General features: G+C 38.8%; 12 protein-coding genes and 1 non-coding gene across 16 annotated transcripts; 5 read left to right on the top strand and 8 right to left on the bottom strand.

The window, feature by feature from the left end:
- Positions 1–23,431: 23,431 nt before the first annotated feature.
- LOC135470208 (uncharacterized) lies at positions 23,432–45,054 on the bottom strand. The gene is made up of 12 exons (XM_064749020.1): positions 44,967–45,054; positions 44,068–44,243; positions 36,021–36,252; positions 32,061–32,123; positions 31,588–31,703; positions 30,692–30,832; positions 30,372–30,501; positions 29,244–29,424; positions 26,974–27,053; positions 26,347–26,444; positions 25,231–25,326; positions 23,432–24,626 (listed from the first exon to the last, which is right to left on the bottom strand). The coding sequence occupies exons 1-12, from the start codon at positions 45,004–45,006 to the stop codon at positions 24,510–24,512; spliced, it is 1,470 nt and encodes a 489-aa protein (XP_064605090.1). The 5' UTR covers positions 45,007–45,054; the 3' UTR covers positions 23,432–24,509.
- A 259-nt stretch (positions 45,055–45,313) lies between these two features.
- On the top strand, positions 45,314–54,827 carry LOC135469976 (ankyrin repeat and BTB/POZ domain-containing protein 1-like). The gene is made up of 12 exons (XM_064748653.1): positions 45,314–45,525; positions 46,600–46,662; positions 46,980–47,035; positions 47,557–47,701; positions 48,177–48,336; positions 48,629–48,674; positions 49,226–49,342; positions 49,756–49,874; positions 50,176–50,268; positions 50,796–50,954; positions 51,641–51,841; positions 52,272–54,827. The coding sequence occupies exons 1-12, from the start codon at positions 45,470–45,472 to the stop codon at positions 52,476–52,478; spliced, it is 1,422 nt and encodes a 473-aa protein (XP_064604723.1). The 5' UTR covers positions 45,314–45,469; the 3' UTR covers positions 52,479–54,827.
- A 193-nt stretch (positions 54,828–55,020) lies between these two features.
- Positions 55,021–57,343, bottom strand: LOC135469977 (meiosis expressed gene 1 protein homolog). The gene is made up of 3 exons (XM_064748654.1): positions 57,205–57,343; positions 56,362–56,505; positions 55,021–55,651 (listed from the first exon to the last, which is right to left on the bottom strand). The coding sequence occupies exons 2-3, from the start codon at positions 56,494–56,496 to the stop codon at positions 55,523–55,525; spliced, it is 264 nt and encodes an 87-aa protein (XP_064604724.1). The 5' UTR covers positions 56,497–56,505; positions 57,205–57,343; the 3' UTR covers positions 55,021–55,522.
- A 1,224-nt stretch (positions 57,344–58,567) lies between these two features.
- Positions 58,568–62,244, bottom strand: LOC135471037 (protein rolling stone-like). Its single transcript, XM_064750086.1, has 4 exons — positions 62,152–62,244; positions 60,965–61,193; positions 60,057–60,154; positions 58,568–59,210 (listed from the first exon to the last, which is right to left on the bottom strand). Exons 1-4 carry the CDS (start codon positions 62,242–62,244, stop codon positions 58,740–58,742), a joined length of 891 nt encoding a protein of 296 aa, XP_064606156.1. The 3' UTR covers positions 58,568–58,739.
- Positions 62,245–64,274: 2,030 nt separating this feature from the next.
- LOC135471615 (uncharacterized) lies at positions 64,275–69,680 on the bottom strand. 2 transcript variants are annotated; one of them, XM_064750906.1, is made up of 5 exons: positions 69,643–69,680; positions 67,271–67,349; positions 66,433–66,487; positions 65,771–65,947; positions 64,275–65,157 (listed from the first exon to the last, which is right to left on the bottom strand). In XM_064750906.1, exons 1-5 carry the CDS (start codon positions 69,657–69,659, stop codon positions 65,093–65,095), a joined length of 393 nt encoding a protein of 130 aa, XP_064606976.1. In that variant the 5' UTR covers positions 69,660–69,680; the 3' UTR covers positions 64,275–65,092. The 2 variants fall into 2 exon arrangements, with proteins under 2 accessions (XP_064606976.1, XP_064606977.1); XM_064750907.1 differs by lacking the exon at positions 69,643–69,680 and adding an exon at positions 69,538–69,576.
- Positions 69,681–77,187: 7,507 nt separating this feature from the next.
- Positions 77,188–102,308, top strand: LOC135469640 (uncharacterized). The gene is made up of 7 exons (XM_064748172.1): positions 77,188–77,310; positions 86,038–86,183; positions 86,338–86,555; positions 87,042–87,244; positions 88,238–88,381; positions 90,425–90,565; positions 90,980–102,308. Exons 1-7 carry the CDS (start codon positions 77,188–77,190, stop codon positions 101,063–101,065), a joined length of 11,061 nt encoding a protein of 3,686 aa, XP_064604242.1. The 3' UTR covers positions 101,066–102,308.
- Positions 102,309–103,986: 1,678 nt separating this feature from the next.
- LOC135471142 (dolichyl-diphosphooligosaccharide--protein glycosyltransferase subunit 1-like) lies at positions 103,987–112,025 on the bottom strand. Its single transcript, XM_064750232.1, has 10 exons — positions 111,714–112,025; positions 109,282–109,337; positions 108,664–108,973; positions 107,592–107,798; positions 107,088–107,280; positions 106,767–106,866; positions 105,822–105,960; positions 105,565–105,684; positions 104,590–104,835; positions 103,987–104,394 (listed from the first exon to the last, which is right to left on the bottom strand). Exons 1-10 carry the CDS (start codon positions 111,960–111,962, stop codon positions 104,212–104,214), a joined length of 1,803 nt encoding a protein of 600 aa, XP_064606302.1. The 5' UTR covers positions 111,963–112,025; the 3' UTR covers positions 103,987–104,211.
- Positions 107,906–107,991, bottom strand: LOC135471984 (small nucleolar RNA SNORD35). Its single transcript, XR_010444494.1, has one exon. It is a non-coding gene; the product is annotated as a small nucleolar RNA SNORD35 (small nucleolar RNA).
- Positions 112,026–112,239: 214 nt separating the features above from the next.
- Positions 112,240–139,876, top strand: LOC135471926 (importin-9-like). Its single transcript, XM_064751368.1, has 25 exons — positions 112,240–112,373; positions 118,761–118,909; positions 119,552–119,753; positions 120,041–120,129; positions 120,353–120,439; positions 121,036–121,155; positions 121,775–121,875; positions 122,091–122,149; positions 125,044–125,195; positions 125,884–125,982; positions 126,293–126,399; positions 128,734–128,873; positions 129,090–129,168; positions 129,496–129,724; positions 130,023–130,101; positions 130,501–130,649; positions 130,907–131,032; positions 131,409–131,481; positions 132,436–132,638; positions 132,965–133,131; positions 134,247–134,377; positions 135,695–135,819; positions 136,189–136,303; positions 136,497–136,576; positions 137,339–139,876. The coding sequence occupies exons 1-25, from the start codon at positions 112,241–112,243 to the stop codon at positions 137,453–137,455; spliced, it is 3,111 nt and encodes a 1,036-aa protein (XP_064607438.1). The 5' UTR covers position 112,240; the 3' UTR covers positions 137,456–139,876.
- A 150-nt stretch (positions 139,877–140,026) lies between these two features.
- Positions 140,027–155,233, bottom strand: LOC135471925 (transcription initiation factor TFIID subunit 3-like). 2 transcript variants are annotated; one of them, XM_064751366.1, is made up of 10 exons: positions 155,118–155,233; positions 151,375–151,551; positions 150,155–150,394; positions 149,668–149,827; positions 147,639–149,235; positions 144,544–144,684; positions 143,975–144,150; positions 142,613–143,735; positions 141,868–141,968; positions 140,027–141,543 (listed from the first exon to the last, which is right to left on the bottom strand). In XM_064751366.1, the coding sequence occupies exons 2-10, from the start codon at positions 151,538–151,540 to the stop codon at positions 141,411–141,413; spliced, it is 3,837 nt and encodes a 1,278-aa protein (XP_064607436.1). In that variant the 5' UTR covers positions 151,541–151,551; positions 155,118–155,233; the 3' UTR covers positions 140,027–141,410. The 2 variants fall into 2 exon arrangements, with proteins under 2 accessions (XP_064607436.1, XP_064607437.1); XM_064751367.1 differs by having other exon boundaries at positions 142,625–143,735.
- A 122-nt stretch (positions 155,234–155,355) lies between these two features.
- Positions 155,356–158,523, top strand: LOC135470511 (ADP-ribosylation factor-like protein 6). The gene has a single exon (XM_064749495.1). The coding sequence runs from the start codon at positions 155,629–155,631 to the stop codon at positions 156,196–156,198; it is 570 nt and encodes a 189-aa protein (XP_064605565.1). The 5' UTR covers positions 155,356–155,628; the 3' UTR covers positions 156,199–158,523.
- A 29,550-nt stretch (positions 158,524–188,073) lies between these two features.
- On the bottom strand, positions 188,074–191,266 carry LOC135471419 (lysosomal proton-coupled steroid conjugate and bile acid symporter SLC46A3-like). 2 transcript variants are annotated; one of them, XR_010444438.1, is made up of 4 exons: positions 189,791–191,266; positions 189,609–189,692; positions 189,069–189,275; positions 188,074–188,597 (listed from the first exon to the last, which is right to left on the bottom strand). XR_010444438.1 is itself a non-coding variant. In XM_064750649.1 (4 exons), exons 1-4 carry the CDS (start codon positions 190,926–190,928, stop codon positions 188,489–188,491), a joined length of 1,488 nt encoding a protein of 495 aa, XP_064606719.1. In that variant the 5' UTR covers positions 190,929–191,266; the 3' UTR covers positions 188,074–188,488. The 2 variants fall into 2 exon arrangements, 1 of the variants encoding a protein (XP_064606719.1); XM_064750649.1 differs by having other exon boundaries at positions 189,069–189,225.
- Positions 191,267–194,874: 3,608 nt separating this feature from the next.
- On the top strand, positions 194,875–200,517 carry LOC135471510 (glutathione S-transferase Mu 2-like). The gene is made up of 7 exons (XM_064750775.1): positions 194,875–194,934; positions 197,152–197,230; positions 197,685–197,749; positions 198,268–198,349; positions 198,559–198,659; positions 199,144–199,239; positions 200,176–200,517. Exons 1-7 carry the CDS (start codon positions 194,899–194,901, stop codon positions 200,386–200,388), a joined length of 672 nt encoding a protein of 223 aa, XP_064606845.1. The 5' UTR covers positions 194,875–194,898; the 3' UTR covers positions 200,389–200,517.
- Positions 200,518–219,096: the final 18,579 nt, after the last annotated feature.

The following is a 219,096-nucleotide window of genomic DNA, read 5'->3' as shown; positions in this document are numbered from 1 at the left end:
GATAAGAGTAATCATATACGTCTTGATCGACAAAATTTGAGTTGATCTCATATTTGTATATTAAGGTACATGTATATGAAAGCAACAGTCCAGTGTCGCAAGTCTTTCTTGGTAAACGGCCAGGGGGTAGGTAAGCCTACGCACTGTTAATCGTGTATTTTAGAGGTAAGCCCAGAGAATCGGCCGTCTCCTGGGGCTTTTCAGTGGACAATACCATTGACATGCCCGCTTAATCGACTGACAGGCAGCTCTACAGTTTTGTACCACTCTCTCGCGGAAAGCCCTTAGGGATAGCCGTGTCGGATTACCCAGCCTAGAGAAACGGTTCTGTGACAGCGGTGGTCAGTAATAGGCACAAAAACCCTTGCTCATGCTTAGATGATTCGACGATTCCGTCCATGTACAACACACTGAACTTAACACTGACTTCAGTTGCCTATTACTTAGCCCTAAGGCTAGATGAAGAAAACGTAATCTCGTTCGGCTTAAATGTTAATTATTAGTGGCCTTACAATAATGAAAATATACATTCTGCAATGTGAAGTAAGACGAAAATTAAGTCGACTTTTGAAATTAACTGACTTGTAAACAGTATATACATGACATATATATGACGACCCATAGATGCAAGATGTTACCATATACATATGGATGCTGATTCAATTTATTGTCGATGTTACAATATATGCCGGCGTATACAAGATGTTACCATATATATGCCGACGTATGCGAGATGTTACCGGTTATACGTCAATACAAAATGAAATAGCGTCCACAAAAATAAACCACAATCGTCTCTATGCATACTTATTCGTATGTTGTATCACCGAACTGTGTATTTCACCTGCATTTTGCGCAGTGCATGGTATTCGTAAATGCGTGTATAGTGAATTAGATTCCATGATTGCAGCTTTCCCTTTTAACTTCTACATACATACGAATAAAAGTTAAGTTAAATAATTCCAAACCTATGTTTAATTCCGGCCTAATTTGTGGCTATATCTCTTACACACTTCATATCCAATTATTTTTACACACCCACAGGATTCCGACAATGTGAATCAATGGACTACAAACACAAAGGGACTTTTCTTGTTATCTGAGATTCTTACTCTATGATATGCCCGTGTTGCTTGTGCCTCTGGGGATCTGTTGATGCAGCAGGTGCGCGTGTTGTATGAATGGAAGTGTTAAATAACTCATGCGCTTTGCCCTATAGGGCAGTTTCTACCTCATCCATGACGCCATAAACACTTGTTTAATGCATTCCTATGAATGTTTTCAACCATTCTGTTCTACTCTCAGTGTTTGGGTATGATTTGGGGTTTGGATGGACACGTAGTGTTATATAAAACATATATGGTAGTGGTCTTAAAAGGGAGATCATGGACACGATGCATGGTGGGAATTAGTATAAAAAATCAAAGGACAATAAATGTACAAATAAGGACCATACATATACGGCATGATTATTTAAGTCTCAAAATAAATGTTTTTTCCCCGTTTTATTTCTTATTAATGTTCGAAAAAAGGCGAACAATTAGGAGCAATTAACCACATTTGAAATTAATGTTACGCTAGATTTTCGTGCAGATTACAGTTGTGCACCGCCTTGTTAATATATGACCTCATTGCCTGCAAAAGCTAGAAACCATAAGAAAAAGCAGTTTTTATACATTGTATATACACTGCACTTTTTATGCTTTACTGTTGTGTATGCAATCCACCATATTAATAATAATTCTCATGTACTTGATTAACTTCAGAGAAAACACGTCATTTGTTCTTGCGACAAAGCTCCTACGAATATAATATTTGTCTGCAAGGATTATTACTATCAGGTTGTTGTACAAGAATTCAATATCACTTCAACAACTGCCGCAACATGAACGTATTCTAGAATGACCAATACTCTGAGGGAACTATTTAAAAACATCAGTGCTTTCCTCAAACAGAAGCGTGTATCCGTACCTTCCCGTAACACCGATATACCACAACAGTCTATATTAATTCTATGTATAGCAAAGGCTGTAAAGATATATATATATATATATCCACCTTCGCTTGATTTAAAGGAAAACACAGACTCTCCAGGATAGTTTCAATTTTGACAGAGTAAATTATTCTACTTGGGCAGCAATGTGCCGAAGGGTGCTTCAGATGGCGTGTACATATCTCGCCTTGTAGCATTTGTTAGATCCTGTGTGACGATTTCAATCAACGTCACAAGTTATTAGCGCAAATACTTCTGTGTCAAGGTTATTCCATCAAACGCCTTCACTCTAAGTTTCTTAAGTTTTACAATGAGTATAAATTCTCTTGTTAGTAAATATGGAAAAGAGCGTCCAGAATCTCAAGCACTCTGCTTCCTGATTGTGTCTAATTCCACTTAACTCGGGGTTTGGGGATGTATATTCATCGTATTGAATTATATCGCCACGTTGGACATATGAACAATTGTTATCAAAGGGCAACTGGAAGGACAAGAAGGACAGCGTTTCGTTTTTATGTTATTTAGGTTGTTTTAATGACTCTTAACCTGATACAAACAGTGTAACTTCGTGATTTAACGCCATTCAAAACGTTCAGGCACATTCTGCAGGTATTGTCTCTTCTCAAGTCTAAGGTATAGTAGTTCTAACATCCAGTGCCACATTTGCTAATTAACGAAATTGTCTCAGCGATTAAAACACTGTAACCGCATATGTTCTTATCATGAAACCGATTTATAACGTGTATATTTACAATGCAGACCCACACTATTTTCTAATTTGGCCTTACAATTTTACTTGTTTTACATCGGGTTTAGGTCTTCAACGGCCCCGTCGCATCTTTTGACATAATGGGTTCTAATCAGCCATCAATTTGCCGAATGAACCAGTAACTATCGAGAACAGTCGCTGGGATGTAATGCCCCAAGAGTTACATCTTACCCACGTGGGACACTTAATTTATGTTCACCATGATGACCTGCTACCTTGCACAGGAAATTGCCTGCATCATAGCCTACAGAGGACAGTATTTGTTGGGTTGGGGAATGTGAGGGGATAGAGTGTGGGCAGAAATGTGTCACATATGCTGTGCAGAATTTACAGAATATACTGTTGATTGGCCACAATTTCTCCTCAGGACGCTATATAATCAAACAAGGGATGATTTTAGCTCAATTATATAGAGTAGTAAACCATTGAGGCATGGATAGAGTGTTTTTCATATATCGCGGTGATTATTCAACGTTTTACCCGAAAGTTTCTGTGATTCTCGACATAAAAAATGTCGGCCGAACTAAATAATGCCTAACATAATGTAACAAAATATGAGAGAAAATAGATGTTGTTTATTGTTCACTTTGCTGGTTTTGTCATTAAATTCAGTTCTTTCCGATCACAGTGAAATTTCTTGGTTGCAGTGGTAACCAAACACCCATAATATCAATCAACCAAAAGTGATGAGGTTCCACTGGTATCAAGGGGCACCTTATAGCATTGATCACAAGTCCTTTAACATCACCCAAGAGTTTTTGCTGGGCATTCGTAGGAAAGCAATTGATTTCCTTTACCTCTCCTGACATGTTTGTGTCCGCCTCACGTGTTCAATTGGCCCGAGGAGAATTAAATGTTCTCAGTAGACCAGAGGCAAGGGGATCGTTAATTTCTATTGGTGAGAATCAAAATGGGACACCACGTCGAAATAGATGCTTCCGTCGTTTGCACATTGTAAAGTGTAAAGCCATGCATGAATTATCAGCTTAGTTGGATGGCCACATGTATACAGCGGGCACACATTGTAACTAAATGCCACTGGTAACTGATTAATTACTGCAGGCAATCCTAGCAGCTTAGTATTTTGCCTTTTATGCCCTTAAACATAGTTTTACTAAGCCCTGTGCGCACTTAACAAGAAATTATACGATGCTATAAAAGGTCAGATATAGGTCTTGCAATGTAATATCGCTTCGTATCAAACTGAGGAGACCCCGAAAGTGAGGTTGTAATCCAATCCATTCTCAATCAGTGTAAGATATAAAACATCACCTTTAAATGTCTATTTGGAGACCAAGCTATATGAAATCTGGCTTAGGGCCTAATTCTGCCATTGATTGCTGTTTTGTTGTGTTTTTGTGTGTTTAGAATGAAATATCGGTAATTATTTGCGAAAGATGACTGTTTAATGCACCACTAACGGAAATTGGGCTGAACTATTTTTCACTTTAAATCCTCAAATCGTATATTAATTTAGCTACTCTTAGCAATGTGCTTAATATTAAATCAGTTAATATGGGTGTCTTTGAAAGCGTCCAACAGATCCAGAAGAAAAATGTAGGAATCGGATTTGGACGTGGTAACATTATTAAATATAATTATTTATAACACGGGGAAAAGTTTTTGTGGTACACAAACGATCAAATTTCTACATATTTCATTTGGTAGAAAATACAGAAAATAGTATCCAGTCTTGTTCATTTTGGCAGTGTAACCATTTACTGAGTCCGTAGTAGTATTCATCTTTAGTACCAAGGATATGTATCATGGAATCGGACTAATCGCTTCGCCGATCATTATCGGTTCGCGGACAGTCAGATGCATCGATGAATATAATCTTGTGCTCCGTATCATGCCTTAAAATCAAAAATTGGTGAGTATACTGGCGGCCTATGAATTTCGAGAAACGTGGATGATCTCTTTTGTATTTACTCGGTTATCCCCAAGCATGGTGTATGGTGGGGGCGGGGTCATCCATATATGCGTGCCGCCTGTATCAGTCGTCCTCTAAAGCTGGCTCATTTCCTTTCAATTTATGACCACTAACTTTTTTTGTACAGAAGAAATTTGTTGTCGTTCACCTTTCTTCGAACAGCGGATTAGAGGTTTATGGCTAGAGAATTACAGTCGCGAACATTGTGCTACTCGGCCGGATCGCTGATTGAATAAGGCAACAATCCTACTACTACAGTAAATTAATCACACTTTTATACGCTGCAAACATCGGATCGACAGTCGCCCGTTACCACTATCAATGTACAATCGTCTGAACCTGCGCTACACATTCAGAATTACTCACATGGAGACCACAGGTGTGGCCTTTAAATTGAACATGCCAGCCAACACGGCTACAGGAGTCAAATTAGTCATTAATTACCCTAACTCCCCTATCTGTTCTCCCACCACACATGGTAACTTACATGATAGTCTCCAAACCCTGTATGTGGTTTATAAGTTCATAAATATTGTCGTTAGCCATGGCCATGTCTAACTAGTTTTGTGTTCACAGACCGAATGAATGGATTACAACATAAAGATTAATATGATGGTAAATGTCTGGGTGCCATATATTAATAGCTTTATCGCATATACACTGAAAACAGCTTTCCCTTATAGATTTAGATAAAGTTGTTGTCGTTGCTGTTGTAGGCCTATTGTAAGCTGTATTCGACAAACTTCGCTTAAAATGCTCCATTTGTTCTTTTTGACATGCTCGGGAGTGAGATCCCCGTGAATAGCTTTGAAATGAATCTCTTAAAGTCAATGAACCAAAGCTGTAGTTTTATTTGTGGAGTGCCCAGCGTAGGTCCCATGCAGCTTTTGACAGCTTTTTGTCCCATAAGGGCGTTATCGAAAACTAAAATGCTGATAATAACAAGTAAAGGGCATATGCTGTACACATATGCCCTTTGAAAATGGCTGTAAAATCAAGATAATCTGACGTATATTTTATGCTCAGTGATGAAGATGTGTAATAATTCCCGATAACTTTGCTCTGCATGGTTTTGTGAAATAATATTCCCAGGAATGTGTTTTACCAATATCTAGATTTCGCTTCGTTATTAATTTTGAGCAAAGAAAACGTTTCATACGGGTTTAATACATGCTTTTCTTAAAATTAGCTGTATTTTTGGTAAATTTTTATCTGTGTTGTAAAAATGTGTCATATCACTAGGCCATAACAAATAACTTATGAAATGCTTGACCCTAATTTAAAAGTTTAATAAATTAAAAAAAATTTAAAAGAGAATTTGAGCTCTCGTATAAATTTATGCATCGAAACAGACATTCGTATACCAGCCATCAACCAAGATGGACGTTTCAGGTCAATAATCGCAAGGTCAATTCCCAAAACGACATTTAACTAAAACCACCAACACTTTTCAATTATGTTGGAAAGACGTAAGTTATGTTCTTTGCGAATCAGTGAAATAAGTATTCAGATCGTGTACCATTCTATTATATAAGTTGTCGATAATAAAATATATTTATCTCAGATGCGCTTTGATTGCAACGGGGTGACCCAATTCAAAACTGCCCGGGCTGTTAACCCAAACCTGTGTATGATGTTCACGTTGAAGATGCCCGTATATGTGTTTTTACGCAAGCCATGCAGTGGATCACCTTTTACTTATAAATATTAACCAGGTTTGATACAACTATTACAGATCGTTCAAGTTTTATTTCTCAAAGTGGTAACCTTATGTGTGTAATACACATTAACATGCAAACCCGTACCTTCAGCAGATAGTTTACAAAGAATAAAGAGATTCGGAATCAAACTCGGGTCGGGTCACACCGCAGGCTTTAAAAATGGTACTCGCTGCTGCCTCGCTTGGTGCTCAGCACTGAGGGGTTAGAGCAAGGAAACATGACTGGCTGGCCCGGTGTCATCATAATTTGACTGGGTGGGGTTTCATGTCTGGTGCCTTCGCCATTATACTTCAGTGGCTGCAGCACTTTGGTGGCATTGACTCGCTTTGCCACAAGAAGACACAGAATATGTGTCTTCTTGTGACTCCTGAATGACTCCTAAAAATATAGTAGTATAATGTTATAATACGTTATAATGTTAGTATAATTAAAGACGTACAGCATAGAGAGTAAGTCTGGAGCATCAACGACAATTTGATAGCTGGCAAATGGTCACACGTAACCGGTGAAATACGGCCTCTTGTCAATTTACCTCAGTTAGGGTTCCATTCTAACTGTTCACCTGCAACTGTAAATGCATAAATAACAATTTATACGCCACCTATCACCATGGCTTAGCAGAATAAGGTAAACAAAATATGCAGTGATGTTAACTGCAATATATTAGACGTCACTGGTCCAGAATTACTCAAAATGCTGTGTTGTCATCACATTTAACATACAACACACATACACACTCTTTATTTGCTTCCTATACCCCTGACAGGGTATATATACATATATATTAATTACGATCCAATGAAACCTTAAGTTCTACTTTGAAACACCGGACTAAGTAAACTGGATCCATATCTGGTGGAGATATACAGCTACTCTAATAATCACAACCACACGAACAATTAGTCGATGTTTCATATTGCTACAGGTATACCTTTAGACATGTCAGCTGCAGTTAACAACCCCAAGACAGCACATGTCAATCAACATCAAATATATTTCGCACAAGGTGCAGACTTGTGTTTGATGTCGCCCCAGGTGTGTTTAAATAATACAAGTAGCCGTAGCACATTATATAACTTCAATACCATGCACGGCTTTCAGTTCTGTAGGTATTGGTTACTAATGCATTCTTATGCCCCTGCAGCGCTAGGCGTGTACTGCTAATGACTCACGTATTGTTGCGTCGACATGTACCAATGTATAAATCAGCACACCTGAATCTTTTAGTACTTATCGTAGTGGCTATCCAGGGGCTCCTGTAACTGTGTTCCATGTTATATCCTTTCTTCTGCATGCGTACCTCTCCTTTGTTTTCCATGTTAGCCAAAACGTGCATGTGTGAGGCATTGGCGGATTGGATAATGGTGTCATTATCTATCTGAGTTACGATACTTGAAGCGGGGAAAGTAATGAAGACAATATGTGAGTTTTAGATCTTAAAATGTCTCCCTGTTGGCGTCATTATTAACGGACGACGTTCTAACGATCCATGGGAAGATCTTCGGGTCCATACCTGTATTCTACAGCTCAGGTAGCACACTTGTGCACAATGCTTCATTCAGCACATAGTTTCTTGTCCATCTCTCCCGTGCCTGTTTGTTGGACATCAAATGTATGCTTCCCGTGCCTAACTGCTGTTCAGAGTTGTTCAAAGTTTGCTAAGCATGGACATAAAATGCATGTCTCCCGTGCCTAATCGTTGTTGAAGGGTTGCTAAGCATGGGCATTAAATGCATGTCTCCCGTGCCTAATTGCTGTTGAAAGTTTGCTAAGCGTGGACATAAAATACATGTCTCCCGTGCCTACTTGTTGTTGAAAGTTTGCTAAGCGTGGACATAAAATGCATGTCTCCCGTGCCTACTTGTTGTTGAAAGTTTGCTAAGTGTGAACATTAAATGCATGTCTCCCGTGCCTAATTGTTGTTGAAGGGTTGCTAAGCATGGGCATTAAATGCATGTCTCCCGTGCATGATTTGTTCAAAGTTTGCTAAAGATGGACATAAAAGACATGTCACCCGTGTCTGATTGTTGTTGAAAGTTTGCTAAGCATGGACATAAAATGCATGTCTTCCGTGTCTGATTGTTGTTCAAAGTTTGCTACGTGTGAACATAAAATGCATGTCTCCCCGTGCCTAATTGTTGTTCAAAGTTTGCTAAGCATGGGAATAAAATGCATGTTTCCCGTGCCTAATTGTTGTTGAAAGTTTGCTAACCATGGACATAAAATGCATGTCTCCCGTGCATAATTGTTGTTCATAGTTTACTAAGTGTGGACATAAAATGCATGTCTCCCGTGCCTACTTGGTATTGAAAGTTTGCTAAGCATGGACAAAAAAGGCATGTCTCTCGTGCCTAATTGTTGCTCAAAGTTTGCTAAGCATGGGAATAAAATGCATGTCTCCCGTGCCTGATGGCTGTTCAAAGTTTGCTAAACGTGGCCCTAAAATGCATGTCTCCCGTGCCTGATCGTTGTTGAAAGTTTGCTAAGCGTGAACATAAAATGCAGTATTTGAAGAACGAGATGAAACGCTGAATTGGACTTTTATCATGTTCTCATGAGATGCTAATGCCGGCGCAAAATGTAGGATTCACATCCATAATGCATTAGGGATTGATGAATTGGCATTATAACGCTGCATGCCGTGAAAAAGCGGTGAGTAAAGAGTATGTGTATCTCATTTCGTATTCAAGCACTGAATCATACGGTTTTCATTTTTTCTGGGGTCATAACAGACTTTTGAATATAAATTGTCTAGCATAGTGGACGTTCCAAGTAGTATATTTCAAAAAAGAAGAAGAAAAAGAAAACGTTCACTACAACCCACCAAGAATTAATAAATTAAGACTGATTAATGTAAAGAGAAGTGGTCAAAAGTTTCTAATGAAGCTGGAAAGACACAATGGATGTTGTACAGACGCATCAATTTCATCAGTTTCCAAATCGAGTGCCATGTTACTTTATATGTGACTTAATTAGAAACATGTACCTCACTTTCGCTTTCCAATCGGTGATACAAATAATTTGGCGGTTTTATTCAAAGCGAAGCACACTTAGCCCCTGTAGAACCCAGGTTAAGCGGAATTAGACCCAATTATGAAACAGAGCGACAGAGACTCTAGGCAATCTGTCCATAATCACTTGCAAAACAATCACACTCATTGTAAAACTTAGGAAAAGTAAGTACGGTAAATAAAAGCATCAACTTTCGTAGCTACTTTCAACCATATAATGGACTTTCTAGCTCAAAAATCGCGAGAACAATTTGCTGAAGACAGCGTTCAACAAACCACCAAACTAGGAAAGTATATAAAGTACGAAATTCAGACAAATTAATGTAAACAGATGCACTTTTCAGTACTGATGGCGTTTGATGAAATATGCCTGGGACATTGGTTTTATGTTGATTGAATCCAGGCCCAACAGATAGCACCTAAAATGCAACAGGTTGTGATATGCACACGTCACACAAGGAACCGTTCAATACATTATTATCCAAGTAAAGATAATTAAAAATATGAAAACCGAAACTATCCCTGTATAATTGTAAAGGCGGCGAAACACCGTTGTCGTCGTTGTACAGATTTGATAATATACAACAAAAATAGGTGTGAGCGTATCTGAGCTAGAAATCAGGGTTTTGGTTGAATAATCAGCGCTATGCCCCACTCATCCGGTTTAAAACAAAACCATGGGTAAGTTGTCTTCCCTGTATGTTCTCGTACAGACGCACATTGTCTAAGTCTAAGTAAAATGTATAAGGCATCGGGATCCTGCATAGGTTTTATTCATATCCCGTGTGTTTTCTCTACACAGAATTATCTGACAGAAGTCATCTAAATAGACATAACACGACAGACCGACCACAGATTTCTGTTGTAATGCGCTAATATTGCGTAGACATTTCACACTGATTTCTCTTTATACACCCTGTATCCCCTGTGTTTTACCTACACAATATTGTCCAACGGAAGCCATCTAGAGAGAAACAAAACAACAAAGAGATTAGTGCTTTGTATGTGCTAAAATCTGCAGTTTCCTTTAAATGCAGTCATGGATGGTCTTTCACAGCCTCTGTTGTGTGTACACTGAGAGTATACGTTCAACGTATACTGTAATAACCATGTCCTGACACGAAGTTTTAGTCGAACTTCATAATTGTGCCGCGTAAGTCGGTTGGGACTTTACCAGTCTCTAAATTCAGATGGCTTCCTACCAAGCTTTGGAGGCTGTAGTTAAATATATATCCCGTGGATTTTAACTGTGGAGTCTACATTATGATCATTACGAATAATGACCACGAACGTCTATTTCTGTTGCCGGCTGGTGTACGAAAGTCTGCTTTGACACCTTGTTTCAGTTACAATGACTGCTATAGGGTCGTATGATACATGCGGTGCACTCGAAAGTTCGTGTTGACCGGCGTATGCGCCTGTGCGGAAGTATACATCGAGGCCAACATACTCAGTGGTTTGTTTGAAACGGGATGAATGGGGAATTGCACTGATTACTCAATCCAAACTCTAATTGGCAGTTCAGATATGTTAACATTAGTTTTCGTTGTATATTAATTTACGTCATATGACATCTGTAAAGTGGCGGTTTAAGGTGCAGAATTACTAAACTCTAAATCCGAACTATCTGACGTTTTGTACTTTTTACATGTTTGATCGACCTTGAGCTTTTACCTGACTTGTCTTCAGTGAAGAATGCTATTGTCTAAGCGCTGCATGACATTCTTCCAATTGTTGTTAATCTTAATACAGGTCAATGTGTACGGATCTCCACATTCTCTCGGAAAGCCCAACGCTACATTATATACGTCGAATATGGTTGAATAAAACTGTAAAGTTTTTTGACACGATGAATAAGAAAATAGTCTTTTCATTTTTTACACCAATTATGATGTAAATGGATACAGTTTTACTCTCTTGTAATGTAGACCGTTTTTAAATACGTATGGCAATGCGACTCTTGGGCCTTATGTTAGCTGCGTGTCTGTGCATCATCGTGATGAAGCCGTCGACAAACTCATCAGTGGTAACATTTCTTTGGTTAATATGGTGAGTGCAACATTCATCTATGAATATGACATTCAACTAAGAAAGTATGTATAGTACGAATTAGGACGGAATCATGCAAAGATTAGCAACCAACAGTTTTCAATGATGGTGGAAGGCATCAGGTATGTTCTAGGCGAATTAGTGAAATCAATATTCAAATCGTGTACCAGGGTTGCAAGAGAATTATACTCTTATATGCTGTAAAACTGAAGAAACTTAGAGTGATGGTGTTAGATGGAATAACTTTGAATCACTAGTGTTTGCACTAATAACTTGTGAGGTTGAAAGAAATCGTCCAATAACACAGAGAAGAAATGCGAGATATGTACAAGCCACATGTAGGACCCTTGCTATATATTGCTATCCAAGTAAGGATAATTTTCAATGTCAGCATTGGAACTTTTCCTCTTGCCGTAAAGTCTGCGAGAGAAGAATCTATTTTGGTCTTTGTACAAATATAGGTCCAGATAAGATACACCGTCTGGAGAGTTTGTGATTTTTCGACACTACATTGCCAAAGACAATCATAGCATGAGACTCGAACCTTACTCATTCTTTACATGTGTTCCTCAGAAGTATTTCTAAAACTGATATCAAGTATTCGTGAACCAAACAGGAAATTTTACCTTAATTCAGACAAATGTCCTTTGAAATAATCTGAATATACATTGATACTTTTCTCTATATATTTTCGATCAGTGGAGGGGAAGGAAACCTAATACGTCGTTGGGGATTCATGCGTTGGGTCAAGGTTGTATTCATTGACCTGCATGGGATCAAATTGTTTTAAAACACCTTCTTAGTAACGACTTATCTTAAATTAGGGTATTTTGCTGCCAGACCCGCACATAAGCGTGTAGACGTTGGAGCCTAAAGCGATCGAGCTGTAACTCTTGGTCACCAGTCCGATCCGCAACACGTGTTACTTGCGCAGGTTGAGATTGATCCCGATTTGCCTGTCTGACAAATGTCAGTTTAGGGGGACAGTTGGCCAGACGGATAAGAACGCGGATTAAATCTGTCTAAAATTGGTTATTTGTGTCTTACTAGACGAACCTGAGCAAATACCTGATGACACCATCATGGGGACTTCCAATGTTCACTTCAAGCCTATATCACCGTGAATAAGACGCTATTTTGTTAGTTTCCACGCGGTAAGGCACGGCGTGAATAAATCACAAAATGTTCATATCTGGGAAGGCTAAAGCCAAGTACCAAGACCCCTGAACAGTTGATCAAGAAAAGCTGCGCGCATGCTCACTTTCTGTAGGCATTATGTCCTCAAGCAATGATGTTTCCTAATTCCGTGACTTATTCGGAAAGAGAAGAAAACAATAAACTGCCTGGACTGATTTGTTTTATATGGGCAATGTTTTCACGCAATAGGCCTACTTATTGATTTAGACAATATAGTGCAAATCTTTCCCTCGACCAAACGTTTATAGCGGAATATGACTCCATGTGATTATTATGACTAAATAATGCAAGTTCTTAGCTTGTAGGAAAAGAGAATAAGCTTTCAGTATGAGACACAGCTCTGTATATAATTTAAGAAAGTGTTATTCAAAAAGTTTGGGTTAAAATGCTATAAAAAAATTAACTCTGAATGGAAATTTTTTGAACAGTTTGACCATAACATCTGCCCCAGCTCTGGTGAATTACTAAATATATAGGCCTACACAAGCCTATCATACTATAATCTGGTCAGGACTAAACTCTTTGAAATACACCTCAGTACAATCCCAGTACCAGGTGATCTAAATTTAGTGTGAATAAGGAAGTTGGATATGAGGTAACAAAAACCATTTCATAACGAATTTTCCATTCTAATGAATATGTTACCTTTAACTGGAATCCTAGCCAGCTGCATGTGTTGATCGCTCTGCAACGTACGGCTACTTGGATTCCCACATGTATACATTTATTTTCTTTAAAGAAGAAAACATGCCAAAATGATGCCAAAACGAGATGAAAGAGCGTCAAAACTTATTTGCAATATGATCTTTAATATTTTTTTTGGATTTTTTTTGAAGAGAAAAGGATATTTGAAAATATTTTTGTATGGTGGGTATTTGGGATCAACTTTCAGTATTTATCGTTGTTGCATAATAATGTTCTAAATAAGGAGGTGATGCTTGTCTAATAAATTTATTTGAATGGAAATTTGTTGTTTACATCGAAACATATGCATTTAACCTAAATTATGATAATATTTATGAACATATTAAAAATATTAATATGATCCAAATTGAGATTTAATGAATTTGTTAGCTGAAAAGAATAAATACGGGTGCAAAAAAATTATTAAATCTGTGTTTCATCCTCATTTATGACATTATTAAACAAAGACTATAAATACCAAAAGGTGGTCCCAAATACCCACCATACAAAAATTATTTTCAAGTGTCTTTTTCTCCTTAAAGAAAAATCGGAAAAAATATTGAAGACCAAATTTCGGAATAACCGTTTGCGCTCTTTCATCTGAACTTTATGTCATTTTTATGTTTTCTCCACCTTTAACGGAGAGCAACAATATTTTGCGGAAGTTTTGAATCGTAGAAATCTGTTGATGTGGTGAATTTGGTCAAAGCTGTATAACTATAGATGAACACAGACCTGTTTATAATCACACTTATGCTCGTCAGAGGTTCAGACTTTCACTCTGAATAAAACCTCTCTGAATAACAGCTCTGTGGTCAGAGGACGATTTTACGCCCTCACAATCAAGAATATTTCTCTTATAGCACGGCCGCCAGAATTATGGCATGAGGAACCTTCAGAACATGCTTATTTTACCGTCTCTTTTGAGAATTTTCTTCATCTGGCTAATGGTTTTGTTAATTTTGACTGTTTGATGTTACCGAATAAAAAAGTGTGATTTTGCGTAAAGATAAATCAAATAATTCAGTACCATCGCCAGGATGAGAAGAGTTCAGTGTGCGTATTTAAAAACAGTGTTTTAATTTTGTGACATTCGGGCTCGGTGTGACAGAAGAGCTGCACATATTATCGTCATGCAAATGATCTAAATGAAGGATGGGCGTATATGAAACAGGACTTCCAGGCCAACCGGGTAAATATCCAGCAAGTTACGCAATTTTCCTGTTCTCTGTTATACCTAACGCAGCTGTTATCTTATCTAGCTGTTATTCACTGCGCTTTTCGGTCCAAGATCTAAGTAAAACAGTAAAATAGCTTTTATCTAATCAGGTTTTAATTACGTTTTTTCGCTTCGAAAACAATGTTAAAACTCACAGGCAGCCTACATAACCACGAAGGGCAAGCAAGGGTAACTCCATTTATATTAGACAACAGAAATTAAATATGAAAGACGAAAGTGCTATATATGTAGCGTAAATATCGACATTGTCAATACCTACATACACGCGTGAGTTACGACTTCAGATTTTACCAGTTTTGGGTAGTAACTATATACCACTTCCGTATGTTTTTCCCTGAATGTATCACTGGATGGTAAATGATTTGCACAGGTAACCTAAGGAAGCATCGTTTAACAAACACTTTAAAAGTCGCTAGGAAGAACTCTAAAGAACAGGGAACAGCTTATCTACGTACGTCCAAACCACATGAGTCCACCCCAACGCATCTCATTCACCATGAAATCCCACCCACACCTTCGGAATACACTCCAATATGACTTCAATCATATGCTGAGGCCACGCCCTTACCTTGACCACACCCTCATCCAGACAATACACAGTATTAAAGCCAGAGGACTTCCGATACAGAAACTGAATTCATTGCAGCGATTCTCTTTTCGTTCCCTCCCATCGCATGTATCAGAAGGAGCCATCTTATACACATCGCAGATTGTATTGGCACATGCGTCGTCTTCCCTGCGATGCTACACAGCCAGGATGCAGAGTTAACGATACACATCGATAATGCTGATGATCGAGGAAAACGTCTGCTAACATTATATGGCCCTTGATTCCTTTTAGCCCTCGTGTTTAGCACCACCAGCTATGAATGAGCCACTAAAGCCCGTGTCACCCATAAATAATGCTGATGTAATCTTGTGCATTCGATAACAGCCTTATTCTATTGCAATTTCCCAAACGCTTGAGAGCATTAAGGGAAAGATTGCTATAAAAACACGGTTTCTTCATTGTTCTATATTAAAATATTGTTGTAAATTGTAGGGGGGTTAAAATTAACCAAATTATGGGAGACAAATCAAGAAATAATGATGTACATATTGTCGCAGTCAAGAAACAGTTATTTCTTGTCCTATACTGACACGCTTTCGTTTCTGATAATCCCTTTAAGCTAATGTATTAAGTACTGATGTATTGCTTTATACCGCGGTTCTCTCGCTTGTCCGAGGACTGTTTCTGCTAAATCTCCTCAGCAATGGGATAGAGAAATATATACTAATGTGGACACGCGTAAGGCTGATTGGGTCAGGTGCTCGGTAGCTCCAGTCACCTATAACTATTTGTCGCCAGCAATAGATCCCGACTCTAATTGAATAGGAACAGCTATACATGTGCCACACAATACGCCTGTAGAATAACAATGATGGGGGCTATTAATTACACCTTTTGGCCATCCCCTGAACAAAGATCCTGTTCTCTGATTAAATGTAAGATTAAGTGCCGGAGCTGAAGGAAAATGGTGGTCTGTAAGAGGTGATTAAGTTCCAGCCATAAAACAGGCGACAGAGCTGAACTTTTTTCCACATTGGAGACACAGGACATCTAAAGAGCATATTGGTTCTGTCAGCTTACCCTGAGTTATCTGTACTCCGTGAAATGGTCTCCTCAATCATTATTACTTGACGGGGTAAGCACATTTATAACACCAGACCGCTGCCATCATTTGTCCCACCTTGTAATCCACTACACCAAAAGATCGCCGATAGAGACCAAAGTTTTATGAAGCCCTAAATCAGATGACACTGTTAACTCTACACCAATGGTTTTGCTAGTGACCAAGCTTTGCTCCCTCCTCCTTTTCTCCCACTCCACAAAAAAGAGCAGAAATGGCATATTCATGGCTGAGAGGAATCTTCTTGATCTATAGTTTGCTCCTTTTCCAGAAATATCTCTGTGAAAAATAGGTTGGTTTTATCTTAAGAAACTACTATATTGTAATAGGATATTCATTTACTCTTTACATTTTCCCAAGAATGGAAAGCTAAACCGTCAAGAATGCCAAAGAATGAAATGTCAATTTAAAACATATAGTAAATAAGGCCGTTCTTGCATGATGACTATGAAAGATATTTCTTTCATCGTACTCCTAAATGGACACAGAATGTATATTTTTTCATCACAACGCGAGAGAGTAAATAGTAAAGGGTTGCCTATCAGGATTTTATACAAACCCGTTGGTATCAGAGGAAATAACCAAAACATTTCTTCATAATGTAAAACTTGAACCCTTGTCACAAGTTTTTGATTATCAGAGATAGGTTTAAGTGGATTTGTGTTATTCTAAGAAAATTCGAAGATTACAATGGTAAATGACAAAATACAGAGACGAGTCAACCATAAACAGAGCTTCCAAAATTAAAATACCTCTACTGCATACATGCATGTAAACAAGATCACCATTGCTCCTCGTCCATTACAGATGTCTCAATCACATCTACAAATCTTGAAAATTCGCCTGAGGCCAAGAAGATAGATGTTCAAAGAGTAATAAAAAAGATCCATACATTTGGTGGTTTCATAAGGCGTTCGTGACCCTTTCACTGCATGTCAGCATTGATAATTATGTACACGTAACACTGTGTACATGTAACTACCGTGCGCCCTAACGCCGACAACTCTTGATACCCCACGCTCATTGTTGTCATACTCTAGAATTTTAGGTGGAGGAATCTGGAGTACCAGGGTTAAACCTCAGACTTTTGACAAGTTACAGATGAAGTTTCCAACATGTACTGTAAGTACGACAATTTACACAAATAACACAAATAACCCTAGGGGCCTACAACATTATGGGGATAACTTGATAATTACGTTATGCAGAGTAAAGTACTCGTAACTTACCATGCCGCCCACATAACTCTAAATATATAGCAGCCTTGATACTTGTGTGTCCATGTACAGGTAAAACGTTGCACAATGTGAAACGGGCCTTCGACCCCCGATTCACTATTTCCCCTAAAACGACCTTCTCTAATAGAGATACTTTATAATAGAGGTGACATCAGATTAAGTTACTTCATTTTTTTTAATAACGTTAGTTCCCCAGAAAAAATCCCAGTAAAGGTAATTGGTAAGTCTTAACATAGGGACACAACAGAGGGAAGTCTAGCGTGATCTGTAACACGACATTCCTTGCATGTATTTGGACGAAACGCGGCATGGATAAAGAAACAATAGCAAAATCTATGACATAAGATTTGCATCAGTTGTAAGTCTATAGTTCAGAACGTCTGGCGTATGGACTGATGGTGGACCAACACAAGAAGGTTTTCACAGATACCAGTATATTGGACGGTTTGAACTCTCTTCCCATCACTCTGTATCAACTTTCCCTTCTCAAAGGTGACTTGTTAACAATAAATTGTTAAGTTTGATTAATAAAAGTTTGATTAAGATCTGGTTTTATTTTTACTCCATGGGAAAATCATCAGTTGGCGTCATTCAGTAGCAAACGGTGATATACGGCGTTTGCATGTAGATCTATATATACAAGCATTTGTACAAAAACTTTTCTGTTTTCAATTTGTGGCTTGTTCTACATTCTGTAAATGCTGATCAGACGTCACTAAATGACAGAAAGTTGTTTGTAGGGTTGTTTAGCGCTGTACATTTATGCTATCATAACAAATGACAACTGGATGACCACTGCACCACAGACGACATGTATCATTCAATGGCGGTTGGTAATTGACTGGTGTACGTCAGATTTCACTGGGGTCTCGTTTCTCAGCGTACCGTGACATTTATCATGATTAGCCTGTAATATATCTCTTCATGCGGCAATGGCACATATCTCATTCTACAATTGTGTGCAATAGGCTATTGGGTTGAAGGCTTGAGTATCAGTTCGTCATGTACGTTTCGTATACGTGTACATAATGACCCGAAAGAAATCTGCTATTAGACACAATCGCCTGTGCAGGGAGACCACTGGGCCTTTCGCGGTAAATTGCATTGGACTTGTGTTCCAAGTCCGGTTTTGCCACTTTGCTGGCAATGTGACCTTTGCCGGACACTTGGCAACCCTCAAACAATATACATGCGTAAGAATAAAGGACATTTATTATTATAGAATAAGCTTTCCAAAATCTGGTTGACTATATCCCTGATCTTCAAGCAACTTAACTCTTCCAAGGCGTTTATATAAAAATCAGTGACGGACATATACTTATAGGTTATTGGTTTAACATGCAATTAGCAACACTGTCGTAAGTGCTTTCATTATCTGAAGAGTAACGGTAGCCTTTTTTCTAAGAACAAAGTGTGTAACTTTGTTATAAACAATTCAGAAACTCTATCCCATTTGGTCTTTTTCTTATGCTGGCATGTAACATAATTCTCATCATGTGGGATCACTCCCACTATCGACAACATTTCTTTGGTAAATGCCTAACGAACTGATCCTTTCCAAAGAACCCTTCTTCTCAGATGCATCCCTGACAAACGCAAATGTAAAGACAACCTTTTAAGATGGCTACCTGTCACGTTTTATTAGTCCCTTTGGCAGATTCCACGAAATTTCTTTTGATATGTCAGATGGCTAAGCGACGAGCACATATTGCTATCATTTGACAGTCTCTGTTCGGTCTGGCCATTGTATGCCATTCTACCCACCGACTTGGACACTTGTAAGCCATGACATAAACAATTTCCAGTTCTTGTCAATCCGGAATGCCACGCGAGGTTTGTAAGGAATTGCTCTGATAATGAATAAATCATTGGCTATTCCATCGGCTTTTATGGAACGCTACATAATTGTTGATTCTCGACACTGACTTCGAAAGAATGTAGTACGTAAGTGCATGAGGTTGTGTAGGTACACAAATGTGGGCACAGTTAGGCCTATATAATTTACAGTTATTGCTGGCAAGTTTACACATATTTCGTCGTTATACGAGATGAAAACATCTCAATGTGAGAACATTATTTTTAACTTAAAAACCTGACATGCACGTCGAAAACGTGAGAGTTGGGGTATGCTCCATTTTTAGCTTGCCTGTACGAAGTATGGCGAGGCATTATGATAGGGGGAGAGTGGCGGTGTCGGTGTTGGTGTACAGTTTAGCTTTTTTAACTTTTTTTCTAAGCTCGCTAGTCTAAGGTATGATGTGTAAATATATATACTCACATGAGAGGTTTTAACTTTTAGCTCCTGTATAATGGGTTCTCAAACATGGATTGAAGGTAAAGCTTTTTATTTATCTCCATGTTCTAAGGTATGGATGGTAAACGTACATACTCGGATGGGCGGTTAAGCTTTCTAGCTCCTGTATATTCGACTCCTACATGGATTAAAGGTTAAACGTTTTGATCGCTAGTCTAAGGTATGGTGTGTAAATATACATACTCATATGAGAGGTTTAACTTTTTAGCTCCTGTATAATGGGTTCTCAAACATGGAATGAAGGTAAAGCTGTTTTTAACTCCTTATTCTAAGTGTCTGAGTGTAAACGTACATACTCTGATGGAAGGTTAAGCTTTTTTAGCTCCCTTGTCTAAGGTATAATATGTAAATGAATATAGTCATTTTTTCCAGCTCCTGTATAATGGGCACTAATACGTGGATTAAAGGTTAGCTTTTTGTTGAAGTCATCATACAGCGACAGAAAGTTCTTTTCTTCCTTCTTTTTGCGCTCAAGTTCACGGAGTCATCGATGGAGTGCACATCTACACAGGGCCTACTGACGGAAGACTGAAGTATTTTTATTGGTTTTAGTTTTATTGGCTTTGTGAATGTTTCTTAGTTACTTTTATTGACAGACTTTTACGGTAAAAAATACGAGTTATATAAACTTTGTTTTCTGCAGTAAACACATCATTTCTAAAAAAAACTCCATCAAGGGCTACAGTTTCTTGTTCTCTGTGACTTCTTTTTTTCGAGATGTATGAATTTTGTCAAACTGACCTATTTCTTGGTACAATTTTTGGCGCACATAACTACCTTTATGTAGGAGAACAAGAAGGATATTGATAACCAGGTTCCTCTAACGATGTTACCAGATTTGACATCTGTTTTGCTAACTCACAGTGTTTCTGTGTAAACACAGATTTCTACAAGCCTTTCATGTGGGGCTGCAGTTTCTTATGCAAACACTTATCTAGAGAGGATTTTATTGTAGCAGATTTATGGAGTGTCAAAGTTTACCTGATTTTGGGCTTTTCCATGGTATACGCATTAGCTGTAAAATGCTTTTCACACCTATATCAGTACAAGGATCCTACGACTGGTCGACGCATGCGCCTCCCTATACTGTTTACCTTGTCCACACAGGCAGTGATTGCTGGCCAATCGTAGGATAGCACTGGCCACTCATGTACACGAATAGCCATTCCTGTGTGACGATTTGCATTCAAAGATCATTCCAGCCAGTTGGTGCTCGAACTCCCCACAAGGAAGTTTTTTACTACCATAGCTCAACATTTGCTCAGCCATTCACAGTTGCTACCGATAGGACACGAGTTGCCAAATGTTGTTCGCTATTTGCATATCACAGATCACTGCCCACAATGGCATCTTTTACCACCGCATCGATTAATTTATTATTCTATAACACAAAGTTACTGCTCTACAATCTTTATACATATGATAAACAGCCATATTTATGACAACATAACCATTAAGGCCTTTATTGTTGATTTAATAGCAAGATCTTGGCACTACTTCATTAGAGAATAACATCTGTGTATCAAAATGACATTTTACTTTTTTGGCTGGACGCATATCGACCTTGTGACTGTGAGCAACTGGGTTTTTGGCGACTGGAAGCAACTAGGAGCAGCTGGAAGCCACTGGGTACATACAATCGGACGCTGGTTTTAGTCGATTGTAGAAAAGGTGGAATAAATGGATAAGGAATTTTCCAAGAAACCTTAAATTTCAAAAGAAAAGACAACATAAAGATATATATTATATTATATCAGTTACATCCACGCACCGTGTACAAGGGTTCCCGCCATCATAAACAGTCACGTTGCTATAAGTAACTGCTCGCAGATGTTCCCAGTCGTTGTCGGCCTACGCGCACCGAAACTAATGAAAGGTTTGTTAAACTTTTCGCCATAAGCGCCACGCGTATGTCGACTGCGTGGAGTTGTACCCAGTTGCTTACGATCGCAAGTCGCAAGTATTTGAGCTTATCACCTATAACTGGAACGTTGTGCAGTTTTACGAACTGCTCAATCATGCGAGCTAGCGGTGTAGTCTGAATGCGTTGTTACAGTACGTTATAGCCAAAATAAATGAGTATCATTGTGAATACAGCAAAAGATCTTTGAAAACACCAGGTCAAATAAATGATGAAAGTCTGAAGGTAGTTTTTAAATGACATGCACTGTTTACCTCATGCTTACGATCTAAATATCAGTTTGTCAATTACATCAAGAAAAAGAGAACTACCATAGCAAGGGACAATAGACCGTCTCGACTCCATTTGCATTGCGTTGTGGAATAAGTGGTCACATTCTTGTTATCATGGGGGTCAGTTCTTTAAACTCAGACATAAATATTAATGATTGATTCTTTTTTTTCTGGGTAAATTTATTCAGATATCTTCCCATTTTGGTTTTCTCACTTACCTTTTAGCAGGACAGTCACCATGTCGATTCAATACGTCAGAGACGCCACACATGAAATGACATGACGCCACACATGAAGATGTCACACATAACACGACATGATATGGCGCCACACACGGCATGCCTTGAGGCTACACCCAGCCCCATCCATCCAATCCCAAGGTAGCACTGAACCAAGGGATAGTTCTGATGTTTTCAACTTCATGGACGTTACAGTTGCTCCTACAAGGCAAAACTGCTCGCCGTTGAGTAATACCTGCTCTTGTCAAACTTTATTATTACTCCAAGGACACTGCACAATGCTCTGGAACTAGTAATTATTCTGAATGGAGAAAACAAATGGTTCGGATACATGACCTGTTGAACAATGTCAAACAATAAGGCCTACAGGTAAACATTTCGAATCTCTCGTAATAATTCGCCTGCGATGACAAGTTATATCTTTTCGGATTTTTCCTTTAAATATAAATTTAGAACTTTAATATATTGACAGATGATAGCTTGGTATTTTTATAATTATTCATGAAAATATATATTTCGAATTTTGACAAATGTAGCTTTGTGGAATAGTTCCTTGAAGGTCACAACACATCTTTACACTGCATTATGCTGCTGTAATGTTTCAATGGCTATGTTCCCGTGTTAGAGTAGAGTAATTCTGGACGAAACTTATCCCTCTCAACCCAAGGTAATGTGATCAGAACAGGTAAATTAACATTTGAAAAACAAGGCCAATATATTAACATCAAATCAACCATAATATTACCTTTTGATTAATTACTACCTGGATATTCTCTACTTCCATTTAAAAATTCACATATCGGTACTTAAAGCATCGGATTCCAGTGTGACATGAGAGAAACTGCTTCTGTCGTTATGGATAGTTCAATGCTCAAGCTTAAAGACTTCATTTCGTCTTCTAAACACAAAACTGAATTTCTGTAAAGGTGCATTACCTCCTTCCTTCCGGCCTCCCTATAAGCTAGCATCTACATACACATATAAAACTTTGCACGTTACGTTAGACTCTACTGTGTATAATCAATGGCCGTTATAATTGACTGTAGGCCTACTTTCCGCGGAAGCAAGCCCTTCCAGAGAACTCCTGGAGAAATCACACAGAGAGATATTAACAGAAGTCCAGCTCAGACTTACGATTTGCGTTCAAAAGAACAACCATAAAACCTAGGTAAATACGCGTCATTTTATTTTATTAAACTAATTAATAACAAGTCCACAACTGGAAACACTTACATCAAACACATGGTGAAACCACAGAATTTAACCTCAAATACCGAGTAAAGTAAAGATTGATGCCATGTGTTTCCATGCACAAAGTAACAAAATGGAACAGTTTTATATAAAATACATATCTTACTTAATACATTCTTGTGCAGAAGAATTTATTCTTTTTGAAGAATGGGCAACATCTGTTTCGACTGCATAGGTATGAAAATGTTTTCTTTGAACACAATCACATTGTCTACAAATATTAACAAAATACACATCTCAACTGTAATAAATCTGATTTAACCCACGGAATAAGAAAACATCCATTTTGTCAGTAGGTTATTTTGGATTGTGGAACTTGAATATAACTCTGCAGCATAACAAAATCAGTCCAGTCCAGACGCTCAAAAAAGGAAAATTGAACTAAATATATCCTTCAGAACAATCACAACACAATTATATTCTGTTAAATTGTAATATTTAGCTTAAAATAGCCTACTACCCAGGGTGCTCACATTATTGTGGAGCTATTTAAAAGTAACAGTGACAGTCAGATAAGATAATTATTTGTCATGAAGCTATCTTGTTGGTTTTCTGTCTGGGTGTAAGAGCCTTTACAGCATATTTATATTCTATGCACTAACAGATGTCTGAAAAAGGCTTAAGGAGAATAAACATGCATGGAAAATGACTGTAAAAGTGTTGAAGATTTTCATTTATTTAGTTGTACTGTTATTTTTGTGTTTCAGGTTTGTGTGTTTACACGTTTCGCAATGGAGGGAAATATGATATATACATATCTATGTTGCCTGAGTTGAGGCCAAAATAAAAAGGCAGCATAAAAAAGGTCAGATTAAATAGAAATGTAAGTCAGCTTAGAACATTCAGGCATCACAATGTGAACAATATCCACACAACACATGTACTAAAATAGTACAGGTATTTTTCTCTACACATTATTTTTCCAAGCTTATATTCCATGTACTTCTTAAATATATACATCATAAATATATTTATCACTGCTATATTTGGAAGAAGAAGAAGAAATACTACTTCTCCTCATCCAGAATTTTTTTCAGCTTTTCTCCATAGTACCATCTTGCAAGGGTGTTAGGTGCAACGCCCAGGTGATATGCTGTGGCTATCAGTAGGTTCAGTAAGCTTGTCTGCAAAACAAAACACAAAAGAAATTATTAAAGATATACTGTAAATGATAAGAGCAATTATATAAACCAAGGACTCTGGAAGTATGGCTTTTTACATATCCCTTACTGGTTTGACACATCAGAATAATGGCTATGTCAAAATTCACCACAGAACAACAACAACCAGCATTTTGTTGAAAATGATGAAATGGCCCAAAACCTGAACTTAGTCTGTAACATGTACATACACCACTTTTTAATTCAAAATAACTAACTGTTCTGAGTAAATTCTGGAATACCATCAACTTCCAAAATAGAAGAAAAATTAACATAATTTTGTTGAAAATGGGTCGTGCAGCAAGAAACTCTGACGTGGATCATGCTCAATTGCTGCATAAACTTATGATCATATTCATTCGTAGAGGTCTAAAATCAAATTTAAATTCAGACCAGAGTTTACACAGTGCATGATAGCTCTGCAAAATTGTTCAAAGGACATCACACAAAAATATTTGGGGATAAAACATCTTACGACAGAAAATAATGTGTTTTAAGCAGTCATAATATTTACATAGGTACATCACATGTGTGTTAGCTGACAAACAGTTCAAAATGGGTAAATCACCTTAAATGCTCCATTTTCCACCCATCTACGAGCAGAGGTAATAACAGGGCTACCTGGTGCTATCACAACATGGCCACATTGCTTTAACTTTTCCACCTGTATAAAATAAAAATTATTACTTATATTAGTCCTAGTATGTCAATTTTTGGGAAATAACCAAGGTAACACACTGTGTGGATTTTATCTACTTCCTCTCACTATCACATGTATAACAAAGACACGTACATTACCTGGTAAAACAACAATATGAATGTGTTTACATCCTCGCTACGACTGCAATGTATATGACAGTATACAGGCATCAAGAATACACTGTAAGCATAATCTATTCCAAAAGCATGTGTCTCGGACCTGAAAAGGTGCATGCACTGAACGTAGGTCTAAGGCCATTCAGTCTGGGGAAACAACTCATCCATGTATGGATTTCCATTGAATTCAGCTGTAGTTTAGAGTACATAACAGTATGCAAGCCTTTTATGAACTCAAACATGCAAAAGTAGACAAAAGACATTTGCTCGTTACATGTAAGTATGTACAAGTATGGAATTTTGTTTTACTTGGCTCAATAGTTTTGGAGATCACTGTCAAATGGACCTGTGCAAGTTGTTATGTGTGAAGATTCATTGAAACGGGGCTCAGAATGTTTGAAGATACACATGTAATGCCAGCTTGTCAAGTATAAAATATGATCACAAGGAAGTAGGTCAGAGGTTAGTAAAACATTGTCCAAAAGGATTGCCCTTTGACAGGTTTCCAGATTCACAAACACAATTGGACATATATGAACATGAGCCTATATGTACATGAACCTGACCATGTCCTTTGGCCAAAGTTTACCAAAGGAGAGAAAAACTGTTTGATTTTGATAAATAGATGAACTGTGTCCTACGGAGAGTTTTCCAACTATCTTTTTCATACACAATATGTAATGGATTTCTGTTCAAAACTACGCAAAGGTCTCAAAAATAGAGCCACTTTCATACACTCTCATACATTGTATATCAAGAACCTACCAGTACCATGGACTCTCAATTATATTACTAACAAAAACTGAAGTAAAAAAAAGACCATTCTATGCTATTTACAATTCTTCAAAAGACTGTAGCAATAGCTTACCATTATATAATCTTCCATCAGGTACACTTTGTCAAAACCTCCCACTTTATCATAGGTCCATCTTGTCATGAATAGGCCTTGGTCACCATAGGGTAATTCTGACGAAGAAACATGTTATTTCCATGTACACACATGCATTTATTTGACTGGGGTTTAACATTATACTCAAAAATATTTCACGTGTATAACAGTACCAGCAGAAAGCTATTATCCTTTGGCAAGTACACATATGGTGGAAGGTAACTCAGTCAATTTACAATGATAACTGTTCTCACACACAAAAAAAACAATATATAGAAAAAAATGCTAGAGATTAACCATAAACAAACCAAGGACAAGATTAATGGCATGCTACAATGGACCACTCACATGACTAAAATGTATTCCGTTGATCTGGACAGACACCTTTGATTGTATCTGTCCAGAAGAAAAACAAAACACAAGATGCACATTTACAGATTAATATTAGTTTGATAACTTTTTTCCTTAATTTTTCACTTCTATAATGCTAGTAAGTTTTCTGAGGCAGAGAAAATAAAAAAAAATCCTTTCTAGATGTGCAGGTCGGTGTGTTCTATTATAAATACATACATGTACCTCAACAATAAATATTGTGACAAGACTCACCTAGTTTGCAAGATCTGAGTTGTGTCAGTTTTCGAATCATTTTCATTTTCCAACTGAACAGTAATGGAACACTTTTAGTCCTTGATAAAAAAAAAACATAAGCAAAACATAAAGAAAAGAAAATAGGTAGACAAACAGTCATTCTGAAGGTTTCTGGTGGTGGACTAAGCATCCTTCAGTCCCTTTGCACTTTTTTTTAAATGTTACTATATGTTAAATGTGATAACACAACATTTTGAGTATTTTTAGATCAGTGACATCTAATAAATTGCAATTAAAACACCAGTTTTTTTTACCTAGTTCTGCTTAACCTATGCTGCTAGGGAACCTGTCATTTACTACTGTAGCAATTTTTTTTATTTCATATATATATATATATATATATATTTATATATAATCTTCTTGATGATATAGATATCCCAGTTCCAAGTCACACCCTTTACCACAAGGGAAAACACAATATTGGTAGCGTGAAACACCCAGTGTCGAACTCTGAAACAATATCTGTATACTTCCACTAGTTAGCTCTGAACTTCGAATAACCAAGAAAAGTCTGATTTCAAGGTTCAACAAACAGCAGCAACAGTTTTATTAAAATAAAGTAAACGGAGTATGTTAATATATATATGTAAAGGTGCAGGTACTGTATGCAGGCAGACGACATCTGTACTTCAGTTGGTATGGGTAACTGTGTTATGGATATCTCAGGGAAGTGTTAATCCTAGTTCTGTTGTGATACCGGCATGTCCTACTGTTGTTATATAGACAATATGTCAGCCATATGTGGGGAAATTATCAGCAAAACTCCTTCAACATGTGAATGTATTATACGTGAAATATGATCATCTAATTTAATCATCAAGTATTAAAATTCTTATGTTGGACAGGACAGGGGTCCACAGAAACTGTTTCCTTCAAAAGTTATATCAAAAATAACTTGTGCTCATGAGTCCACAAAATATCCTGTCTCTATATGTTCAAAATCTTCCTAAATATTCCACAAAATTCTAATTTAATTTAAGGATATCTCTAACCCATAAAAATTCAGATTCTACAGGTAAAACCTATGTCATGGACAAGGCAGTAAATTAACCCCTAACCTGCCATGCAATTATATGAAATAATATACTGTCTCTAACAAAATCGCCTCACTACTATTTAAGCATTTACATGAACAGTTAGAATAAAACCTAAACTGACAAGAGGCCATATTTCACTGGTAATGTGTGACCATTAGCCAAATGTCACATTGTCGTTGTTGCTATTGTTTTACTCTCTATTCTGTCTTTCATTACAATTTGATAAGAAAATGAAAAATTCATAATGACAAGACATTTTTAACAATACAATAAGCACAGTAGAAACTAACACATTACAACATTGTACATGTTGGTATATAATCAAGTTTTGATATAACTGCTCCTCCTTTAGTCCGGTTACAACATTTATTAAGAATTATTTAGGTTTTTCCATGATATGGCAACTTTCAATGAAATAGTGTGTGAAGGAGACTGGAGCACCTGGAGTAAACCACCACCTTTAGCCAGGTACCAGATACACCTCCTAAATTAAAGTTGCATCAAAAACACTTAAGTCACTACAGGATACCCCATTAAGGTTCACCCAAATATATAGTTACACAGGTGCGTGAACACACAAGGTCAAAGCAAAATGAAAACAATATAACTGAAATAAATGGTAGGTTACTGGTCAATTTATTCAAATAGAAAACAGAAGAAGTTGTCACAATGACATTCAAAACATATTTTTTTCATATCCATGAAGGTCTTACTTGCCTTGCAGTGAGTTCACGCATGAAATTTCACTGAATTTGGAAAAGCAAATTTGACTTTCATGTAAAAGGGCATAGCTCTGTGAAACATTGCTGACACGTATGTTTGACAGGCTTTCTATTCAACGGGAGATAAAATCGACCAAATCTGATACTGATACGTGAAATGGTTCTTCAGACTTATCAATGACAAACAAAGAGACGTACATGACTATGACCATACATGTAAGTTGGTAGAACCAAGTGACAGATTTGGCTCCAGAAAAGTAACTCTCAGTAAAAATAGCTAGTGTGGCACTCAACAGCCACACATACAGATGGTGCTTAATTTAAGATAAGGGTTACAGAGTGTGAACATTGAGACAATACAGAAATTGTAACAGCTTTTCCACAAGTAAAACTGTATGTCTTTTTTTTTAAAAATATAATTGTATGAAAGTTAATGTCTGCATACTAGTTTTATTGTTCGCCTACTCACCAAAGTTCTGGGTACAAGATGTCAACATCAAATGCAAATGCTCCACCAACATTCCCTGGTACTTGTAAACATTCATTTAATGTCTCATCAAAATCCTCTGGTACAACACTATCAGCATGAAGGAACAGCAAATTATCCCCCTTGGCTGCACTTGCCCCACTCATCAATTGCGGCCCTCTGCCTGTATAATTTGTTTATTCAATCAGGATTAATGCCTTACCCAGAGATATTTCACTTACATGTATATGGCAGTGACCAAGCTTACGGGTGGAGGAGTATGCAGAGTAAGCGTTTTATCAATGTTTTAGTGTGTTTACATATACTATTGCATTTCAAATCTGTTCTTCCACAGCATCCTGAGGTCCAGTTTTATCCATATATATTTTACAATCTCTGACATTTCACGCAACGGCCGGGACTGCCAATGTGGCTTTAAGCCAAAATCATTCATTCAAAGTAGTGCCAATCAACCTGGCCTGAAAGAGCTGTGTAGAATCAAGACCTACAAGATACGAATAGTTCTCAATCACATCTTTTCCATTTTTTTTTTTTTTTTTTTTTTGGTTTTGTATTCCTTTGAATTTACACTGCTGTAATAACATCAGGGAAAGATAAGACAATAATACAGCAGTTGTGAATTTTCCATGAATTCTCTTACAAAGAAGAACAAAAGGATTTATCAGCTTTATGGAATACATATCCGAAAGTATATTTACACATGGTTCTGTTGACTCTACCACATTGTGTTATGGCTATGCTAAAAAAACGACCAATGATCTGTAACCTGTCATGTCATATATCAGGTTTCAAATCTTTCTGACAAACTGTTTTGAAGGACTAATCCAGCCACACATGTAAGTCCAAACAAGACAAAAAGGCCATACCAAGTTTCGATTAAATACAATGAATAATGAATTTAGGACAGATTTTTGATGGTCTGACAGATGAGGGGTAAATCTATAGTCCCCAGTGGAGCTGGTAAGGATCCAGAGAACAAGTATGGTGCTCCTCTTTTCCAAAACATTGAAAAATAGATTCTCTCTGAGAATGTAAAAGTACTGACTTCACATTTGCAAGACGGTAATTATTGCCTTGTTTAATACATAATTACAAATATACTTCACTTACCTGGTTGGCAGTCAACAACTCTAATAGGTACGCTATTGTGATGAGCAAACAGCCCGACAGCTGACTTTGTGCCATCAGTGCTTCCCCCATCACTCACTATTATCTCTAGCCTTTCTTTAAACTTTGCATGCTAAAACAGTTGTCAGAAATACTTATAAATCACACACTATATTAAAACATATTTTTTATACTTCCAAAAAAGAAAAAAAAACAAAACAGAAACAATACAGCTACATAAAATACTAGACGAGAATCTCTGATTCAAGATCTATTGTTGAGATTTAACTTATACTTCATTTATTTCTATTAAAAAAACATACCTGAACAATAGTCTCTAATGTTTCTTTGATGTTGTCAACTTCATTATACACAGGGATAATAATGCTTAAAGAAGGATGCAACAGCTGAGTTGTGGATAGCCCAATGGCTTTCTCAAACACAGGAAGATCATCATATGAGTCCTAGAAAAAACAAATGTTTCTCATGATAAATCTTTGAACATCAGATTTTAGGGCCGGCAGGAGGAACCCATTACACCTGATCTTGTACCTGATGAAGGGATAATTAATGACTTAACCTACAGAATCCAATGCTTAAAGGTTTACCTGTGCTGTTAATAGTTAGTTCAAGACTACTTTTATATACTACTTTTATGTGTCTATGGTAAAATAACAGATCTACATGAAATGTAAATTGGAATACAAGATGCGAAATTCACACCAACAACCAAAAGTAAATAAACACAATACTGAACCAGTCTGACTAAAAACAACATATGAATTTTCTGAAAAAAATTTTGGTGGAGTGGGGGGGGGGGATGATATTATAACATAAAGCCAAACGATATCCTGGTTATCATGAATGTAAGAATACTTTCTCTCTCTCTCTCTCTCCTTGCATAGCCCTCACCCTGATACGCATGTAAATAAGACATGGTAGTTAGACTTTTTGTGACCTTTACTAACAGATGAATGTAGACTATTGAAGCCATCTGATAAACAATACATGTACATGTAGCTCTCCTAATACCGTCTGCTAGATACCGATTAACTCCATGGTGTTGAACTCTTTATAATTCTAAAATATGAATAGGTGGTGGTGGTGGTGGGGAGGGTTAGAGAAAAGGGTTTGTCACTGAAGGTACTGTCTATGAGGCAGAGTTGTCCAGGGGAGGAGATGAAAGGGTCGAAAAGTTTCCGTACTCCAGTTGTCTTACCACATCAGAGAGAGTTCTCCTTAGGATGCCAATATTCACACCTAAGTGACGAGCCTTCTCTATCTGCTGCTCAAATACATGCTCTGATCCCCAATCTATGTTCTTGAAAATATCATCTGGAAAGACATTTATAGATGAGCAATACCATCAAGTTATCTTTTTAACCTACATGTATTTTCTAAATTTCATACAAATAGTGGCTCATGTACATCTATAAAATTGCTCTATGCCAAAAAAGAAAACATAAAAAAATGAATAAATAAATAAACAGCATAACAGGGCACATTCTTCTTGTAGTCCAATATAGGACAAAATCTGTTCTTATGCATACAAGTAGCAATCTCCATATGTGATTTCTTAATGATCATGATGAGATATTTGTATAGAATTTACCCAGCTGATCTTGCAAATGGTGTGAAATCCCACCAAGTAGTATCCTCCATCCTCAGCTTTTCCAAGTACCATGGACTTACCGCTTAACAACAAACTGAAGGCCTCCTCAATGATTTCAGAATCAAGTTCAGGTATGTCACTTCCTATCATTAAAAAGAAGGAAAGGCATGTAGACAGACAGGCATACAAAAAACAGAGGCTGATAGACAGGTACACAGGCAGACAGACTGGTAGATAGACTTAAGCCTCAAACAGGCAGAGGCAAACAGAAATAGGTTTACAAACAAAGACAGGCAGACAGACAGAGGTAGGCTTACAAACAGACAGAGGCAGATTGACAGGCACACAAGTAGATAGGCAGGCACACAGAGTTAGGCTTACAGACAAAGACATAAAGGCAGGCACATGGACAGACAGACAGGCAGATAGAGTTAGGCTTACAGACAGACAGAGGCAGATAGATAAGTACCGGTACACAGTAGACAGACAGGCAGAGAGAGTCAGGCTTACAGACGTGCAAAGACAGGCAGAGTTAGGTACTGCAGTTTGATAGAGAGAACAATGCTGTGGAGTAGGAGAGATTCTGTATCAAAAACATCGAGGCAGGTCCCCTCAATCACTTGATAGCAGCGCCACTGAATATGGTTGCAATTATTCCCCCTTAATAGTGTATGCCAGATTTCCCCTCTCGTTTGTAAAGATACAACCAAATCACAATGAAACCAACATAACCTATAGGTTCTACTAACTGATTCTACGACTACCAGAGTGGATTTGGGAGTAATTTCCAGTGCAGGTTGTACACTGCGCAGTTTCCATTACCCTGAAAATCTGAAATCTTCAAGCTATTTTGACCATTTCCCCTCTCGGTAAAAGAGCGTGTAATTGGTCCACTGTACACAGAGGGGTTTTTCATTCCATTTTTGACCATTTACTAACATGTGAGCCAACTGTTTTCAAAATCTTTATAGGACTAGAAAATTTACTTTCCCCTTTATGTGTGTGCCAGGGTTTCTTGATTCTAACCAATGTACCAGCTGTAAGGGAACGAGACACAATGATGTCTCTCAAATCCTTCCTTCGATCGGGCTTGTCACTGTTTTACTCGTTCATTAATCTCAGACTAATTGAGGACAGTTGTCCTTCACGATTTCATCCGGGTAACCTTCTCTGCTGAAAACAGAGAGTAGAAAGGAAATTGTTGTTTTGGCTGTAATATTGGACCTAAAGGCAACTTCTGGCCATTTACTTCTGTAGTCAATCAGAGATATAATTTATCTCTCGTTAGCTGGCGCATTAAGTTTTGGGCCTGCAAGATCTAGTCCAAGCTTTTGCCCGGTTTCTCCGCAATCATAACTTGCTGCATCGGTGCAACTCATGTAACCACCGATTTATCAGCCAACTGACATGTAACTTAGTTATGTATTGCCTCCTGGACGTTTTTGTCCATTGTGGTCCACCAGCATAAGTCGCGTAAGCATACTTTCGTTCGAAACAATGCCCTGATGGTTTTCATGAGCATATTCAATCAACTGAGGTGTCAGAGAGGATAGTGGCACAATCCTCTGCCGTCAGCCATCCCCAGATAATTACTGAAATCAGCAGTTTCAAGTAATTCAGCCTGGGTAACGGCATGAATTGAATCGTCAACTCCGATTGCACAGACTGCAATCTTCATTCAATGCTTGGCCTACTGTCTCGGTAAGCATGAAACAGCATCAGCCACCTTATTGGAGGTTCCAGGTTTGTATTCAACCATGCAATTGTAGTGGAGTAACCGTGCATTCCACCGTGCAATCTGCATAGGTTTATGACCTTAGCCATACAAGAGAAGCGTAACTAGTATAATGTGAAATGATGACCCCAGAGATATGTGTGCCATTCAGTAGTGCCCCCAAACCGGTAACCGCTGGCATCAATTGTAACCGTGATGTCGTGATTGGGGTTGTACAGTGTCAAACTGGGGCAGATACATCAAACTTTGGTCAGAATGGTTCAAACGAATGGTTCAAACGAATGGTTCAGAGTTTTGCACCTCACACATCTGACTTTTGTACTGATGTTTTGTACCCGCGAGAGGGAGAAATGAGTTGCTGTTTGTACTCAAGGACTGCAGCATCAACAATGCCGGAAACAAGGTCCTCGCAAAGGCAAATACCCTCTTTGTTCAGAATATAGCCAAGAACTTTTATCAATGAGACATCAAGCTCACATTTGTCATTCAGTGTCAAGTTTCTGTCTGTCCTGTAAGTGTTGAAGTACAACATGAAGCGTCGTGTCCAACACAAAACTTCTGCTCAGTGCCAAAAATTATGATGTTATCAACGAAACACTGTACACGGGGAATGTCAGAAAGAATGCTTGGCATCATTTTTTGAGAGCATGGTGGACGAGAGATCAAAACAGATGCATTTGTAACAAAATAACTCCTTATGTGTGATGAACATAACGGTACTTTGGGTATATGCACGGATTTTGAATCTAACTGCATAAAATATGTAGCACCATGCATGTCATTCAACATTTCGTCAATGTTGGACAGAGGAAAACGTTCCAGAACAATCATCTTGTTTAGAGCTCTAAAATCTGTGCATATACCCAAAGTACCGTTTTTCTTGTGCGTAATGACAATAAATTAAAATAAATATGGAAATTCATTAACAAATCTTAGGTTCCTCATTTATGCTAGGATTTTTGTTTCTTGCTGTCTGAACAGCCGGCCAGGAAATCTCAGGTATACAAACATCTGTGGAAAAACATGACAGTGAACTACCCTGTATTGTGATATCAAGGGTCCGGATTAAATCTTTCTGTAACAGACTCGTACCTTGCTCAACAACAATGAAATTGGCTGTGCTACATTTGTTTTTACACGTAACGTTAGCCTTGAAACAGCCAACAGTAAGTGTAGGGTGAAAAGCATAGCCAATAATTGAACTAGTATAAGGCTGTACAGCCTGTCTTAAGAAATGTTTATCAAATTGTTCAGTTGACAGGATGGAAGCATCTGAGCCTGTAGCTACAACATGAAGGCATCTCCCCTCAATCATGTGAGAGCAGCACCACTGAATATAGTTAGAATTATTCCCCTTAAATAGTGTATGCTACATTAGGCTTACATACAGACAAAAGGGGGCCTAGCGCAGCGTAATGACCCATAAGCCTCTCACCAATACGGTCGCTGTGAGTTCAAGTCCAGCTTATGCTGGCTTCCTCTCCGGCCGTAAGTGGGAAGGTCTGCCAGCAACCTGTGGGTGGTCATGGGTTTCCCCAGGGCTCTGCACGAGTTCCTCCCACCATAATGCTGGCCACCGTCGAATAAATGAAATATTCTTGAGTATGGTGTAAAACACCAATCAAATAAATAAATAAATAAATAAATAAATATATACAGACAAAGACAGGCACTAAGGCAGATAGACAGGCACAGAGTTAGGCTTATAGACAGATACAGGCAGATGGACAGGCAGACAGGTGGGCAGAAAGAGTTAAAAAACAGGCACATAAAATTAGACTTACAGACATACAGGCAGGCACATGGGCAGATAGACAGGCAGGAACACAGGCAGGCGTATAGAGTTATGCTTACCGACAAATAAAGACAGACAGACAGGCATATGGGCAGACACACAGGCAGAAAATAATGGCAAAAAGAGTTATGCTTACAGACAGACAAAGACACAAAGACAGGCACAAAGGCAAGCAGGCAGACAATCAGGTACACACAGGCTTATAAACAGATGCAGTTAGGCTGATAAATACAGATGCAGACAGGCAGCCAGACAGACACACAGATTTAGGCTTATAAACAGAAGTAAACAGGCAGACAGCAGACAGACAGATTACAAACAGACAGAGGAAGATGGAGAGGCACAGAGGCAGGCAAGCAGCTAGACAGCGAAAATGGCAGACACACTTACATATACACACGCTTCAGCACATAAAATTTCCTAGCAGACCAACATTTTTGTTCTCTATACTTTATGTTTCTGTTCATTTTTTTCTTGTTTCTATAATTTTGCAGAAAAGAAAATAATTACCTACAGCAACAGCCTGATGTACACCTTCTCTGAACATAGTAGAAAAGGCAGCAATCAGTTTATCTCCTAATCCCCCAGGAGCCTGTGGCCTCCAGGACAGCTGGGTACTTTGTCTTCTTTTCCCTAACCAATAATCCATCTTAGACTCTGAGACTCCTGAGTACATGAGTTCTATACGTACATCAGGGTTTTGAATTGCTTCACCAGAAATGTTGTCCAAAATTTTCTCAGTCTGAAAAAAAATATATTTACATTTTGTATATTTAGTCTTGTAAAGTATGCGTATATGATAGTTTTGTTCTTGAAACTGAAAATGTAGCCTTGATTTGTTTGCTTGAAAAAGCAAAGGAAAACTTTTATATGCTATAATCAAAAAGGGCCTTACTCAGTGACGATTCATTGGGCTTTAGATAAGATTTCTTTTTTTAATTTTGCTCTCAAAGTTCCCTTTTTTTTTTAAAAAAAATCCCCATGTCTTGCATTTGCAAGAGAAAATTCCCAACCAACTGATCTTATTCTTCTGAGACGGTTGTGTTATAGGCAAGCATTGTTTAACGATTTTTTTTTTTTTTTAGTGTTGGTGTTTATTGTCAAATGTCACTTTTTAAAAGGTCATTTATATAGCTCTCATGGCCCGGGTATGTAATTTGAAAGTAAGAACTAATCAAAAATACAAATGGGCAACTGCAATACTTGTTACTTGACAAGCAATACTTGACAATATACACAAATGTACCCCCACCCGTTCCCCATATATACCATTGGTTAATAAATTTAGCATATAGTAATGTTAGTTTTACACTATTATAAATTAGGACATCAACCAAGAGTGTTATTTTATAAACTATATCATGGTATAATTGAACACATGATGGAAAACTTTTACTTAATCATTAACATACAACGAGGAATATAGATTAAACATTAACATAAAACTAAATTCTACCCAAATATTTGCAAAAATTACATTTTCCTTTACTTTTTAAAAGGGTAGTGACTTCCGCTTGAAAAAAAAGCTGAAAAACAGATTGAGTATATGGGCTTCTGTGAAACATGGTTTGAATATATACAGTATTTAGTGTACAAGATGTAAAAGTTATTTTCTTGAAAGAAATCCCCTTTGAAATTGAGGCAGTCACTGTTGGGATATATCCTAAAACTGTGTTTCAGCTGAGCAAGTAACAATATTGTGCACAATACTATGTATCTGGTCACACACGGTACAGGTAGGGTATTCCAAAACTGTTAATGAAAACAAATAACTGTTACATGGATGAACACAGTTAAATCTGCATAGACTGACTTTTGTTATTTACACAACTTTAAAGTCAGAGTCCACAATAAATCATCAAGAACAAGAAAATTATCAGGTATATTCTTAACATCAACTTTGGCCCAATATTTTTTGACCAGGAGCTTGTAGAAACATTTTGTTTTTATTTATAGCCAGTATCATTTATTTTTTTTTTTGATGTCAAACAAGACTTCTGGCCTATCTGTATTTCCTGATAATATATCACTAAGAGAGTTTTTCAAGAGATTTCCACAATTTAGAATTTCCATAGTCCAAAGGAAGTTGAAATTCATTTGATACAACATTTAGCGATTTAACATCCTCTGCATTTTCCTACCTTTTAAAATCTGCTTAGTGTTCCTGGTAATTCAATCAGAAAAAGTAGTTGTTTGGTCACACAATTCTAACCAGAAGTCCTGAATATGACAATAAAATTTGAAATTTTATTAGCTAGTTTTTTGGGACTATAGTTACAGTTCAATATAAAACTTTATTGAAGCAAGTTTATTAAAGCAAAATGACGGAATGATTTTCTTCTGAAAAAAATCTGTGGAGCCAAAGGAGTTTCAGGCTTTGTTCATTAAAACAATATTCCCATATTCCATATATGTTTATATAGTTCATTGTTCACCTGTTTGCAATACTTCTTTTATAAACAAATCATGGGAGCCAGGTAAACTAATCTTGATATACACTCGGCCTTTGAAAAAGTATTTTCGCAGAAAAAGTTAAACCTCAACCATTCCATATTTGTAGCTGTGTCCTTAATTTCTTAATACTTGGATCTAAAGTTTCTTTCTGCATTCGATTGTAGTCTTGGGAAAACTTCATTCCAAGATAAACAATTTTCTTAACAATGCTTAAGCAATACTTATTTCTTGAAAAGTTTGGATTTATTATTTGTTCTCACAAGGCAAGTTTTTTGAGAGTTAACTTTGAGACCACTGCATTTTTCAGTACTCTTGTAGGAATCCATTGCTGATTCAACTGAACTAGCATTTCTTAATGTTAATGTTGAACAATGTGCTCATGTATCATTATTCCTTCTATATGTGCCATACTCTTTAATATGATATTGATAATCTCCACATGTTATGAATAAGTCAGTTAATAATGGACAACCTTGTTTTAGTCCCCTTGAATTGTTGAATCAATTCGTAGACCAACCTTTATTAACAACACAACTTGACGTTCCACTGTAAAAATGCCTTATCCATTTGCAAATGTTCTCGTTAAAATTGAATACCTTTAGGGCTCTCTCCAAAAGCTGAAATTCTACATTCAAAAGTCAATAAAAAGCAAAAATCCACTTCTTTTATAGCTATCTAATAATTCCAACAGGAATCACACATTTTCATCTATATACCTCCCTTTAATAAAGCCAGTTTGTGTTTCATGTAGTATGACCACTTTTGCAAGTATATTGCAAGTATCAGTAGCTTATCCTGTGTTTAGCAACTCATAGGGCACCAATTTTTCAGGTAACTTAGGCCTTTGACAGGGTTTCAAGTAGCCTTAATATACCTCCCATTTGATTTACTCTCAGATAAACATATCAAAAGAATAATGTACTGGTCTCAACTAAAACTGCTTTAGGTCAGTCCAAAGGCATTTGTAAAATTCATTTGTCAGTCCATCAGAACCAGGAAATTTGTTTGACTGGAGAGATTTGACTACATCAAATAATTCATCCTTTGTAAAGGGTGAATCCAGGGCATGGTTTTCAGCTTCCAAGGCCAAAGGGGCCTCTAAATTTCCTGTAAGAGAGTCAGAGTTATCATCAAAATTATAGTCTATCTCATGTTTTGAAGAATATAAATTAGAACAAAACTTGTGTAATTCTAACAGGATTTCACTGGGATTTTTTTCTTCAACACCAACATCATCAATAATCTTCAAAATCACTTTTTTGCTGGCACATGATTTTTCTAAATTAAAAAAGTATTTCGTGGATTTTTCTTCCCATCGTATTCTAGATCTAAGCAATGCACCTTGAGCTTTTTTTTTTGTATATATTTCCTCTAATTGCCTTCAACAGTCGTCAAATGTCTGAACATTTTTAACAGATCTATGAGATCCATTAAAATTGCTTATCAATAACTGTAAGCTGTTTTACTAAGTCATGTTCATTTTCTTCCTGTTAACTGACATTTCCTTAGAACACTTAATTGCAGCATTCATTATTTTATATTTGAGCCATTGCCATAAATGAGTAGGAACCCAGCTATTCTGAGTATCTTTTAATTCTGACAACATATCTTTCACTTGAGATGAAAGACATTGTCGTTCAAGAGTGTATTATAAAATTTCCAAACATTTGGTGATCTTAATGTATTTTTAAGGCAGAAAGAGCAGAATATCAACTGCCTATCACTTTTTATATTGCGTTTCATTCCAGTACATTTCACAGAAAGCCCCAATGATACAAGCCCAAAGTCAATCCTTGACTGGGTGTTATTATCTTTCCGCCGCGTAAATGACTGGGTTCTTTTCTCTCCAGACATCAATTACATTTAAATCACTTATAAGGTCATGGAAAATGAGCTAGCCCTAGTAGAGCTGTGAATATTAGACCAGCTTTTCCTATCAATGTATAGATTGATCACAGTATTAAAACTGCCTCCAAGAATTAAATTAGAGCAATCAAAATTATTTAATAAAATGATAGTTATTAGACGGAAAAGGTTTTCTCTCTCAGTTAATGAGTTTGGGGCATATACGTTTGCTAAGTTGTATATGCATGCACAGTGCTCAATTTCAAGAAAAACATATCGACCATCTATGTCTTCTCCTGCTTCATTATTTTTACAGATTTATGAAATAAGATTGATACTGCTCTGGACACATTGTTTCCATGAGAAAACTCTATCTGATTCCCCCATTCTTTCATCCAGATTTTTTCCGGATACTGAGCTATGCACTTCTTGAAGGAAATAAAAATCAGCTTTTTGGCTTTTCAACTATAGAAACATTTCTCTTCTCTTATTTTTGTCCCTTATACCTTAGTTCTCTTACAGTTAATGACATAACACATACCATTGTGACAATGAAATAGATCCCCTTTCCCCAAACAACATATTTGAATTTTCCCCCAAATTCAAATCTCCTAGAAAATGTAAAGGAGTACAAGATTGAGAAAAAAAAAGAGCTCACTTGTTAAAATGGGCCTAACTACTGCTACTGAGATTGCCTGAATGAAACAATTAGTTTTTCACTAATGCAGACATGGGATATTACATGATGTGCACTAATTTAGCACAGTAAATCAACACATGATACAAATCATGGCATCAATATTTAATCTAAGAGCAGATATTTCAACTGTATCAAACTGATTTTCCAATGGAAACGTCAAGAACCAAAAGAAGTAAAACTGAAATAAAAAGAAAAGGATGGAAATTAGCTTTAAGTTCAAGTTCATGTCAGGCGACAGTCAGATAGATCAGAAAAATCGCAAATGTTAAATGTAAATGTGTGCTAAAATAAAACATTCTATGTGTATGTATTGTTTGGACGTATGAGCTAGGTGCACTATCTGCTTTTCATGCATTGTCTTGAAAGATTTGTAATATTGGAGCATTTGCTGTAAGCGAGAATTTCTGAGTCAGATGGTCTTTCTGGCCAGGGTCACAAGGAAAATTCATTCGAAAAGTCTGCCTTCTATGAACAGATGCCCGTCTCTAAACACCACCTGCCTGTCTTCCTTGCAGACCTTTTGGACAACATCCTGTATCCGTTCTTTTTTCTCCTGATCTTCTTTGGGCAAATCTTCTTTAACTTACTGAATTTGGCGCCTTAAGGATTTTCTTCATAGCATGGAGAACATCAGATTTCTATGTTTGTTAGATGAACTTAGCCATTGTAGATCGCGTTTTACGTTTTTTCTTCTCTGACCAATCACAACTCAATCACAACATACTCCATGTGTATAACATTCACAATAAAGTCCTTTAAAATCTGCATAGTTTTCTCCTTCCACTTCCAGAAATCACAAAAGAGTAAATCAAAACTGCAAGTGTACCTTTCAAGTCGTAAAGCCTGCTTATCTGAACTTTTGGCTAATTCCCTGACTCATCTCAATTTTCATCTCTGTTTTCACCTGCTGAAGATTGTTGATGGCAGCTGTGTTTGCATCAATGTCAGTTTTAACCAGCAGCAGCTCACCTTTTAGACTTCCCCATTAACTCCTGAGTTCATTCTTGTTTTCTAAGAGAGCCTGATAAATTTTTTCGAGCATCACGCACATGATTTTGATCACTTGCACTTATTGTATGAGCTACCTCCCTTGATGTGAACGTAATGGCAACATTACATATTTAAGATTTGTGTAAATGCAGATCGTAGGTTGCTAATATAATACCACTACATAAACTGTAAAGTTACACACAGTGACAGACTGTGTGTGTGAAGATATCCTTTGTTCATTATTTTTAACTGTAAATGCATTCAGTGTGACAATTCAATCGTAAACATTCAATAAGATGAAGGAGACCAGTTGAGCTTTTGGTACACTATAAATCAAGGAATGTTAGCATACTGAAGTTTTCATATGTATGTAACTTGTGATCACGGGTAACCATTATGTTTATACATGTAGTCAATTGATGTTGTGACAGGTAGTGAGATCAACCAATTATGTGACACTGTTTTAAGGTAGTTTGGGATATAAGCTCAGACTTGTTTCTTGTATCTGTGAGTAAAGTACATTATTAGAGAATGTTTACTGTACATGTACCTTGGTAACTTGACTTGTGTTCTGGTGTCCTGCATAAATACATGATTTCATGTGTGCCTTGATAGTGATGATGACCTAATCTATGGAAATATATGTTGTGCAATATTTAAGAATATTAATAATCTTTGAAAATGTACCAGCTATCCATGCCTGGTCAGTCTGTAGGCTGATAAGAATGTGGTGCATATGTTCTCATTCAGTTGGTTACCTGTAGCAATGGTGTTAATACAATTAACATGTCAGTAAAACAGTAAGAAATATGCATCTGGGATAATAAGAGCATATATGGGTAAGTACTCTACATCATTTTAGTTCATTTGGACAAATATTTATTTATTTATTTCATTGGTGTTTTACGCCGTACTCAAGAATATTTCACTTTACAAAACGACAGTCAGCATTATGGTGAGAAGACATTTGGACAAGTATGAATGTCCTGAGTGTATGAAGTTTCAGATATGAACATGTGTTGCAGTTGGTCATTCATTTTTCAATGTAAGTGTTAACGTGATTGTTTGCTTTGGATTACTACATGTGGCTGTTCCCATAATCCCTGTAAGTAACAGGACTTGTGGCTGTGATCAACATTGTGCTCTCTGGTGTCATGCTATATGGTAAATAACTTTTAATCAAGAGTTAAAAGGCAATAACACATTTATGAATATGGTCTCATACATGTCCATTTAGTTAAGGTTCATGATAAGACATTCAACGATATCAGCTAAATGGCAGTATTGTTCACATTACTGAATGTGCAGTGCATTGTCATATTACATGATGTTCCAATGAGATATCACCTTTAAGGCAAACATCATTTTTTGACAGTTACATTAAAGCATGTTTAGTTAGCTAATTATGTATTACCAGAGTTCTTGTTCATATTATATTTCAAAGTTATAACAGTTAACAATTACATCCCCATGGTCATTCATACATGTAAGACTGATAGCGCAAGGTGGATATGAGCACACCATATGAAAGTCACAGGCTACGTAGTCACAAGGATCTACATAGGTAGTATGCAGCTTGTAACATACAATTACAGATTGTCACGGTTTACCACCCGTACAATAATATATCACATACATATCATTATCAGTTAGTAGTAATGGTGTGTACTTAACGAACCCCGTCAATTGCTCTGAAGTCTCTATGGACTGCTGATATTGTTATGAAATGTTATATTGGGTAAGCACGTAATGTAAGTAACATACAGATATCACATTTGTTTTGGTATTTTGGTTACCATGGTTACTCAACAATTGTTTTTGTTGCCTGTTGTATACAACACTGATAGGAAGCCCCTGTTGCACTCCCTGATGTTGTTCACTGTTTCTGGACGGCTCAGAATAAATGTTCCACTCTTTTGTCTCTCCATGTCTCACACATGTCTACTGTATCATACAAACTTACATATGTGCTGTCATCATCTAAATAATACTATGTATACATACACACCTGTGGGTAAAGAGCTGGGTTCAAACCCCAAAATCTTAATTATTATCCCTCAATGAATGACCATTAGGGAATATTTATTAATTTGATTGGTGCTTTATGCCGTACTCAAGAATATTTCACTTATCTGACGGCAACCAGATTTATGGTAGGAGGAAACTGGGCAGAGCCCAGGGGAAACCCATGACCATCCGCATGTTGCTGCCAGACATTCCATTTAGGCTGGAACGGAAGCATGAGCTGGACTTGAACTCATAGCGACCGCATTGGTGAAAGGCTCCTGGATCATTACGCTGCGCTAGTGCGCTAACCAACTGAGCCACAGAGGCCCCCAATTAAGGGAATAAGATGGTTCCATTTTACTATTTATTGTGACTAGGCAAGGTGTCATGTCTGGTGTTTTTCCATGTCATTCCAACAACAAATATCCTAGTAATGGGACTAACGTGATACCAGGAAACATTTATTGTGTTTATATATAACCAAAACAGTGCTCAATAAACTAAGCAATAAGTATGACTGAAACATCTGTCATATTTAAAAGTCACATCAGACTACTGTACCATGTAAAGCTGTACAACTGCAGCCCCTTTTTCCCCAAGTGTAGGAATTAGTCGTGTTTTCGTGGATCCTGGACTCGGATAACGTGACATGATCATCACACATCTTCTTTTCTTCTGTTGCCTCTGATATTTTTGGAAGTACCAGATTGATGTCCCAACTGACAAACAAGTCACACCTGTAACGTTCAAATAAACATTGAACAATGTCCTATTGCATTACAACTGTCATACAATTTCTGATTGTTTCTGTATGATACTTTGTACTTTACGTATTGAGTTGGCAAGCTCTAATTTCATAGCTTTCCTACAAAATCTAAGTTCCTAGTGTTACAATGGAGTGGTCTGAGTAAACCATGTAGTGGTGTCAGGCAAGCAGTTGATAAACACATACTTAATTCCAACTTGTGATGACCAGACTGCAACCTACAATTAATTGTGTGTACTATGCACAGGCTAAATGACAGTCAATAAGCCATCAGCCATCCCAAGAGCCCTGTATTAAATATATAGGCTTATGCATGGTGGTAGGCCTACAATCAAACAGTAATGATAGCCTATATCTGCAAAGCCAATAAAATAGTTTTTCATACATTTGGTATAGATATGAATATTCGGCCACAGTGAAATATTTCAAATTCAATCTTGGGAAAATATTTCAATCAAGAAATGCCGGGAAATTGAAGGTGGTGGCGATTAACATTTGATGAGGTTAATAATTACGCCACCTCTCATTCGGGCCACAGTTGAAACATTTACAATATCTCCTTCATAGTTGAAATATTTCACGTTTTTCTATCTTTTTTTTTTTTTTTTGGTTTGAAATTTTTTCACCCCACTTGAAAATTTCCTCCAACATTCAACCATACTAAAATATCAGAAGTCCAGCAGTAAAACCTGACCTAATGAACACAGAATCATGTACGTAACAGTAACAAGCATTATGACGCCCACTTGGCAGTCCGATATTTCTTGGTCGTCTCTACCTACATGTACGCAGACCATGTGACTTCATCTTTAAGGTCAAAGTGCATCCTCATGGAAGTGAGTCCCGTGCGACATTATAAATAATAAATATTTTACTATAACATGTAATGTTTTAGAAAATTCCGAAAAAATGTTTAGTAGTAGAGGTTTATAGGTTAACAAAATCAAATGTTTTAATCAAATACAACTGAAGACGATGTAAAGAGTATATTTACTTTTCCTAATGGTGTTAGCGATATTCATTTCTTGGGTGTAAACACAACCGAAAGCATTATCTCAGAGGGTTATCTTTTGTAAGGAGAAGCTGGAAACTGGATATTGAGATGGCAATGTAATGACGGCTAAATTGTGTGCTTGGTAGTTCCTCGCCACTGGGAGGCTTTACCTGCCACCGTCTTACGACCTTGTGACTTGAACCATGGATCTTCACGAACTTTTCCTGAGCTGTAGGCGAGGTGACCTGCCGAGAGTGAAGTAGGCAGATGTTTACACATGACTTCTCATCCATTTACCAACTTAACTTTTTGCCTTCTTTTAATCTCCGTGATTTTGGTTTCCATATACCCCTCCACCATATCCCACCTTTTAGTTTCAGTGATGGGTAGACACAGTGGACCATGAACTGTTTCTGATGTTATGATTTTTGTTAAAAACTGATGAAGTTTTCTGATGAACAGTAAGGTTTTCAAAGCTTTTAAAGTAAAAGAGGTTGCTAAATCATTTTTAAGGCTTTAAAATCACTTTCAAGATTTATTTATTTATTTTATTTTATTTTATTTTTGTTTTATGCCGTACTCAAGAATATTTCACTTATACAACGGTGGCCAGAATTATGGTGGGAGGAAACCAGGCACAGCCCAGGGAAAACCCACGACCATCCACAGGTTCCTGGCAGACCTTGCCATGTACAGCTGGAGAGGAAGCCAGCATGAGCTGAAGTTGAACTCACAGCGAGCCATGGAGGCCCCCTTTCAAGATTTAAATATACACCATGAATACCAAGACACCCCATGTAAAGTTCACTTTTATAGTTTCAAAATCATTTTGAAGCTAAGAAAATAGTGCATTTTTAGATCTTTGAAAGTTATGTTTAAAGCTTTAAAACTGCATCACCACAGTGAAATAAAATCTGTAAAATACAGATTGCTCCTTAAGGAATCAGGAACCCAAATCACCACATGACAGTCCTCATGTATACTGTGTTCCAAGCTGAAGAAAGTTAAAAACATGATCGAAGATGTCAGTGTCATGTTTTTAAACCGTAATGCAAAGAGTGAGTGTTGTGAAAGTCTACAGTACCTTCTGTGGAGGAGAAGTACTTTGATAAAGCCTTTGTGTAGTTAAGTCTTTGTAAAGTAGCATTCACTGTGGTGACAAGACGAGACTGTATATGTGCAAGGCTAAAAATCATATTTAAAGCTTTGATATTGTTTTTAGAACACTTAGAATGAAAAAAAAAAATTAATAGCACAGAGACACACATGTACATCTCTTTATCTTATTAACATGTATGTTGAATATTACTGACCAGAGTGGCTTTTTTTATAGGTATTTGGTGGAGCAAAAGGAAATAGAGCTGAATGTCAGGGACAAGTGGGACAGTACTCCTTTGTAAGTTGAGCATCATGTGCAAGCACAGCAGGTCAGATAGTAATTGGTGCTGCAAGTGCTGTTAATGTGCTTTATGGTCAGATCAGTACATTTATGACTATTAATTACAGATGCTATTAAATAATAATACCTTTATGATATGCATCAAGACTCTGAAAAGTCATAATAACTAAAGTGTAGAATTTAACAAAAATGTTAGAGATTTTTGTTGCTTTTAATTACAAATTTAAATTTTACAAGTATATTTTTAGAGCATTAAAATGGATTTCTGCTTCTTTTAGCTGTTATTTTTTAATTTAAACCTATATCATTTACAGATATTATGCTTGTCTCTGTGGCCACAAAAGCCTTGTGAAGTATTTATTAGATAATGGTATGTATTTACTATCAGTAACAATAGAGTATAAAGCTATTATCCATTTTACACCAAATGCATGTACATGTATGCATAAGTTTTATTTACATAAATAACATGAATGGTAAAATTCAAATATAAATGGTCTTATGGCCTGTGAACAGTTCACAATATATTTCTATTTGCATCAGAAAGGTTTGAATCTGCCTAAAACAAGTCGGTTCAAACAGTGTAATCACTTTTTCTTCTTGTAATGGGTCACATTGAAGCATAACTAAGGAGGAACTAATGTGTTTTTACACAGCTTGAAACTGGCTCGTCACTTGTGCCTGTGGGAAATATTGAGCGATCACATCTGTTAGATGTGACCATTAAATCTGCTTTGAAATCTGTATGCAGTTTTTGTCTAGAAATGTAAGTGTGACATGTTCTTTGAAAATAAAGAAAAGTTAGAGTACTTTTTGTTCTAAATTGCTCCCACCCCCACCCCTAAAAAAAAAGATGTATAATCCTGCATATGTTTATTATTATGCCCATAGGAGCAAAGTGTGAGGCAAACACATTTGATGGGGAGAGGTGTTTATATGGTGCCTTGACTAAGGAGATAAAAAACCTCCTGAAGTCCTACAACATGGTCTCATCGAGAACAATGAGGAGGGATCTGTATGATGAATTTCTGAGGCGGTTTGTAAAAATATCTTGCTCTTGTGATTAGCTTTCATTAGAGAACATGAATACAGACTGCATTACATTTACAATAGCGGGTTGGCAAGCCATTGCAGCTGAAGCATTGTTCTTCCTACAGCTATTCAGCTCCTGACCCACGAAGTCTTTGGCTCAAATCCAGTTCTGCTTGTTGTGTTCGATTTAAATTGCGCTGCTAACCATGAATTAAATATTGAATCAAGTTTATGACTGCAGATTTCACATTTTTTGAATGTCTCATCTACCAGGTTTTTAATGGTAATATGTATATAAATCTGATACTGATACACTTTTAGTAACAGTGCTTGACAGGAAAACCTTGAACTTCTCATTCAGCCAGTACAAGTAGAGGTTGAAATTATATGGAAGTGCATCAGGGGAGACCATTCTGCAGCAGAGAAAACAAATGTTTTTACGGCTTTTATTATAAAACAAGCGTATTCTATTATTTCAGATTGCTGGAGGATGCGTTTTATACAGATGTGGTATTTGTTGTTCAAAGGGAGTCGATTCCAGCCCATAAGAGTATACTGAGTGCGAGATCTGTCTATTTTAATGACATGTTCCATACAAAATGGAGAGACAGGAGGGAGATCCATCTCAATAACCAGCTGGTACAACACCTTTCCATGATCTTTGTCTTTGGGGGTGGGGCGAGGGAGGTTGGGAGGGGGAGGGGGTATTTTTAATGAAAGCTTAATTGCATATGTGTACAAGTTATCTTTGTGGATGTGTAACATGGAGATATCATTGGTCAGAAAAGTTTTACCTTCTTGTCATCCAAATCGCTACCTTCATGTGCTAAACCATTGGAAATGATGTATGATCATCAAGGTTCATCCAGTTTGGGTAATAATGTATTTATATATTGGTTTACTCTAAGTGTCAAAATGTCTCTATTTAAAGGTTTTACCTTGGGCCTTCCGATCCATTTTGCAATACCTCTATACAGGTAATGACACAAAGATACTTACTTAGTACTTATATTATGTAAGGTAAAAATGATACACATATGTGGCATTATTCAGGTCATTTTTCCTATTGATCTCACTCATTTTGTGATGCAAAAAGTTGTCAGTTATTATTAATACTTTCCACATAATGCCCCACTCACCTTCTTACCAGTGTTGGCACAACTGTAGATAGCCACTACATTATACTCTCTTACACATGGGAAGCAATTAGCATGTGCATACTTTATTCATGTATTTAGTGTACATTTATGTCATCTTTCAAACTCATTTGGCATGGGAAGCAATTAGCATGTACATACTTTACTCATGTATTTAGTGTAGATTTATGTCATCTTTCAAACTCATTTGGCATGGGAAGCAATTAGCATGTACATACTTTACTCATGTATTTAGTGTAGATTTATGTCTTCAAACCCATCTGGCATGGGAAGCAATTAGCATGTACATACTTTATTCATGTATTTAATGTACATTTATGTCATCTTTCAAACTCATTTGGATATTGTCTTTCCTTCCATTTCATTTTCAGGGCACTTAGAAGTGCACATTAAGAACATGGAAGACTGTAAAAGATTAGCAAAGCAGTGCCGTCTTCATGAACTTATAGAGCAAATGGAAGACAAAGTAAAGAAAATTGCCTCTTTCCGTAAGACTTTTTTCACACTCTGTAATCACCAGTATTGATAAACTATTTTTAAGCATCATTTTATTACTCTTTCATTTTCTGATGTGTTATCAGCTACCAGTGCTGAATATTTCATTACAATTCTTGTGACTAGGATTAACAATATTCTCTGAAAATTTTTAAATGTGAAAAGTTAAAGCCATGACAGGCATTTGAAAGTTAGATGTTGTCACCAAGTGTTTTTATCCACACAGAATACTCATGTGGTTTTAATGTATTTTTCTCCACTTCCAGGGTGTTCTAACTTCAGAAAAAATCAAAAGATCAATTTTCTGGACGGATCATTACTAGTGGTTCTGTAGACCACAAGTAATATATGCATTGGAATATTGGATTGTGTGATATATTGTGATATTGTAGCATTAATATTCCAGAATCCACCAAGCTGGGAGTAAATGTGACCACATTGTGTACAGAGCCCAATTCTGAGGAGCTTCAGCTTCACCTGGGGAAGCTAGCAGACATGGCTCTTCCTACAGAACTTAGTAACTGGGTGAGTGAACAGCCTTTTGCCATGGCTGCTACATCTACATTAGTCTTCTTCCTTGTAACTTCCTAATTATTGTACCTGTTCATTGATATCCATTTTGTACTTATTTTCCTTGAGGGTTTGCACATATACTCATATGCACAAGTAAAAATTATTATTAAAAACAGTTACCAGTATTATGGAGTTCACCATGTATGTCTTCTGACTTCATATATTTGCTACAGATAATTATCATTTGGAACTGCCCGTATGCCAAATATTAACTAAACCATATGATGTTTTGTTATTTCTGGTGATATCCTAGGCTCTTGGAGAATTGCCATTTGAACCAGAAGCTGTCTGTTTGTTCCCTGATGTTTGCTTTGTTGTTGAAGGACATAACTTCCTGTGTCATAAGGTATGTTCAGGTGTAATGCTATTGTTTTCGTTTTGTCTGGTGGCCGACATGGCCTGGCAACTGGTGATTGTTTACTGTTGACACTCCGGTTTCCTGCACTTCAAAATAATCAAATAAATGAACAGACCTTCCATCCATTTGTTACCAAAACTGTAGAAATAGATTCATGTAGCTTTTGTTAAGAGTTGGTGAACTTTTTTTCCTCTTATGAGAGAAGCCTATCAAAAAGTGAAGTTTGTCCTATAATATTTTACTGACCAACTATCTGAGGCCATAAATTGTATTTGACTTGCTAGTACCATATATCCAACATTACTCAGCCAAATTAAGTGCAACTCCATACTTGCATACAATGGTGTGTCATAAACTTTTTTGTATCGAAATGTGTTATTTGCATATAATTTGTGACCACCATTCCCATTTCAGTTCAAATAAACTGGAAAAAGTTTTGGTACAAGACTATAGGACTATATGGGCTGGGTCATAACCATAGTTGAGCAAACTACCGACACCTATTACATTTGCAGGCTTTCTTCTGTGGACGAAGCGACTACTTTAAGGTGCTGTTACTAGACCACTTTGGTGAGCTGGAGACAAGTGACGATCTCCCCACGCTGACTTTACATGGTATCAGTGTAGATGTCTTCATAGCTGTGATGTACCACATATACCAAGATAATTGCCAGGTATGATACGAGTTGACCAACTCCAGGTCCTAAGAAAAAGTGAAATTTGATTATATAGACATAATGCTAGGCACTCTGAATATATGGCTAGTTTCTTTTCCTCTACAACCCATTTCACTCAAAATTCATGCAGCTTGGATCAGTGATGCGACAGGGATCAGCTTCTGTCTGTTTTGTAGTGCCTGCCCACTTGACAGCGGCAACTCTTGACCATGCTAGCTTTTACAAAAACTTCAGTGGCATTTGACCTCTCACACATACCTGTAAAAAAATGGGAATCTGACAGCATTGAGACATCAGTGCAAGTTGAAGTGGGATTTAACCAGGGGCTACAAACTACAGGTACTGTGTTGGTTTGGGTCCTGTCTGTACTGGTCTTAATTCTACCTGAGGCAAAGAATTTTTCCGATTCTTCACTATGTTCAGGACCTTCCTGGAAACGGCAAGTTTAGGTATCAAGTTTGTTAGATATGTGAACTTATCGGCCATCAATGTTCAGATGGAGCTCGCTTTTTGGGTGAACATGTGCTCATCACATGTGGACAGTTCGTCAAATACATGCCAAAAGTTGTTGGTTTACTCCAAGCAGAGAAAGACAAGGCAACCAAGATTGTGTGGTATTTAAACAAAAACTAACTCTAGAATTGATGGCCTAAGTGTACAAATTTCACCATTCTTATTTTCAGTTAAACAAGGAGCTGGTGTATGAGGTACTCTGTATAGCAGACATGTACCTGTTACCTGGATTAAAGCGCCAGTGTGCTGCTGTGATTGGACAATACATGGACACGGAGAATGTCATCAGCATACTGAGGACAGCGCGAGTGTATAATCTGCCTCGCCTCCAAGACCAGTGTGCCCAGTATATGGCTGAGAATCTAGATGAGGTAAGAGACATCCTCAGGTGCATTATAATAAAGAGTAAACAAACATACCTCTTAATAAGGAGTATCTAGTTTGCTACTGTCCATAAGAGTCAAAAAGGCTATGAAAACAGCTACTACAGTGTATCTTGATATTGCCTCTCTTGGTGCTTAGCAGTTCTACATGTAAATATATGAGGTATGGTATATGCATCCCACATAGTAATGGTAGACTGGTATCTGAAGACCATCATGTGTATTGTCTGCAACACTATATTTCACACAGTCCTGGTGCATGGATTCATAGCATGATTTGTTGGTTTAATAACTTAAGAGATGTTAAATCCCATTTAAAATGAAAAATAATTTGGTTCATGTATTGTGATTGCATGTGCTTGTGGCTGGTATGAGGAAAGTATGCAGAATTATCAAGAGCGAATCGTCTATGTTTCAGATCATCCAACGTGAAGATTTTGCTGCTTTAGTTCAAGAAGATGCCGCTGAGGTTGAGATGAGAGAAGAGACAGATACAATAGACATCATTGATGAAATTCGCTTTCACATCACAAATTTTGTACAGACATTCAGTGAGGTAGAAGAGGCGAATGAGAAACTAGTTGCAATAGATGATCTACTTGAACATCTGGATCTAGAAGGATAGAAGGATAAACTAGAAGGATAATTATTTATACTGGAAATTTGTGCCATAAATAAATCTCAACATTTCACTCTGAAATTTGCTTATGGATCCCTTTACAGGTTTGAAGCAATATGGAGTTGTGCATTGCAATCGAGAAAGATGAATGAGTCTTCATAAAGCATAGTTCAATTAAATCAAAAGTTGAGGTCTATTTTCAGGAATTTTTCAGATCAGAAATTGTTGATAATAGACCTCAACGTTTAATTAATTTGAACTAGAAAGAACACAGTAATTATAAGATAAAGGCTTTGTGTTAATTTCTTGCCTGTTCATGATGATGAACTGAGTGATTCTCCATGTAAATGTGTAAACAATGTATTGTAATAATTTTACGGTGTACCTTTTGGATAATTGCACTACACAGTTAGTCCCCTACCCTCTATTGAAGATGGATCTTGGCAGGTGTATCCCGAGCATCTGAAATCTAGTAGCTTGCCAGTTTACACAGACATAGCTTACACAGGCAATATTAGAGAAAGCAATGGTACACAAAATATTAGGGGTGGTATAGCATTTATTGAGCTTACATGTAGAGTAAAAAAATCATGAGCTGGATATCCCATTATTGATTGGATGGGTGCATATTCAGTACAGTAAACTACTGAATTCCTGACTTAGTGCATTGTGTATAGGGATTAATATTTAACAAAGTGTTAGGGGTGATTTCTCAAAAAGTACTGCATGTATTGAGCTCACAGTCTGCACACATGTAGAACAGTCTAGCAGGAGGAATATTTCATGGTTTATTTGGTGTGTACATATTAAGCACCATAAATTGCTGAATTCCTGACTATTAGTTATGAGAATCAATGTTCACATGTAGAGCATAGAAGTACAAAGGGGATATTCCATCATTGATTGGGTGTGTGCATATTAAATACTGTAAATGACTGAATTCCGGACTTAGTGTATTGTGTATTAGATAAGCAAAATTTTAGGGTTTGTATCATAAAAAAGTATTGTATTTATTAACCTGAAGCTTTACATGCATATAAAGCATCACTCTGTGCTCTGTGAGCATATTAATTACTATAAATTACCAAATGCACAATTTCAGTTCTTTAAGCATTGGGCATTCATGTGTTTTATACAGAAGAGCTCTTTAGTAGCCTTGCTACCAATTCTAAGTTTTTATGTGAACTGCACATTGTTGCCATACTGATGACAGTTAATAGGTTACTTTAGTATCATGTCATCTTGTGTACATTAGTTGACATGTCATACAGGTAAGCCTCTTAAAGAAACTATACCAGAGAATTTCTTTATCACAACTTGTATATAACTTGAATTAATGAAGTAGACATGCATGCTACAGGATTAAAAATAAGCATTTGAGAACAAATTAGATTAGAAACGCAATTTTCTACACTTTCCTTTGACAAACACAATCTCATAAATATTGAAGTTTAGGGCAGACCATTTTCCCAACTGTCAATCTTACGCAGAGAATGGAATGAAATGTAAGCATTCATTTTGTATGACATTTACCAAGTCACTTTCTACATCCATGCATTATAACTGGGTCGAAATGTAACTACTAAGAGAATAAATTATTGTGTAAAAACATAAGATTACTTCTGAAAGTGCATAAAGTTGTGTATTGGGGTGAAAACTGAAAGTTCAGTTTGGATTGATTAAACCGACAATTTCTGACAGTTTAATATCTGTTTGTTTTAATTATTTTAAAAATAGAGTATACATTTTTTAAAAAAATAAACAAGCAATATCCCCAACCTTCTAGATTTTCTAAAAATTCAGTTTAGCTTAATATTTTATAGTAATATTCTGTCAGTTTTTTTTCTGCTTTAATTCATGAACCAAGAAGTTATACCCTAACTACCAGTAATGGTTTCTGCTGGAAATCCATTCTCTTCAAATTCAGCTCTCACCAACTCACCTATGCCTTTAAATTAGGAAATTCAGGTACTTTGCAGGCAGTACTATGTGGAGATCTTTTCATGCTAAAATATTCCTGTGTACACTGGAGAAGTTTTGGAAGTGAGCTTCTGTGAGACCGTTTGTTCAAAAGTGTATTAATACACTTCTGAAGAATGGGGGCCAATCCCACAAAGACATTTCTGACTTCAGTAAAAAATTCAATACCTTGTCACAGTGCTTAGTTTTTGGTACTTGATGTAGCCATTTTAACACATTTATCTTTATATAACATTGCCAAAATTTTACAGGACTCCAAAATAAGCTCCAAAATCTTATTTCAAATTTTGACTTAAGTCTGAAATGGCTTTGTGGAATAAATCCCTGGGCCCTGGATAAACATAAGACACATTATCTTCAGATGCTCATATGCTCAGGTTATGATAACCAAGATTAACAAGCCCATGGTAATCATAAAATGCCAGTTTCAGTTTCTCACTGGTAACTGGTAAATTTGATGATTTCAACAGTGTATTCTAAATAAAAAAATAAGTAGGTGTATAGAAAAAAGAAACAGACAAGAATTTCAAACAATGTTCATTTCAGTCGATTTATTATCAACATTTCTTTGGAACATGGGTAAAATAAATATTTCAAATGGTCAAGAAAATGTAAGCAAGCATCTAAATGTGTACTATATCATTCAGTGATACTAAATGTATCCTCAAAAATATTTGCCAGGAAATCAAAATTGGATGAAGAAATATTGATTCAAATCTCAAGTGCTGTATGTCACCCCACCAGTGGGAAACTATAATAATTGCTGTATATGTAAATATGGACACGAATGACTTAGAATGAAAACACCATACTGCTGTGTTTTACTGCTGAATAACAGCCTGAACATAGTACCAAGGCATAGTTTATTGTTAATATTTATAAAACTGGCTTATAAACAAATCATGACAGTCCCATGTCAGTATGTTCTTGACAACTAAAAGTTTACATTTCCAGTTAAACAACATTTGCACTTTTTTTGCAGGGTCACACAATGAAGTCACTTTTCTATGTTCACTGCTGCTCAGCAGCTTCAACAAATTCCAATCCAGTCTTATGATACACCAATGGCTTCAGTATGCGTAGAGTTTACATTTGGGAATGTCTTTTTCAGGACACTCTCTCTCTTTGTTGAAGTAGTAGAAACAGCCATCTTTCCGTTGTAACTTTTTCACAAAACCATTGTGTGGCCACCTGTCAACCTACAACATTAACAGAATCAAGTGAATAAATCATTTTTTTTGGTTCCACAAAATAGAAGGAGCATGGGTTTTAGGAAAACTAAATTCTAATGCATATTAAAGCAAATTTCACTGAATAGCTATAAATGTAGTAAACTTTGGTGTGGATTGGTTTTCTTAAACAGAATGGCTAGTTGTGGCACATGTGTTGCATTGCACATCTCCATTAGCAATGTTCATATCACACGTTGTTGTAAGTAATGTGACGTTACCATGACATCATTCAATGAAAAATTTTCCCCGTACAAATTCTTGTGCCATTCAAAATGGTATTCCTACGCGTTTTAGGATCTTAAATTTTTCTGTCAAATTTTCAATTTCAGAGGCTAAATTTTGATTCCTAGTGGAAGCGATTCATATTTGGTGTATAAAAAATAGGTTATTGAATAAATACAGACTTATCTGGATTCGCTACACTTGTTCTTCTTTGGATTTGCACAAGGGGAAACCTGCAAGCTTGTTTTTTGCGCCACGCAAAAAAACAGAACAGGTCCACATAAGCCCATGTACATTTAATGAGCTATAAGTATGTCATACTAGTAACATGTATGTAATATACAAGTTCTGAGAGAATGCAGAAGTCCAAGCCAAGGATCTTCTTAATTTATAATTCATTGGAGACATAGCAAATAAGTTTGCCTTACATGTATCATAGATGTCGGTGTGCTTACATTTTTCCCATGAAAAGAGCCGTACTCATTAGCATCTCGGTAACCAGCAAGCTGGAATCTGTAGGCTTCTTCTACTTGTGCGCTCCACTCAGTGGCACGTGTCATTGATTTTGGTTGAAGCACAAGTGTTGTCATGTTTAAAATCTGGAATATAATCATAAACCAGGGATACTTAACAGAGTTGATAATAAACAATTTTTTTGTATGTTTGTTAGTTGTCTGTTGTGAAACTCTCTGGAAAGTGTTCAACATTTATTTATAAATGCGTTCCTTCCTCAACTGTCAAAATGTATTGTGAATGTAATATTACAGTTACATATAAAATTTCAGTGTTAAGAGAGCATATATATTTCACTCAGTTTCAGAATAGTTTTACAAAAAGTACCATTTTCATCTATCGGAAAGATTAATGAATTAACTTATATGGGGGAATATACTCTCACATTTAGTGTCCGTGGTAAGTCCACAATTGCATGAGACGTCTGTTTCAGTTCCATCTGTGTACTTTAAGATATCTTATATAGTCCGGAAAATTGTGCAATCACAAAAAATCACTAGTTATATCACTAGAATAGTTAGCTTAGGTGCATGTTATTCTGAGCAGACAGATAAATGTGTAAAACCAGATGAATTGGACCAGATGGCTATACCACTTAACAAGTTGTCTTGGGTCGGCTGGCGATATCAGCTCAGCTGACTTGATATTGAGAAAATACGATTGACATACAATACAACAACAACATTTGAGAAAATGATCGATCTTGTCGGTTCGTAGGACACTTGTTCACTTTCTAATTCGAAGAGATTAAATATTAGAGTAAAAGAAATGTACCTAAAGCTTACCTTAAGGTTACTGCGTCAGACAATATCCGGTGGATAAATGTTGCGGAGTGCGTTTTTCTGGCTTTAAAACATTTGAAACGCACCACCTGGGACGCGTTCAGTTTGTTTACACTGTTGTTGTGGCAACAGTGAGAATGTTCACCGGGCTAGAGACCTTACTTACATTTCATTGGATAAAACTTTAACGGGTTCAAAACGAGGCTTATAGAAAATGTAAACAAAGAGGGCATGTAGGGACGAGTTAGAACTTACACACGTGGATTTGCTGCTGCGGTCGGGTTTCTTCAACGATCCAGTTTAATAAAAGCACACCTGTAAAGAGTTCGGCTTTCAAAATGGTATCAAAACGTATCGGTAACAATTTTATTTTTGAAGTTATAAATCCTACATAATGGATTCAACCCATACTGGTAGATCGACTGCTGGTTCATGTACCGTATTTATTTGTGCATCGACAGAGCTTAGAACTTTATGACATACTGCGCCGGGTTGGCAGAAGTCATAGTGTTTCTTTTATCGCATATGCGACCAGTGAACTAGTCCTATATGTTGAATTATCATGTTAAACATTACTGTAATATTGTTGAAAAGCAACGAGAAAAGTCATATTTTAACTATATGGACCTACACAGGCAACAATTCTGTAAAGTTAGTAACGTATCTGTTGCCAGCTAGAGCATATTGTACTACATACCGGTACATCGTCTGAGTCTAGGCTAAATGTGTTATAGACAACGGAAAAGCCAAACAATATATGTTTGGGAGAAACAAAAAGAACTGGGATGCCATATATATATATATATATATATATATATATATATATATATATATATATATACTGCTCTAAACAGTATATTGGCTCTGACCCTAAATGGGAAATTAAACTTAGGGTTGTAGGCCTACACTCAGTCGTTGTACTCTGCTATTGCTTGGCTCTGTAAAACGTCCGATTTCAGTGGTTAAGATTACGTTCCACTTATAGTATAGGGTAACTAATTGTTTTCGCCTATATAGTCTAGCTAAAAGGGAAGGTGAATCAAACTTTTAGAAACTTGAGAAGATAATCCGACAAATACGGAATACACAGACTTGTTTGTCTTTCTCACATTTGTTACTGGAAGTTTGACTTTTTACAACCGGAACTTATGGAACGACAGAATTAATTGGTTTGTTATTTATTTGATTGTTGTCTATTAATTTTACCTATGTATGATTGGTGGGTTTAAATAAATAAATAAATAAAGTAATGAACGAAGTAGCGAGACACATTTTTTTTTCATTACAAGACGATGATTTATTGCAATTCAGTCAAGTTAAATATATCACTATTCGAATAAATCAATCTGTATGCGGCTATATGATGACATGCACCTGTAGGCCAGATGTTACATACATTAGTGTACAAAACGTGCCTATGTATGTCTATGCTTCAACATTACACCGATAAATAACATCATTTGCAAATGTTACATTTCTTACGTTTCACATAGAAAATATAAAGGTTGTATAGCATTGGTCATTCATTATACTTTACATCATGCGATGCAGTAAGATTTTGTGTTCTCGTCTGAAAGAGTCGTCATTTCGGCCTGCCTAACTTTGTTGTCCGCCATGCAGTCATCGCCAAAACACTTGTTGTGGATTGTCACCCTGACAAGGTGTAAGCCGTACACTAGCAACACGTGAATTACAGGTATGCCAACAAAGGCTAATATACTAATCCAGGTGAGAGAGGTGTTAGGGTCGGCCCAGTCCAAGACGCCTTTGTAAACGTATCTTTTGCCGTTCTTGCTGACTCCGCCAGCATAGTAGTAAATCACGGTGAATACGGTGTACAGGACGGCGAAGGCGAATGGGTAGATAAGGTGGTAGATGCGAACGGGCACACCTGTTAGTGCTAGGTTCAGCACCACGTAGACAAGTGTAATTCCATGCGTCTGAACGTCTATATAGAAATCATCTGCACCAGCTGCAAGAAAAAAGCAAAGACAGTGGTGATTATCATACTGTGAATAACATGTTTGCTATACATGCACGAGCAACGTTATCTTTGTGTATCAATGGCTCAACGCCCGGCTTCAAATTAGAACCACATCAAGGGATTAACAAATATGCCGTCTCCACATTACACGTTCGCTTTGTGACGTGTGGCTATACGGTAAATTAGTCATGTAAATAAGTTGTATGCAAAAGTGTATAGGATTTATCAGTGTTCAAGGTTTCACTGACAAATATTTGCAGTTTCTAAGGGACTAAAATAGTCTGGTCTAAAAATGTAAAATTTATTATGGCCGAAAAATTTCATACTACCATTTCTTGTGGGTTGCTTCAAGTCATCTTTAATGCATGCAATTTCTCCATGCTTTATTTGAAAGAACACATCATTTTCTCTACATCTGGCTGTCAAACAGTAAAGGACGGGTGGGGGGGGGGGGGGGGGGTAGACTATATTTCAATGCATATAAAGAGGACAAGACACTCGGGATTAGTATATGTACCCGTACAATCAGTTTACTTCTATTTGCAGCAAACGTAGGCATCGAAAGAGGCCAAGAATAATGCTACTGAAATTGGTTGGTGGGTGGGGCCTTGGTTGAGTGGCTTTGCCAAGAACAACATAAAATATTTAAAGGCCACTATATTAACTCTTCACCGCGTGTTCGAATCCAGCGGTTGACAAGTTGCGACGGCCTTATATTCACTCAGTCGCCCTATTTGTCAGGTGTCTGCCTGGTTTAAACCTAACCACCCATACAATGAAGTGAAATATCGGATTTTAAAAAAAAATTACACGGAAATGGGCCGAAATATGTCGCCCCAAATGACCATCACTTACGTGCATATATAACTACCCAATACGTGAGGCCGACGAGCACAACCACCGTCGTGGTTATGGAGTACATGAACCAGGATAGCTTCATGTACCAAGTTGTCGTCTCTGGAACAACATCTGACGAACACAACGAACAACGCTTTATAAAAACATTCGCTAGCAATAAATGTCCTTAAGTTTTATACCACTTGTATAGGACAAGAAATATATCCAGTGATGTTAACTCTTATTTATTGTCTCCAACATCATCCTGATTACCATTACTGAAGCCGTAATACATGGACATGGAGTCGTATATATAACCTCCCCCTACCCCATACACCGGTTGGTAGGTTGGTATGCGTGTTTTGTGAGATGTTCAAACTATCGTTGTATACAATCTTGTCTGCAAGACATTCCAGAAACTAAAAAGTCCTCAACTAGCTGAATTTCAAAATCATTTAAGTGTAGATGATGCCTGCAGCTGGAACTTGGCAATCCAAATAAATGAAAATTACGTCAGATTAAAGTCAAGGAATCTCAAACTTTTGTTTCGTGTATATCATAAAGACCACTTTATGGTGCTGTGTGATAAACATCACTGTGGCCATACACTGCAGTACTTTCACCAAAATTGTTAGGGGTTATGGGTGCATGCACAGCTCAGTGCTATATATATCTAGAATGATGTCAGCTATACCTATATCACCGTGTGTAAGCAGGCATATCACCACAACTGCTTTGACAAATGCCCATTTTAACTAAGTGTAGGCTCTACAATAACGGTTATATACGGACAAATAATTGCATCTGTAACGTGCGTTCAGTTCGCAAATCATAACATAAATATTACTGAACATGTAAATAGACGATGGTACTGGCACTGTGTATGTAATACAAATGTATCTGTATAGGTGATCTAAATCGGTCATTAAGTGGGAAACTCACCGACGTTTGGATTCCGAGCTCGAAAATACCATACCAGTGAAGCCAGAGCCTCTATGAGGACGTCAACCGTCAAGAGGAAGTATGTCCAGTTTGTGAGATAGGCGAACCACGTGGCCCGACCGGCGGTATATATCGTTGCTGCTGCCACAGTTACGATTAGCCATGCGAGGTGGTAGGCAAAAGCGAACCATCTCCATGCCAAGTATATCACTGGCGGTAGGCTCGGCCACTATATACAAATGAAAAAACAAAACAAAAAACAAACATGACACTAAATGCATGAAGTATCTATGCAGTAAATTATATAATAAATGTATACTGTAGTGTGCCTAATATCAAATTAAAGATTCACATAGTTTCCATCACAATGTTGGGAATTTAAAAGTTAAATAATTATTTATATGTGGGCCAATGCTTCGAGCATAGGACTTAAACATGACCATTCCCTACCAAATCGCATACTGCCTTTTATTAAATGTAAATTTCCGAAAGTGAAAGTGTACAAATTCAAAGTATTATTTAATTGTCTGTGTGACTGGTGGTAATGTGGCCAAGGCCAGGGGCAAGTCTGACCAAACCGCGGCCTTAACAGCGAGAGATGGATTCGAACACGAGGCCTGGTTGGTCAAGTGCCTCATTAACTGTCTGAACCACATAGCAAGGGGCTCTAGGAGAGCAACGTTTCCGATGTTTACTTTTCCCTCTTTCCCTGTTGTGCCAAACGTATATGCCTTTTCAAGGCTTCATTACGGATAGATGTTAAACCTGACATATTAACAGGACCATATTAACAGATACCCTTTAGTCACATCTATTCAACAGATGTGCACGTTTGAATATATCTGCTCCCGACATAAAGCTACAGCCAAATTATGACATTTCACCATGCAGCTTAATTAAGAACTATGCAGCTTTCAGTTGTTGAACTTTGAACCCTTACACAAGGATCAGGTTCAAAGGAGAAGGGTACTTAATATTTGTATTACCGTTTGTAGATTTTCTAAGGACTGATGGCAGTATGACAGAACATGGTTATCAGCACATACACTGATGATACATGTAACTGGCGAGTGCAGTAGATATTCTAGCTCTATTTGCGATATATACAAATCGATACCTTCGATCGGGTATCGGTCTGAAGAGGGTGTGCAATTCCCAGCGTTTCATTTCACCTGAAAATGACTTACCTGTGAGGTGACTGTGAGTTCAGGGCGCAGATGCTTACCAAAACCAAAGTTACAAGGCTTGAATTCCTGTTTACACCACTCAGAACAACCCATGTCTCAGCAGAATTAATTAAAGTAAATAACTAAATACCTCAAGCTCCCTTGAGGTCAAACATGCACAGCTTTGTATATATATATATGAAGCAACAGTATATACTGTCGTCCGGTCCTATAGCTATGTCTATGTTTCACTGCTCTGGGTCACACATCCTTTCAAATACTAGCGTTTTACTATATACAGGCCGTGAGCCGCTTCAATAACATGCAGTCCACTGACCCGAGACTGGAAGTTGAATGCATGCATGTGAGGCTCAAGAGGGCTAGACAGCTCGTTTTTATACTCTATATATAAAATGGCCGGGTGAATCTGAACCAGAAGCGATACAGTAATTATATATTATATCGTCCACTAGATATCGATCTGCTATATACACACTGTCACAGCAATTTAAAAAGATATACATGTATATTAACCTAAATAAGAAGTTGTTTTTTTTGACTTTTGAAGGAAACATTTCTTTTTAGACAATAACTCGATATCCTCTTGGTCCTCTGATCAGTACAATGGCGACACGCTTTTCTCATGGTCAGCCCTGACCACTGTATAGTGGGTGTGGTGATCTGCTAGGAGCTTAAATGGCCAAATTATTTTTCCGGACATGTTGGCACAGGGTTCGTAAAAACACAATTACCATTATGAGATGTGGGTTTCAGCTCGTGGTTGCGTACATACTGTACAGTTATTCTCAAGACGTGTATCGCCCATGCATTAGCTTTCTCAAAATCATGCCTTGGTCCGCACTAGTCCGGCCTGTATCAATCTTTTCTCTTCGATCGTGGCCATGGAAAACCCTAGCCCCCACGATTAACATTTGGTAGTGGTCCTGAACTTAGATTTGAGATTTAATTTTCAATTTGGTGCTAAAAATATAAGACATCTTTCTAAATTAAAATAAAAATCACGAACGTAGGCTTATATTTCAATTTTAGGCCAGTAAACTGATTTGAAATTAATATTAAGCCTGACTTAAGTGTAACACAGTCTCATGATCCTGTGACCAGCTGCATGGCGATCAACAATCATTAGTCAGTAAGTAAATCTGCTGCACTTGACAGCACTAGGCCTTGAACAATAAGGTCGGACGTTCGAATCCAGCTGCGTCCAAGTCTATTGAACTATGTATAGAGCCAGGAAATAAATTGTTGCAGAATTTCATGATTCTCTTCCCAAAAATTTCTTGTGCCATTACTCGAAATCGCAAGACACGCCAATGATTCCACTCATGGATGGATGGCTATTCAGTCAGCATAACAAGACACGTGTACTTAGTGACGTTATTAAAGGTGACATGAACCTTTAACAGTGGCCTCAATAACGTTGCATCCCAGAAGCAAGGATTGTGCTCTAGTAACATGCACCCAGTGGTTTCGTGTAACGAGCTACATTGTTGGCATTATTTTCTTGTAATATGTGAGTACTGTGTTACTAGTTTGGCCACTAATCTTGTTCGGCCACTAATCTTGTTCGGCCAGTTATCTTGTTCGGCCAGTTATCTTGTTCTCAAAGGCAGGAACTAACAGGAGCCTATATACAGTAAATACGACCAAAATTACTTTAGGCGGGTTCCCCACTTATAAGGACGAGTAAGAACCATCTAAGTTTCATTTAGAAATTAAGTCATCGAAACCACTGTATTTATGGATAACAACTTCTTGTAACCACTGCCCAGTAGGTTTCATTGTATTAATCCAAAAACTAGTTTTTATTAAGTGAAATCATGAAAAGCGTTTTGCCTCCGACGTATTTGACAAGCGTATATCTCATTATTGTTGGTGATGCGCGTTATTTAGCATGCGAGGGGTTGTGTTCCATTCCTGCATGTTGTAAATTAATCACTATCACAAAGGGGTAAAATGTTAAGTTACCACTCATCAAGAGTACGCGTGACTACGTGAACCTCTCTTTATATTAAATATTACACATTTCTTTATTGACCAAAGACACAGGTATTTGGAAGGTAGATCTATCTGTGTATCTACATACCGCCTTAGATTGATAAACGCACTGACAAAACACAATAAGGCAACTTTCTGTGATCAGATTTATTTACAACATATACACAAAGCAAAGCATAGCTTCACAAGGTGCATGTCCTGCATTTATTTGATATACCTTGTGTGTAGTGGGCAAGTCACTGACCACTAGTCCTTTATGAGTGTATTTTGAACAACAAAATATTACAAGAACACGATATCATTCTATAAGTGGTCAAACAAATTCTATACAACAAATGTAATACTGCTATGGCAAATGCTAAGGCTGTTATATCATGCGATAACTCTACCTTAGGAATATTTGTACATCAACATAAATAAACAAGTCCGGTAACACAAATTAGATAAAGAAGGAAACACGAAAGAGGAAAACAAAGATACTTATAAATATCTTAAATTAATGTCCCTCAAACAGCATAAATACTAGACAAAACCTTACATAGTGTTAAGTTTAGAAGAACAATCATCCTTTTTGACATTGGTACAGCAAGCGAAACATGATTTGACCCTATATACGCAAGAGATTCCGGACTAAAAGCAGGGCAACATAAATACTATTTACAATATTTACATAACTTAACATCAACCAACCGTCGCTAACAGTATTTGTCTACACTGGGAATGTTTTAAACTTAAAGAAGACAACAGAGATCAAAAACATAAAATGTAAGGGCATCGTTGAAAGTATCATCTGTGTACATACCGACATCAATAAAATGAATTTTTTTTAACATTGCTGTATTATCACAAACGGCATGGTATAGTGTTTTGTGTAATGTCAACAACCTTGTCCCGAAGGAGTTGCATAGATAGAGATAGCGAAGTTAGGTGTAACGAAAAATGACCATTAAGTTCTGGGAGCATTGCCTATTCCTAGGACCGTTTTGTAAGATCCCATTCCGTATTTTCCAACTGAAACCGAGAACAAAGAATGAAATATAAGCAATCGATAAGAAAATGTGTATGTGTAACCAGGCCACATTTTGGGTGAAAAAAGTGATTTAACCGTTATGCGTTACAGCCTGAGCAAAAATTTCTTAACTATTTATTAATTTATCTGACTGGAGTTTTATGCTGTACCCAAGAATATTTCACTGTAGCTCTGAGGTCGCTTGGTCACGTTCCCAGCATGGCTTCCATTTCTGAAAGCTAAACTGGGAAGAATGAAACAGATCTCAGATCTTATCTAATTTAAACGACAGGGGCTAGCATTATGGGGACGGTAGGATCGTTGAGAGACCCATGGCCATCGGCACTTTGCTGTCAGACCATCCCACGTGTTCTACGAGAGAGCAAGTCAGTATGATCTGGGCTTGAACTCGCTGCAACGACGACATTCCATGTCACTGATGTATTACATGTTATGTTTCCATCGTTTCTGCATGAACAGGTGATTAATGATCATGCACACTTATATGGAGAAAGCTATAGCTGATGCTCCGATTGATTACAAAGTTTCACAAACACTGGTTATTTTTGACCATATAAACAACTATACGTTAATTTATATATTTATCCCACTTACAAGAAGTTGGTTTTGGTCTGTCAATCAACCAGTACTGGAAACCGGATTTGGCGCGTTCGTTAAAGGACGTCCTGGTTTTTTCCCGGCTGAGTCTCAGACTCTGCCGAGCAGGTTGGGGCAACCCGTTCTGGGACATCTTTAGGCCGCCAGCAACGAGTTCGTCAAAGGACGTGGGCACTGTAAACAAGAAAGAAAGTTATATACATTCACTTTTTCATACAGTCTCTATTTCTATGTAGTAAAGATTAGCAAGCTTGGACAAGCCAAGCACGATAATCATATTATACAGATATAAATGGGGGTCCTTTTCTCAATGGTATAAGAACCCGGTATAAAATATCTCAATACGTCATGTATCTTTGTAGAAAATCAATAATGTATATAACGTAAAACAGGATGTTTATCAGTCATAATACACAACGTAAATGCAGCATTAATATGATGTGCCTTAAAATGATCTGCAACTTTCGACTTACCTGGTCTAAAGCAGTCTAGCAGCCATATAGTTATACAAGTGCTCCATGACATTTTCGACTAAACAGATTTACCATATATTTTTAAAATGTGCCATCCAATGTAAGAATAAGCACAGCAGATATTCTGAAATATAACCTAACATTCGATTAAAGCTGATGATTAAACACATATATACATGTATTCACCTGGTCTTATTTGTCTAATGAACGTCTGTGACCGTGGCTCGAGACCCAGCAATGCCTGAAACGGTAAAGAACAATAGAAATGCGATTACTGATGTGAATTTAATGGTGATTTAAAGTAAAGTTGAAAGTGGCGCTGAAGAAATTAGAAGAGTCAACCATAGATGAAAATCACTCCATAGTCAACTATCGCTATATACACAGACACAGTAAGGCTTTGAATTGTGGCATACCTGCGTGCATGTCCATGTTGTTGTAAACAAGTTTTTTTTTACTCATTGTCAACTTTGCACCCCACTCTTTCACTTTCATAGGCTAAATACCAGATGCTCATATATCCAAACACTTCGAAAGTTACATGTGCTGTATTAAATATAGACAACCAACCTCTCTTTTACAGGAAATATATATTATCTGAAAAGAGCGTCATTATTCTGTCCTAATTTCGTACTTCAAACACTGTCTCACTTCTTTGGTGGTTTGTGTTAATCCCCATTTCGAGAAATAGCCTTGCAATTATTGATTAGCAACGTCCATTTTTGTTGACGTTTAGTATACAAGTGTCTGATTCGACGCACAGATTCACAGTCTTATATTTGCGAATAATACGTAATAGCCAGAATACAGGAGTGCAATGAATAAGCTTACCTGGAATCGATAGTACCACCAATTTACTATACCAATACGCCCAACTAGATTTCTGGAATACTGTGGTATATTCACATGGATCACAGTAAATATATCTGTGGTATATAACTTAACTCCCAAAAATATAACGGAGTTCACATAAAGTATATAAGTTCGTTACAGATCGCAAAAGGGAGATATACTGGGGCTTTACCTTGGTTCTGTTCTTGGCCCAGTGATCGGTGCTGCTAGGGCGGTATTGTCCCACGTCGTACCGTGACCAAGAGCTCAGGCTGCAAAAAATAAATAAATAAATAAATTTAAAAAAAAAACCGCGTACAAATTAACCAAATGAATTAAGAGTGCGAGTATAGTCTGTATTCAGTCCACCTATCTCTTACATATACCGTACGCTAAAATAAAGTTTTTATCCTCTCCTTATATATTAGCCATGAGTAGACTGTCATGTGTTTATACGTACTAGCTGTTTCTTGCAGTGCGAAGGACTAATTAAAGCCAGTTCTTGAGACGATAATGTCGGGTTTAAGACTGATGATTAACCCATGAATATTAGCTAAGCGATTGTCTCAAGCGCGGCACCGCTACCGCTGTTCCCTCACTGATTGATAACCTGTGTAGATAACGCAGGAGACGGGCCACTAAGCAAATTGTAGCCGACAGTTTGGCTTTCTGGAAGTATACTAACGACCAATGCATATTTTTTGATGAATGAGGTTCATGTCTGGCAGCTTGACCCAGAGGTAATAACGGAATATAATTGACACGTCTCCCGGAGAGGTTTAGACGAGCGTTGTGAACATACCTGTAAACCTAACGCTGAGCTTGAACATACAACGTGTAAGGTGCAGACGACGCATGTCAGCGACGGCAGAAAGCACCAGTTGACACCAGACAGCATCGTAAAGAGTAATTTGATCTGCAGGAGGTAAATCCAATATGGACATCTGGCAGAATTAATCCTGGTCATAAATTTGCGGTAAACTACTCCATGATACAATCGTGCACAAGAGCAAATCTGTCGAATTAAACGGTCTAGACTTGAAAATGACATGCTTTATCGACTCGGCATTTGTTTGTCACCTTCAATGCAGGAAACGTATTAATTCATTAAAAGGGGAAGTTTCACCTAGCATATAAGTACACAGTGTAAATGACGTGCAGATATCAGACGTCCTATACACTGTTGACCAGAGTTGTTTTACTGGTATAAGGTGCTCTGAAGTTTTCCATATGTTACCATAATTGTCATCGTGTGTCCATTCCATACGGGATGCTCAGTGGTACCACATATCGACAGTGTTCGTGGATAAACCTCATACATGATCAAACCTCATACATGATCAAACCTCATACATGATCAATCGTGCCTTGCATGATTTTCAGACTTCTACACATTACTGATCACGCTTACAATACACAATAAGGCGATCGCACGAGAAAGTTGTTGGCTGGGCATGAACATACATTACAACAATCGGCAAGAGGGAATGTACCCCCTGAAAAGGGTCAATGTGCATTAGTACAGGTCACCGGTTGGGTTGATTGTTAATCCCAACACCCTTATAAAATCAAGTATGTAATGGGGATCATGCGATCAACACAAAGTAATTTAATACGTCGAACAAAATGAAGCGATTCCATCGTCTACAATTGATTATGACCATTACAATTGATCTGAGCATATGGAGTTATATTTATAAAGACGTTTTCTGATCTTTACCTCAACAACGACAACACAAAAAAAGAAAGGAATTAAGGGCACTGAAACTACAAACAGAACGTAACACTACTTGTTTTCTACAATTATTTTCTTGTATATAGGGCTAACCAGTAAAATTATTGGAGATGTTTTTAATTCTGTGGTATTAGACTATAGTCAGCTTGGAAATGTTGACCCGAAGTTGCCTGCGTTGCTGCCTTGTACTAAGAGACGCTCCAGGGTTCAACACGAAGACATGTACAGCCTTTAACCTGTGACCTCAAATGTTCGAAACCAGCTCGAAACATTTCACTTCGGCTTTAAAGTCAGAAGGTTTAGTCAGTACTTTATAAGAGGTGTGGTGGTTTCAACAAGGCTATACCTGCTTTCGTCCAAAACACTGACTGCCGTCATGCAATAAGTGAAATATTTCTAGAAAAAGTAAATAAATCGCTCGTTGGTTAAAATATGCCAGAACTTGCATGAAGATGTATTAAACTATACTATAAGCTTACAGTTACAGTGTCAAGTATAGTATCAAACTAACTTGCTTAGGAGACATTATGTACCTCATCCGCCAGAAATAATGAAAAACATCCCATTTTTGAGAAATCACAGAAACTTAAATAATCCGGAAAGCGTGAAGCGAGACATCATTCCACTCCTACATGTAACTCATACTCATACTGTAGGCATGAACGTGATCAATAATTAAACGCGATCCTTCCATGTGCTACAAGAACGAAGGCAAGAATACTTACCCGGAGGAAAGGGGTTGGGAAGTGTGGTCAATCATTCTGTTCGTGTTTTCCAAATTGCAATGTGCACACTCACTTAGCCAACAGTCCTTAAAATATTAAACTCACCTACTAAGATGCTCCATAGCGAGGGCGTTGCCTGGTGACAAACTATGCCCTAAGACGTTAATCACTCTAAAGGCTGCCTGGATTAATCGCATAGATTTAAAGGATTGGGGTAAGCCCCTACCTGGATTTCTCTTTAAGGAACGACTTGTTTGCTTTCAACCACACATCGTATAGACATTTCCTTTCAACTACGATATTAGCTGCTAAGTGCACATTGTTGCAATGCCGGTTTGGTATACGGTCAAATATTGTTGGCCAGAAGATGAAATCTTTGTTCTTTAACAACAGAACTACGGGAGCGTTTTTACAATATTTACAATGGCAAGCGGATTGGCAGGCTGTTTTCACCTTTGACATGACGCGGTTGAACTTGACACCACGTAGATAGATTTTAGGCCTTGATACGACGATATACGTTACCTCTCAAACTTTAAGAATGAACAGAAGATATAGCGGCAGATTAACGCAATGGGAATGGAAAAACACTGGCATGAGAAGTTTTAAGGTGTATACATTTCTGTAACAGACCTATATAGATCCAGAACACTTATTTTCACATAAGCTCGTTTTTTTTTTCATTCTTTCTTTTTTTTTTATAAAACTTTAACTTCAAAAAATTTATAATATAGATGCTGTACGAAGAAATAATATAACCAGATGTTTACGGATTTGTCCCCGAACTAAATTCGGAGATTTGAGAGACATCAATGCTTAGGAAGCATATGATGTATACGATAAAGGCCATTCGTGGCTCTCAGACTGCCTACGCTTTTTATATTTTATACGTCGTGTTTTCATACTTAATTGCAACATTTTTTCAGTAATTAAATTAAACTTAGGCAAAATCCTAATGCTGATATTCTGTGTAAGTCAGTATAAAAATATAACGCATGCATGATTTGTTGTACATGCCATTGTGCACGACTTTATTCTTAACGAAGTAAAGTCGCTTACTTTCACTTTGAAATTCACTATTAATTAAATTAAATTTCAATTAATTCACTAAATGTTCAACGGTTTTTCTATAGGTTAGTTTATATTAAAGGGGACAGGGTGACTCTGTAGATTCTGGTTTTTAAGACAAAAACAAATCAATTCAGATTTGAAATACCGACGTTACAAAAATAGAAAAAAGACAATGCTTTGGCATCATAAGTGAATGAGATATTGAAATCTAACCTAGTACAGTATCGATTTTGGCGCAGTCAGTCCTGGATTCAAACACTTGGTCGCATTGATCAAAGCCGTAACAACCGCAGCGAAATAGCTCTGTGCTTGTCTGAGCATAGGAGTTAAAAGAAGCAGAACTATTATGGCCTAAACAATACACATGCAGGTTTTAGGTTCACTGACTTTATCATATAAATACTCTACCAATGATAGGTGTAAACTGGAAGGGCAATTTGTCATTTCCCCAAAGCTTGACACAAGTTATCAGCCGCCTATGAAGATCGAGCAACCGGTAAATTGGTATAGGTCATATCAGAGTAAAATGACGAGCCAATACTGGCACCAATGGTGTCAAGTGTATGTCTGGTCTGTCGTGTTGAGAGAGGAGGGGTCTGTATATTGACAAATGCTTCCTGTTTATGTTGAAAGGTAGTTCTCAAGTTGCATTAAACAACAATCAAATAAATAAATGTGATCTTCTTCAAGCATCCCCACTGAGTCACTCGCAGCCCCTTAATTGTGCACCGAATGAGCAAGTTTGGCATGCAGCCGACCGAAGAGTTGTCAGAGTGTGCCTGGCTAACTATGTGCACCAAATTAATAAGGTTGCCATTCAATATTACATCACAGTGCTTACCATTATCAAGGTTGTTTCATACATATCCACACATGCCACCCGTTAGTCGATTCAGGAATGAGTTAAAACTTTGTATATACACTTTGTTCGAGATGTGGCTTGGAAGCTGAAAACTTCGTAGGCCTATATAATGGTAATAAATAACAGCTCCGCTGGATCCTCATGACTCGTCGATCATCATAAACAAAGCCGGACTTATGTTTTGTCTAATCATCTTTATCTCGACCTAAACGGCAAAACATAAATACACTTCACTTTTCCTCTGTATAAGTAACCTCATTATATATGCCTGGCATCATGACCTTCTCCATCTGTAAGCAAGCGTGTAACAAATTAAATTTAGCTGTATATAATCCACATGCTTTACTTCGAACGCCTATTGCCTGGGTGGTGATCGTAAACAGCTTTCACACAGCTGTTATGGACTTGAAGTTACTGGGTGTTGTCATCTTAAAGGCCAAAGTTCTCACGAAAACCGGTTTATAAATGGCATTTATCATGAAAAGTGATGACGTTCTAGCTCGCCATTAGTAGGCCTCTATTGAGTGGAATGTAAAACGCTTAATACGAAACAATAAAGATTCATTAAGTCCTCTTTATATTGGCACTTCGTTTTCTGGCTCACCCATATGTGCATGTGCCGTGCTTCGTCGAGCTATTCCTAAGCTCTCAGTGTACGTGGGGTCTTGATGACAATTAACAGTCGACAAAGCCGATTGTAACTTTCGTTGAACACCACTTGTCTCCCACCAAAGATGGGCTTCGAAAGCTCTGTCCCGACAGTCCAAAGCTATGAACTTAATTGTTCTGTCATTTATTACGCCACAATGGGGAGACGGCAAATTTTTTAATCCCGTGAGGTAGCGCAAGTGACAAATGACTCAAGGCAACTTCGCCTCTTCGTTCTATCCCAACTTCGCCTTTCGCATCGCAGCTTCGCCCCTTCGCATCGCAATTTCGCTTCTTCGCTTCATCGACCTTGATATTACTGCAGGCATGCTGTGGTCGCTATCAGCCATCATATACTACACAAGCTCTGTAACGTCACAGAAGAAAAAGATTTTTTCTGCTGTGATCTGGACCTTTTGTGCAGCTCCTCCTCGAGTGTCATTTGCACAACCCTTAAGAAAATGAGATCGGGCCTATACCTCATGGGCTTTCCGCCTCTAGTAAAACGATTTGACAAGTATGGTTGGGTGTGGATTGGGCATGAGGCCTCTAGTACAAACCTGTGATCAATAAAGTTGTGCCTTTACAACTAATGTATTAGCAGCCTCAAGTAAAACCCCTTGGCTGCATCGGGATTGTCGCCTCTGGGGCAACCCTTTGACAAGTGAGTTTGTGCCTGCATTCGTCATATCGCCTTAGTACAAACTTGTAGCAACTACGGTTGTGCCCGCATTGGACGTATAGCCTGTAGCACAATCCTCTATTAGTAACCTCAAATAAAACCCCTTGGGCAGTAAGACTGTGCCTGCATTGGGTTTGTCGCCTCTCGTGCAAACCTTTGCCAAGGAAGTTTGTGCTTGCATTCGTCATGTCGCCTTAGTGCAAACCTTTGGCAACTAAGATTGTGCCTGCATTGCATATATAGCCCGTAGTACAATCCGTTATTAGTAGCCTCGAATAAAACCCCTTGTCAAGTAAGGTTGTTCCTGTCTGTGTTGGGCATCTCGCCTTAGAACAAACCTTTGTGAAGTAAGACTGGCAGCATTGGACACGTCGCCTTAGTACAAGCCTTTGTCAAGTAAGGCTACGCCTGCCTGCACTTGGCTTGTCGCCTTAGTACAAACCATTGCCAAGTAAGGCTGTGCCTGCCTCTATTGGACATGTCGCCTTAGTACACACCTTTGTCAAGTAAGGCTATGCCTGTCTGTATAGGGCATCTCGCCTTAGTACAAACCTTTGGCAACTAAGATTGTGCCGGCATTGGACATATCGTCTCTAGTACAAAACTTTGTCAGCAAAGTTGTGCCTACATTGGGTTTGATGTCTTAGTACAATCCCCTATACTAGTCTCAAATAAAACCCCTACGCTAGTAAGCTTGTGCCTGCATTGGGCATGTTGCCCCTCGTACAAACCTTTGGCAACTACGGCAGAGCCTGCAATGGACATATCGTCTTTGCAGACTTTTGTCAAGTTAGGTTGTGCCTGTCTGTAGTGGGCTCGTCGCTTATTGTACAAATGTTTGTGAAGTAAAGATGTGCCTATCTGTGGTGGGCTTGTCGTCTATTGTACAAATCTTTGTCAAGTAAGGTTGTGCCTGTCTGTGGTGGGCTTGTCGCCTATTGTACAAATCTTTGCCAAGTAAAGATGTGTCTGTCTGTGGTGGGCTTGTCGCCTATTGAACAAATCTTTGTGAAGTAAAGATGTGCCTATCTGTGTTAGGCTTGTCGCCTATTGTACAAATCTTTGTCAAGTAAGGTTGTGCCTGTCTGTGGTGGGCTTGTCGCCTATTGTACAAATCTTTGTCAAGTAAATTTGTGCCTGTCTGTGGTGGGCTTGTCGCCTATTGTACAAATCTTTGTCAAGTAAATTTGTGGCTGTCTGTGGTGGGGTTGTCGCCTCTAGTAATAAGCTGAATGAAATGTCGCTACGTTACTCGCCAAAGGACTCACGGTTTATTCAATGCTGGCTCTCAGATTTCGTTCATCTAGTTAACTTATTGCTGTCGTACATGCATGTATTTGTACGTGAAATATTCTTGAGTGTGCACAGTTCAATCCATTTATATCTAACGTATAGTCTTACCTAGGATATGTGCCATATGTTTCGGTCAGTTCGTCCTGAAAGCTCTTTCATGATCATATTTAATGCTGAAAATCACATTGACGGTATAATGAAGGCATTTCTGGGAGCTAACTTGGGCGTTGATGTTTGGGTATCTTATCCATGTAGCCGTCTCCTATTAACTGAACTTCGGAACTTTCACTCGATACATGCAAGTGCACGTGATTGTAGTGCCTTTTGTTGATGTCCAGAAATTACCCTTAGTGGACAGCTGCCTCTTCAATGTTTTTATCGCACAAGCAGCAAAACTCTGCTTATTTCTTATCATTCGTTATTTCATCATTGGCTGGGTCACTTGACTCAGAAATTCGGATGCTGATACCGTCCGTCACCAGTTCGTAAGTATTCAGATGCATGGGACTATAGGTCTGCATCCTATTTTGGCAGGTATATACTAGTATATCTGTTCCAATTTGAATACTATTATATGCAGGGATGGAGCTGTTCCATAGTTCAAAAAACATGTATCTATTAAGAATATGCCATTTTTTTTGTCTTTGTAATATATCCTTAATACAATATAATAAGTTGTATACCCTGGTTATCAAAAACTTAGATTAGTGTAACTGCACAGGTCATTCATGGTCCTAGAGTGATAATCAGCGTTGAAATCGAGATAAATATAACTGCCGCATGGGATATAAAATTTAATTACAATCCCACAATGTGCAACAGAGATGCATAGTTTGGGTTAACGACACCTATTTTCTACAGTTATGATTTAAATTCTGAATAAATTCGTACTCGCCAAGAACATGCCTCATATTCTCCGGGCATAACAGAAAACTGTTAACTCCATTCTAAATACTTTCCCATATACTTTTTAAATCATATTTAACAGGCTGACTTTTATACTACTTTCAGTAGACCATTCACCCAGACATTATACCAGATTTTTTTATGCACTGGCTATAAAATTCCAGAGCAAAGCCATGAATCATTAAGCAAGGTATATTTGTCGAATCTAGAGATGTTGTATTCATTGCTGTGGTTGAACGACTCTTGTCAACAGTTAGTCGTTTCACATGTGCTATGTGAACATATAAATGTGCTGTTACATGTTTGCAGGGAATTAATTTTACCCATTAGAGCACAACTGCCCATGCATTGTATCAGCATTTTCACATGTCACGGGGACGAAGTCATGATCAGAGTTTAATCAATTACCGGTACTTAAATATGTTATTATTTTTTTTTTATTTCTTTCTGAAGTAATAAATATGAAAGAATTGAAAAAAAAAAGTTAGGTTGAGAAATAAGGTACGATTGGGTTCATTTCAACACTGTATTTCCCCACTTTCAAATACGGCACTTTTGTCTCATTATCTGCATGTATACATTTTGATACATAAAAGTATTTCACAATCATAATGTATATTTGTCAATATTTACTTAGCCCTTCTCATATGTAACAGAATGATAAAGGAGCCAATTATATCTGTGTCTTACCAGGAAACGAACACATGTTCCAGGAATACAGACCCAGCCACGGGCGTTCATACTAGCTTATATTCCATGCAATTTTTCACTGCATAGCCACTTATTTCTCTTTAATTATCATCATATGTATTTTGATTAAGTCAAACATTTAACTCATTTAAGGATCGTTTTCTAATGTAATTAACTGTGACAGTCTTATGACGATGTAATGAGACTGATACATAATTTCCCTCTTGAGTCACTGACCACTGCACGGCTACGATTTGGCGTATAGGCCGTTTTTGATCATGCAAATATGTGGCATACTGTGGTCAAGGGGGAGTAATTCATGTCGTACCAGAAAGGAGCCCTGGTTTATCCGTCACATGCACGCATGGTGATTCCTTGTAGGCCTATTATCTGTAGTCCAGCTCACGTCAACGCTAAATCTCTGCTGTACAAAGTGTGCATAATATACTTTTCAAGTCTCTTTAAGTATATGTAGCTGTTATGAAACTCTATAAATATTATTATTTATGGTATAGTGGGGATGAGTACGCGTATGTGGGTCTGCTTCGCAGGTGGCTTTGAGATCTAAAACCATTGATAATAAACTTTGATTTCAGTTGATTTAGTTATACGTCACTGAAATTAGCCACATATACTCTTTAAATTCGTAACTGACGCATATAGGCCCCGGCCTGTTTATCGAAAGCACGACCTTTGCTTGTAGGCACAACCAAGAAGATCTAGATCGATAGGCCTATGTCTTAAATTCGGGCTTCTCATCATTTAAAATGGTATAACATACACTCATAGTTCAATCACCTGAGAACAGCTATTTATCCGTAAAGATGCCTGCTCTTTGTGCTTGTTGCTGTTGTTATTCTTTTCTCTCTCTCTGTTCTTTTTTCTTTCCTTCCATCGTGCCTTATTTATTTGTTTATTTATTTATTTCACATGAAGATCTTACTATTTGAGAAATTAAACGACAAACGTACCTAGGCCTACATGTTAACATTTGTAACGATCTAATCGCATAGGCCATACATAAGACTTGGGATTTAACGTCTAATTAAGGCTGGTCTAGGTTACTTGCACATGCCTATTATAGACTATTCAAAGAAAGTGTGACATACAACTTATTTTTAAAAAAATTATAGTTGTAGCATATACATATTCATGACATACATATAGTTTACGACTATATACGATAAATAAATTCAAAACACTCAAAAAAAATGTAAATACATGTATGTAAACATCGGATACCGGTACCTGCATTTAGAAAAAAAATCAAGGATTACTAACGAAACTGTTACTTACACGAGCAACATAAAAGTTTCCCTTTTAATATTAGGCCTAAAAGTAAGTGTGTCGATATGTGTCATGACTTAAACTTCAGGCTTGGCCTGTCCTAGGTTCTGTGTATGCAAGCCAGCGTACGATCGAGGCCCTGTTTACCCCTCGGTCGCCGCGAGTAGCTACAGTGAGAGCTCGCTAGAGCACATGTAGGGGCTCGGGAGGGATGGAGCACCTTCAACTTATCGCTTCGGTTGATCATGACCTAACCATTATTGCAAGCAATTATCGTGCAGTTCAGAAGATAGATGAACAAGCAACCATAGTCTATTGCCAGAAGCTTGCTGAAGTAAGTAGTCTTTTCAATACCAGATTATATATCTTACAGGGTCCAGTGACGCTAACCGCGTTACCCAGTCTTTCAAAATGGCGATATTTAGCGGACACCCTCGATCCCCTCAGCAATTTTCCGTCGGATGTTTCAGTTTTCTTTAAGTTGCGATTGCATTGAAACTGTTTATATTTATTTGATGAGTTTGCATAGGTAATTAATCGAAATTTTATAGGCCCCTTTCCTTTGAGTGAACTGCTTAAACCTAAAATCTATCCGGCATAGTGAAGATAGCGTTTGACACGTAGGCCAGTTATGTCAGAACCCCCCATGAGAATGGTGCAATTATTTTCTTACCTTGTGGTATTATTGTATTATTTTTAATGTTGATATGTATATTTCAGGGTAATAACGGTGATTGCTTTCGCTCTGACTGCTTTTAAACTTGTAGTTAATTAGTCCATGTGTTGGTACTTTGCAATTCTGCGTACAGGTATGCGAGGGGTAGTCATAACAAATGGGACTCCAAGAAAAGCGCGGTAGAAGTTACGTGCCCTTGGATTTATTTTATTATGATTTTCTGTTGTCTCACGTAGGCCCCTAACGATGTTTCACTCATCGACCGCACCCGTCCCTCATAGTGAGAATTGTTTTATTTTTCTGACATGCAGGGTGCATATTAACTCAGATCGTTGAAGGAAACTTGTGTTTTCCGTTCGTAGGCCAAAAACTGTAGGCCCCCTATGCCTCGAAGAGCCTCTCTTTCGAGCGTGCCGGTATGACTCGAAGCCAATTCTAGGGAAAACCGGGTCAGGTGGTTAGCCTTTTGGCAGGAAGTACCAACAAAGCCTGCAGTCCCACTACCCCTAAACAGTGATTAAAACATTTGTATATGATACAAAAAAGATAAATGTTTGCAAACTAACCTAATCAACCAGTGGATGAGCTTTTATGAGCCCTTGTGTAGTTTTGTTTGGTTAAGATGTTCGTCTATGTTTTGAACATTCACTGGGTGGGGGAAACTACATGCTAAATTTGAATTTGGGGTAGGTTTTTAAGGTTTTGTAGTACATCTTGTGGTATGTCAAGTGGTTAAGCTTCTAACTTGTAAAGCTGTTTCAAAATACAGTTAATTCAACATTTTTCCTAAAGTTAGGATATCCATCAGTACTTACTGTATTGCAAAAGTGAGCCAAGTTATTATCACATGTAGTTACTAATGTAATATTGTTGTGACCATTATCATTTCTGTGGCTTTTTAATATAGAAAGTGTCAAATGTCATGGAGCTCATAATCTGCAAGTATCAGAGTAAAGTAGGTCAGGTTGGGTTGGAAGTAAATTTATTATGTTGTGTATAAACCTAATACTGAAGTGATATATGCAGTACCAGTAGTTAATAAGAATGTATCCAAGATAAACATATTGCATTTGTCTAAAATGACTATAAATTGTGTGAGTTTACAACTGACAAAGGTGTTGCCATTTTTAGTTTTTCTTATTTTTTTTTTTCTTTTTTTTTTGTGTTTTTTGAGTGAGTGAGTGAATGCTTGGGGTTTAACGTTAATTTTTCAGTCATATGACGACAAAGGAATCCTTAGGGTGCATGTATGTGTAATGTGCATCCTTGTTGCAGGACGGATTTCCACCGCTCTTTTATTTAGTCCTGCTTCACTGAGACGACTTACTGAAGGCAAGTAAGCCGCCCCGCCAGAGCCATTATACTGATACGGGTCAACCAGTCGTTGCACTATCCCCTTCATGCTGAACGCCAAGCGAGGAAGTTACAACTTCCTCTTCTAAAGTCTTAGGTGTGACTCGATCAAGGATTAATCCTGGATCTACCGGTCCCGTTTTTTTTTTGAAGGTAGGATCATATCCTACTGAAAATTAATGAGTTTTATTTACCTATAACATGGATTTTTTTTTATGCAAATCTTATACAGTATATCAATGCGGAGAAACACCATTGAACATTTCTGCAACTTCAACATACTAACAGTTAACTGTAATCCTATCAGATTACTCAGAACTTACTAGAACATGTAGTTTGGTAGCGCTTATCTGATTGGTAGCCTTTGACAGTAGGCCCACACTGCATTAAAATCATAACATTTGTTTTATTGGGCATGCTGAGAGCTGTGTTTCACACGTACGCCAATTTTATCAGTACCCCACTTGTGAAGTCCATGTTGTTTATTTTAATGCGTACTTGTATTGATATTGATTTCTGGACCAAACAGGGTATGCTCTAGATCTCGTAAAACTCCTCCTTGCCTGTATCAAAACAGTCCAAAGATGTGAACTCATTTTTTCTTTCCTTTGTTACGTCACAATGGGAGAGGTGAGGACGAGTACAGAGAAGGTTCAAAGTGATAATGAAATGCATTGTTTTCTGCTGTGATGTTAAAGTACGTGTGTGCTTCTTATATGTTTTATGATCACACTTACACCAATACTTGTGACATATGGTAACAAAGGAAAGAACAAACGAGTTCACAGCTATGGACCATCTTGATACAGGCGGGAAGGAGTTTTGTGAGCTCCCCATTATTGGTGTATTTGTGTACATAAAACATTTTTATAGTACACAGGTACTTCAATGTCAGAGAGGAAAATGTTCTGTTGGACTGTCATTTGGACTCTCCTTCTCGTTTGTCCTTGAGTCTCTCATTCTTCTAAGTTTTGGGACATCTGGTCTGCTCTTTATCCAATAGAGCCCTACATGAAATTTTAGCAATAACATTTACCTTTTTTTCACATTAGTAGATTTAATAAACAACATATTTATACCTGTACTGTTCCAAAAAAATGGGGGAGATATGTTATTCTCTGCTTTCAGCAATATTAATATCTGGCCTAAAAATTAGAAGAATTACATGACTTTCCTAGTTTGTATGACTTTATGTACAAAGTCATATTGGAGTAGATGTAACTAATGGAACTTAGAGAGAATATCGCTCTAAAGTATATGGTATATGTGTCCTTGGGTTTATTGTAAATAGTATATAATTTATCCTGTAAATGAGTTTGACAGTTCATTATTTTCAATACATATGAGATGTATTCTTATTAAACTTATGTCATACTCCTGATCATTGACATCCAATAATAGGGAAAGCAATCTTAGTGTAAATGTTACGGGTGGTATATCTCAAAATGTACTGCATATATTGAAAGATATATAATGTACATGTAAAACAGAGTAACATAAGGAGGATATGCTCTGTGCATATTAATTACTGTAAATTTTACACATTTCAGCACTTGTGTATTGTGTATAAAAATCAGTGGGAAAGTAAATGCTAGTGGTGGTATCTCCAAAAGCATTGACATGTATTGAGCTGAGGTTTTGCATACATGTAAAGCACAGTAACACGAGGGGGGGGGGGATTCCAACATTGATGGATTGTGCTTATTAATTATAGAAAATTACCACATTCAGGATTTGAGCACTTTATGTATTGAGCTGAAGATTGCATTCGTAAGTCTTCTACAGGCAAGCTATTTGGTCGCCTTACTACCAAATGTAAGTTTTATTTTGTTACTCCAGCATAGTATGACTGGTTTCAATCTGGAGGTCTACATTGAGGCTGGTGGCTATACTTTAATATAGATGACCTTGCATATTTATCTTAGTACGTACAAGTACATGTGATTGTACATGCTTTCCCTACACATGTATGTTCAGTCCCTACACATGTATGTTGGTTTACTAGAACAGATCATCTCATGTTTAACGTAGGTGTGCTTCTCAAGAATGATTTGAATATTGATTGTGAAAATGAAAATGATTGACCCTGCATTAAGTTTAATTTTGTAGTCGTGGATCTACAATTGTTTAAAGAATGTCTCTAAGCCCTAAGGGGATAATATCCCTTAACTTCTCTGAGAACCTGTCTTGGTAACAGTTTGTATTATGGTGACAGTTACAATACTTTTGTTTTTAGCCTGAAGGAACTATATGTAGGGTAATCATTGGTACAGTTAATTGGGATTAGAACTATGCTGCACAGCCTCTTTAAATATAGTGCTACGCCCCTTGTGGCCTATTTTACAGAGAGGGCGTAACGTGCATCAAAAGAAACTGTTATAATGACACATACATGAACTGCACAGATACACGCTTGTTGCCATGGATGGTAGTTATACATTTGATGTAGCATTACTTTTTCTGTGTAGAATGGCGGATGTGATTCAAATACATGAAGCAGTTCCTTAACCAAGTTTACACTGCTCCCACCATATTGACTGATTTGTTTACCAAAATTGTCTCATTGATCAGAATAAAGTTACATTGTATATTGCTATGTTGGTCAAGCTAAAAGTCTAGTATGGGTACAGCTCTACTGGTCAAAAATTGTTTGAGATGTTTTTGCTACAATACCTCGTGTTGACTGCTGAATTCTCTTAATTTTTTTACCTCAAATTGAACATTTTATATACTTTTCTGCCATTGTAACTTATCTTAGCTTAAAGGAGAAAAATTTAAATATCAATCAAAAACCATTGAAAAGAGTATGCATTTCCTCACAGGTGCATGCCATAAAACAAATTCTAATATGTACCTCAAGCTGATAAATTATAAATAAAGTCAGTGCCAAAATCCGCTTTGGGCGACTCCATTGGGCCTAAGAACTAGTCCTGAAGTCTTCTGTTAGGAGGAGAATTGCTGTCGGAAACCGCCGAAGTGCAGTTCGTACATTTCTGGTAGAACTCTTCTTCCCAGAAGGTAGCGAACATTACACTTCGTTTTCCGTTTGACGATCAGGAAACCGGAATGTTGGATGTAGGTTCCGAGTACACGAACAATCTGGCAGTTTTAAAGACTCTCATTGGTTGAGAGGCAACACTCCCCCAGCATAAACTACAGGGTGTTAAAGATGGAGGACGCGATGGACTCAGCGATTTATGCCAGTTTTGCCGTTTTCAGGCTTCATGTGTATGGTGAGGAAAAATCGCAAAATTATGAAACAGGCACCACTAGATATAAAAAAATGTGCTCTTTTCAGCCTATAGTGTCATGTTTTTAATTTTTTTTCTCATTTAAGTTAATTATTCATTCCATTAATAGTAATGGAGTAATTGCTTAAAATCTATGCATTTCCAGTAGTTGCCTTGCAGTAATCACTGCAGACAAGTTTCTTGAATGTACTGCTCAAAAATATCATATTATGTTATACTGATCACCTCAGTTCATTTATAAGGGTGTTACATGGCATTATGACAACAAAAAGGAACATAGAATGTTGTCTGATCTAACGGACAGACCTCAGAGTACAGACAAATGTCGAGAAGCATTATACAGTACCCTGTCTAATTCTAGTACCAGTGCTCATGTATGTATTTGTCATGTATAGGCCTACGTCTACATATGTGTGCGGTAGCATGTAGGCTACATGAACATGAACATTTTGCAGACTTATCCTACTCACAAGGTTAAGCAAATGATCTGCTGTGGGTTATGTTGCACATGTACCACATGGTACTGGATGGTAAATAGTTATGGTTGTGTACAAGTTATGGCACACTATTTAGCATTACAAACACCTGTGCTTGTGCATGGTGTTACAGTACGCACATGTACTTCTCCTCACCAGCAGGCCCAGAGGCATTGCTATTTATGTACTAGCTGATGTGCCTTTCTGCTTGCCTCTGAGCTAGACCCTAGCTCAATAGCTGACCTACATCTTTGTGGCTGTCAGCTTTCAGCAGAGGCATACCTGTGAACCACCCTCACACAATGGCTGCCTTAAGGATGCCCTCACTGTCTGGGTTAAGCTGCCCTGCGTCTTCACTCACTTCAATACACCCCAGCACTAACACCAGACTTTGTTTTTTGCTCTCCCCTTAATCAGTGATACATAGCTCGAAATAAAACAGAGCTTGAAAAGCTTTAAGCTGCAAAGAGACATTGTAATAGTATTGCATTTGCCATTAAGATGACTACATGAACATGGTTGTTGTTGTTGTTGTTTTGTAACTACAGCTCCTCACTGTAAATGGTGGGAAAAGGTTTTGGGTGGCTAGGCCACTTCATGGCTGCGTCGGCTGACGACTTGAAACTCTGGTAGAGATAATTCCTTCAGTATGAGTGTGTGTGGAAAATGGTTGGCGACTGTTGTCGAGTAGATACATGTAGGTTAGTTTAATCCCAGCCTTGCCTTAGACTTGGGATTTGTAGATTCTCTCAGTATATCTACAGACAATGGAAACTATGAACACCAGATCTCTTCTGTGCCTGATCGACGCCTTGTAACAGGCACAAACCTACTTGGTGAATATCCACAAAGATCTGAAAAATTTTACATTGTTTCACTTTGTACAACTCAAACCTTGCCAATCAGATTGATACTCATTCTAAATTTCGAGTACAAGTCAAGCGGGAAGTATCATTGTTGACTGACAAAAAACATGCAAGTTTTGTAAATCAAAAGCCCAAAAGCACGGTCTAAGGGTGTCTTATATATATGAGCTATGTGGACACCATTTTGGTTTGATGCTTAGAAAGAGCTGTCCCCTCGTTCAATTCGGATGCATGCGCATTAGATTCATCCTGACTACATATAAATCACGGCAATTTTTGATAGCTGAAATATTAATGCACATTTTGCCATAAACGCTATCTGCCTTTACCTCACAATTCTCCTGTAAATTTTAGCCGAAGTTGAAAATAGGCTCATGTTTAGCAGGTCGCCACGCGCTGCCATGTTTTTTAAAATCTGGGTCAGGCGTGCATGTGCAGCAATGGTTGCCCTTTCTGTGAAATATAGAATGGAACAGATGCCGAAGGTATAGACCTCTCTTTTTGACTGCAAACGTAATTTGACCGTTCGCACAAATTGTGGGGTCCCTGCAGTCAAATCAAAACATAGTGATGTCATGAAAAGGTCTACCATGCATGCGCAGGGAGGAACAACCCGATTTATTAGGTCACGATATCAACACGACTGAATTATCTTGGATTTACTGTGTGTAAAGGCTACAAAATGTGGAAAAAAATTGGCAGGGGAAAAAGAGAATGTCTTGGTGAACATAATTCATCGTAGTTTTGCCAGATGAATGCATGTATATGAACATTTGCACAGAATTTTTGTTGAGCGGATTTTCTTCACTCCGCGGATGTGATCTATGTCTAACCCCATATTAAAAGATCACAGCCTAGATCCTTGGCTATGCAAGTCAGCAATATTAAATAATAGCGACACAAAATAAGATATATCTAGATACGACCCTGTCGGTCTGTGGATTATTTTGATATTTTTTACGCCAAGGATAGATTTGTTTAATTCCGTGATTTTAATATGAATTTGTTGTCCACAGTGTAGCCTTAAAAAGGGGTGTAGATTGAAACTTATATAGTGAACTTACTAAGCCCTTTAAAATGTTTTTGCGGGGTGGTTGTTGGGGGGATTCTTTCAGGGGATTTTCTTGATTGAATTAAAAAGGTTACATTAGAGATTAAAATTGTTCTACGGTATTACCATAATTCTGTGTCAAGTTTAGACCAAATATAAAAGCATGTTGCCAGTTTTGGAAGGGAAAATATACAGATACATGTTAGCTTATACCAAAAGTTTTCATTTTCAATCTTAGGGAGGGATTTTATAAGAAAAGGAGATATAATGGGCAGTGTGTTTGTATCACCATGTATAACATTCACTGTGTTATAAGGTGTGTTTACAAGCATAGTAATATTTTCATTTTCTAGTATTTTGCAGTTTTTACAGTATCATTTTCAATGTCACAAATGCTGGGGTAAGGCACAGCACTGATCTTAGCTTTCATGTGATTTACCTTCTTAGGCTCTTTGTAATTTTTACTCAGTTTGGTAAGCTGATCTTTTTTGCTCTATTAAAAACAAAAATCAAACTTGGAGATACAAATAGCAAGATTTTTATTTATTTAATTTTTTTGGTCTTCATGTAGTTGTATTCTCAGTGCATTTATTAACAAACGCTCAGGTAAATAGGACTGGTTGTGAGAAATCCCCTTTGGTGTAAGCAGTTTTTCAAGATTCCCATTGGATTTGCAAGTAGGATGCTTTTGACAAGTATGCCAGGAGCTTAAAATCCCAACTAGACATTGACAATGTATATGTGATCAGATTGAATACCACAGGATCAAAGTGGCACAAGCTATATCAGCCAAAAAAAAAATCCAGTATGCACAGAGTATGAAAATAAGCAAAAATTAAAGGTAATTTCTGCCAAAGATATGCTGTTGCAAAACAAGAAATCAAAAGGAAATGGATGTCTTGTCATTTGTACATTTTTGTACGTAAAGATGTATTCAGCAAGCCTACATGTATATATACTAAATCCATTTATATCCTCTATTACAAGTACATGCAGATTCAAGTAAATTTTCCATTAAACAGAAATATCTTGTTCCATTTTAGTTAGCCTTTTGTTCACATACTTGTAAAAATTAACAAAGAAACATAAATTGCATACAAACATACATTACACTGTAGTATACTACTTATGACATATGCGCTCGTGTGGAGTAATACTTGTTACATGCTAGTGTCATACGCATTGTCAGTCAGTGAATACCACTAACCCTAGGTTTATGATATGGTTGAATTGCAGCTCTTGGTGTCACTGGTTATGTATTAACACCTGTGGGTAAAGAAAATCAAATAAATAAATATGAAGTACATGAAATATGTCTGTATAAATGTATATTTTCTATTAAGTGTTAAGACTTGTAGTAAGTGGTGACTGACGTGTTTGTGTTTCAGTTGGCCCAGTCGGTGAGTGAGAAGACTCGTGGCCAATATGACCTTTACCTGTTACTCCTCTGTAAGATTATGGACCAGTTGCGTCTCATTTACATCTACCTGGCTCCCACCATGGCCCGCTTGGAGCTCTGTCAGCAACTCTTTGTGTGAGTATTAGGATACTGGTATTCATTGTGCAGCCATCTGAAAATCTGTGTGTGCACATTTCAAAAAATATATGTTAACACCATTCACATGTGTTAATCTTGACAAATTCATTTCAGGCAGTGAAAATGTCTCTATTGGCCTGTTCTGTTTTAGCTTGTGTACAAAGGCCATCTTGGGTATTCAGTGGAGTCAGTTGCCTGAGGACGACCCTGGAAAGAGAGGGCTGCGGATAGTGCTGGATGCAACTCACAAAATGTTATCTCCAGCTGGGTACACCCGAATAGAACTGCTCCTAGACCTCATGGACACACATTGGGGGGACCCCACTCTCTCCAAGATCATGTCCAATGACTGTGAAGATGAGCAGGAAGGTAGGAACTGTTTGAGGATAGCAGTTTATATATTTAGCCCAGTGTCATAATTATTACATGTATATGTTACAGATTATTAGAATATGTGTTCTCATACTTAAATTTTTTTAGAATACATCAATGCGGGCATATGCATGTGTGTAATTAGCTAGAACATGGCCAACACTGATCAACACTGACCTAGTGGTCTCTCAGCAATGCGGTGACTGTGAGTTCACCTCCAGCTCATGCTGGCTTTCTCTGGTACGTGGGAAGGCCTGTCAGCAACCTACAACTGGTTGTGGATATACCCAGGACTAAGCCTTATTTCCTCCCACCATAATGCTGGCCGCTGTCATATAGGTGAAATACTGTGTAAAAGCCCAAACAAGTCAAAATGAGAGAAGTGCAGTTGTTGTTTGACAGTTTCTTCTAATTAAATGTTTAAGGTGTTATTGAAAGTAAGGACTGAGTGATTTCAGATGGTGGTGTATTTGTTCTGGACAGGTAAAGCTTACATTGAGAAGGAGGACCAGATGGTGTTGAAATTGCGAGTGGAGGTATTGCTGGAGGAGGATTGTGATGAGTTTGTGATCAACCTGTGCCACTGGTGCACTTTCCATCCTATGCTAAAGGATGACCTTTATCTGAGACAAACACAGCTCCTGCTACTGCACAGGCACAACTATGTTGCCAAATTCAGGGAAGAGGTGAGGCTATAACCATTTAACACTACCATGTAGAAAAATGAGCTGAAACTTGCTTAGTGTAAGTCTTAGTGTAAGGTATCATTATCTTCAGGGGTTTCTTTAGCCTTGGACAAAACATAGGTGGTGTTTTTCTTCGTCATTTAAGAATTACCGCCAGTGCTCTCCACTTCTTTAAACATAATAAAGTCACCATTATGACTACATGTAAGTCGGAATGTCATCATGCTTTTAGCCACTCTGTTTTACTTAATTCTCAAATTCTCTAATATGAAACCTAATCAAGACCTGGTCAGTGCAGAAGGACCCTGATGACATTTCATTCACACTTGGCACTAGCATCATCTCATGGGATAAGAAAGTAGGCCTTCTATGCATTGATTCTTTTAAAGAATATATACCAGCACACATGAAGTAAAACAATTTGTTATTTAATGCCATCATAAACCAGGAGATGGAATGTACTGAGCATATTACACTGAATATCATTGGGCGTTTTTATTACCTGTAGTGTTTTGCAGAGACTTTGCACATTCTTTTGGCCAGGTATGGAGATTCGCTTGTTCCAAAACATATTGCTGCAATCCACTGAAACACTGTTGCCAAAAATCATCACGGTATAAATAGCCTCAGATAATCTCAATAGCTTGATAAATGTTCAGTCCTTCATTTTCATTATTTACAAGAAAATTCTCATATTTAACATAAACTGCTCCTCTCTGAGATCTAGGGATAACCTGGAAAGGTGTGGTGATTTCCTCCACCCACTAACCAGAGCATCATGTTTATGAAATTTATTGCATTCAGGGCCAAAACAACAATAAAATAACTGAGTAAGACACTCTGAGACTTTGAAAAATACCTTTATTTTCAGGATATGTTGTTGGAATCCTATTTGATGTGATATATTTATTCTTGTGTTATTCTGTCCAGTCCAGAATCGGTGTCTGTCGTTGAGGTTTTATCTGTATATGTTATTTATTCCTGGGATTTCAGTGTCGAAAGATTTCCTGCGACTTTGGGGTCCAGGTTGTGAAGAGCTTAGAACAGCAGGAACAGCACAGGGGAGTTTGTGTGCTCCTTGCCCAGACTTTTCTCATTCAGGACTGGATCAATCCTAACTCCTACTGCTGCACTAAGGTATGTTGTTTGATTGGCAGTCGTGGTAATCCTGCTTAACAAGAATGCTGACTGTTCCATTAAATGCTTCTTGAAGGAATCAGTCAGCTGCTGCCTAGTTAGGTCTGAGGCTCCAATTCAGCTGTGCTGGTTTAGCCACAACTTTCAGTCAGAAGAGGGGCAACCTGCAGATGGTCGTGGGTTTCCTCCGGGCTCTGCCTGGTTTCCTCTCACCATAATGCTGGCCGCCGTCGTGTAAGTGAAATATTCTTGAGTACGGCGTAAAACACCAATCAAATAAATAAATAAATAAATCAGTCAGAAGATTTGCCATGTTCCTGGCAAATTGTAATGGTTTATTCCACCCAAAATTTTGTTTTGAAAATAATTCAGTTTTAATTAATGGTTGTATTAGAATTTTGTGCTCCTTTTGGATTTTAAGCTTTGTTGCCCAGTCATCTGTTACATTGCTAATGAATATTTAATTAATTGAGCTTTTTTCTGAAATAATTTAGACTGCAGTATTAAGATAGTCATTGTAACTATACAGGGTTTTACACAAAGTGTGTAAGTGAGACATTTATCCTGTACAGATTTGTAAGATATTCCTACACATACATTGGACGACTAATGCTTTGTGGGGTTATGTCCACATCTACCTTAACATAATTAAAAAGAAAAGAAAGAAAAAAAAAAAGAAAAGAGAGATTATTTGGTGAGATGAATAAGGCTTTTAGTTAGTTTGATAAATTGTTTGTCACTTTTCAAGCCGTAGCATATTGATACAGCACAGTTAGTCACTAGCAGACCTAAGCTCATCCTAGCTGCAGGATTTTCATCTCATATGGATGAAATCAAGCCCTTTACCTGTATGTCAGTTGTTTACATTGATTTATGTCCGGTTCATGCTGTCTCCCTCTCTGGTTGTGGTCCTCTTAGATGGTTGTGGGTTTCCCCTTGGCTTTGCCCGGTTTCCTTCCACCATATTGCTGGTAATCATCTTATAAGTGAAATATTCTTGAGGACGGCATAAAGCACCAAACAAATAAATAAATAAATAAATAAGTGCACTGATTTAAACCGATACCGACATAAACAAGTAAACACACATCAACACAACTAAAGGACCTTGGTAAATCACGGTTGTTGATGTGCAGTTTGCATGCAGTATCTGGCCATGTGCAATGTGCACACAGTATCCGGCCATGTGCAATGTGCATACAGTATCCAGCCATGTGCAATGTGCATACAGTATCAGGCCATGTGCAATGTGCATACAGTATCCGGCCATGTGCAATGTGCATACAGTATCATGCCATGTGCAGTGTGAATACAGTATCCAGTCATGTGCAATATGCATACAGTATCAGGCCATGTGCAATTTGCATACAGTATCCGGCAATGTGCATACAGTATCAGGCCATGTGCAGTGTGAATACAGTATCCAGTCATGTGCAATGTGCATACAGTATCCAGCCATGTGCAATGTGCATACAGTATCAGGCCATGTGCAATTGGCATACAGTATCGTGCAATGTACATGCAGTACTGAGCTGTGCGCATTGTGCATACAGTGCTCAACTATATGCAATGTGCATACAGTATCCAGTCATGCGCAGTATGCATACAGTATCCAGCCATGTGCAGTGTGCGTACAGTATCCGGACATTCACAATGTGCATACTATATCCAGCTGTGCACAGTGTGTAATGGACAGCATCCAGCCATGTGCAATGGGCATACAGCATCCAGCCCTGTGCAGTGTCCATACAGCATCCAGCCATGTGCAGTGTGCATACAGCATCCAGCCCTGTGCAATGGGCATACAGCATCCAGCCATGTGCAATGTGCATACAGCAACCAGCCATGCACAGTGGACAGCATCCAGCCCTGTGCAGTGTGCATAAAGCATCCAGCCATGTGCAGTGTGCATACAGCATCCAGACATGTGCATTGTGCATACAGTATCCGGCCATGTGCAATGTGCATCCAGACATGCCATGATTGTTCTGTTCATTCTGCAAACAGTCATTGCACTATGTACATGTGCTGTTTTCTTTGTAGGATCTTCTCAAGCTGTGGATTCGTCATCAGTATCTCTCTGATAAAGATGTGGACAAGTTCTCTGACAGTGTTTGGTCTATTGCTAAACTATCTCGGAATACCAAGCAGCTAGGAATGCTTATAGAGGCTTTAAGAAAAGAGGTTTGTAAATTCTTTCGGACATTCACAGTTGAGATATTCTCCTTGATTCTTGGAACCTTAGTCAGATGAAAGAATTTATCAGCAAAATTGGTCCAATATTGGTAGTTTACACCAGGCCACCCATAATATACAGGCCACCTGTAGTGAAAAATTCCCAAGTGTGTGATTAAGCAACAACCAGAAAAAAAATCTGTGGCAAATGGCTTATTGGGGTTTTGTGGTTTGTTTGACTCGGCCAAATCAGTACTCCAGTTTGTGGCCTTGTGTCGTTAAACTTTTGGCATTTGTCTTGTCTTTATTATTGAGCTCCAGTATGTTTGCACATTCTGTAGAAACAATGTAAAACAACATGTTAATTTTCCAAGGTAAAGAAACTATTCAAATGCATTCTAGGCTTTGCTGTATTTGTTTCAGTGTGGATTGGAAAAATTCCTTCAGCTATACACTGACCTTGCGATCTACGCCCTTAACCTTGACAAGGGAATCTGGGACTGTGCCAAATCATTTGGTGATGAGGGTGCCATTGGTATGAGTGAGAAAGCGATAGCCAGGACCTGCGTTCAGATTTACAACCTCTACCAGGATCTAAATCCTCAGGTCCAGCAAAGAAGTATCATTACAGCCTTTGCATTGGATCCCACTCCAGAACATTTTACACAGCTTGGCAAAATTTATGAGAAGAAAGTTGTTGCTGCCGGTATGCAAAAAGTTAAAGAAGAGGGACAGCCTGTCTCCTCCAGTATAGTTGAGTCTGACTCAATCAATGTGGACAGTCTGAAACAGGCTTTGCCTTGCTGCAGAGAACAGACTGTGGTCAAACAGCTTTCATTGGAGGAAACTGCACCTGTGGCATCAACTAGTAGCGATAGTCAGGTTGTCATTACTGACAATACAAAAATGCAAATGCAGGTAGACATGGGATCTGCAAGAATCTTGGAGAAGGGAAGCAATACAGCTGTTAGTATAAACCCTGCCACATTATATGAAATGGACAGATTGTTGAAGCTCTTTCGACCGTGGTTCTTTAATCCACTTCTTCAGTTGAAGGATCTGTACATTGTTGCTAGGGACTACATAGCCAATGACAAGACTCTGTCACCTGAGATAGAGACTCAGATAAAGAGAACAATAGAAAAAATTGAGGATGAACATGACAAAGGATGTGATACAGTGCAATTAGAGCAGGGAAATGTGGTAAGCAGAGATCAGTTTTTAGCTCAAGTTTTAGAACTCCAAAGAGCGGCTTTCAAGAAGCGTGGCAGAGGTCGTCCACCTTTGAAAAAAGTGTCTGCTCCAGAAACTGACAATAAGGAAGTTCAGAAGTCTAGCAACTTGCTAGAAAAAATGTATAAGACTGTTTATAAGTGTCTTATTTGTTCAACCTTGCATGAAGATGTGCAACGGTTGAAAGAACATGTGCGTTCTATATGTCGACCAGAGGAAACAGACACTCAAAAAGACAATGAAGCAGATACTGTGGGCAAGCAACCAAGTTCATGCCCTTTACTAAAGTGTCGTCTTTGCAGCGCGGTCAAACCTACTCTCCAAGAATTTGAACTTCACTTGGCGACCAACCATGCAGCAGAATGTGATGGAACTGGTGGAAATATCAAGATTTGTCATTTGTACAGGTGCAAGTACTGTAAAGTGTTCTTCAGCAGGCGAGAAGATTTACAAAACCACTTAAATGTCTGCAGTGTTAAATTGCAGAGAATTGCAAATGGTGAAATTCAGCCAAAGCCAACTGGTGATAGTCCAGCAAGTGTTGTGTCGAGCTGCAGTCCAAATAATGAAGATGGTAAAATGCTACCTCAGAATATTGCCAAAACAGATATACCCATATCTGGAGCTGAAACTGATATAGCTAGTGATGGGACCCCCATGGTCAAGAAAAAAAGAGGAAGGAAAAAGAAAACAGAATCAGCAAATGACTTGAATGGAGAAAGTGGCAAGAAGGGAGTTCATTTCCACAGCACATCTGATAGTGAAATAAAGCAGCCAAAGAAAAGAGGGAGAAAGAGAAAAGAAGCTGGTAAGGAAGAGGGAAACCACACAGACACCAATGAGTCACAAAGTGATCGGGGTGAAGGACGAAAAGTATTTCATAGAAAAGTTAAGGATGTAGCAAAGGAGAATTCGGCAACACGAGAGCTTATAGAGAAGTTACTGAAGTCAAAGAATGATGATGGTGACAGTTCTGGAAAAGGAAAATCAAAAACAAAGCATGGTAAATTGTGTGAAATTTGTGCAACAAAGTTTAGGAACAGTAAAACTCTTTTGCAGCATTATGCTATGTCACATATAAGGCCCTACAAGTTCTTTACCAACAAAGGAAAGAATGCTTTTATGTGTTTCTACTGTAGAAAGTTTTTTGTCACTTTTCTGAAATATGTGAATCATATTCATTTACATGAGCAAAGAATAACAAGTGCTGTGAAAACGTTCAAGACAACTAATCCAGGGCTGACAGCAGCATCGGGACCCAAATCCCTGGATGACTCAGACAGTGACTCTTCGGATGACACAGTGAATTTGGCAAGACCCACATATGCAAGCACAGACTCGTCAACGGAAGTAGATGCATCAGAATCAAAAGACAGTAATTTTGGCACAGAAGAATCATCAATGGAGAGCTCCTCTGTGGACACACCAACAACAGATTCAAAACAAGTGGGGTTATCTTTGCAAGATAAATTCCACTTTCCCAACAAACTTGTTTACGTCAGTGCTGAATCATCGTCAACTGATGTGGATTTTGAAAATGAAGTATCCACTCATCTCATTCCAAATATCAAAGTTGATTCCGCAGTAAATAGAAATGAAAGCGCGCATGGCAACACTCCTGGCATTCAAGAACCATATATTGAAAAGGTTATAGAGGAAAGTGCCGTTTCTAGTTGTGAGAAAACTTGTAGTGAATACGAACCTTCGACCTGCCCGAGTTCCAGTGAAATCTCAACTGGGGTGGAATCCAACACGGAGGAATCTGCCCAAGACGATTTCATTGGAATTGAATCAGTAGATGAAGAGTTTATGCAGTTTAGAAGTGCTCCAACAGTTTTGCAAAGTCATTCCAAGGGTGCGGAAGCTGTTATGCTGGAGACATCTATTTCTGGGATGGAAATGACGCCCCTTCCTTCTGACTGGAATGCTTCTTTGCATACTTTTGTAGAAAATGTTTCTGGAGGACTAATCGATAATGGCTCAGATGATAAAGAATCTGTTTCCACGTCTTCAGCAGACATGACAGAGTCTACTGTTCCTATGATAACACCATTACCCCACACAAATGTCTCCAAAGAGCAACAGGACTCGGTGCAGTGTGATCTAGATATAGAAAGGCCTGTAGAAAAGCCTGAGACCAGCGATGAGAGCATTCCTGACAATTCTGTGAAGCAAAAGTCATTTGCAGATGAGTTTGCAAGTATAATATCCATGGCTAAAAGCATTGAGAGTGTTACAGTGAATGACAAAATGTTGAGAAAACTAGAAGATAATGATCAGGTCATACCATCTCCTGATTGTGGGCATCCTGCAAATCTTGTTCTGACAGAAAGTGACCAGTCATGCACTACATTATGTCCAAGTTGTGGACAAATTGTTCCTGGAGATCCAGAAACTTCTACTCAGGATAGTCCTCCATGTATGACTATTTCACCAGTATTGTCACATCAAAGTCTAGGAAATCCTGAGTGGAGAAAAATGTTAACAAAGCAGTTATCTGTAACAATAACTGCCAAAGATAGAGCGCTTTGTTCATTGGCTTCAAAAAAATTGTCATTTGGTGTTGATAGTAAGTCAAGAAAGGCAAGAAGCAGCAGTTTAGACTGTGACAACAAAGCACACAGTCCTATTCAACATCAGAGACATAGGAGAAGCAGTGCAAATCTTCAGGGATGTGCTGCAAAGGTAGAGGGACGATCTCAAGCATTGAAATCAAATCCAGATGTTAGAATGGAAGTGACAAAGAAGGTAACACGGCGAGTAAGCCGTTGTTCCTCCGGTGATCCATCTTTGACAGACCCGGTGTTGGCAAAGGCCCCCAAAACCTGTGTTAAGGAGAAGCAAATTTCACCTCAGAAGACTGAGGTTATCATTGATACTGTGGATATTTCAGGAATATGCGCATTGTTTGCAACTTGTGAATCAGAGCCCATGAGCTGTGGAGATGCAGATTGTGAGAAAACTAATTCTTGCAATAAAGAATGTGTACAAAATAAACATATATGCACCTCTGATAACAAAGGAGGAAATTCTGGAGAAGTGAAAGGTACAGAAAGCATTTCTAAAAGCGATGAGGTGGGTAGAGTTCGAATGGATAATGAGTTGAAAACAGTCCCAAAATGCAAGATTCAGTCTGGTGAAGGTGAGAAAAAGCATGTCGAAGCCCAACTTTTTGCATTGCTTAGTAACGAAGCACAAACAGATACCAATATGCAGAGGGATGATAAAAAGGATTGTCTCTCTGCTAAAGAGAAAGGAAAGGGTACTACAGCTTCAAATTCAACTTTGGGTGACACCATGGAAAACTCTGAAATTATCAGTAAAGATGTCAGTGGTAAAGGGCATACATGGTCTCTGATTTTGAACATTGTCGATTCCAAACTAGAAGAAAGTTCACCAAAAGATAATTTTTCCGTTGAAAACTTGCCATCAACAACTAAAGATTGTAGTTCTGTTGTTGCACAGTTGACATTCAAAACCAAGGAATCTGCAGATGTTCCACTCGCACCCAGTACCAACAAAGATAAAAGCTTGCCAAGAGAAAGTGGAAAGCCATTTGAAAATGAGCAGTCATATGAAGAAACCATGACTCATTTATTTTCACATAAGAAACTAGTAGTTACAGATTCTTTCTGTCCTGATAAAGCAGATATTCCATTAGTTAAAACAAGAGACTCTGTAAAATCAACACAACAAATAGAAGTACATGATGAAATTGTTCATTCTGTGTCTCAAGAAGCGACAGAAGGTGTACCAACTACGTCTGTATCCTTGGCTAGCACTGAAGTTACATTAATGTGCCCCAAGCCTCCACAAAGTGATGATTCATCACAGTGTTTGTCAACACTCTGTGAATCCTTTAAACAAGTTAAAGAGGACTTGAAGGAAAGCCCAGCAAAACCTATGCTTATTGAGCTAGCACTATCAAAAATTGATGATGAAGTCCATAACAAGTCAAGTACAGTTGAAAAACAGAGCATAGTTCTAACAGCAGAGATAGCTGAAACATCAAATATGCAACAAGTGAGTGACGGAGATCCGTCGGGACTTAGTGGCAATACATGGTCATGTGTGGATAGCTGTAATGAAAGAGGCAAAGAAACAGTTGACAGCATCAGTTGTTCTATGTCATGTGGTGAGGTGACTATGGGAAATCTAAACACAGCAGATCAAATGATAGAAACCAGCACCAGAAAGGAAATGAGTACAGACTTATGGAAAGCTTTTGACAAGCCAGGAAATGAACTTATTTCGCAACATCAGGGCATACTTAAGTCAGTATCGGAAGATCACATCCAAGATTCTGCGCCCAAAAGTGAAAGATCACAGCCAACACAACATCCTCCAACTTTAAAGGAGCGTCAAAATCCATTGCATATGCCAAAACCTGTGCCAGATGAGATAAATCAAAGCATACAGGCAGAAATCGTTGATACAAATAAAAAAAGCCTAAGGTCAATTGCTGCTTCTCCATCTACCGATGCAGAGGTGCCTATGGATGTCTATCCAGGTGAAATTATACTTGATAAAGGCATTTATAAGGAGGCGTTGGACCAAGTGCCTCACACAAACACGCAGGCTGTTGACCACAGTACCGAAGATGCCGTTGTGGTTTCAAGCAGCCGAATTGTTGAAACTAGCGGTATGGATGTCAGAGCCAAAGATGAATGCCATGCTTGCTCCGAAGAATTGAAGCATCTACCTTGTCCAGGTAGTGATGAAGTAATCAGTGTTTCATTGATGTCAGGAGGGCTTGATGAGCTTAAAGATAACCCGAGAGATTATAATGAGCAACTAGAATGTACTGTGTTAATTGGCCTGCCCATCCTTGCGAGCTCTTCAGATCAGTTGCATAATAAGGAGGAAGAATTAGAAGATAAATATCAGTCTCAAGTTAAAGGTATCATTGAAGTGGATAAATCGGGTGGTGATCCGGTGAAAAAAGATATAGATGGGAATGCTGTTGGCTTATTATCTGTAGCATTTGGTCATAATGAGGAAACAGATGTTTCATGTGATGGTCAGATACATGATGACGCAGAAGACGCAGAACCTATTACCAAAGACCATGAATTTGACACTTTCACCAGTGTAGATCACACTGCAATTGACGATGCTAAAGAAATGTCAGATGAAAGTCGCACACAAGTTGCTGATACAAAAGACAGTTGCAGGAGTAGAGGTGCTGATACAGGGGAGATTGCAGATGTCAGGGACATGTCTAATGACACTGCATGTGCTAATACCGGAGAAACTGCAGATCTCATTTACGTGAATGAAGGTCACATATTAGTTCCTGAGGCAAAAGGTACAGCACCCATTACAAAAGGCAGTTGCATAGGTGAAAATCACACTACAGGTGCTCAAACAAGAGATACTGTTGAAGTAACTTGCTTGACTGAAGATAACTCGACAATTGCTGATACACAAGACATTCTATGTGGTAGTAGCAGGACTGACGGTAACGCGTCCGTTGCTGACATAAAAGACGTTGCACATGACGGTTGCTTGGGTGAAGATAACACCACAGATGCTGATTCAAGAGAGCTTGCAGATGTCCATGAGATGAGTATAGAGCACACATTAGTTGCTGATGTCGAAGACGTTTCACATGACAGTTGCATGAGTGAAAATTGCCAGGCAGGAGCTGATACAAGATTGACAGGTCATACTACAGATGCTGAAACGAAAGACGTTGCCGATGACCATTGTACAAGTGACGGTCACATCTCAGGTGCAGATACAGAGGACATTGCACATGACAATAGCATGATTGAAGATCATACATCAGTTGCTGAGGCAAAAAGTGCAGCACCTGATATGAAAGGCAGTTGCATGGAAGAAGATTACTCTGGCGGTGCTCAGATAAAAGAAATTGAAAGTGTCTCTTGCACGGCTGAAGATAACACGATAGGTGCTGATTCAACAAGAGTGATTGCAGATGTCGGTCACATTACTCAAGGTCACGGATCAGTTGCTCGTGCAAAAGATGCAGCACCCATTACAAAAGAGAGTTGCATGGATATAGACCACTCGACGGGTGCCACTTGCATGACTGAAGATAACACAACAGTTACTGATATAAGGGAGACTGCCGATGTTCGTCACATGACTCAGGATCACACATCAGTTACTGATACGGCAGTTTTTACAAATGATTTCACTGAAAAAGTCAGTGGTATTACAGGTGATATTGTATTGTCTCATGTAAACTGTTCGGAAAGAGAAGCTACTAACAAGCGTTGCTCAAGTCCCCCTGAAACGATTGATGAAAAATCTGTTTTTATTGTCAATGAAGTTCTTGAATACATCTCATCAAAAGACCACACTGAAGAACTGCCTAATCACAATGCCAATGTTGAAGATGAGCAAGAGTCCTTATATGAACATTCCGGTGATCACGTTCTACCATGCCAGTCCACACGATCGAAAATCAAGAGAAAATTGAGTGAAACAGCACTGTCTGAAACTTGCAAAGTGAACAAGTGTCTTGGGAGCGTAAACTCTGATGGTGTCAACAGTGGGCTTATTCAGGTAAAAGATGATTGTATGGTCCAGAATTCTGAAGAGATCGATTCCCAGGCAGCTTCAAGTGTAGATTTGAAAGAGGGAAGAATGTCATCTTCCCCAGAAAACCAAACAGAAATGCATGACCATGTATCTAGAGACCAGATATCGAGCATTAAAAAATGTGAGCAATCTCTTGACTGTTGTTCACCATGCACAGAGTCAAACATTTCCAAAAATTCATGTGAAAGCCAATTAAACAAAGACAATCCGGATCACAAGACTGGTGAGGAATCAGAATCACCCATGAAACGGAAACCAGGAAGGCCAAAAAAGGAAACGGTTGTAACCAAAACTGAAAGAATGGTAACTAGACAAACTCCTACAAATCCACAACTTCCCATTTCAAGACCACAGCGCAAAAGAACAAGAACCTGCTTAGGAAATGACTATATTTATCAATTTCCATTCAAACAACCAAGGAGCAAAGACCCTTCCACACAAATCAAGAAGGAAACAACATTAAAACCTTGTGACAAAGAGGCCAAATCTATTAATCATCCAATGACCAGGCTTAGAGGATCTGGGTCAAAAGGTAAAAATCTGCCAGGCAGATGCAGTGAAACAGGAAAGAAAGCTTCTAAGGAACAAAAAATGTTTGTGAATAAGTCAATGGAAAAGACTCGTGGCATTACTGGAAACCGGGGAAGGCGGGTTAGTAAACAGATGCGTCCTTCATCTACTAATCATTCCAGGAGGCTGGCTTCAAAACAACATCATAAAACCACGAACGAAAATAAGAAGGATCCATACCTTAAAGACGTACCACAGAAAGTATTGCGATCAGGAAAAAAAGCCATTGACTACCAGAAGACAATCGACGCAAGTTGCTCTTCAAGTTTGAAGTCTGTTCAGAAAACATCAACCACCGATAGGGTTACGAGATCTTCTGAAGTCCCAAACCTTCATACTAAAAGTCCTGAAACTGAAGACATTCCCCCAATTTCAACGAACCAGTTCAAAAAACCTTCACGAGAGATGGATAAAATTGATTCCGGAAAAGAAAACGCCGCTCGAACTGAAGAAACTGGCTGGACTAATGACGCTGACGAAGCACAGTTAACAAATTCAGACGTCCTGCCAAGAAGTAAAGGTTGTGATGGAGGCAATCTTAAGACGTCAGACATAGACACTTGCACGAGCGGAAATACAGCCACACACAGAAACACTATGAATAATTCATTGGGGACACAGAAATGTGAAAACATTGAAACATGTGAGAAAGCTTATGAAATCACCGAGACGCCGAAACATGTGCCTGAAAACACCGAAGGTACTTGTGGTGATGTAGTGAACTCCGAAAATACCATTGCTGAGCCAGGCTGTAAACTAGAGGACCAAAGTAGTGACCAGTGCAAAGACAAGAATGAATGTCGCCAAGCTGAAGATGAAAAATGTTGTGATGTTGAAAAGAAATCTGAAGATGTTTCTGCAGCAGCGCCGAGTGTGCAGGCAACTAACCCCACCCAGGCTGATGTCAAATCTGATGAAAGGAGACGAGAAAGGATTGTGGGATTTCCATTAGGTGTTTATTCTAAAACAGCAGATGGCAGTGGACCTGAGAAAGAACAAAAACTTGGTAGTGGTAATATATATAGAGTGCAAAGATGCGCTGGAACTCAGACTAGTGGCAATGTTCCCAAGAACAAACTGTCTGCTGGTAACACTTATGGTGACAAAACGAAAGTTGTGACTAGAGATACATCTATGGAAATCGATGCTGAACGGAAGGCAAACTTTGTGAGAATGGGTAGAACAATGTCCTTAAAGTCACGCTTGCTACCAAAATCGTCCAAACCATTTACCTGGGACATGGATGACAACGGCGATCACATCAGTTCAGGTGAATCGCGGGACACCAAGAAGCAAGCCGATTCTCAACCAGAGGAACCTACTTTATTGACTTTACGCAAGAGCTTAAGATCAAGGAATTTTGAGCCAATTCATAGAGACAAGAACTTCGAAGTTATAAAGCGAGGGGCAGTCCACAAAGCAGCGAGAGAAGGTCAGAGTAGGGGATCGGCTTCTAATCTCGCTGAAACTGGGTCAGCAAAAAACACTGATGCCACTCCCTTTGAAATGGTCTATAGAATGGCTACTCGCAGAGCCCAGAAATCTCAGAACGAAGGAGGTGGGAAAAGACCAATTGGAGACGCTCATATTTCATCTGGAGTTAAACCCCAACTACCAGGGTGTTCAGAATCGAACATTTCTTTGGCTGAAATCAAAGGTGTCCCAACGAGGGTCTCCAAGAGGAAAGTGGAATCGGGAACCAACACAGATATGAGAATAACGAAATGTGCAAAGATTGATAATGTGCTTTCAGCTGCTAAACCGTTCACACCAAAGGGATCCTTTGTTCGAAATTGTCAGTGGGCACCCCGTAGAAACCAAAGAACAGCTTCAGTAAATAGTACAAATATCATTGTAACTTATCCAGGTGGCTCGAACTCAGTGATAACTGCCAACCCCAACACTTCGAAAACTGTTATTAATAACCATATTGCTCAGCAGCTTAGTGGTTCAAACCTTGATCAGGTTATGACGGCTAGCAAACAACAGGACAGGATCCCCTGTGATGATTGTGCCAACAGTGATAGTGGATCTTCGAATGGCGACTCCTCTGCATCTGGACAAAAATGGAAAATGCAACGGAAACCTGGAAAGCAAGGTTTTTCGTTTTCTTTTACTAAAGCACGCATCCACTGACTGAATTGTCATAAAAATATGGAATCAGTGACTACTGCTCGTGTGTTTCAGAGGAGCCCTTTGATTTCTTTGTCTTATAATTTATCTTAGTTAACGTATATTTTTTTTCTTAAGATTTTTTGGAAGATACAAAAGCTAAGTGGCATTTTGTGGAAGTTTCGTCGTAGCTGTAAATACTTTTATCATCCCTGGCGAGAAAGTAATTGTTTGGCAAGAAAATCTTTTCACTCTCTTGTGCTTTTGCTCTGCTAACTCCATTTCATTCTAATCTCGGGTGAACTTGCAATACGTCTTTACAGATCTTTACGTTGTTATATTTTAAACGTTACTGTTATTTATGTGGCCTCTCGACAGCCTACCACATAAATGTGCAAGTGCCAGAGAAAGCTAATAAATCAGGTTATTTGTGGTCCGTTTTGGGCCATGCCTCGGACATGACAAAGCCACAGGTGACCACTTAATTTAGGTATACCGGTATGGAATATAAGTTGTGACGGTGGATTGTATTGCTATACTTTGAAATGCTTGAAATGTGGAGAGCATGCTGAATTTCTTGCATTAAGTTTCTTTTCAAACTTTCAAGAAAGTTCTGTTTTTGCAAGATGTCCTTTAGAAGGCCATTGGAAATTTTTCAGTTTGATCCCCATTACTTTGTACTAAATTGAGAATTTATGCATGTATATTTTTTTGTTTGTTTTTACCGTATAAATCTATGATGTCTTAGACCTTCTTTACCATACGAGAATATGAAGTTTATGCACGATAGGCAGCAATCAGATTGTACCAATGGTTTTATTTGTAAATCTTACCGTGTGAATAGTATATGATGATCTGTAAACCAAAGACAAATTTCACCATTGAAGCACTTTTTTGTACATACCAGCTTGGTCTAAACCAGGAGTGCCACTGATTTCCCCAATTGCTAATATGTGTATATAAATATGTCATGTCACTCTTAGTGAAGCCAAATGTAAAATTCAAGTTAACGTTTCTGGGTCTTCCGAAGTGCATGGAAGGGTACCCAAAACAACTTTATATGTTGCTCACATGTAGACTTAGGACTATATCCCCATGTATCTTTTTATTGTACATTTGCTCAACACCAACAAACTACGTATATACCGTTGATCAGTGACACATTACCTTTGCATACTTTTAATACTGTTTATAATAATGTTTGATGTTGATACATGTAGTTGATAACTGCGGATGCGACAGACCTCCGATATTTGCAAATGTCCGGAAACGTAGCGTGATTAAAATGCATAATCACATCATGTTACTGAGTTGCTTTCATTTTGTCATGAGAAATAAAATCTTTGGTTGAAATCGTTCTATTTACTTCGGAACAACTGTTACATGTCTCCAATTGGATTGTAAGAACATACTGTCAGTTCAAGTTATTTCCCGACCTACATCATTGGTATGTGAGTTTGACAGCTTTCCGATCTGTGTCCGATTGACCTTAAAATACACTTTTACCGATTCCTTCAATGACTGTGTACACTGACATATAACATGTTTGGAGGAGAAGTGTAGAATCAACAGCTTTGATTCCTATCAATTACTTTGATTTTCTTTTTTTTTCTAAATCAACGATGCACTGGTAGAATTAATCTGCGAATATGAGGGGCCTCGCTTCCTGTGTAAGGTGAGCGATGTCTTCCAGGATTTGTTTCATGCACTGGTAATAGGGAATCAACACGAGTAGTCTATTAAATACATTTCTTATTCAGTATTATAAAGTATACCTGACATTTTCTCACCGATACAGAAATGCGTTGTCTAAAATTTATACCACAAAATTTGCATATTCGCACATTTGGCATGGTGTTCATGTGTGCGTCCAATCAATTTGAAGGAAGGTAAGCCGTTGCCATTCCTCGTGCAAGGTAGCTCCATGTACAGGTGAATTCCTTGCTTGCGCACAACGGCCATCTGGTCCAAATGGGAGATGCCTTGCATTAGGAATGACACGTGGTATGAGAAGGGTTCAGGCTGTCATACAGGCATGACACCAGATATCGACGTAAACCGCTTTACGAGTTACCAAATGACGTTTTTATTGAGTAATTTAAACACTGCTCACTCCACAACAATACTTGTAAAGCCTTTGTTTCACATCAAAACCAGTGACAGAAATGCACGTTATTAAAACGCACCGATTCCAATCATTTTGTAGTTTTTGCTTCAGCCAAAGGGTCACGGGGGTCGCAACCAATCACATTTTACACTCTTGATACAGAAGAACATTAATCACGTGTACAAAATCGCCACAGTGAAAACCAGAGGGGTGCTTAATTAAGTTCTTTGTATACAATATGGCTCTTTTGTGAGAAATTTCAAGTCGATTACACCATGTGATAACGTAATACTATTTTTGACAGTACATGTGAATGTTACAAGTACACTTGACAGATTCATTGCAAGACCAGGCACTATCAATTATCATAAGGTATTTTAACCGTTGATTAATCTTGTACATCAAACCTTATGTGGAGGTCAATTTAATGGCTGGGGGAAACCTAGAGCGCCCAGGCAAAATGAGACAGACAGGTACCCTACATTTGTGAAAAAGTTACCTTCAACAAACGCAAGACTACCTGAACGGTGTCACAAGTACCATTGACTGTTTAATGTCAGAATGGTTCCACAAGTGAGAAGAACAGGGGAATATTCAAAATCGGTCCTTTGGCCGGTTTTGAACCCACAACTGGTTTCTCCATGGATGAAAGACCATTCGCCAACTGGAGGGTAAAACCAGGATACTTTCATATGACTAAAATCATGATATACCCTTTCTTTTGATTATGGTTTATGTTTGGAGGTTTCTGAACTCTTAGTAAATGTAATAGCAACACAGCTAATGACACAAATATACAAGGATATTTTTGTTAAGTGAAAAAAGAAATTCAGTGAGCCTTTTTTCTTAATTACTATAAGATTTATTGTATGTCATTTATAATGACCAGGAGATATTGACATAAATGAAGCATTTGAGCACATTCCAGACATATTCCCAAATTTAGTACATGAATTCAAAAGACAAATGAATGATAAATTTCAATGTACAGGTACTGACTGCTACAACATTCACAGAAATGTTAGCGATTTAGAAAGCTTTATCTCCCATGTAAACAACTATTTTATAAATTTTCCAGCAGAGCTTCTAATTTTGAGTTAATATCTTTACGTTTACTTTCTGTGGCAGTTTCCGAATCAATGTACTGAGGCTTGCTCATTTTATTGGCCACTAGTTTCTCAGCATAGGTGATGGCCTGGTTTATCTGCTCCCTATACTGCTGGTCATACCTCTGTAGCTCTGCAACCTGAAACAAATCCAATTAATCATTCAGAAAAACACTTCAGTCATTTTCTTTACAGTTACATCACAATCCAAAACCAACGTTGGATTTTTTCATTTAAAGATTCCCTAACCAGATTACACTGACTGGTTCAATCTTACACATCCTACTTCAAACACTGCAATCAAGATAACTTCTGTCTGCAGTAATTTAGCTTACCTTCTCAGCAGCATCAGTGGACTCCATCTTGAGCTGAGTAAGCAGATCCTCAATTTGCTTAGTCAGCTGTTTGTAATTGACATCAATCTTTTTGCGACTTGTTAGGAAACTTCCACTGTCCTTGCTAGCCTTGAACCTGTTGATAGCATCATCATACGTCTGGTAGAGAGCACTACGCTTATCCTGGGCACTTTGTACCTCCTCCAAAATACCAGCAACTCTCATGCGACTCTCCTTCAGCTCATCCTGCAAGTAATATCAACATGAATATTTCATAATTTTAAGGCCCCTAAACTGTGACCAGTCCTTGAGTGCAAAAAGTTACAGAGTATGGTTACAAATTTCTCATCCTTTTCGCATATGAAAGAAACTTTCAATGCAATTTACTCATTTTTAATTTCATTATGGAGACGACAGTGCATTGGTTGGATTGGCCATTTCAGGGCTTTACAAAAAGTATAATTTTATCAGTCTACAAAGAATACTGTTTTCAGAATTTGCTTGAATAAACATCTTTGAAACATGTGAAAAGGTTGAAGAATTAGAGTTTGGTTTTTCTGCCTTTTTGGAGATATTAGTCTTTAACTTAAACTTGGTAACAAGGCTACCAAAGAGCTTGCCTGTACGGGACCTGACTGCAAAAACTTCCCCTCAATACATCATGTGCTTTTAAATAATGTTGTGAATTTGGTGATTTACAGTATTTGATAAGCACACACCAAATCAAAAAATGGAACTTCCCCCTCATGTCATTGTGCTCTACGCATGTCCAAGTCCTGAGCTCAATAGATGCAGTACTTTTTAAGATACCACTCGTAACATTTTATTTAACATTGCTCTCCCTTTTATTGGACGCAGATGCTCTGGGTACGCCATTTATGTAGATTTTAAAAGTGTAGACCAGGACTACGTGGACTCGCTATCAAGCGTTCTTGACAACCAGTGTATAAATTCTGATCAGGTCATGTTCCAAACCTTTGTGATGGAGAAATCCAGACGAACGTAGATGATAACCAAGAGGAATAGGAGATAAAAAGCTCCGACAACCAGGAATGGCTCCTGAAGCAAAAACATCTTCTGGAATGTGTAGTGGAGCTGGAAACAAAAGAAACCAATGGAAGTCAGTGGGGAGTAACTGCATAAAGGCATCATTCAAAATAGTTTAGTCAAGATCCACTACCTTTAAGACATGCTGTGTAATTTTACTTAATTATAAAACACATTTATCTCACCTCAAAGTCTTGGATATGAGCCTCTACCAGGTTAGACTTGGTAGCCACAATAACTGTTCTACCCACTGTATCCAGGTAGGTGTGGTGAAGCTCATAATCTTGCTGCGAGAGCTCATAGGGTGGCTTCAATGTGGGTGACCTGCAAAAGTAAAATATCTGATTTAAAATATGCATTGTTTTTGGTGAAAGATAACTGAACAATAGGAAAGATTCGAGTTGGAATTCTTTTGTCATCTAAGGTAAAAACACTTCTGTGTCATGTGACTTTTGAAAATGTTAGGCAACCTTTCTTGACAATTTAAAGATCACCTGTCTCGCCCTGTTCCAAAAGCACAAACAACACCTCTTTCCTTTAGGCCCATCTCAAGTTTACAAACAATCAGCCTCTCAATTTTCTACATTGTTTGTCTAGTCTAAATAAATTAGTTTTTATGAAATTTTTTCCAGATGCCCACATTATAGTAAATGTGATTGAAAATAGTTGCCATAGAATTTTGGCAGGTCAAACGAAACAGCTGGACTTCTATATTTATCAACAAAAGAGTAAAAACTCAAAACTCACCTATTATGGTGCTTTTACCGTTATTGCCATAATATTGGGGCGACTGTGGCAAAGATACTAAGCATTACATTGTCAAGATGTAATACTGCTGACTGCAATTACATCTAACAGGTTGCATAATTTCGCTAGCACAGCATTATCATTCGGCTGCTTCCATCCAATATAGTCATGACTAAGTCCAGCTCATGCTGGCTTCCACTCTTGTAACACATGAAAGGTCTTCCAGCAACTTGTAGACAGTCATGGTTTTCTCCTGGAGCTTGGATGGCTCAGGTCCAATAAGTGAAATATTCTTGAGTATGGCTTAATACACCAGTCAAACCAATAGTAAAAGTTAAAAAGACTAAACATTCTTTGTTAATACTCAGCCTTATAAAACTTACTTGGCTCCTTCGGGCAAGATGATTTTTAGGGTGAGCTGATCAATCAGCTGATCATCATACACATGGTCTACCACCCTCATCTTCAACACATAGTCATCACCTTGAGACAAGAAAAGTGCAAACACTTCAATTCAGGGTAGATGAGATCCCAACTAAAACACACATTTAAATAAAGGTAAGTTTTACTTTGAGATCCTCAGGTTTCTTCAAACACTTTCAAGATTCCACTGATCAACTTCTGAACAACCCTTAACCACTCTCGAAATCAGAGGATTAAACACAACCAAAAGCGATATAGAATGAATGTCTTGTTGCACATACCTTTGTTGAAGAGGTACTCGTAACTTGGAACATTGTAACCAATATAGTACTTGGTCTTCCAACCTCCAAACAGGGGGAATCTTGGACGTAATTCCAGCTCAACAGAATCTTCCATTTCACGAAGATGACTTGTGGAGATGTTACCAATTTCATCCCGATAATAGGAATCTCTGGCTGATGATGGCAAAATGGTCTGAAAACATTTATTAACACTGAAGACTTTTGTTATATGTTTGCGTGGGGTTCGTTAATACACCATTTTTAACATTAATTTCAAATGTTAAAATATTTACTTGTTAAATATTAAACACTTGCATGGAAAAAAATTCACCACTAACAAATTTGATAGTTTGTCATACCTACCCAACAGATGAATCTGAGATTAACGAAAACCAACACTGAATCTCTCGTACAATGTTGAACGCAGTTTAACTGTAGATTTTCTCTTCTAGCTAGTTCAAAACCCTCCTCTTTCAACGACGTTTTGAGCATGGGTAGACTTACTTTGAATGACTTGATAGAAGCAGCTCCATCCTGGTTTCTCTGATAGTCATATCTGGAGAATGATCCTTTCAGCGTTGCCCCGGAGTGGCGCATCTCGATATGCTCCTCAACAGCCACATTACCCCAGTGTGACACCTCTATCACACGGAGCATGCTCGTCACTGTCAAAAATGGAGAGTTGTTCTCATAGTGCACCCGTAAATTATCCTGTGAAAAAAATGTGAAACTTTTAAAACACAATGTTTATCTATCCAATATCTTTGAAAATTTGTCTTTTGTGCATGGATTTTATTATGTACCCAGTCACAAAACGCAAAAATGTATCAGATATCTATTTGACTTCATCATAGCCGAATACCTCGTCTATGAAGACCATCGTGAAATAGATTCATCACTTACATTTATAACAGAAGTTATGAGAAACCTGGCAGCTCGCCTTTAAGTGCTTCAGTTTAAATGGCAACCTAAGTTGACTGGATATTTGCTTCATGTAGCAACAAAAATAATTACAATCGCAATCTCCCCTTTAAACTCTGAACTGATATACTGTACTTTCAGACCAAGCATCACGACAGCAATTTTAACTTCAATCAGTGTACCACAAAATATACAGTTTGCAATTCACTTATCTCCAAACTTCTAGGAAAGAGAAATTAAGCCTTCCACTACCATTTTGGCCCTGACCAGTTGTGCTGTGTGTCGACTCAAGAGTTACCTCTCATTATTTAACAACCGTCACCAGAACACACAACGGATACCAAATCAGCAGTATTTCAGCCATACTTTGGAGACGTTACAGCTCAACTGTTTCATGCTCACATACATAGTTTATCTGTATCTTCTACATCAGCTTATTTATACCCGTTTCACAGTGGCTCCAAGTCGAAACAGCAATACAAGCAGGTCTTCCAGTCTAGAATTTCCAAACTAGATTTCAACAACTTTCCAGGTTTTCAGGGACCTGTGCAGACCCTTTTGATTCAAGCGATATTTGACAAATCATTCTCTTGGTAGCTATTAAGCTGAAGCAGGGGTGTGGTCTATGGGAGTCCAGAAAAAGACTGATCCTTACCTGGGCAAAAGCATCTTTGTTTTCATATGGTCCATAGGTGATAGTATTGTCACTGTTCGAGACTGGCTTTGTCTTAGTGTATGATTCGATGTTGGACGATGCCAGGTTGACAAGAGAGGTCTGAGTTGTGGTTTTGTATGGGGAGTAAAAATAAAGGTTGCTTTCATACACCACCAGCTGCTTCTCTGCCTGGGTTATTTCAGCAGGGAACGGACGAAGTGCATGACTGAACACGGTCTCCACATCAATGGTCACAGATTTACCACCCTCCAGAGCAGGACTTAGAGACACTCTGTACACTTCATGATCCCTGAAGAAAGAGCAATCTGTAAGTATTAGCAAGTGTTTGTAATCAATGACGAGTTATGAATGCAAAACCCGAGCTCAATACATGCAGAACTTTTTCAGATACAACCATTAACATTTACCATATAATTTAACAATATTGCTGTCAGTGTTATTGGATGCTAATGCTCAGGATATGACAGAAGATCAACATAAGGTATTTTGTGTACAAAACATGCAATTCGAGTAAACATTAAAATGCAGTAGGTCTTCTGTTATAGATGTTATTACAAAGAATTAACTTAAGTTTTATATATACACACAAGCACTTACTTCAAACTGGAGACAGACGTAGACAGAACCTTCAGTTTCTTGTCTCCATCTTTTACCTGAAACACAGGAACAGTTCCTATAATAGACCAGCTCCATTTACTGTCAAGGCTTTGTCATAACAAACCACCTGTAGAGGTGACAGGTATAGAGGGACAATATAATCATGCATGAGATGCTGCAAATCAGAAATAAATATCTTCTGCCTCCAGTTTTCAGCTCCTCAAATTATACTGGTTTATGGAATATCGTAGCCACAGGGACAACCTATGGTAAACCATTCACTGATTCACAAGGACATGTCTATATCCAAAGTGCAAAAGTACAAGGGCCAGTACACCGAGTTGGCATTTCAGTAATCTTGCGAGCAGATTGAGAAGAAACAGGGTGGGAATTCCTGTGAACTAATGCTGGTAAAAGGTGTGATTTTCGACAGCCGCTAACAACGCCGTTGGGTCGACAGACCCGGCTATGCGAGATGTGTATAAAGTCACTTCGCACTTCAACCAGCAGCTATTTTTTTTTTGTTTTTAACAGAAATGTCGTGAGACTTTGCATCACATGGGAGCTGGGTGCTAATTTTCACCTAACACCACATGCTTTAACCCAGCGGCTGCATGCATTAAACATCGGTTTCATTGAAATTCTGCATGGGAAGTCCCCATTTGCAGTAACATAGTAACAACAATGGAGACACTGAAAAAACTAAGGAGAAAATGTTACTTTCAAATGCTGCCGTTTCACTGGCAGTGAAAAGCAGCTGCAGCCTCAAACTTCAAATGCCACTGTCCATAACTGCGTGCTAATTTGACCACGGCTTCTCTGTAGTGGCATGCATCCTGAAATTCGAATGTTGGTAGGGATAAAAAAGTGTAAAAAAAAAAGAAAAAACAAGGTGTAACCTTAAAAGTAATGGGCTGGATATGTAGAATGGGACGCTTACCACATAGGTCATAATTCATTTGATTCTAAATGTTCATTATTTTACCACAAAATTAAGCTACGCTATGCCGCATCTGCTCTTTTCGATATCAGTGTGTGCATCAATTTTTGTAAAGTCCATGAAATAAAAGTTAGACTCTCCAGTGCTATCCTCCACAATGGGCATGTGGGAAACATCACAGGGAGTGGAGACTTCGTCTGGGTTGTAGACTGACGAATTTCAATGCAAAACCTTACTTGCAGCAGCCTGGATGAAAAAGACACAGAAACAACCTTTTTTTAGATAAGAAACTTTCTCATAATGCTATCATCCTAAACAAGTGTGGCCAAAACATACCTCAAAGTTTTGTCGGTATAGCAGGGCTAAATGAATTGGGAGTTGGACGGGGGTCAAGGGTTTCTACCTGGTCAAAAAGATGTGATGTAGGCAATCAATGGACTAGATTTTTACCTGCCAGGTACCTGAACTCACTTGAGATGCAAGAGGGCGTGCACCAGTTGATTTGGAATCCCTATATTCAGTCTAGCAAGCCCTGTAAACTCTCACCCATATCTGCGTTAGATGGCGAAAGTCCCCACCCTGTCTCATCCATATCTGCATGAACTCGTGGGACTTCTAAAATGCCAACTCGGCTTATTGTGGCTTTTACTTTTAAGTTCAGTGGCAAGTGCAATACCTTGTATACATTTCACTTGGTAATGGCATGCCAGACCCAGACAACATTTTGTTCAGCCAAGAATGGTCCCAAACCAATGTCAGAGTGCGCTCCATTTAAATACCTGATGCAGTTATCTGCCCCTGTTAAGAATGTCAGAGCTGGCAAGACAGAGCTTTACCAAAGCATCTTGGGACGATGTGGCCATGAAATAACTGATTGACGCTTTATTTACGAAAAATCAGCAGACAGAAATTTAACGAACATGTGTGACATCAGACTTAAGGTCGCAGAGATGTATTTGACAGGTAATTTTTATCACAGTGACAAACTGCTATGGCAACTGCATTAGTTTTTGAAATGCACAGCTCTCTGATATTGGGTTGTTGCCATCCTTGGCTGAATAAAATTTTGCCAAACCTAACATCACGGTCAAGCAATCTCAAACTACTATTATTTAAAAGTGCCTCAGAACCTCTCCTGGATAGCACTTACATGGCATGCACCTAAAATCATGGTTACCCAACTCTTGCATCTCTTTGCTAAACTTTGGCAAGGATCCTGGGGGTTTGCAGTCCCAGAGAGCACCAGGAAGCAACTATCGGTAACAAGCTAATACGAGGAGTATCCTACTGATTTTCTGAGGTAACCACGGCGGTTTACCTAATAAGCGTGCAAAAAACAGCCTCAAAGCATACACCATCAAGAAAACTGTGTAACATTAATTCAAAATAGGTACAATAACGGTCAGTGTCACTCACTTGTTAACACTACATGAACCAACAGATTAACTCAACAGCGTAGGCTCGTGCAAAGCTGGTGACGTGTCATGCTTACCGATGCTGATATGAAGGCAAGTTTGCTCCGTAGGTTTGGCTCGATAGTGTACAAATACGAAGAAGCAGCCGATTTCCCCTTGTTTTCAATCGTGATTGATGTTGACGTTTTCACTAGGTGAGATGCAACGTCTATCTTCCTATCCACTTTAGAATTTACTAAATCTGCATTAATGCTGTCTTGTTTAGCATTGCACAAAAACGATAAGATAGTAGACAAGATAAAACAGTACACTCCAACTCGCAACATTTTGTAGTTTCTCCTGATGGGAAAGGATAAGCAATGCTATCAACCGGCTACGACGTGTCTGATTTGCAGAGAAGCACCGGCTACTTCCGGGTACAGTAGGACCGCGCATTTGCCATGTTGGCATAAAAATCAGAAAATGTGAAATAAAAATATTGATAATTTTTTTCACCCTTCCAATGAAACCTCAGTACAGTATACTATAAAGTAATGGTAAAAAATGCTAATGGTTTGGAGGGGCTCTACTTCCCGCCAAATTTAGCCCTTCCAAAATTCGCAACATGGCGGGACCTGTTGATGTGAATAGGTCGCTGAAAGAGGCCTTGTACGAAAGTCTGTCAGCAATTCTCTCACCAGAACAGTCGATCAGAGCGGGTGGTGAAGAACAGATTAAAGCATTGGAAGTTACAGAAGGTAAACGAATGATCGGCGCTTCCGCGTTGGAGTACTTTGATTCTTTCTTTGGTACACTTGATTCGAATGAATCACGTGTGCAACAACAACAACACATGCTTGAACAAACCACACCAGTGTCGCAGATAGCACTGGGGCTAGTCTTATGCTTTAACCTGGTCACAGACCCTTGTATAGATCCAACAGGTCCGGTCATACTATAAAATGTGTGCTGCGTGCATACGAAAAGATAGCTGGTCACAACATTCCAGTAGAGCTATACAACATTCTATTTGATTTTCTTGTAGGAGTGCCAGAGATCTGCTGCCTCGCACCGCAAGCATTTATCTTGTGTCTCGTTTGAAAGTGCAGACCAGAAGAAATATGTGTTCTACAATTTCTGCGGCCTCACCTTTTCCCATTTTTGCTTAGCAGCCTGCACTTGAAGTTTTTGTCTTGAAGATCATCGCCCCATGTTATAAGCAACTCAACTTATAGTGGCGATCACGTCCTGTGTGTAACCAATGACCTTTGAATTTGGTAGCATTTGAACCCTTTTGAAAAATTTTACAGAACTGAAGTTGTGACTTTTGGTCACATAGGTGGACTAGTTTTTAGGCCAGTAGCTCTCAGTTGTGTCGGTGAAAAATCGCAGCAGCTGTAGGCTTCAAAATGTGAAGGCAGCTTCGGTGGTAACTCTCCATACACAAGAAGTGACTTTGTTTACATTCACCATGGCCATCATAACATGCAGGTTTCATTTTAAAATTGGGTGATCCTCTTCAAGACTAGCAGGCTGCTAAGGAATGAAGGTGAGGCCACTGAAAATGTAGCATGCATATTTGTGCTGGTCTGTTTTCGCAAGAGACACAAGATAAGTGCCTGAGATGCGAGGCAGAAGAACTAAAGGCACTACTCCAAGAAAATCAAATATAGAGCTCTTATAGCTCTACCAGAGTGTTAGCAAAGATAGGCCTATAGAGCGATGTAAAGCTATAATAGAAAGTCAAGTTTGGAAACAAAGTTACACTAGTTTTAGAAATAAAGCTTTTGTCTGCTAGTTTTATGTTCATGTGCACTTCAGGGGCAGGTGTAAAGACTATGTTTGTTGTTTTCTTAGACAATGAGGCATTTCTCAGAAAAGCTGGTTCATCAATGAATTGATGTCATTCTACCATGTGCCAGTAACCTCAACTGCGAGTCTCGCACTGCCAGTAGTTTCTCAGAGGTATCCATAATGTGGACATCTTCCATAAAAATATCAGCGTGTAGATTGCCAGTGATATTTTTGGATGCAGTGCCATTGTTTTCTGACTGTTCCATTCCATGATATCACGTATGTCATGACCCTCATCCGTGGCCTAATGGTTAGAGAGTGTGCTTCGAGGCCTGGAGAGCCCGGGATCAAAATTGGTGCGCTTCATACCAAAGACTTTAAAAATGGTACTTGCTGATGCTGCGCTTCAATATAATGTGACTCGATGGGGTGTCGTGTCTGGTGTCTTCGCCATGATACTTCTGTGGCGACATGGACACGCCTTTGCCACAAGATTACACAATGTAATATGACTCCTCATCTTCATATGACTAAAAATTTGTGAAGTACAACATTAAACTCCAAGCATACATGTACATGCATACACTTACATCATGTTTTGTCAATGACTGACCCACAGGTCATCAAGTCCCTTGCCTCATGCGTCTGATTGACCATGTATTGATAGATTTTTGGTTTTGTGTAATGCTTATGCAGTGGATTTTGCTGATGGGGTACCTAAACACTGATATAATGTGATAATTGAGCTAAGGATGTGTGTCCGTAAATATAAACCATCCTTAGGCCGTATTTCTGGGCTTAGCAATCGTTTCATCAGTCGTGATGGAAGTAAAATAGGACGAACCATTTGCCCAGTCGTTCGAGCAAGGCAACTGTAAAGCTTTCAGTCAAGACTTTTGTATGTGCTGCATGTCTCATTATCCCTGTTTTCACCCATGGCCCCAGGTATATTCTCCATTGTGGATGTACCTGCTGCACCTGGGCTGCACATTGTGAATTTGAAGAGAGAAAAATCAACATTTGCTCTAGTTTGAAATGGATGTAAATATATATATGAGTGATCTACACACCTCAGTCTACTTGAGAAATCACCATATGTAGCCATTTTGGGGTGGATTTAAAGGCCCACTTAGCAAAGTGCTTTGTAGAATTTACCGACAGGATTTTTCAGTTCTATAATTAAAAGTAAATTGTTGAAATTAAACTTCAACATTTAATTTAATCAAACTGCTCTATACAGCACTGTCGCCTGTCACAATCTCAATTCTATGGCCAGAGTAAAGCCAAAATGAATATATTATACGTTTGATGTTACGTGACCGACCTCCAAATAGGCCGCGACCGAAATTCTTTGTCGAGTTTTTACAGGTGCCAAATTATTTTATTTTATTTCATTGACTATCTATTGTTGTTTTTTTGCCGATTGGTTGAAATGTTATTCTGTTTATAAAGGTTACGGGCACTTTTTCGAGATATACAGTTTCCGAAAATCTGGTATAAGGATGGCTTATATCTGCTGATATAGCAGAAACTGCTGCCGTCCTTAGCCTGGACGACGTGCGCACTCGATTATGACATTGTCTCTGTATTCAGCTACCCCATCGGAAAATATATCACTGCCTGCAGTACTTAATGCTCAAATCCACTTTACATGGCCTGTCGCAAGTTAAGGCACCTTTTGCAATCACTGACACTGACCTTTGTTCGATATTTCCTCAGAAAATCTGAAAATAAGGTCTACGTTGAGCTAGTCACCACACGTTGCCGTCTACCCGATAGACCTAAATTGGTACGTCAATCAAAATGGCGTCTATTGAGAATCTGACATCATGTAAACATATATCACGATATTTAAGTATTCCAATCTACAGAACAGCTCAACACACAATGATGTTGTTTTGAAAGCTAAATGTTGAGAGAAGTAGAAGTATAAAGTGCCAGATGCTTGTTTAATGACAAGAAATTGACGCTGTCAAGGAGAGGGTTTTTTTTTTGGTTTTTGTTTGTGCCGCACAAACAATAGCTGCACATTTCTAAGTAGGGCTCAGAAAGTGAGATATCATGGAATTACCACTAGTGTACCCCACGGAATGAGATAAAGATTGTCCAAAAAGCCACGGCGAATGTAATTCACTTGACTTTTGCCAGTGACTCGCAAGTGTTTTTTCGTATTTTCATTCTGTTGTTACCAAATACATATTTTGCTATGGATAGCTTCTTGGCTGTGACCTAGACCTTACTCAATATTAAAAGTTTACAGCCCATTGTTTTGCTAACAATTTCTTCTCCTGCTGTTAAACAAAGTCAGCCTTATAGCACTTCAACGGGTGTATGTATCCGATACCCGTAGATCAAAATGCCTTTTGAAGTGTTTTCACCTGTAACCAATTAGATACGAGTAAAATAGTGTTGTAATATTTTGGAGGGAATGTATACCTTACTGAGCTGGTGACCAGTGTCCTTCTGTTTCCATGGGGATTCAAGATTTCATTGTTAGGTGTTCAAGGAAATCTTGTAAACATTGCAACTGTAAGCATCTTTTGACGACAAGATAAAGAATTCTCTTTGATTGAATTCGTTTTGCCACGCTGTGCTGTTAAAACACACCTAATTGTGTGGCTCTGGTTATAACCGGTGCAAAATGGTTACAAACACTGACAAAACTTGGACACAGGTCTATAGGCTTACCTCCAAGGACAAGGACAAGCTCAAACTGTAGCCAAGATTCTACATGTAGCCAACTTTCGCAAATCCCCTAATTTATTTTTAGTGAATTATTAATTCAGTCATGGACTGGTATAATCGCAGTGACAAATTGAGACCTTACACCATAATATGCCCTGAAACATGATCAAAACGGAAGATTTTGGTTTTAAACCTACGTTATCAAAGAATCCCCCAACAGAGCCTCATTTATGTTGGAATCCAGCATTGTGTTAATGTCATTTCACATGTATCAGAGCTCCATATGTTCCATCGTTTAATCCTCATGCAATACAACATGATTGTGGCACTCCTCCTCATGTATAAATGTTTTTGGAATGTAAATTAAGTCAAAGCTGGTGGTCTGAGCTGAGGCTCACTTGGGTGCTTTCACTCTTCATACTGTCCACTTCAGGAGTGGTAGATCCAGGTTCAATCCTGGGTCGAGTCACACCTAAGACCTTAAAAGAGAAAGTTGTAACTTCCTCGCTTGGCGTTCCGCATGAAGGGGATAGTGCAACAACTGGTTAACCTTTATCAGTATAATGGCTCTGGCGGGGCAGCTTACATGCCTTCGGTAAGTCGTCTCAGTGAAGCAGCTAGATAAAAAGAGTGGTGGAAGTCCGTCCTGCAACAAGGAGGCACATTACATACATTCTAAGGATTCCTTCGTAGTCATATGACTGAAAAATTGTTGAGTACGACGTTAAACCCCAACACCCACTCATTCACTCACGCTTCTTACTTTTAGACAAGCATTTACATTAAATGATGTATTGAAGACAGAATAAATATTTGATCCTTCGCATGAAGGAAGATGCCCCTAAATCTCACAAAGTTTAATTAAACGTAGGAATTTAGGAAAATGGAAACAGATTTCTCAGTATAGATTTTATTTTACTAGGTCATGAGGTTCCGCTTCGCTCCATCAAAAGTATCAGCTGGACAGGATTTTGGTTATATTTTCATATGCTTGCCCCTTCTGTACAGGACCTGAAAATGCTAGCACAAACTGTTGTCTTGAATTATGCTGTAACTCATGAAAAGGTTTAACAAATGTTTACTTGTTAGTTTTATTTTAAAGATCTAAGAATATTTATTTAACATAATCTACATGGTGTCATAACATTTTAAACCATATGCTCTCCAGGGATCATGGCTGAGCTCTGAAGGAGTTAATTGTCATTATAGCTACTAATCTGGATTTGGCTGATTCTGATCGATATTGATACACCGGCCAATTGACAGCTTTAAAATGACCAGTAAATAATAATATGCATGCCATGGTCGCCTGACTGATGATATCCTAGGTCGTAGACTGACCCACTAAGCACATGTCCTAATAAATTAGGACTGTAAGAAACCTGGAAAAGAAAGACGAATAGCAATACTTTTTGGAATAGAAAAGGAACGAGTGTGTTTATCTTTTTGGGCTCCATAGAATTATTGTAAAACAGAAGCTTCAGTGAATACGTCTACAAGCCTTAATCCCGGTTTCCCCCCACCATAGTGATGGCCGCTGTCGTATAAGTGAAATATTCTTGAGTATGGCATGAAACTCCAATCAGATAAGTGCATGGAAATAAATAAAACAAGCTTTTGCATTAAATTAGGAGACCGCGTGTGCTTATACCAAGCTATACCCTATACTTATTGAAAAGAAAAGGTTGGAAACACTGGCCTGGAAATCAACTATGCTGAATGGGCTTGAAAGAAAGCATTCTGTCACAAAGCTTCATGCACACATTTACTGGTGCTGTCCACCACACTCTGAGTTGGGGGTTAGACCACTTCTGTTGCGAATCACAGAGATCAGGCGCTAAAACTTATCAAACCTCTTTTATTGCTAAAGAAGAGCTAGTGAAATTTGCAATGATTGCAAATGACAACCACAGAGAAATATTGCAAGTAAAGTAGCTGCCTTTATGTTCATGTATGTATTCAGAACTGAGAAATGGTCGATGCCATCTCTCAGCACAGCATTTAGCTGCTAGGTTCAAAATACAAACTTAGGCCACAACACTTGCGTGTGACACTTTCACTTTGTAGCTTATGTCGTGCCCAGAACGCCGGTATCCAATAACAGGGAAAGCAATGTTAAAAGGGGTGATATCTGAAAAGTACTGCATTCAGGTCAGGGTTTTCACACATGTAGAGCACAATAGCAGGGGGAGTATATTTTATCCTTGATTTGGTGTGTGCATATTAAATATAATAAATTACTGAATTCCTGACTTAGTATATTGTGTATTAAAATCAATGTATTGATAAACAGGATGTTAGGGGTGGTACCTCAAAAAAGTACAGCATGTATTGACCTGAACTTTTACATGCATATAATGCACAATGACACGGGAATGTTCCATTACCGATGCTCTGTGTGCATATGAATTACTGTAAATTACCAAATTCACGATTTCAGTACTTCATGTATTGATATGTATTTATATATACATGTATTTCATATATTGAGTTGAAATTTTACATTCATGTGTCTCCAACAGGCGAGGGTTTTTTTTTTGGTGTTATAGGTGTCACAAAATTTATGTGTTTTTCCCCCCCAGGTTTATCTTAAGGACTAACATGTTGTGGTCTTGAATATATGTCATTATCGTTACCACTGATTTTATTTCAATTTCTTATTTCAGAGTTTGGAATTCATCTTGCTGAGTTTACTGTGGATCCCCAAGGCCCTTTGGCCATACGTCAGCTTGCATCTGTTCTACTCAAACAGTATGTGGAAGTACATTGGTCACAGCATGCTGAGAAATTCCGACCTCCAGAGACATCTAATGGGGTAAGGTTTGATGATTTGGAAACGGTGAGGTATAATCTGTGATAACTTTGTTGTTTGCAGTAAGCAAGCTCATAGTCACCTTATAGAGTATGTTATTACATTGAACAATTACTGGGGGACCTGCGAGGCCGGGGTGCAATGACCCAGGAGCCTGTCACCAATGTGATCACTGTGAGTTCAAGTTCAGCTTATGCTGGTTTCTTCTCCAGTCGTACATTGGAAGACCTGCCGCCTGTTCTGCCTAGTTTCCTCCCACCATAATGCTTACCGCTGTCTTATCAGTGAAATATTGTTGAGTACGGCATAAAACACCAGTCAAATAAATAAAATATATTTACTGATCTAAAAAGAGATACTAAAGTGAACAGAAAGTCTGCCATTATATATACATAGAAAAAAGGATATGTAAAAGAATTCTATAAAGTTTTGAAAGCTGAGAAGATGAAGTTCAGCATTGGCGATATGGCACTGACAGACAATTCATTCTGAGTAGCAGTGTTGCAGAAGCCCTTATGAACTTGGTCAATCATTAGCGCTGAAAGTGTGTTTTTCGATTACACAGTATTTAAAATTTTATGCTGCATTCCACATAAACACTGTATTGTCAAACATAACATGAAACATCTTTCTGTAATGTTTTAGGCTAAGGCTGCTGTGCGACAGATCCTTCCAGCAGGTCTGCGTGAGCCGATCAGCAAAGTTAGGTCCAGTGTTGCTTATGCTGTCTCGGCCATTGCCCACTGGGACTGGCCCGAGGCATGGCCAGAGCTGTTCAACATACTAGTCCAAGCTCTGACCAGTGGGGATACAAATGCTGTCCATGGAGCTATGAGAGTTTTAACAGGTAACCACAGATGTTCAATACATCAAACCAGTTGAAGACACATTTACATCCTCGAAAAGCATTGGAAAACAAAAGCGATATTAACAAAGTCAAAAGTTTTCTGCTTTTTTTTTATTCCATTTTTGGATTTTGAAGTTCGGCTTGCCTATAAGACATCAAAAAAAATTGTTGTGGCCTTACAATTGAAAAAAAAATATCTTTCAATTTGATTTTTGTTTTACTGGATCTGATTTTCTGCAGAATAACTTAATGACAATCCTGTTCTGGTGTTTTCCTTCTCATGTCAGAATTCTGCCAGGATGTCACAGATATCCAGATGATCCAAGTCGCACCGGTCATTCTCCCAGAAATGTACAAGATATTTACACAGGCTGAAGTAAGTTGTCATAATTGCCATTCAAGTGAACTACGTGTTATATGTTTTCTCTTTGTTTTAAATTGTTATTCTCCGTTTTGTGTGAACTTCACCATGTGTATGTCTCTCGTTGCCAAATATTAAGTTAAAATGCTACATTATGTGTATCATTAAAGATAATTTCATATAAAAGAAATAGTGTTGCTTTGTTTGAAGAATCTGTTTTCTCTACTTTTTCTCCTAGCTTTACAGTATACGAACAAGATCAAGGGCGGTCAGTATATTCAATGTGTGTTCTGGCCTGATAGCCGCCATGTCAGATCTCAATAAGGTATGGGTTTTTATGTTGAACTTCTTAAAACTTTGTTGAAAATCATGGTAGTTTCTTATTATTTTATTCCAAAAAACCTACTTTGGTTAAACTTTGTGAGCTGAAATGGTGAAAGTGTTCTATAAAACCCACAGGGTGATAGATTTAATATTGCTTTACAGTGTTGATAACAGTAACATAGAACATGAGGACATTTGCCTGCACTGACCTGATCCCAGACTGGTACTTATTTTACTGTCACCTCAATATGTCCCGCTAGATGTATGGGTAATTGTCAAAACAGCCCTATAGGTTTCCATGTGAATAGACCAGAAATAGTAAGCTTCTGTGACATAAACATAATTGAAGCCACATTGGTTCATATAGAAATTTTAAAGTTGTTACATACAGGTTTTTTTGGAGAAAAGCACTTTCCAGTTTAAAATGACTTACAACTGAAGCAGATTTCTGATGCAGTTTTCTGAAAATAACGTAAATAATGGATGTATCAGTACAGATGCCCCTCACATGTTACCATTCAAAACAGGCACAAGTAAAGGAATGGGGATTTTGTGTCACAATCATCTTTAGTTTAAACATGACATAATTCTTTACAGGGTGTGCCTAAACAGTTGCTTTATCCAGTGTTACCTCAGTTTATGGAAGCTTTTGTTCAGGCGTTACAAGTCCCAGATGGGATGACATCAGACAGTGGGCTGAAAATGGAAGTCTTAAAGGTACGTTCATTTGCCAGGGACTTGTGAATGTACAGTGGTTATTAGTTAAAGACATTCACATTTTTGGAAGAAGTTACTTTACAGCGTGTACTTTTACACAATTTTAAACAAAAAATTAATTTTTTTTATCTGAAATTTGCAGTGGTTAGTTTTTGCATGTTTACAGGGAAATGATTTTCTGTTTTCCATTTACTTAACAACCATGTTTGGCCATTTTGAAGCTTACTCCACTGATTACCTCATTCCTTGGGCTGTCTTCTATGTGTTAATGCGTATTAAAAATTTTTCCTGGTAAAAGGCATTGAATATGAGGTGCACTTCTTGATTAACAACAAGTGCAAGCTCTTTAGTTATGATATTAAAGAGCTGCTGAGTGTCATGACCGGACTTCTCATTGGATTGACATTTTGCTTTAATTTCTTATGTACCCTCAGCACTGACTTTGAGGAAAACACTGACTAGTGCCATCCCATGAACGATGAACTCAATAATTAAATGGCCCACAATTCGATACATATTTGCTCATTATCATTGCATCAAGACACAGCTTGTAAACACAGCTCTTTGCTACTTCCGTTTGCAGAAAGTATATTAACTGTTGGTAATTTTTTGATTACAGGCTGTGACAACTGTTACAAAAAGTTTCCCTAAGAAGATGGCAGAATGGTTACCCCAGCTCCTTACCCCTGTGTGGAGCATTTTTACGCAAAGTGTTGATGTGTATCTTTTATAACACCATTGCATGAGATGTTTGCAGATTAAAATAGTAAATTCACTAATAGTATTATTGTACAGGGTTAAAAGCCGTATTATAAACTATTTCTTAAGATTTATAATTTAAAAGGTAATGCTGCTGTCTGTTAGTGTTCTTCTGCTACAGCCATTGCCCTAGTCAGTTTGGGAACTATTTTAATTATAACCTTAACAAACTGGAGGTATGTACGGACTGTGATAAATGGAACTGAGGAGGCAGATGACCCCGTGGATTCAGATGGTAGGTGATATTTCTCATATTAGTGCAATTAAAATAGAAAAACATTATTGTTACATTTGTATAGCAAGAGAAATACTTATATGTTTTGTAAGTTACATTGGCCCTTTCAGCAATGTAAGCGAGGCCCTAATAGAAATTTGTATGATCAAAATTGTGGTAGACAGAATGTGATCTGTATATATTATCTCCATATTGTAATCTCCAATTACAAATGAATGTACTTTCATTTACAACGAGTAACATTTCAAAGCAAGCTGTAATGGTATGTAATGTGCTATTTTTTCATTGTGGTAATTGCCGTGTTAGACATATGTACAGCCATTACCTTTATGTAAGTCGTAATGACAGTAGATCCAGGATCAATCCTTGATCGAGTCACACCTAAGACTTTAAAAGAGGAAGTTGTAACTTCCTCGCTTGGTGTTTGGCATGAAGGGCATAGTGCAACGACTGGTTGACCCGTATCAGTGTAATGGCTCTGGCGGGGCGGCTTACTTGCCTTCCGTAAGTCGTCTCAGTGAAGGAGCACTAAATAAAAGAGCGGTGGAAATCTGTCTTGCAACAAGGAGGCACACGTACATGCACCCTAAGGATTCCTTCGTAGTCATATGATTGAAAAATTGTTGAGTACGACGCTTAACCCCAAGCACTCACTCACTCACTCATAATGACAGTATTATGAGTGTGTGAAGTTATCCTCCATGCCTTTCAGTCGGCTATTGTAAGCTAATTTATTTCCTTCATTCCACTTATTAACCTCACAGATGAGCAGCTGCTCTGCAGACTAATATTATGGGTTCTTAACAGGTTCGTAGAAGTCGTCTGGACGATATTTGGTTCATTGATTGAATAAAAAACTCAATGACTGGTTATATTTATTCAATTTAAGGTTGTTTTTTGAAAGAAATAGTCAAAATTTTACATAAACTCAAGTAGAACATATCTAAAGTTGCACAAAGCAACCTGATCGCAGTAAGAGTTATCTTCCTTTTACAGAAATCTTCATGACCCTCTGCGTTAATTAGAATTAAGAAGGCTATTTTTAGAAGTGGAACCAGCCCCAATAGCACAATAGAGCATCTGCTTCAGGAGTGGTAGATCCAGTGTCAATCCTGGGTCGAGTCACACCTAAGACCCGTATCAGTATAATGGCTTGGGCAGGACAGCTTACTTGCCTTCGGTAAGGCATCAGTGAAGCAGCACTAGATAAAAGAGCCGTGGAAATCTGTCCTGCAACAAGGAGTCACATTACATGCATGCTAAGGATTCCTTCATAGTTATACGACTGAAAAATTGTTAAGTATGACGTTAAACCCCAAGCACTCACTCTAGCACTCACTATTGGAAGTGGACGGGCGTATGAAATCAAACGTTACACATGGTAAGCTTTGGTATCTGCCAAAAAGCTCCTTACCAATAATTTGACCTACTTCTGCTTCTGATTGTTCTGTTTTTGAAATTTGCTTAGCGTGAAGGCAGGCGGTCTAACTGGTTTCCTTCCTCCTGACGCTAATATGTAGCCTCTCTATTTATAAATCATTATAGTTAATACTCTATGGGTTAATTCACTATTTGTGGGTCTCTTAATTTTCTCCGTACCATTGGCTGATTTTCGCGGTAAATTTCATGCGACTAGAACCCTATCAAATCAGACTTTGATTTTAACGGCTTTTGTTGATCGAAATCTTTGTTTATTTTAACAAATAAGAATAATATTTCAAGAGAATTTAGATAATGCACAGAACATTCATCTGGGTTCACTGTTCAGATTAGTTCTAGTATACATGTACGGTGCTGCATGATCTTTGATTTTCTCAAATGTTTTTATTTTTTTTAAATCATTTTTGACATGTTTTTTTTACAGACTAGAAGGATATATTCCATAAGCCTGTAATGCATGACCATTCTATCTTGATTCATGATTATTGAATATTTGTAAGGGTGATATCAAGATCAATTGCTCATTGTATAAGTTTCAGTCAGTCTAAACTGATGCTCTGGGTCCTAAGCTTTCTGGGCAGGTCTTCACTGGACTGGTATCCTTAAGTACATGTAACAATAACTGCAATATGCGTCAGTTATCAGTTTACAGTATCAACTAGGAGGCCAGCTTGAGTTCATGTATAGGCAGTGATAATTACTTTGATCAGTGAAGGATGGTACAAAAATATTCAGTTTTAGTATCTCGAACAGTCGGTCAAAACAAACACAAAAACTCAGTTTCAATTGGAAGAAAAACACACATTCGCCTAGAAAGTGGTGTTCTGTATGTAGAAAAATCAGAAAGTGTAATCCCTAGTAACGATAATACTGTTACTTAATCCACTTTCTAAATGACACCTGTACCTATCTGATATATTCACCTAAGGGAGTGACGTCGTTTGTGATCATCAGAGGGGTAATGCATGTTCGCTGTAAAGTTGACCGGTCAACAACCTTCCATTTTTTGTGGAAGGCCTGTTGGTCGAGTGGTCTAGATGGTTGACATGTATTGCTGGCGGTTAGGTGCCTGACTCTGAGGTTGCTAGCTCGAAACCCGCAGTGGTCTCAGCCAAATTTCAACACTAGAATCTGTGCTATATTCAGAAAGTGTAATCCCTATTAACGATAATACTGTAAATTTTATTTGTTTAGTATTCTAGTAGTGTTCTGTCACTATCACTACTTGACTTTGTGCACAAAAAAGTGACGATTTTTCAAACTACCCCTCAACTGTATACCAGCATGCAGATCTGTGTAGTTGGACTTAAACCTGGCGTTAACCATAGTTTAGATTAAATTGCCACTTACTTTGTATTAAAATGGAAATGCTATTGACATTTAAGTCTGGTTTATCTAATACAATTTTTGAATAACTGGTGTATCGCTGTATTGAATATAGCATTATGTTTCAGGGGAAGTATTAGGCTTTGAAAACCTTGTGTACGGTGTGTTTGAGTTTGTTCACGGCCTCATAGACAGCACAAGGTTCAGGAGCACTGTGAGGAAGTCAGTGGATCAGATCCTCTACTTTATCTTGCAATACATGCAGATTACAGAAGATCAGGTAAGATGGAAATCTTCTCGCCATCATAGGTGAGAATACTACATCTACCTGTAAAAAACCTGAGCTGTCAAATATTATTTAACACACTCTTCAAAAAATGATAATTACAAAAAATATGATTACAGATTTGGAGAACTCTAGAATATATGCATTGTGTGTTAACAATACAGAATGTATGAGCCTTGTGCAAATTAAAAATTTAGGGAGTCACCTTATACCCTGAGTATGGGGCTCTTTAACTGCCTATGGAGGCGGTGACACTTCAGTGCGGTCACAAATTTGAACCCATCTTTTGTTATTCACTTTCAGCATTGAGACACATGGTACTTTTCTCTCTAGGGCCCAGGGGGTCTGGCAGTTTCTTTTCCTTTTCCCTAGAATTACTTTTACCTAAAGTTAAATGGCTAATTTTGTTTGATTTTGACTGACTAATCCACCTTGTAGAGCCCCTGAAGATTTTTTTTTTTTAATTTTTTTTTTTATCAAGTTTAATTACTGTAATATCAGGAAAACTTAATTGATGGCATCAGAAGTGTTGTTTTAAGGCCTTAATGGTTTCTGCGTGAAAGTGCAATTGGACATACCAACTCTCGGGAGAGCCACGGCAGTTGCAGTGATGGAAGTAAATAATCTTGAGTGTGAAATGTCTGTGGCATAGTTAATGGACGCTTTATTTGTTTCTGTCTAGGTAAAGTTATGGAGCACAAATCCCGACCAGTTTGTTGAGGATGAGGACGATGATACATTCTCATATTCCGTCAGAATCTCCGCTCAAGATCTTCTCCTGGTGAGCAAGATATAAAATACTTTTAAAGAAATACACTGCTGTATGGTTTAGCAGGGAAACAGACTTTTCAACCGGTTAATGTCATATGAAATTTTGCCACATAATATTTCCAACAACTGAATATTTAGAAAAAAAATGACTTTCACTACTACACAGTTTTTACCATCCAAGACAAGGGATAACTGGTTATAAAGACCTTTTTCTTCTTGTCCTTTGCTGTGTATTTATCAGCAAGCAACAGTAACCTCCTGTAAGATATAATTGTAAGCAACAATTTCATGTAGTTTGGCCTCTTTAATCTATTGAACAGTCTCTTACAAGTGAATTCAAGTCTGGAAGTGCGCGAGCGTTGTGTGCTGCTGTTAGTCAGCATATGCAAGAAGCAGAAGCAGCAAAATCAGCAGGCAGTCAGAATTGGTGAGTACTTCCTCACCAATGTGTGTGTGTATTAGGTGATTGTAACACACCAGGAGTAGAAATCCGTAAAAATTATTTTTGTACATGGTATAGTTTTAAGATTATAATCAAAGAAACCATAAAAAATATGTTGTCATGCTTTTGCTCCATGATGTCTGTTTTTATAAATACAGTAACAGTTTGTACATGCAGGTTGAATTTGTTGAATGTCCTTTGTCTATGTACTTTGGCAGTTAAATCGAGCTATTCATCGTTGCGTGTGTTAGCATCTGTTGGTAAACAGATGGATGCCAAAGCTTAAGTTTTCCGATCGTGGCACGTGAGTTTAGTGAGTTTAGTGCATTACTTTTACGGTGTTTTCTTATTTGACATTGAATTGGGCTTTGATGCTTGACCACTGGTATCGCTGTAAGGAACGTTACAGCTTTAATTATTATTATTATTCTTAGTCAACTCATAAATTGCAATATCGCGAAAACTGGTAAGTGTAGAAACATCAAACTTTGGAGCCTTAATGAGGTATATATGGAACAACTTTTGGCGCTCGTGCTGTTTTACCAGTCATGTGATTTAGCGGCCATTTTGAATTTTATTGATGAGCCAAAAAAGTCTCTAAAATGGCTGAACTTATGGAAATAAACTTTTCGTTTACAGTTATCAGGTGGATTGCCCCACCCATATTGCAAGAAACTTTAAGTTTGGTATATAGCCAGTGAACTTGGCTTAAAAGTAGGTCAATTTTTAAACCTGCTTACTCATTAAATAAACATACTTGTTTGTGCCCCTTAACAGCACAATAACAGATCTGCACGAATTAGCTTTGTACTTAGTGTGTTATGACCAAAAATTTGACAAAACCACCCTATGTTAATAACATGGGAGCTTTGTGCTAGACTACAGGAAATCATTCACTGCAGTTTACTGTGGGAACCGCATCAGCTCTGCAACAATGTATTCTTTCTGTGTTTTGTCCTCGGCTATTAGCAGAAGATCAAAGGCACCTAATCTCTATGCTTGTCTTCATTTCTTGGCCAATTGTAAAGGATATCTTTTATAGTGTACAACTTCACTTTCAGCACAGAGAAGAAAGTAATATGACAAATTAAGAGAGTGTTTATTTGCATTTCTAGCTTACTTCACTTGTCCGCCAGGGCCTAATCCAGTCCTTCTCAGCATCCCATGACCGGACGCTGCCGTTCCCTCGCAGTGCCCTTTGCGTCAAAAAAAAAAGAAAGCAAAAGGAACAGCCCAAATTCATTTTAAGACTCAGATTACCTGCTTAGTCACTAGGCTTCGGCTAGCCATTCGCCACATTAGTTTTGGCAATTATAATTTCTGTGTGGCAAAAGCGGATTGGTGCGCTTCGTCACAGTGGCAAAAGCAACAGATGCCTTTCAGCTTAAGTTGTTTAGGTTTAAAGTTTGTAAATTTAATGTTGGATCCAGAATCAAGAAGGAATATTTCACTTCAGTGCGAAAGAACTTGGCTATGAAAAAAAACATAGTTTTTAAAGAGCATTTAAAATCGGAAATGTATGCCCTGAAGAAGGTGACGAAAATTGGACCCGCGATAACTCAGTTAGTATTCAAAAATGCCGACTGACCGACCAAAATAGGGTTTGTTACCTGCAACAAACAACTTTTTAATGATGCCCTGGGGTAGCTATGGTACAGTGTGATGATCAGATGCACATGTCATCCGGGTTGGCAGAGTTCTCCAAATATCAGTAAATACAAGCTATCTTTAGACTGAATTTTCGGGCTAGGTATGTGTTGTGGTGTGCATGTGGGGTGGAGGTCAACAGTAGGAACCGAGGCCCTTTAAAATGTATGAGAATCGAAATATTCAATAACGAGGTGCCTTTCACCAGTGGTTCCATCCCCTGCCCTTCTGAGGCCAGATTAGGCCCTGTCCGCCATCTTGAGCCGGCGTTTACCTCTCCCCTCCAACTGGCACAATTTCCTAGCCTTTCGGATGACTGGAAAAAATCAAGTCACCAAGCCAAGAAAGGCAAATGCCGATCAGCAGGCTGGGGTGAAATCAAGCAGACCCATCATCTTCAGAGGATGAATGTGAACTTAAACGCCCAGTGCAAATGGGGTTTTTTTTAGTCATAGTTTGTTCCTCTCCTGCTTTATTATTCCTGCCGTGAGGAGGCTCCTCGGTAGCATCTGTCAAAACTTGTCATTTGTCCCAGTAGGTTTTCCCGTTCATGTTGAAGAAGGTAGAAAATACGTGAAAGGAAATATAAGAGCGCAGACAAATATATAGAATTGCGACTTTATTGTTACTCATCTGACCTGTAAAGATTAATCCTTATGTGTCTCTCTCTAGGTGGAAACTTCATGAATCCTGCATGCTTGCAATAGGAAGTGTCAAATCTGAGATAGTACACTGTTTACAGGATGGAAAAATCCAGTTTGACATAAATGGATTTTTACAATCAGTTGTCTTGGCTGATCTGAGTAATTCAGGTAAGTGGATAGACAAAGACTTTCTTTTTTTGGCAGGTTTAATAAACAAAACAAAATAAAAAAACAGATCTTTATCTGAATAACCTTGTAAAAGCTTTAACATTGCATAACTTGAAGTGATGGTAAATAATACTCATAAACATTATACAGCATATATTAACATGATACAGTTTCAATATATTATGGGGGGTTTTCACTGGACATTTCTTGTTTCAGTATCTCCGTTTTTGACTGGTCGAAGTTTGTGGACAGCAAGCCGTTTTACAGATGTCATGTCAGAAGAATTACTTCAAAGGTTTGTGACTCCTTCAGTTAATATTTGCTATGATTCATATTTCATAACAGTGCACCACACTTTTACAGGAAGTAAACAGTATTGCTGACTTCATGGGGGAGGGGTGAAATAGCAGTTGAGGGGATTTTCCTGTTTGCTGTTGATACTTTATAATTTCGCGAAATGTTTTAGTTTTTACACATACTGAGTCACAGAAAATCAATAAAGTTACAAGAACAGTTATTGCACTCTTTTGGTACTTCTATGGAACACAACATTAAATGTTTATCTGCAGCTAGTAATGAACAAGTGATTCTGTAACATTGACCTGTGATGTGTGTTATGCAGTTTTCTGCAGGCAACAGTGGGCGGCTTGCACCCGACGCAGCCTGCTGTGATTAGGATCTGTGCTGTAAGGGCTGTGTCCGGATTCAGTGAACATCTCAAACAGTCCCACAAGACTCAAATGTTAATCCCTCATCTTCCAAACATCTTAGACGGACTTGTGGCCATAGCACAACAGTTCTCTGCAGACGTACTGGCCTTGGCAATGGAAACGTTAGCTGTGGTACTAACGGTATGTTTTCTGACTGAGAATTTTCTCCAGTAGCTTTAAGCTTTAGGAATCGTTATATCCTAATGACATCTTTGTGGTTGAAACAAATGCTATACATACCCGAGTACTTTTGATGAAAGAAATTCATGGATAACCCAGCAATTGTCCTCTTGGGAAATGCATTGTTTTTCCAGGTGCTTGTTTAAGCAATATTAATTTCTCTGTTTTAGTACAGAGGTGGTTATGAAAATTCATTTCATTATGATAGACAAATAAACTGTTTATTCAGGATGACTCTCTGTATTTTTTCAATTGACAGGTAGACAGTCAGTTCACTGCCTCCTCGGAAGGCAAGGTTGCTCCGCTCACAATAGCTATCTTCCTGAAGTATTGTAATGGTAAGAACTTTCAGCCCGACAATTTTCTCGGTTCATTTACCCCAGATAACTTTTTGGGAATTTTTTTCACACCGATGTTATAGAATATGTAATTAAAGATGGTTGTCCAACATTTCTGACAGGTTACATTGTACAGCAGGACTTTGTACCATGAGCAATAAATGGGTTTGAACTCAAACCTCTCCTATTTAGATGTCATGGTCAGTTAATTTGTTAGAATTATGTGCTTAATGTTTATGAGCTTTACCCCTAATAAGGCAACATCTTTACATCCAAATGCAGACCTTTTCAAAGCATGAAAATGCATTATCTTTCATAATAAAGTGTACTGTTGTATGGAATTTGATTAGACATTTTTGCCTGAAAGTCATTTATCACTGTATTTATATTTTATTTAAGATCCACTCGTAGTGAGTCTAACAGAGGACATTATCAAGGTGTTGTCAGAGAATGAAGGCTGCAGGCAGCTACTTCAACAACGGCTGGTGCCTACTCTCATTAGCATCATCCAGGCACCATCAGACAGAATACCTGTGGGACTTCCACCTGTGAGTAAAGCAACAGAAGCCTTCAAGTATTTCTCAAACAGCAGAATTGCCAGCACTTGTGTTGGTATGGTGTTGCCTTCATGAACCCATTTCCATTATTTTGCTATATATCTGCCAGTGTTTTTATATATGTTATGAATTTGTCCTCAATGTTGTTTCCCTTGCTATAGTTTTGCATGTGGTAAAGGCTACATGTATCCTGCAGTGTAGTCTTGGATTTCTTCGAAGAGAATAAGAAGGTGAATTTTCTTTTACAGATTGCGTTAGATCTACTGCAGACGTTAATCCGTACTGGCTGTTCACCAATCTCTAACCTGCTTATAAATGGCTTCCCTGCTGTGGCTCAGTGCACACTTAGCTCAGATGATAATGCAACGCTACAGGTGAGAACATAGCAGACTATTTTATGCACAGTTTCTGCAATACCCCTCTTACTGTTTACGCCAAAAGTGATATTTAAATGAGGAGAGCACCATGGCCTGAATTAACATAGCTGTTGTAGATAACGTGTATTTAAGTTAGCTGTAATTACGTTGGAAACATCCAATCATTGCTAAAATAAACTTCTCCATTGAGATAGCGTGACAAAATTTGTAGTTATGCCCTGTGATTATCTCTCCTCAGGGTTTATCAGGGTGGAATTTGGCAGGGCATAGTGATTTTAAAGGAGTAGACAATGAAAACAATGCTATTATGAAACATTTTGATTTCAACTTTGTCATATTGCTTTTTCTAATACATTTCATGATAAATTTGCAGAATGGAGGTGAATGTTTAAGGGCCTATTGTTCAGTGGGCTTAGAACAAATCATCAACTGGCAAGATTCTCAAGGTATGGCAGTTATAAAGAGTCTTTTACCTCAAGAATATTTATTATCCCTTTACAAATGTACATGTAGTTGCGAATTCATTGTCAAACTTTGTATTCACAGCATACAAGAAGGGGAATATGGTAAATTCAGCAGAGTTACTTATAATTGGCAGTAACAAGATAATTCACTCAGAGATGAGATTGCTCTCATCAAATGGCCCATTATTTTTATTGCTGGTGCTCAGCTCACCTAATCAAACACTTTAAGCAAAACTATGCATATTAACTTCTAATTCGTGAAGTTAATTTAGGGTGAGCTCTCAAAGCTTTAGTACATGTACATTCATCTTTCACATTCAACTGCTGTCATGTGAATCCAAATTTCTGACCACAGCATTAAACAACAATCAAGTAATCAAGGTTTAAAGGTGAGCTGTAATATAAAATGCCATTCCCACATGATCATATAAAATGACAACTGACTAACAAAGGGACAGATGCCTAATTAATTGTGTCCTCTACATTTTTGTTAACTCGCTTATACTCAAGAGGGGGATATTCTGTCAATAATTTGCCGTGTGCCTATTAACTACTGTAAATTGCACAATTCACAACTCAGCGTGTTGTGTATTAGATGCAGTGTTAAAGTAAATGTTAGGTGTGGTATCTCAAAAAGTACTGCATATATTGACCTGAAGTTTTACAACATGTTAAGCATTATGGCGTGTTGTGGATTTTCCAACGATGATGCTTTGCGTGCATATTAATTAATGAAAATTACCAAATTCACAACTTCAGTGCATCATGTATTGAGCGGAAGTAATTTATTCTTGTGTTTCCTACAGGTTTTTATATCTGTATGCCAAAGCCAATTTGTGATTGTGGGAACTCTCTTGGTCTACAGTAAGCAGTAATAATTTCTTCACAGAACGAAAATGTCTCTTTCAAATGCTGAATTTGTCTGATTTCTTTCAGGACATAATGGGCTGTATTACATCGTACAAGTCATCATCAAACTTCTGGACCCAAAGACTTCAGAATACACTGCAACATTTGTAGGCCGATTGGTTTCCCTGGTCATAGGGAAAGTTGGGGAAAAGTTAGGCGAGAACTTAGACCTGATGTTAAGAGCTGTGCTTAGCAAGATGCAGCAAGCAGAATCACTTAGTGTTATGCAGGTAAGGGATGAAAAGGTGAAGTTTGTAACTTGTATTTGCTTGATACCGAAGTTTATTTTGGAAAAAATAAATGACGTTAACAGTTGTTGAAAGTGGCAGAACCTGGTTGTTCATCAGAGAAGAATACATGCCTAGCTCAGAGGGAAGCATGATAACATGAAGTTGAAAATGCAGGTGATTCCATTGCCATAGGCCTTAATAGGCATAGCTTATGTCATATTCCAAATGTCCGCATCGGCGTGCAATAACAGCAAGAGGGACAGCAATGTGAAATAAAATGGTACGGGTGGTGGTGATGATAATTGGATTTTATTATATATTTTCAGAGTTTGGTGATGGTGTTTGCTCACTTGATTCACACTCAGCTTGACCCTGTCCTAGAATTCCTGTCTAATGTACCTGGTCCGACGGGAAAGCCAGCTTTGGAGTTTGTCCTCACAGAGTGGTGCTCCAGGCAGCACATATTCTATGGAGCTTATGAGGGCAAAGTCAGGTATGGTGCTGAGTGGTTATAAATTGAATGTATCCTTTTTTTTTTACCCGTCAGCCAATATTGTCCAAGAGGAATGTCCCTAATCTTGTAAATGCTCTATCTCTAGAACATTGATACCTTGGTGCCAAGAACAACTCCTTTGATTTTACAATGACCTTGACCTTTTTCTTCAAGGTCATTGGGGTCATGTAAGTCATTTAAGGTTTGTAAATGCTTTATCTTTAGCACTTTTCAACCCAAGTTCACCAAACTTACACCACGCTTGCACTTTGTCTTGAGGAAGAACTCAGTGAAGATTTTCAGTGACCTTGACTTTTTTTCTTCAGGGTCATTGGGGTCATTAACGTTAAATTTTATAAAAGGCATGTAAACATAGCATCTCTAGAATGGTTTACCTCAAGTTCACCAAACTTACACCTTAGCATGAGGAAGAATCCTATTGATTCTCAACAATCTTGACCTTTTTCTTCAAGGTCATAGGGGCCATTTAAGTAAAATTTTATCCAACACCAGTCTGAAATAAACAAGAATTATCCTAAAAAGGTATTCTCCTGCTTTATGTTTCACAATTTTCTAAATGCCACTTGAAGAAGATCTACACATTGCTACAAACTACCAGTATTCATTGTATTGTACATGTGCTCAAGGCTGAGGGGTTTAGGTACAGTGTACAGCATTTTTTTACTGTTTTTAAAAGAATGATTTCACAAAGTACTAAATCTTAGAAAACATGAACGTGAATGCAATGGAATATGAAATCCTTTATAGAGGGTGTCTCGGCCACAGTAATTCTTCAGCTTTTTTCCATGTTTTTCACGAATATTGAGAGGGCATTATTGTATTTAAACTCATAGAATTATACTTTCTGTGAAGCTCCAAAAAATGTGATTTTGTCTCTAAAATGTATTAAAAAGGTGCATAACTTAAACTGAAATTTGCTCTTCCTTATGAGAAAAGGTTGAGGAATTGTAGTGTTGCAAATTTGTGCTTGCTATCCACATTCACGTTGATATATGAGTAGTATTAAAAGCATGAAAAGGAACGTATGTATTATTTGTTGCAAAAAGCATTTCACAGTTTGTTTTGTAAGCATTATACATATTTCTGTTTTTCAGCGCTGTAGCACTGACAAAGCTGTTACAGCATGCAATAAGTAAAAACGACATGAGATTACAGAACATAACTGTCCAGGGGGACCAAGTAAACCAGTCTAATGGCATCAGGACACGGTCCAAGGCAGCTCAAGGCAAGTCTCCACCTACCCTTGATTTACCTACAATCGTGAGATTTCTACACCGTCATCTTAAAGGCATCGCTCAGAGTGTTTTCATATTCAGTGAGATCTCTGTTTGCATGCAACTGTTTTTGGATGCACCTTTACAGAGGAAGGGTTTTGGATTCATACATTCATACATTTTTCATTCATACATGATTGTAAGTGTACAACAGGGGTTTGACTGTCATTCCAGTAGATACTGTGGGGGCATTACCTACGATAAAAGGCTTGAACTGTGAAGTGGGAGTCTGCGTTAAATGTAATTATATCACACAGGCATTGGGATCTAGTAACTAAAGTAAACAGCCGGAGTTATGCAGCTGTTGATGGACTTTACAAGGTTGGATTTAAGCAGCGAACAATAGTTTTGGTTGAAATGAATAATGATCGTCCATTCACCGTGGCATGGGATGGGCCAACACATCTAGTGGCAGACAAACTATTTTAATCACTGATTCATAAAATATTAACCTGGGCCAGTGCTGTCTGGCATTGAAAACGACTGCAGTTTATAACTTCATTGGATTGAGTAATTGGAAACCTTTACCTCTGTCTCTCAGATGAAATGCGGCAGATTTATTGTTGACACTAAATTCAAATTTTATGTCCGGATATGCACATATTCCTGGCAAAATGTGTTCAATTCGGCTAGTTGTTTGGTCCTTTTGAGCTTCTGCTTCGTTTGATCAGAAAACAAAGACGCCGTACACAATAATATGATAACATATAATACAGGTCTGCTGCAGTGTAGCAAGTAAACCAACACAACATTGACATTTTATAAAATCATTTGTGCTGTGCATAAGGGAAATGTATATTGGGTATGCTCCTGGAAATAATCCTGAAACAACATTGAAAAGAACAAGTGGTAACTTATTTTTTATCATAGATCAACTTACCTTAAAGTATGGTAACCCATCACTGAACCTTAATTCCAGCCCCTTCTATGAAACCATGGATACCACATATTATAATTTTGTGTTTGACTGATTGGTGTGTATATTAGTTATTAAATATGCACAGATACTTGATCACGTCATTGAGAGTGTACGTGTACACCTTAACCAGGTAATACAGGAATTATTTATGTGAACTTACGATGGATTTGTTCATCTTACGAGATCTTATGTAGATCTCTCTAGGTCACTGTAGCAAGTATTTCACATGGTATTCACAACTTCAGTAAGATAATACACGCTAATCAAGGAAACAAACATTTACCACTATCAGTAGACATGGTAGAGGTGACACAAATTTAATGTCTTGAAATATTTTTATTTATTTTAGCCCCAGAGGAGTGGACAACAATTCCTGTCCTGGTGAAAATCTACAAGCTTTTAATTAATGAGTTATCCAATCAGATGGAGAGTAACATGTCTACTCAGGTGTTGACTGGGGATGAAGAGGATGAGGTGAGTCAAGGCAACATGCCTTGGACACCTGCTGCATATACAGCAAATATAAACAAACAATAGCAATCAAATTAAAATACTGTCCTATAAGTGAAGTATTCTTTAGTACGGTGTTAAGCTGCGGTGAAACATATTAACCTACAAACTATTGTTTATGTCTCATGTTTATATAGACAAATTTTTACTCTCTTAAATTAAAGCATTATCATAATTATTATTGCAATTCCGTTGCAATGGGAATGCACAATTTTTTTTTGTAGCTGTGACCAAGATGTCGTGTTGTCCCGAGGATTTGAAGCTTTATTGATTTCGTTTCATTAACATACATCGTGTAATAGGTAGATTCAGATTTATTGTATTTGTCATCAGGAATGGGATGGTGATGAGGAAGACGACGAAGATGATGATGGAGATGATGATGGGATGTTTAAGGGAACACAGACCTTGTCAAGCTTACTGGAAGATTTTGCAGGGGATTACAGAGGTAATACTTTTGTAGACTTGACAAAAAGTAATTCATTTGTTTAAAAAGAGGCAATAAGACGTCCTGATTGTTTTGTATATGTAAAGTTAAATCATTTTCACAAGTAAATGCTACAAATAGCTCATTTTGATCAGTGTAATGATGTAATAGTGATTTACAATTCAAACATACTTGTGCCTTCTGATCTGAACAGGTATAGGCCTTGCAGAAGATGAGTCTGATGAAGATGACCCAGATGCTTTAAATGACCCTATCTTTCAAATAGATCTCCAGGTAAGCTATTTACAAGATATGCCTGTTTTATTGGTAGTTAGATGAAGTGTACATAGTTTTAACTTCCATTGGTGTTAGGTCAAGTACTGTATACCAGCAGTCAGGTTTTTGTGCGGAGGAAATAGGAGTGTGTAGAGATACATCACAAATCAGAGGGGCCCAGTAGTTATGTTGGTGCAGCACAATAATAACCCCGAAGCTCATAAGTGCAATCCCTGGGAGTTCAGACTCAGTTAAAGCTGGCTTTCTCTTTAGTCGTATGTAATGCTGGTCCCCTTCGTACATTGTGTACGGGCAAAGTATTTTTGAGTTCAGCATAAAACTCTAATCAAATAAATAAATAAATAAATGTACAGACCTCATGACTTAAAATTGCAGCTGATTGGGGATATGCTGGCTTTAAAACTGACTTGCTTGGTCTTTGGTTGATTAACTGCAGCAGTATCAGCTTTATAGAAGGAGTCGTTAGATGGCCCAGGTATAAGCTTGACTGAATGATCTAATCCTTAACGACCTAAACTTGAGTCCATTGCAAAGTTTATCATATTGCCTCCTGACTTTTGTCTAAGTTGTCTTCATCTTAGAAAGGTGTTTTGAGTTTTGTTTAAAAGGTAGATTACCAACAAAAGTAATATTTTATTGGCATTGACTCAAAAACGGCACTTTTGGGCAACATTTTAGGTCATTTACCATAATACTTGGTCTGGCATCTGATGTTGTTTACTGTTATTACTTTGTACCTGTGAATGTTTTGGTCTACAGGCATACCTGACAGAGTTTCTGCAGAGTTTATCGCAGTTGCCGTGTTACAGCATGTTCAGTGCACATCACACTGAGACGGAGCGACAGGTGTTGCAGACGATAGGTGTGCATTCCTGATGCTATAGGAACTCTTTGGGTCCCCCCATACTTGCTGCCTGAAACCTCATAATGACTAGTCTCTGACCAGCACAGTTTTGTTGGTTGTACCCATACCAGGTGCTGTCGTGTCGTTTTAGTTGTGAAAATTATAGTCTTTCAAAAGCTTTGTGCTTGCAAAGCCTATCCTCCCTTCTGAACGTGCTTAAGATAAGGCTGCCTTTATTCATGACCTCTGTCTTCTGCAATCAACAATAGGTAATATCACTGTTTACTATGTCATCGGCAAATATAAAGATGGAAAAAATGCACAGCATTTGCGAGAAAGTTTTGTGATATCATTATGTTACCGTTCTATTAAAATGTACATAAGACTGTAACGATGCTCATCGCCATCAACTTGTCAACATACTTGACTGTTAATCTATTATTCTCATAAAACCAGTAATTCTGGCACAAAGTATATTATGATTTTTTTTCTTCCAACACTTTGATATTTGTTGAAAACAAATGTATTTTTGCTCGGCTACTCTTAGATTTTGCATATTTCACTTGTGTAACTGCATTTGATTCAATAACTTTTTATGCACGTGCAAATGTGGGTATAATCGGTCTGTTTGTTGGCTGTAATTTTCAGAAATCTGTTGAACTGTGGCCAGCTTGTTCATATTACCGATTTCTCATAATCCATTTTTCATTGTCGGATTTTACTTCATTGTTAAATACAGATAACATATTTCGTAATGCATGTGTTTTCATGTTTGCACCGAGTATTGGAAGTGGAACTTTCAGAATATGTGAATAATCTATGAGCAGAACAAATAAGTAACTTTATATTCTTGTATATTAGCTTGTTTTATCGGTTAATACATGTGATTATGGAGTATGTTTTTCAGATGTCACCTCGTTTTCATCCCATTGATTTAGTTGTACAAACATGGCTTGCTGGTTAGGAATTCACAGACATCTGTTCTTTGGCTAGAAGTTCACATTGTTAATAATTGGGAGATCAGTATTAGAATTGTACATTGTAACCCATTGAGTTATTTTTATATGGATATTTCCTGTGTTTCTTTCCCTTAGGTCTTTTGTATATAGCATGTTTGTTAATACATTTGTAAACTTGCTCTGTAAATGACTGCTTAGGTCTGAAAGTCTGTCTTTTTATTGCCAGTTTTAATGAATTCATTGTACTTAAATGATGCTTCCCTTGTAGATGCAATCTGAGTCCTAAATAAATTAATGAATGTCTCTATCCTGCAGAGATACCATGTTTTATGTACTGAGTATTTACCAGTAAAGTTTGTTCATGTGCAGATTGAGGCCTTCGGTGTAGTACATTAGCCACCTTGACAGGTGTAAAAGGATTGTGACAGCACTGTAGATTTTACTAAAAACATATGGGCAGAAAGAGTGGAAAAGACTGCTTGTTCATAATTCTGCATCTGAATTTGCCAACACTTAAAATCATGTCATGTACAGTGGCCTTCCATAGTTGTGAAAAGAGCGAAGAAGTGGCCTATGACTGAATGTAGTAACTTCATCACAGAAAAGGGCATGCAATGTAGAACATCAGGCTAGCCAGGTTAGATGGAGCTTGTCATATGGCATTTTATGTACCTCCCTTTTTTGTCTTCATGAAAGTCGGTTCATTAAAACAGATTCCAGCATTTTATCCATTAACTTCTTTAGTCTTCAACAAACACCTGAGAGTAAGTATGAGCTTTTGGTGTGTAGTGTGACTACAAATATCTGCACTGCTCAAATTTTCACTGAGCAACTGGTTGTGTTCATTCATATTTCATTAGTCTGAAAAATATTTACCACTTGATGGGTTATAATATTAAGAATCTATATAACAACCTCAGCATTGCCTTTTCTGTTGATGTAAATCATGATGCTAGTTGCTAGCCTGACAAAACCCATTAAACTGTTTGACCAGTTAAGTCTTAGGGTCAAGATTTTGCTTTATTCACGTAACAGACATTTGAAACTTAATTGGCAGAACAAAATAAAATACAATGCATGGTGCTGTAGCATGACATATAAAGCCATCTCACCATCTTGAAATCCTTGAAGGTGACATACCAGTATTTTATTCACTGGTAATACTTCACAGAATTTTACAAATTGAACCCCAAAGGACAGCTCAAGAAATGTTTATTCTTGAGTTATGGCAATTCTTAGAGCCTGTGACTGATATATTTTATGTAAGGAATTTACTAAGATACGGGCTTGTAAGTGGTGGTTGACACATATCTCACGTCTCTGATGACTCACGTACATGAACAAGTATAAACGAAATGATATAATATTGAAAATGGCATAATTTGTTTGTTTATTGGACTGTTGTTAAACACCATATTCAAGAATGCGTCACTGAAACTATGGCAGTCCATTTTACAGGTGGAGGAAACCGGAGTGCCCACTTGAGCATCATTGCCTGCCTATTATCAAAGGGTGGGGCGGATTTCCTGTGTAAGCTCAGTTTTCCACCCACACCAATGAATTGCATGAAGAAAAATCCTCAAGACTCTACAAGATTTGTCATGCAACCAACTAAACTAGGACACCATTACAGCACTTCAATAATTACATTTTCTGACAATTTAATTAAACAACAGACAGTTGTAAAGTGTGTTCTCTTAAGGTAAAAATTAAATGTATTTCATCCTCCAACTGATATATCATTGAGCCTTACTTGTTTAAAGATGTCCATTATTCTTAAAATGGAAATTCATCCGAAATTGTTTGTCAGCACTCCAGTCTAAACAGAAGCCATTGGTACAACATAAATGGAAAAGCAGTCCAAGAATGAACGGTGAATATGTATGACCTTTACATATACAATTACAGAGAACAATCTGTATAAAACAATATGTACAACAACTGCAAGCCCAACAGAAAAAAAAAATACTCCACTTATACAACTCATCACCCAAATCAACACTAACCGTGAATTCAATTTAATATTTTAGGAAAGGGCTGTTACAGGGATAGCCATTACAGAGCATCCTGTGATTCCTACAACATGAAGCATCAAAAACAATCGTATACACATTCCCTAGTGTTAAAGAGATACTGAATGACACTTTGAAATCCGTTACTAACAAATCATTCATTTCTTCATAATTACTTGATGTGCTGTAGCAGTTATAAGGTATATGTATTGGTAATAACAAAAAAAAAAAAAAGAGGAAATGCAACAAATAACACAAACATGATAAACCAATATAACAGCCATAGGAACAAGAATTGGCCTGGGTTCTCTTCTTTTATGTCAGTACTAGAATTTCCGTGCATTAGAGGAATTCATATGATGGAGTGGAAGGAGCACGCATAAAACTGCCACAAAAAATGATGTTACATCTGAAACTCTTAAGGATGTTGCCTAGACAATATGAATTTCATACACTTGTCTATTTCAGAGAAATTCTTCGTGGTTTGTGCATTACGTACATTCACATCTGAAAGTTCAACAAGCCATGAAAATACATACCACAGACATGCAAGTAATTAAATGCAAAAATATTGCACAATTATGATACATATAATGAACCCATCCTCTTTGAGAACAAGTAGGACACAGTTCATATAATGTAAAACACATCTCAACACGAATGTTCTTCAAAATAATACTTTTGACTGAAAGAACAGATGTCTGATAACATGAAACTTGGTCTACAGAAATATTTTGCATTGCAAGACTTTTACATTCAACAAATGCACATTTGTGGTTTCAGTTGACTTGACTGGTTATCTTCTATTCAGAAACCAAACAAAGTTTTCATTGATAATGGTACTGAATATTGTAAATTGCAGTAAATGCATGTAGCTGCTTCTAATACCTGCAGAGCTCATGTGCTGCCTGCACTTTTGTCTAGCACTATATCATTTTTTTCCGTTGTCGATGCTGACATTGGAATGCTGCCAATTTCATTAGAATAAGTAGAGTTCATTCCTTTATCCAACCACCTCACTTGACCTTTTTTTTCCTTCCTCGCTTAGCTCCTTTCCCTTTGCCCTTAACCTTAGCTTGTAAAGCCTTGCACTTTGGACAGAACCAGTCTTCATCCTCAGGCGGAGGCTCAAGGATACTGACACATGGCCTAGGGTAAAGTGAAAGCAAAGATGTTAACTCAAGTTCAGCTAAATGTAAATACACAAACAAAACAGGACAAAATCACAGTGTTATCACCTCTGATTCAAATAAATGTAATAATGATATAAAAGATAATATTATTATTGATCACTGGAAAGAGTTTTTTTTTCTCGTCACAGAAATTCATGCGTAACCGAATGATGAAATAGATAAATTCTCTTGGAGATAAACAATGCTCAAGTAACAGTTAAATCATGACTTTATCACTCTAACCTTCTCTATGTATGTACTTGATTTACACGGTATGGAGACAATTGAAGTGTACACATACCAGTGATACCACTCGTCACATCTGTCACACCCTATCATAGGGCTGCCATCATCTGGAAGCTTGCATGTGGGGCATATCCAGATGCGCTGACCAGTTTCATCCTGCAAACAGAATCACATTTATCACGCATTACCTGCACATATACATCACACATAATGCTTCATGGTAAGTTTATGAATTCTAAGCGCCTAATTACAGCATTGACTTTATTGGATATACAAGATGGAAGGAATCGGACAGAATCCTACAATTTCAAATATCTGAGAGATTTATAGGTATTATAAAACAAATATCAAGCTTTTTAACCTTCTTCAACGTGAATAAATGTCCCAAATTAAAGGGCATTTTCCCCATGCACTTCATGTAAGTCAATGAATTTACTAAGAATTGGTAGATTTTTGCTGAAAAATAAACGGCTACCGGTATATCAAAACAATTACATATCAGGCACCTACATGTATTTGCGAGACTGAGTTTAAAGGAAAGCTTGCACACCTGGGGCCTGCTTCACAAAGTGCACGTAGGGCTATGTGCATGTAGCTACCATGACATTCCTATATTACTGGTTGCCAAGTAAGTCACGTGCAGGTAACACTATATGCGTTTTGTGAAAACTTCAGGTGTGATCATCAGTTCACAAACTAGTGTTCCAGTCATTTACCACACAGTGTGATGTACAGGTATATGTACAGGTACACTTTGTTTTTGGTGCTAACATAGAGAAAGAACAAAAAATCATTCTAACCCAACTACTCACAGCAGAAGTTCCAACAGTTTCCGCGAACACAGCCCTCTGAAGTGGCTGTGGCTTGGAGGGAGGGGGTGGTGGAGGGAGAGTTGACTGCTCAGATTTCTGATTAGGTGGCGGAGATGGGGAGGGAGACAGGTTAGAAGAGCCTGGAGGAGAGGGGGTGTCTTCTTTGCTGAATTTCTGAGAGCTTTTTGCGGCAGATTTGTTTGGAGCAAATGATGGGTGCTCCTCTTCTCGAGCAAAAGTGGACGGGGGCGGAGAAGAAAGATTCCTCTTCCCTGCAGCAGCCACAGATGCCTTCTTCTTGGGGCCCTTGGGCGATGCTTTCTTCCTGCCTGGCGATGTGGTGGAAGCTTTTCGTTTTGGGGGCGTAGTTACACTCCGGCCTGGAGAGGATGGTTTGCGTCCTCTAGGTGAGGAGTTTTTGCGTTTCGGAGGTTGTGCGGAGTATAAAGGCAACTCTCTGCTTCTTGGAGACAATGATGCTGTCCTTCTGGGTGGGGCGGGGTAAAATATCGGGGGTGGGTCTGGTCGAGGTGGGGAAGGTGACTTTGGCTTTTCCACTGATTTGGGTGGTTCGTCTTTTGTAAGGGAAGGTGACGGGGATGGGAAGGGTGACTTTGGCTTGGGGGGTGAAGGAGGAGGTGGTGAAGGTTTTGGAGGTTGGGATGGTGATGGTGCAAGCTTTTGGGGCACTTTCTCCTTGACTGGGGCTGGGGATGGAGGTGGTGGTGGGGATGGTGCTGGGGGTGAGGGTGGAGAGATGATGTTTCTGACAGGAGGAGGAGATGAGGACACAGGTGGTATGGGGCGGAATTTCGGCAACATAGGTGGTGTAGGGGTAGGCAGTGGCTTAGGACCAGAGGTCTTTGAAGGTTCTTCTTTACTGGGCTGAGTGGGGGCAGCGTGTGTTGGTGAGGTCACCATCAATGACGCTTTTGTAGGGCATGCACTGGTTTCCTCTTTACTGGATACAGGTGAGGACTCGGGAATGGCCTTAAATCCTGGAGGTGGTGCTGGTCTTGGTGTGGGAGCAGACGTCTTCACAGGAGGTGGTGAACCCACAGGCTTAATCTGAGCATCTGTTGGTGGTCGCCTTGGAACTGGCTTTATCACACTGCCAAACAAAAAAAAAGTAATTCTTTTCACAGGTAAACTGCTAGCGAGAAGAATCTCAAAAATAATCGCTTCATTGAATCTATTACAGCCAGTCGGTTAACTTAGTAAACATCAAATTCTTTCACATGTTCCATCATAAGTAAGAGTGGCAGGTGAATTGTAGAGGTTAGAATTTACTGTCACTTGATTATATAACAAATGTATATTTATGTCCATGGAACAGTATATCGTACTTACAGTCTGGGAATTTCAGGGCGTATTGGGGCAGATTTCATTTCATCAGGTGACGGTGTACTGTCCTTGGGAACAGGTGTGTTTGTTATCTTAACGGACTTAGAAGAAGGTCCACCCACAGGTATTCCTCCTATCTTTAGTTTTAATTTTGGAATTGTCAAAGGAGCAGATTCATCGGCCTGTAAGAAAAAGTCACATATTTTTGTCATCAGATTCTTGTACATGTATTATCATCATATAAATGCCACTCAAAGCATGATCAAGTCAACACTACTTCACAAATCAAAAGTGTATACCCTCTGATCACACCTTCCACAAATTCTAATTGGTGTTTTATGCAAATATTCAGTTTGCTCCACCCATCCTTGCAAAGTGCAAGGAAAACCCATAAACAGCGCCCGTTATCCGGTTCTGATTTCATGCTATTGGCTTAGGGTGGGCTTTGAACACAGAACACGATAATCCATGGTTAGAAATAAAAAAGTATAGCATGTATAACAGAATAAATTGTGAATATGTACATGTGTTTTCATCCCATAGGATTAATAAACAGGAATCTGTAATTCCCTTACCTTATCCTCACGGTCATGCTTGTCTCTGTTCTTTTCCTTTTTCTCCCTATCCTTTGACTTCTCTCGATCTTTGTCCTTATTCTTTTTTTTCTTTTCTTTGTCTTTCTTCTTGTCTTTCCTGTCCTTCTTGTGCTCTTTTTCCTTTAAACAAACATGCAACCCATACAGAACAATGAAGTCAACGTTAGACATATTCAGTAAAATATGATTTGCTGCTTTCAACAATGTGTCGGTTTTATTACGACAATGTCTTATTAGAACAGGCTGTTCCCAATGCCTACAGATTATTAGACAACAGACGTGACACTATACCAAAGACACCAGACACGACACCACACTGGTTGCAGTAGACATGACACCATACCTGATGCCACATCACTGGCATCAGACAGAATACCATATCAAAGACATGGTGCTGTACCAAAGACACCAGACACCAGACACCATGACATGCCAGACACCATGACATACCAAAGTCTCAAAACACCATGACATACCGAAGACACCAGACACCATGACATACCGAAGACACCAGACACCATGACATTCCGATGGTACTAGTCTTGAGACTGATCTCTTTAGTTACACACTACATGTTAGCGCGCTAACCAACTGAGCCCTGTAGGCCCTGCTTGGCTGGTATTTATGCCATGAAAATTAAGTAAAGTAGCTGGCCTGTAAAGTATAACTTCAGATACATTTTGAAAACATAAGATTGTGAAGAATAAAATGTACTGTTCTTAAATTATAAATTAACCTGTCCAGGGGACAATTCCACAAAGCCAAGTCTAACTTTGAAATTCAATTTTAGAGCTTATTCTTGGGACCAAGAAATTACCATTTCAACCACCATATAAATGTCATCTTAGATAAATTTATCCAAATTTCAACTTGCAGATTCCAAAAATAAGCATAGTGATGAGATTTTAAATTTTGACTTAAAGCCACAAATGGCTTTATGGAATCGGCCCCAGATCAAATTTAGCATTCCTCCAACATGCAACAGGTCTGTGGTTAAATTTGTTGAGTTTTAGGGTATTTGGCTTGCCAAGCCAAAAACTTGTAGCGAGTATTGTGTATTCCAAGCATAAAATAAAACTAGAACTACAAAGCAGTTTCGGCCGTGGACCACGTCGTCTGCTGTCATAGTTCTCATTGTGCACTATCAAATAGGTGACAGTATAGCTATATCTAAGCGCACAACCACTTAGGGAGGTGATCATGGACAGTGTAGCAGAAACAAGCAAGTCAACAGATCATTTATATATGTCCAGATGCTGTCCAATTTAGTGTTAAAGCAATGGGATTAACATGTATTTACGAAGGAACAATGTTGTGAATTAACCGCTCCTAGTGAGAAAACTATTGATCGAAGCGCAAATCTGTAGTTGGCATACTAAAGAAAGAGCATGTCTTGGGCTACAATTGGGTGCAAGTTTAGCTCCCATAGTTATCGAGCTACAGGCCACTGAAACTACGTAACTAAATTTTAGTTATTTGACTATACCTCAAAAAGTTACAAACATGAACAAAACTAATAGCATATCCAGAATCAGAAGCCCAAAATACCCTAGAATATGTTTTAAAAAATCTGAATCTTAAACATAGTTCTAAACGTCACAATTTCGACATATTTAAAAGTTTTTCACGGAAGTCAACCATTTTCTAAAACTTACTGAAACCACGGAGACTCTGTCTACATATCTAATTTCAGAACAACCTGTTCTGCGGTTGATGAGAAGAAGATGTTTAAATAATTTGTTACAAAAACCAAAATTTCTGCCAAACCATGTGACACAGAAAAAAAGGAATAGCATGACTACTAACTTCAGGTATTGGGCAATTTTACTGCAAAGTTTCAAGTCAATGTGTCCCTCACACGAGCCAAAAATAATAGATGTAATCCATATTAGACAATGAACTCTCTGAACAAGTGAAATGCATGTACTGTGGCGAAACCAGGTCTCGTACTGTCAATGAAAACAAAACTACTTCAGCAATACCCGGCCTCACGATCTCCTACTTGAATCCGAAATGAACATGGTAAGAATGGTAAGGAGTAGATTGGATTTCAGCCGCAAGCTGCTAGGACTGGTACTCTGGTGCCTAATTTCATGGTAAGTGAAGAAGAAAAGTGCATCATGGTTTTTGGTCATGACCTAAAAACTATACCAAGTACAAAAATAATTCTTGCCAATTTGTAATTTTGATGTCAAGAAGTAATAGACAGTATTTAAGCATTTTCAGCAGTTCTTAGACTTGGCTTACTTTTTAGCTAATTTCATTGGTTAGTCACAGCATAACTTGCACACTGAACAAAATGTTTTTTTACAATATAGGCAATCCACCCAAAATTTGCAAGTGAAATTTCATATAAAGATCATTAGCCATTTTACAGAAAAGGATGGTTTAAGCTTATCAATAAAACTCAAAATGACTGCTGAATCAGGTGACTGGCCAAACAGCATAAAATGTTAAAAGCTGCTTCATATGTTCCTTATTGAAAATGCCAAGTTTGTATTTTCTACCTTTAGCGGCTTTGGAGATATTGCAATTCTACGAGATGACTATAAATAAAAATAACTAGTTTTTAATTGCATTTTAATGGCAGTCCTACAGTCAAAAATGAAGATCTGTAGTTGATCTATCTACTGAGCACATTTCAGCTTCATACCTGATACGGCATCCGGTTACGTGACATTTGAAAAATGACACTAAAATGAACAGTAATTGCAATTTAAAGAAAAAACTATACATCCTAGGAAAAACCTAAAACCACGGTTGTCTTCAGCAGGCAAAACTACATCTAATTGCTATCTTGTTTTTTCAAAATTCAACCACAGGTCATCATGTGACTAAAACGGCAAATAATGAGCTTCCACAATTCTCGACCGGTTTGCATAAAATTTTCAACCCTGATATCCCCATGTACATGCACCTCAATTTTCAATTCTGTTGGATCAGCAGTTCTGGAGTGAAGCGAAGCTTAATCTGAGCAAAAACAACATGTCTCCTGCAGGACTGCCTGCGTGAAACCATAAAAAACATGCAAAATGGATGAAATATAGAAGTAACAGATCACACTGAAGAATTACCTTTGACCTTTCCTTATGTTTAATTTTTTCTTTGCTGACATCTAGCTTTAAAGGCTGAATGGCAGGAGCAGAATCTTCTGGAGTGTTATCAACGCTGATCTGCATATTCTCTGCAGGCTGTGCTGGCTTTTCAGGTGATGTTGGCATGGGTGAAGATGGTTTGCATACAGGTGAACTCGGTTGATGGGAGGGTGGGGCAGCAGGGGGGTGAAGTGGCGCAAGAGGAACACTTTCCTCAGGTGAATCCGGGGGGAAGTCAAACACGCCAAACTGAGGTGGATACACCTTTTCTGGCTTAGCACTATTTTCAGATTCCAGTTCAGAACTATCTTGAGAAATGGAGCGAGACTTTATTTTTTCTTTTAACTTTTCCCTAATTTTGTTAAGCCCTTTCCCCTGCTTACCAGGCTTAATCTTCAACTTTTTCTTGACTTTCTGTTTTTTATTCCCAGTAGTAGGAGATGCAATTTTAGGTCTGTCACTGCAAGTGTCTTTTTCACTGGTGCATGTGCTGTCCAGATCTTTTTTGTTGGACTCTTCTGCAGATTGTCTTACAACAGTATTGATGCAAGCATCTAAATCCAAAGACGAGGTATTTTTACCACTATTCATTTTCAGTTTGACCTTCTCTTTCTCTTTAGGTTTAATTTTAGAAATGACGCATGGGGCAATTTCCTTTGGAGCATCCACATTTTCTGAAAAAGAACTAGAGTCATCACTCTCTGCCATTGAACTCCTTATAACGGAATCCAAAATGTCATCAATGCGTCTCAGTCGTTCTTTTTTCCTCATTTCTGTGTCACGTGGTGCATGATCAGCTTCAGCGATCACTAACCGCCGCACTGGAGAATCATCCTCTGATAATTCATCATCGCTATCATTGGACGTGTCCACCATGGAAGCCTCCCATGAGGCAGACTGCGGAGCGGACCGCTCCCGCTCACCTTCAGTGTCTGTGCCCTTTAGTGGCTTTGTCCCATCGGTGCTCAACATAAGGCGCTGAAGCTCTGGGTGCTGAGACGAATCCACAGAATACTTCTTTTTCAACTTCTGCTTTGCCTGATCACTTTTCATTTTTCCATCCACCTGACCTCCCATGTTCAGAGGATCTGAAAAAAGCATTTCCTGTATGGAACTTGAGTTAGCAATGCTCTTTGACTTTGAAGATTTGAACACTGGCTTCCCAAATTTAAAAGTTTTCAGAGGACCAGTTCTTTTACCCCCATCCTTTTTGGAAAATTTCTTCACATCAAATGTTTTCAAAAGTCCTGGTTTCAATCTGGTTTTTAAGTTTTCCTTTTCATTTGTGTGACCTGTGTTTACATTTGATCCAGATCTTTCTCCCTCTGAGCGCATTAGGTTTTTCCTATGTTTCTCTTTTATTTTAATCCTGTCTCTGTCCCTATCAGAGTCCTTTTTCCGTCTCTCTGGTTCCCCAGAAGAAATGGGTTGACACAAGCCCGGGGGTGGGGTGCGAGCATCTGGCAGTTTGCCTTGCCCACGGGTGGGTGTCAGGTGGCCTGTCTGGGACATTACCACAGACATCATTTCATACTGAGAATGACCTGCCTCTTCAGGAAGGTTGGTGCTGGACAGTCTACAGAAAAAAAAAAACAAGAAATTAATACAAAAAGTAAAAATAAAGAAAAAGGAATATACATAAAAAGTGTAAACTATTCACTCATTTTGATTTTTTCATATGGGGATATGGTGCCCCAAAGAGTCATTATACCTAAGGCAAGAAAATTTGTCCCTACTACATTCCTCAATCAATTTAAATTTACCATTTATAAATTACGGACAGATGGGAAAAGTAGAAACTCAGCTGAAGTGATACACATGCATTCATTCTGTTTAAAACCTCCCCATTTATATTTGTATGTGTAGAACATCTGTCAACTCAAATGGGTATCTGATGTCAATAATTGCCAGCTGAAAAGACAACCATGAACTTCACCACAAATATAAAGCCTAGAGGAAATGTGTATATATATCATTTTTTCTTTGACAATGAAGATAGGAAACAAACCTCATTCTCTTTGATGGCAAACCATCACCTGGGCTTGACACGGCTCGTTTCTCTCCTGTGGTTACAGGACTAACCTCCATTGGAGTACCTTTATCTTCTTGTGAGTTGGCAAGGTCTTCAGTAGGTTGACTGGGTGTATGGTTTTGTTCTCCTGGCTCCGCTAAAAATCATTATTATCTCCTAAAATTCCTTCTGGATTGTATTCAAAGCATTTGTTTCTCTTATATAATGTAACACAGTTTTAATGTATAAATATTAACTTATACTTATTCCTCTAACAATTATCGGTGATAACTTGATAATTTAACTACATGGACTTGAATAATGTAGTCAATAATCAATTACACACCTATGTGTAAGGTGTTTAAGCTCTACGGTGTTTTAGGCTACCACAATAAAAACAAAAACAAACAAAAAAAAAAAACCACCAAAAAGATGGATTAATGAATATAATCTGTGGGATCTCTAAGCAAAATTATTGTCTTACCCTCCATGCCTGGATACATGTATGGTAGGTGGTCAGGTTCATGTTCTTCTCGTTCTTGCTGGATCTCACGACTTTTAGGAAACTGAAAATTATTGCTCTTGCGCACTGGAAAACTGACAACATCTTGAGCAAATAACACAGGATCTAAATGCCGAACATATTCCTCCAATTCTCCCAGTGGGATACCCAAGTGGAAAAAGGCCAATCCAAGATCGTCCAAATTTGGATCAAGTCTTCCAACTATAAAAGAGAAACAATTTATTTTTTTATTTGGTTGGTGTTTTAAGTCGTACTCAAGAATATTTCACTTATATGACAGCGGCCAGCATTATGGTGGAAGGAAACTAGGGAGAGACAGGGGAAACCCACGACCATCTGGCAGACCTTCCCACCCACAGCCGGACAGGAAGCCAAAATGAGGCGGACTTGACATCACAGCAAACTGCATTGGTGGGAGGCTTTTCGATCATTGCGCCACACTGGCATGCTAACGCTCTCAGCCACAGAGGCCTCTAAAAAAGAAACAACTAAGTGCACTTACACAATTTATATGTAACAAACATAAACACATACAATGGATCATGTGACACAGTTTCTAAAGCCTGCAAAACTGTATAGCACAAACACATGTGCTATCTGAACAACATACTTTACATTATTTTGCGAAGGAAAACAAAGCAGTGTCTACTTCTGGATTGATATTAAACTCATTGTAGCCCTGCTCAAATATTACATTCTGATTGGCAAGTGGGCCAAAAAGAATTATTAAGACTTTCAGAAAAATTGGCCAGCTGATGTGTTTAGGCCATTTCTAGTAATTATTATCATGTCGGGAACGCAGTATCAAAAGACCTATGTCAGGTCATATATAGTTTTTAGAAATTTCCATCCCGCAGTTGAGGGTCCAGGGGCTGTCAAGGCCCCCAGAAGTTCTGTCTTTTAGGATACATATCACTGGAGGTGATTTCAGACAATGTTAGGATGTTAAAATTATGAACAACTGTGAGGGTTTCGCTGTTTATGTAGGGCTATTACTTCAGTGATTTAACTATGAATCTGTTCATCTGGCAAATACACCAGCAAGATATCTGACAAAGAATAGCCTTTCAATTACTTTCAAAGACTTTCCCCAATCCTAATACCTGTGGGACCCCTATGTAAATGTATGTAACAAAAAACCTGTAGAAACACAAAATTAAGGAACACCACATGCCACTTACACTGTTCACAGTAACGTTGAGTGGTTTTTCCTAACTCTGTAAGATACCGTTCCAAGACATCTGTCATCAGTTCTAAAGGCGTAGACTGTATAGCATTCCAGCCAAGGTTCTGACACAACTGTGCCACACAAACCTTCAGGATTCCACGACAATACTCAGCTGCCATATTCTAACTGTCTGTTGATGAAATCAGCAGTTTATCAGTTACATACCATAGTAAAATATTCATACTTCTGAGACAAGAAAAAAATATTTAACAACAAAACCCCTATACTGAATATTAAAGTTTACTGAAACACATCTCAGTAATAACAGTCTGCAAATTAAAGTGCTTTTTGTACTTTAGAGAGCCAAAACATTTGCCATCATATACAATGGGGATTGTATATTGGGGATTACATACATATCTTTCTACATGTACCTCTAGTAAGGCCTAATATTCAAAGCAGAACTTGTAAACATACTCCTACACAAATTTCTTAAGAGTATACAAAAGAAAAAATTCTGTTTTATTACACTCAGACTTAAGGTTCATGTATTTAAAATTTTTCCATTTTATTAGAATAAAAGAAAAATTATTTCAAGTTCTGATATTCAACACAATCATTTTTTATTACAATCAGCACAAAATGTTTCTATCAAAAGACATCAGGTTCATCTATTCTGAAAAAATGTTGGGTGGGTATAGCCCTGGATACTAAGGTCACATTTTTATGTTTGGACTGGCAATCGCATGGCTTACATCAATTCACCCATGTATGTAAACCTTCGGAAAATGGTTGATTATTACTAACTTCCTCAACTCATAACACTGAGTCCAAATTGCCCCTCCATAAACCTGGCAGGGATTTCAAACTCCCATCTCCTTCCCACTCTTTTCTATGTAATTTTTCGGTAGAATACCCTCTTAATTTACCAGCCTCAACCGATGATGAACTAATTAACTTGCCCCATTGTGGTCACACAGACTGATAGAACTTCGGAGCTATGTGACGCTTCACCATGCATAGCCATTTTGAAGAGTCAGGTGACCTATTTGTGGGCTCAAAATGTAATTGAGTTTTGTCATAAAAAATCTTCCAGAAACTATCTTATTTTCACATGCTGTCTGCAATATTCTCTTCAATATTCTTAATCCAACCCAGAACAGCATAAAGAGAACACCGAGAAAAAATAAGCCGACGCCACTCAGCATTTGCGACCATATGAGCCCTTTTGGCGAGTGCCGGGTGTTCTATTGGTCGACATTCTGGTGAGTAATGTCTCAACAATGTTTGTTTACATTACATGAAATTCAATGTTATCCTTGTTTTGGTCACACCTCGCCATGTCTACTGATGTTCAACTGCATATGATGGGCTGGATATGTGAAATTGGGCATTTACCACATAGGTCACAGTTCATTTGACTCTAAATGTTCATTATTTTATCATAAATTCGAGCTAAGCTTTACCACATCTCCTCTCCTGATGTCACTGATTTAAAAAACATAGGACCATTCTGCAACGCAGTTTTCAGAATGAAGTAGGCCCTTAAATAAACTCTAAAACAGCAGCACACGCCAATTTCTAGACTAGACAGACCTTGTAAAGGAGTAAGAAAGACGGGTGTGGGAGGTTAGTAAACAGTTGTTTTACGGAAGTTTGCTAAATATTCTACTTGGGTGAATGTTAGTGAGCTATGACTATGTCAGCGCCTGGCTCCATGGCGCTCTACACCTTCGCTAACACTACACTAAGACTACGGTGTAGAGCTCCACAACGATTCATTTGATTTGCTTGCAGTAGTGCCAGAGTTTTGCCAATTTGCACCTGAGGCACTTTTCTCATGTCTCCTGCAAAAGTACACGCCAACACAAATATGAGTGCTGCAATATCAATGGACTCACCCTCATTCCTTCAGAGATTGCCTTTAACATCGCCCGATGTTAAAACAGAAACGGCCCCTAAATGGCGGTCCTGTGTTCTCTTCAGCTAGCACTTCCAGCTGCGCTATGTCATGTGACTTCCAAATCTGAACCAAAACCAAAACACCAACACATACGGTGTGTGAGCTATATTTTTAGTGAGCTTGATGCATATTTTACTTCACCGATAGCCTTTCTCTTTTCTTTAAAAGAGTTGGGGCAATGTGACTATCACTGTATGTGTTGGTGATGATTCGGTTTTGGTTTATATGTGGAAATCACTAAACATTGTTATATGCGCCACAACCTATAGCTAGCAAAATAAGACTGAGAACTGCCATTACAGTGGCATTGTCCTCGCTTTAACATGATCTTCTAGGTCAACAGTCCCGTAAGGAATGAAAATGAGTCCCTCGATACTGTAGCATTGTCTTGGCCTGTACTTAAGCAGGATACATGAGTTCTTGAGGTGCAAGTTGGCAGAACTCTGGACTACTACAAGCAAATCACATAGATCGTTATGTAGCTCTATCCCGTACTGTTAGCGAAGGTATAGATCTACATGAAGCTGGTGAGCGCCAGTCCAAACATAAAAAGGCGAACAGTCATCCAGAGGTAAGAGCAAAAGAGGATATGTTTTCACAGGTGTTTCTGACATTCAGTTATTACTAATTATCTCTGAACTATGTTCCGGATAGCTTTCGTTTTCAGAATATATGAGTTTGTCTGAAATCATATTATTATTCATTGTAGATACACTGTTTACATCTAGCTCCACGAGCGAAGCTGACAGCACATTTAACAATGTACTACCGTACCGAGCTGCTAAGTCAGGTTAATGCACTCCTACAATGATCCCCGAAAAACTTGGTGTTCTACCTTAACAGCGGCCTTAAACCTTAAATAAAACCTTGACCTTGTAGATTTATGCATCGATGACAAATAAATCATGTCTGCATATGTGTTTGTATGTTCCGATCAAGTGGTAGAGTAAATCCTTTGTGCTTTGACGAAATGTCTTCGCTTTGGTTTACTTCCGTCAAATTTCGTGCAACAATCAATTTCATGTCATGTGACATCATGAAACCCCGGTCTATGCATTACGTAGCTTTGTGTACTGGGCATCCCAGGCCTTTGGCCAAGTGTCACACGCAGCACCGCAGAAAGTCAGAAGAGCCAGATGTTGAGTGGAAACTGTATTGACTGCAGCTGTCATTTTGCAGCAGCATGGAGACATGTCCAAAGAGTTTCTTTGTAAGGACTTGTCAACAAAATCTGAGGGATGTTATAAGTAATTTATTTTTAGACTTTGTGGTCATGGTGAACTGAATATGCATCTGTGGGATGTGTGAGCTATTTATAGCTTGAAAGCTTATGACATTTCCTGCCGGAATCTTTAGATCATATGACAGCCAGTATAGCAGCCAAAAATGGCGATCAGCACATCAAAGTGGAGGCAAAGTGGAGTGCACCGAAATTGTTTGATTTTGTCATATATTAGAGTAAGGAACGTGGGTGTTTGTTTTGAAGTATCCCTTTATGTGTGGTGTCTTCACAGAAACCAGTTTTATGCAGGTTAGTACAAAATAACGTTAAAAAACCTAATGTTCTGCAACCGATACTCACAGAACGTGTTAGACATTCTGTACGATATCAGAAGTCAGTGTGGCTCTGTCTGCTCGGCACGTCGGTGCATCGTAAGATCAGCTGAGCCATATTCGTGCGGCTATGTTTACATCAAGAAATATCATGAACATAATGCTACTGTTGTTGTTGTTGCTTGCGCCTAACTTTGTGATCTGGTGATGATATATCTGGTTTTACGAGTAGGACGTACCACAGATAGACCTTGGGCAAAATTCCCCACCTTCACATCGTACCGGTTCACCTGTTGTTTTTTTAACACGTGAAAAATAGATCCATACTATTTACTGATAGTAAAAAATAACATGATCTTAGACTGGCAGTTTATCATACTTCTACGCATGCGTTCCGGGTAAGCGGAAATGCTAGTGGTGTATTGTGGGACACGAAAATTCACATTTCCGACTTGTTGCTAGACGTGAGCAGACAAGACGCATTGCTCCGTGTTTGTCTGTTGTATTGGTTGCGTTGCAAGTTCGGACATTGTCTATCATATAAGATTCTCCAGGGTTGTGAGGGCTGGTTGCATTATCCTGTCGTAGAAATTCATCTGTTTGTTTAACAGTGGTATCGAACAGTCGTAACCAAACGCTTCTGCTGGTAGCGTGCAACAACAACAGTTGACAACGGACACCTACGAGGCGTCATTATATACGCCTTATTAACGTACACGAAAAATTTTGCTTTTCGCTTATTGGAGGAAAATGGGACTGTTTGACTACTTGGCTAAATGGCTGGGCCTGAAGAAGAAAGAGGTTAACGTGCTCGTCGTAGGACTGGATAACAGTGGGAAAAGTACGATTATAAACCACTTCAAAACAGAAGAATCCAAATCACATGATATTGTTCCAACGATAGGTTTTAATGTGGAAAAATTTAAGAACAAGTCACTACAGTTTACAGCATTTGATATGTCTGGTCAGGGAAGGTACCGCAATCTTTGGGAACATTATTACAGAGAATGCCATGGTATTATATTTGTTATAGACAGTGCAGATAAGATGAGGATGGTGGTAGCCAAAGATGAATTAGACTCGATGTTACAGCATCAAGACTTGAAGAACAGGCGGATACCTATCCTTTTCTTTGCAAACAAAATGGACATGCGTGAAGCTGTATCAAGTGTGAAGTGTTCTAGCTTGATGGGCTTAGAGCAGGTTAGAGATAAGCCATGGCATATATGTGCCAGCAATGCAAAGACTGGAGAAGGCCTTCATGAAGGAGTAGAATGGCTAACAGATCAGTTAAAGGAGTTGGTGAATGTGAAAAAATAGCTGTTGGATGATTGTATGCATCTGTTATACTTTATTATACGTTATAGCTTCCCTTAGTTGAAGTTTTGATATACTTAAAAAAACAACAGAAATTCTGTCCAATGTTTATTCTGTATGGCTGTCTATACCAAGTAAAACAATAAAATTTACCTGTTTTTGGTCTCTAGCTATAGAGATAGGTCGGTATAAAGCAGATTTTTGGGGAGATTCAACATATATTAAAACTTTACATGACATTGAACTCTAGTTTGATAACATATAATAAACTAGGATGTGCTTACAATGTATAAGTTTCAAATAGAAAACTAGTAATATTCAAAGGGACTGTGACTTTACATGTGACAAACTCTGTGGAGCCCATTATAAAAAGTTAGAAAGTTACTTAAGCACCGAGAGAGAAAATGCATGACGGTACATCAAGCAGTGCCCTGACAAATGTAAGCTTGCTGGACTAATTTACATCTGAAATGAACAGCCAGCTGTATAGGTGTATGTTCATATCACTGTAGTCGTTATCTGTAAAATATTGACTTTTATCTAGTCCTATAATACAATATGAATTGTTTTATAGTTCTGACTTGACACTAACTTGTATCACCACATCACCATGTTACATTATTCGCTTTCCAAAACCACCTACCTCTCAACAACAGCAGCATCCCAGTCAGCCTTTTATTCTGTCGTGGTTAACCATTGCTATTTCCACAATATTTGTCAGTTATCAGTAGAGGGTTTTGCTAGAAATGTGAAATAGGATGTGCAAACATCCCCTTTTGGAGCCATTTTGTTTTAGCAGGGTGTCCAGATTTCATTTTCTCCTAACTCTTCAGTCATAAAGTGTTGAAAACAGGGTGTCCAAATAGCACCAGTTTTTTTATTTCAGTGGACTGGTAGCTGGATAACCCAATAGTTAATAATCGCCAGTGGACACTCATCATTGTGCTGCGCTAAAAACCGGTCAATTTGCAACATTCATAGAAGTTCTCTTATGACTTTGTCCTACTTTGCTTTTAAACATGATATTCCGAGTTCCGATAGAATTTTGCCAGTGGGCACATCTACGTTTTCCCTTTTGTTCAATTTAGTTAGGTGGGCTGGCAATTATGTACTGAATGTCGCTTGTAAAGCTGGGAGTTTTAAACAGGAAACCAGCATGTCCATGCTTCTGGGCATTATCTTGGACATCCAGCATGGTGTGTGATCAGGATCCTGATGTAGATATGGGTTTGCATTTCATCAGTTTGAAACAAGTAATTATGGAAGAATTGGCTGGTTGGGATTGATGTGTTGGTTATTTGGCTTTACCTCTTGGGCAATATGCTGATTGCATGCTGTTGTTGTTGGTGGGTGGGTTTTGAACTTGAATAATTTGACATGGCAGTATTCATCTGTGTCCAGTCAGAATTATAAACCACAAAGTCATATTGTATAGGACTAACAGTTATCTGTGTTATGGCAATTTAGCTACCAGATGAAGTAACTTATTTTTTTATTAGTTTATGGATTGAACTATGTGCAACTGGTGATTAAAATATTTTCTCTTAGTACAAGTACAAATGGAAGATGTACCGTATATGTTATATGTGAAAGGCTTTGTACATACATGTAATTTAATTGTAAAGTTTTCTTACATGCTGACCTGAAAAGTCAATACATTATTGCACTGTTCTGATATTTTATGATGTGTGCTTGATCACATGTACATTTGTGTTAGAGTAATGTGTACTTTACAGTTACATTGAAATGTATTCACATATCATAAAACATTGTATGATGTAGTAGAACATGTGTACTAGTATATATGTGTGTTGTTACTATACCATCCAAGTACATGTACTATCATTGTCTTTTATTGTTTAGGAAGGAAAAATTTACCCGGCCTTAAAACTTGCATATTTGACATGTATATGAGATAATTTAGCTACTTCTGTGATATTTATGATTTAGCGAGATGAAATTGCTCTGCCAGGATATTCATTGTCACCTTCAACATTACGTTTTCATAACAATATTTTATTATCCATGGTGGCCCATTCATTCTTTAAGACATTGAATCAAAATTTAACAAATCAGGTATTTTTATCATTATTTCAATGAGAGAAGCTGGGGCTGGTTATTCAAAATGTGATAAATTTAAACCTTAAGTTTTAATATTTGTCTTGACCTAATACAAAACTAAACAAAACTTTATTCCAGACTAAAGTTGATACCGGGCTTAACAGCCAATACACTTTTGAAAAACTGGGCCCTGATGTTAATTATGAAGTGATATATACTTGATGTGCCTGTATGACAATTGCAGTAAAAGATGTACATTTATGTGGAAGAGTCAATTTTGGTTAGTTTTGTATGTGTATTTCACATGAACTTAACACCTTGACTGGAGTAAGCAGTATTCAACTTCTTGTGAGTAAGAGGTTTACTCAGAAAGGTTAAGAGTTTTCACCTTCTTTAATATGCTGACATATTCCAACATAAAACATTGTCAGGTGCTTTGTAGGCAATCACAGCAGGAAAGCACATCTTCCTATGCCAATTCATAGTTCGTGAGAATACTTGCTTGAAGTCTGGGAAGGGCATTAGGTTAAACCAAGATATTCTGTCAGGCTGTGTACTGGCTGGCCTAGCCTCAATCGGTTACCAGTAATCCTTAAAGGAAGGCCAGCAATTACAGCTTATTTAAAGGAGAAGAATACAAATGACAAGAAAAATCTGATGGAAGAGGGTGAAAACTTATTTACAGATGTAGTGTTTAATATTTTTCCTTTCAAGAGAAACGGGTATAAAAGTGCAAAAGGATGTAAGAGTATAAAAGAGTGCAAGCAGTAGCTTGTGGCAGATTAAACTTGTGGGCTTCGGCGATGAAGGACCAACTGATTAATAGCTTTCTCCAAAATTGGACATACTGGAAAGATATTTGTTCCACAGCTTGAACTGCGACAGTAGGCCTACTATATCATTTATACAGTTTACGAGTAGCATGCATATGCACGACCATGGTATTCTTGGTTCAGGTCGTAGCCTCGGGAGGGGTTGTGCTGGTGATTTTCATCCCTATTAAATGTTTACAAAATCACCATACCATTGTCGCGCAACTGGATTTGTTCTCAATGATGATACAAATGGAACTAAATCTAAGCACCACTGAGGCTGGCCTAGGCATTCGGCTGTCGATTTCATGCTTCGATTTTGTAGCGGTGGATTCTAAGATAACAGCAGTGCTGACCTAGTGCGGACGTCGGAGAAAGCACATCGGCTTAAACACGGCGTTTCAATAATTTTACTGTATTTTATAAAAGAAAACAAACAAAAAAAAAGCGACAAATTTAATACATTTTAAGTGTTGTCCTGTGAAATGCCGTCTTCTCATTTCCATGAACCTTTGACATTCCTAATTAGTTTTTCACTCATTGACATTTGTTATTTAGCAACTGCATGCTGACTAAACGCTAACATGAATGACAAAAACAGTATACAGTGTATGTATAACCTGAATAGCATGTCTACTGGGGAGATGACTGCTGTTTCGGCCGACATTCATTCTGAAACAGACATGCACCTACTGCCTCCGTTGAGATTATATCTTATTATTAATACATCAGTAAAATCCCAGTATTTCCTTCACTGATAAAAATGATATCTTCACTGGTTAGCCTAGATATCACTTTTGTTATTAGATTTTGCTATTACACTGCTGGAGACCTTGACCCTTCGTGGACCGCATCACAAGGCCGTCCACTTTCGCGCAATATTTTGTTCGCCAAAAAAAAGAGGTAGTCATTCTTCACGAGCTTAATTTACGTAAATACCTATATTGCATTAGCATTAAGCACCTTTGTAGAATGTATAATTACTTACAGACAGCATTTAAAACTGTACAAAGGTTTTGTGAGCGCGGGCGTGAACGAAATTGCAGCGCGTTTGAATAGAATCAGAAATACGACGAAGATATCACATTGCTTATTTTTTTCACGGATGCAACAGATAAACTCATACGCATTTATGTACACATAGAGAAAATGCCAGGATATAAATAATAAATAGAATATTGCACAGTGAAGGCTGAATACCATAAATATTGTTCTCGTGGAAGGTAGAGATGGTAACCCACGAGAGGCTTCGTGGGTTATCATTTCCACCTCTCACTCGAACAGCATTTATGGTAGGCTATTCAACCTTCACTGTGTAATGGCCTCTATGTCTCGGTACCGTAGGATCACGTAGAAAGGCGAGTGATCTAGAATGGGCCGACATTGGGTCTGACATAGTTTGTGATGTCGTCGAATATTACACGGCTTGTATATGAAGTGGAGCTGATTTTACGTCTTTAGTGGTCCATAAATGATACAGGCCTGTTCCAAGACACTTTGTGAAATGGCGTTTCGGCCACACGTAAAAAAATCGTTGTAAACGATCTCAAAATAATGTCTTATGCAGTTGTTATGTGTTATTATGTAACACTTCGTGGAGTGAAGGCTATGAAGTGGGTAAAGGCTACGTTACAGGTTGTGCAGCGCAACCTGATAGCAAGGTGAGTGAGTGAGTGCTTGGAGTATAACGTCGTACTTAACAATTTTGCAGTCATATGACGACCTGATAGCAACGTGTTTGATTTAATAGAATTCTCAAGATGGCGGCCTCGATTCACACCAACCATTTGTGCAGTAGCCTATTGCGGTTTATTATGGTTTATGGTTTATTAATATTCAGAGCAAACAGACCAGGAGCCCACTTAAAGGTCCGATAACAGGGATACATACAGAGTAACAGAAGCGTATAATACACATATTTAGAGCTAGGTAAATATAAAATACAATTTTTGTTCAAAGATAGTGTAAACACAGGTAAACATATGATGTAATTCTTGGTACAGAAATGTTATAAGCCTACGTCTAAACATAGGTGAATATATAAAACTATTCTTGTTGAAATTTCATTAAAAAAAATAAACAAGAATTGTAAACCATTGTAATCAGAAGTTAAGATCATGAAATATGTTAATCACAGAAAAACCGTTAAAAAGAATCGAGGAAACTGACCTTCTGTAAGACTGTTGTAAAGAATTCTGGTTGACCCAGGCCCGAATCTTGCCGTTTGTCGTAAGGCCCGGGCTCTGCTAGGTAAGGCGAGTTAACGATAAAGTGAACGCATTTGTGTAAGAACTTGAAATCGGCAGCTCTACGGCGATCAGATAGTGTTGGCAGCTGAAAATGTTTACACATAGCACTGTATTTTTCAGAGGAATAAGCGTCATTAGTTTTAAAACAAAGATATTTGATGAACCTTTTTTTAACAGACTCTAACTTGTCTGAGAGATATTTTTGGGTGGGGGGCCATATACTTGACCCATACTCCAAGTTGGAGCGAACTAAAGATCTTTACAGATGGATATAATGGGTCTTTGTAAAAGAAATACAGGATCGCTTGAGAAAACCAAGCATTTTATAACCTTTTCTAATGGTATTGGTGACGTACTCTAAAATTCAGATTACTGGTTAATGTTATCCCAAGATCTTTCACAGTCTCAACTCTTTCAAGTGCATGTCTGTCTATGCTATAATTGGATATAATTTTGTTGGTCTTATTCGTAAATGATATGACACAAGACTTGTCCACGTTTGACTTAAGCTGCCAAACTGAACACCAGTTTGTTAAACGTGCAAGGTCTTCGTGTAATAGCTCACATTTCTGCGCGGAACGCACTTGTTTGTAAAGTTTACTGTCATGTGCATACAGTGACAATTTAGAGTGCCGAATACAAGAAGACATGTCGTTTACATATAAAATAAACAGTAGCGGACCAATCAAAGACCCTTGTGGTATCCCGGATAATAACGGCTCCCATGAAGATTTTCTGCGCCCTATAGGACAACTCGTTGCGAATGGCCTTCGGGATAGGAGCGCAGCCATTTGAGCAGTGGGCCATGGAAGCCATAATGCTTCTGTTTATGTAACAACATATCATAAGAGACGCTGTCGAAAGCTTTACATTGTCATTTTGTTCTACATGTTAATCGGTGAAATCTCATTATATTAATGAAGTATGACACTTCTTAGAAAGCTTGACTATACTGCTGTTGACTGACATATATTTTAGATGCTGTCTTGTCGTTTAAATAGAAAGCCCTGGAAGCTCTTGGACCCTATATAGCCGTACGCGCGTTTGAACGTGTTTGAAGAGAAAAAAATTTCCACCCTCAAGGTTGTGATGAAGATGGCCTAAACTGCACTTTTGGCATAAAGTTAGTTTTCGGATCGCTTCCATACTTTACATGTGTATACATACTCTCCGTTGCAATACCTATACGCGCTATGTGAGGTGTGAAATATTTACTCTAACAGGGCATGCGGACAAACTGAACAATGTTTATTAAACACTGGCCCGGGTAATCAGGCCTGTATAGGCAGCGAGGTGGGGTCGTACATAGTCAAGTGGAACCACTACCCCAGTCAGTTACAGGCAAATCTCCAGAGGCCCCTGAAGCTTCCAGATCCCAGACGTCTGGAGACATGTTCTGAATGCCTTTTCGAACAGCTAAAGTAAATACAAACAGATGTACGGAGCCTGTAACTTGAAAATATTGAACATTTGTGTGATAAGATGGAGATTATCTGAACGGGGAGCTATAGTCTACTTCTTTTAGCGAGTCACCTATATTCAGCTTTGTGTAAAATCTTTGCAAGAATATGAACATCTAACATATGTCACTGACTATATAATGAGTATGAATGATTTTACAGACAGCTAAATTCATAATCGTATAAGAGAATTCCTGTTCTACATTATGATAAAAACCGTAGTTAAACTCGATATTTAGCAAGCTTTGCTGGAAGTATGTCCTAAAATAGGGCAAATATTGTACAGTTTTGCTAGGTGGTGGAGGATAAGAGGCCTTCCGGAGGAGTTTATAGACGTGGGTTTTCACTTACAGTGTGTTAATCTGTTCGAACAAATTTAAAAGAAATGCTTAAACTCTTTTGAAAGTGTCCCCTCCCCCAAGATGATTCCTGCGGCACTGGTATATCTATAAGGGGTGCATCGCGTCTTGATAGTCCCGGAACTTCCTGTTAGCATTAATTCACCTAACCCACCAGACAGACCTATCGTATCTGGTCCTCACCTATAGATCGTCATTTTGCCTAAGAAATGATTTATGGGGGGGACGAGTGGGGCGGGGTCGGCGTCTGATGTGTAGGCCTGCACGGCCTATACAAATATATTATGTTTTATTCCCAGTCTTGCTCCTGTTGTAAGAAATTTTCTATTCAAAAGTTAGGTTCTTAGCGTGAGATCTAATTCCACATCGTTGGCCACATTTGTCCACACTGGTACGTATGTCTACATCTAAAGTTATATGTGATAGAAATCTGGTGTAAATGTAAGCCTAATGTTAACTTATGGACTAATGAAGTACGTTTCAACCTACGTAATATATATAATTTTTATCACATTTAACAAGACTGACAGTCTCCAAGAGGCTATATACTGGACATTTCTTGAAAAAAAAAAGCCAATTTTCCAACAAAATTGTCCTTTCTGTATTTACAAAGAATAGGCTCAAAATATTGTTTTACAGTAAATATCATACTCATACCTATACATTTATAGCGTTAAAATGATTGTAAAACTTGAAACTGTTACAATGTGTCCCGCTTTGCACATTTTAGGAACGTTGTTACTGACTTTGAACGGTGCAGAGACGAGGTTGATTTTTTGCGAAAGGTAATTACTCGGGCTATTCTAATTTAGCAGCAAAAATTCGATTGGTCTTGCGCTAATCGATTGTTAACTAAACATCTCTGGCATAGAGCGTTTTTAAAGAATTAGTGTATAGATTTATTAATTATTCATAATTAGCTACCCCTGTCTATATTGTTAAACTGAGTTTATACAAGCATTCAAAAAGGTACATTAATCTGATTAATTTGACACTTAAAATCACAAGGCTGGTTTTATGTATTTTTTCGCCAGCATTTGGTAGTCTGTGCCAAACTACCTCATACAAGTGCAAGCTTTACAAGCGGTCAGAGCTTCGCCTTTACGTCAATGTTTGCTGTTCTGCGTAAGGCTGTAAAAATAGATCATCGAATTAAGAATCATTCGATCCTCAGGAAGGCGTTGAATTACAAAACAAGACGGAAGGATTTTGTATATACCCTCCAAAAGCAGTTCTCTCCATACAATTCACAGTTGAAAGCTGCGAGAGGAAGTTGAATTCGACAGATTTGGTTACTATATGTGGGCCGCACGCGACTAAAGCCTGAAGCCTAACTGATCATAAAAATACAGTAGAAAATCTTTGTACACTAACACTGACGCCCCCATCTAACATATATTTATATTGTATACGGCTGTATAGGCTTATGCTATTCTGAATGCCGACATTAACAAGGAGTTGTCATCGCATATGTATATGTGTATAAATTTAAATCGAGGAATAAAATGATATTTATTGTGAAACGGACAGAAGACAATAATAATAAACAAATATTAAATTTTAAGATAAAGTCACAAAATTTTACACAGAATAAAGCCATAGGCTGGATTGTTAGTCCGTAGTACTATTGCCAGAGCGGTTGGAAATGCCTGGACATAGATCAAATTCGACATCTGAAGACTCAGAAGCTGGGGTCTGTCCAGAGTTTTCAGTGTCATGAATCGGAACTTCAACATCGTCTACTGTGGGTTCAAATTGATACTGCCGTATGTTTACTTCTGTGTATAGTTAGAATCCATCTCGAAAATTACAACGTTTTTTGAAATACTGGTTTTAGGGCAACTCCCTTTCGGATATCATAGCCCGTCAAATCAGCGCTTTTATTAAATCATTTACATTATTTTTCGTTTTGATACGAAATCCCACGTTATATGCCCAGCCAGCACTGGGTTGGAGAACTATGACGTCACCCGGTGTGGTGCACCAGTGCGGCTGATTAGAGATCGACTAGGGTAGTATACCATAAATCGTTTTTGGTGGATTTAAATCATCATTACGTTTCTAGGAAGACAACCAAGCCTATGTGATATTTATATACGACTTTTACAAAGACATGTAATGGCTATAAGCATTTAGGTGTGTAATTTACAGCGAAAAATTGTATCACGTATATAACCATTTTGCCCACACTTTCGTTGTCTTTTATACAGAGAAAATGAATGGCGTATCTAATACATCGTCATTCAGTTCGACTCCTATGAATTTTACATCGGATAAATCGGCACCTATTCGAGCTTTGGTTGGGTTGTTCTTCGCCGGAATGGCAGTGGGCTTGGCGATCTCACTTGCTGCAGTACTGACGTGGAAATTCTCACTCAGAAGAAAGTAAGAATGTTTTACTTAGTCAATGAAACACGGTATTAAATTTTTTCCCCTTATATGAATGAGTGTCCACTTATCTAGCACATTTTTGAAAAGTGTATTCCTCTAAGGCACCTGATTGTGTATCTCCACAACTACACAAATCAACACAACCAGTTATTTTGTGATTTCCTGGTTATGGGGAAAGCCCATAATTCAAAGTAGGGAATTCAAAGGAAACAAAAGTTGAAAATTCCAAAACAAGGAAGTATTTTTTGAGTGTGCAGTTCACCGATGTTTGGCTTGACTACATGAGGACAAACAGGTACTCTTTTGGGTGAGACGGAAGAATCCACACGATGACTGATTACTTCCTGGGTCACATTAGTCTATAAGAAACAGTATTTCATGTTTTTATCACGTTTGCCTTAAACTACTTATAATCTTGATTTCTATACGTTTCTGTGTTTGCGGTGTGTTTTCATCATGCATTACTTCCGTCACTTCACGACCGTGAATTTTGGCGTGCAGCAAATCGATTTCAGCTCAACTTAACTAGCTGGCGTCATGGTAGGAAGTGTTTTAATATGTACCTATCTCACTCATCCAGTTACAATATATTGACACAGATCTGACTAATACCTCCGTATAACTTGACTCTGGGTGGATACTCTGCAAAACGTTTAGTCTTTTAAAACGAATAACACTCAGAAATAAGAATATGAAGATAAAATGTTAAGAAAAAATGATTTATTTTCAGACAGTGTCTACGTCCGGAGGATAGTAGGACGGAACTCGCACGAAATCATTCCCGGCGACTGGTAAACAGCCATGCCTATACTTATACTCGCTCATATACAAGTATAATTCATCCTTGGGTCAAGGAGAATATATAAATTGATTTATTTAGTTACCTCATATATTTTCAGCATATATAATGAAAGAACAAAATCTAAAACTCAGGCTGCTTTGCGCGTGTTTTGGAAACAGAGGCTACATGTTGTGAAACGATCCGCATCGTTTCACAACATATATGTGAGTGAAAAATTTTAGCTGGGGTGAGTGTGGAAGTGTTGGGGTTAGGGGTTATGCAACACGGATCAGTCCGATAATTGATGGCCCAGGAACCATAGAGCCACGATAACTGGAACGCCATGCGGGGCTGCAGACGCGTTGATGGCGATTTCTCTGAACTAATTTGCTTTCTGCTTGTCCATTTCTTTTTGACTTTTAAAGAAGGAAATCATATTCGAGCGATGCTATAGCTGTGTAGATAGGCCTATAGAAAACTAAGGTAGAGTCTCGAAATTTCCCGGAAGTACTGCTTTAGCAAATTTCCCAAGTTAGAGCAGAGTAGTGTATTTCAGTTCGATTATGAATCTAAAGTAAATGATAAAGGGCCGACTCGCTGGGGGCAAAGAAGGCACAATATATATACACACACCTAATGACTCCTCGTCGTCTTATGACGGAAAAATTCTTAACTACGACCTTAAACCCCACTCATACATACATACATACATACATACATACATACATACATACATACATTTTATTTATTTATTCGATTGGTGTTTTACGCCGTACTCAAGAATATTTCACTTATACGACGGCGGTCAGCATTATGGTGGGAGGAAACCGGGCAGTGCCCAGGGGAAACCCACGACCATCCGCAGGTTGCTGGGAGACCTTCCCACTTACGGCCGGAGAGGCATACATACATACATACGTACGTACGTACGTACGTACATACATACGTACATACATACATACATACATACATACATACATACATACATACATACATACATACATACATACAATCTGCTGAAACATATGACTGGTTGAAACGTTTTTTCTTTGAAAAAACTGAACATTTTAAATGTCACGCACCGTGAAGTTCAATAATTCACCTCACCACAACAATTACGTGCAATCGGTAACAGTCGATGTCTTAACCCAAACTGTTATCACTTCAGGCCGTAAATTTTATTTTCTTCTATGAAACATCCACTACAATTTTTTACTTCGGCTTTATTGGGGGATGGAACGCCTGTGATCCCACCCCCATCCCTGTAAATCCGCCCATACCACGTAGTATAGCTCCATGGAGTTTCGTTTTTCCGCACAAGGCCACATGAGCTACTACATGAAAATCACCAGTATTAAGTTGCAAATCAGCAATATTCCGTGTGCGGAATAATTGCCTTAACACTGGACTAGGACTTATGCAAATAATAACTACCCTTTTTGTAGAATTCAGGAGCTGATGGAAGCCCTATTCAGCCATCCCAGAAATATGACCATATTTGTTTGGGTAACGAAAGCGGTGGTGTGGAACTAGAAACATACGAGTCTCTACATGCCAACGTCCATCTGCAGCAATCACTTCCAGTCTATCAGGACATAGAATCGACCGTGTCACATGTTAAACCCTTTTTAGGCAAAACTCATCCAAATGGGTTCCCAGAGGAGTCCAAAAGTGTACAACACATTGAATTACATACCTCCACTTCTAATGTTACCTACAAAGTGGAACCGTTGAAAGAGCAAGTTTATCCGGAATGTACTAGAATGTGCAAAATTGAAAGACAAGACGGGGAGGGCAAACAGGACATATACGACCAAGAGGCGCCAAATACTTATTTCATTTTGGAGAAATTTAACGAAAGGGAAAGTTGTACGGTAAATGACGGAACATTCCTCAAAAACTGTACTCATTTACCTGACTTATTCTCAGGATCTGCTAAGCCGGTCAGTATTAAACTGGATTTACAAAATCCAGTTTTGCAGCAGTCAGAAACTAACGAAAACCTTGAAGAACAGGCTTATTTTATATTAGAGGAACAAGAAAACCGCGGAATTGTTTCCAAGATGGATACTTGCAACAAGGAGAGTGTTAATACTATAATTAGCGATAATGAAGACAATAAGTGTGGGCGTTATGAAGGTGAAGATTTACCGGAGCATCCTCAAGACCAGGCAATGGACTCGCTGGGATATGAAAATAACACCATATTTCCGCGGAAAGTGGATTTCGGGGCAAAGGTTGAAAAAGGAGGAATGAAGACTACAATGCCGTCCCACAACACTGGCCAAAATAACTTAGACATCACGGACTCAGAGGTAATTAACACGGATGAAGCTGTCATTGAGTACAATGATGTACATCAAGGGAGGGCAGAATATAACGACGCTAAATCCAAGAGCGACCCTAACCACGAAACCACAAAACCGAAATATCAGCCACGTAAACGTAAACCAACGTATACTAATATCATATCGCTTGGTAACATAGGCCTTAAAAGAGATTTCGAACAGTACAGTAACATCGAATGGATTGCTGATACAAATACAAACAATATGGACACAGATGCTGATCCATCGAGGTCACCGACATACCAGAATGTTCATAAATAAATTAAACTGGTTCAAGAATTTCAACAAAAGTTTTTTAAGTCATATATGTTGGATGTACATAGCGGGTATGGGTGCTTGACGTGCACACTGCCCAGGGAAAAGCCACAGCACATAGATATCACTAGCGTCTAGCACTGCATATACATAGCTAATGAAATACTATTTTAAAAGTTTGTATTTCCCAAATTGCATATATGTCATAATGTTATCAGATTTCTGAAGCAATAAATGTAAAACTATTAATCCTACATCATGTTCTTCAGGTTGATTTTTGATTTTTGATTGTTGTTTTACGCCATATTCAAGAATATTTCACTTATACGACGGCGGTCAGCATTATGGTGGGTGACAGGTTGCTGACAGACCTTCCCACGTACGGCCTCTTCAGGTTGAGGTGAAATTAATATATATACATAAAGATAACTTTGCTGTTCTTTATTGATTACCTGATGAATAATTGGTATTTCAGTGTCGGCATTTCAGTAGTAACACTGACTGTTAGACAGAACACATCGAAAAACGTATGATAAAATGGTGACAAAGATCTGATAATTGATTTCTTACCATGCAGCGTACGGCCTGAAATAAGCAGGGAAGTTTCTGCCATATTTATCTCAGTCAGGACAATGTTCTCGTATCAACCAAGAGACAACCAAGAGAAACATCATACTGATATGGTGGATGATTAAATGGTAAAGTGTGCGTTGGCTTCATTTTTCACCTAAGGCGAAACTACATGTCATAAAAAGTAAAAGTTTGGTATATGGTTTAGTGAGTGGATTAAAAAGTTGATTTTTTTCTTCAAAAAATTTAATGTTGTTTTTAGTGTTTTTTTGTTAACTTTGAGATTTGCCCCAAACCAGCTTGCACTTGGTAATTTCCATCGTCGAAATCTTTATAAAAACGACGTCACAAGTAGACATGTAAGTTTTTCAGCCATACAGCCAGCAGTGACAGACGTGCCATATAAACTTTATACAGAAAACTATAAGAATGACAGGAATGAGTTATGCGACGGTAGCCCGATACAACACCGCGTATGGTGTCAAAAACCATGAAAACCATCTATATTAATGTATAATTCTCACTTAAAGGAGAAGAAAATGTAAATATCAATCAAATGCCATTGAAAAGAGTATGCATTTCCTCGCAGGTGCAAGCCATAAAAATTCTAATCTGTACCTCAAGTTGATAAATTATAAATAAAGTCAGCGCCAACATCCGCTGTGGGCGACTCCATTTTGCCTAAGAACTAGTCCTGAAGTCTTCTGTGTTAGGAGGAGAGTTGCCGTCGGAAACCGCCGATGTGCAGTTCGTACATTTCCGGTAGAACTCTTCCTTACAGAAGGTAGCGAACAGTACAGTTCGTTTTCCGCTTGACGATCGGTAAACCAGAATGTTGGACGTAGGTTCCAAGTTTACACGAACAAGCCCGAAGTTTTTACGACTCTCATTGGCGGAGAGGCAACACACCCCCAGCATTAATTACAGGGTGTTAAAGAACGAGGACGCGATGAACTTGGCGATTTATGCCAGCTTTGCCGTTTTCAGGCTTTACGTGTATGGCGAGGAGAAATCGCAATATTATGCAGCAGGCACCACCAGATAGAAAAAATGTGCTCTTTTCAGCCTATAGTGTCATGTTTTTAAGTTTTCTTCTCCTTTAAGTCATTTCATCTTGTGTGGAAAATAAATGTACGTTGACAGAATGTAAGTATTGACCTGTAGTTTTCTTTCTCAGCTTACGATTGCTGACCTCGTAATATGCCGCACTGGTATAAGTTTACTGCATTTTATAAAAAATGAAATCGTTTTGACCTCATCCTTATTGCCAGAGGACTTCTTAGTGCCTTGTCTTTCCAAATACTAAACAACGTCTGAGATAAAGTTAGCTCTGAGATCGGTTAGTCATGGTTCCAGCTTGGCTTCCACTTATTTCTGAAAGGTAACCTGGGAAGAATGAAACAGATCTCAGACATAAGACGAAGTGTACCTTACAATAAAGCCTTTATTTGTGCCATATTGTAAGTCACGGGCCGTCAGTCGGTCGATGAATAAAGTTTTCGTCAACGTTTCAAACTGCCTGAATTAACTCACATTTGAAAATTAGACAATCCTTCAGTGTAATGGAATATTATTGTCTTTATGGTATTTTATGTTCAATAATTCGACTTATTCCGTTCCAAAATCCTAAGGTGTCAATAGTATGTGCTCAGTGCTGTAGAGTTTGATCAGCTGTATTCTTGTGACGTCACGCGATCCATGTCACGCTGTACAGGTGAGTTCGGCCCGAATGTTAAACCCTTAAAGCCTTCCTGAAACGGACAAGTGGTCCTGCCTGTGGCACTGCAGGGTGTATTTATGATTGTTTGCTGTAACGTGATAACTTTAGTCATGTCCTGTTCACTGCAATAAAGCGAAATCACGTTGTGGAAAATCATTAAATATATAGGCCCATAAAGCTACCTGTGATTAGTACGTGAAATAAGCATCTTACTTTGCAGCAACACAGCCCTGCAGTACTGACTTTGATAGGCTTTACATCGAATAACACTGTCGACCCGGGCTGGAAATAGCAATAGTCCAACCATGGCGGGATGCATCTCCAGAATATCACCAATTTGACATTAACATTCACTTTCGAACAAACTGGAAAAAAATATGTATGCATCACTTTCTCAAAAAGTACTTCGAGTTTGACCAAGCGTTTGCAAAATAAGTTTAAAAGACAGATTAATATCATAGCCACTACCAGAAAAAAAGTGGGTCGATTATTAACACATTGTCTCTTCATAATAAACTGGTGGCTAAGGAGCAAATATGGCGTGAGAGTGAACACAGCGTGCTTTGTACCTCGTTCGATGTTAGTTTGAGTTTTTATCTTCCATCATTTCACACATTTGTTTTAAAAAACTGAGATTAAGTCTGTGTCCTGTATGATCGAGTGACAAGCATATCTCTGACAAGGAGCAAAACATTCGTTTGAGCGACGGATGGAAATAGCCTACTGAAAACTTCAAAAAACGAATAAGGGAGATAAGCTACACATAGTTCAGAGTTACGTGCTGATCTTCATTGACAGGTAAATATGTCCGAAATTTGGAACCTAGATATTGAAAGTTTTGTGAGAACAGTAGACTTAACTGAGATTTCTGAAATGTCTGTGTATGGTAGTGACATATATTCGCACTGTACTCATCATGCATCTAAGCGTAAGCCATAAAAGGACTTTCCCAGTCAATAATCGCAAAACATGAACCAACTACCAGGAAGTTATAACAGGATATAAATAAGTCAACATATCTGGTTTTCAGAAAGTACTAAACAGATCTGCCAACAAAACCTATATACATGCTCATTTTGTGTTTTTCCTAACTCATTATAAACATAATTTTACATACAGAGCATAGGGTAAGTGTCTATCTCATTTTATCTATTAATACGATCGTTCCACATGCCTACAGATTTAGACTTACTAATTTTTGTTTTACCGGTTCAAGGTACATGTATATATGGTAGGAGCACTGGTGTCAAATAAGAGGAGGGTATGTCAGAGTAGTAAGCGACTAACATCGATATTCTATATGACAAAATATATTTTACATATGTCCACAGTAGTGTATCAGGTCAGTTTTGCCGCTTGACGATTATTCTTATGGGTGGGTGAGGGTGGATGAGTAAATCCTGGGTTTTTCTTATGGGTGGGTGAGGAGGGAGCAAAGGAGGCGTAGGAAGAAGCGGAGGAGGCGTAAACACGGCATTGTGATGGTGGAAGGCGTCGTGCGCGTGCGATGACGTCATGATGACGCGTCATAGGACGCGTTATGAGGTCATGCTGTTCTAGAAGGTGTGTGACGTCTGTTTTGTAGTACAGTGTTGTAGCTCGCTGGTGAGGGCGGTTCAGGTGCAAGCCATGCACCCGAGGTCGTGAAGTGAAAGGTGGAGTGCGGGTGCACTCCATCACCTGATCTGCTGCCTGCTTTTCTCTTTTGGAAAGTTCGAGACAGATCAGCAGCGGTGGACGTGGCAAAGCGCATACGGGGGCAGATGGAGTACATAGTATACTAATACCTGGACTATGAGTCAGCGGAATTTATTCTGTTAACATGACATCATTGCGTAAGCGCAACAGGAAGTAGCCACGTTGTGGAATGTTCTGGTATGTTCTAGAAGGTTTTACACGCGAACTTGTGTATATAAACTGGTGCGCTATCCAGACTCGTAACTTGCGCTTTGGACTTTGCATGGTTGTTTACCGTTTCACCATGCCGAAGACCAAACAATGATAGGCAATCCCGCTGGTCTGAACAAAGACGTCGGTACAGCACAGCCTGATGAGAAGATGGCTAAGTTTCCTCAGGCAATGCCTCCGAAGGAGCAGACTTCTGACCGGCCTTTACTGCCCTATCACAACACTGACGCCACCAAAGGCTTCCGCATTCAGGTGCGAGGGATTAACGTCAACTTTTATTAAAACTTTGGGCAGCGTTACCAAAAGGAGATCACCATACACCAAAGGAGATCACCTCTTGGATCCCATTGCTGGAGACTCTGCCTAAGATAGGACAATATCTTCTCCAACTGACACCCTAGAACACCGGCACCAGTATTGCTACTCATGTCTCCACGTCTACCGCTACAAACACCCCCACCGGAAGCGTCAGGAGCAGCATGCCAACCACGCCACCCCCGACGCCTCCGCTGGATCCTAAGGACTACGAGACTTTAGAAACCTTGATGTGGGATGGCGTTGATGAACACCTCGAATCTATGGTGTTGGAAGTGACGCTACAGCGAAGTCATGGTTGTAAGATTGACCATCCCAGTCAGAAGCAGCACTCATGCTTGAACCTACTGGATATTATCGATTTGGACGTGGTGGATGAAGGCGTTCAGCGCTTAATCGAGGACAAAGTGCTCAGCAGTTTCCAGGCCAAAGTCGAAACAGACCAGTGGGCTGAGGGTAAAAATCGACAGTTCCTCAAAGGCACTCCCATTGTGAAATGGCAGCCCATGTACGTCACCAGGGTGCCCATCGATTTCAAGAAGGGCTACCTAGTCGACCAGGCAGAACGGACCCTGGTGATCGTGGATGACCTGTCACAGCACTCTTTACCAAGGGGAGTCACCTTCGGAATATCAGCGTAATCTACATCGTGCAGAATCTGTTCAACAAAAAGCAAAGATAATCGCACCATCAGTTTAAATGCTCACTATTTGGTGTTGTTACGTCCTATGTCCTCGGTGGATTGTTTCGTTGTCGCTAGATCGAGGCCATGGCACATATCAAAAAGATACCCCACTTTAAACCACGGCAGGGGTTGATTCACGACATGAAATCACCGCATCCGGTCCCTTCTACTGCCAAAGCCTTAAACACGTTGGATGGGGACATGGAAGGCATTATAAAAGACAGAGCCGTGTCCAGTGAAGACAAGATTCGATGGCATCAACACGTGCTGCAACGCTACCTGACATTTCAAGATCAATACCAGCAACGAGTAGCTCCATCCACTCCCACGACGATTCCATAACCACCACCACCACCACCAACACCGCCAGCAGCCACGCCAGACGGGAAGAAGGCGCAACCTCCCACCGTTGAGGACTCTGCGTCAAAGAGGGTACCGTGAACACTCCGATGCCCCTGACTGTCCCTCATCCTTCGCCCCAAACCCTTCGTCCTGCTCCACGCATGTTATGGAAACCAATGGAGTCGCAGAAAAAGACGACACACACTCCTTCAACGACCACAGGCGAGCGACGTGTGTGTCGCCCTGGCTTACGGTCCACGCCTGGCAATGTCCCGCCACAGACCAGGACCCCTTATTAAAAACCCCGCCTTCTGACAGAGTAAGGTTAGTTTCTCCCGGGGACGTTCTGCCACAGCACTTGTTTTATATGCCGCTACCCAGTAATAGCTCGCTCAACCATTTATGCGGAATACGTTGACGCATTACACCACACAGCTCTCTCAACCGATTCACCTGTCTGGCAAGTGGGAATGTGGACTGGCGGAAATACAGTGCCCGCGATAATGGTACATTGTAGGTCGCGACGAGGCCTGGTTTTATGTGTTTCGGCAAGATCGTACCGACCAGAATTTCCCGCCAGAAGGATATTACCCTACATAGGCCGTGAACACCAAATTGAGGAAGAACACCAATGGCTTTGTTAAACCCGTGGCAGGTCATATCTTCACATCACAGCAGCCATCGAGTACATTCCCGTACAGAAGAAGCATTTCTCCACGATCGAAATCAATATAAGGGATGACACGGGCCACTTGAAGATGAGGATTTCAACGGCCAACGGCGTGGCTTACCTTTCCTGTTATCTGCTGCGGCTTAAAGACTGACCATGACTATGTCGGACGCTCAACAACCCTACTTAGCGTATTATTACAACCATCATGGTGGAGGTGGATTTTCTGTCTTTCGGGGAGTGCGAATATAACGTCAAGAAAGCCCTCAAAGGCCAGGCCGTGGTACGATGTAAACGCCTGATGGTCAAATTCAGTCGTCTGATCGGTCAGTCGGTTGACCTATTACCTCCTCCTCGCGATACTCCTCGGCCCAATATAAAGCGAGGTCTATCCCAACCTAGCCTCACTAGCCCTCAGAAGCGCCCTAGGACACCCACCGCCTCCCCCAAACGTCCGACGAGAACGCCCAGCGACATCTATGCCTACAGCCTACAGCCCAATTGTCAGACGGTGGTGCCGTGGAATTTTTTTTTTTATATCCATCGGGGATCAGGACATTCAGTTGGACTTGGCTAACACGTATTTGTACGTGAAAACCAAACAGGTGAATGGCAAAGATGAGACACTCGCGTAGGGCGATCCGGTGACACCGAACAATCTATGGTTGCACGCTACGTGGCAAAAGTGAACGTCTCCATCAACAACAAGCTCATCAGTGCCTCCACCAACGTGTTAAGTCTCATTTGAAAATGAGATTGTACAAAACTTAAGGGATGTTTAAACTTTTAACGTATGGTCGGGTTGGGTCGTGGTGCGAGTTAGTTTCGATGACGAGATGACCTTCACCGTTAAAGATAGTGGTGGTGGTGGTGGTAATGGTCGTGGTGTGGTCCAAGCAAACGCTGGAGCCACATCCTGTTCAGTCGATCTTGAAGGACATGCACCGCAGACTGTTCTTCGGTGAGTACGGCACTCAGCTTACCAACAAACCTAACTATCAAAAGGCCATTATGCAAGGGAATCCCAATCACGGCGGCTGCGGCAGCTTTGTTCTCCAGCATGCCTTGTATGCACTGGTCTAACCCCTTAGGCATCGTGGGAAAGAATGTGACGGAGAAAGTGGGTTGAAGTTTAAATACGTTTCACATCCGTTGCAGGCACCTAAGACTAGAAACTAGCTGGATAGTCACGCCACTTGACCAAGTGGTACCTTTTGCCCCGCTCCGTCTTTGTGTCTAACACAGTCTCCACTTGGCACTACGTCTCCGGGGATGTCTTCATGGGTTGGAGTTCCGTCTCGTAAAACGTCCCTTCCAACCCCTCCCCGGTTAAAGTCTTCCAGAGTATAGACCACAGGTTCCCTGGGATGACGGCAAAGGATGCGGAAGACTCTTGACTCCTATTGGGGAGGAGGATTATTCTCGAAAGTCCCCTTGACTTTGCCGATTCGGAGGAGATCCCCCACGCGATAGCGGTAAAGTCGTGGGAGGACGTGTGGAACGGTATAACCAGGCACGAACCTCCTTTTCGTTCTTGGTAGTGACGGTGATGGTTGCTCGCCCGCTTTTGAAGATGGTCTTGAATGTGTCGATGGTGCGGATGGGCACCACCCAAGCGTATTTAGAATGTCTATGCACGTCAACAGGTATCGATTCCCATCGTTGTATTTGGCAAAGGCGCTCATATCCACCAAAGTCCGCTTTCCACTGACTGTCGATTCCACCCACTATGACCCGGTTTAATGGTGATGCCGGACTGGCGATGGATACTGACTATACACGTCTCACTGATATGCACACCGTCGCAATACTCCATGTTCAAAGTGCAAACAGTATCCCGCTGGTGGACTGGCTTTGGGAGTGTGGTAAGGGTGGTCTCGCATTGTTCTCCGTTCCTCCTTACACTTTTCTTCATTGGTGGGTGGTGGTTATCTTCCGTCTTTTTTAACAGAAAAAATGGTAACATATCCTTAGTCACCAGGTGTGATACACATTGCAATCTGAAGTGAATATAGCTAAACAACCCCCCCCCCCCCCCCCACACACACACACACACACAGCAACAATGGTAGTTACATGCGTGAGGAATTATGCTATAGCTATACAAATGGATATAACCTACCAAATAAAACACACCTAGATTATAAATAAAAAAAAAACAAGAGTGGAACCTTACATAATTAATTTCTTACATACCTTTGTCTTTGGGAGCTAGTGTTAAACGTTGTTTTGGAAATGGATCTTGCGATTATCGGACTAAGAATGGTATACGAATGTCGGACATGACGCTTATATTTGAGGAACTGTCGAGCTTTACCCTCAGCCCACTGGTCTGTTTTCACTTTGACCTGCAAACTGCTGAGCACTTTGTTCTCGTTTGAGTGCTGGACGCCTTCATCCTATACGTCCAAATAGATAATATCCTGACTGTGATGGTCAATCTTACACGCCACGAGGCGTCACTTCCAACACCAAAGATTCGAGCGGTTCATCAACGCTGTCCCACATCACGGTTTCTAAGTGTGATGTGGGAGTCTTGTGTCCTTAAGATCCAGGGGAGGCGTCGGCGTTGGTGTTGTTGGCATAGTTGGCGTGCTGCTGTTGGCGCTTCCGGTGAGAGTTTGGTAGCGGTACTGGTGCCGGTGTTCTGGGGTGTCCGTTGGGGAAGACATTGTTCTGTCTTAGGCAGAGTCTCAAGCCATGGGATCCAAGAGTCAGTCCGGACGGATACACCGCCAAAAGATGGGCAATATTTCCCATCTGAAGAGTACTGTACCCACGGCTTGATATTCACTTGATATTCACATACCTCAAATAAAACTACCAGTCACCGGTTTTGGTCATGTTAGCACACCGAAAAACTGACCAACACATTCTCAATACGGCGAGTGAGTCACTCTCTGTCCACCGTAGGTGGAAAGCTGGCTGGCATGGAGTGGATTGCTTTACCGTTCACTCCCTGCTCGAAGGTGAAAGTGAAAATCTCCCAGGCGTCTTCCGGAATGGTGATCTCCTTTTGGCAACGCTGCCCAAAGTTCTGATAAAAGGTGACGTTAATCCCTGGCCGCCTTCATCGTCTTGGGAGGTATTGGCCTTGAAAAATGAGCCATTTCCTCATCAGACTGTGCTGTACCGACGTCTTTGTTAAGACCAGCGAAATTACGGCGTGTTGGGTCTTCGGCATGGTGAAATAGGGAGGTAAGACTGAAACACGCAAAGTCCAAAGTGCAAGTGACGAGTCGATTTTGGGGGGTGAGGGGGAGATCGCGCTTGAGCAATGACATCATGCTGACAGCGCATGACCCTTCCACCAATCATCACGCCCCATTTACATCTCCTCTGCCTCCTCCTACGCCTCCTCCGCATTCTCCTCACCCACCAATCACAATGCCCTATTTACGCCTCCTCCGCTTCTTCCTACGCCTCCTCCGCTCCCTCCTCACCCACCAATAAAAATAACCCAGGCTTTACTCTCCCGCATCACCCACCCAACTTGATGAGGAATGTTATGAGTAACTGTTTGATATTATGAAATTTACCGATACTAGAACCACACATGGGTGAAATTTACCTTTAGATTAAAGATGAAAAATAAATTCGAATTATAAATGCTTAAATATGACAACAAATATATAACTTATTGTGAACCAAGAGAATCGTGTTTTGCTGGTTCCCGTTTTTTCTCTCCAGTTCTCTGCGAAATGTAATTGCTGTTCGTGGACATAGTCAGTCTCACATACCATCAGTGGACATAGTCAGTCTCACGCACAATCAGTGGACATGGTCAGTTTCACGCACCATCAGTGGACATGGTCAGTTTCACGCACCATCAGTGGACATGGTCAGTCTGACGCGGCATCACTAGATATAGTCAGTCTCACGCACAATCAGTGGACATGGTCAGTTTCACGCACCATCAGTGGACATGATCAGTTTCACGCACCATCAGTGGACATGGTCAGTCTGACGCGGCATCACTAGATATAGTCAGTCTCACGCACAACCAGTGGACATGGTCAGTCTCACGCGGCATCAGTTAACGTAGTCAGTCTCACGCACCATTAGTGGACTTAGTCAGTTTTACGCACCATCAGAGGACATGGTCAGTCTCGTGCGGCATCAGTGGAGATTGTCAGTCTCACACGTCATCAGTGCATATAGTCAGTCTCACGCACAATCAGTGGACATGGTCAGACTCACGCGGCATCAGTTGACGTAGTCAGTCTCATCAGTAGACATGATCAATCTCTTGCACCATTAGTAGACATAGTCAGTCTCACACACCATCAGTGGTCATGGCCAGTCTCACACACCATCAGTGGTCATGGTCAGTCTCACACACCATCAGTGGTCATGGTCAGTCTCATGCACCATCAGAGGACATGGTCAGTCGCATGCACCATCAGAGGACATGGTTAGTCTCACACACCATCAGTGGACATGCACCATTAGTAGTACACATAGTCAGTCTCACACACCATCAGTGGTCATGGTTAGTCTCACACACCATCAGAGGACATGGTCAGTCTCACACACCAGCAGTGGTCATGGTCAGTCTCACACACCATCAGTGGTCATGGTTAGTCTCACACACCATCAGAGGACATGGTCAGTCTCACACACCATCAGTGGTCATGGTCAGTCTCACACACCATCAGTGGTCATGGTCAGTCTCACACACCATCAGAGGACATGGTCAGTCTCACACACCATCAGTGGTCATGGTCAGTCTCACACACCATCAGTGGTCATGGTTAGTCTCACACACCATCAGTGGTCATGGTCAGTCTCACACACCATCAGTGGGCATGGTTAGTCTCATGCACCATCAGAGGACATGGTCAGTCTCACACACCATCAGTGGTCATGGTCAGTCTCACACACCATCAGTGGTCATGGTTAGTCTCACACACCATCAGTGGTCATGGTTAGTCTCATGCACCATCAGAGGACATGGTCAGTCTCACACACCATCAGTGGGCATGGTTAGTCTCAGTATATCATGATGGTGAGGAGAGAAAAAGCAGAACATTTGAACATCTACTGTAGTTTAGAGGTCCGTTCTTGTCACTAAATAGGTATGTTGGTCTCATATATGACTGATCAAGTCAAGAGGAGCTAGGATTGAATATTTCAATGTAAGTGCATGGGTGCAGAGCTAGAAACGTCATCAGTTAGTCGATTATAGAATCCTTGTTTAAATGGTCTTTTTCATGTTTCAGACAGTAAAGAATTTTTGTTTTGACAAGAAAACCTAGTTTATTTAACATGGCCCGTTTCCTTTTTCTTACAGGAAATTGCATTTTATAAATGTATGTATGTTGTCGTAAGAGGAAATAATTTGTTTGCAGGTGAAATTAATTATCCACCGCGTAGAAAATTCCTTCACGGTGGAAATATACTTACAATACAAAATAAATTTCCGTGCAAAATTACATTTTTTGTTTAAAAAATGATTTGTTTGAACATAGGTATACCGTTTGACTATTGGCCATACTCATACGTAACAGTAAGAAAGAAGTCACAAGAATTAAATTATATTGTATGAAACTAATAAGCCATCATATATGCGGTCCACATCGCAGCCATGTTGAGAATTTGAGCTTGTTTATATAATTTGGTAAAGCCACTTCACCATGATATATTTTCCGATTTAAAGAAGAAATTCTTCCTTAAGAAGTCCACCACACACACCTCCCGCAAGGCGTGGACCACAAATACCTCCCACGAGAGGTCCACCACAGACACGTTCGCCGAGAGGTCCACCACAGATACCGTCCCACGAGAGGTCCACCACAGACACCTCCCACGAGAGGTCCACCACAGACACCTTCGCCGAGAGGTCCACCACAGACACCTCCCCGATAGGTCCACCACAGATACAGTCCCACGAGAGGTCCACCACAGATACCGTCCCACGAGAGGTCCACCACAGAAACTATTTGCTTCATTAACATTTCCTAAAAATTGTATTTACTACAATTTCGAGGCTGTATACTTACTGTTGCCACTAATCATTTATCTGAGACTACGACACTGGATATATCTTTTCTTGTTCACAGACTTTATTTCATTTGATACATTATATACATTATATATGAACACTACTTCAGCTTGAAATGTTCACCTGCTGACAAAAATGAGTAATGGATAGTTACCAATTTGCTTTTTGAAACTCTAGGTATCACGCATATCTGACTAATTTTTCCATTGATGTTTAGACCGTTCTCAAGAATATATAAAGCTTTATGGCCATAGAATGCGAGGGACTTTATATACACTGTGTATCAGTAGTGTTATTGTATAAGCTAGTATCATGCAATTTTCAAGTAACGATTTGCTCCAAAACTTGCAGTTGTTATCATTGGCCTAGAGGGTATGTCCTCGACTAAAAACTAGTATTACAGTGCTTCATGACTGATACACTAATAGCGTTGTGTGCGTTTATATGGTGATATGTTATTCATTGGAAAAGTTGCTGGCAATGCTACGGGTGGTGTTACCGGGTCGATGGTATTAATCGTAATGGTGTGTGTTCTTGCTTCGCAAGAGAAGAGCTAAGTCCCAGTACATATACGTCATTATAGATGTATGACTAAGTGCTATAAGTGCTATAAGAAAAATATGATAATTTTCAAAATATTTATTGAATTTTAACATCGGCCATCCTAAACGGCAATAAGACAGCTAAAAACAAAATATTTAGTACGTATATAACCTGTGAAATATTCTTTCGAGGACCCGATGTCCTGGAAATCACTGATCTGTTGGATTTGTTATTTCAGGATCAAACAGAGTGGTGAGAACAATGTTGACTACAATAGTGAGGATTGGGATAAAGCTGTAAGTATTTACAATTTGTCAAGCTTATCATCTGCTTGGAGTGCTGTTATCATTTTCTTAAGCGATATGGTTGAGCGAGATATCCATTATGATGGACCATTCAGCAACATTAAGCAATACTGATTTGATTACTTAGTTTTAGTAACTTTCAACCAAGGCAGCAAAACCAGTTTTGCATATGTGTAAATTAAACGTTGACATTTGACTGGACATATTAAATTGATATCGACATGATGCAATGAACAAAAGAAAATACCATTTCCTTAATTAAGGTTTATTTCGTTACAGTATGTATACATTTCTAGTGTTCAAGCCAGCAAAGGTACAAATTGCCCCAAGCCTTCCGAACATTATAAGAAGCTGGACATAAATTGGGACGATGATCGTGTATATTCTGTTACTCATTCCAACACACCGCACAAGGCCCACAGCGTTTATAGTCTGGAGGTATATGAGGACAGACAAGACATCCAATGTACACGCCATATACAATCACCTGAACTTGATGAGCCATGTGTGACTGGTTATGAGGACATTGGAAGTACAGACGATCAGTATTCATACCCTGGAAATGACATCGCTTCTCCACAGGAGACAGAAGCTGTATTACAGTGCATTGTAGAGAAAAAGAAAGAAGGAAGTAGCCAATCATTTACAGTTGATAATGAGCTTGGGAAACAGAAGACTCCCTATTTTGTATTTTACGCTGACACCACGACAGCTGCAATCACTGACGATCAGCCGTATGGACAAGCTCAGGACGGCTATTTCTTCATTGAGAGCTATCCTGTCGGCAAGAGTTCGGTAATGTCTTCAGGTGATGGTCTTTACGGGGTGGACGGTGATGGCTATTTCGTACTGGAAAAGGGTATCCCCGACTATGGGCCCCAACTATGATCACTACGCATACAGTCGTGATAATGAGAATGGGCAAGGTGAATACTCAGCCTTTAATTGACGTTCAGCTTTCAGACGAAAACTAATGCGATTAACATGGAAATGCTGACAATTTAATGGATCTTATATTATACAGAATATACATGATTAATAATGACGTAATGTGACGTTTTATGAATACAGAGAAAAGGCACCTGATACAACAACGTGAACTCTATAGGGTTTATAACAGTGTGATAACTTATATATCCGATTACATACAACCAGTGACGAAAACAGCGACGGCAATGTGCTATTTGGTGTCTGGTCATACGGCGGCATTAATATTGTGATAAATAACTGATGACCAAAGCAGCAATAACTGTGTGATAATAGGTCCTTGGTCAAATAATCATTAAACACATCTGCGACGACAGTGTGATGATTGGTATCTGGTCACACATAACCGGTATCTAAAGCTGCCAAAAATGTGTGATAACTGTCGTGGGGCCAAAGACAAACCCATCAGTGAAAACATTTTTTTGTATCTCAGTCAGGGCTGTATGCCAACAGATCATATGCTACAAATGTAGAATGGGCACATCTCATACACTGTATAGCTTACGTAGATAAGGTGAAGGTGTCTCAATTACAATTAAGTTGCGTTATATTATGAGTGTACAAAAACGACCAGATGGTTCTGCTGTGTATCATACGCACTGGGAAAAAGTAATCTTCCAAAGAAAAGAAATCTCACACAAATCGTAGCATTTTAAACGTATTTTACATTTATATCATTTTACATGTGCACGTGTTTATATACTCATTTGGAATACTCAGGCTACTAACCGACTGTGGTGTTGCTGTCGTTTATCTAGGGTTCATAAGACAAACATGTATAATAATTATGTGAAGTTAAATCTCTCATTACATGGTAATCTGAAGATTGCCCCTTTGTATAATAAGCGGTTGTACTGTTTGGCTGCTTTTTTCCCGCTTTTCACTGTAACAACATGTATGGCTATGCTTATCCGCCCAAGTTCAGCGTTAATGCAGGTGTTGTTACGTGTCACCGGACTCCTGACAATTTTCTCCCAGAATAGTGCAGAATTCAGACTCGCCAGGGTGACGCAATGTCATCTGGTAATGAACTTCACAGGCAACAAATACATATACAATGCCTTGTCTTTAAAAGAGAATACGTTACATGCAATTATGAAAAGAAAATCCAACTAAATTGTAGTATCACTGGAGTCACCATTGCTGAGTTAATATTCCTGAGGTCATTAATGTATGGTAATGTTTAAGGTTGTAAAATCAACTATTTAACTGTAACAAATTTATGGGAAATAAAATCCTGATTGGGTGATTTAAAGCAGAGCGTTTGGAAATCATTGCTCGTGACGTGTCGGTTTCGGTAAAAAGTTTTGAATATTATAAATCTGAAAATATACGCATTCTAAATAACCAGGGATTTAACATCTCATTTAATGTATGAAATGGATCTTTTTCGAAACCCATCTTTTTCCAGCTTAACAGAACATGAAGGTACCTTGTAACCCCAGTACAGTTTAATATTCTCCGACAAAGGGTTCTGAGATGTTTTTCAGATTATCAGAGTAGGTCTAATTAACATTTTGTTCAGTTTTACATGAGGTGTATTTAGTTCTTATTACAAGAATATAATATATAACAAGAATATGGAAAATAGGGAACATGTGAACTTAAACCTGAGTTACATATAAAACAATAAAAGAAAATAAAACAATTTGTAATCAGAACATCATCAGAATGTAGTGTGTTAATTTACGTCTAAATGCTAATATAATTCAACATGAATATAACGCCGATACTATACTTTTGGAAAGATCATTCAACTCCATATATAACAGATGCTTTATCTGAAAAAGAACATGATAAAATCAAAAGCCTTAAGCTTTGTTGGTGTTAACAGAGTAGTATAGACATTGAAGCGTTGATCTGAAATTTGAACTTCGCCAAAACAAGTATGTCCAGTCACCAAACAAATCCATAGCAGCGGTTATTTTTCAATATATAAGTCTGCGCAAGTGTCAGAATGTTTAAAATATATAATAACACTACTAGTCCTCCGTTAACTGCCCTGTACTTTTCACACTTTAATTTGCAGCTCAGTATTATTCGTATGCATCAATGGAAGCAATAGGGCCAGTCTTGAGATAGACCCACTTTCAATTATTACCCTTAAAATCTTTCTTGATTCTTGTTAGATGCATTTAGCTATTTGAAATTTAATGTAGATTTATGGACTATATTCATATCGTGTCGCGTCACATGATTCTTTTTTAACTTTGCATTTGGCTGTTGAATGCTGTAAGGAATATTACTCACCATATCGAGTCTTTGGAGTCAGTTTGGACATTATAGAACGGACTAATGCCATTAGAATAGACCCTGTCATTCCAAAGGCAGCAGCTGTAAATTACGAGACAAAATAATCAGAACTACACTAATTACTTTGGTCACTATATCCTTGACCTCTTGCATAGTTCACCAAGTTAACGATGGTCGCGTAATACAAATATCTGGGAAGTTTTTCACATACTGGTATATTTCTGTATATCTATATGTATTTTACCCTTCTTCCTCCCCCTAGGATCAATAAGCTACTTTATCCAGTGCTGGATTTGAACACACGAACATAGTGGAGTATATTTGTGGAGTGAGATACCTGCAGTTTATCTTTTCAATTTATGTAGTTATGTTTATGAACCACACACATTGGCTGGCTATTATGATATGATGATAAAATATGATGATAAAAACGTTCGTTTATAGGATGCAAAACTATACGGCAGCTGTATATGGGACAGGTTCCCTTTAGGGTAGGTAAAATTTTGTAGGCTTGGTTAATCAACACATTTCTATGTTACCTGTACATACATATGTAGACGACGGTGTAGGTTTGCACAAGGCATTTTATAACAAAACCTGTCAGACGCAGAGAGCATGATTCGAGGCCTAGACTGGTATCTTTAAGACACTGCTGACCTCAACAGAAGAATTGCAGCAGCGGCTTGTAAGACTGCCTGGACGGCCCCGAATTCTCCAGTTTCCACAAAATTCCAGCGGAGTGGACTGTCAATCTGATAAAGCGTTTCCACACCTGGCGCACTGAATTGAATGAGCGAAGAGATAAAATATATAATTATGCATACCATGTAAAAGCCTCTGGATCAGAGTCATTGGTGTAAAATCTGACCGCACGTTTCAGGTAGGTGAAGTTTGTTGAATGACGGCTGTTGTCGGTTGGGCACTTGTCTTATAGAATAAAAAATGCTAGGCATACATTAACCAGACCTTAGAAAATGACGATGACAAGCGTCAAGTGAAATCCCCAGTACTGGATCATAAAGCCCACCACTAGTGTTGCACGTCAAACCGCTTGCCGGTTAGACATTCCAGCACTGTTATCTGCAACGACCCGCCTTTTGTTGCTGTAACGTCGGAAGTGTAGGCAAACCCAGCCAGAAATACTACCGGAATTTGTCCAAAAATGCCCTCTATAAAGTGTACGAGCAGTAAATAGTTTAGAGAGAGTCTAAAAAAATGACCATAAGGTATCCAAAACACCAAAGAACTAAGCCACACATTGACAGAACGAGTAACCAGCGTCGGCCTATGCGATTAGAATATGTGCCTAAAACAAAAGTGGTGACAATGGCTGGGAAATTGGTGATAGCCGATAAGTATAGCTGCCAGCTAGCCGACCATTCCTTGACCTTCACTGTGTCTTGGTAATACCAGCTGCAATGGTTACCTTTGCAATCAGAGAGTCCAGAGTCAAACACAGCTCTTCCATGCATAACTTCGTTAAACAGTATTAAATAAACGTATTTATAAGACAGGTAAAATCCAGAGATAGAGCCGAACAGGTTAAGTAATACAATTCCTTGAAGGATATACAAGGGACGCATAGAACTAGTCGTTCTACTAGGAATGTTTCCGAGTGTTTGGTTCCCACAGACAGATGCCTGTATGGTCTGAAACTCCATGTCTCTCAGTGTCCGACAGTTAAATCCACATAGTAAGCTGTTTCCCTCCAGAACTGTTCAATAATAATTGTGGCAGGTTAAACTATAATTATAGGGGATTTGAAACAAGCTAGGTTTCGCGCCAGTGAGGGTGCAGTGCAACACGTGAACGAGATTATGCCCCTTGTGTTCACGTCATTCAACCTGGCTCGACTGCATGTCACATGGGCCTTGAGAAAAACGCTGATTTGGGTCGGTACACAATAACAGACCGTACAGCTTCAGGTTATTGAATTCATTAGTCGCAGAACGCTTCATGTGACGAGATTATATTTGCTGATAATATTTCAGTTAAAAAGTAATTCAACCTTTCTTGCATCTGTTGCCGAGACCAATATATCTATGCTAAGGGCACATAGAAATGTTTTACAACGTGTGTTTTGCCATTCGTACTAAGGGATTACTACATTGGGTTAGTAAATAACTCACAAGCAATTTCGGGTTCCTTTCAGGTTGCATTGTGCTCAGCCTGTAGATTTAAGGTAAAGTGTTCTCAGCTCCGAACCCACACGCTGCCATGGAGTAAAATTTCACACTTTTGCCATTAGCCAACAATTAGAATGTCCCACTATAAGGTGGGGCAATTAAAACAGAAACAGTTGACGATTCATTTAGCTACGATATACATGTACCTTATAGATAGTGTTTATTGTGTAATATGTCACTACTGTTGTGGCACTGGTTTTAGTTAATGAAGCATTTATTATCATTTAATATGTGTGACCAGTGTGATACTATTTGTCACTTAAGAAGCATATTCCACTAATTTGTTGAAATAACGCAGTTTTATGCTTACAATCAAACGCTATGTTCAAACACATGTGTCCTTGTATGTAGTATTGGTTCATTCTGTCTAAGCACACAGATCAGTTATGTGAAGTACATTTCCATTGGCTGACTTGTCAAGTCTATAGTTAATACAATTTAATTAACTTAGCAAATTTTCAGTCCTCTTGGTTATTAAATTGTGAATTCCTGTTGTCTGTTATTACAGTTTTTTTCTAATATCGCTATAGCTTGACAAGAGAATGGGTTTGAGTACAAGATAATTTTGCCAAAGTTAAGGTCTTACTCTGTATCATGCCATCAATAAAAGTCCACAAAATATAAACAGCAAAAACACAAGTGTTAAGTATTTATTTATTAGCCAAATGTCTGAGCTCTTCTTTCTCCAAACACAGGAAAATCGTACATTAAAGTATAAATAAATAAAGTAACCCAACAAAATTTAAAAAATTATTTAAAAGCACCAAAAAGGTAATAAATATGTCATAATTAGCAGTTAAATATACGCAATGTTCAAAGCGAGATTTTGCTCAAGAAGTTGCAGATCTATATACAAAATATGAGGGTCTCAGATCTTATGGAATAGGTACATTAGGAAATCGCTGTTACGATCCATGTTCATTTATAAAAGTGTATGATTGCATCCCCGATTTGCGGGAATGTATAGAAAAAAACACTGTCGTCTCCATTCTTTCGACGACCTCGAAATTAACATGTATGTAGTTTCAAAAACTGCTATAGTTTTGGCCTGACATAATTAATTGTATGCATGCAAACAAATATGAAATTTTATTTGGTTGTCATGCTTTTCTCGTTTGGCAGCAGTGCTGTAGTTTCATCGGCACGTAAAATCGCTTTGGCTGGTAAACTGCTGACACGGGTCACCCAGTAGATCCCCCTGAAAGTAACAGCGAGACTACTAATTATCAAGCGCATAGTAAACCCAACGTTTAGATACCCACGGTGATTACAGTCACGGTATAGAGTGAGTTAAGGCGCAGATTAAGACGTTTATAATCTAGGCGTCGAAACAGGCATTCGTATACCAACCGTCAACCATAATGAACGGTAATTCTAGGTCATTAATCGCAAGATCATTTTCCAAAAGAACTAAGAAAGTATATAAAGTAAGACGCTAGGACGAATTGATGAAAAGAAAAGCATTCAACAGTTTTTACCATTGTTGTAATAATACTTGTTATAAAAGTGGAACCAAACATTACGGTTTTAGTTTCTTGGTATAGTTCCATACAAATAATCACTGGAATTCATATAATAATACAACCTATGATAATTTATTATGATATTTATTTCCATTAAATACATAAGCACAATCTATTACAATCTAGTCAGATAGCGTCTAGCTTACCCGTAAATAAAGAGAACCACACCAAGTATTGCCGCCATAACGAAGAAGACGATCCCATGTTCTTCGTGGATCGTTGATTTGTAGATTGCGTTGAACAGGACCCCGCCCGTTATCGTTGTGGCTGCCTCTGCACAGGCGACGCTTGCGAACATACTGCCTGTTGATAGACCAACTCAAGTTCTGAAGTTTGACATATGCTTTTGATGACTGAAAAATTGTTAAGTACACCGTAAAATACATATATACATATATTCTGCTTTTTTGATTTTTCCCCATCAGATTATCTCGTTGTGAGCTTATTTAGGAGAACTATAAATCTTATGACAGACCAATCAGGAAGACTGATTGAGCTGACTAGCTATATATTTACGTAAATACATATGTAACCAATTACAATACATTGTTTAAACGGAATTGTCCGGTGCTATTGTATACTTTTCATTTGACCACTTGTTAATATGCGCTGCATTGACAGATTTTATCACAATTTTAGCTGGATCATTTGAGTTTGCTGTTTCTATATGGTGTTAAGGGACTCACCGATGTTCTCTGGAGCCGTAGACTTAGACATAATAGATCTGGTCATGGCCATCAGCCCTATCCCTGGCATCCCGACAACGGCAACTAAAAACGAATACACAAAATGTTCCTTAAGAAAATTCGCGGTGAGAAGTTTTTTTAATTAACATGTAATTTGTAAAGTTCTACACCGAAAAACTTACCTGCATACATTTTAAGGTCCGTGTCAGCAAACCCTTGAAGAACAAAGGAGGCTATTTTGGCCAAACCACAGGTTACTGCGATCCCAATGTCTCCCAGACAGCACTGCATTAGTCGAATTACAAATGTGGCCGCCAGAGCCGAACACACAGATTTGATACTGCCAAAGTAGCCTATTTTTATGGAATCCCAACAAAGTGGGCGATTCTTCACGTACAGGGTTTCTACACCAATGGAGCCTATATAGGTAATCGACGTTATAAAGAATGCTGTCCAACACAGTATTAGCTTACAGCGGATTAAGCCTTTATCTTTAACGAAATAGATGCGAAAGACTCTCTTCACAGCTGATGCAAAGGCAGTAAACCTTAGCTTCTCTTTCGGTGTCTCTGGTTTAGTCTCGGGTAACGCCATTTTAATGGTTACAAAATTTATCACAGATATGGCAATGACTAGTAAATTCGGATACGTGTAACCACAACCCTGGATCATATAGCCCAAAACGAGGCTGCCGACACCGGCAGAAAGTATGGCCGAGGCTTCGATAATGGCTATTAAGAAGGATCGACGTCTGCCCTCTGATGTAATGTCAGAGGAACCAGCAAAAGCGCCCAACAGAAAGCAAGAAAACCCACCACTAAACCCTTCAAGTAGATGCCCAATTAACAGATAATATAACGAGAGAGTCCAGTGGCTAACTACAGCATAGGCCGCTGCGCGAATCATAATGCCACAAACAGGCAAAGCGAAGAGAAATCGCCTGCCCATACGATCGGAGAGGGAACCGAATACAAGACACATGATCACGGAAGGTACCCCTGTGGCCACTGACAGGAATATCTGTATTTCTGCCGCTTTCTCCTCAACATGTTCTAGGTCATTGTACCGACTGCTATTTTCATCAGTTTCACAAACAGAAATGTTGGAAACGCTTGAATCATTGTGATCAGATTCCACCAGGTAAAATATAAACTGTACACTAAGAGAACTCTGAACTGCAGAGGAAAATATGTACAAAAACGTAACGACGTAGATTAGGAGAACACGGCCCCCGAATGTTCGGGGAGCTTGAATAACTTCCGTGGGCGGCAGGACATGGGCAGACTGGTTCTTCGCCTGTACATCTTCAAGGGTAGCCATACCGGAGTCGCCCACACTCTAACGTCCTATGAAGCACCGGATAATTATGTATTTTCCCGAAACTTATCAGCAACGTTGCCCCGCAGTTCAATGTCTGAAAACAGCTATGTTGCCAGAATATATTGGCTTCACGTGTACACGTACAGACTGGTCATCACGATCATTATTTCGCTGTACACAACACACAACCTTTGGCTGCGCTAAACCAGCTGTGTCACTATACTTAACCTAAAAATTGAACCACATTTATGTTGGTACAAACGAAGTAGAGCAAGTCGGTGGATCTGTTTTTTGTCTATAACCCTACGCACGTTAAGTCTGCGCTGCCCTGGGTGAAAGAGGTCGTTTCAGACGAAAGCCCAAGTCTGAAGATAAAGTAATGCAAGCTAACTCAGTGCGCTTGACCTGCTCAAGCAGTATGTCAGTATTAACTTAATGACATCTACTGTGACGGGCGGTACATGCAGGCAGACGTGCAGCGCAGGCTGCCCCATGGTTATGCTGTAAATCGTATTTATGTGTACACATGTATCTAGGTCACATCCTCTTCAACTCTTCGTGAAACGGTCGTCTTTTTAAAGTTATACATGGCCTGATCAGCTTAATATGTGAGATAGCCTACATTGTATAGTATACACGTATAGTTAAGAGGTACGGAAATACATACATTATTTCGTGTAGGCTGCTTTAAAAGAGGAAGTTGTAACTTCCTCGCTTGGCGTTCAGCATGAAGGCGATAGTGCAACGACTGGTTGACCCGTATCAGTGTAATGGCTCGGGCGGGGCGGCTTACTTGCCTTCGGTAAGTCGTCTCAGTGATGCAGCACTAAATAAAAGAGCGGTGGAAATCCGTCCTGCAACAAGGAGGCACATTACACGTGCATGCACCCTAATGATTCCTTCGTCGTCATATGACTGAAAAATTGTTGAGTACGACGTTAAACCCCAAGCACTCACTCACTCGTGTAGGCTGTCAGTATATGCATATGCAGTACTTTTTTCGCTCTGAAATTTGAATGGATCTTATTGATTTTATACAGACATTACACCATGAATAAAGGAGAATTACAATTCCTTAACTGTAGTTTATTTATTCATTGTTTACTAGCAAAACATGCAATCCTTACTTTTACCTGGACTTCAATCAAGGAAAGCTCAATATTTAGATGTTATCGCACAGAGAGTCAAATAATGTGGTTTAATTGTTGATAATAATGGGTTTCGGGCGTATGGCAAGCAGTTTTACTTTTTAATCCAATTTTTTGGATTTGTTAAAATAATTTAAGATATTATGAATTCATTTTATGATATCATAAAGTGGATTTATGATATCATAAACTGGATTGGATTTAAGATGTAATCTATTCATTTCATGATATCAGAAATATTAACCATTTCTTGTGATCTTGAATTCAGTTGACGATATCATTAATTAAATTAATGATATCTTGAATTCAACTCTTGATATCTTGAATTCATTTCATGGTCTCATTAAAGATGGCGAATCTATCTCAGGCTTCACTGCGTAGCGAGCGTCCGACGATGTCGTGTTTGTACCATTTCACTCATCCGGAGTATTGGGCGAAATACACATGTCCGTGAACCGTAGTAACAAGTAAAACCTTTTGGATAATCTTTATGCCTCCTGACGTAAGAGTGACTTCACAGTTTTATTATTCTTACACTTCAAAACTGTGAGCACCACTTTTCCCAACAACATACAAGTTATGAAAATATAGCATAAACTTCAACTTCAACTTGAATATTTTTTACTATTAATTATGAGACGCTTATGTCCTTTCGTCCACTATATTTAATGATATCTTTAAAATTAATTCGTGATATCATGAATCGAAAATGTGACATGTTGACATGAATTCGTGACATCAGGAAATGTCTTTAATTTTTAAATCTTAAAAACGCACCAACATATCAGTAAGTGATTTCAAGATGTCAGAAATGATTTCATGATATCAAGAATGAATTTATTATATCTTAAATTATTTTGATATATCATAAAATATAGACTGATATCATTAAATGAATTCAAGATATCTGAAATTATTATAACATATCAAAAAATTTGGATCAAAAAGTCAAACGACTTACGATATACGGGCGCCGAGTCAATAGTTTTGGTGTTAATAAAGGCGTTTTTTCCATCAACTAACCTTGCCACCGTTATAACTGAAGGGTAAATGTTTTGAGCTCGGCATAAAATTTCAATCAGATAAATAAATAAATAAATAAATAAATAAATAAATAAATAAATAAAATAAACCCGGTCTTTGTTTCAGATTTGTTTTATTACATTACACTGGCATTACACTGGTATATGTAGTTTACATGCAGTAAAACGAGCTTTGTTTCTCCACGGGGCTACTATACTTTATTAAAATTAATAAAATTATCGCCTATCTGGTTATTGGCGTCACCCGTCTAATTTAAGCAACCTTCTTTATATTTAAAATGCTACATTTCATATTAGCGAAATCAAACATAAGAGAGTGGTAAATATATCGCGTCATGAACACAGACAAGATTTTTAACACTAGTGTACCCTCTAGCCTGTGGGTTCTGTTTTGGAGCACAGTAGGCCTATACGGTCTTGTCACAGCAGTTACTTCCCCTAGGTCTTGCAAACTTATACATGTTACCACGCAAATTACTTGACTTCACGGAAATGCTCAAATACATTTACTGATTACGAGTTTAAGCAATTCACATTTAGCCCACGGAACAACACTAGGACCCTATATCGTTTTTGTGCCTTTATCTCTAGAGGAGTAACAAGCTCATCTCCTCTCTAATGTTTGGTCACAAGGTCACAATAGTGTGACGACCAGATATGCACACTATATATTTCGGAGAGGCCAGCGATCTTACAAACTTTAGATGATGCAAATGGCCATCGTCGACAGTGAATTGCCACTAAATTCTACAAAACCGGTGGTTGCCGGGGAATCTACAAATTGCCTGTTCACGACTGGGTTTGACCCCCACTTGGTGTGTCACAGTGGAAAGACAAGCATCATAACCACTCGGCTAGAGTCAGCTGACAGCCTGATATTTAATAATATATATAATAAAATATTAAACAATGATATCCCGGTACCATTCAAAGCTAAGCTTCTTTACATATAAGCACCTATTACTCTTTGTAGACGTAACACTTTGGCTTTCTGTTTTTTTTAGGAATAATGATTGTCTACAAAAATGAAATTAAGTTAGAGACTGGTAGTCAAACTTCCACTGGGTTCACATAGAAAAATTAAATACTTCTTTTTGATCCGTTAAATTCTGACATGGATCACATCCATATAAAGTTGTAAGTCCCATTTGGGTAGGCCCAATATATCACCAGCGGTTCTATAGAAACATATGGTTATAGTGCAGCACAAATGTAAGTAATGCCTTGCATAGCCACGTGACGATTTTAAAAAAGTATACACAGAGCAGGGAGTTTGTATACAAAATAAAGCTTAACGAAAGAAACATGTTTTGACGTGTTGCACATGACCATGTTATCACAGATGGCTAGGTCAGAAGTGGGTGGGGTGGGGTGGGGAGGCAAGAATTCGACCAAGGCCATGCAGTCTCATTATAAACATAGAATATAACCTGATCTCGTCGTTGTAACGGCGAACCTAACATTCAACACATAAAACATACACCTAACATAAAATGCATTCGTTTCTAATCTGGCAATGATGAAAAATCGTTTAATAATGATAGACCAATGCCAAATTGCGCATAAGGTTTTTGACAAAGTTGCTGACAGACAGACAGAGGACACACAAACAGACAAATAACGCCTGTTTAAACATAACGCTGGCAGAAATAAAATAAAAAAATGAGGCCATGCTGATAACAGGGTCAGTTTTTATCTGAACTGAGTAAATGCATATCAACGTTGAGTGAACCTCATTCTCACGATAGCCAGCGAACAGCAAGGGGAAATTTTAGCGACATGCCGTCAACTTTAGCATATTGGCCTGCACGAGGGGTAAGGTTTTCTACTGACGTAGACATTTGCTTTAGCAAGGTTGTAATGAACAAACCTCAGGAGTTTTGTACTGAATAACAAATGGTAATGATAGGCAAAAGATAGCCGCCACGACAGAAAAATATTATAATGATACTGAAGCGTCAAAGTTCCCAAGTGAATCCTGCTTATCATTAACATGTAACTTCTGTATACGTAATATAACATTACGAAGCATAGGTCAAAGGTCAATGTATTATTCATTGCATCAGAAGTTCATTATCTAGAAGTATGCAACTTCCCTATAGCTAATCTCCACGGTACCTTACACTTTTCTTCGATCTCTAACATTATGCGACGTATCTGCGCAGCCATGTATTTTTTCTCTCTGTGGTGCAGCAAACGTTTGAGAAATGCCTTATGCACGGTGGGAAAAATGTTCCACAAATGGACTTTAAAAAAGATCCAAAGCTGCTATCCAGCGGCGTTGCCGGGGTCCACGCGACTAGACCTTTGCCACTTCTGGTAGTCTGTGAAGTTGGTGTCCGAGAGCAGAAGAAGGAAAGAATGCATTGTCAAAGAGCTGATGACAGTTTCCACGGTGAACTGTAGTCAATGGTACCATGCAGTCTAGCACGAAGCTCCCTTATTATTTACATAGGACGATTTTGTCAAATATTTGTTGGTTTTTGGTCATAACATGAAAACAGCACAAAGTACAAAAATAATTCTTGCAGATTTGTAAGAGGAGCACCAGATATACTGTGTTTGTTTGATGATTTTAAGCAGTTTTAAAAATTAACCCACTTTGAGCCAAGTTCATCGGTCAGTTTTGGCCTTATTTGCATACCAGGCTAAAATCTTTTTGAATATAGGTAGGGCGATCCACCTAAAACTGTAAACGAAAAGTTTATCTCAATAGGTTTAGCCGTTTTGGAGAAGAATATTTTTATTAGCTTATCAATAAAATTCAAAATGGCCGCTAAATTCCATGACCGGTAAAACAGCAGAAAACGTCAAGCGTTACTTCATATGTTCCTCCAGAGTCTGATTTTTCTACCTTTACCAGTTTTCGAGATATTGCAATTTACGAACAGACCAAGAATAATAAAAATCCGAACGATTTCAAGAGGTGTCCCTCTCGGGTACTAGCGTGGACCCCTAATAATAATCCGAAAGATTTCAAGAGGTGACCCGCTGGGGTACTAGCAAGGACCCCTAGTACTCTGGACGTTTTCAAGAGGTTTCCCACAGGATACTAGCAAGGACCCCTAATACTCAGAACGTTTTCAAGATGTGTTCCGCTAGGATATGTAGTGTTTATGGTCGATTACGACATATGAGTGACTGTCATACATATATCATTGCATGCCGAAAAGGGGTGGGAGAGCAACATGGCAGCGAGTGTAGGCAGACATGTTGTAAACAGAACTCAGTGTCATTAAATTGAAGTGTTTTTCTGACTGAAAGTAAAGCCTTTATAGTTGGATATTACAGTATACTAGCGTGGACCCTTAATAATAATAATAATCCGAACGATTTCAGGAGGTGTCCCGTTAGGACACCAGCGTGGACCCCTATTTACTACAACGGAGGGTTTTGTAAAAGGGCAACAATGTCTTTGATAGTAGTTGTTTTAGAGTTGCTTGGAAATATCAATATTGTTAATGAGTTCTTAACTACATAGCAACAATCACTGGCGAAATCGTGTTTTTAAATACAGAGGTTAGGTTTCAACGTGTGGCCAGTTCTTTTAAGAGCCGTTTACATTAGATTTCCCATGATTCAGTTCACAATTTCCACCCAGGAAGATATCTTGTTTCTCCACCTGGTGGCGTGAGGTTCTACAGATGACGTAACATGTGTAATGTGTCGTGGAGACTAGCTATTGGGAAGTTGCATACTTCTATATAATGGACTTTTGATTACATTAACAGACGCATAATAACAAACGTGGCATTACACGTTGTGGGTGATCAAATTTACCTGAGAACAAAATCAAGGTCCACCTAGAAATATTTGTGCAATGAAGAAGGCACGTCGACCTTGTGAGAAGACATGCTCGCCTTTTGCTTTGTCAGCTGGATCGGAGAAGTTTTAGTATGAGCTAGGAAGTAAAGTATTCATAAAATATATGATTATTGATTTTTATACATTTTTGGCGCCGGATTTTGGAGAAAAGAGGACACAGAGAGTAAGTTTATTTTATAGCAATTTGTTCAATTTTATATTTGACAGATTTCCAACCAGATAAGCTTGCTCTTGCATTATGTTGGCGAAGACTTTGAAAACAAGGTCTACATGATAAACGACGAAGGTAATTTTCGCACTTTTCTTATAAACAATAGTTGTACAGCATATACAATTTGCACAAAATTTTCTTGCAATAATATAAACAATCGTTTTGTTTAGAATGTTAAGCATTGTATTTTATTTATTTATTTATTTGATTGGTATTTTACGCCGCACTCAAGAATATTTCACTTATACGACGGCGGCCAGCATTATGATGGGTGGAAACCGGGCAGAGCTCGGGGGAAAACCACGACCATCCGCAGGTTGCTGACAGACCTTCCCACTTACGGCCGGAGAGGAAGCCAGCATGAGCTGGACTTGAACTCACAGCGACCGCATTGGTGAGAGGCTTCTGGGTCATTACGCTGCGCTAGCGCGCTAACCAACTGAGCCACGGATGCCCCCTAAGCATTGTAAGACAAAGTAAATACAGACATATGACATACTTATATATGAATATATATTCTGTTTTTCAGATCCTTCAAAAATTCGAGAAAACTTCATGAAAGTCAAGTACACTCTCGGATTGCCTCTCCCGAATGTAATACCTTTGTTATGTCCTTATAAATTCTTTTCAATGTCGTTAACTTAATGCTGGCTATAAACTAGGCGGGTGTGGGGTAGGGGCAGGAAAAATCAACTGGTTTGGAAAATGCTTGCGGAACATTTTCATACAGCTAAAACCGTAAGGGGTAAGTTACGTGTGATTTAACTGTAGGCAAGGCTAACCTGGGCACAGTTTTACAAAGATGTCCATTTACGATAATGACACACACATGACAATGGTACGGTAACAGTGACGTACACAATATTCTGCGACAAATACACGATAAAAAATGTCGTACACCGCTTTGTGAAAGTGGGCCCAGCTGGCAGCCAGCTGGCAGTAACATGTCCACAAGGGGTAAAACGCAATATGGGTCAGAGAAAAAAAAACAGTGTATGCATTTCCGTTCGAAAATCTGGTTACCTTGTAGAGTGTTTCGTGCTGCGTTCTTAGAATGTGATTTCCTGATTTTGTTTAGTCTGATAGATTTTTGTCCTTTTCTCACCATGTAGCTGCCGTACTACATTGATGGCGACATCAAGATAACGCAGAGTGTGGCTATAGAGCGATACGTAGCACGGAAGTACAGTCTTGGTATGTTTGCTATAGCCGTTTACTTTAGCTATTTTCTTACCTCAATCAGGCTGTTCAGTCACATTGCACAAAGCACTGATCATCTGTGTAAACTGTATTGAAAGTGTATGAACTAGTTATTACTGAATTAAAACCCGACAGGTCACATGACATGAGCAGAAACTGAGCGATTAATTCCAATTCCTATCCTTTGTTTTTTGGACTTCTAGTGGCCTCAACCGAGAAAGACCGAATTCTTCAAGATAATTTACTGTATGTTGCAGTAGATCTTCAGACAAGATGCACCCAACTATGTTATCGGGCGGATTTTGTAGGTATTATTTAGTTATAAAGGTTGTCGTATTTGCTGAAAGTTTGCATTTTAGCACGATCTCTTCTGACTAAATCTCCAGCCAAATACGGATACAGTGTTTTAGCTGTTTTCTAAAAATATACGATCGCTTCGTGCATGGTAATTTTTGTAGTAATTCATTTATTTCCGCATAGAATTTACGGTATTTTTCTCTGTCCTAAAATACAGTAAGACATTGTTCATATATTTCATCAGTTCAAGTATAATGGAAGTACACTATAATGAAATGACAGAAACATGACGAGGTAATCCTAAGCGAAACTACTGAAATATGCATCTGGGATAGGATAAAGGCAATGCATGAATTCCTGTCCGATTTTCTTGAGATATGTGTTGTGAAACTGCATGGGCTTTGTTTATTTATTATTGGATAAGTAAAACTGATCCACACAAAAATCCTATACCTAAATCCTACTATAGGTTTAACTCGTTTTTCTTTTAGGACACTGCCAAGGTCGATCATCTAAAGTGGGTGAAGGAGACACTCCAACAGTTGTCCCATTTGTTAGGGAAAGAGAATTTCTTTCTAGGCGATAAGGTGATGCTTATAATGCCCAAGGATAAATTTTATAAATGATGCCGTCTTTAAGAGGAAACTATTCATGGATTAGTTCGTGTGTATTTTTGGCAGGTACTTCATATATATATACAAGTAATACCGGCGTGTGTAGGTACAAAATATGATAATTCCTCAAGAGGATCAGTACTACTGTGATCCCGAAAGACGGGTGGAAATATTTATCGGTTTGTACCACATGACAACACCAAACAGGAATTTTCTTGTTGTTAATTGGGGCGAGCAATGTCGGACGGGCGGGGAATATTTATCTTCGAGAGACATAAGGCATATATATCGCACTGAAGGGCATTACGGACATCTTTTTTTGAATCAGTACGTCGCCAGACGCACCAGACGCTTTGTTACGGATTACTTAATAAGAAATGTTATGAACCTTTTCTGAGTTGAGAAAGAAATACTTGCCTTGGGAGAATTCCTAGTTAGTTGATTTCCAGTCGAATTGAAAGGGTGTGCATGAAATTCAGTTACCTCACAAACTTATTAAGCGAAGTTTTTTCCCATATGTTGTTGCTGAATAGACCAAGCTGCTGAATCATTGGATTGAGTTTGAAAGTGATGGGAAAAAAATATTGACTATTGTCAAAGAGCGTTGCGATCGGTTGGTGCATGACTCACCAGGTATACAGAAAAATTATCTGACGCGTGGGGCCGTAGTCCTCGCTGTAGCCAGATCGGCGAATGTGATGGCTTGTCTAGGGTGGATAATATCTAAATTATCTCTAAATTGTGGCAAATGTAAGTACTATTTAACTGTATAACAGTTCCACAATTATTTCATATGAAGTAAATATGTCTAAAAGTATCCAACCTTAACTTCACGTCTTGAAAAATTTTATCCTATCGCGGAGTAGAGTGAAATTAATAGCTTTCCGGTGTTTGTTCTTTCCGTTGTAGATCAATTTTGTTGATTTTCACCTGTACGAGGGTATCTCCATGAACACCGTCGTTTACCCATCATGCCTGGACGATTTCCACAATCTGCAGTCCTTCCTCAGTCGGATTGAGAACTTACCTGGAGTGAAGGAGTACCTCGCCTCTCCTAGATTTGTCAAAGAAGCACTTGTTGGGCCTGGTGCATCGTTTGGTTATGTGCCCTATAAACAATGAGCTCATTGCTCTTTCACATTTAACCTCCTTACCCTATATTTTGTGAGTTATCACAACAAAGCAGCGGAATAATTTCTGTGTTTTTTTTGTAATTCCACAAGCACTAGAATATACAATTAGTATACAGATAATATACAGATAATATATGATAATACACATAGAGGACGATTCATTGTGTGTAACGTTGCTAAGATGATCGAGTTGACAAAACGCAAGGTTTCGGTTCAATTCACATATTCAGTCCGATTTGACGGTAACTACCATGGCGTCCCATGCAGTTTGAAGATGGACAGGAGCCCTTAGATTCCTATTAGGTGTATTATGTGGTAAATGATATAAGTTGTTTGCTTGTTTGCGAAAAAACCTGAAACATTCTCTATGAAGTAACCTTTCAGATTTCAATGCAATAAATATAGAATACTTGCGATTTAACGTTAAGATCACAGATTCGTTTTATTTATCATATTCATCCATGTAAGGCATAAAAATATATAAAAGATACACAGTAACCTTTAAAAATAAATTATTCTTTATTTTTAAAAATAATATTTTTCTTGTGAACTATAATATGATTTGGTTTAAATTTGTAAATAATCAAAATTTTAAAATACATCTGTTATAGTGAACACATAAAATTGCACAAGATGCCTGTAAACCGACTGAAAATGCATACCTTACGTGAGGTGATACTGTGAATCGTAGTAAGCTATAACCTGTATGCCATGTTGAAATATTTCAGCCAAACCAATTTAGTATAGTCGTAGAATAAACTTATATTTTCTCGACGAAAAACATTCGATAATAATATTAGAGACATCAGAGACGGTCATGTTTGGCCATATTGTTTCGAAAACATGGAACACTTATTAGAGGAAAGCTGTCGAACCCGGGTGACAGATTGGGATAGCCTTTGATGACAAAGGACCTGGTATAGTAAGGCCCCAAGTAGTATACTGCGTCTAAAACGTGCTGCATTGCGGAGGATTCGTGTCGTTGAGACCGCGCTCTGTATAGTGTAGTAGAATAGATTAGAGTAGAGTAGAGTATACTGTCTGGTCGTCTTGTAGAGTTGAGTGTTCTATAAGTGTTGTGCGTCAAAACGGACCAATGGTGTGGGTTAGATTGTCCCCGCTCGGATTTCGTTGACATTTGCGCCGCGTCCTCCAATAAAAGGTGGCCGGACGGACCATTAAGCGACAGGTGAGCAAAACGTGGGTTTGTAAATTTGGGTTGAGCAGCTTCGTTACGCCAAAACTGATCAATGATCGAGGAACAGATCGAGAAACACAGGTTCTGGGAAAAATCATCCTGGACACTGTGTTGGACTGCGAATTTCGTTGATGTCCGCTGACTGGGTAAATAAAGGGTTGGGAGATAGGAGGGATCGTCCTGCTAAAGTTAAATCCTTGGGATTTTCTCCGATTCGCCGTTCGCTTACGATAGAAGGAAGGGAGCACCCCATCACAGTAGTGGTTCCGTTCAAGCGCTTTTGGTTGATCAGGGTATTAAAAAGCGGCTCGAAAGTGTTAGTGGACAGCATTTCTGGTCAAAACAATCATGGCCTAAATACGTGCACAATGCCTGCGCGAGATTGGTTGCCGGGGTAATTTACTGCGGCATCAACACCAAGCTCATGGAGAGTGACAGAGATTGTTCGAAGAGGCGGGAGTTCGTTTGCCCAAAGTGCGCCAGGACATTTTCCAGACGGGACAACTGGTATCAGCGAACGCACACCACCACCACCCTGCGTTGAGAGACGTTTACATGCGATACATGTGCCCGGACGTTTGTCCGACGGACGTACTTGGTGCGGCACCAGCAAACGCACGGGGGGAAAGAGCGGATCCACACATGTGAAGCATGTCAAAAGACATTGTACGGGTTGTGGCATTGGCGACTGCATCGACATGCTCAACATGGAACGGTAAGTCATACAGCATATCGTTAAAATAGATTCGTCTTACGCAAAGGCCGGTCTTCTGGGAAAAGCCGAACGGTTCAACACTGGGTCAGACATTTTACCACTCGGATGCGCGGCTATGCCCCCGGCTTGTGCGGACACATTCACAAAGGACGGATCATTAGGGCTGTGTATATTTGTTTTAAAGTTGTCCGTGTGTGGCCACCGACAAGGCTGTTATACCCGAGCTCCACACGCGCGCCACACTGCAGGTGAATTCCCATTCACTCTTAACTACTTTTATGTCGGATATACGTCTCACGCATCGGCATTTACCCAACTTCAGCCATGTGCCGGGGTCACCTCCTGCTCCCGATTCAAACGTCTACTAGACTTGTGTGGGGCACCACTTCTTCCTCGACAGCATCCCAAACTTTTGCCGGTCAAGAACAGGTTCTTTGGTGCGTACGACTGCTAACCGTAACATGACCATTCCACAGCAGGTGCACCCCAACGTATGCCGGTCCCGTTCGTGGGTGTCCTTAATGGAGGGTAGTCATTCAATTTCTACCACCTGACAGCCCGTCGACTATCCGGCATCATACGTACGATACGTCCCACCACTTCCATACCGTGCCATACGACACCTCGCCTGTTCTTTATTTCTCTCCCCTCTTTGTGAGAGTCTGACAGATTTGTCTGCGACAAATGTACAGTACTAAAGTAAATGTGAAGACTTGTAATAGGAATATACTTTCGTAGCAAACTGAAATTCCTTGACCGCTTAGTGAACTCCGTTTTCAGTGGCACCCGGCGGTCTACACGCATAAACCGGCTAACGTAGTGTACGGAATGGTGCACATAAGGTTTTGTTTAACGTAATATATTCCTACTTGCAGGTATGTACTTCTGTAAATTTCACCTAATTTCATCCCTAAGATCATAGTGTACCTTTGTATGCCAAGGGATGCATGTATTTCATAATAAGAAACGTTAAATTTATAATTAAAGTTAGCGTTTATGCAGATAATAACGCCCCGTGCGATCGTGTGCTATCGAGCGCGTTTTTCTTATCATTGTTCATGTTTAGCTTTCTGTAGAAAATCTAAAAAGTTAATTCGGTTTTGAAAATAGTGTTTTCCTGCAGTTAGCGGACGGAAATTTAGCTGTTGACTTTGTTATGTCCATTCAGTCCTAGTCGTTCAGTTTGAATGTATGTTAGCCCGTTTGGAACATATATCTGGAATTTGCCTATGTAAAAACAGTTGAACGATCATGTAGTATTCGAGCCGAAACGTAAATTATGGAAGATCGACAGTGCACCTCCTGCCGGTGGTCCGTCTCGGTTGGATCATTACTGCCACCGGGATCATAAACCACACCACGTTATTGGGTAGCTCTCGTATTCGGGCTCCTTTCTCCCCCACCGTGGCCTTCTGCGTCCATCCATATTCATCCGGCTCTAGGGTTCGCCGGCCTCGTCCTACACCGCTGGGTAATGGGGGTACTCGAGCGAATCTCATTGGCGGAGACACACCTCTTCGGTGACACACCCCATCAAGAGAAACCTGCAAAATGGCTGCCTGGCCCGTTAGACAAAAATCAATAACTTTCTTACCATGCCCCACGGACGCTGGTTGACACTGTGCGCGGGCGTCACGCCGTCGCACGCATCGCACGCCCCAGATCTTACAACCAAGTGACCGTGCTAAGCAACCGTACTACAATGCTATGCTATGCCATGCTATACAGTTACTATAATATACTATACTATACATCATACTATATACTATACAGTATAATATTCCACACCTGTGTATGCTTCTATGTTACAGAGACCTACTGAAACAGTGACGACAAGCAGTTCTTCAGCAGTGGACGAGTACCTGAACGCTATCTATGATGATCAGCCCACAGAGTTCACCGTCAACTACAGCTTCGGTTACATTCTTCGCCACAAGAATTTATCTGGAGGCGGTAAAAATTGACCTCAGTCATTTCCGCGATGTGCCTCTTAGTGCGCTGGACATGCTCGAGAGCCTAGTCAACGTGAACATTCAAGTGTACCAACTCGTCCCGAAACTTGCTCTCCACCCAATCGAACACCATTAAATCGTTATCGTACGTCGTGCACGACGCAATATTGCCCGCTCACAACCATGTCCAGACTCTACAGCCGCCGATCATTCCATGTCCAGTGATGTGTTCTCCAGTGAGCCAAGCGGTGATATCGATGTGGAGGGCTGGCCCGCCCGGGACCGGTGGGTTCGGGTACACGTCTATGAAGATCGCCACCCAGTGTTACCCGGGGCGGAGGGAGGTGTCTGTGTTGATGAGGAAGGCCCAGGGTCTTGTGTGTTGAGCCAGGTGATGTTCGTGGTCAACAAGCCTGTCAGGGCATTGGCGAGCGCGTTGGGTGAGGGGTAATAGCCTGCTGGCAATTTTAACTTGTGCTTATCGCGCTGCGTGTCGTCTTTGGAGTCTATGACATACACTTCGTCTCGCCTTCTGAACCGCCATCAGTGGGACGTTCCCATTTAAAACATTCTTCGCACATTTACACAAACAACGAAGTAAACCCGTATCGTTGGCGGGCAGAACGGAGCGTCGAACGGCTGGGGTGGCTCGAGCTAGCAGGGACAGCAAGGACGCGTAACGTTGGAGCCGGCGTGACATCGCGGACGCTGACGTTGAAACAACTGTTTCGGCGGGCCGTGTGTACGAGGTTTTGACTTGGGCAGGTAGGCGTGCTGAATCCCTCCGCGGAAGATATGGGTGGGAAGTCGCAGCGGTTTGCTTGAAATCGACAAGCAAGTACCCGTGAGATTGGGCGGTGGCATCCTCAAATGCCCCGCGAAACGCCTTTCCCTGTTCAAGTCCTCCAGTGTACACGACGGGCCGGGGTGGGTGCGGACGACGTGGAACATTTCTGTGCTTCTGTTAGGGAGGTACGATTTTTCGAATTTCCCTTTGACTTTGTGTTGTAAGCGATGAAATACTTGTACATGCGTCTATTCAAAATACGGTTAAACCATTCTACCACGGATGTTTTTGTCTCGTTAAACGTGTGAAAGAAGAGGACCCAGTTGGTCTTTAAAAATGTCTGGAGCCGTCTGTTCAGAAACTCTTTGCCTTCGTCCGTTTGCAGGTACAACGGTCAACGCCCCGTCTTGAAAATACTTTCAAACGCTTCGATTAGACGAGCACCGGTTTTGGTACATAGGCGGACCACCCAAGTGTACTTGGAAAGGACATCGATGCAGGTAAGTAGGTAACGGTTGTCGTCGTTCTCTTTGGCAAACGCTCCCATGTCGACCAAGTCCACCTGCCATTGACAGTCTATACCCCCAACGAGCGGTTACCCGGTTACGAGCGGGACGGTTCAGCGTGTACGTGTCCTGTTGGGCCAGCCAAGCCGACACGTGGGCCCGACTCACCAAAGTGAGTGAGTCCTTGTTGCCGGGTTGCCTTGAGCAAGGGCTGGGCACCGCTGTAAACATCTGGGCTTTCGGGCTCGCAGTACACTATATTGAGAGTGGCATCGACTGGGCCTGGGTGACTGACTATAGAGTATTGACACCTGGTTGGGGGTCGCTCCTCGTATTTTAACTTGGGAAGAACAGTGTCTAAATAACATTGCTGAATATGCCGGGGATCCTTGACACGTCGGCGGACGTCTTCGGTGGAAGGACCTTCAGACATCCCTGACTGACGATACCATCCGAAACATACTAGGGAGTACACTCGTGTAGCCTGGAAGGTCGGTGAAGCCTGGAGCGTACGCTTTGTGCTGCAACTGTAGGATGTGGGGCTGGAGAGCCTGGAGCGTACATTCCACAGCATGTTCGTCAGGATCACCTCAAGATCTGAATCGAGCGAGGCCTGTTCCGGCTCCCTCTGACTGAATGTCACGGGCTCCGCCTCCACGTCGTCGTCGGTGCCGACTACTTCCTTGTCTCCCACCAGCAGATTGTCAATGTCTAGGATGGCTGCCACTAGGTTTTGCCAGTTGGTTAGGTGGTTGAGGGTGACACCTTTGATCGGGTAGAGCGAACCGTCAGGTCGGTATGCCCTCCATTTCTTTACGTGGACGAACATGGTGTTGTCTGGTGTGACAGAGTGGAGAGACACTAGACAAGGACTGACGCACCGTGAAGCCGGTCCCGGAGAGATCTGAAATCCTTCATCCTCGCCCAGCCTTGGCTGTCGAGAACAGCACGTTTGGGTGGGAAGTTGGGGTTTATTGGACATTGTAGAACTTCAATCATCTTGCCATCCAGTACCCACAGCAACGGCGCTGGGAGATGGTCACCCCTTCTTCTCAGCAGGCTCTGTCAGCAGAGGGTTGGCAGCATCTATTCAGTATTGGCGAGCGTGGTCTGGCGTAGCTTGCCACTTCATGGCTCTCACGTTCGCTCACCCTGTCGCTCATTGGTCCGTCCCGCTCGTCGCTCATTGGAGTACGCGACGCGGACGTCAACGAAATCATAGCGGGAAAATCCAACCCACCCCATTGTTCCGTTTTGGCGCGACACAGCTCAACACTCAACTCTACAAGCCGACCATTTTGGACTTTTCACCAACGTGGACCTCAACAAAATAAACGCGGGGATACGCGTCGACCATTGGTTCGTTTTGGCTCGACGGACCAGTCACGCCACAGTTTATTTCACCCATCAGTATACTATTTTATGCTATGCTATTGTATGGTATGGTACGGTATGCTATACTGTACTATATGTATACTATACTATACTGTCCTGTCCTGTACTGTATTGTACTGCACTGTACCGTACTGTACTGTACTGTACTGTACTCTGCTATACTATACCATACTATACTATACTATACTACACTATACTGTACTATACTATGCTATACTATACTATACTGTGCTATACTATACTAGACTATACTATGCTATACTATACTGTACTGTACTGTACTGTACTGTACTGTACTGTACTGTACTGTACTGTACTGTACTGTACTCTACTCTACTCTACTCTACTCTACTATACTATACTCTACTATACTATACTATACTCTACTATACTATACTATACTCTACTCTACTCTACTCTACTATACTATACTCTACTCTACTATACTCTACTATACTATACTATACTATACTATACTATACTATACTATACTATACTATACTATACTCTACTCTACTATACTCTACTCTACTCTACTATACTCTACTATACTATACTCTACTTTACTCTACTCTACTCTACTCTACTATACTATACTATACTATACTATACTATACTATACTATACTATACTATACTATACTATACTATACTATACTATACTATACTCTACTCTACTCTACTCTACTATACTATACTATACTATACTCTGCTCTGCTCTGCTATGCTATGCTATGCTATGCTATGCTATGCTATGCTATGCTATGCTATGCTATGCTTTGCTATGCTATGCTATGCTATGCTATACTATACTATACTATACTATACTATACTATACTATACTATACTGTGCTATACTATACTGTACTATATTATACTGTGCTATGCTATACTATACTATACTGTGCTACACCATACTGTGCTATACTATACTACACAGAGTGCAGAATTGATGAACGATGTCGGATGAATTCGTATTGACCATTTTAAATACATTTTATTTCGCCTCACATTTGTGATTATCGATCCATGGTAGTGACAATGTTATTGTATTAGACCTATATCTAATTCATTTTGAAAAAATTGAAAAAGTGTCAGACAGCTTTGTTGGGTTCATATTCTTTTAATGTTATAATAATATGATATACAAACGCAACAGGAATATACTTTGATACAAAAACATTGAGTAAGGCTTATTCACCTAATGTGTCGCTCTTACTGTAATTTGGTCAAAGAGATCGAAGGTGTGTTCGAATACAATTGTTTCCTATGATTTGACCATTATCTCCGCTATTACGACTCCTCCGCAATGATTTCGACGGAGTATCCTACTGTATACTACAGTGCAAGAAACTGTGAACCTCGAGCAGAGAAAATGACCACAGCTTTGACTGACAGCTGCTAACACACTCGTAAGGCTACTTCTTTTTTCAGTTCTGTTGAAGCGATGTATAGGTTATAAAATCGAAAAATTCTAACCGGCTACATTCACACTTAAATATCTTTTTTGGCATTAGACACTGTAGAGTTATAAACTACTCTACAAATGTATCTTTTTGAAAAATTCTTGAGCACGCGGTTGTGCACCAACTAAATTTAATTTAAATTAAATCTAAATTTATTTAATCAATTAAATAAATGTTTAACATATATAAAATTCAGCCTTATACGTCTTCTATAATTACCAAATTTTTCGTAATACCATAGCTTAGCCATTCTAATGCAATATAACACTTATTTAATGCAAGACCGTCTTTCTCTTTATTTACACAAAAGTATGTTTCCAAAGAAAAAAAAGAACCACAAAGGTTCAATCTCTTCCCCGATGTGTAAGCTTTTCTCCGCAGCGACTTCGTTAGCGCAATATACTGTGAAGGATTCCTGATAGACCAATGCCCAAATACAGATTTTAAACTTGATAAAACATGACAAACTCAGTACATGATAAAGTAAATATAATATGTATGTTTTACACATAAGGACAAACGTTAAACAAAACGAAACTTTGATGGCACGCGGAAATAAAAACATGAAGGTTTCAGCAAAGATATTTTCTGGTTAGGGTTGATCTTGATACAGTGAATTAAAAACAGTGCCTCGTTTGAACGAAAAACTTTATGATCGAGAGTGCATTTTTGGACGGTTATTACTAATCAAACATCTGTTTTATGGCATTATAACTTTCATGAGTCCTTCGACCAAGTTTTATACTTCTGATTCCGAAAATTACAGAATTGTATTGAGATTTTGAAATTTGCACTTTCTTGTCGTACCTCTCTGGGTCCGATTCTCCGCTTTACAGCGCCGAGTCCTTTCTAGATGGATATCAAAGTCACACTAAATGAATTCCCGTCAAGAAATATTTACATCATGTTTGTTACACTGTTGGATATGTTTTGTCGGTTAATTAAGACGACGGGGCTTTTGCCCGACGGGGTTCTTGTCCACGTGGCTTCTGTCCGCGGGGCATTTGTCCAGGATCAATATTTCCCATGGTCCAAATTCAAACTTCGTCACTTTTCTCTGATATATCTGGCGCTAGGCAATGTTTTGCGAAATAAATTACTAGGAACGTGACTTCCGAAGTTTTCGGAAAGTTGTTCCTCGTTGTAATGAAATTTGGCAATTATCGCTTTATGTAAAGGTGGTGATCGGTTCAAAGTTTACGTGTTCTTATCGGTGTGTAATATCCGGTAATTTCGAGAACACTTTCCACTAAGGTAGCTGTGCCAACCAAGCTACAAGTCATGCTACAAGGAGACTTCGTTGTTGTTCTTGTCATCCTACAAGGAGATACCGTTTTTGTATCAGTCATGCTACAAGAACACACCGTTGTGATATCACTCATGCTACAAGTATACACCGTTGTGATATCAGTCATGCTACAAGGATACACAGTTGTTTTATCAGTCGTACTACAAGGAGACACAGTTGTGAGATCAGGTGTGGCGAAGTATACACGTAGTGAATTCAGACATGTTACAAGAAAACATTGCTGTTATATTAGGCTTGCTACAAAGACACTGTTGTGATATCAGGAGTGCCACAAGGAGTCAGAGTTGTGATATCTGACGTGCTACAAAGGGACACTGTAATGACATCAGTCGTGATACGCCGAGGCACCGCAGCTGCAATCAGTGTCCTACTATGAGAGTCCATCTTCATGTTATCATAGGGACTAAGTAATGTTGAACACGAAGAGAAAGGCAATGTCGTGGTTTGGGCAAATCTGCGTATTTCTTTGTTATATTTCATATGGATTAATTATCACAAATTTTGATTCTAAAATATACTTTGCCTTTTATAGGTTCATAATGTATGAAAATGAAAATAATGTATTAAAGTATTCAGTTGGATGGAGTGGTTCATTTCATAGTACACTAAGGTTCATGATGCTAAAAACTGATTCTATCATTTCATTAGAATGTATTGTTCCTGTCGCAGTTTTCGCTTTAAAATACTTATGACAGGTGTCGTGGGTGTGTAGCAATTGCTCATCTGTGCCGTACTCATTAACCAACCAATGTGAATAGGCCAACGGCTATCCTTTCAGCTAGGAACACAGGCCTTCATGACAGTGTCAAATGTCCCAGAGCCGTATGCACGAAAAATCCTTTATTTCTGACTGTCCTTCCGAAAAGAAAAATAACTGAATTTAATCCTAGCCTATTGATTACCGTTGACAAGAGTAATTACTTCTGCTCAGACAAAATAGGTACAGTTTACTCCACGCGGCTATTAGACACTGACAGTGGAATCAATGGAAATAGACGCGATGCAGAATAGCACAACTGCTGTCAAACAGAGATACCTTTCATTATGAGGTAGTTTATACTAGACAGATGAGGAATTGATAAACGATGAATTCGTATTGTCGATTTCAAATACATTTTATTTCGGCTCACCTTAGGTTAGTTGTTTGGAATATAATAGATTGATGGAATATCACATCATTTAACACTCTACCTTAACCACTTTCACCTACTTAAGGCGCATATCTGGTTTTTAGCTAGACCTATAAAGCTAGAAATGTTTTCTTTATTACTTACTGGAAAAATCTGTCCGACATTCTTGACGCACGCCGGTATCCACCGTTACGGTTATTATCGATATACAGTAGTGACAGTGTGTTCACATTAGCAAGAGTGTTGGTTATAGTTGTTTACTTACACAGATTCCTTTAAGAAGACCTCATACTGCCTTGGTGGTTGGTTATCTGTGCCCAGACTCCACACATCAGCGATGACAGTGATGGCCTGTTTTTAGAAATACTTAAACGGTCAGCTTACTATATAAAGCTGTGGGTTAAATCTTGACAGGTTTCTAGCTTTCGCTGAAACTACATCCACCAAAATGCTGTTCATATCTCTACGTCGTATGTGGCAATGTTCGTCAATGGTCGATGGTTTACTGATGGCGGTCAAAGAACAGACCGCCATCGTGAAAGTGGAAAATGTGTGTGTGTGTGTGTGTGTGTGTGTGTGTGTGTGTGTGTGTGTGTGTGTGTGTGTGTGTGTGTGTGTGTGTGTGTGTGTATGTGTGTGTGTGTGTGTGTGTGTGTGTGTGTGTGTGTCTGTCTGTCTGTCTGTCTGTCGGTACGTATTTTTAACAAGTTTTTAGTGATATGACGACGAGGGTGTGTGTATATTTACGGTGTTTTCTTGTAGCCAGGCGAGTCCATGCCGAAGACCCCATACATGACACATCACCCGCCAGCCAGTCATGTTTCCTTCCTCTATGTTCTCATTGCTGAGTGCCAATTTTTGAAGTCTTTGGTTTGACCTGACTCGGGTTTGATCTCGGGTCTCCCCACTTTCATTCTAACTGTTCATGCAAATACTTAAATTGTAGAAAATTACACACCCCTAGTCTTGAACTGTGGTGGATTCACATGAAATGCGCACTGTGCATTGGCGTTCTTTTTCCCAATAACTGAAGAATATCTTGTCTCTAGCTGTTTCATGTAGAGCTGTTTTAACACCGTGGACAAAATTTAATATGCTATGATTTTTTTAGCATAAATTTTTTTAACAGAGTGAATTTTTAGCAGAGTGAATTAGGTTCACTTTTGTACTATCTAAGTTCATGACACTGATTAGCAAATGTGGTCCCTAGTTTTGATAAGTCAAGTGAGCTAGGTAGTCCGAATACCTGATGCCAAGAACAAGATATATTTTGTGTTGAGCTTGTCACAACACTAAATTTGTGTTATCTGTAGGCGTTTATAAATGCTACATATTTAAACAGAAACCAGATCTCTACAAAAGCTTAGGATGGAATCTCACAGATGTAATAAGCAAGCTCAATAAATTATCATTAAGGGTCGTAGGACATACAGCTTTGTTCCACAAAGATGCTTTTGACTATGAGAGAAAATATATCCATTTTTCCAAACCCATATGCCATTTGATCCAGGTTCGGACAGTCCAACGTGAAATTCACTTTATTCGACATTGTAGACTACAAAGACAAATAAAGATAAAGGATTTGAATAGAATGCTCTTTTAACTGTTGACGGTGGTATGCAGATGGAGGAAAACAGGCGTGTGGACCAAACACCTGTCCTATTTCATGTAGCTGGCAATTTTATTGCCGTAAAACCACGGTCTAACCAGAGAGGAACAGAGAGAGATAGAGATATAGATTCAACCTTATCGGATTGTTCTAATATTTGATGTGAAGTATACAGAACGAACGTAGCTTTTCTAAACGTGGAAAAAACAAATATCATATCAACAGGTGGAAAAGATCTAACCTAATCTGGATATCAACACACTTTGATGGTGTGTTCATTATTAGAAAAGATGAGAACAATTTGTCGGATGTCACACTGTGCAATTGCAAAAAAAAATCAGGCCTCAACTTCATGTGGATACTTAAAAAATCTAAAGGTCTCACTGAAGAACTAGACGCTCAGATACACGTACACATGTACCGTATGAGGATAATATCTACTTGGCAAGATATTCATCATGTTGAATTAGATCACCACGTTGGATATATGGTCAGTTGCAATCAACGCGCAACTGAGATGCATATTTTATTATCGACAATTTATTTTCTAGCATGGTATATGATTGAATACTGGTTTCATTCAGTCACCTGTAACGTACCTCGCCTATCCTGTATGGATAGTTTTATATCAAAGGGTGTTTTTGTAGCACAAAGTACAAAGGACCAGAATTTGACTGCCCTACTTCGTAGCTCATCATATTACACCGGCATGTAAGTAGTGAAATTTTATCTTGTGTCAGAGACTTCGGGCGGGGTTATATCAGTTATAACTGTTACATGTGGCCTTTTCTCGCTTTAATTAAAAATTACTGCTAACTTCTCTTGAAACTTTAAACCTGAAAGACAAGCTCGTCATTACATCTTGTAATCAATAAATCCGTCATTTTTATAATGGCTTTAATTGTCAAACACCGGCGTTGTTGTATTTCTTCCCCAAATGTAGCTCGTAACCGGCCAACGCTGTCTTTCCTAAAATGTTTCCATGTATAACTTTTGTTAACACCGAGGACAAGGCTTACTCATTTTCTGGATACTTATGGTGTTTTGTGAATTTGGGTAATCAGTAAACTTTTCGTCAATTTTCATTATACTTTCCTTGAGAAAAGTTTGCACCCAGAGTCATACCTTCAACTTCGTGAATCATGCCCACTTTCGTACTGTCCTATGCCCATGGTCCAGGTAACTAGGTAGCATTTAGCAGTGAAGTTCTGCTCGGAAAGTCCTACTTTTTGAATATATTCAACATTGTCCATTTCATTCTGTGTCTTTTTGTTCTTTTAAGACGATTAATCATCAAGATACGTCCAAAGCTTCTGACCGGGCGACTCGATCCTTGTTGGTCGGACCCCAAAGCCGATATTGGCGCAGTACACGTTAGTCGTTAGTCAGTGTCTCTAAGGTTCTTGATAGGATGCAGAAAAATATGTCAGTTCAGATGTGTCCGTCTTTTCGCAGATTTTATTATGTTCGCCAATATCAGGTGGCGCACCTCACACAGAGACGGGTTAGAAATGGCCACTAAAATAAAAGCCAGACTTAATGATCTGTTAATCTTTTAAATGTTGACGCCCTTTTACTGAATCACTGACATGTCAAATGTGAAATACGGCCCAAAGATAATCAATATATACGTGCCACTATAACACCGAACGATTAATGTCCTAGTTCCAGCATTTAACTTATCTATGGATTTTCTTACAACATACATATTGCGTTTCGTTGTAAAACTTCAACTCATCCACATTTACTGTAGTAAAATGTACAATAATGATCAGGTTAAGAATCATTATTCCTTAAATTTTATATACTCTAAAGCGTATGTGTGTGATGCTGCGATACTATTGCTCGAAAGACAGATCCAGCGCTTTGAGACATCTGGCAAGTGACCAACAGGTCTACCAACTGTCATATACATCTCTGCTAAAAATGGCTTGGTACTTTTATGGAGTTCCGAAAATTCGCCATGATTAACTGGGTCACACCAACAACGTTACATTTCATTCCATTCTGGAACAACTGTGACTTCAGGACGTAATTCGAACATTTGTTACACCAATTTACTTGCCAAATGTCACGCTTCGGCAGACTGCTTGATAATTAGAGGGGAATAAGGTCATTTACAAATTCTAAGCAGCTGAAATATTTAACAAACAAGAATATCAATAGCTGTTAACAAAGTTTTTGTCCTTCAAGTGAACCTTCTTTCAGAGGCATTTAGTGTCGATAGGCAGGTTCAAGTGAACCTGCCTATCGACAGAGGACGCCATGCTGAGAGTCAGCATGACTTTGTCTCCATGTCGCTGGCTTTAATATAAATCAACGTTGTCTCACCTTGATAAATGGCTTCCCCCGTTCTCAGAACTTATTCACGAACAAAAAACTCGATATATAAATAAAAATTTACATTACTTTTTCTCAGCATTGCATGGAGAAAGAAAAACAATACATGTCCTTGTCTGATAGTTCAGAAGCTGGGCATATAGGTGCGAAGCGAAATAATTCTCTTTTCACAAATACATGACGATCCATTTCAGTGCATTTTTCAGTACAAAGTTACATTGCAAGGGAATGGGTGGAGTCATGTCATTTTTCTGTTCACATATCTTTCTATTTTTACACTTGTCAATTTGCACCAGGTTGTGTTGAATGGTTATAAAACTTTTGATTTGTGTTGCAGGCGAATTTATTTTGAGCGATCGCTTTAACAGGTGTTTGCTTTCATGTGGTGATTAACAACCAAATATGAATGCTTGAATCATTTTTAACTCGAATAAAGTGTAGAAAAATAGAAATTATAATGGAGAAATAAATAATTTAAGCTATTTTAGAACATTTCGATAAATCCATGGATACCCAATCATTGTACGCGCTTCCAGGTTATTCTCTTGAATATTTGTATGAAAACAAAAATCCTTTCACAAAGCCATGTACAAGGCGAAATTTTTCCCCAGACCTTGTAATATTTAACATCAACTCACATTTACAAATGCAGTAATTTTAAAGATTTAAATGGAAACAAGGCCTCTCAAAACCTTTTTTCTCTGTGCTTGTATTATATGTAGTCGTTTATAAATGCTACATGTTTGAACAGAAACAAGGTCTCTAAAACAGCTTAGAGGATGGTAATTCACAGATGTAATAAGACTTTTCTAAATCAAACTTATCATCAAGGGTCATTGGACATACAACTTTGTTCACAAGATGCTCTTCTCTGTGGAGAAAAAATATTGCCATTGTCTGGTTGGTCATCTGCCTTACACCACATCTCCGAGTTAATGTCCATGGAGACTCCATTTTTCCAAACCCATATGCCATTTGGCCCAGGTTCGTACAGTCCAACGTGAAATTCACTTGATTTTACGTTGTAAACTACAAAAAAACAATAAAGATAAATGATTTGAAGTAAAAACTCTTCAACTCCGTCATTTATCTGACGGCAATTTGCCCTACACGTGGAGGGCCAAACTTGCTGTACTTCAGGGAAAATATACCATTGTTCCAGCTGATACAGATTCTAATGATGTCATCTTATTTGCAAAAATATTACTGTCATATTCTTTACTGGAGTTAAATACGTCTACTACAACATTTACAACTGACGATAGTTTTAAACTTTCGATTTCGAAGTCTTTTATCGCGAAAGGTAAAGTTGTCCCTCTGTACCATGTCATCTGTGTGATGTTAAGCAACGACGTTTTTATGACGTTAATTGTAACACGAGGATCTAAGAAGTTGTTAAGAGTAGACAAACAATTAAAAAAACGAAACTGAACGTTTGTGAACATAAGAAAATCCTCAAGGAAAGTGGAGTTAGTCTCTATCACTAGTACACCGTGAAACAGGTAAACTAAAAAATATATGATTTAAAGCGAATCATTCAATATTTATTATGCAACAAAATGGCAAATGGCACAAAACTATGTACTTTAAACAACTGAAGTTGTCAGCTCTGGGGATGACCATTAAACATCACTAAAACAAAATAGCGCAGGGAGTAAAACCAGAACAGCAACGACAGTGTGATAACTGGCAAATGGTGAAACGTAACGGGGAAAAATTACTCGCTCCCTAGCACCATGCCTTAAGCAGAATTAGGTAAAAAAAATGCAGTGATGTTAATTGAACATTTAATAGATTTAGATTAATTTATCACTGGTCTGGAATTACTCAAAAGAGCCTATCACATTTAAGTTACCATAACCAGGGGATCCTTAGTCCACCAGCAGAATCCTGGGTCCAGTTTCATAAATACGTCGGCAATGTACGATAATAGCATATATAGGACAATGGTGCGGTAATAATGACGTACAAAATAGCACACGACGAATGCATTTGTGAAACTAGACCCAGGTTTATGTAGGGATGGATACAATATAATTAAAGGCTACACTGTAGAGAGTAAAACCAGAGCAGCGACGACAGTGTGGTAGCTGACAAATGGTCACACGTAACATGGCTATTGCTCTTAATTATGATTTAGTTCTTTCTATACTGTTGCATAACATTACACAGTTTAAAACTGTATTAAATCGAAATGCACTGAATAAAATGAACTATATCAAACCGTACAAAACATAGTAACATGCTCTTGGTTTAGCATAAGTGTATTCAGTAACATATTTGCTTCAGTTGATTTTTCTTTGAAGTCATTGAGCCTGTCGATGTACGCCTACCACAAAGTGTGTTTACAATGCATATCAAAGTAGGTCTTTTTCTGACGCATGTGTACAGAAAAGGTATATAAAATGGTCTCATTTATTGTATATACAATTACTAAGCTTTTGATATCTAATCTATTCACAGAAAACACAGCTTTATGAAAGCTTAATTTTCAAATTACCTTAATATTCTTGTTTCTTATGTTACAAGGTCAAAATTTTGCTTGACACTGTAAATTCTGGATAAGTTAATTTATAACAAATTTCAGATGAAATAATGGAAAGAAACATACACATTTTATTGACTAAAGTTTTGCCCCAAGTCTTAAGATCACTTTGTGATCCCAGGGCCAGATCCCGAGGATACTCAGTCCACAGGCCGAATCATACAAATGTTGTACATGTATAGACAATCCTTTTATGATAATGCACAACAATTTGGTATTGGGGAGATTTCATCTGTAAGCAAGCAAACAAAATTGTAACTTACAGCCTGATGCTTTCAACACGTCCGTGACGAATCGGAATTTGGGCCATGTGTCTAATGAGACCAGCTGTTGTCCAAGTCTGCGACACGCTCTATCTGCCCCTTCCCAATTTAATCTGTTGGAATAGATGGTAACTTTCATGTCCAAGTCTCGCCTGTAGAGGTAATTCGGATTGCGGTTGTCAGCTGGAACCCGAAGAGATGAGGGTTATATGTGCAAGCTTACTAGAATATGGAGAGTTACAACAAGGCTAAAACACATGCAATGTTAAGGACTACCAGTACTTACAGGACTGCGATATTGTTGCTGTCTTGTGATGTATGTTAACCTGTAAGTAGGATCTGTCGGTGTGTTGGACAACAGTGCCGTCTGAACATATAGATCATAAGGTAATTTTAAAACTAGTTAGATTTATTTGAAGTACAACGAAAAAAACAAAGGAATGTATAAAATATTCAAAATTGAAAGCTCACAGATTTAATCGATAAGAAATATCAGTTGTATATATTACATAAACCAGTATCACAAATATTTCATAGATTTTAATTTGGTGTAATATTTTTATGAGTTTAAAAAAACTCACCTTCGTGTAGGACATAGTAGCGAGTGCCATGGCTAGTTTCTCCATACCCAGCATCCAGGAAAACAATGGAATGTGTCTGACACAAACCTTCGACTTGCCTGTGGAAAAAAGACATGCACGAAGCATCGTGCATGCACTGTGCCTGGCACTGAACTTTGGAAAATACTTCAAATTTCTTCATTAAAATTGATTTAGATATCAAGATATTGTTGAATGCCTTTGCAACATCGCCGTAGAGTGATTGATGATATTTGAAACAAAATGTTGAAGAATTTTGGTATATTAGAGCTAAGAAGAAAACTAGTAACATTGTTTCTCGTAGCTCAAGATGCATCTGATTGTTATGACGCCTTTCCACCTCTTTTCTTAGTTAAAGGAATTCAAGAAAGACACGTGTGCATGCGCACTGCTTGATAAAGAGTAGCCAGCAGGCCAATCACGCATGCTGTTTTCCCTGTTAGTGGTTCATCATTACTAAGCTTTCAGGGATTTTCTAATATCGGAAATCTATGTTGTCAATTTCCAGCGGCAAAAAATCTTGCTTTGGCAGTAGGCGGCTGTAAGTGACAGGGCTGTATTCTTCACAAATTTCCAGTATCCTAACAATGACGAGACTTCAGCCTGCCACATGAAGAATCCTTGATTAGCATGTACGCTTTGAAAATTTTCCATTACTACGATTTTATGTCATGAATGATGTTCAAGCACGACTGGTGTGTATTAGTTATAAGTCCTGCTCGCTCCACAATCTTGTAACAAAGACATCTAGTTCAGACGTCAGCTGAAATATACAGGAACTATTTGTTGAAATAATTTTAAGAGTGTAATTGCTATAAAAATCAAATATCCATGAGTGTAGATTTAGACCTAAAATTGGATAAAATGGACATTATGCAGTTATG

The sequence above is a fragment of the Liolophura sinensis genome, chromosome 7 (genome assembly GCF_032854445.1).
Source record: "Liolophura sinensis isolate JHLJ2023 chromosome 7, CUHK_Ljap_v2, whole genome shotgun sequence".
Lineage (NCBI taxonomy): Eukaryota > Metazoa > Mollusca > Polyplacophora > Chitonida > Chitonidae > Liolophura > Liolophura sinensis.
Note: the sequence above shows the minus strand (reverse complement) of the source record. Positions and strands in the feature narration are given on the sequence as shown.

Excerpts from the sequence above, each read along its gene's own strand:
- LOC135469976 (XM_064748653.1), top strand. The coding sequence starts at position 45,470 with ATGGATCTTCACGAACTTTTCCTGAGCTGTAGGCGAGGTGACCTGCCG. Across the intron at positions 48,337-48,628 it reads TCCATCTCAATAACCAGCTG|GTTTTACCTTGGGCCTTCCG; the intron begins GTACAACACCTT and ends CTCTATTTAAAG. Across the intron at positions 50,955-51,640 it reads TATACCAAGATAATTGCCAG|TTAAACAAGGAGCTGGTGTA; the intron begins GTATGATACGAG and ends TCTTATTTTCAG.
- LOC135469640 (XM_064748172.1), top strand. The coding sequence starts at position 77,188 with ATGGAGCACCTTCAACTTATCGCTTCGGTTGATCATGACCTAACCATT. Across the intron at positions 86,184-86,337 it reads CTCTGTCAGCAACTCTTTGT|CTTGTGTACAAAGGCCATCT; the intron begins GTGAGTATTAGG and ends GTTCTGTTTTAG. Across the intron at positions 87,245-88,237 it reads TTGCCAAATTCAGGGAAGAG|TGTCGAAAGATTTCCTGCGA; the intron begins GTGAGGCTATAA and ends CTGGGATTTCAG.
- LOC135471510 (XM_064750775.1), top strand. The coding sequence starts at position 194,899 with ATGCCGTCAACTTTAGCATATTGGCCTGCACGAGGG. Across the intron at positions 197,750-198,267 it reads TCGGATTGCCTCTCCCGAAT|CTGCCGTACTACATTGATGG; the intron begins GTAATACCTTTG and ends CTCACCATGTAG. Across the intron at positions 198,350-198,558 it reads AGCACGGAAGTACAGTCTTG|TGGCCTCAACCGAGAAAGAC; the intron begins GTATGTTTGCTA and ends TTGGACTTCTAG.
- LOC135470208 (XM_064749020.1), bottom strand. The coding sequence starts at position 45,006 with ATGCTTGTTACTGTTACGTACATGATTCTGTGTTCATTAG. Across the intron at positions 32,124-36,020 it reads ACATCAGGCTGTTGCTGTAG|GAAGTGACATACCTGAACTT; the intron begins GTAATTATTTTC and ends TTTTAATGATAG. Across the intron at positions 26,445-26,973 it reads ACTCAGATCTTGCAAACTAG|AATTACCCTATGGTGACCAA; the intron begins GTGAGTCTTGTC and ends TTTCTTCGTCAG.
- LOC135470511 (XM_064749495.1), top strand. The coding sequence starts at position 155,629 with ATGGGACTGTTTGACTACTTGGCTAAATGGCTGGGCCTGAAGAAGAAA.
- LOC135471037 (XM_064750086.1), bottom strand. The coding sequence starts at position 62,244 with ATGGGTTGTTCTGAGTGGTGTAAACAGGAATTCAAGCCTTGTAACTTT. Across the intron at positions 60,155-60,964 it reads AGCTCGGAATCCAAACGTCG|ATGTTGTTCCAGAGACGACA; the intron begins GTGAGTTTCCCA and ends TGTGTTCGTCAG. Across the intron at positions 59,211-60,056 it reads TCGTCGGCCTCACGTATTGG|TATGATAATCACCACTGTCT; the intron begins GTAGTTATATAT and ends TGTTATTCACAG.
- LOC135471925 (XM_064751366.1), bottom strand. The coding sequence starts at position 151,540 with ATGGCAGCTGAGTATTGTCGTGGAATCCTGAAGGTTTGTGTGGCACAG. Across the intron at positions 141,969-142,612 it reads CTTCTGCTGTGAGTAGTTGG|GATGAAACTGGTCAGCGCAT; the intron begins GTTAGAATGATT and ends TTCTGTTTGCAG. Across the intron at positions 141,544-141,867 it reads TGTGACGAGTGGTATCACTG|GCCATGTGTCAGTATCCTTG; the intron begins GTATGTGTACAC and ends ACTTTACCCTAG.
- LOC135471926 (XM_064751368.1), top strand. The coding sequence starts at position 112,241 with ATGGCGGGACCTGTTGATGTGAATAGGTCGCTGAAAGAGGCCTTGTAC. Across the intron at positions 121,876-122,090 it reads TTTACGCAAAGTGTTGATGT|GTATGTACGGACTGTGATAA; the intron begins GTATCTTTTATA and ends AACAAACTGGAG. Across the intron at positions 128,874-129,089 it reads GGCTGATCTGAGTAATTCAG|TATCTCCGTTTTTGACTGGT; the intron begins GTAAGTGGATAG and ends TTCTTGTTTCAG.
- LOC135471142 (XM_064750232.1), bottom strand. The coding sequence starts at position 111,962 with ATGTTGCGAGTTGGAGTGTACTGTTTTATCTTGTCTACTATCTTATCG. Across the intron at positions 107,799-108,663 it reads ACAAAGATGCTTTTGCCCAG|GATAATTTACGGGTGCACTA; the intron begins GTAAGGATCAGT and ends TTTTTTTCACAG. Across the intron at positions 105,961-106,766 it reads ATCTTGCCCGAAGGAGCCAA|GTCACCCACATTGAAGCCAC; the intron begins GTAAGTTTTATA and ends TTACTTTTGCAG.
- LOC135469977 (XM_064748654.1), bottom strand. The coding sequence starts at position 56,496 with ATGACAACACTTGTGCTTCAACCAAAATCAATGACACGTGCCACTGAG. Across the intron at positions 55,652-56,361 it reads GCTCTTTTCATGGGAAAAAT|GTTGACAGGTGGCCACACAA; the intron begins GTAAGCACACCG and ends TTAATGTTGTAG.
- LOC135471419 (XM_064750649.1), bottom strand. The coding sequence starts at position 190,928 with ATGGCTACCCTTGAAGATGTACAGGCGAAGAACCAGTCTGCCCATGTC. Across the intron at positions 189,693-189,790 it reads GGACCTTAAAATGTATGCAG|TTGCCGTTGTCGGGATGCCA; the intron begins GTAAGTTTTTCG and ends ATTCGTTTTTAG. Across the intron at positions 189,226-189,608 it reads TACGGCTCCAGAGAACATCG|GCAGTATGTTCGCAAGCGTC; the intron begins GTGAGTCCCTTA and ends GTCTATCAACAG.
- LOC135471615 (XM_064750907.1), bottom strand. The coding sequence starts at position 69,572 with ATGATTGACCACACTTCCCAACCCCTTTCCTCCGG. Across the intron at positions 67,350-69,537 it reads TCCCAACCCCTTTCCTCCGG|CCTGAGCTCTTGGTCACGGT; the intron begins GTAAGTATTCTT and ends TATTTTTTGCAG. Across the intron at positions 65,948-66,432 it reads CATTAGACAAATAAGACCAG|TGCCCACGTCCTTTGACGAA; the intron begins GTGAATACATGT and ends TCTTGTTTACAG.